The 281,766-nt window shown below is 44.7% G+C and overlaps 19 protein-coding genes and 1 pseudogene across 45 annotated transcripts in view; 5 read left to right on the plus strand and 15 right to left on the minus strand.

Annotated features, from left to right (window-relative positions):
* Positions 1–271: 271 nt before the first annotated feature.
* ccsapa (centriole, cilia and spindle associated protein a) lies at positions 272–4,442 on the minus strand. Of its 9 annotated transcripts, XM_089006120.1 has the most exons (5): positions 2,763–2,958; positions 2,463–2,546; positions 1,969–2,366; positions 552–724; positions 272–485 (listed from the first exon to the last, which is right to left on the minus strand). In XM_089006120.1, exons 3-5 carry the CDS (start codon positions 2,324–2,326, stop codon positions 291–293), a joined length of 726 nt encoding a protein of 241 aa, XP_088862246.1. In that variant the 5' UTR covers positions 2,327–2,366; positions 2,463–2,546; positions 2,763–2,958; the 3' UTR covers positions 272–290. The 9 variants fall into 9 exon arrangements, with proteins under 9 accessions (XP_088862246.1, XP_088862243.1, XP_088862239.1 ...); XM_089006117.1 differs by lacking the exon at positions 2,763–2,958 and adding an exon at positions 4,365–4,442 and having other exon boundaries at positions 272–724; positions 1,969–2,348; XM_089006113.1 differs by lacking the exon at positions 2,763–2,958 and adding an exon at positions 4,365–4,442 and having other exon boundaries at positions 272–724.
* A 96-nt stretch (positions 4,443–4,538) lies between these two features.
* On the plus strand, positions 4,539–9,210 carry ifngr1 (interferon gamma receptor 1). Its single transcript, XM_089006110.1, is given in 5 exon segments — positions 4,539–4,896; positions 6,567–6,800; positions 6,803–6,880; positions 6,949–7,106; positions 7,195–9,210. Coding segments are annotated over 5 exon segments (1,155 nt in total). The 5' UTR covers positions 4,539–4,826; the 3' UTR covers positions 7,810–9,210.
* Positions 9,211–10,254: 1,044 nt separating this feature from the next.
* On the minus strand, positions 10,255–24,458 carry ltv1 (LTV1 ribosome biogenesis factor). The gene is made up of 10 exons (XM_089006109.1): positions 24,275–24,458; positions 23,782–23,913; positions 23,516–23,713; positions 22,698–22,785; positions 13,848–14,170; positions 13,545–13,672; positions 13,336–13,472; positions 12,626–12,678; positions 12,286–12,489; positions 10,255–10,732 (listed from the first exon to the last, which is right to left on the minus strand). Exons 1-10 carry the CDS (start codon positions 24,275–24,277, stop codon positions 10,619–10,621), a joined length of 1,380 nt encoding a protein of 459 aa, XP_088862235.1. The 5' UTR covers positions 24,278–24,458; the 3' UTR covers positions 10,255–10,618.
* Positions 24,459–27,752: 3,294 nt separating this feature from the next.
* Positions 27,753–48,896, minus strand: capn9 (calpain 9). The gene is made up of 20 exons (XM_089007218.1): positions 47,145–48,896; positions 43,609–43,940; positions 42,031–42,100; positions 40,300–40,418; positions 40,080–40,213; positions 37,846–38,014; positions 37,107–37,276; positions 36,948–37,025; positions 36,719–36,879; positions 35,022–35,179; positions 34,744–34,952; positions 33,654–33,690; positions 33,496–33,576; positions 31,813–31,870; positions 31,652–31,716; positions 31,492–31,560; positions 31,261–31,339; positions 28,249–28,365; positions 28,094–28,152; positions 27,753–28,013 (listed from the first exon to the last, which is right to left on the minus strand). The coding sequence occupies exons 2-20, from the start codon at positions 43,930–43,932 to the stop codon at positions 27,987–27,989; spliced, it is 2,184 nt and encodes a 727-aa protein (XP_088863344.1). The 5' UTR covers positions 43,933–43,940; positions 47,145–48,896; the 3' UTR covers positions 27,753–27,986.
* LOC148892154 (uncharacterized) lies at positions 28,423–30,431 on the plus strand (annotated as a pseudogene).
* Positions 48,897–54,315: 5,419 nt separating the features above from the next.
* taf5l (TAF5-like RNA polymerase II, p300/CBP-associated factor (PCAF)-associated factor) lies at positions 54,316–67,145 on the minus strand. 2 transcript variants are annotated; one of them, XM_089007219.1, is made up of 6 exons: positions 66,974–67,145; positions 65,207–65,351; positions 63,193–63,297; positions 59,366–59,697; positions 58,208–58,573; positions 54,316–56,192 (listed from the first exon to the last, which is right to left on the minus strand). In XM_089007219.1, the coding sequence occupies exons 2-6, from the start codon at positions 65,346–65,348 to the stop codon at positions 55,401–55,403; spliced, it is 1,737 nt and encodes a 578-aa protein (XP_088863345.1). In that variant the 5' UTR covers positions 65,349–65,351; positions 66,974–67,145; the 3' UTR covers positions 54,316–55,400. The 2 variants fall into 2 exon arrangements, with proteins under 2 accessions (XP_088863345.1, XP_088863346.1); XM_089007220.1 differs by having other exon boundaries at positions 65,207–65,374.
* Positions 67,146–67,918: 773 nt separating this feature from the next.
* vps54 (VPS54 subunit of GARP complex) lies at positions 67,919–119,666 on the minus strand. Of its 4 annotated transcripts, none has more exons than XM_089005948.1 (23): positions 119,496–119,666; positions 111,513–111,680; positions 110,290–110,531; positions 108,841–108,928; positions 108,725–108,759; positions 104,938–105,066; positions 104,477–104,862; positions 103,626–103,752; positions 94,914–95,021; positions 94,780–94,835; positions 94,615–94,711; positions 91,989–92,248; positions 88,576–88,711; positions 74,635–74,816; positions 74,453–74,565; positions 71,494–71,557; positions 71,301–71,406; positions 71,105–71,192; positions 70,916–71,037; positions 70,765–70,845; positions 69,543–69,650; positions 69,385–69,479; positions 67,919–68,651 (listed from the first exon to the last, which is right to left on the minus strand). In XM_089005948.1, exons 2-23 carry the CDS (start codon positions 111,664–111,666, stop codon positions 68,546–68,548), a joined length of 2,883 nt encoding a protein of 960 aa, XP_088862074.1. In that variant the 5' UTR covers positions 111,667–111,680; positions 119,496–119,666; the 3' UTR covers positions 67,919–68,545. The 4 variants fall into 4 exon arrangements, 3 of the variants coding, with proteins under 3 accessions (XP_088862074.1, XP_088862073.1, XP_088862075.1); XM_089005947.1 differs by lacking the exon at positions 119,496–119,666 and adding an exon at positions 117,187–117,338; XM_089005949.1 differs by lacking the exons at positions 111,513–111,680; positions 119,496–119,666 and adding an exon at positions 117,187–117,320.
* LOC148892157 (UTP--glucose-1-phosphate uridylyltransferase-like) lies at positions 117,467–118,626 on the minus strand. Its single transcript, XM_089005951.1, has 5 exons — positions 118,568–118,626; positions 118,309–118,506; positions 117,992–118,234; positions 117,809–117,913; positions 117,467–117,701 (listed from the first exon to the last, which is right to left on the minus strand). Exons 1-5 carry the CDS (start codon positions 118,601–118,603, stop codon positions 117,594–117,596), a joined length of 690 nt encoding a protein of 229 aa, XP_088862077.1. The 5' UTR covers positions 118,604–118,626; the 3' UTR covers positions 117,467–117,593.
* A 144-nt stretch (positions 119,667–119,810) lies between the features above and the next one.
* On the minus strand, positions 119,811–123,681 carry LOC148892158 (UTP--glucose-1-phosphate uridylyltransferase-like). Its single transcript, XM_089005950.1, has 9 exons — positions 123,579–123,681; positions 122,930–123,037; positions 121,488–121,673; positions 121,271–121,404; positions 120,905–121,190; positions 120,646–120,843; positions 120,329–120,571; positions 120,146–120,250; positions 119,811–120,038 (listed from the first exon to the last, which is right to left on the minus strand). The coding sequence occupies exons 1-9, from the start codon at positions 123,675–123,677 to the stop codon at positions 119,931–119,933; spliced, it is 1,467 nt and encodes a 488-aa protein (XP_088862076.1). The 5' UTR covers positions 123,678–123,681; the 3' UTR covers positions 119,811–119,930.
* A 1-nt stretch (position 123,682) lies between these two features.
* LOC148892159 (UTP--glucose-1-phosphate uridylyltransferase-like) lies at positions 123,683–126,886 on the minus strand (the record flags this gene model as incomplete). The annotated part of the gene is made up of 7 exons (XM_089006414.1): positions 126,729–126,886; positions 126,080–126,187; positions 124,616–124,801; positions 124,399–124,532; positions 124,034–124,319; positions 123,775–123,972; positions 123,683–123,700 (listed from the first exon to the last, which is right to left on the minus strand). Coding segments are annotated over exons 1-7 (1,053 nt in total), but the record flags the coding sequence as incomplete, so codon positions are not given.
* Positions 126,887–128,050: 1,164 nt separating this feature from the next.
* Positions 128,051–132,422, minus strand: LOC148892160 (UTP--glucose-1-phosphate uridylyltransferase-like). Its single transcript, XM_089006415.1, has 4 exons — positions 132,074–132,422; positions 130,074–130,189; positions 129,418–129,525; positions 128,051–128,134 (listed from the first exon to the last, which is right to left on the minus strand). The coding sequence occupies exons 1-4, from the start codon at positions 132,141–132,143 to the stop codon at positions 128,051–128,053; spliced, it is 378 nt and encodes a 125-aa protein (XP_088862541.1). The 5' UTR covers positions 132,144–132,422.
* Positions 132,423–132,624: 202 nt separating this feature from the next.
* Positions 132,625–138,208, minus strand: LOC148892161 (UTP--glucose-1-phosphate uridylyltransferase-like). Of its 3 annotated transcripts, none has more exons than XM_089005952.1 (3): positions 136,038–136,151; positions 133,490–133,635; positions 132,625–132,941 (listed from the first exon to the last, which is right to left on the minus strand). In XM_089005952.1, exons 1-3 carry the CDS (start codon positions 136,057–136,059, stop codon positions 132,825–132,827), a joined length of 285 nt encoding a protein of 94 aa, XP_088862078.1. In that variant the 5' UTR covers positions 136,060–136,151; the 3' UTR covers positions 132,625–132,824. The 3 variants fall into 3 exon arrangements, 2 of the variants coding, with proteins under 2 accessions (XP_088862078.1, XP_088862079.1); XR_016116208.1 differs by lacking the exon at positions 136,038–136,151 and adding an exon at positions 138,090–138,208 and having other exon boundaries at positions 132,637–132,941; positions 133,490–133,605; XM_089005953.1 differs by having other exon boundaries at positions 132,638–132,941; positions 133,490–133,605.
* A 7,589-nt stretch (positions 138,209–145,797) lies between these two features.
* Positions 145,798–150,158, minus strand: LOC148892162 (malate dehydrogenase, cytoplasmic-like). The gene is made up of 7 exons (XM_089006418.1): positions 150,146–150,158; positions 149,471–149,622; positions 149,283–149,405; positions 149,041–149,217; positions 148,856–148,969; positions 146,204–146,293; positions 145,798–146,108 (listed from the first exon to the last, which is right to left on the minus strand). The coding sequence occupies exons 1-7, from the start codon at positions 150,156–150,158 to the stop codon at positions 145,986–145,988; spliced, it is 792 nt and encodes a 263-aa protein (XP_088862544.1). The 3' UTR covers positions 145,798–145,985.
* A 1,099-nt stretch (positions 150,159–151,257) lies between these two features.
* LOC148892163 (malate dehydrogenase, cytoplasmic-like) lies at positions 151,258–158,555 on the minus strand. Of its 2 annotated transcripts, none has more exons than XM_089005954.1 (7): positions 158,442–158,555; positions 154,369–154,467; positions 153,388–153,484; positions 151,966–152,141; positions 151,778–151,900; positions 151,536–151,712; positions 151,258–151,464 (listed from the first exon to the last, which is right to left on the minus strand). In XM_089005954.1, exons 1-7 carry the CDS (start codon positions 158,493–158,495, stop codon positions 151,273–151,275), a joined length of 918 nt encoding a protein of 305 aa, XP_088862080.1. In that variant the 5' UTR covers positions 158,496–158,555; the 3' UTR covers positions 151,258–151,272. The 2 variants fall into 2 exon arrangements, with proteins under 2 accessions (XP_088862080.1, XP_088862081.1); XM_089005955.1 differs by lacking the exon at positions 158,442–158,555 and adding an exon at positions 157,217–157,373.
* A 2,806-nt stretch (positions 158,556–161,361) lies between these two features.
* Positions 161,362–167,603, minus strand: ptp4a1 (protein tyrosine phosphatase 4A1). Of its 3 annotated transcripts, none has more exons than XM_089006617.1 (7): positions 167,449–167,603; positions 164,677–164,859; positions 164,362–164,449; positions 162,941–163,033; positions 162,719–162,849; positions 162,572–162,646; positions 161,362–161,875 (listed from the first exon to the last, which is right to left on the minus strand). In XM_089006617.1, the coding sequence occupies exons 2-7, from the start codon at positions 164,778–164,780 to the stop codon at positions 161,758–161,760; spliced, it is 609 nt and encodes a 202-aa protein (XP_088862743.1). In that variant the 5' UTR covers positions 164,781–164,859; positions 167,449–167,603; the 3' UTR covers positions 161,362–161,757. The 3 variants fall into 3 exon arrangements, with proteins under 3 accessions (XP_088862743.1, XP_088862742.1, XP_088862744.1); XM_089006616.1 differs by having other exon boundaries at positions 164,677–164,862; XM_089006618.1 differs by lacking the exon at positions 167,449–167,603 and having other exon boundaries at positions 164,362–164,839.
* A 3,581-nt stretch (positions 167,604–171,184) lies between these two features.
* On the plus strand, positions 171,185–175,467 carry lgsn (lengsin, lens protein with glutamine synthetase domain). Of its 4 annotated transcripts, none has more exons than XM_089006309.1 (5): positions 171,185–172,137; positions 172,220–172,432; positions 172,768–172,839; positions 173,161–173,307; positions 174,733–175,467. In XM_089006309.1, the coding sequence occupies exons 1-5, from the start codon at positions 171,958–171,960 to the stop codon at positions 175,387–175,389; spliced, it is 1,269 nt and encodes a 422-aa protein (XP_088862435.1). In that variant the 5' UTR covers positions 171,185–171,957; the 3' UTR covers positions 175,390–175,467. The 4 variants fall into 4 exon arrangements, with proteins under 4 accessions (XP_088862435.1, XP_088862434.1, XP_088862432.1 ...); XM_089006308.1 differs by having other exon boundaries at positions 171,185–171,924; positions 172,005–172,137; positions 172,266–172,432; positions 172,768–173,307; XM_089006306.1 differs by having other exon boundaries at positions 172,768–173,307.
* A 7,040-nt stretch (positions 175,468–182,507) lies between these two features.
* On the minus strand, positions 182,508–191,099 carry LOC148892166 (uncharacterized). Its single transcript, XM_089006752.1, has 4 exons — positions 188,658–191,099; positions 188,364–188,528; positions 187,359–187,483; positions 182,508–186,160 (listed from the first exon to the last, which is right to left on the minus strand). Exons 1-4 carry the CDS (start codon positions 189,114–189,116, stop codon positions 184,351–184,353), a joined length of 2,559 nt encoding a protein of 852 aa, XP_088862878.1. The 5' UTR covers positions 189,117–191,099; the 3' UTR covers positions 182,508–184,350.
* Positions 191,100–192,876: 1,777 nt separating this feature from the next.
* On the minus strand, positions 192,877–229,786 carry myom2a (myomesin 2a). Of its 7 annotated transcripts, none has more exons than XM_089005451.1 (38): positions 229,668–229,786; positions 222,800–222,937; positions 222,116–222,208; positions 220,607–220,751; positions 220,381–220,535; positions 220,208–220,300; positions 218,843–218,931; positions 218,730–218,768; positions 218,463–218,627; positions 218,211–218,372; positions 217,965–218,106; positions 217,626–217,837; positions 210,755–210,882; positions 209,716–209,905; positions 209,615–209,632; positions 207,627–207,804; positions 207,325–207,446; positions 207,219–207,236; positions 205,970–206,157; positions 205,722–205,848; positions 205,452–205,630; positions 205,046–205,160; positions 204,816–204,975; positions 204,514–204,620; positions 204,398–204,442; positions 204,013–204,149; positions 203,596–203,740; positions 203,451–203,510; positions 201,060–201,127; positions 200,865–200,978; positions 200,697–200,784; positions 200,584–200,622; positions 200,215–200,320; positions 198,405–198,568; positions 198,268–198,304; positions 198,162–198,184; positions 198,029–198,084; positions 192,877–197,559 (listed from the first exon to the last, which is right to left on the minus strand). In XM_089005451.1, the coding sequence occupies exons 2-38, from the start codon at positions 222,910–222,912 to the stop codon at positions 196,654–196,656; spliced, it is 4,926 nt and encodes a 1,641-aa protein (XP_088861577.1). In that variant the 5' UTR covers positions 222,913–222,937; positions 229,668–229,786; the 3' UTR covers positions 192,877–196,653. The 7 variants fall into 7 exon arrangements, with proteins under 7 accessions (XP_088861577.1, XP_088861576.1, XP_088861579.1 ...); XM_089005450.1 differs by having other exon boundaries at positions 222,800–222,995; positions 229,668–229,752; XM_089005453.1 differs by lacking the exon at positions 222,800–222,937 and having other exon boundaries at positions 229,668–229,777.
* A 7,651-nt stretch (positions 229,787–237,437) lies between these two features.
* On the plus strand, positions 237,438–260,867 carry LOC148892168 (hexokinase-1). Its single transcript, XM_089005561.1, has 17 exons — positions 237,438–237,716; positions 239,287–239,449; positions 245,361–245,509; positions 247,488–247,607; positions 249,659–249,754; positions 249,828–249,927; positions 252,190–252,373; positions 252,449–252,604; positions 255,102–255,335; positions 255,444–255,897; positions 255,971–256,090; positions 256,185–256,280; positions 257,224–257,323; positions 257,407–257,590; positions 257,660–257,815; positions 258,217–258,450; positions 259,269–260,867. Exons 1-17 carry the CDS (start codon positions 237,654–237,656, stop codon positions 259,420–259,422), a joined length of 2,763 nt encoding a protein of 920 aa, XP_088861687.1. The 5' UTR covers positions 237,438–237,653; the 3' UTR covers positions 259,423–260,867.
* A 5,518-nt stretch (positions 260,868–266,385) lies between these two features.
* Positions 266,386–281,766, plus strand: part of zbtb45 (zinc finger and BTB domain containing 45) — a 20,521-nt gene continuing 5,140 nt past the window's right edge. Inside the window, exons 1-5 of the mRNA XM_089006703.1 lie at positions 266,386–266,653; positions 270,252–271,094; positions 273,469–273,849; positions 275,409–275,549; positions 277,185–277,328. Coding sequence (XP_088862829.1) covers positions 270,480–271,094; positions 273,469–273,849; positions 275,409–275,549; positions 277,185–277,328 — 1,281 coding nt within the window. The 5' untranslated portion in view covers positions 266,386–266,653; positions 270,252–270,479. The remainder of the gene's footprint in view (positions 266,654–270,251; positions 271,095–273,468; positions 273,850–275,408; positions 275,550–277,184; positions 277,329–281,766) is intronic.

Genomic DNA, 281,766 nt, shown 5'->3' on the forward strand with positions numbered 1-281,766 from the left:
AGTCTCACTGTATTTTGTACAGCTGGCCCCATTTCAAGATCAGATAACTCCAGACCCATACATCTTAGGAATTAACTCTTTTTTTCTGGTGAAAGAAGAGAATGTAAGTGAGAATGACAAAAACCCTGGCACTGGAGTGGACACATTTTTGTGGGAATGTCTGGCAGTCAATGAGTTAAAAGCAACAAAATGGGGGGGGGGGACTCAGATAGCGGTGGCCATCTTACGTTGCCTCAGAGTACAACTGCGCTTTGGGCTTTTGTTTTGTTTGTTTGTTTGTTTGTTTGTTTTTAGAGGCGTGGCCTGGCGTCCACCCGTGCGGAGAAGCAGCGCATGTACTCCGTCACCCAGCGTTCGTCGGCGGCGATGGCGGAAGGAGTCACCTGATGTCGTCTCGGCTTTTCCGGCTCTGCTGAGTGAGCGCGGCGGCGGCGGTGATGGACGCTCACCGGGCGCCGGTCAAGAGGACGCCGGCAACGTTCGCCCTGTAACGTTGATGAAACCCATTGAATAGAGGGAACGAAATCAACATGCTTGAAGCTAAAACTTACCTGATGGTTGGGGGCTCCGTCGCCTGCTTCTTTGCCCAATGGCGGTCGGCCGTTGTCTTGGCAACCGTTCCGAGGAGACTCCGCCGACAACTCGGCGGGATCCCCGTTGGCGTCCGTCTCGTCGGAGGCCGCGTTTGCGTCCGGCGGGTTCTCGCCGCCATTTTCTGCCGCATCTGTCGCAAAACCAAACACCAGCTATGCGTCTTCAGTTGATCTCATTCAACACGTCTTGAAAATCTATTAGCTGGCTATCTAGCTATCTACTCTATCTATTAGCTATATAGCTAGCTAGCTATTAGCTATCTATTCGCTAGGTTTTAGCTATCTATTCGCTAGCTACCTATCTTGCTATCTATTTCAGTTATTCCGGGTTGAATGAACGCTGGGCGTGTGGCTGCCACTGCTCACCCACAGAAAAACATATGTGACTGCAAAGTGACTTTGAGAGTTTTGAAAGGCGCTTAGAAATGAAATTTATTATTATTAATTCTTCAGTTCACCTCATTCAAGACGTCTTGAAAATCTATTAGCTGGCTATCTTGTTATCTAGCTGGCGATATAGCTATTGTATCTATTAGCTGTATAGGTAGCTAGCTATTAGCTATCTATTTGCCAGCTATTAGCTATCTATTCGCTATCTATTTGCTAGTTATTAGCCATCTAATCGCGAGCTATTAGCCATATATTCGTGAGCTAATGGCTATATATTCGCTAGCTATTAGCTATCTATTTGCTAGCTATCAGCTATCTATTCGCTAGCTATTAGCTATCTATTTGCTAGCCAGCTAGCAAATAGATAGCTGTGACTGTAAAGTGACCTTGAGAGTTTTGAAAGCCGCTTATGAATGACATGTATTATTATTATTGTTGTAGTTATTATAATATCACACTACCGCGGCCCGGTAGCCGAGTGGTTAGCACGCGGGCTTCACAGTGCAGAGGTCGCCGGCTCGCGTCCCGCTCCAGCCTCCCTGTGTGGAGTTCGCATGTTCTCCCTGGGCCTGTGTGGGTTTTATCCAGGTCCTCCGGTTTCCTCCCACATTCCAAAAACATGCATGACAGGCAGATTGAACACTCCAAATTGTCCCTCGATATGAGTGTGACAGTGACTGTTTTTTGTCTATGTGTGCCCTGCGATTGGCTGGCAACCCTGAATTGGTTGCCAGCCAATCGCAGGGCACGCCACCCCCGCCTGATGCCCGAACATGGCTGGTAGAGGCTCCAGCGACCCTAATGAGGAATAAGCAGTACGGAAAATAGATGGATGGATATCACACTACCATGGTTACCATGGCAACATGGAGCAGAAAGAAAGCTTGGGGAGGAGTTGGGAGATGATCACGTGATCACATGGTCACATGACCACATGGGAATGAGTTTGAAAAAGTGTTTTTATGTCTCTCCGTCATCATCTCACCTGCCGGTGCGGCGGGTTCGGCACTCGCCGCCCGCCTTCCGTCCCGCCCCTCTGACGGCGACCCGGCATCAGCACCGGACCTCAGCTGCTGGCGGGTCTCGGTGGCGGCCGATGGGGTGACCCGGCGGCGTTCGGGTCGCGATCCGCCGGTCGTTGGCGTGGACGCGCCGCTGGACGGCGCCGAGCCGGCTTCCGGGCCGCCACTCGGGCCATCCCAGAACCAGGACTTGTGCGAGTGCTCCAAGACCCGGCGGGTCAGGCGGTACTTGAGAGAGTCCTCGTAGCATTTAGAGAAGGTCTCCCACTTGGGCTCCCGGAACTTCTTCATGTACTCCGTCCGGACTTTATTGGTCACCATGGTGACGACAGCGGCGGCGGTACTGCAACCGAGTAAACACCTGATCAGAGTGATTGATACACAAGCCGTCAATTCACAGTCCACGGAAAAAAATAAAAAAAATCAATACATGGCGAGTGGTCGTGTGGAACGTCACCTGCCAGGTCGCCTCCAAGGCCACGCCCCCCGCTGAACTCGGCTTAGTGGATCGACACACGCGCGCCGTCACGTGACCTACAACCTGTCAGCTCCGATGGAAATAACATCCATTATTAATTCATCGGACAAGCGACGGTGCTCTTTTATTTTATTTTTTTTTTTTTGGGGGGGGGAAGCCGCGTTGGGACCAATTTTGAAACGCCCAACGAACGCAAGTACGTTTCCGAAACACAGCGAGGAGTCTTTTTAAAATGGCGACAACAAACAACGGGAGCAAATTCAAAAGAGTGAAACTCACACGGAACTTTCACCGCGGGAGGAGTTCGGACTCGGTGGCGTGAAATCCGCTAAACGAGCCGCAGCGGCGGCATCAGTTCGGTTCAGTTCAGACGCGCGAGAAGCTCAAGCTAACGTGGGTGGACTCAACAAGTTCCGGTTTGGACCTTCGCAATAATACAACAGAGGAATTGTACCGCTTCATACAATATGATGTTCCAAAATAAAAGAGGCGAACTTTCATTCGCCTGACTTTCAAATCCTAACGTGAGCTTCCAGCCCGATTTTGTACGCAATTTGTAGGTGCTTGCTATACTGTCTGCGTTGAGTGAACGCAGGCGCGTGTGGCAGGATATTTTTTCTGCGGGTGAGCACCGCTGCTCACCCGCAGAAAAAATATCCTGTGACTGTAAAGTGTAAAGTGTATTATTATTAGTGAAATTTGAAATGACACTTACTCGATGACCGAGGATAAAAACGTCATAACGCCATTCCCCGGGGAAGATTGGGTAAAAAGCCCCTCAATAATGGTAACCGGAGTCCGGCAGCTAGCTAGCTGTCTATCTATTTGAGTTACTTCCGGCTTGAGTGAACGCTGGCGCGTGCGGCTGCCACTACTCACCCGCAGACAAACTTATTCTGTGACTGTAAAGTGACCTTGAGAGTTTTGAAAGGTGCTTAGAAAGGAAATTGATTATTATTATTATTGCCAGATTATTATTATTATTGCCAGTAGAAACCATCACAAAATATTCAGCATGTTGTTCTTGGTGTTAGAACATAGTCGTTGAATGGTTGTTTTTAAAAATATATCTATATACATTGGGGAGACTCAACAAATTCTCCAAAAAAAGACTATCGACATCGCAGGGATAATACTAGTGGGCCTCAATCGGCAGTACATTTGCACCTAAAAGCTAGCAACCACTAATTTGACGACAATGAGGTTAAAATCTTAGCGAAAGAACGTAGATGGTTTGAAAGGGGGGTAAAAGAAGCGATTCTTATAAAACAACAAAATCCTTCATTAAACCGGTCTGGTGGGGTGAGGTTCAATTTGGTTCGCGAGAGTGGCTGCCTTTCCAGCAGCTCATGTATTTCGTTTTTCTACTTTCATTCCTTTCATCACTTTGCTGCTGTGAAATGTAAATTTCTCCACTGTGAGACTAATAAAGGCATATCCAATCCAATCCATACAATAACCTGCTTAGGCAACACAGGTTAGGCAACATTCGTAATGCTGATAAGGTGATACCGGTGGGAGTGGGGCAAATAGGCCAGTCGTTAGTCAGGAATGTAGGAACAATCAGTAGGGCCACAGGCAGTGGTCCTCTGCTCCCCCCTACCTGAGAGTAGGGACCTATCATAGCTGTGTCCGGCGCCGCCATGTCTGGACATTACGGATATATAAATATGACCGGTCAGACTTTAGTTCGCTGACGAAGCCTCTTGGATAGGAGGCGAAACGTCCGACACCTTCAAAAAGTGACGGCTGAAGAAACCTTCTCATCGATATATATATATATAGTGATCAAAATATGCAGTTTGTTAGTTTGCGCTAGTCATCCTAGCGTTTTAACAGTAACCAAAATGGTAACTTTTCGTAGCGCTTGAAAGTACTCACGAGAGAAAAATGAAGCACAGCTGTGTCAATCATTGGTCTGGGAATTCGACAAACATTTTATTCTGCGCATGCTCTTAAAAGGCTTCACAATCCCGGGTATCACATGATCAGCTCGTTTCGCAGGTGATATCAATCATTTCCCCAATGGTGTCTTTGCCTCACACACACATTGACACAGGCACGCTCAACATAGCGCGTTTTTTTAGAATTGAATTTGACAGTGAGCACTTCGCCATCCAGGTATTTCCGGCAGCGGGCAGGTAAAGCCGATAATTGGCTTCTTCCAAGCGAACAGTGACGAACCGAGCGAGTGAGCGATCCTCCCTGAAGTCGAGGCGAAAAATACAAACAGCGTGGGTTGTTGCTACCGGTTGGACCGTCGGAGGTCCACCTAGGTGTTTTTTTTGTCATGAGGTCGCGAGTGAGCGTTCAGATTTTGGATTGAACAACCGCGCCGTCGCCATGCTCGCTCGAGTTGCGTTCATGGCCCTCCTGGTGCTCCTGGAATCAGCGGCGTCGGCCCCGCCAACCGGTTGGTCCTTCTTTTCTCCTCTCCGCGTTGATCTGTTTTTTTTTTAGAATTCGACATATTCCTTTTTAAACATATCTACCGATCTGATCGATTGTCAATATCGACTTTTTAACCTTTGATGATGGAGGACGCGCATTCGCTGTGGAGACCCTGAAGGGAAAAGCCGAACGGAAAAGAAAAAAGATAGACATTTTAAAAGTGTTTTTTAATGAATCTTTAAAACGTTCATTTCACAATCGAGTTTCGAAATTGGTTCACAAATGGACGCCTCGTAGCGAGTATTTGGAATTGTTGTAGTTTAGTTTTTGGTTCCACCGAGCCAAAAAGAAAGCCAGAAGTCAACTTTTATTGTGCTCAAAGTGCAAAGATGAGCTACTCCGTGCACGCGAGGATCTTCACACCGACAAAAGTAGCACTTTGACGACATGGCGAGAGTAAACCGTAACGTGGCACTAGCAACGTCACGTTGAAGTCAGTTGAGGAGCTTCATTGAGACAAAAGTAGCACTTTGACGGCATCGTCGTAAAAGTGAACCGTAACGTGAAGCGAACAACTACACGTTTAAGTCAATTGAGGAGCTTCACGGGGACAAAAGTAGCGCTTTGACGGCATCTTGGTAAAAGTGAACAGTCACGCGAAGCTGACTACGACATGTTGAAGTCAGTTGAGGAGCTTTATTGAGACAAAAGTAGCACTTCGACAGCATCTGACGAATGTGAACCATAACGTGGCGTGAGCAATGACACGTTGAAGTCAATTGAGGAACTTCACAGGTACAAAAGTAGCGCTTTGACAGCATGTGAATCGTAACGTGGTGTGAGCAATGACATGTTGAAGTCAATTGAGGAGCTTCACAGGTACAAAAGTAGCGCTTTGACAGCATCCTGACGAAAGTGAACCGTAACGTGGCGCTAGCAAAGACATGCTGAAGTCAATTGAGGAGCTTCATTGAGATAAAAGTAGAACCTTGACAGCATCCTGACAAAAGTGAACCGTAACGTGAAGCTAACGACATGTTGAAGTCAATTGAAGAGCTTCACGAGGACAAATGTAGCGCTCTGACGGCATCCTGGCGAAGGTGAACCGTAATGTGAAGCTAACGACATGTTGAAGTCAATTGAGGAGCTTCACGGGATCAAAAGTAGCGCTTTGACAGCATCTTGTTAAAAGTGAACCGTAACGTGAAGCTAACAACATGTTGAAGTGAATTAAGGAGCTTCACAGGAACAAAAGTAGCGCTTTGACAGCATCCTGACGAAAGTAAAGCGTAACGTGGCGCAACATGTTGAAGTCAATTGAGGTGCTTCACGGGGACAAAAGTAGCGCTTGGTACAAGTGAACCACAACGTGGCGCTAATTATGACATGTTGAAGTCAATTGAGGAATTTCATTGAAACAAAAGTAGCGCTTTGACGGCATCCTGACGAAAGTAAAGCGTAACGTGGCGCAACATGTTGAAGTCAATTGAGGAATTTCATTGAAACAAAAGTAGCGCTTTGACGACATTGGAGTAAGCTGACAAGTTTCAAAAGCGAGTCAAGTCGAAGACATACTCACGCGTGCTTTACCGCCATCGCGAGGGCGAAGTACTGGGGTGAATTGAGGCGCTCCCTTGAGACAAAAGCGGCATAACGCGCCGCGGGCGCCCCGTCCTGCGTCTTGTTTTCCAGCGCCGCCTTTAGCACCCCCCGCCAACGTGACGGTGAGATGCGACGACAGCGAGGCGGCGGCGCGCTGGCAGTACGCCGCGGACGCCGCCAACGTGCGATTCCTGGTCTACGTGGGCGACTCGGGGCGCCACTCCCAGCGCCACGAGACGCGGGGGCGGCACTTGGGGAACCTGAGCGCCGGCATGTGGGAGTCGCTGGACAGCGTCATGGACGTGCACTCGGTCAGCGTGGCGGCCGTGGCGGCCCCGACCTCTCGTCCGCCAACGCCTCAGTCACCTTCTCGTACAACCGCGTCAAGATGGCCGACTTCATGTGTGAGTCTAACACCCGCACAAATGCCACCTTCTTCAACTTGATGGCTTTTTTTTTCATGGCGGTTTAGGCGAGTTGGACTTTCCTCACGTGGACGTGAAGGCGGGTGAGGCGGACGAAGGGAGCGCCGCCGTTAGCTTCCGCAACCCGCTGCGCCACCACCCGCATCTGCGCCGCGCCACCCGGCGGGCCGCAGTCATCTTCAACTTCGTCGCTAACTTCAGCGCCGTAAGGACGCCGATTCTGTCAGATGAGGTCACAACCCATTTTTCAGGAGTTAGCCGCGACCAGGCGCTAACGCTAACATCGCTTTCAGGGGGAGGTGCGGGCGTCCTGCCGTCAGGATCAGGACGTGTGCCGGACAGACGTGACCTTCCCGCCCGGTTCGAACTATTGCGTCACGCTGACGGGCCTGGTGAGCGACTCGACGGGGGGCTCGCTGGCTTTCGGGACGTCGCCGCCCGCCTGCGCCCGGCACTCCTCGAGGAGCAGCGGCCCCGCGCCCGTCGTCCTGCTGGCCGTGGCGGCGGCGCCGCTGCTGCTCCTCTGCCTGACGCTAGCCGTGGTGGCGTGGAAAGGGGCGTCGTGGGTGGCCCAGGCCGGCAAAGCCGCCCGCCCAGCCTGTTTGGCGGTGCCCTGGCCCACCTCAACCGCCCGGGTGGATACCTGCTGCGCTGCCGACAGCCGAGGCCACGGGACCCTCGAGCTGGTGGTCCCGCTCATCTTGCCGCGGGACGGCGGCTCTTCGGGCGTTTCTATGGAGATGGAAAGTCCGCCCTTCCCGCCGGAGCAGGAAGCCGAGCAACGGGGGGAGGAGGAGGAGGAAGAGGAGGAGGAGGAGGAAGGGGAGAGGGTTTACGACCGTGTCCATGTGGTAATGGAAGTGCAGCTGGGCATCGGTGAGATGGCTCATGGCTACAAGGAGAGGTAGCAGGAATGAAGCGGCTGGGGGCCAGACCTCACCCCGATTCCACTTCTTCCTTTTGGGGTTTTCGCTTGGGACGACTATTTGACAATTCATTTTTCTAGACTTTGGAATTGGAGCAAGTCGGAGCTCTCTTTCTATCAATCGCTAGTTAGCTCGCTTGCTAGCTAGCTCAATACATGAGCATGGAATTTGGCAAGTTGGATTTGCTTTCACGAGCCGAATATAATAATGTGGCGGGCCAGATTTGGCCCCTGTGGTTTGACTTTGACACCTGTGATGTAAGGGATTAGCCGGCTAGCTGAATAGAAAGAGAGCTAGCTAGCTATCAAGGTAACTCGCGCTCTTTCTTTTCAGCCATCGGGCTAGCTAGGTCTCTTTTGATTTAGCTAGCTGGCTAATCCCTGAGATCACATCCATCGAGCTAACTAGCTAGCTCACTCGCTATCTAGCCTGTTAGCTAGCTAGTTCTATAGATGAATATGGAATTTCACACTTTATTGGATTTTATTTGGCGGGCCAGATTTGGCCCCAGGCTTCTACTTTAACACCTGTGATGTCAAGGATTAGCCAGCTAGCTCAATAGAAAGAGAGCGAGCTAGCTCTCTTTCTATTCAGCCATCGAGCTAGCTAGCTCTCTTTCGATTTAGCTATCTGGATAATCCCTGAGATTGGACACCGATGATAAAATGGATTAGCCAGCTAGCTGAATAGAAAGAGAGCTAGCTAGCCATCAAGCTAGCTCACTCTCTTTCTATTCAGCCATCGGGCTAGCTCGCTCTTTCTATTCAGCCTTCGAGCTAGCTAGCTCTTTTTCGATACAGCCATCGAGCTAGCTATCTTGCACACTAGCGAGCTCAATCGCTTACTAGTCTGTTAGCTAGCTCGTTCAATATATGAGCATGGAATTCCATAAATTAGATTTGCTTTGGCGAGCCGAATAAAATGAGGTGCGCCAGATTTGCCCCCCCGGCCTTGATTTGGACACCTGTGATAAAAGGGATTAGCCAGCTAGCTGAATAGAAAGAGAGCTCGCTAGCTCAATCGCTATCTAGCCTGTTAGCTAGCTAGTTTGCTCGTTCGACTTGCTTCTGCGGGCCGGATAAAATGAGGTGGCGGGCCATATTTGGCCCCCAGGGTTTGACTTTCACACTTGTGATGTAAGGGATTCGCCAACTTGCTGAATAGAAAGAAAACTAGCTAGCCATCGAGCTAGCTCACTCTCTTTCTATCAATAGCTGGTTCGCTAGATAGCTAACTCGATAGATGAGCATGGAATTTCACAAGTTGGAATTGCTTTTACGGGCCGAATAAAATGAGGTGGTGAGACAGATTTGGCCCCCGGGCCTGAACTTGGTTTGATCCCGCGACAAAAATGGACAAAATCCGACTTCAACGGACAGTTAGGACGGCGGGAAAAATCATTGGCAGCGCCCTAGCAACTCTGGAGGACCTGCACACTGAAAGAATGCAAACAATGGCGCGGAAAATTCGACTGGACCCACCGCATCCTCCCCACCACCTTTTCCAGCGACGCCCCAAATCCAGCAGACATTTAAACAGTTTATTTCCCCATCGCCATGAACTCTGAAACAGTAACCCAAATAAAACTGTATAGTGCCTCCATTTTTCTTATGATACCAGTACAGCATGTTCTACCGGAGACAAATTGTGTTCTACCTAATTGGCAATAAAGATGATTCTGATTCTGACTTGGACACCTACGATCTAAGGGCTTAGCCAGCTAGCTGAATAGAAAGAGAGCTAGCTAGCTCAATCGCTAGCCAGTTAGCTAGCTAGTTCGATAGACGAGTGCGGAATTTCACTTTATTCAACTTGCTTCCGCGGGCCGAATAAAATGATGTGGCGGGCCAGATTTGGCCCCTGTGCCTCGCCTTTGACACCTGTTATGTCAGGGATTAGCCAGATAGCTGAATAGAAAGAGAGCTAGCTAGCCACTAAGCAAGCGAGCTCTCTTTCTATTCAGCCATCGGGCTAGCTAGCTCTCTTTCTATTTAGCTAGCTGGCTAATCCCCGAGATCACAGCCACCGAGCTAACTAGCTAGCCAGTTTGATGTGGCGAGTGTGGAATTTCACACTTTATTCGACTTGCTTCCCCAGGCTGAATAAAATGTGGCGGGCCAGATTTGGCCCCCAGGCCTTGACTTGGACACCAGTGATAAAAGGGATTAGCCAGCTAGCTGAATAGAAAGAGACCTACCGAGCTCAATTGCTCTCTACACTGTTAGCTAGCTAGTTCGCTAGTTTGACTTGCTTTGGTGGGCCGAATAAATAAATATTTAAAAAATAATAAATTGAGGTGGCGGGCCAGATTTGGCCCCCGCGCCTCGACTTGGACACCAGTGAATTCCGCCATGTTTCAGTTTTTTTTGCTTCCTGCATTTGAATAACAAATGGAACGAATAAAGTTTAGTTGGGAGTCTTTTCAGCTTTTTTTTCCCCACAACAAAGTTTTTATTTCTTGGCCAGTCCATGAAGCCGTCACAGCATGAAAAACCGCCCCCGCCCCCGCCCCAAGGACTTCGACCTGGGTGGCGACCTTGCGAAACACGCAGCACAAGTTTTCCCGTGCGTGGGCGCACCTTGAACGTGTTGAACCGCCAGCACCTCACCCTTTTTTTTTGGAAGACGCCTTGTTGCTGCTGTGAAGGCCAAACGGGAAAATCCGGTCTGGGGGTGAGTGACATCCGGGGACGTTGATCCTTTCTCACCTTGGTGCGGCGCTGTTGCGCTGGGGCGGCCATGTTTGCGAACTCAGAGCGGCTGGGCGGGTCAGGAAAGAGTCCAGCGCTTTCTATGAGAGTTTGAGTCCTTGAACGTTGCTCCTGAGGTTGAGCATCTGCTTCTCCTGCCGGGCCTTCTCCTCCTTGAACGCCGTCTTGTTTGCCTTCTTTTCCAGGCGGCGCTCCTGCAAATGGGGGAAGGGGCGGGGTCAGCAAAAGGCGCTATTAATCATAATAATAATAATGCATTTCATTTTTAAGTGCCTTTAAAAGCTCTCACGATCACTTTACAGCGTTCGCTCAACCCGGAATAACTGAAAAAGATAGAAAGTTAGCTGGCTAGCTAATAGATAGCTAGCTAGCTAATATGTTTCATGACTCTAATAGCTAGTTAGTTAGCTAGCTATTTTGTTAATATATAACTATCTAGATAGATAGCTAACAGATAGGTAATGTATTTTGCTATTTTGTTAATAGAAAGCTATTTAGATAACTAGCTAATGGATAGCGAGCTAGCTTCTTCTTCTTTTCCTTTCAGCTTTTCCCTTCAAGGGGTCGCCACAGCGAATCAGTGTCCTCCATCTTCAGAGGTTTGATTTGCATGTTTGTTTTGGCCAAGCTTTTAAGTCGGATGCCCTTCCTGACACAACCCTCTGTATTCATCCGGGCTTGGGACCGGCACAAGAAGACTTATGTCCCCTTGTGGCTACAGAACAAGCAACTCGCTCGGGAAAAGGCTCCCAAACACAAAATGGTCAGTGGCACAGCAACAATCTAGCTAGCTAGCTAATATGTTTCATGACTCAAATAGCCAGGTAGCTAGCTATTTTGTTAAGAGATAGCTATCTAGATATATAGATAGCAAATAGATAGCTAGCGAGCTAATATGTTTCATGATTCAAATAGCTAGCTATTTTGTTAATAGCTATCTAGATAGAAATATAGCTAATAGATAGCTAACTAGCTAGATAGCTAATATGTTTCATGACTCAAATAGCTAGCTAGCTATCTTGTGAATTGATAGCTCTCTAGATAGATAGCTAATATGTTTCATGATTCAAATAGCAAGCTGGGTATTTTGTTAATAGATAGCTATCTAGACAAATAGCTACCTAGATAGCTAATGTTTCATAACTCAAATAGCGAGCTGGCTAGCTATTTTGTTCATAGATAGCGATCTAGATAGCTAGCCAGATATCTAGCTGTTTCATGAATAAAATAACTAGCTAGCTATTTTGTGAATAGATAGCTATCTAAATAGATAACTAGCTAGCTAGATAGGTGATGTTTCCTTACTCAAATAGCTAGCTAGCTATTCTGTTCATATATAGCTATCTAAATAGATAGCTATTAGATTGCTAGCTAGATAGCTAATATGTTTCATGGCTGAAATAGCTAGCGGTTTTGTTAATAGATAGCTACCTAGATAGATAGCTAATAGATAGCTAGTTAGCTAGATACCTAATATGTTCCATGACTCAAATAGCTAGCTATCCCAAGCCCGGATAAATACAGAGTTGTGTCAGGAAGGGCATCCGACGTAAAAGCTTGGCCAAAACAAACATGGGGATCAAACCTCTAAAGATGGAGGACACTGATGTGCTGTGTGCGACCCCTTGAAGGGAAAAGCCCAAAGGAAAAGAAGAAGAGATAGCTATCTAGATAGATAGATAGCTAGATAGCTAATATTGCGTAATCACTGTAGGAATATTTTGCCTGTTTTTTTTTTTATACAGACCTTGCGCTCCTCCTTGACTGCGTTTTTGCGGGTTTTCCTCTGGTCTTTGCTTTCAAATTTGTGGCGCGGCAGGTCGGCGGCGCGCGGCAGGTCAGCGCCGTGGATCCTGCCCATTCGCTCCGCCTGCCTGTTGGTGGGACCTTTGGCGGCGGGGAGGACGTCCAGGGGGACGCCCGTCTTGGCGGACACGCGGATTGGCTTCACCTAGGGGGGGGCAAAGCGGTGGTCAAAGGTCCATTTTGCATCCAAACGGTCTTTATTCTACAACACCCAAAAAAAAAGCAAGTGTATGTGGATGTGTCGCCGCTCAGAATTGAAGCGGATTGACGCCGCTCTGTACCTTGGCAGGGTAAGGGATGACTTTGGGTCTGTTGTAGATGTTGGAGTAGGTACCTGCAGAAGACAACACCCGGAGATGAGAGACACAAATAATCATATTAATAATACATTTCATTTCTAAACTCTCAGGGTCACAGGTTCTTTTCTGTGTGTGAGCAGCAGTAGCCATAAGCACCAGTGTTTACGAAACCCGGAAGTAACTCAAATAGACAGAAAGCATGCTACCTAGCGAATAGATAGCTATTCGCTAGCAAATAGATAGCGAATAGATAGCTATTTTCTATCTATTCGCGAGTGAATTGATAGCTATTCGCTAGCAAATAGATAGCTAATAGCTACCGAATAGATAGCTAATAGTTAGCGAATAGATAGCTAATATCTAGCGACTAGATAGCTAATAGCTAGCGAATAGATAGCTAATAGCTAGCGAGTAGATAGCTTATACCTAGCGAATAAATAGCTAATAGCAAGTGAATGGATAGCTAATACCTAGAGAATCGCTAGCTAAAAGATAGGGAATTAATAGCTAATAGCTAGCGAATAGATAGCGAGCGAATAGATATCTAATAGATATCAAATAGATAGCTATTAGCTAGTGAGTAGATAGCTAATAGCCAGTGAATAGCTAGCTAATACCTAGCACATAAATAGCTAATAGCTAGCGACTAGATAGCTAATAGCTAGAGAATTCTTTGGGTGGGGGGGACTCACTGATGATGCTCTCACAGTCCCACTTTTCCTCTGAAGCTCCGACGACCAATGTTTCCATCTCCTCCTCGTCGTCGTCGTCCTCGTCCTCTTGAAGGACAGGAAGCTGCCTGGGGCCCAAGTCATCAGGCCTCAAAGCCCTGAAGGCCCAAAATGGCGGCATGAGGAAGACCGTCGCCACGACGGCGACGCAACAGGCGGCGCTCACGCACTCTTTGGCTTTCTGGGCAAAGTAATCCGTGATGACTTCCTGGAGGCGTGCGCTGTCGGGCGCCAGGTAGCCTTCCAGCTCGGCGTTGTCCAAGGCGCCGATCTCGTCCTCGTCAAACTGCTCGTAAAACTAAAAAAAAAAAAAAAACAGGGGGGGGGGGGGGGGGGGGCTGGCGCTCAATTTCGGCTAGCTAGCTATCTATTAACAAAATAGCTAGCTAGCTATTTGAGTCATGAAACATATTAGCTATCTAGCCATCTATTCGCTATCTATTAGCTTGGCTGGAAAAACGGCACGTGCGCACCTTCTCAAAGCGGTCGTCCAGCAGGGTGAGCTGCTCGTTCCTGCGCATCACCGACGACGTCATGGAGTAGTCGGTGAAGCGAGTCCTGGTCTCCTCGTCGTCGAAGGCCGAGCCCCCGCCGCTGCCCCCCGCTGAGTCCGAAACATGGCCGTCGCTGTCGTCGTCATCCGTGTCCTCCCAAGAGTCCCCGTCCTCGACGTCCTCACTGGCGGCGGCGTTGGCTTTGGCGATGAAGTCGTCCTCCAGCGCGTTGTCAGGGTCGTCAAAGTCAAAGTCCTCGTCCAGGGCGGCCACGATGTCTGGGTCCATGTCCAGGCGCGGCCCTGGCGCAGGCGCAAATTGACAAGTCGTTTGTTGCGTCCTGTCATTTCTTACTTGAAACAGTTTTCGTTTGTTGTTGTTTGGACTTCAAGATGGCGCTGCTGCGAGAGTCGATGGACGTTTGTGTGATGAAAGGAAGAGGAAAGGAAAGAAAGAAGTAGAAAACAAAATAGAGGAGCTGCTGGAAAGGCAGCCACACTCGCGGTACCATCTTGAAGTAAAAAAATTGCATCGTTTTTAATCTAATCAAATCGAATTTGATCTAATTAATCGAGTTTTATCTAATCAAATTGTATATAATGTAATCTAGTTGTATCTAGTCTAATTTAATATAGTTGTATCTATCTAATCTAGTTTTATATACAGTAAAGTCTCGTTATATCGATATCTGTTATATTAATAATACTGCTTATTCCGATACTATTTTCATTTCCCCGTGCACATTTCTAGTCTTTTTATGTATAATTAGTTCCGTTTAGTACGATTCATGGTTATTGCAATAATCTGGTTACTACGGTGCTCTTTTTCATCTCCCGCCGGCCATTTTGCTATGTTTATATCGATACAAAAGATACTTAAGGTGAATCGATATTTGCTTAGGGGTTTCTATACACCACAGGTGTCAAAGTCAAGGCCTGCGGGCCAAATCCGGCCCGCCACATCATTTTTTTCGGCCCGCGAAAGCAAATCAAACTTGTTAAATTCCATGATGATTGCTAAAATCTGAGCCAAAATGTCATATTTTTGGATGTCAACCACAATAAAAGTCATTATTCTTGACTTCAGATTTGAAAACGAGTTATTCATTAATTTGCTGTGTGCTCTATATGTAATATTTGAAGGGATTTAAACATTCTAATGGGTTCCCCAAATTCATAACGGCCCTCGAGAGGAAACCATAACTACAATGTGGCCCGCGGCAAAAAATGACTTTGACACCCCTGCCATTATCGAAATCTGTATCGGTGGCGCCGTTGGTCACGTGGCTTGGTCACGTGGTAGAAAATGGCATCTGCTACACTGCGCAAGGCACGGGAGCTGGTCATGTGACTTGGTGACCAAGTCACATGACATTGGTGACCAAGTCACATGACCAGCTCCCGTGCCTTGCGCAGTGTAGCAGACGCCATTTTCTACCAGCTTCCGTGTTTTGAACTGTCATACGCGAGCACAATAAAAAAGCTGTAGCAGAGCTTATATACAGTACTGTTGTTGAACACCAATTTAAACCATGGGGAAACGTAAGAATTGTGATCTCGGTACGAAGTACAAGGCAATAGTGGCTGTCGAGAAGAATCCAACGAGGAGCAAATCCTCCATCGCGAAAGAGTTCGACGTTCCTCAGAAAACTTCATCAACGTAAGTAATGTAAACGTTGCAGTTTTTGTTTTCCATCCATGTATTTAATTGTGTTGCATTCAGATATCTTTATCGCTTGCAACAATCACTGTTTTTCATGTTTGTACATGCTGGCCTTCGTGGTTTCTCTCGTGTGTACAGAACGTGAGGATTTTGCATTGGTTGCATTTTTCAAAGGAAATAGTCATTAAAAAAGTGTAAAGACGTTTTTATTTCATCCATAAGTTTATTTTTCACTTCACTACTGTACAAAAAACATGTTAGATACGCAATCCATGAAGCCAATGATAAAATTACATGCCATATCAAAGATCCCCCATTTACATATTCGCCCGCACCCCTTTTAATGTAGTTCGGCGTAGGACGGATATATCGATAGTACGGTTATATCGACATTTTTTCAAACTACCGAGAATATCGATATCACAAGACTTTACTGTAATTTGATCTAATCTAGTTTGACATAATTTGATATCATCTAATCTAGTTTTATATAATCTAATCTAATTGAATCCAATCTAATCTACTTTTGTATAATTTAATCTAATTTTATCGAATGTATTCTTCTTTTCCTTTCGGCTTTTCCCTTCAGGGGTCGCCACAGCGAATCAATGTCCTCCACCTAACCCGGTTTTGTGCATCCTCTTCTCTCACACCAGCTACCTTCATGTCCTCTTTGACCACATCCATAAACCTCCTCTTCGGTCTTCCTCTCGGTCTCCTGCCTGGCAGTTCAAGGCTCAGCATCCTTCTCCTGATATAGTCACTCTCTCTCCTCTGGACATGTCCAAACCATCTCAGTCTGGCCTCTCTGACTTTCTCTCCAAAGCCTCGAATATAAGTTGTCCTCTAATGTACTAATTCCTGATCCTATCCAACCTGGTCACTCCCAAAGAAAACCTCAACATCTTCAGCTCTGCTACCTCCAGCTCTGCGTCGTGTCTTTTCTTCAGTGGCGCTGTCTCCAGTCCAAACATCATGGCTGGTCTCACAACTGTTTTATACACTTTTCCTTTCATCCTAGCTGAAACCCTTCTATCGCACATCACACCTGACATTTTTCTCCAGCCACTCCAGCCTGCCTGGACACGCTTCTTCACCTCTTTTCCACACTCTCCATTGCTCTGGACAGTTGACCCCAAGTACTTAAAATCCTCCACCTTGTTTATCTCTTCTCCCTGTAGCATCCCTCTTGCACTTAGATCCGTGTCACTCACACACATATATATACCGTCTTGCTGTGACTGATCTTCATTCGTCTCCTTTCCAGGGCATATCTCCATATCTCTCGTTTCTCCGCCTCCTGTTCCCCGTTCTCGCTACAGATCACAATGTCATCTGCAAACATCATGGTCCAAGGAGATTCTTGTCTAACATCGTCTGTCAACCTGTCCATCACCATAGCAAACAAGAAGGGGTTCAGAGCTGACCCCTGGTGGAGTCCCACCTCCACCTTGAATTCCTCCGTCACACCAACAGCACACCTCACACCTGTCCTACAGTCATGATACATGTCTTGCACCGACTGCTCTGACATACTTTTCTGTCACTCCAGACTTCCTCATGCAATACCACAGCTCTTCTTTGGGCACCCTGTCGTACGCTTTCTCCAGATCTACAAAGACACAATGCAATTCCTTCTGACCTTCTCTGTACTTCTCTATCAGCATTCTTAAAGCAAACACTGCATCTGTCATACTCTTTTTTTGGCATGAAGCCATACTGCTGCTCACAAATGTTCACTTCTGCTCTTAGTCTAGCTTCAACTACTCTTTCCCAGAGTTTCATTGTATGGCTCATCCACTTTATTCCTCTGTACACTGTAAACCCGAACAGTACTACTGACTCAAAGTCATTCTTCTTCTTTTCCTTTCGGCTTTTCCTATCAAGGGGTCACCACAGCAAATCAGTGTCCTCCATCTTTAGAAGTTTGAGCTGCATGTTTGTTTCGGCCAAGCTTTTACATCGATGCCCTTCCTGACACAACCCTCTGTATTTATCCGGGCTTGGGACCGGCACAAGAAGACTTATGTCCCTTTGTGGCTACAGAACACTGACTCAAAGTCATTAAGGTCAGTCAACTCAAAAGCCGATTTTTTTTGTTTCAAAGACTCAAACGTTTTGAGTTTTTTGAATGAGTCCTGGGTTTTTAATTTGCAGTAGATCAATACTTTTGAATTCATGGCAATCGTTTACTCAAATCTTTTAAGTAAACGGCAGGAAGCTGCGTGATGACGGCACTGCGTGCTCTCATTGGACGCCATTTGAATTCTCAACGGCTGAATCTGGCAGAGACCGACGGATTATTTATCTTAAATTAGGGTGGAAAGACAAACAATAGTACAGTAAAGTCTCGTTATATCGATACTCAAGGGAGTCCGAAAAAATATCGATATAACCGGGACTATCAATATATCCGACCCTGTTTGCATGTAATTTTCTCCGTGCGTGCATAGAAATAGTATCGATATAACCGGGACTATCGATATATCCGATATCGATATAACGAGACTTTACTGTATTTAACATACAGTAAAGTCTCGTTATATCGATATTCAAGGGAGTCCGAAAAAATATCGATATAACCGGGACTATTGATATAGCCGACCCTGTTTGCATGTAATTTTCCCCGTGCATGCATAGAAATAGTATCGATATAACCGGGACTATCGATATATCCGATATCGATATAACGAGACTTTACTGTATATATATATTACAAGGACCCAGTGTGTCAATGCTGTAGTCGCTCCACAGGAAAGGAATATTTTGAAAAGTCCGTTTGAGGCTCTTGCCGCCTTTGCAAGCTAGCAAAGATGCTAGTTTGTGGCCGTGCTTGCGACTAAGGACATCATCCACCACTCAAGCCAAGGACTTCTCCTAATGTTACGAGCTCTTCTGTGGTAAGTAGGAATGTTTCATAAACGTCTAGTTTGTTGAAAGACAGAGCAGTGTTAAGAGCATTGTACCGCGCAGGTTTGTTTGGGCGGTGGTGGAGTAATAGCTATCACGGGGTGTTGCAAGTTATGTTTATGTCGGCGAAGGTTCGAGAATAATCGTCAAATGGGTGTTAAATTACGTTTTATGTGAACTTCAAATGTTATAAGGGTCACCCGAAATCCAACACACAGAGGCTGCAGAAGTCATGCTCATTCACCGTGCAACAGTTGTGCTGTCGTTTTAAGAAGGCACTAAGTAAATATAATGCTAGCCAAATAAAATATCACTATGTACAATTGTTGTAGTTTTAAATGGTCATTCATGTGTAAACATAAAACTTTTTAAATGTATTTTGGCACATTTAGGATACTAAGAGAGCTGCTGGAGACCAAGTCATCAAACTGCAAACACCTGACTGGCTTGATGGCATCATTTAATCTGGTAAATGATATTATTTATTCAATTTAAAAAGTCAACATGGATCAGGGTTTTTTATTAAATTAAATGATTTCATTTGTTGTTTGTTTTTTCTATTCCACCTTTTAGCCTAAGGGTGGAAATTGAGAAACACCACCATTATCTAAGGTATGTTTACAGTTTTATTCATGCTACATGATTAATTACCCGATGCATATTAAAAATAATACATGTAGGTATTCTTTTATATTGAACAGAATTTTACCTAAACTTAATTCTGCATAGGTCTCCATAGACCACCGTCTTGGGTTTGAGATGCTGAAGACAAGTACTGCAATGCTTTCCCCAAATTAAAACTTTTATGTCCTCTTGCTTTTGATAAAGGAACAGCAAGATATACATGAGACGTGGTCTGGCCCGTCGTGCTCTCCCTTCATACCTACGAGAGGATGACTCAGAGTTCTTCAAGACATGCAATGTATGTATTGCTTGACTTAACACAAATGTCTATTGATGGCCACAATATATGCTATACGTGTTGTTTATCTTTTTTTTTTTTGTTGAGCAAACCAAATCTGACTTCTTAAATAAAATTCAGCCTGGCCTATTGGTGCTGAGGCATCACTTCTTTTTGCAAGGCCAAGCTTTTAAGAAATCTGTGACAAATCTATGCCTCTTGTTGAATGTAGAAAGTAGTTCAGTTTAAAAAAAGTAAACTATTGAGGAAGAAAGAATATCTCTCTGTCTCATATTATTTGTCAAACAGATGCATTCGCATCTCTAGTATTCCATTCATGAGATAACAATTCAAGCATGAGACCAGCTTTTCAAGCGAACATGCTTGTACTCGATACAGTACCCGAGCACAGGCATGTTTGTGTTAATTCTTATAAAACAAAACAGACATTGGGCTGAGATTTTTGAGTCAAGATAAAGAGAACAAATCATGACTCATAAAAGCCTGTTAATTTAACCAACTAACTTAACTAAGTTGCATGCAAGTGTTTTTTAAAGACAGGGAAATGTAAACTCATCTATATTTCTGCATGTAATTCCAGTGCATAACCCCAAATCCAGTTTCTTGACTCATCTCTATAACCTTTGACTTTATTCTGTATGTGTACGTTTGTGTGTATTTCGCACTTCTCTCCGTGACAACCGACAACCTCACTAGCGCCATCTTGCTTAACCACGACAGCATTTCTGTTGTGATAGAAGAAGGCATGCACACCTCCTCGTTTGGATTATGCATTGCATTTAGATTATCCCAAAAAATTAATCCACACATTTACCTTCATTCAGAAAATACTGCTGTTTTGATGATAACAGACCACTCAAACCATGCCTGCTAAGTTTGAAAAATGCTTTGTACCGCAATATTGAAGGCACCAGTGCGTCCAATATTACGGAACGAAGCAACACTGGATAAGTAATTTCATTGTGTTACTCTGCTTTGTATACTTCAACATGATGTACTGTTTGTGACTGATTTTCTATTAATAATTTGATGTGTAAACTTGGATTCCACCAAAACGTCTTTTTTTCATTTCATGAATACTGTTTGTTTTTAGTAAGTTTTACCTTGGTTTGCACCTTATAATGAGTACATTGAAATGTATTCTCTTGTATTTATTCAAGTATATGCTTATCAGAGAATGTATTTATTTAACAGAACAGCAGAGTATAATTATTATACTCTTATATTAGTGCCCTGCACGCTGGGTCCGAGAGGACATTAATTTCATCTGTGCTGTATGTTATGCATATTAGCATATTTGACAATAAAGCTGACTTTGAATTTGTTTTTTTTTCTGTTTTGTTTTGTTGTTGCGTTTATTTCACATCTTTATCACGCTGTTGTGTTAATTACTAAAAAAGAACTGCTCAGGGGGTTATTTGTTGTTTTAGTACGTGGACATGCTGTGCATTTTGGTACTGTCATCATTAATGTTTTATCAAATGTTGTTTTAAACCAGGGGTGTCAAAGTCATTTTTTGCTGTGGGCCACATTGTAGTTATGGTTTCCTCTCAAGGGCTGTTATGAATTTGTGGAACCCATTAGAATGTTTAAATCCCTTCAAATATTACATATAGAGCACACAGCAAATTAATGAATAACTCGTTTTCAAATGTGAAGTCAAGAATAATGACTTTTATTGTGGTTGATATCCAAAAATATGAAATTTTGGCTCAGATTTTAGCAATCATCATGGAATTTAACAAGTTTGATTTGCTTTCGCGGGCTGAAAAAAATGATGTGGCGGGCCGGATTTGGCCCGCAGGCCTTGACTTTGACACCTGTGTTTTAAACCTTAATAAAAAAATGTGCACTAAAACAGACATGTGAGGTGTGTTTTTGTTTTTAGACATAGAAGGCAAATGTAAGTACAGTATACATGAATGTATGTTTTCATGTAACATTATACATTTGAGTTGGTTAAGCTTAAATATGAAACCTAATACTGTCTGTGTAAGCTCTCAGTCGTACAGGAGTGGTCCATCAATGAAAAGGATGACATCTGAAGAAACCTTTTCATCTATGAAAACCTAATTTTAACTTAAAAATTAAGATAACAAGAAAACAGAGTAAACTGAAAGTACAGTAAAGTCTCGTTATATCGATATCGGATATATCGATAGTCCCGGTTATATCGATAGTCCCGGTTATATCGATACTATTTCTATGCACGCACGGAGAAAATTACATGCAAACAGGGTCGGATATATCGATAGTCCCGGTTATATCGATATTTTTTCGGACTCCCTTGAATATCGATATAACGAGACTTTACTGTACATCCTTTAAGTTCATTCAAACTCATAACATTTAAGTTCAAACTCATAAAATTTACTTCCACTACTCAAAAATTTTGACGTAAACTGTACTCAAAAATTTTGACGTAACTCAGTGTAGCCACAAAACATTTTTGTTCTTAGTACTTCGTCAACTTGTTGGGTTTTCACAGTAAGTAGTTAGTACCCAGTCAGGAACACCCTGCACATCTCCTTTGTTCTTAAAAATGAGCACGAGTACACTTCGTCTCCATTCTTCAGGCATCTGTAAAGTACTCAAAGTACTCTTTCCATTTTGCCATCACACTACTGGCACCTGTTAATACATTGCCATCTCTATCCTTAATCACCCGAACCTGCTGCAGGTCCTTACCATCTTTGTCTCTCTGTCTCGCCAGCCTGTAAAGATCAGTCTCGCCTTCCTTGCTGTTGAATTGACTTTTATCTAATCTAATTTAGTTGTATTTAATTTAATCTAAAATAATTTAGTTTTATCTAATCTAATTTACTTTTATCTAATTTAATTTGGTTTTATCTAATGTAATCTAGTTTTATATAATTTAATTTAATCTAATTTTATCTAATGTAATCAAATTTAGTTTGATATAATTTAATCTCAACTAATCTAGTTTTATCTAATCTAGTTTGATAATTTGATCTAATATAATAGTTTAATCTAATTTTATATAATTTAATCGAATCGAATACTATCTAATTTTATCCAATATAATATGATCTCATCTAATCTAATTTGATCTAATCTAGTTTTATAATTCCATTTAATCAAATCTAGTTTTATATAATTTAATCCAATGTAATTTGAATTTTATCAAGCTAATTGAATCTAATCTAGTTTGATCTAATTTAGTTTTGAGTAAATTTAATCTAATCTCGTCTCATCTAATTGAATATTCTGAGTCTTTGAAATGCAATAAGGGGGCGCTCTTGAATAAACAGCACAAAGAGGGCGGGGCGAGGGGGAAGGGCGGGGCGACAGGGGAGGGGTCGGGGCGGGCTCACCTGAGACAGGAGCGGCTTTGTTGAGTAGGCCCACGTCCTCCTCAAAGTCAGAGGCGAACACCGACGACGGCAGCCGGATGCTCGCCGCCTGCGAGGCGACAAAGAGTCAGCGGACGACCTCGCTTAAATTGGCGTTGGCGGGATGCAAATCAGATGGCGACGCTTCCGTTACACAAAAACAAAATGGTGGAAGCAGAACATTTCTTTGTCTGCCATGGCAGCAAATTGACATATTTTTCCCCTTTCAACAAGGATTTAAATCTCCGCCGGCGGTGGCTTAACAAAGCGCCATTTGTGGCACAGGATCGCTCCATCCGTGGCTTCCGCTTGTCTCAGACTCTCCGATTTACATCGATCGCTGCCTTCTCTTCTTTTTCCTTTCGGCTTTTCCCTTCAAGGGGTCGCCACAGAGAATCAGTGACCTCCATCTTCAGAGGTTTGAGCCGCATGTTTGTTTTGACCAAGCTTTTATACGTCGGATGCCCTTCCCGACACAACCCGCTGCCTTCAATGCGGTTTAAACCCACGGCGGCCATTTTACATTGCCAAACACAAAGCCTGTGTCTCTGACTTCAATGCGGTTTAAACCCACGGCAGCCATTTTATGTTGACAAACACTAAGCCTGTGTGCCTCTGACTTCAATGGGTTTAAACCCACAGCGGCCATCTTACGTTGCCAAGCACAAAGCCTGTATGTGTCTCCAACTTCAATGCGGTTTAAACCCATGGCGGCCATCTAACGTTGCCAATCACAAAGCCTGTGTGTGTGTTTGTGTTCAGGTGTCCCTGAAGATTGATGTGACAGTCAATGAACTTACGGGTAGCGAGCGGTCCCTCCCGTCAGCGTCGCCTTCATTGCCGTCGTCATCATTTGTGCGAAGGCGCAGCGGCGTGGGCCTCGCGGCCAGAAGCTCCGTCTGTCGGGAAACCTCCCTCAGGTGCTGCAGGTAATCGTAGTCGTCGTCAAAGAAGACGCCGAAATTCCTCTGCTCCTCCCGCCGCTTCTCCGCATCCGCCTGCCGCCACACACGAAAACGCGGACGTTGAACGGCACACCGTACGGAAGCTCGGCGAATTGTCGTACCTTGGCGGCGGGCAGCAGGACGTGCTGCGGCGCTTTCTCATCTGCCGCCAAAGGGTCCCTTTGGCTCCTGTGCACCAGGTGGAAGGTCACCGCCTTCTTCTTGTCGATGAACGATTTCTTCTTCCGGGGAGGCTAAGGGAAAATCAAGGCAGTCATTTTTTTTCTCCCGGACAGTGAACCACGCGATCTCCAAAGAAGTGAAATTATGATAGTTGCTTGACATTTTGGTTCAGTATGATACTTGTTTCATGCCAGATGTACATTGTTTGCAAACAAATACAGTAGTCATCAAAGAGTCGAACATGTTCAAATGTATTGGAACAAGTGAACACTGTATTCGTCAACAAATAAAACAAATAGAACACACTTGCGAACAATAAAACTTGGAATTCGCCTAAGCAAGATGTAGAAAGAAAACGTATCAGTACCCGCGAGCATCGAGTATAGCTTGCTAGCTAGTTGGTTAAAACTGGTGCATGTTTTGTTTGCTTACCATTTTTCTTGTTTTCGGGGCGGGCTTACACTGGGGTCGTCAAGGCAGACGCCACTGTATGTTGCTCCCCCAAATTTAATGTAATCAAGCGTTAAAAGGAGAACGTCGGGGCAAGATTTTCGATCACGTTGAGTAAGAAGGCCGCCATCTTGTCGTGGTCAACGGACGGAACCATCGCGCATCCAACAAAGGGGTGGTAACAAATTCAAAGAAAAGTCATTTCGCAAGTGTGCTCGATTCTCGACTTTTATTTAATGTCGGGATTGGTACGGTCTGTTGTTTTTATGTTTTTGTGCATCAACTGTATTGACAACGCCCGAAAAATCAAGCCTTTGGTCAATACAAAAAAGTCGAAACTTTGCTGTTTTTACAGTTTGGTTATGTTAAGAAAGAAAACATTTGGGCACTTATTTTTTTCGGTCGGCATTGCGTCAAATTTGGTGCGTTACTATTGAAGGGAATAGATACATTTATTTCGCCATATTAAACATTGCTCAAGATAAACATTAAAATAGTAAGTTTAATCAGTATAAATATTGCTTTGCTTGTAATTAGATAGATTACAGAACAAAGTGGTGGTGTTTGGTTGGAGACATATATATATATATATATATATATATATATATATATATATATATATATATATATATATATATATATATATATATATATATATATATATATATATATATATATATATTGGTAATATAAGCTTTTTTTTAAACGATGAAGAATGATGTTATAACATAGGACTTAACAAAACACTAAGAAAAAAGTATTTTATAATCTTTCATATTTATATTTACTCAGTGTGAAACCTGGGCCTGTTTGGACGAACAAAGAACTGATATCCTGGCAGGGGTGATGGATGTAAGACACACACGAAGCTCTTCCTCCACAGCTCTCAGTCTTTCTCTGTCTTTTGTTTTTACTGCAGTCAGGCTTGAAAAGCTCACCTCACACAGATATGTTGTGGTAAATGGGAGCAACATCAAAATAGCTTTGTTAGCCAGCATGGAGAACTCCTTGGCAGCTGCCAACCAAAAACTGTCCAAAGGTAGATCAGCAAAGGTTGTCTCAGTTCAGTTAGTTCCTCCTGCTCCTGTAAAGACATGTTTATTCCAACAGCTGGTGCTGAGCTGAATGGGTCCCTAACCCAGCCAAGGTGCTCCGTGGAGCCTGAAGAGAAATAAAATGTCATCTTCTCCTCAAGAGTTTTCAGATGTTTCACTATTAACTCACACAGTGCAGTAGTATTGACATCTTGCCATTTATTGGTGAGTGGGAACATTTCAAGATTTCCACATGTTGCTGCCAGAGGTGCACCTTTGAACGAAAACCATTTATTTTATCTGAACTTGTAAGCAGATTTTCATTTCATGAAATTTTCCTGTCCCCCCATGAGTCGTCACCTTACCATGGTGGAGGAGTTTGTGTGTGCCAATGATCCTAGGAGCTAGGTTGTCTGGGGCTTTACGCCCCTGGTAGGGTCACCCATGGAAAACAGGTCCTGGGTGAGGGACCAGACAAAGTACGACTCAGAAGACCCCGTATGATGAGAAAGACAAATGGACCTGGTTTTCCCTTGCCCGGACGCGGGTCACCGGGGCCCCTCTCTGAAGCCAGGCCTGTAGATGGGGCTCGTTGGCGAGCGCCTGGTGGCCGGGCCAACATCCATGGGGCCCGGTCGGGCTCAGCCCGAAGAGGAAACGTGGGTCCCCCTTCTCAAGGACTCACCACCCATGGGAGGGGCCAGAGGGGTCGGGTGCATTGTGAGCTGGGGAGCAGACAAAGGCGGGGACCCTGGCACATCTCTTACAGGGAAGGAGCCTGAGCTGGTGCACAAGGTCGAAAAGTTCCGGCGAGACATAGTTGGGCTTGCCTCCACACACAGCCTGGGTTCCCGTACCAGCCCTCTCGAAAGGGGTTGGACTCTCTTCCACTCTGGAGTTGCCCACGGTGAGAGGCTTAGAGCAGGTGTCGGCATACTTATTGCCCCCCGACTCGCCGCCTGTACATTGGGATTCACCCCGGTAGACGAAAGGGTTGCTTTCCTCCGCCTTCGGATGGGGGGACGGGTTCTGACTGTTGTCTGTGCATATGCAACAACAGCAGTTCCGTGTACCCATCCTTTTTGGAGACCTTAGGGGGTGTGCTGGAGAGCGCTCCCCCTGGTGACTCCCTTGTTCTGCTGGGAGATTTCAATGCTCATGTGGGCAATGACAGTGGGACCTGGAAGGGCGTGATTGGGAGGAATGGCCCCCCCGATCAGAACAGGAGTGGTGTCTTGTTATTAGACTTCTGTGCTCAACACGGATTGTCTATAACAAACACTTTATTCAAACATAAGGGTATCCATATGTGCACGTGGCACCAGGACACCCTTGGTCGCAGTTCGCTGATTGACTTTATAGTTGTATCATCGGATTTGCGGCCTCATGTTTTGGACACTCGAGTGAAGAGAAGGGCGGAGCTGTCAACTGATCACCACCTGGTGGTGAGTAGGATCCGTTGGTGGGGAAGATGCCAGTCCTACCTGGCAGACCCAAACGTGTTGTAAGGGTTTGTTGGGAACGTCTGGCGTAATCCCCTGTCAGAAGGAGTTTCAACTCCCACCTCCGGAAGAACTTTACACATGTCCCGGGGGAGCTGGGGGACATTGAGTCCGAATGGACCATGTTCCGTACCTCCCTTGCTGAGGCGGCAAATCAGAGTTGTGGCCGTAAGGTGGTTGGTGCCTGTCGTGGCGGCAACCCCCGTACTCGCTGGTGGACACCAGTAGTAAGGGATGCCGTAAAGCTGAAGAAGGAGTCCTACCGGGCCTATATGGCCTATGGGACCCTTGAGACGGCTGACAGGTACTGATTAGACAAGTGGAATGCAGCCTCGGTGGTTGCCGAGGCAAAAACACGGGCATGGGAAGAGTTCGGTGAGGCCATGGAAGCCGACTTCCGGACCACTTCGAGGAAATTCTGGTCCACCATCCGGCATCTCAGGAGGGGAAAGCATTGCACCACTAACACTGTGTACAGTGACGATGGGGCGCAGCTGACCTCGACTCGAGACGTCGTGAACCGGTGGGCAGAGTACTTCGAAGACCTCCTCAACTCCACCAACCAAGGAGAGTCACCTTCCATAAGGACTGTTGGTAACTTAGCCTCTGGTACTGTTCGGTCGTGTGCTTCCGCCGAAGATCACTCCGCCAGCCGTGGTGGGTGTGTATTATGAAAATAGTGCTTATTATAAGGTTTAATTATCATAAGTTTGACGTTTGTAAGACAAAAAGTTTGTAAGTTGAGGTGTTTGTAAGTTGAGGTCTCACTGTACATAAACTGGCTTTTATCGCTGTCAAGTCACGTGATGTCGCGTAGTGGCTGGGTTGCCAGATCAGCTCAGTATTACAGCATTATACAAACTGAGGATACAATCTAACTTTCTTAACAATTGTGTTGTGGTAAAAATACACGTCACAACAATAAACGTTTCACAGCTTTTATTCACAATTCATCGGTTCATTGTGGTGACGGAAAAGGAAATCAAAGAGTAGCAATCAATCCATCACATTTTTAGCCCTCAAACCAACATGTCACACGATGTGCTCCATTTCTGCCTCCGGCGGACAGACGAGAAGGTGATTTACATCACAATAAGAAAGAAGATGCGTTATTCGTGCGTCTTGGCTTTGACGAGAAGGGAACGTTTGTTCTTCTGCTCACACGTTCATGGACAAGACCAGGAACTGACACGGGGAAGCAAAGAGGATGTTGAGGAGGGAAAATAATCGGCAACAAGCTAAGGCTAAGATGCGCGCCAGCTTACTTGCAACATGTTCATGCGAATCCGGCCCTTTTTGTGATCATCCATAGCCTGGAAAACTCCTGAAGAAAGAAACAAAAACAAAAAAAGAAATACAAGAAATGAGGAATTGTCACCCGTCGGAGCGCGAGGACGCCAGTGGGCGCCGCGGGACGTACGGAACATGTTCTCCAGGCGGACGATGCAGGTGAGATAGTCATCAAAGTCGATGCCGTACTTCTCGTCGGCGAAGCGCAGGCCAAGTAGCTGCAGCAGCTGATTGTTCAGCTGCATGCCTGCACAAAATACACACAAAACACAAGAGGTGGTGAAACTTTGGATAAAAAGTGTACATGCGCGGCGCCAAAGTGACAGTCTCTAGCCGAAAGTCACTCGTTTGGGCATCGCGGGGGGAAGACTCCAAATCCTCACTTCGCTCAGAAAAAGTCGCTAAGTTGAGCGACGAAGTTATCAGGAAAATTTGAGCGCAGGAAAAGTCAATGTATTAGTGATGTGCCGTTCACAAACGACGTGGCTCTTTGAAGTGAACAATATGGGGCCGCTTCAAGGAGCCGAATTTTTGACGCCCCTTTTGGTTAAAGTGATTGGTCAAAATCCGTGCTCCAAGACAAAGGGGAGGGTTTTACACACACATATACCCCCCTCCCCCCACACACAGGCATTTAGGAGCCAAATGAGCCAGCTCTTATTAGTGAGCTGAGTCAAAAGAAGTAGCTCAAGAAAAAGAGCGGCCTTTCCATCACTGCTGAAGACGCGACTGAAGACGCTACTGAAGAAGCTACAGAAGAAGGTACAGGAGAAGCTACAGAAGAAGCTATTTTAGAAGCTACTGAATTAGCTACCGGAGAAGCTGGCGATGAAGCTACCATAGAAGCAACTTTATAAGCTACAGAATTAGCTACCGGAGAAGCTGCCAAAGAAGCGACCAAAGAAGCTGCGGAAGAAGCTGCCGCAGAATCTACCGCGGAAGCTACCAAAGAAGCTACCGAAGAAGCTACTGAAGAAGCTACCGAAGAAGCTATTTTAGAAGCTACTGAATTAGCTACTGAAGTAGCTGCTGAAGAAGCTAACGAATAAGCTGCCGAAGAAGCCGCTGCAGAAGCTACCGAAGAAGCTTCTTTAGATGCTACAGAATTAGCTACCGAAGAATCTATTTTAGAAGCTACTGAATCAGCTACCGCTGAAGTTGCCGAAGATGCTCCCGAAGAAGCTGCCAAAGAAGCTGCCGAAGAAACTGCCGACAAAGCTACCGAAGAAGCTACCAAAGAAGCTACCATAAAAGCAACTTTAGAATCTACTGAATTAGCTACCGAAGAAACTGCCAAAGAAGCTGCCGAAGAAGCTGCCGCAGAAGCTACCTAATCAGCTACCGAAGAAGCTATCGAAGAAGCTGCCGAAGAAGCTACCGCAGAAGCTACCGCAGAAGGTACCGAAGAAGCTACCGAAGAAGCTATCAAAGAATCTACTTTAGAAGCTACTGAATTAGCGACCGAAGAAGCTGCCGAAAAAGCTACCGAAAAAGCTACAGAAGAAGCTATCAAAGAAGCTACTTTAGAAGCTACTGAATTAGCGACCGAAGAAGTTACAGAAAAAGCTACCAAAGAAGCTACCGAAGAAGCTACCGAAGAAGCTACTGAAGAAGCACGGCCTGCCACTAGAGGTGCTACCACATTTAGTTTTTTTTTTACTAAGAAGCAGACGTGTTTGGTTGAGATCTTTGAACAGGTTTCTGGCGGCCCGGTAGTTGAGTGGTTAGCACAACGGCTTCACAGTGCAGAGGTCGCCGGTTCGCGTCCCGGTCCGGCCTCCCTGTGTGGAGTTTGCATGTTCTCCCCGGACCCGCGTGGATTTTCTCCGGGTCCTCCGGTTTCCTCCCACACTCCAAAAACATGCAGGCAGATTGACCACTCCAAATTGTCCCTCGGTGTGAGTGTGAGAGTGACTGTTGTTCGTCTTTGTGTGCCCTGCGATTGGCTGGCAACCAATTCAGGGTGTCCCCCGCCTCGTGCCCGAAGACAGCTGAGACACCCTCCGCGACCCTAATGAGGAATAAGCGGTACGGAAAATGGATGGATAGATGGAACAGGTTTCTTTTAAAGGGACTATACGTAAGTTTCTCCTGTCACGTCTCATTGTGACCAAGCGTCTTAGTATTGTTCAATATCAATTTAAAAAAGCAGACATTGATCAGAATGAACCAATCTTGTGTAATAATAATAATACATTTCATTTCTAAGCACCTTTCAAAACTCTCAAGGTCATTTTACAGTAACAGAAAGGGTTTTTCTGCAGGTGAGCAGCGGCAGCCACATGCGCCAGCGTTCACTCAACACGGAAGTAACTCAAATAGATAGAAAGCTAGCTAGCTAACAGATAGCCAATAGATAGACAGCTAGATAGACTTTCTATCTATTTGAGTTACATCCGGGTTGAGTGAACGCTGGCGCGTGTGGCTAGCGCTACTCACCCACAGAAAAATGTATCCGGTGACTGTAAAGTGACCTTGAGAGTTTTGAAAGGCGCTTATAAATGAAATGTATTATTACTATTATTAAACAGCCAGCTACATAGCTATCTAGCTAACCAGATAGCTAATAGATAGCAAATGGATAGCAAATAGATAGCCAGCCAGGTAGCTAGCCAATAGATAGTAAATGAATAGCAAATAGATAGCCAGCTAGGTAGATAGTAAATAGATATCCAGCTAGGTAGATAGCTAATAGATAGCAAATAGCTAGCTGGCTAGATAGCAAGATAGATAGCAAATAGATAGCGAATGGATAGCCAGCTAGGTAGATAGCATTTTTATCACATAGTTATATCCTCTCTGGTCCATTTTTAGCCCATCAAATCCGCCATAAAAATGGACAAAATCTGACTCCAACCGACAGTTAGCACGGCGGAAAAAAATCATTGGCACCGCCCTCGTCACTCTCGAGAACTTGCACAAGGACAAGGATTAGGACAATGGGACGGAAAATCAGATTGGACCTTCGGCACCCTGCCCACCACCTTTTCCAGTGACTCCCCTCTGGCAGGTGCTACCGATCCACGCGCACCAAACCCAGCAGACATTAGCCTTTCTGAGTGTCCTCCATACTTATTTGTCATGTCTTTTGTTAATGATACTAGTGCAGCGTGTTCTACTGTGGTGAAGTTCGGGGTCTCACCTGCGGCTTTCAGGGCACTGCGGAGCTCGTAGGAGGACATCTTGCCCGAGCGGTCCGTGTCAAAGGAGAGGAAGAGCATCTGCGAACCGACACGCCTAGTAGAAAAGAACCAAAGGAAGGCGGCAGGAGAACGGCAAGGGGGGAGAAACCGAAGCAGAGAAGAGAGGGAGAAGCGGGCAAAAGGAAGTCAGAAAAGGTCAAAACCGGGCGACCAAAGGCGGGCTGACGTACGATCCACTTCTTCATCTTCTCCCAGAAGACCTTGAACTCCTGGAACTCCATCTTGCCCGTGTTGTCCACCTGTCGCCACTAGTCAAAGGAGCAACCAACCGGCACTGCCCGCGACCGGTCGCCCTTCTACGGGGCGACCCGTCCACAAAAGGAAGGATACGTCCATCAGGTTCATGATGCTGTGGCACGTGTGGAGGCTTAGTCCGTCGAACTGGATCTCCTTTCCTGAGGACGGACGCAAAGACGGGCGGGCTGAGGTGGGCGGGTCTCAATCTCGGGCGAGATAGAGACTCGCGTTCAAATGCCGGCGGATGGACGTACGGCTGCAGAGGACGCCGTTGAGCAGCTGCTGGAGTTCCCTGACGGAGATGGCCCGGTCCTGCGGGGGAAAAGAGTACAGTGATACCTTGGCTTACGAAATTAATTGGTTCCCAGAAAAGTGTGAAAAGTGTGTATTCCAAATATTAATTTCCCATAGGAAACCATTAAAAGGAGAATAATCCGTTCCCAGGTCCCCTTTTCGTGTCGTTTTTATCATTTTATATTTTGTATGATCGATTTTTATGACTGTATAACTGTACCTATAATGTATACAAAACTCTTTACTGTACAGTTCGTTTATAAATGTTATACTTTTAATATTTTATTTGTATTTTTTGGGGGGCTTCTGGTGCTTGCTTTGTTGACACGATCTTTAGGGGTGCTCATTGTTTGTTCCACCATTTTGTTTCACGTCTCAAGTACTAATAACTGTTGGTAGCTAATACCTATCTATTAGGCAGACACACTAGAAACTTTATTAATAGCTGGTTCCCTTGCTTGTATGTTCTCTTTAATAATTCTCCCTGGGTTTTCTCCGGGTACTCCGGTTTCCTCCCCAATTCTAAAAAGATGCGTGGCAGGTGTCTCTGTGTGCCCGACAAATGACTGGCAACCGGTTCAGGTTGTTACTCTACTGACTCTCCGAAGACAGCTGGGCTAGCTATCTATTACCTCACTAGCTAGCTTTCCATCTATTTGAGTTACTTCCGGGTTGAGTGAACGCGGGCGTGTCTGGCTGCCGCTGCTCACCCACAGAAAAATTGATTGTGTGACTGCAAAGTGACCTTGAGAGTTTGAAAGGCACTTATAAATGAAATATATAATATATATAAATATTTGTTTTTTGTTTCAAGCTCTGTCGTCTCCCTTTCGTGTGTATGTTTCTGTAACCCCTGCCCCTGCTCACTGTTGCGTGTGTCCCCTCCCTCCTCTACCACGGATCTTGACCAATCACGCGGGGCTTTAACCGAAGACTGGGGGCGAGGAATAGAGGGAAAAAAAGTCACTGCCATTTCAGGAACTCCAAGAACCGGCTTGTTCGCGAACGCCACATCCCTCATTGTGACACTCCGTGTGTTTCCCGAAAAGTAGTTTGTATGCCAAGATTATATTCTCGCGAATTTAACGTTCGTAAGGTGAAAAGTTCGTTAGCTAAAGCATTCATAAACCTAAAAATAGTTCGTATGGCAACATTATATTCTCGCAAATTTAACGTTCGTAAAGTGAAAAGTTCGTTAGCTAAAGCGTTCATAAACCTAAAAATAGTTCGTATGCCAATATTATATTCTCGCAAATTTAACATTCGTAAAGTGAAAAGTTCGTTAGCTAAAGAGTTCGTAAACCGAAAAATAGCTTGTATGCCAAGATTATATTCTCGCAAATTTAACGTTGGTAAAGTGAAAAGTTCGTTAGCTAAAGCGTTCGTAAACCGAAAAATAGTTCGGATGCCAAGATTATATTCTCGCAAATTTAACATTCGTAAAGTGAAAAGTTCGTTAGCTAAAGAGTTCGTAAACCGAAAAATAGTTTGTATGCCAAGATTATATTCTCGCAAATTTAACGTTCGTAAAGTGAAAAGTTCGTTAGCTAAAGCATTCGTAAGTCGAGGTATCACTGGACCAAGGTGGACCTTTTGGGCCAAGTCAGGGACGGACGGGCCAGGACGGGCCAGGACGGACTCACCGATCCGGCCAGCTGGTCAAAGAGTCTCCTCAGGCCTTTCTCCTCGTCCGTCTCGTCTTCGGGAGCGCTGGGTGGCGCAGGCTGGGGTGGGGGGGCGGGGCATCGGTCAAATGGCGCCGCTTTTGGGCCATGGACCCGCGGAAGGTGCGCTCGCTCACCTCGGGCAGATCCGCATCCACGTCGCTGCCCATCTCCCTGATTACAAAACAAACGATAAATAAAAATATTAACCCGATCGCGCTTTTTATAGTCAAATCAAGGTTTTCGACCGTAATCCGTTCAACCTGTTCGAAAACTGAAACAGCAGTTCCTATTATAATGAATGTAAAAAATGTTAATCCGTTTTTTTGAAGCACTTTTTAACCATTTCACTTTTTTTTACCTTAATACGTTCCAGAAACCATATTAGCTAGATACTTAACTATCTATTAGCTATCTATTAGCTGTCTAGCTGGCTCGCTAGCTATCTAGCTATCTATCATTTAGCAACTAGGTAGCGACTGTATCCTGTGACTGTAAAGTGACCTTGAGAGTTTTGAAAGGTGCTTATAAATTAAATGTATTATTTTTATTACTGTATCTATTAGGTGGATTGCTAGCTTTCTATCTATTTGAGTTACGTCCGGGTTGAGTGAACGCTGGCGCGTGTGGTTTCTGCTGCTCACCCACAGAAAAGCTTATCCTGTGACTGTAAAGTGACCTTAAGAGTTTTGAAAGGCACTTATAAAAAACGAAACAGTACTTCCCATTATAATGAATGTAAAAAAAATCTGTTCCAAGTCTCGAAAATAACTTTTTTAAAGCACTTTAACTATTTCACAGAATTTTCGACCGTAGTTCGTTCTAGAAACCTGTTTGAAAACTGATTTTGTTGAAAACAAAAACATTTCCCATTCTAATCAATGTCTGCTTTTTTTAATTGATATTGAACAATACTAAGACGCCTGCTCACATTGAGACGTGACACGAGGAAATGACATATAGTCCCTTCCAGAAACTTGTTCAAAAACCGAAATGGCACTTCCCATTATAATCAATGTAAAAAATGTCAATCCGTTCCTTGAGGAATTCCCCCAGAAAAAAATATTTGGCAAAATTCCCTAAACATATTTGGGGTGTTGAAATAAAAGATTTCCTCAAAAACGATGCTGTAGTTTGCATTTTCACGGTTTTTATTTCTACAGTCAAAACAACTTTTTGGAAGCACTTTTTAACTAAAAACTCCCTTTGAAAAGGAACGACACTCACAGGGCAGCCACCTTCTTCTCGGAGAAGATGCGCACCAGGAAGTCGGCCTCGCGGTGCGGCTGGAAGGTGGTGGGCACCAGCAGGTAGCGCCCGGGGGGTAGTGTGAAGCGCTCCGACACCTCGCGCAGGTTGATGTAAGTCTTGCTGCGAGCTTTGGATGCGTGCGTGCGGAAGAAATCTTTGCCCTGCTGCTCGGCGTTGTTGGGAGCCTAGATGACGAAGGCGCTGCGGTCAAGATGGCCGCCCGTCACCCGGACAAAAATCCACCTGGCTCAGACCTCGTAGACGGCGAAGCCAATGGTCTCCAGGTCCATCCCTTCCTTCCTCAACTGCCGTCGGTTCTTCTGCATCAGCGCGATGACCACACTGCACACGTCGTCCTCGTCGTCGGCGTCCGCCAGCTCTAACTTGAACTGCGGGTTGGTCCAGAAGGTGTCTGGACCAACCCGGCCGGGCCCCCAAAATACCACACCAAAATTACAAAGAGGGTCCAGCTTCAAGCAAGTCCACTTCATTCATATCAAAACTATTTTTACGCAAAAAGGATTAAGACGAGCAAATACGTTTTGTTTTTGTTTTTTAATTAACAATTTATTCTCAGAATTCTGATTTTAGTCTGAAAATTCCAAATTTAATCTCAAACTTGCGAATGTAATCTCCAAATTCCGATTTTAGTCTGAAATATCTGATTTCATTCTCAGAATTCTGACTTCAATTTTAAAATTTCAACTTTAATCTCCAAATTCCAATTTTAGTCTCAAAATTCTAATTTTAGTCTGAAAAATCTGATTTAAATGTCAAAATTCTGACTAATCTCAAAATGCTGACTTTAATCTGCAAATACCGAATTTAATCTCCAAATTGTGATTTTAGTCTAAAAAATTTGATTTCAATCTCAAAATTCTGACTTTAATCACAAAATTCCAAATTTAATCTCCAAATTCCGATTTTAATCTCAAAATTCTGATTTTAGTCTGAAAAATCTGATTTCAATTTGAAAATTCTGACTATAATCTCAAAATTCTGACTTTAATCTCAAAATTCCAAATTTAATCTCCAAATTCCGATTTTAGCCTAAAAAAATCTGATTTCAATCTCCAAATTCCGAATTGAATCTCCAAATTCCGAATTTAATCACCAAATTCCAAATTGCATCTCCAAATTCCGATTTTAGTCTAAAAAAAAAATCTGATTTCAATCTCAAAATTCAAAATTTTATCTCCAAATTCTAATTTTAGTTTCAAAATTCTGATTTTAGTCAGAAAAATCAGATTTCAATCTCAAAATTCCAAATTTAATTTCAAGATTCTGAATTTAATCTCAAAATTCTGATTTTAGTCTGAAAATTCTGATTTCAATCTAAAAATTCTGACTTTAATCTAAAAATTCCAAATTTAATCTCCAAATTCTGATTTTAATCTAAAAATTCCAAATTTAGTCTCCAAATTCTGATTTGAGTCCAAAAATACAGATTTTAGTCTAAAAAAAAATCAGATTTCAATCTCAAAATTTTGAATTTAATCTCCAAATTCCGATTTTAGTCTGAAAATTCTGATTTCGATATCAAAATTCTGACTTTAATCTAAAAATTCCAAATATAATTTCAAAATTCTGAATTTAATCTAAAAATTCTGATTTTAGTCTGAAAATTCTGATTTCAATCTCAAAATTCTGACTTTAATCCAAAAATTCCAAATTTAATCTACAAATTCTGATTTTAATATAAAAAATCCAAATTTAATCTCCAAATTCTGATTTTAGTCCAAAAATTCAGATTTTAGTCTAAAAAAATCAGATTTCAATCTAAAAATTCCGAATTTAATCTCCAAATTCCGATTTTAGTCTCAAAATTCTGATTTTAGTCTAAATAAATCTGAATTTCAACTTTAATATCAAAATTCCATCCAAATTCCGATTTTAGTCTCCAAATTCCGATTTTAGGCCCCCTTTTTTGGTCATTTCGGCGGCTGCTCACCGATGAAGTTGCGGCATCCGCCGGCGGTGGAGCCGCGGATCCACTGGCCTTCGAACAGTTGCGCCTCCCAGTGGCGCTTGGTGTTGTCAGTCAGCGCGTCGGGGGTCATATTGCAGATCTCCACCTTGTCGAAGTTGGCGCGAAAATCCTCAAACGTCATCCTGAGTGGGCAAAAAAAAAACGAACGTCCGGTTGGCAATCTCTCTTGGTGGACTTGTTTGGGACTGACCAGAATTCGCCATCTTCGGAGGCGTGCTGCAGAATTCGCCTTTTCTCCGCCTTGTCCACGTAGTCCCACTCGTGAGAACTGCCAAGTGACAAATGGCAAAGCGCACCTTTTCCTTTCAGACCGCCCGTGGAGGCGTCAATCAACGTCGCGGCGCCTTACTGGTCGCTCCAGGGTCCGTTCCACTCCACCTGACCCCAGGGGTTCCTCACGCGCAGCAATTTGACCTTTTGACCTCGGCAAGTGACCTCTTGCAGGCCGGTGATGGAGTAGGCGTGACCTTTGACCAGGCCGCTGCTGGTCTTGGCCTCCGACTCGGCTGAGCTGCTGATCTGCAACCGAAAAGTTTTCGAGTCGTCACGCTTCTTTCGGTCTTTGTTGCACGTGTGGCTGCCGCTGTTCACCCGCAGAAAAAATATACTGACTGTCAAGTGTCCTTGAGAGTTTTGAAAGGCGCTTAGAAATTAAATGCATTATTATTATTATTATTATTATTATTATTACTGTCGATGACGCGAGTGGACAAAATGGCTTTCTTCAAAATCAGGACGCGGAATTACAGGTAAAATTCCACTTTGATTTACGACCAAATGGTCGTAAATCGAAACGGCCGTAAGTCGAAATCCGTTCAAAATGTTGAATAGACTCGGAGGCTAAATGACTCCGCCCCCCCCTGGTGCCATCACACGGTCGATTGCTGTGCGAGAGTGAGATGCTGGCCGGCTGACCAAAATTGTTGTACGCGTTGCAGGCCTGCTAGCACGTTGCGGTGCCAGGCGTAGAATTAAAATGATTAAAAATTGGGTCTGGAGGTCGTGGTCGTAAGTACGGGTGGTCGTAAGTCGCGCTGGTCGTAAGTCGGATGTTACCTGTAAATCGCCATTTTTTTTAAAAGGCTTACGTCGATGGAGCATCCCATCATGGAACCTCGGTCCAGGGCCTTCTTCATGATGTTGAAGAGTTTTTCGTTGGATTTTTTGGTGTCGTGGATCTCGCCCACGCCGCCGGTGAAGTCCTCCATGGCCTCCATGGTGCTGCCCCCCTTCAGGGACTCGTAGCTGCCGTGCAGCCTGCGGACGGACACGCAAAAATTCGTCACTCGCTAGAATTAAGGGGCCGGGGAGACGGGGGCGGTGATGGCTCGGGGGTACCGACCTGTATAAAAAAAAACTGTTCCAACCAAAACGGCACGTCCCATTATAATTAATGTAAAAAAAAAGAATCAGTTCCAAGTCTCGAAAACAACTTTTTTGAAGCACTTTTCAACTACAGTAAAGTCTCGTTATATCGATATTCAAGGGAGTCCGAAAAAATATCGATATAACAGGGACTATCGATATATCCGACCCTGTTTGCATGTAATTTTCTCCGTGCGTGCATAGAAATAGTATCGATATAACCGGGACTATCGATATATCCGATATCGATATAACGAGACTTTACTGTATTTCACAGATTTTTTTTACCTTAATACGTTCCAGAAACCATATTAGCTAGCTACTTAACTATCTATTAGCTATCTATTAGCTGTATAGCTGGCTCGCTAGCTATCTAGCTATCTATCGTCTAGCGACTAGGTAGCGACTGTATCCTGTGACTGTAAAGTGACCTTGAGAGTTTTGAAAGGTGCTTATAAATTAAATGTATTATTTTTATTACTGTATCTATTAGGTAGATTGCTAGCTTTCTATCTATTTGAGTTACTTCCGGGTTGAGTGAACGCTGGCGCGTGTGGCTTCCGCTGCTCACCCACAGAAAAACTTATCCTGTGACTGTAAAGTGTCCTTAAGTGTTTTGAAAGGCACTTATAAAAAACGAAACAGTACTTCCCATTATAATGAATGTAAAAAAAATCAGTTCCAAGTCTCTTATAACTTATAACTTTTAACTTCTATAACTTTTTTAAAGCACTTTAACTATTTCACAGAATTTTCGACCGTAGTTCGTTCCAGAAACCTGTTTGAAAACTGATTTGGTTGAAAACCGAAACATTTCCCATTCTAACCAATGTCTGCTATTTTAAATTGATATTGAACAATAGAGACGCCTGCTCACAATGAGACGTGACACAAGGAACTGACGTATAGTCCCTTCAGGAAACCTGTTCAGAAACCGAAACAGCACTTCCCATTATAATCAAGGTAAAAGAAAATAATCCGTTCCAAGCCTCAAAAAACTTTTTTTGAAGCACTTTTTAACTATTTCACAGAATGTTCAACCGTAAGCCCTTCCAGAAACCTGAAACTGAAACTGATTTGGTTGAGAACCAAAACATTTCCCATTCTAACCAATGTCTGCTTTTTTAAAAATTGATATTGAACAATAGAGACGCCTGCTCACAATGAGACGTGACACAAGGAACTGACGTATAGTCCCTTCAGGAAACCTGTTCAGAAACCGAAACAGCACTTCCCATTATAATCAATGTAAAAGAAAATAATCCGTTCCAAGCCTCCAAAAACTTTTTTTGAAGCACTTTTTAACTATTTCACAGAATGTTCAACCGTACGTCATTCCAGAAACCTGAAACTGAAACTGATTTGGTTGAGAACCAAAACATTTCCCATTCTAATCAATGTCTGCTTTTTTTTTAATTGATATTGAACAATAGAGACGCCTGCTCACAATGAGACGTGACACAAGGAACTGGCGTATAGTCCCTTCAGGAAACCTGTTCAAAAACCGAAACAGCACTTCCCATTATAATCAATGTAAAAGAAAATAATCCGTTCCAAGCCTCAAAAAACTTTTTTTGAAGCACTTTTTAACTATTTCACAGAATGTTCAACCGTAAGCCATTCCAGAAACCTGAAACTGATTTGGTTGAGAACCAAAACATTTCCCATTCTAATCAATGTCTGCTTTTTTTTAATTGATATTGAACAATAGAGACGCCTGCTCAATATGAGACGTAACACGAGGAACGGACGTTTAGTCCCTTCCAGAAACCTGTTCAAAAATCGAAACAGCACTTCCCAATATAATCAATGTAAAAAATGTTAATCCGTTCCAAGTCTCGAAAATAGCTTTTTTAAAAGTACTTTTTGACAATTTCACAGAATTTGCGCAGATCTCAGCCTCGGCAAAAAACAAAACGAATTTAACAACATTAATGTGTCTGTCACAATGAGTTACTTGGCATAGGCTTTTTCCAGCAGGGCGCTCCAGAACTCGTTGTTGGAGGCCGAGTGAAGCAGGATGAGCTGGCCGCGCACCGACGGAAGACGGTCGTCCACCACCACGTCCAGCCACTTGTTGTGCTGCCAAAACTAACACGGGCGTGGGGAGGGAGGCGCCCTCACCTGTTCAGTACGGGAAAAAAATGGCTGCAACGCTGATTGATGGCGTCAACAACCTGGAAGTGGAAGATGCCAGCGTAGTGCTGATCAAAGTCCTGGTCCGGGGGGACTACGCGGGCCAGGGCGTCCTTCTTCAGAGTCAAGGACGCGATAGCGGCCAGCAGCCAGCAGTCGCCTGCCAAACAAGTGAGCACAGGTGCATTGTGGGTCCCCCAAACAAAAAAAAAAAGAAATCACAATTCCAAGGTTGTTTGAATGAGTTTGCGTTTTCGTCCGTTTTGGGGGTGCTTCAAGTTTTCAATCACATTTATTGATACTCGATATGGAATGGAAAGCTTTCTTCAGCCGTCATCTGTACTTCTTTGAAGGACGTTTCGGGTCTCATCCGAAAAGCTTCGTCAGCGAACTAGTTATGCTGGTGGCTCTGGCCCTATACAGGTAACATCCAAGTTACGAACGGCGCGAGTTACGACCACCTGTAGTTACAACCACAACCACCACATCCTTTTTATTTACTGAGACGTTTTGAAAAGTTGTACGCCCCGGGCCTCCGGGTAGACGTTATTTCAAACACTGATCATATAAACAACCGATTGACATCGTCTACTATCATGTCATGTAAACGTCACGTTGGCCATTTTGAATGGATTTTGACTTACGGCTGTTCGACTTACGACCGTTCGACTTACGACCGTTTTGTCAGAACGGAACCCGGTCGTAACTCGGATGTTACCTGTATATAAAGCCTAATGGACAGAGGTGGCGGCGCTACCAGCGTAACTTTACTTTGCTGACGAAGCTTTTCGGCTTAGGAGCCAAACGTCCGACGCTTTCAAAGATGACGGCTGAAGGAACCTTTTCATCGATGGTACCACTGAGAGGTTACGCACTCGATATGGAATATTAAAAAAATAATGATCAAATGGTTTTTGAGTTTCCAGTTTAAACGACAACCGACACCTCTGGACAAGTTGCCATAATTTGTAAAATCACTTGAAATGACTTCTACTGAGCGTATTTTACAAAGATTCCACCGCATATAGCTATAGTTTACGTTTTAAGACTCGCGCTGAATATTCATGAAGTCTTCGAGTTGATGACGATGCCCGAAGTGACGTTACATTCGGAACGCCTCTGACCGAGAAAGCGACACACAATACATTTGGGTATTTTTTGTCATCTGAAAATGTTGTGTTGATCGCAAAATTAGAAAGAAAACTACAGAAATAACACGATAGTGAATCGTGTGTCACAGCCAGTTGCGGTAACACGCATAAAGAAGGTGTAAGTTTACACAAATTCCCAGCGGACAAATTCCAACAGAGCTTGTGCACCATCTTGTGGCCGCTGCATTGGAGTCCAGATGGCTCGAATTGATACGGAAGGACTTCTTTAAACGATTGCAAACATTAATGCTTTTCTCTTCTGAACTATTTGAATCATATTCAGAACTGGATGAGTAACAAGAAAGCATCTTCTCCAAATCTGAACTCTCTGAAGCTATTGTATTGATTCTGAAGCAATGCAGTTTGTGAAGGAGTATCCTGGCGTGACGTCACGAAAAACGGAACAAGAAATTTCTGAATCTGACCAGTTCTGAGCTCATTTTGTGGCAGTTTTGGGACACTAAGACATTTTTATTGGTGTTTTACATTTGACTGAAAATATCAGCCTGTGTGTTTTGGCTATTTTAGATGCTATAAAACGTTTTTCTGATGTCAGTGAGGAAACAAAAAAAAATAATGTCGGTTGTCGTTTAAGGGTTACATTTTGTGGGGGGCACGTACCCAGCTGCCCCTGGCAGATGTCTGTCCGAGTGGCGTGGCCCACGATGAACTTGGGGTTGGTGCACAGCTCCTGAGGAAGCAAAATGGTGGACGGGGGTGTGGGGGGGTGGGGAGCGGCCGGGGGTGTTGACACGTTGGTGACAAGCCAAGAAGAGGAATGAGACAAAAGAACGAACGGAATGAGAAGGAAAACAGGTTGAGTGACGTGCTAGCCGGCAGGTCCGCTCACATTCCGAGCTTATCAATCCAAACAAACACGGACGGAAAGACGGACGGAAGGACGGAGAGCACATTTATGGGCGCGGTGCGTAGTAAAGCGGCGGAATGTGTGAATGAGCCCATTGCGCCACTCGGAAGAAAGGCCACGCCCCCTTAGCAAAGCAAACGGCGCGCAAGATGATTGACACACAATCATCACGGACACTAACCCCCCCCCCATCTTATCAATCAAAACGTCATCGCCGGCCGGGGTGTGTCTTTGATGGACCACTTCACACCCTGACGCGTTTTTGATGTATCACGTCACAAAAAGTTCTCTTGGAGGTTTCGTGCAGCCAAAAATCTTTGGAAAATTTCCCTAAACATATTTGGGGTGTTGTATAATAATAATAATAATAATAATAATAATAATAATAATAATAATAATAATAATAATAATAATAATTATAGTAATAAGAGTTCCTCGAAAACGGCGGTTTCACTTATAACAGTCAATGCTGGGTTTTTGACCATAATCCGTTCCAGAAACCTGTACAAAAAAAAAGTTCAAAAACCGAAACCATACCTTCCCATTATAATCAATGTAAAAAATGTTAATCCGTTCCAAGTCTTGAAAACAACTTTTTTTGAAGCACTTTTTTAACTATTTCACAGAATTTTCGACCGTAATCCGTTCCAGAAACCTGTATGAAAACTGATTTGGTTGAAAACCAAAACATTTCCCAATCTAATCAATGTCTGCTTTATTTAAATTGCTATTGAACAATACTAAGACTCACAATGAGACATGACACGAGGAACTGACTTATAGTCCCTTTCAGGAACCTGTTCAAAAACAAAAACAGCACTTCCCAATATAATCAATGTAAAAAAACTCTGTTCCAAGTCTGGAAAAAACTTTTTTTTAAGTAATTTTTGACAATTTCACAGGATTTGCCGAAGTCTTGGATGCGACGTTTAGCGCACGTTAGCTCGGGTGAGATTGTCTCGGATGTGCGATCTGCAAAGTGTCCTAACGTACAACACATACAGGCGCTTATAAATAACACTTATTATTATTATTATGGCTTGATGCGGCTTGGAATTGAAGCGGATTTTGTGAGACAGCAGTAGTAGTTAAGATTGAGTGATTGTGTCATTGTGTTTGATTATTTTTTTATTTACTTTTTTGGACTTCAAGATGGCGCGGTGAGATGGGCCACCTATACAGCAGCTCCTGTATTTTATTTTTCCATTCTTCCTTTCCTTTCCACACTTTGCTGCTATGAAATGTGAATTTCTCCACCGCGTGACGAATAAAGGCTAATTTGATGGTCCGCGCGGCGCGCTAACGGGCAACAATGAGTCGGACGGACATACCGGGGGTCGTTTCCACTCCAGCCGGACGGGGACGGACTGGCTGAAGAAGAGCGACGAGTCCTGGGCGGGGAAGTCGGGGTCCTCGAACAGGACGCCCCTCTGCAGGCATTGTCGGCGCAGCTCCTCGAAGGAGCGGCCGTCCATTTGCGTGTTAAGAGAGGCGCGGCCCCCCGCCGCGGCGGCGTTGGACCTGACGGGCATGGTGCTGGCGAGCCGGACAAGACGACGTTTGGCGTGCGCGGCGCGCGACGCAGGGTTGGCCTGGTCCACGCCTCCCAGCAAACGGGTTTGGTCTCTCTGCCCCGCCCGCTGGCACCGCCGCATTCTGCGCTCTGGAATGGAGGCCAAAGTGCATAAAGGGGGGGGAAGCGTCAACAAAACGAAGCGCTTCGGGGCCAACGCCGCCTGTTTCCTGTCATTCACGCAAAAAATGCCATCAGTCCAACCGGAGTGAGCGAAAGCGCCAAATTTCATGTCCACGGTTGCCATGACGCCTAGGAATCGGGGCGTCATGACTCCGGCGTCTGCGAAGTGGCTCGGGCATGCCTGAAAATCAGCAGCAAAACAGTTTAAGCCTTGTTTCTCTTTCCGTCAATGGATGCTACAGCTAGCTTGGTTTTGCTTGTAGCCGACGTGCACATTCTGCCACGATGCGTCGGAAGCGGGGCGCCATGGCTCTGGCGTCGGTGAAGTGGCTCAGGCATGCCTGAAAATCAGCAGCAAAACAGTTTAAGCCTTGTTTCTCTTTTGGTCAATGGATGCTACAGCTAGCTTGGTGTTTGCTTGTAGCCGACGTGCACATTCTGCCACGATGCGTCGGAAGCGGGGCGCCATGGCTCTGGCGTCGGCAAAGTGGCTCAGGCATGCCTGAAAATCAGCAGCAAAACAGTTTTATATCCTATCCTCAGGAATCATCCGTGTCCCGCTCAAAACGGCGGCTGTCACACCAATTCTTAAAAAGCCTGGATCTGATCCCAGTGACTTCAAGAACCTACGCCCCATTTCTCACCTTCCTTTTACTTCCAAAATCCTAGAAAAAGTTGTGTACTCCCAGCTACACTCTCACCTTTCCCAGAATGATCTCTACGAACCATTCCAATCTGGTTTCCGCCCCCAACACAGTACAGAATCAGCTCTCTTGAAGGACAACCGACATCTCTGGACAAGTTGCGTCCATAAGTTGTAAAATCGCTTCAAATAACTTCTACTGAGCATATTTTACAAAGATTCCACCGCATATAGCTATATTTTACGTTTTAAGAGTCGCGCTGAATTTTCCGGAAGTCTTGTTTATGAGTTGGTACAGAGTCCTCACCCTACGTCACTGAAGGAACGCCCCTCACCGAGAAAGGACATAAGTTGCATCACCTCACTGCATTTTGCGGTACTTTGTTTGGTCTGAAAACTTCGTGTTGATCCGTGTTGATGGCGAAATTAGAAGGAAAACACATTCATAACGCAATGGTGAATAGTTGTGTGTTGCTTCTACAGTGTACAGTGAGACCTCAGCTTACGAACACCTTATCTTACGAACTTTTCGTCTTACGAACGTGAGAAGGAACAAAGAGTAGAAGACGTGACTGTTGTGGACCAAGACGTAGCAAGCATTAGCAAGGATGAAGTGAGGAGGCCGCTGAAGAGAATGAAGGGGGGAAAGGCACTCGGGCCTGATGATTTACCAATCGAGGTAATAATAATAATAATAATAATAATAATAATACATTTTATTTCAAGCGCCTTTCAAAACACCCAAGGACACTTTACAATAAAAACAATAAAACAAAGCACATAACAATAAAACCATAAGTAAAATGATATATAATAAAATAGCAGATAGAAATATACATTGAAAGCAATTTTAAACAAGTGGGTTTTGAGGTGAGCCTTGAAAATAGGGAGGGAGTCAATATTGCGGATGTTGGGTGGAAGAGAATTCCAGAGTTTGGGAGCAGAGCGGCTGAAAGCTCTGCAACCCATCGTGGTGAGACGGGCAGAGGGCACATAGAGGTGAAGGGAGGATGAAGATCTGAGGGACCGAGAGGGAACGGCGATTTGAAGCAGGTCAGAAAGATAGGGAGGGGCAAGGTTATGGATGGCTTTGAATGTAAACAGAAGTATTTTGAATTCGATACGATGTTTAACAGGTAGCCAGTGGAGTTGCTGGAGGACAGGGGTGATGTGGTGAAAGGAGGGGGTTCTAGTGATGATCCGGGCTGAAGGATTTTGGACGAGTTGGAGTTTATGGAGAAATTTCTGGTTGATACAGAAGAGAAGTGCGTTGCAATAATCGATGCGAGAGGTGACGAGACTGTGGATAAGGATAGCAGTGGTGTGAGGGGTGAGCGAGGGACGGAGACGGTTAATATTACGGAGGTGGAAATAAGCAGACCGAGTTATGTTATTTATATGGGACTGAAAAGATAGTGAGCTATCGAGGATGACACCCAGGCTCTTGATCTGAGGGGAGGGGGACACGGTTGAACTGTCAATGGTGAGAGAGAAACTGTTAGTTTTGTGGAGGGTGGATTTGGTACCGACAAGGAGAAGTTCGGTTTTGTCACTGTTAAGCTTGAGAAAGTTATGGGAAAGCCAGGATTTAATTTCTGAGAGGCAAAGTGAGAGGGATGAAGGTGGAAGAGAGGCGTCGGGTTTGCTGGAGAGGTAGAGTTGGGTGTCATCCGCGAAGCAGTGAAAGTGAATGCCAAACTTACGGAAAATATTGCCAAGAGGAAGTAGGTAGATAATAAAGAGAAGTGCCCCCAGGACAGACCCTTGAGGCACACCAGAGGACACAGGAGAGGACCGTGAGGTGAACGAGTTGATTTGGATGAATTGTGAGCGATCGGAGAGATAAGAGTGAAACCAGCGGAGTGGGGTGTGGGTGATGCCTAGGGTGGAAAGTCTGTCGAGCAGGATAGGGTGGGAAATGGTGTCAAAGGCTGCGGTCAGGTCGAGAAGGATGAGGATGGAGAGTGAACCGGCATCGGCTGCCATAAAAAGATCATTCGTGATTTTTATGAGAGCCGAAGGAAGGAAGGAAGTGTCTTGGAGAGGTGGCGGTGGTGTTCCTGACTGGGTTATTCAACAAGATCTTAGATGGTGAACAGATGCCTGAAGAATGGAGACGAAGTGTACTCGTGCCCATTTTTAAGAACAAAGGAGATGTGCAGAGTTGTACTAATTACAGAGGAATAAAGTGGATGAGCCATACAATGAAACTCTGGGAAAGAGTAGTTGAAGCTAGACTAAGAGCAGACGTGAACATTTGTGAGCAGCAGTATGGCTTCATTCCAAAAAAAGAGTACGAAAGATGCAGTGTTTGCTTTAAGAATGCTGATAGAGAAGTACAGAGAAGGTCAGAAGGAATTGCATTGTGTCTTTGTAGATCTGGAGAAAGCGTACGACAGGGTGCCCAGAAAAGAGTTGTGGTATTGCTTGAGGAAGTCTGGAGTGGAGGATAGCCTTCTACAATTCTTTAGCACAAGTTGACATGGTCAGCAAACATGGCAATCTGCGTAAATGGTCATCATACTCGCCTTTTGTCGTTGTCAGTTGGAGGGCACCAGTTGACAGTCAGTTTCGCTTCCGCATAGGACATCCATCCGCGCAACCCATCCTCATCTCCGCTCACCCTGGCATGGATTCCCCAGGAGTCCCCCCCTTCTGAAGAATCTCCTTCTCCCAATTCTGAAAGAAGCTGGTTAGCGTGGAAGCCCTATACAATATAATATCTGATTCCGCCTGAATCTCTGACACCCACTCAATTTATATGCCAATTTCACTCTTACCAACCTGCGCGGCGAGAAATTCCCCTAAGGTGCACTGCAGTCAATTACTTTAATGTGCACTGCATTCAATTCATAATAATAATGATAATTCGTAATCAAATTAATCTCAACAGGTTACCCTGCCTTTTTAGTCATAACTATAAACTACTTTTGAACTGACAAATGTCATCATTGTACGCAAAGGCAGCCAGAAGATAATTTAGCATTTGCGGCTGTCTTAATAAACGTTGGATTTCCGCCATCGCATCACCAACGTTGAATATTTTTTATTCGATCAAGCCTAATTGTCACAATTGGTCGCTGGCTAGATGGTTGGATGAGAATTTTTTTTGACAGCATTCTGAATTCTAGCATCAAAAAATGTGTCTGAAAAATTCAGCGGAAAAAATATGTGCAAAATAAAATTTGTCATGCAATGCATAATGCCAAAAACTATACTTTTGGAAATCAAAACTATGATCAATAAGGGCTTTGTCATCGATTCCAAATCATCAGTTGGCTGTGCCAAACTCTAGATGTGCAGGTGCATTACACCAGCCGTTGCGACCTCTCGTCTCGGATCTCCTATGACAATTGAAACAGGGATTAAATGTTGTTTCCAAAGACATCAAGAATCAAAATGCAGTTCGGATGCTACAACTGTGATTCAGCAGCGTCTGCGGTGAGAAAAATCACAGGCTGGGTGGATGCAAATGGCTTGTGCATCTCACAGTTCATCAATTCGTCCTGCAAATTGAACAATATCTCAACCACCATCCCAGCTCTGTTTGCGAATTGTTGCAGTTCACATCATTTGCATAAAAAGCATAATGAAAAAAAGTTTAGTCATCATATTTTGCAAATCAATTTTGTCATCTTCAAATTAATTTCTCGGCTTAGAAACTAATATAGGTGAATCCGATCAAATTTAATTTGTTATCGTCTATATCAGGGGTCGGGAACCTTTTTGACTAAGAGAGCCATAAAAGTAAAATATTTAGAAATGTTCTTCAGCGAGAGCCACGCACACACGGGCACGCGCGCGCACACACACGCAAACACGCCCGGCCACTTTTCAACAAAATATCACAATGTATTATTTAAAATAACTTTGTGATAGTACTCACCGTTAACATGAATGGCTTTCCGTTCCTCGTGATTAGTAAAAATCCAGGCAAACGATCAGAATGAAATTCAACTTGCTGGTTTCGAGGCGAAGTTACTGCTAGATAGCCTGCACACGCTCATAAGCTTTCACCCTTGCTATCTGCAATATACTTCTCACAGAAGTATGTTGATGCTAACGTTAACATGGGGCTTGTTAAAATGTCACTTACAATTCGACTGTTTCATCGATGATGTTGTTTCATTGGAAATTAGAATCAGAACATTTTCTCTCCTCAAAGGCTAATGCTCCTGTGCATTCAAGCTGAAGTGCACCCGTGGGGCTCATGTAAAGGGGCGTTTACCTGTTTCGACTGACGGCCAGTGTCATCCAATCAAAATTGCGCTTTCCGCCAACTGCTGCCCCAACGGGAAATCAACGAAAAAAAACGAGAATATGTGTTTAGTTTTATCGGTGAGCCATATGCAATCATCAAAAGAGCCATATATGGCTCGCGAGCCATAGGTTCCCGACCCCTGGTCTATATGAATCAAATCATCTGTTCTTTGACTTCAGGGGGATGACAATTGTCAGGTCGAAACAAGTGTAATGATCACGTCACAATCATTATCTTAATAAATCTATAAACTTTTCTTTTATGAAAAGTCCAACGATATCAACTGGTGAATCTCTTTTCAGTAATTAATCACCAGCGAATCTAGTTACATTTACCTCGTCAATTTCCCCATTGTGGGACTACTAAAAGCTTTCTGATTCTGAATTGCCAATTCCATCCAATTCAAGATAAATGTTCCTGTCATTTAGCTTAATGTCCCTGACTATTTCATTACTCTTTCCAATTGAACTGTCATTTACGAGAGGTCAACACAGTGGAATGTGGTGGGGGCCCCAGAATTACCTCTGGGTGTTAAATCTCTCTGTGAAGTTTTGTGCTGTTAAAACCTCTAATAAGAGGCATCGTAAATAACTGGCTTCTTTCAAATGGCTTGATCAAGCTATATACAAAACAAAGTTTAGCTCAATCTAACAAAACTAATCCTATAATTTTATAAATTCACTTCGACCGAATCAGGATTTCAAAATTATTTGTCCCGATCGCAGACAAAAACATTGGAATCCTGACTTCAAGGTGTTCAATTCTCTTAGTGAAAACACTTTATCCAATCTAACAAAAATACTTTACTTTTGCCTTCAAATTCACTCAAGTTCGGCCTCTGTTTATTCATTTGTTTGTTGGCTTATTTATTTATTCACTCAGTCTAATTTGCCTGCCTATTTAATTTAGTTTTTGTTTCAAGTGGACGGTATTCCTCAAAGAGCTATGGGGAAAACAGTGTTATGTCATTCATGAAGACGTCAAGCTGGCGTGGTTGGGCAGGTTTCCCGATGAGACAGGATAGTCGTCTGCATGGCACCCCCTATTGCAATGACAAGGAAGTCTCTCGTCCTGTGAAAGAAGAGAGAACTGGGCGGCAGAATTACACGCAGGCAGGAACAATGTTTTTCGCAAAATACGTTCGTGAATGTTCGCACAACCGCCTTATTCATTTTATTTCCGTTTATTTACCTATTCGCCGAACGAATCAATTTGCCGATCCTAGATGCGGAGAATGCGGCTGTGAATCTTGAAAACATTTTTTTTCCAGGTGACCCCAAAAAATGTTCTCAACTCCATTATGTTGATCGTTTCCAGGCGTCCCAGAAAATGATCAGATTGATACAATGGACAGAAGGTCCTGATTTGCTTTTGTGAATCTTGAACCAACGCTGTCAATATCACTTGGTTAATCGATTTGCTGACTCAAGTTGAAATAACTGTTTCGTTGTACTAAGTTCATCCTGTCTACTTGATATCTAATATTGAGCAGATTCTTTACTTACAGACAGTGTAGGTGTTCAATTAGCTGACATGTTTCGGCGACTACTTCCGTCTTCGAAGGCGGAAGTAGTCGCCGAAACATGTCAGCTAATTGAACACCTACACTGTCTGTAAGTAAAGAATCTGCTTAATATTTGAAATAACTGTGTCTCCCCAGAGTGCTCCATGTTGCTCGATTGTACAAAGCACAGCTGGAGTCACCACAGTGGGTGACTGGTCCCCCACTCCTCTAGGGCAGAGGAGGAGGTGGAGGGCTGGGCTGCCCGCTCTCTCTGGGCAGCCCACCTTCCACCCCCCTGTCCCTTCGTTTCAGCGAAGCTCACCGCTATACCACCAACGCCTTCGCACAAGCAACGCGCACACATACACACAATGCACGCACATACACAGAAGCACACAAAAGGGAACAGACGAAAAGGACACAGATGGCTCCCCCCTGCTCACGAACTTTCCCCTGGACAATGAAACTCCCACGGAAGCCCCGTAGCAACGGCTAGCAATGCTGATAACGCGCGAGTGTTGATTAACCCTTTACTGCCTGAATTATGTTCTAATTAGAAAAAAAACATGTTCAGTTTTTATGGTCACTGATGGATATAATAGCTAGTAGCTTTCTTTTTTATTATTTTTCAATAATGTAGAAAATTTGAGCCTAAGAAAATTTGTGCCTAATTTGGCACAATCGTCATGAAAGGCCTATGTTGAGAGGGTGCCTTTTTTGGAACATATGTCAAGTGCAACTTCAAAGACTAGACTTTTACCCATATAACATATTTTTATTAAAATAATAAAATACATAAAATATTTACATAAAATACATACATAATTTACATAAAACATTGACATAAAATGTTTACATAAAAATACATAGTTCCTTTAAAGATAAAGAAAACTAGCTAATAACCATGGAATAATGCAAAGCAGTTCTTGTGATGATTCAAACAAAGATTTACATTGCATTTTTTTGCTGTAAATATGAGTTTTCACCGAGCATGTGCCATGCTTGCACCTGTTGCAGTTCTTTGCAACATATGGAACATGAGCTATGTCACTGTATCATCGGCGGGAAAAGAACCTCAATGTCTGTTAGCTGTGGTTCAGCTGATGAGCCTCACTGTGCCACAACACCAGATTTTTCTTGTTGCCAAATGTTGGAGTAAGGGGATAGATTTAAACCAATTATAAGAATGCAATCGATGATTGTTTCCTGGTTGGATGTTTTGAGCCAAATGGAGCACAACATTTGAGGTCACTTTCAGATCGGGAACCTTGGAGACACTGACTGGATCTATCGTTCCTGTATATGGAATGTATACATGTAGCCATCATAACCTGCCAGCACAAACAACTTGAACCCCCAGTTCATTGGTTTATTTGGTAGATACTGCTTGAGTGTAAATCTACCTTCATAGAGTACAATTTGTTCATCAATTGACAAACGCTGTGACTTGGGTAATTCTTGAAACTTTTATCATTGGCCTTACTTTGTGCAAGGGATCATAATTTGGGCTTCCCCGAGTTCCTTGTTTTGTGTTGTCTGCTATATGCAAGTTCCTTTTTATAATTTCGAAGCGATCCCTTGACATACAGTACATTCTGCAGCATAATCAGTTAGTGGAGATAGCTTTCAAGCCCAAAGCATCCGAGTGTTTGGTCATTTTGAGATTGAGAAACAATATATCAATCCCAGCCACTTCTCAAGCTCTTCTTTGGCGAGACACAGGGTTATTGATGTTATTTTGCATTGCATAGAATTTCAACAATAATATCCATCATTTTTTCATCATCGAAAATCCTTTGAAAATTTCCCCATTGCGGGATTATTCTGAATAGTGATAGAAGTTCATCAATGCAACAGTCACGACTGTGTCCGATGCCAAAATGTCTTCATCAACATGGTCATCTATTTCATTCTCATCAGGATCTGGAAAGATATACAGTACACAGGTATTTTAGAAAAAACATATGGGCACAGCAACATTCAAAAAAGCAAAAATTATACCAAACTAACCATTTGATCTCAATGCTCTGATCTTACCGTGAAATGGGCATCTCTTTCCTTACATTACATCACAAACAGAATTTCAGTCCTTTCAGATGCTTTATCTTCAAGTCAAAGTACTGTATTTGAGAATGTGAAATGCACATACGGTAGTGGGGACTATTTTGTCCACTAGGTGGAAACAAAACCTTACATAACACCAGTGGAAATGCAACCTATTACGTTCTTCAAAACAATCATTTCTACATTTTCTGATTACAAATTCTTTCTCTCAGATGATTTTACTTGACATGACAATCTAATGTCCTCAAGGCCTTCAGAAGTAATTTTGCCGTCTTTGATTTGCCCCAAATAAAATATAGACTTTTAGCTTTTCCTGTATTTTTTTTCACAGAAACTTGGAAGTGTTGTGGAAATAGGAAGTGTTAAATTTGTACCAGACATTATGATGAAAAAAAGTTTTCTAATTTCTGTTTAGGATATAACAAAAAAACATATGGACCTCCGTTTCAATAATTATATTGAGAATGCAAAGCTATGAGGTACAGCTATTAGTGTAAAACGCACCATTCACTTACAATTATTCGCATCGGGTACCCAGTCAGGATCAACAACATCATCATGAAACTAGCGTTAGCACGCCGAATGTTCTACATTCGGAACACTACTTATTTTTAATATTTCTTGGTAAATAAACCAGTTAGCGTTAGTTTATGCATTTCAGTATCAAGGTAAACCTCTTCTGAATAGCTCATAAAATCGTCACAACATATACTTACGTGATATTTGATCCGTGACGAAAAGTAGAAGGAGCTTTGAAGATGCAGGAGCGCACGTTGTGTTGCGCAAGAAGATGATGTCACTGACGCTCTTAAAGGCATAGCTGCACATAACCTGTGTTAAAGGGACATGTAACTTGTGCTGCATCAGTTCCAATCAAAACTTAAACTGCTACCTTTAATTTTTTCGATCCATAAGCACTTATCCTTAGTGTACCAAATATGACCCAATCGTCTGTAAAGGGTTAATGCATTAATGTTACGGAAAATCCACGATCTATCGCAGCTGCATTTAAACAAAAAAAAAAACACATAATCATCCGGTTCCAAATTAATAAATCAATTTTTCACCATCCCTCGCGCGCAAAAATCCAGGAGTTCATCCCTTCTGAAGAATCTCCTCCTGGAAAATCCCTGGTATTACATTCCGGCAGCGGGGCGTACGGCAGCAGACTTGTCTTGACCCGAAATGGCATCAATCAGTCACGCGCGAAAACTCCACGCATAGGCTAGAATAAGGATGGTCTGCCTTGACGCGATCGTAATTCGTATTACTAGCCTCAGATACGCAGATTAACCGTAAATAGAATTACTTTTGGCCGAAAGAATTCAACATAGCTGCATGCTAGCCGCGCCACTCACCCGTGAAGCAATCCTAAGCGACGGACACCAAGAAGGGAGGGGCGGCCCACTCGAACACTCTCGAAGGAAAAAGAAGGTTTCGTCTACTGGAAGACCCGCGGGGCCCGCTCTCTCCCCCATGTCGATGTCACCAGCTAGGACTCAAAGTCTTTCGGCACCAATAAAAATGGGTTTATCTTGATCGTTCGTCCCTGGTTCATTGCTTCTACGGGCGTTGATAGCAGAGGATGGTTAAATCAGCAGGAAGCCAGGTGTTGGACAGAAAGTTAGTTTAATCTTGAAGACAGCGTCGTGGTGTCGGCTGAAGAGGAAGCATAAAGAGCGAGAGAGTCTGGGAGGGCATTTATATGGCGCAGTGTGCGGCGCAATAGGATGTGACGTAATGGTGTGCGACATCATGTAAAGGAAAGCAGGATATGACGTATCAGGAAGTCCAAAACGTAAACAAAGATTAGAAAGCGATGTTTAAAGATGTTTGTAGAGCGAATTACCCCAACAGTTTTTTTTCCACGTTTGTTTCAAGCTCTGTCGTCTCCCTTTCGTGTGTGCGTTTTCTCACTCTCTCTCGTTTGCCTGTCTCTTTAATGTTTAACCCCACCCTCCTCACTGCTGCATTCTTGACCAATCATATGTCTTTAACCAAAGACGCCATTTTGTTTTTTGGAGAACAGCCTCACTCTCTCTCTCTGTCTGTAACCCCCACTCTGTCACTGCGGCATTCTTGACCAATCACGTGGGTTTAACTGAAGACTGGGGCCGGGGTATAGAGGACAAAACAGTCGGCCACCATTTTCTTGTTAGAACGGACTCGTTTGCGAACGACACATCACTCATTGTGGCAGCTCCGTGTGTATCCCGACAAATAGTTTGTATGCCAAGGTAAAATTTTCATAAATGTAACATTCGTAAACCGAAAAGTTTATAAGCCAAGGGGTTCGTAAACCGAGGTATCACTCTATGTAGAATCACATTTTCTGTGTAGCTCTTTCTCTTGTTTCTATTTACAACTGTATTTTATTTATTGTATTCTATTTGTGATTGTATTTTATTTATTATAGTACCAATGCTTGTCTGTGACTGTAAAGTGTCCTTGAGAGCTTTGAAAGGCGCTTAAAATTAAATGTAAATTATTATTATTTTTGAAAATCAGCCTTGTTTCTCTTTCCGTCAATGGATGCTACAGCTAGCTTGGTGTTTGCTTGTAGCCGACGTGCACATTCTGCCACGACGACTCGGAAGCGGGGCGCCATGGCTGTGGCGTCGGCGAAGTGGCTTGGGCATGCCTGAAAATCAGCAGCAAAACAGTTTTAGCCTTGTTTTTTGGTCAATGGATGCTACAGCTAGCTTGGTATTTGCTTGTAGCCGATGTGCACATTCCGCCACGACGTCCCTGATCCACTGGTGAAAAGGACGCTTTGATCCTCTCCTCTTTCATCTGGAAATGAAAAATCAAATCCGATTCGATTCCCACATGATTGACTTTAATTTGGAGCCACAAAACAAAAGTGGAGTGGCAACATCAGGCCCAAAGAGTTTTTTGCATGGCCTCCGGCGAGCCCCCCCATTGGCCCGAGCGTCCGCCGTTGTGCCGTCGCCGCTAGGGTTCGCTTTTATCGGGCTCACCGGCCGTCACCAGCAGCAGGTTGCAGGCCATGAACTGCACGTTGAGGATGTGGCTGGCATGGCAGGCGTAGCAGCCCACCAGCTCGGCGGAGGCGTCGGCGGGGGGCGTCGGCGGTGGCGAGCGGTGCACGTCCCACACCCGCACCGTGCCGTCAGCGGACGAGGACGCCACCAGGCCGCCGTCGGGGCTGAAGGACAGGCCGGAGACGGCGTCTGAGTGGCCCCGCAGGTCCTTGAGGGCGGCCCCCGAGGCCAAGTCCCACAGCTTGACGCGCTGGTCCTCGCCCCCCGAGGCCAGGTAGCGGCCGTCGGGCGAGAAGGCCAGCGCCAGCACGGGGCCCCGGTGGCCGGTCAGCAAGCGCACTGAGGCCCCCTGCTGGACGCTCCACAGCCGCACCGTCTTGTCGCCCGAGCCGGTGGCCAGGTAGTTGGAGTTGGGGTGGAAGCGCACGCAGTCCACGTCGCCCAGGTGGCCGGCATACGCCCGCAGCGGGTAGGCCCGTGGGAAGGTCCACAGGCGGGCTGTGCGGTCCCGGGACCCGCTGGCAAAATACAGGCCACAGGGGCTGACCGCTACGTCCCACACCGGGTAGGCGTGGCCCCGGTAGAGCGCCGCGTTGGTCAGGGTGGACAGGTCCCAGTAGCGCACGCTGGTGTCCTCCGAGCACGACAGCAGGCCCGAGCCGTCCGTGGAGAAGGCCGTGCCGAACACCGGACCACTGTGGCCCCGCAGGGTCGATGACTCTGCCTCCTCGGCCTCGTCCGCCTGGCGGGGGGGAGACGCAACAACAATTAGCGGCAGTTGAGGAAATGTTCTCCATCTCACTTTCCGCTGTATTAAGGTGCACCCGAGTATAAAGCACACCCCCCCCCAAGGAAATGGCGTCTTTTCAAACGTTTTCCAAACGTTTCCAAACTTTTTGCCCAACCTTTCCCAAAACTTATTTTTCCAACTTTTCCAAATATTTTCTAACTTTCCCCATCTATAATAATAATAATAATAAAAAATTTCATTTCTAAGCGCCTTTCAAAACTCAAGGTCACTTTACAGCCGATAAGCTTCTCTGTGGGTGAGCAGCGGCAGTCACACAGGCCAGTGTTCACTCAACCCGGAAGTAACATGGATATCAAGCTAGCTAGCTATTAGCTAGCTAGCTAGGCCCTCACTCAACCCGGCCGTAACTCAGATAAAAAAACAGCTAGCTAATAGAGAGCTAAGTAACTCGGATAGAAAGCTAGCTAGCTAGCTAATAGATAGCTATCTAGGCCTTCACTCAATCCCGAAGTAACTCAGATAGAAAGCTAGCCAGGTAATAGATAGCTAAGTAACTTGGAGAGAAAGCTAGCGAGCTAATAGTTAGCTAACAGATACCTAGCTAGGCCTTCACTCAACCCGGAAGTAACTCAGATAGAAAGCTAGCTAGCTAATAGACAGCTAAGTAACTCAGATAGAAAGCTAGCTAACAAATAGATAACTAAGTAACTCGGATAGAAAGCTGGCTAGCTAATAGTTAGCTAACAGATAGCTAGCTAGGCCTTCACTCAACCCGGAAGTAACTCAGATAGAAAGCTAGCTAGCTAATAGACAGCTAAGTAACTCAGATAGAAAGCTAACTAGCTAATAGATAGCTAACAGATAGCTAGCTAGGCATTCAGTCAACCTGGAAGTACAATAAAACGACTTTATTATACAGTACAGTTTATTTCTTTCATTACAATCCAATGGCACATTTATTATACATTAAATAAGGTCTATTTTGTGTAGTTTCAAGGCTTATTTAGTAGAAAATTATGGTTTATGGGGACCTGGGAACAGATTATTCTCATTTTAATGGTTTCTTAAAGGCCAACCAACGGCACTTTTTTGTTTCTTAACTGACATCAGAAAAACGTTTTATAGCATCTAAAATACCCAAAACACGCAGTATGATATTTTTATTCAAATGCAAAACACCAATAAAAATGACTTAAAGTGTCCAAAATCTGCAAAAAAAAGAACCCGGAAGTGGCCAGTTTCAGAAGGTCCCGCCCCGTTCTTCGTGGTGTCGCCCCAAGACATCTTGCCTTGCTGGAGAATCAAAACAATGGCTTCAGATTCGGAGAATTATGCTTTCTTGTCACTCATATGTTTCCAATAGTTCTGAAGAGGAAAGCATACTTGTTTGCAATTGATCAAATAATTTATTCCGTGCCCTTTTGAGGCAATGGGGGTGGGGGGGAAAAATGGCGACAAAGCTCCCTGTAAGGAATTAATCAGCCGGCTGATTAATTCCTTACAGGGAGCTTTGTCGACCTCTTCTGCCTATTTTTGGTGCAACACGAAGTTTTCAGACCAAACAAGTACAGTAAAATGCATTGACGTGATGGAAGGACTGCTACAATGTGGCCTTTTTTCGGTCAGGGCCGTTCCTTCAGTGACGTAGGGTGAGGACTCGTCACCAACTCAAAAACAAGACTTCCGAAATATTCAGCGTGAGTCTTAAAATGTAAAATATAGCTATATGCGGTGGAATCTTTGTAAAATACAGTAGAAGTCATTTAAAGCCATTTTACAAATTATGGACACAACTTGTCTGGAGACGTCGGTTGTCCTTTAAGGCTTATTTAGTCGAAAATGATGTTTTATGGGGACCTGGGAACGGATTATTCTCATTTGAATGGTTTCTTATGGGAAATAAATGTTTGGAAGGCAAAAAGCCTTCCACACACTTTCTGGGAACCAATTAAGTTCGTAAACTGAGGAGAAATACCCTAATTTGGTTAAAAAAAGGGGGTACTCACGCCCTCCTCCAGGACGTCGCAAGCCAGCCGCACCCGCGACACGTCGGCGACGTGCGGCTTGGCCTTGAGCTTGCGGGCGCGGAGGCTCCACAGCTTGACGGCGGAGTTGTCAAAGCCGGCGGCCAGCAGGCGTCCGTCGGGCGACACCTCGGCGGCATTGAGTAGCTGCTCCGTGTGGCCGAAGGCGTAGAAGCCCACGGTGGTGAGCGAGGGGGGGCCCTCGCGCACCTTCTTGATGCACTCGCGCAAGGCCTCCGCCGCCGCCGGGTTCTGCGGCTCCCCCGCCGCCGAATCGCCGGGGGCGGGGCCTCCGCTGGACGGCGCTGGCCCGTAAAGTTGGTAGTCGCTTGGTTTGGAGGCGCTCACCTGCGGAAAGCCGTTTGGGGTTAGGCGACGGCCGCATCCGACGACCCGACTCCCGGCACGGCATTTATTTTATGTTGAATAAATGTGCTATGGTATTGTAATTCAAGAAATAAACTGGACTGTATAATAGTCGGTTTTTGTACTTCCGGGTTGAGTGAAGGCCTAGCTCGCTATCTGTTAGCTATCTATTATCTAGCTTTCTATCCGAGTTACTTAGCTATCTAGCTTTCTATCTGAGTTACTTCTGTGTCGAGTGAAGGCCTAGCTAGCTATCTGCTATCTATTAGCTAGCTAGTTTTCTGTCAGAGTTACTTAGCTATCTATCGGCTGTCGATTAGCTAGCTAGCTTTCTATCTGAGTTACTTCCGGGTTGAGTGAAGGTCTAGCTAGCTGTCAGTTAGCTATCTAGCTTTCTATCCGAGTTACTTAGCTATCTATCAGCTGTCTATTAGGTAGCTAGCTTTCTATCTGAGTTAGTTACTTCTGGGTTGAGTGATAGCCTAGCTAGTTATCTGTTAGCGATCTATTAGCTACCTAGCTTTCTATCCGAGTTACTTTCGGGTCGAGTGAAGGCCTAGCTAGCTATCTGCTATCTATTAGCTAGCTAGCTTTTTAATCCGAGTTACTTAGCTATCTATCGGCGGTCTATTAGCTAGCAAGCTTTCTATCTGAGTTATTTCCGGGTTGAGTGAAGGCCTCGCTAGCTATCTGTTAGCTATCTTTCTGTCAGAGTTACTTAGCTATCTAATAGCTAGCTAGCTTTCTATCTGAGCACGGCAGTGCGGCACTCACCTCCAGCTGCAGGTGTGCGGCCAGGACCCCGCAAATGGCGGCGTTGTCGTCACTCTGCAGGTAGCGCAGCAGGTAGCCGTGGGCGCCGTCGCTGAGGCGCACCACATACTTGTGCTCCAGGAAGGCGGCCAGGCGCGGGCCGGCTGCCGTCTCGCCGCGCAGCTGCTCCACAGCGGCGCGCTGATCGGCGTCCTGCAGGAAGGCGCCGTGGAATCGGCCGTAAAAGGCATCCGCCGCCGACTTGAGGCCGCAGCGCGCCATGTCCAGGTGGAGATAGACGAAGAGCGGGAAGAGGAGGGCTCTCACCTCCTTGGCCCACGACACGTCGCTTCCTGAAGACGCATGCACGTTACTAATCATCCACCGACCGCCGCCGCGCGTTTCTTTCGGGCGCCATTTTCGAAGATAACAAAGCACCTCCACCAATTACCTTATTTCCCCGTGTGTAATGCACTCCCAAAAGCCTTGGTTTTTCATTCAAAGATGATCATCCCTTCCAATGACTTCAAGAGGTGAAATTGTTTTGCTCAATTTCGTGCAAATTTCCCATTTTGGGCCTCATGGTTCAAAATGGAAAATGTGGCCTTTTTTGCCTGTTTTTTTTGTGTTTCGTGTCTCAAGAAAAAAAAATAGTGATACCTCATCTTACGAACTTAATTGGTTCCCAGAAAGTGTGTTTAAGACGAAAATTTCATCTACCGAACATTTATTTCCTGTAAGAAATCATTCAAATGAGAATAATCCATTCCCAGGTCCCCATAAAACATAATTTTGTACTAAATAAGCCTTAAAACTACACAAAATACAGTCATACCCCAGCTTACGAACTTAATTGGTTCCCGGAAAGTGTGTTTAAGGCAAAAATTTCATCTTCCAAACATTTATTTCCCATCAGAAACCATTCAAATGACAATAATCCGTTTCCAGGTCTGAATAGAACATAATTTTCTACCAAATAAATTATTTTTATGTTATTTGTATTTTATTTATATTTTAATTTATATTTATATTTTATTATTATGTTATTATTATGTTATCATTATTTTGTGATAATTATTTTATTTGTATTTTTATTTAGATGTATTTATTTTTTAACTACACAAAATATATCTTATTTTATCAGTGTTTGAAATAATGTCTGCCCGGATGCCCGGGGCGTACAACTTTTACGTCGGGCGTATAACTTTCAAGACATCTCGGCCCGGGTGGCCGACGACTTCTTCGAGAAATAAATAAATAAATAAACAACTTTTCAAATCAAACGTTTGTTTTATTCACTAAAGCAAAAGCCTTAGGCAAACCGCTACAAGCCACGTGGACTCCTCTTTATAAGCTTTCAAATCGTTCAAATACACTTTTCAGTCACGATATAGTCCGTTCGTTTGGCAATTTGCATACTTGGCACGGCAGCCAATCAGAAGCCTGTTTCGTGCTTCGGACTATATCGTGACTGAAAAGTGTACTTGAGAGTTTTGAAAGCCGCTTAGGAAGAGGAGGCCACATGGTTTTGAGCAGACAACGCAACGCAAACATTGCATTGTGCAACATGACGACAAACGACAACTGGAGCAAAATCTTCAGCAAGGGATATTTACCATAAATTAAAGGACAACCGATGTCTCCGGACAAGTTGTGTCCATAATTTGTAAAATCGCTTCAAATGACTTCTACTGAGCGTATTTTACAAAGATTCCACCGCATATAGCCATATTTTACGTTTTAAGACTCGCGCTGAATATTCCGGAAGTCTTGTTTTTGAGTTGGTGACGAGTCCTCACCCTACGTCACTGAAGGAACGCCCCTGACTGAGAAAGGACATACCTTGCATCACCTCGATGCATTTTGCGGTACTTTGTTTGGTCTGAAAACTTCGTGTTGATGGCGAAATTAGAAGGTAAACAGATAAATAACGCAATGGTGAATCGTATGTTACAACGAGACAACTCTTTGATATTCGTTGACAAAAAGTCCAAGCTGAATAATAAACCTATTTCCAACGGATCTCTGCCGCCATCTTCTGCATTTTCTGTGACACTACACATCAGTCTTGAACCATCAAAACGACCCAGAAAACCTTCTTTAATCGATTGCAAACATTTATACTTTCCTTTTCAGAACTATTTGAATCATATTCATAACTGGATGTGGAACAAGAAAGCATATTCTCGGAATCTGAAGCCATTGTTTTGATTCTCGAGCAAGGCAAGACGTCTTGGCGTGACATCACGAACTGGGGGCGGTACTTTTTGAAAATGCCCAATTTGCAGCTTATTTTTTTTCCATATTTGGAAGTCATTTTTATTGGTGTTTTGATTAAAAATATCAGCCTGCGTGTTTTGGGTATTTTAGATGCTATAAAACGTTTTTCTGATGTCAGTTAACAAACAAAAAAGTGATGTCGTTTGTCCTTTAAGCAAGGGAGTATTTATGGTAGGTACTTCCTTAATTTAAAAAAAATCCCTTATACTTTGCAACAATGTTTTTTTTTGCGATGAGTCGTCTTATTGTTTTTCAAGTTGTGAAAAATGGTGATGGCAACTTTACGGATGGGCAGGCAACTTTTCAGAGTTGTCTGCCCGGATGTCCGCTAACTTTTTGTCATGCGTTTCAGACACTGTTTTATGTATAATAAATGTGCTATTGTAATGTAATGAAAAAAAAAAACAGTACTATATAATAAAGTGGTTTTATTGACCTTTTGATGGTCGCTGATGTTGTTGCCTCTTGATGATATCCGAGTGAAGTTACCGGGCTTTCTGGGCAATAATACCCTCATTGACACTGTCCCCTGCTAGCTGCTTTCCGTTAATCTAAATCAAGAGACGTTTTTCAACCTCTTCTATTACCTGAAGCCGTTGCTTAGACAACACAGAAACACCCTTAGCCACACGTACCAACTTAATATAGTGGTGCTGGGACGCTAAATTACACAAACGCACACCTGCTCTGTGTTTTTCGATAATCTCTTTCTTCTGCTCGACTGTCATTTTCTTTTGTGTCCTCTTCGGCTTAACACTAATAATAATAATAATAATAATACATTTCATTTACTCCACTCAACTATGTCTGCACTCAAAGAAAGGGTGTGACAAAAACTAGTCCGCCAGCCACTGTGGCGCCGTGTGGTTTGGTCAGTCCGCCAAAAAGTAGTTCATCTGCCAAGATTATATTCTGGCGAATTTGATGTTCGTAAGGCGAAAAATTTGAGTTAAAGCATTTGTAAACTGAGGTATCACTGGATTTTCTTTCTGAAAATGTGAAGGTCAAAACGCCGTTTCTTTTCAATCATCTGTTCAAATGACTTGGCAAGATGGATTTTTTAAATCTTTTTTCACCTAATTTCCCATTCTTGGCATCATGATTAGAAATGGAAAATCTTGCGGTTTTTTTTTTTTTTTTTTTGGGGGGGGGGGGGGTTGTTTTTGTATTTTGTGTGTCAAGAAAAACTAAATTCCTTTATTTCTGAAAATATGACTGTATTCCATGAAAACCTCAAAGGAACATCATTTTCAAGAAGGAAGATTGGTCATCTTTGAAAATTACCGTATTTTCCGTTGTATAAGGTGCACCCCAAAAAAGCCTTAATTAAAAATAACAATACAAATAAAAAATACAAATAAAATACAAAGAACTTACAAATATAAATACAAATAAAATAAAAATAACATAAAAATAAAAAAACCTTGATTTTCTTGAAAAGTTGACACAGCGCCTAACACACCGGAAAATACGGTACAACGCCGACCTTTATATTCAAGTGTTACATGTCCTTTTGGGAGCGCGGCCATCGGCAAGGCTAGCGTACGAAATGCGGCGCGGTGTCCTACCTGACAGGAAGCAGCGCAACCTGGCGTACTGCGACTCGTATTGCTGCGGGTCGGACTGGCACGGCGCCGCCGACACCACGTTGGCGCACCCCGACTCGCTCTGGACTGCGCACACGCACAAACACACACAAACAGGAAGTGTTAAGGTTCACGGAAAGGACTTTGAAAGACTTGTGTTTTGTAAAACCGCATCTTGGGTTTAAGAAAGCGGACGCCAGACTTATACATCATTTGACTTTCAAAATTGTTAAAAATGTTTTAAATCGTAATTGGACTGTAAAAGTAACATCAGAGGTAACAGGTAACATCCGAGTTACGACCGCCGCGAGTTAAGACCACCCATACTTCAGACCACGACCGTCAGACCCTTTTTTTTCTACGCCTGGCACCGCAACACACAGGCAGTCGGCAACGCATGTCACACATTCGCACAGCAATCTACTGCGTGACTACACTCAATACAGTAGTTATACAGTGCAGATACCGTCTCGGCAACATCTCCTGTAGTACTGTACACTGCTTTTTTTCCGAGCGTGTGTGTCCGGCGACCTCTTCTGGCCGTTAGCAGGGAGAGCGATTTTTCAACAGCGTGCAGGCGTGGGAAGCTGTGCGTATTTCTTTATACATTAAAGGTAGTTATCCGGTAATAAAAATTGATAATATAAAATATAAAATGATAAAAACGACACTAAAAGGTAAGTATAGTGAGACCTCGGTTTACGAACCCCTTGGCTTACGAACTTTTCGGTTTACGAACGTTACATTTATGAAAATTTTACCTTGGCAGACGAACTATTTTTCGGGAAACACACGAAGCTGCCACAATGAGTTGTGTCGTTCTCCCATTCCCATTGCCCATTCTCCTAACAAGAAAATGATGGCCACCGTGTTTGTCCTCTATTCCCCGCCCCCAGTCTTCGGTTAAAGCCACGTGATTGAAGAACGCAGCAGTGGGGGATTGGGTTACAGACAGAGAGACAGTGAGGCCGTTCTCCAAAAAACAAAATGGCGTCTTCGGTTAAAGCCGTGGGGGGGGGGGGGGGGGGGGTTAAACATTAAAGAGACAGGCAGACAGGGAGACAGTGATAAAACACACACACACATGAAAGGGAGATGACAGAGCTTGAAACAAAAAAACAAAAATGTGAGAATAGTGAGAAAATGGATAGAAAGTTAAAATACAGTAAAGTCTCGTTATATCGATATTCAAGGGAGTCCGAAAAAATATCGATATAACCGGGACTATCGATATATCCGACCCTGTTTGCATGTAATTTTCTCCGTGCGTGCATAGAAATAGTATCGATATAACCAGGACTATCGATATATCCGATATCGATATAACGAGACTTTACTGTATATGGGATATTTTAACTGTTTTCTATCCATTTTCTTTAATCATAATACTATAGCACATTTATTATACATAATATAAGGTATATTTTGTGTAGTTTTAAGGCTTAGAAAATTAGAAAGTAGAAAATTATGTTTTATGGGGACCTGGGAACGCATTATTCTCATTTTAATGGTTTCCTGTGGGAAATTAATTTTCGGGATACACACTTTTCGCCTTACACACTCTGTCTGGGAACCAATTAAGTTCGTAAGCCAAGGTCCCACTGTATAACATTTATAAATAAACTGTACAGTAAACAGTTTTGTAAACATTACAGGTACAGTTATACAGTCATAAAAATCGATGATACGAAATATAAAATGATAAAAATGACACTCAAAATTATAAAATTTATAAATGAACTGTAGACAGTTTGGTATATAATAGTATTCAATAGAAAACGTTGCTTAAAAACAAAAGATTGACATCATATACTATCCTCTCGTGTAAACGTTACGTCGGCCATATTGAGTGGATTTTGACTTACGACCGTTTTGTCGGAACGGAACCCGCTTGCAAATCGGATGTTACCTGTATTTTAAATCAATATGTATTGTATTCCCAAAATCCCATTTTGAGACTAGATCATACTTTTAATGTTTTTTCTTCGAATCTTACCGGTGAGGCTGGCAGCCATCTCCTCAGCCGTCTGGAAGAGTTTGGTTGCTTTCAGGGAGCCGTCGGCTGACTCAACATACTGCCTGCGCTTGAGGTACTGCGCCACGGCGTACTGGATCTGCTCCGCGCGGACGCGCTTCATGACCTAGCGGTAAAAACACACCGACGCTCCGGATCACGGATGCGTCGGCACGGCAACTTCACTTGGATATCATCAAGAGGAAACCTGGAAGTTCGTCATCCATTGACAACTACCATAACAAAGGTAAATAAAACGACTTTGTTATACAATACAATAAAATAGCACATGCATTATACATAAAATAAGGTATATTTCGCGTAGTTTTAAAGGACAACCGACGTCTCCAGACAAGTTGTGTCCATAATTTGTAAAATGGCTTCAAATGACTTCTACTGAGCGTATTTTACAAAGATTCCACCGCATTTAGCTATATTTTACGTTCCAAGACTCGCGTTGAATATTCAGGAAGTCTTGTTTTTGAGTTGGTGACGAGTCCGTACGTGACGTCACTAAAGGACCGCCTCCTCACCGTAAAAAAGACGCATTGTAGCGGTCCTTCCATCACGTCAATGTATTTTGCTGTACTTGTTTGGTCTGGGGACCTCGTGTTGCACCCAAAAGCCGCCAGAAGGCCAGAAGAGGGCGTCCAAGCGCCATATAAGGAATTTATCAGCATGTGGAAACGGAGGTGGCCACAGGAGGTCGCCATTTTGTGCCTGGTTTTTTTGGGTGAGAGATTTCCCCCCAATGTTGCCTCAAAATGGCACAAATAAATTCTTTAATCGATTGCAAACTTGTATGCTTTCCTCTTCAGAACTATTTGACTCATATTCATAACTGGATGTGGTACAAGAAAGCATATTCTCCGAATCTGAAGCCATTGTTTTGATTCACGAGCAATGCAAGATGTCTTGCCGTGACGTCACGAACGGGGGGCGGGACTTTCTGAAAATGCCCAATTCGCAGCTCAATTTTTTGCAGATTTTGGACACTTTGTCATTTTTATTGGTGTTTCGCATTTGACTAAAAATATCATACTGCGTGTTTTGGATATTTTAGATGCTATAAAACGTTTTTCTGATATCAGTTAAAAAACAAAAAAGTGACGTCGGTTGTCCTTTCAGGCTTATTTAGTCGAAAATTGTGTTATATGGGGACCTGTGAACGGATTATTCTCATTTTAATGGTTTCTTATGGGAAATAAATGTTTGGAAGACACACTTTTCGCCTTACACACACTTTCTGGGAACCAATTAAGTTCGTAAACTGACGTATCACTGTACTGTTTTCAAAAAGTATCGATTGATCATTGGGGTCAGACCCGAGATCTGAAAAGCTGTTCTCCCAAGTTAGCATCATTGAGCTCACCCACCACTAGTCGCCGCTACCCGCGTCATCGTTTTTAAATCAGTCTGACACCAGTTCCAGAATTTAGTTGCCAGTCCAGCCCTCGAGCGGCAACACGGGCCAATTTCAAAATTCCCAAACGCATTGTTTTGTCTCCTGGAGCTTTTTTTGTGTTTGCGTCCGGGTTGTGACGTGAAACGGGTGGAACCCGCCCGCCCGAACGTTGAATTATTTTACGCCACATCACGATATATATTATAGTGGAACAATCGCGGGAGGTAGCGATTTCCGACTTTTTGTTTTAGCGCGTTTGTGGGACATCGAGGAGCTAACGGCTAACTCAGTTTCTCCGTCAATGGCCGGCGGCTCCGACGTATAGCGGGCTTCTTTAAACTCACCGGTCACCGGCTTCAACTCACAGCATCCCCACTCCCCCCCACCCCAGTTTCCTCAACAATCCGCGGCGGGTTTCACTCCGGACAGGCTCAATCGAACCAGCATAACGAGTTTCTCTTGCGCTCCATTCAGTCTCGCCTCAAAAGCCTCCATCACACCGACGTTCCTCCTCATTTGTTTGTTCTGCAGGTGCCCATGACGCTTTCGGACTCCCTACTGCCCCCTCTGGACTGGCGTGTGAAGCACAACTTTCGTATTAATAATACACAACTGTTGGCTGTGCGTGTGTAAATGTGTGTGTGAGGCAAACACAGTAAAGTCTCGTTATATCGATATCGGATATAGCGATAGTCCCGGTTATATCGATACTATTTCTATGCACGCAAGGAGAAAATTTCACACGCGCAGGGTCGGATATATCGATAGTCCCGGTTATATCGATATTTTTCGGACTCCCGAGAATGTCGATATAACGAGACTTTACTGTACATGATTGGGGAAATTTCACTGATAGATATCACCTGCGAAACGAGCTGATCACGTGATACCCGGAAATTGTAAAGCCTTTGTAAGAGCATGCGCAGAATAAAATGTTTGTCGAGTTCCCAGACACGGCTGTGCAGCATTTATCTCTCGTATTTTCAATCGCTACGAAAAGTTACCATTTTGGTTACTGTTAACACCTGTCAATGGAGGACACTAATTCAGTGGGGCGACTCCTGAAGGGGAAATAAGAGTTTATAAGCGCCTTTCAAAACTCTCAAAGACACTTTACAGTCACAGGATAAATTTTTCTGCGAGTGACGCCAGCATTCACTCAACCCGTAAGTAACACACAGCGCTAACTCAAACAATAACATTCGCTTAATTTGAGTTTTTTTTTTGAGGAGCGGGTTGACCCCCCCTGAAATATGTTTCGTCACACAAGATGAACTTGGAAACGATAACTCCTTCGACATTGTTTATTTGCATCTGCTGAGAAGCCTTCAAGACACACGCAAACCAGACTCTCATTTGCGCGCGCTCACACACACACACACACACACACACACACACACACACACACACACACACACACACACACACACACACACACACACACACACACACACACAAGCTTTGTCGGTTAGACGCACAGTTGTGTCCAGGCACATTGATGACATGCTGATTCAACAAGTATATTCAGGTTTGAAGGACAAAAAAAAACCAAAAGATTCAATCTGCAAATGGTGTGAAAAGAATGTACCAATTTTCCTGAGATGCCGCGGAGCACTTAAAGGAAAAGTCATTTTGGTCCTCAGTTCTTTGATGATGCTCTTTTTCCTACTAGTGAGGTCAAAGGCCGTACTAGTACCTGGAACCCAAACTGGGAGATTCATGTTTTAGGATTGGTTCTTCATACAACTGGCACAAGTAGGCCAAAAGTGACCCCTAGTGGAACACAAATGCAGCGCTGGATTGTCTGATACCCGTCCCAGACGTTGGCGCTTTCGCACATCCGCCGAGTGCTTCCGTTAAGGACGTCGCCGCTCGGCCGCCATCTTGTTTCCGTTGACGGCGGCATCGGCGGAGGGTCACCTCTTGTGCTCCCAGATCTCCGCCATGTTGAGGTCTAAAGTCTGGAGGTTCTTGAGGGCCTGCACGTTCTCCGTGTAGAAGGCCACGTCCACCACCACCAGCCTGCATATTTAAAGAATTCAACTTCTTCCGACTTTACAATAATAATAATAATAATAATACATTTAATTTCTAAGCGCATTTCAAAACTCTCAAGGTCACATTACAGTCACAGGATAAGTATTATTCTGCGGGTGAGCAGTGGCAGCCACGCGCGCCAGCGTTCACTCACGCCGGAAGTAACTCAAATAGATAGCAAGCTAGCTAATAGCTAGCGAATAGATAGCTAATAGGTAGAAAATAGATACCTATTAGCTAGCGAATAGGTAGCTAATAGCTAGCAAATAGATAGCTAATACCTACCGAATAGGTAGCTAATACCGATAGCGATTTTGGTGTTGTTGAAAGTAGCGGCAAAATTAATCGTATCACATTTCATAAACTAATCAGTAAACTCAGTCAACATTTGACATTTATTTCTAACAAACCATAGCAGTTAGCAATTTAGCAGCGGCGGTAATAGCTTGTTTGTTTTTATCCTTCAATGCTATTTGTTCCACCTGTTAGGTGAATTTTTATTTCCGCTTTGGGTCTTTTTCACGTGGATGACTAACTGTATTTTTTTTTAAATCATTCACTGCCAGACGATGTGCAAAAATGTGTCCACTCCAGTGCCTTTCTACACGTCTTGCTGCGCCATTTGTGTTCAAGTATCTGTTGGTCGTCAGCAGGTCGCAGGCCTTATGAGCCGTATTAAAATGTCGTTGCTGTAAGGAAAACGATTCTAGCGAGTTACCCGTGCTGCGGCCCGCCGTCGTTGACGACGCCGAGTCGGACCAGCTGCCTCTTCAGGTTCATCTTCAAGCTGAGGTTTATCCGGACAAACAGCATCTACAAATACGCACGCATCAGCCGATTGGTTGCAGGAGGACCGTCGGGGCGGTTTGGTTGAACCTGCGTCTGCTCGGCCGGCAGGAGGTCGTTGATAGCCTCATGCATCTTGACCATCTGCTTGCACACATTGCGGAAACACGACGACGGCATCGGGGCCTTCACCTCGTACTGCGCCGGAACGCCAGTGGCAAAGAGAAAAAAAACAAAGCAAAAAAATATGGGAGGCCTGTAATGCAGCGCTTCATTTTGATTTGACTATATTATACTATAGTATTTGATTTGACTATATATAATATACTATATTATAATATTTTTTTTCAACTTTAATCCCAAAAATAAAGAGATAATAAAAATTTAAAAATAACAAATAGTTACATTAAAATAACACTTTAAATAAAATACAAATAAAATATAAAATAACATTAAAATAAAAATAAAAGTAATATAAAAATAACATATACAGAAATAAATACAAAATTAAATTAAAATTAATGTTAAAATGGAAATAAATAAAATGATAATCAAATAAAATAAAAATAAAATAAAATGATTGTAAAATTCAAATAAAATAAAAAATAAAAATAAAATTAACATTAAAATAAAATAGAAATAAAATACAAGTAATTTAAAAATACAATTTATATAGAAATAAATTTAAAATGGAATGAAAATAAAACAAAGCGATAATAAAATACAAATAAAATAAAAATAAACATAAAAAAAACACATTTATTTAAAAATGAAATAAATAAAGTAGAAAAACAATAAAATACAAATGACAGAAATAAAATTACCATCAAAATAAAATACAAATAAAATAAAAGTAATATAAAATACAATATATAAATAAATAGAAAATTAAATACAAATACAAAGATCAAATAAACAGATAAAAAATACATTTAAAAATAAAAATAAAATAAATATATAATACAATTTAAATAAAATTACCATTAAAATAAAAAAAGTAAGATAAAAAATTAATATAGAAATAAATATAAAATGAAAAAAAAGATAGTAAAACAGGAATAAAATAAAATTAAAACAACATAAATAAATAAAGAATACAATTATATTTACAAATAAAATACAAAAAACAAGTATATAAGAAAATACAAATAAAATAAAAATGAAAATACAAAAAAAAATGAAATAAAAATAAAATACAAATGATAATAATAATAATACTGATAAATATTTGACCGTCCAAGTTTGGTTGTCTGTGTTTTCTTCATGGTGGATATGAATGGTTCCATGTGGAACAAGACTAGCATGTCTGTACCTTGCTCAGAAACTTCTCGAAGATGTTGTCCATGATGGCCACCAGCTTGGCCCAGATCTCGGCGACGTGGTCGTTATAGTCCTGCAAGCACAGCGCGGGCGCACGTTCCAATGAACGGACCCGTAGGGAAACGGATGGCGTTCGTGGTTACCTTGGTGATGTGGTCAAAGTGCCGCAGGACATTCATGTGTTTGGGCTGAAGTTTGCTCTCAAAATGTCGCCTGATTACAGGAATGTATAAGATCACCAGCTGCAGGCAGCGCGACGCTAAAGCTAACACAAAGGCGCAGCCGTCACATTTTGCCACGGGGCGACGGGCGAGTGCGAGGCGTGCGCTCACCCAGGTTTTTGGTGGTGATGGTCTTGAGGCCGACCACCTGCAGCGCTCCTGCGCCGAGAACCAGCTGACAGCTGCGCGAGTTGAAGTGCTGGGCACATTTACACACATTACACATTTTCATGGCCGCGTTCAAAAAGGAAAAGTGACAAAATTTGCTATCATGCGCTCGGAATGAATTGTCGGTGACTCCTCCCACCTTGAGGAGGTCAGCCAAACGCGTCAACATGTCGGTGGCGATCGCCGGGATGTCGTTGACACACTGGCAGTATTCCAGAAAGATCCGGATGAGAAGCAGCACCGTCCTAAAGAGACAAACGCAAAGCCGCTAAGTAACGCTCACTCTTTGCTGGTGAGCAGGTCATGTGACTTCCGCCGCCAGCGCCACTCACCCTACCACGGCGTATTTGTGGCCCTTCACCAGCAAGAAGTCACCCGGCTTCCTTTCATCTGGACCTGCGAGGCCACCAAACAACCCATCAAGGCATTTGCGGAGGTGGCACGCAAGGAGAACTCGACCGACGAGGATTTTAGGAGGCCGATTACGATATTTGGCGGAATAAATGTCAGCTAACTAACAAAGTTAGTAAAGCTAATAAACTTCTAAAAAATGGATGGATTAATGGATGGAGATAAGAGATCGCTAAATAGCTAAATAGACAGACAGAAAAATAGCCTGCTAAAGAGAGCTAGCTAGCTAGATAGAAAGCTAGATAAATATCTCTATAGATATATAGATAAGGAGCTAGCTAGCTAGATTGCTAAATAGAGAGCTAGATAGCTAAACCGATAGCTATATAGATAGCTGGCTAACTGGCTCACTAAATAGATAGCTAACTACATAGCTAGCTAAATAGCTATATAGGTATAAAGATTGCTAAATAGAGAGCTAGATAGCTAGCTAGATAGAAAGCTAAATAGATAGCAAGATAGATCGCTGTCTAGCTAGCTCACTAAATAGATAGCTATATAGATAGCTAGATAGTGAGCTCGCTAGCTAAATAGCTATATAGATACAGTCATACCTCGGTTTACGAACCCCTTGGTTTACGAACCTTTCGGTTTACGAACGTTAAATTTACCTTGGCATACGAACTTTTTGCATACACGGAGCTGCCTCAATGAGTGACGTGTCGTTCGCGAGCCCATTCTTCTAACAATAAAATGGCATCCGACTGTTTTTGTCCTCTATTGCCCGCCCCCAGTCTTCGGTTAAAGCCATGTGATTGGTCAAGAATGCAGCAGTGAGGGGAAGTGGTTTAAACATTAAGAGACAGGCAGACGACAGTGGGAGAGTTTCAACTTTGATAGTGCAAAGGCAGAGTGGAGACTGCAAGGTTAAAATATCCCATCAATCAGGCCCCACCAACAAACTCGCACAAGCCATCTGTACACTTGATGCAAAAAGCTATCAACCCAGCTAAAGAGAACACAATTGAATATAATATTTTGTGGACTTTTAAGTCTTAGAAAATTAGAAAGTAGAAAATTATGTTTCATGGGGACCTGGGAACTGATTATTCTCATTTTAATGGTTTCCTATTTGCCTTACACACTCTGTCTGGGAACCAATTAAGTTCGTAAGCCAAGGTATCACTGTACAGTAAAGTCTCGTTATATCGATATCGGTTATATCGATAGTACCGCTTATTACGATATTATTTTCGTTTCCCTTGCACATTTCTAGTCTTTTTATGTATAATTAGTACCGTTTAGTACGATACCCGGTTGTTACGATAATCCGGTTATTACGGTGCTCCTTTTCATCCCCCGCCGGCCATTTTTGTTGTTTACATCGATATATCCGTCGCGCCATTGGTCAACTTGGTCACGTGTCTTGTTACGTGAGCCGCCATCGGTCGCGCCATTGGTCGACTTGGTCACATGAGCCGCCATCGGTCGCGCTATTGGTCGACTTGGCCGTGTGACTTTGTCACGTGACACGCCATCGGTCGGGCCATTGGTCAACTTGGTCACGTGTCTTGGTTACGTGTCACGCCATCAGTCGCGCCATTGGTCGACTTGGTCAGGTGACTTGGTTACGTGCCCAGCACTCGTGTAGCAGAGCCATTTTCATTTTCAGACGCTAGCTCGTGTGTAGCAGACGAGATTGAAGTGTTTGTGTTAAAAGGTAAAAATGGGAAGCAGAAGAAGATTGATGACTTTTTTAAATTGTATACATAATACAGTAAGATGTAAGCGTTGCAGTTTCCCTGTTGTGTTATGTACATGCCCACTGTACTGTATATGAATGCAATCGTTTTTTGCAACAATGTTTCTTGTTTTGTCTGCTGAAGCGCGATGATTTTGAAAATTATTAACATTCCATACTGTGTATTAAAGGACAGCCGATGTCACTTTTTATTCAAATGCAAATAAAAATGACTTCACGCCAAGACGTCTTGCATTGCTTGTGAATCCAAACAATGGCTTCAGATTCGGATAATATGCTTTCTTGTTACACATCCAGTTATGAATATGTTTCAAATACACTGTAGTTCTGAAGATTAAAGCATACATGTTTACAATCATTAAAGAATTATATGTGCCATTTTGAGGCAACATTGGGGGAACATCTCTGACCCAAAAAAAGGGAGCTAATGGCCAGCTCCGTTTCTTATATGGCGCTTGGCTGCCCTCTTTTGGCAGCTTTTGTTTAATGCAGTTCGGCGCAGGATCGGATATATCGATAGTCCCGGTTATATCGATATTTTTTCGGACTCCCTTGAGTATCGCTATAACGAGACTTTACTGTATATAGATAGCGAGCTAGCGAGGTAGATTGCTAAATAGAGAGCTAGCTAGATAGCTGGCTAGGGAGTTCACTAAATAGCCTGCTGGCTAGCTAAAAACCTGTATAGATAGACTGGCTGCCTTTCCAACAGCTCCTGTATTTTGTTTTTCTACTTTCATTCCTTTCATCACTTTGCTGCTGTGAAATGTAAATTTCTCCACTGCGAGACTAATAAAGGCAAATCCAATCCAGTAGCGAACTGGCTAGCTAGATTGCTAAATAGAGAGCTAGATAACTAGCTAGATAGATAGCTACACAGATAGCGAGGTAGATAGCTGACTAGCTAGCTCACTAAATAGCTACATAGCTATCGAAATAGCTACACAGCTAGCTAAATAGCTATACATATATATAGCTACATAGATATATAAATAGTGAGCTAGCTAGCTAGATTGATAAAAAAATAATACATTTCATTTACAAGCGCCTTTCAAAACTCTCAAGGACACTTCACAGTCACAGGATATTTTTTCTGCGGGTGAGCAGCGTCAGCAACATGCGCCAACGTAATAGATAGATGGCACAAATACGAAGGGCAATATTGTGCTGGTGGCTACCTGGCGCTTTGCGCACCGCGAGCGCAATGGTGCCGCCCGCCATGGAGTCCGCCAGCTCCTGAAACTCGACGGGAACCTCGGCCTGCTTCCAGCGCTCGTTATCTAGCAGGAGACTGCGGGCAGATCGATCCGTCGTCGTCAAGGAACGAATGTGGCACTCGCCGCCGGTCGCCGGCGCTCACCTGAGTTTGGTCTTGCGCTCTTCGTGGAAGCGGTGGACGAAGCGGTCGGCCTGACTCTGCAGCGCCCCTCGCAGGGAGACGCTGCGCCTGCCACATAGTTCCTCCGTCTCCTTGGCGAAGGACTCTACCGCCATGGAGAGATTCACAAACTCCGCCGAAGTGATGCGCTCCAGGGAGGCGTCCTGCAGGAATGTGTCATACATACATAAAAAGATATATACAGTGGGGCCTTGGTAAACGAACACCTTGCCTTACTAATTTTTTGGTTTACGAACGTTAAATTTATGAAAATTAAACCTTAGCATACACACTACTTTTCGGGAAATACATGGAGCAGCGCCCCACCATGGCAGGCGGAGTAATCTTCGGCGGAAGAACACCAAACCACACGACCGAACAGCGCCCCAGCCGGCCTACCTTTCCACACCCCCTTTCTCTGAGTGCACACGTCGATCGTCTTCAAGGATTTTTTATATACTTTTGCTGTTATGGGACCGAAAAAGACCCCACCACATGCTTGTGCTCAGCCGAAGAAGACACAAAACAAAATTACAGTCGAGGAGTAGAAGGAAATTATTGAGAAACACGAACGAAGTGTGCGTTTGTCTGACTTAACGGCCCAATAGCAATATGCTAAGTCCACCATTGCTACCATCCTTCGCAACAAAGAAGACATTAAAGGTGCGTGTGTTGCTAAAGGTGTTTCCGTGTTGTCAAAGCAACGGTCTTGGGTAATCGAAGAGGTTGAAAAATTTCTGTTAATTTGGATTAACGAAAAGCAGCTAGCCGGCGACAGCGTGAATAAAACAATTATATCCAAGAAAGCACGGCAAATTCATTGATATCGTCATGCGGCAACCTGGAAGTTCGCCGTTTATTGATGATTTTAAAGCTCGCAACGGAATGTTCGAGAACTTGAAGCGCCGAACATGGATTCATTGCTCGTCATGGTGAGACAGCCAGTTCTGACAGTAAAGCTGCCGAAGCCTACAAGCGATCATTCCTCGAAATGGTGAAAGAAGAAGGCTACGTTCCTCAGCAAGTATTTAATGCAGATGAGACCGGCCTTTTTTGGAAGAAGATGCCTAACCGGACTTTCATAACACAGGAAGAGAAGTCTGAACCCCATTGCATCAAGCCATCAACGACCATCACAAAGGTAAATAAAACAACTTTATTATACAGTGCAGTGTACTTCTTTCATTACAATACAATAGCACATTTATTATACATAGAACAAGGTATACTGTTTGTAGAGTTAAGGCTTATTTAGTTGAAAATTATATTTTATGGAGGCCTGGGAACGGATTATTTTCATTTTAATGGTTTCCCATGGGAAATTAATTTTTGGGATACATACTTTTCGCCGTACACACTGTCTGGGAACCAATTAAGTACGTAAGCCAAGGTCCCACTGGGTGTGTGTGTGTAATATATATATATATATATATATATATACACAAGGTCTGCGTCAGGTGCTGGGGAACCAGAGCACCCTGATGAAAAATGGGCTACTGGAACAAAGCGGAGATGGACGAGATGCGATAACATGGCTCTGTTGGAATGCTACTACTCAAGCAACCCTAGTCAGAGGGGTTACATGCGGAGAATGGGGGCTGAATGGTTACTTCGAAACCCACAGTCACGGTTGACCACGAAACAACTAGTAGCTCAGTGTTCCAATATCCACAAACGGCAATTGCTATCACAACTTGAGATTGATGAGGTACAACACAAATTCCGAGGTGAAGGGCCCCAGGCTGCCACATCACAGGAAGAGGTTCAACCAGAGATTGGGAGGCAAGCCCCAATGAATAATGAGATTGGGAAGCCAGCCCCAATAAATGAAATGCTGAGCGAGGCAGCAAATGACCTGAGAGATAAGATCATGGCAAGAATGAAAACTGGGCAACGAAGGCACCGATTACAACGGCTATGTGAAGTACCACCTGAAAGTCTCATGGAAACTGTGAATGCAGCACTGAGAACGATCCCGACCGGAACGATCACGGAAACCAATGAGCTGATATACACCTCAGCATCAGTGATCCTAGACATGCTTGGCTACAAGAGCAACCATGAGAGCCACGAGATTCATTACCCACCATGGAAAAGACGGTTGGAGGCCAAGATCAAGGCGGCTCGGAAAGATGTGAGTCAATTGACGGAGACCCAGAGAGGTGTGAATAAAAGGCCAATACCCAAGAGGTACATGCAGATAACCATACCTGAAGCACTCGAAACTGCCAAACAAAGGCTCCAGGCCTTGGCCAGTCGCCTAAAGAGGTACACGAAAGAGAATGAGGCCAGAAGAATAAACAGGCTGTTCGCAACACAACCTGCGAAAGTGTACGCTCAGTGGCAGGGTTCTAACAGCAGAGCAGACCCTCCAAGGCTGGAAACTGAAAGATACTGGAAAGGCATATGGGAGAAGGATAACATAACAGCAGTGCACAATGGCTGGTGACTCTGAAAGAGGAGCACAGCAACCTCCCTGAACAGAACCCAGTTACCATCACAGCGGCAGATATACAAGGAAGAGTCTCAGGTATGAAAAACTGGACGGCACCAGGCCCGGATATGGTCCACACCTACTGGCTAAAGAAACTCACAGCTCTCCACGAGCGCCTAGCAGCACAAATGAACCAGCTGCTGATGGATGGGACTCACCCAGGATGGCTAACCGAAGGGCGAACAATCCTGATAATGAAGGATTCCTCAAAGGGTGCAGTTCCTTCCAACTATCGGCCAATAACCTGTCTCTCCACAACATGGAAGCTCATGTCAGGCATCATTGCGGCTAAGATAAGTGGACACATGGATCAATACATGAGCAAAGCACAGAAAGGCATTAGTAGAGATACTAGAGATGCCAAACATCAGCTGCTGGTTGACAGAACAGTCGCTCAAGACTGCAGGTCCCGACATACCAACCTGTGCACAGCCTGGATTGATTACAAGAAAGCATATGACTCGATGCCACACACATGGATCAATGAATGCTTGGAGTTGTATAAGGTCAACAGGACCCTGAGAGCCTTCGTTGCAAACTCGATGAGGATGTGGAAAACCACACTTGAAGCCAATGGCAAGCCACTAACGCAAGTGTCCATCAAATGTGGCATATACCAAGGTGATGCACTCTCCCCACTGCTGTTCTGCATAGGACTGAACCCCCTCAGCCAGATAATCGCCAAGACAGGCTATGGATACCGCCTCAGAAATGGAGCTACGATCAGTCACCTCCTCTACATGGATGACATCAAGCTGTATGCTAAGAGCGAAAGGGACATAGACTCCCTGATCCACACAACCAGGATCTACAGCAGTGATATCGGAATGTCATTCGGGCTGGAGAAATGTAGTCGGATGGTGACTAAGAGGGGCAAGGTAGTTCACACTGAAGGGGTCTCACTCCCTGAAGGAACAATAGCAGACATTGAAAACAGCTACAAGTACCTCGGTATACCACAGGCCAATGGCAACCTCGAATTAGCAACAAGGAAAGCGGCTACGACCAAATACCTCCAGCGGGTGAGGCAAGTCCTCAGAAGCCAGCTCAATGGCAAGAACAAGACCCGGGCAATAAACAGCTATGCCCTGCCAGTGATCAGATACCGTGCAGGAATAATAAGGTGGCCAAAGGAAGAGATTCAGACCACGGATGTTAAGACCCGAAAACTCCTCACCATGCACGGAGGGTTCCATCCCAAGTCCAGCACCCTGAGACTGTACACAAGCCGTAAGGAAGGAGGCCGGGGACTAGTGAGTGTGAGAGCCACTGTCCAGGATGAAACATCCAAGCTCCATGAATACATCAAAGAGAAGGCTCCAACGGATGATGTACTCAGAGAATGTCTCAGTCAATGGGGAACAGAGGATGAGGTGCTGGAAGAGGGACAATCATGGGAGGAAAAGCCCCTACACGGGATGTACCACCGAACCATAGCAGAAGTGGCTGATCTCAAGAAGTCCTATCAGTGGCTAGAGAGGGCTGGCCTAAAGGACAGCACAGAGGCACTCATCCTGGCTGCCCAAGAGCAGGCCCTGAACACCAGAGCCATAGAGGCAGGCATATACCACACCAGACAAGACCCAAGGTGTAGGTTGTGCAAAGAGGCACCTGAGACAATCCAACACGTAACTGCAGGGTGTAAGATGCTGGCAGGGAAAGCCTACATGGAGCGCCATAACCAGGTGGCTGGCATAGTCTACCGAAACATCTGTGCGGAGTATGGACTGGAAACCCCAAGGTCAAAATGGGAAACACCTCCCAAGGTGGTGGAGAATGACCGAGCAAAAATCCTGTGGGACTTCCAGATACAGACTGACAAGATGGTAATGGCCAACCAACCAGATATCGTGGTCATAGATAAAGGGGAAAGGAAAGCCGTTGTCGTGGATGTAGCGGTCCCGAGTGATGGAAACATCAGAAAGAAGGAACATGAGAAAATCGAGAAATACCAAGGGCTCAGAGAGGAGCTGGAGAGAGCCTGGAAGGTAAAGGTGACAGTCGTGCCTGTGGTGGTTGGAGCACTCGGGGCAGTGACCCCCAAACTCGACGAGTGGTTGCAACAGATCCCGGGAACAACATCGGATATCTCGGTCCAGAAAAGCGCAGTGCTGGGAACAGCACGGATACTGCGCAGAACCCTCAAGCTTCCTGGCGCAGAACCCTCAAGCTTCCTGGCCTCTGGTAGAGGACCCGAGCTGAAATGGGGACAGACACCACCCATGGTGGGTGAGACGAGGATTTTTTTTTATATATATATATATATATATATATATATACACAGTAAAGTCTCGTTATATCGATATCGGATATATCGATAGTCCCGGTTATATCGATACTATTTCTATGCACGCACGGAGAAAATTACATGCAAACAGGGTCGGATATATCGATAGTCCCGGTTATATCGATATTTTTTCGGACTCCCTTGAATATCGATATAACGAGACTTTACTATATATATATATATATATATATATAAATAAAAAATCCTCGTCTCACCCCTCATGGGTGGTGTCTGTCCCCCATTTTAGCTCGGGTCCTCTACCAGAGGCCAGGAAGCTTGAGGGTTCTGCGCAGTATCCGTGCTATCTGTTGCAACCACTCGTCAAGTTTGGGGGTCACTGCCCCGACTGCTCTGACCACCACAGGCACGACTGTCACCTTTACCTTCCAGGCTCTCTCCAGCTCCTCTCTGAGGCCTTGGTATTTCTCGACTTTCTCATGTTTTTTCTTTTTTCTGATGTTACCATCACTCGGGACCGCTACATCGACGACAACGGCTTTCCTTTGCCCTTTATCTATGACCACGATATCTGGTTGGTTGGCCATTACCATCTTGTCAGTCTGTATCTGGAAGTCCCACAGGATCTTTGCTCAGTCATTCTCTACTACCTTGGGAGGTGTTTCCCATTTTGCCCTTGGGGTTTCCAGTCCATACTCCGCACAGATGTTTCGGTAGACTATGCCAAGGGAAAGAGCTGCTGTGGAGGCAGCCACACAGGGGGGCGCCATCTTACGAAATTGCTTAGAATATCTTGTTTTCTATCCTTTCACTCCCACCCCAACCCCATCCCTCTTCAATTGCTGCTGTGGACTGCAAATTTCCCCATTGCGGGACGAATAAAGGTATTCTGATTCTGATTCTGATTCTGATGCCAGCCACCTGGTTATGGCGCTCCATGTAGGCTTTCCCTGCCAGCATCTTACACCCTGCAGTTATGTGTTGGATTGTCTCAGGTGCCTCTTTGCACAACCTACACCTTGGGTCTTGCCTGGTGTGGTATATCCCTGCTTCTATGGCTCTGGTGTTCAGGGCCTGCTCTTGAGCAGCCAGGATGAGTGCCTCTGTGCTGTCCTTTAGGCCAGCCCTCTCTAGCCACTGATAGGACTTCTTGAGATCAGCCACTTCAGTTATGGTTCGGTGGTACATTCCGTGTAGGGGCTTTTCCTCCCATGATTGTCCCTCTTCCAGCACCTCATCCTCTGTTCCCCATTGTCTGAGACATTCTCTGAGTACATCATCCGTTGGAGCCTTCTCTTTGATGTATTTATGGAGCTTGGATGTTTCATCCTGGACAGTGGCTCTCACACTCACGAGTCCCCGGCCTCCTTCCTTACGGCTTGTGTACAGTCTCAGGGTGCTGGACTTGGGATGGAACCCTCCATGCATGGTGAGGAGTTTTCAGGTCTTAACATTCGTGGTCTGAATCTCTTCCTTTGGCCCCCTTATTATTCCTGCAGGGTATCTGATCACTGGCAGGGCATGCATATATATATATATATATATATATATATATATATATATATATATATATATATATATATATATGCTTTATTGTGTATATATATATATACATATATATATATATATATATACATATATATATACAGTAAAGTCTCGTTATATCGATATCGTTTATATTGATAATACTGCTTATTACGACACTATATTCATTTCCCGTGCACATTTCTAGTCTTTTTATGTATAATTAGTTCCGTTTAGTACGATTCGTGGTTTTTACGATAATCCGGTTACTATGGTGCTCTTTTTCATCTCCCGCCGGCCATTTTGCTATGTTTATATCGATACACGCCATCGACCATCACAAAGGTAAATAAAACAACTTTATTATACAGTGCAGTGTACTTCTTTCATTACAATACAATAGCACATTTATTATACATAGAACAAGGTATACTGTTTGTAGAGTTAAGGCTTATTTAGTTGAAAATTATATTTTATGGAGGCCTGGGAACGGATTATTTTCATTTTAATGGTTTCCCATGGGAAATTAATTTTTGGGATACATACTTTTCGCCGTACACACTGTCTGGGAACCAATTAAGTACGTAAGCCAAGGTCCCACTGGGTGTGTGTGTGTAATATATATATATATATATATATATATACACAAGGTCTGCGTCAGGTGCTGGGGAACCAGAGCACCCTGATGAAAAATGGGCTACTGGAACAAAGCGGAGATGGACGAGATGCGATAACATGGCTCTGTTGGAATGCTACTACTCAAGCAACCCTAGTCAGAGGGGTTACATGCGGAGAATGGGGGCTGAATGGTTACTTCGAAACCCACAGTCACGGTTGACCACGAAACAACTAGTAGCTCAGTGTTCCAATATCCACAAACGGCAATTGCTATCACAACTTGAGATTGATGAGGTACAACACAAATTCCGAGGTGAAGGGCCCCAGGCTGCCACATCACAGGAAGAGGTTCAACCAGAGATTGGGAGGCAAGCCCCAATGAATAATGAGATTGGGAAGCCAGCCCCAATAAATGAAATGCTGAGCGAGGCAGCAAATGACCTGAGAGATAAGATCATGGCAAGAATGAAAACTGGGCAACGAAGGCACCGATTACAACGGCTATGTGAAGTACCACCTGAAAGTCTCATGGAAACTGTGAATGCAGCACTGAGAACGATCCCGACCGGAACGATCACGGAAACCAATGAGCTGATATACACCTCAGCATCAGTGATCCTAGACATGCTTGGCTACAAGAGCAACCATGAGAGCCACGAGATTCATTACCCACCATGGAAAAGACGGTTGGAGGCCAAGATCAAGGCGGCTCGGAAAGATGTGAGTCAATTGACGGAGACCCAGAGAGGTGTGAATAAAAGGCCAATACCCAAGAGGTACATGCAGATAACCATACCTGAAGCACTCGAAACTGCCAAACAAAGGCTCCAGGCCTTGGCCAGTCGCCTAAAGAGGTACACGAAAGAGAATGAGGCCAGAAGAATAAACAGGCTGTTCGCAACACAACCTGCGAAAGTGTACGCTCAGTGGCAGGGTTCTAACAGCAGAGCAGACCCTCCAAGGCTGGAAACTGAAAGATACTGGAAAGGCATATGGGAGAAGGATAACATAACAGCAGTGCACAATGGCTGGTGACTCTGAAAGAGGAGCACAGCAACCTCCCTGAACAGAACCCAGTTACCATCACAGCGGCAGATATACAAGGAAGAGTCTCAGGTATGAAAAACTGGACGGCACCAGGCCCGGATATGGTCCACACCTACTGGCTAAAGAAACTCACAGCTCTCCACGAGCGCCTAGCAGCACAAATGAACCAGCTGCTGATGGATGGGACTCACCCAGGATGGCTAACCGAAGGGCGAACAATCCTGATAATGAAGGATTCCTCAAAGGGTGCAGTTCCTTCCAACTATCGGCCAATAACCTGTCTCTCCACAACATGGAAGCTCATGTCAGGCATCATTGCGGCTAAGATAAGTGGACACATGGATCAATACATGAGCAAAGCACAGAAAGGCATTAGTAGAGATACTAGAGATGCCAAACATCAGCTGCTGGTTGACAGAACAGTCGCTCAAGACTGCAGGTCCCGACATACCAACCTGTGCACAGCCTGGATTGATTACAAGAAAGCATATGACTCGATGCCACACACATGGATCAATGAATGCTTGGAGTTGTATAAGGTCAACAGGACCCTGAGAGCCTTCGTTGCAAACTCGATGAGGATGTGGAAAACCACACTTGAAGCCAATGGCAAGCCACTAACGCAAGTGTCCATCAAATGTGGCATATACCAAGGTGATGCACTCTCCCCACTGCTGTTCTGCATAGGACTGAACCCCCTCAGCCAGATAATCGCCAAGACAGGCTATGGATACCGCCTCAGAAATGGAGCTACGATCAGTCACCTCCTCTACATGGATGACATCAAGCTGTATGCTAAGAGCGAAAGGGACATAGACTCCCTGATCCACACAACCAGGATCTACAGCAGTGATATCGGAATGTCATTCGGGCTGGAGAAATGTAGTCGGATGGTGACTAAGAGGGGCAAGGTAGTTCACACTGAAGGGGTCTCACTCCCTGAAGGAACAATAGCAGACATTGAAAACAGCTACAAGTACCTCGGTATACCACAGGCCAATGGCAACCTCGAATTAGCAACAAGGAAAGCGGCTACGACCAAATACCTCCAGCGGGTGAGGCAAGTCCTCAGAAGCCAGCTCAATGGCAAGAACAAGACCCGGGCAATAAACAGCTATGCCCTGCCAGTGATCAGATACCGTGCAGGAATAATAAGGTGGCCAAAGGAAGAGATTCAGACCACGGATGTTAAGACCCGAAAACTCCTCACCATGCACGGAGGGTTCCATCCCAAGTCCAGCACCCTGAGACTGTACACAAGCCGTAAGGAAGGAGGCCGGGGACTAGTGAGTGTGAGAGCCACTGTCCAGGATGAAACATCCAAGCTCCATGAATACATCAAAGAGAAGGCTCCAACGGATGATGTACTCAGAGAATGTCTCAGTCAATGGGGAACAGAGGATGAGGTGCTGGAAGAGGGACAATCATGGGAGGAAAAGCCCCTACACGGGATGTACCACCGAACCATAGCAGAAGTGGCTGATCTCAAGAAGTCCTATCAGTGGCTAGAGAGGGCTGGCCTAAAGGACAGCACAGAGGCACTCATCCTGGCTGCCCAAGAGCAGGCCCTGAACACCAGAGCCATAGAGGCAGGCATATACCACACCAGACAAGACCCAAGGTGTAGGTTGTGCAAAGAGGCACCTGAGACAATCCAACACGTAACTGCAGGGTGTAAGATGCTGGCAGGGAAAGCCTACATGGAGCGCCATAACCAGGTGGCTGGCATAGTCTACCGAAACATCTGTGCGGAGTATGGACTGGAAACCCCAAGGTCAAAATGGGAAACACCTCCCAAGGTGGTGGAGAATGACCGAGCAAAAATCCTGTGGGACTTCCAGATACAGACTGACAAGATGGTAATGGCCAACCAACCAGATATCGTGGTCATAGATAAAGGGGAAAGGAAAGCCGTTGTCGTGGATGTAGCGGTCCCGAGTGATGGAAACATCAGAAAGAAGGAACATGAGAAAATCGAGAAATACCAAGGGCTCAGAGAGGAGCTGGAGAGAGCCTGGAAGGTAAAGGTGACAGTCGTGCCTGTGGTGGTTGGAGCACTCGGGGCAGTGACCCCCAAACTCGACGAGTGGTTGCAACAGATCCCGGGAACAACATCGGATATCTCGGTCCAGAAAAGCGCAGTGCTGGGAACAGCACGGATACTGCGCAGAACCCTCAAGCTTCCTGGCGCAGAACCCTCAAGCTTCCTGGCCTCTGGTAGAGGACCCGAGCTGAAATGGGGACAGACACCACCCATGGTGGGTGAGACGAGGATTTTTTTTATATATATATATATATATATATATATATACACAGTAAAGTCTCATTATATCGATATCGGATATATCGATAGTCCCGGTTATATCGATACTATTTCTATGCACGCATGGAGAAAATTACATGCAAACAGGGTCGGATATATCGATAGTCCCGGTTATATCGATATTTTTTCGGACTCCCTTGAATATCGATATAACGAGACTTTACTGTATATATATATATATATATATATATATATATATATATATATATATATATATATATATAAATAAATAAAAAATCCTCGTCTCACCCCTCATGGGTGGTGTCTGTCCCCCATTTTAGCTCGGGTCCTCTACCAGAGGCCAGGAAGCTTGAGGGTTCTGCGCAGTATCCGTGCTGTTCCCAGCACTGCGCTTTTCTGGACCGAGATATCCGATGTTGTTCCCGGGATCTGTTGCAACCACTCGTCAAGTTTGGGGGTCACTGCCCCGACTGCTCTGACCACCACAGGCACGACTGTCACCTTTACCTTCCAGGCTCTCTCCAGCTCCTCTCTGAGGCCTTGGTATTTCTCGACTTTCTCATGTTTTTTCTTTTTTCTGATGTTACCATCACTCGGGACCGCTACATCGACGACAACGGCTTTCCTTTGCCCTTTATCTATGACCACGATATCTGGTTGGTTGGCCATTACCATCTTGTCAGTCTGTATCTGGAAGTCCCACAGGATCTTTGCTCAGTCATTCTCTACTACCTTGGGAGGTGTTTCCCATTTTGCCCTTGGGGTTTCCAGTCCATACTCCGCACAGATGTTTCGGTAGACTATGCCAAGGGAAAGAGCTGCTGTGGAGGCAGCCACACAGGGGGGCGCCATCTTACGAAATTGCTTAGAATATCTTGTTTTCTATCCTTTCACTCCCACCCCAACCCCATCCCTCTTCAATTGCTGCTGTGGACTGCAAATTTCCCCATTGCGGGACGAATAAAGGTATTCTGATTCTGATTCTGATTCTGATGCCAGCCACCTGGTTATGGCGCTCCATGTAGGCTTTCCCTGCCAGCATCTTACACCCTGCAGTTATGTGTTGGATTGTCTCAGGTGCCTCTTTGCACAACCTACACCTTGGGTCTTGCCTGGTGTGGTATATCCCTGCCTCTATGGCTCTGGTGTTCAGGGCCTGCTCTTGAGCAGCCAGGATGAGTGCCTCTGTGCTGTCCTTTAGGCCAGCCCTCTCTAGCCACTGATAGGACTTCTTGAGATCAGCCACTTCAGTTATGGTTCGGTGGTACATCCCGTGTAGGGGCTTTTCCTCCCATGATTGTCCCTCTTCCAGCACCTCATCCTCTGTTCCCCATTGTCTGAGACATTCTCTGAGTACATCATCCGTTGGAGCCTTCTCTTTGATGTATTTATGGAGCTTGGATGTTTCATCCTGGACAGTGGCTCTCACACTCACGAGTCCCCGGCCTCCTTCCTTACGACTTGTGTACAGTCTCAGGGTGCTGGACTTGGGATGGAACCCTCCATGCATGGTGAGGAGTTTTCAGGTCTTAACATCCGTGGTCCGAATCTCTTCCTTTGGCCCCCTTATTATTCCTGCATTCCTGCAGGGTATCTGATCACTGGCAGGGCATGCATATATATATATATATATATATATATATATATATATATATATATATATATATATATATATATATATGCTTTATTGTGTATATATATATATACATATATATATATATATATATACATATATATATACAGTAAAGTCTCGTTATATCGATATCGTTTATATTGATAATACTGCTTATTACGACACTATATTCATTTCCCGTGCACATTTCTAGTCTTTTTATGTATAATTAGTTCCGTTTAGTACGATTCGTGGTTTTTACGATAATCCGGTTACTATGGTGCTCTTTTTCATCTCCCGCCGGCCATTTTGCTATGTTTATATCGATACACGCCATCGGTCGCACCATCGACCTCGCCATTGGTCGACTTGGTCACGTGAGTTTGTTACGTGACCAGCTCCCGTGTAGCAGAGCCATTTCCATTTTCAGACAGAGATTGAAGTGTTTGTGTTAAAAGGTAAAAATGGGAAGCAGAAGAAGATTGATGACTTTTTTAAATTGTATCCATAATACAGTAAGATGTAAGGGTTGCAGTTTCCCTGTTGTGTTATGTACATGCCCACTGTACTGTATATGAATGCAATCGTTTTTTGCAACAATGTTTCTTGTTTTGTCTGCTGAAGCGTGATTTTGAAAATTACCATGCATTCCATACTGTGTATTAAAGGATAACCGATGTCACTTTTTATTCAAATGCAAAACACCAATAAAAATGACTTCACGCCAAGACTTGCTTGTGAATCCAAACAATGGCTTCAGATTCGGAAGTGAAAAAACTTATGCATAAAATAAAACGCCTTTACACTTTTTTAATGACTATTTCCTTTCAAAAATGCAACCAATGCAAAATCCTCACGTTCTGTACACACGAGAGAAACCACGAAGGCCAGCATGTACAAACATGAAAAACTGATTGTTGCAAGCGACAAAGAATAGTGTATCTGAATACAACACAATTAACTACATGGATGGAAAACAAAAACTGCAACGTTTACATTCCGTTAATGAAGTATTCTGCGGCACGTCGAACTCTTTCGCGATGGAGGATTTGATTCTCCTCGACAGCCATTATTGCCTTGTACTTCGTTCCGAGGTCACAATTCTCACGTTTCCCCATGGTTTAAATTGGTGTTGTACAACAGTACTGTATATAAGCTCTGCTACGCCTTTTTTATTGTGCTCGCGTATGACAGTTCAAAACACGGAAGTTGGTAGAAAATGGCATCTGCTACACTGCGCAAGACACGGGAGCTGGTCACAACCGATACAGATTTCGATAATGGTGGTACTGCATAGAAATCCCTAAGCAAATATCGATTCACCTTAAAGGACAACCGACGTCTCCGGACAAGTTGTGTCCATAATTTGTAAAATGGCTTCAAATGACTTCTACTGAGCATATTTTAATAAGATTCCACCACATATAGCTATATTTTACGTTTTAAGACTCGCGTTGAATATTCAGGGAGTCTTGTTTTTGAGTTGGTGACGAGTCCGTACGTGACGTCACTAAAGGAACGCCCCTGACCGAAAAAAGACGCATTGTAGCAGTCCTTCCATCACGTCAATGTATTTTGCTGTACATGTTTGGTCTGGGGACCTCGTGTTGCACCCAAAAGCCGCCAGAAGAGGGTATCCAAGCTCCATATAAGTAATTTATCAGCCTGTGGAAACGGAGGTGGCCACAGGCGGTCGCCATTTGCTGCCTCTTTTTTGGTTATACATTCCCCCCCCTCCTATTGCCTCAAAATGGCACGGAATAAATTCTTTAATCGATTGCAAACATGTATGCTTTCCTCTTCAGAACTATTTGAATCATATTCATGACTGGATGTGTGACAAGAAAGCATATTCTCCGAATGTGAAGCCATTATTTTGATTCTCCAGCAATGCAAGACATCTTGGCGTGACGTCACGAACCGGGGGCGGGACTTTCTGAAAATGCCCAATTCGCAGCTCAATTTTTTGCAGATTTTGGACACTTTCAGTCATTTTTATTGGTGTTTTGCATTTCAATAAAAATATCATACTGCATGTTTTGGGTATTTGGGTTTTGGGCCGGGGGGTCGGTAAAATCAAGTCCTAAATGTTGTCGTACCTTGGCTCTCGCGGTGAGGATCTTGACACAGCGGTCGTGGCTCATGTCGGAGGCGGCGTGCAGAAGCTCCTGGATGTTGTTTAGCAAACGGTTCAACTCCAAGTCAGACGGCATCATGTCGCCGGCGGTGTTGTACCTGCGTCGCAACAAAATTCCCTTTGATTCAACGTCCCGTCGGGTCATTCCGCTTCAATTCGTCACTGCGCTCGTTCTGCTGTCTCAATGGTTTTGATAGACTTTCTCCATTTTCCAACTACAGGTAACATCAGAGTTCCGACAGGGTTCCGTTCCGACAGAACAAAATGGCCAATGCGACGTTTACACGACAGGATAGTATATGATGTCAATCAGTTGTTTTTAAGCAACGTTTTCTATTGAATACTATTATTCACCAAACTGTTTACAGTTCATTTATACATTTGATAACTTTTAGTGTCGTTTAGATCATTTTGTATTTCATATTATTGATTTTATGACTTTATAACCGTACCTGTAATGTATACAAAACTGTGCTAGCTATTAGCTACCTATTCTCTAGCCATTGACTATCTTTTCACTCGCTAGCTAGCTTACTCTCTATTTGATTTAGTGCCGGGTTGAGTGAACGCTGGCGCGTGTGGCTGCCGCTGCTCACCCACAGAAAAAAACTTATCCTGTGACTGTAATGTGAGTTTTGAAAGGCACTTATAACTTAAATGTATTATTATTTATTGTACAGTTCATTTATAAATGTTACTTACCTTTCAGTGTCGTTTTTATCATTTTATATTTCATATTATTGATTTTTATGACTGTATATCTGTACCTGTAATGCAGCGGTCGGGAACCCTTTTGACTAAGAGAGCCATAAAAGTAAAATACAGTGGTACCTCGGTTCTCGACCATAATCCGTTCCAGAACCCTGTTCGAACACCGAAACCATTTTTCCCGTTACAAATAATATAAATCATTTTAATCCGTTCCAACACCCTGAATGTTTACCTTTTTAGTACAGTATTTAATACATTACTTTATGCATAAAATTGCACATAAAAATATATATACACATAAAAAACAATGTATATCTCAGAAAATATTAAGAAAATGGCAAAGACACAAATAACAAACATAAATGTAACCCAGGCTAATTGTACGTTCGTAAAGAAAAGAATTATGAATAGGATTTTTAACCTTTGTGGTGGTCAGCAGAAGGCGCAGGTGGACGGAGCAAATTTATTGTTTGGAAGGAGAGTCCCCTTCCAGAAAAACTTCGGGGAGCTCTTCTGTCTGAGGGGTGCTCACACGTTCAAATCTCTTTGCTCCTGTCACGTGCGAGTTGACAGCGGGGGGGTGGGGCTGCCTCTCCCGGCCGCCCTCCACCTGCTGTCAATTCTCTAATCACGGACACGGGGCATTTATACGGTTCGCGATCACCTCGCCAATGCTGGATGATTGACTCACCTCGCCACCGTACCTGGACTCTTCCTTCGATGCACGAGTGTATCCGGTCCGAGATATTTCCCCTGCGTCCCGTAAATTTATGTCATCTTCCGGGATTGCGTAATTTTGCACCCTCGTGTGCCATTTGCTTTCTGGCGTAGTAAGCGGGTCGGATCACCCCCTGCCTTCTTACTCGCTGTGTTTTCTTTTATTTGTGAATAAACATCCTGCTTGGTTAGTACGTCTCTGCCGCCTGCTTTGGGATCCCAAACAATCCACTACGTTCCGACGAGTCAGCTGCCGTCACTCTCGCTCGGAACGTGACAGCTACGGATGACTCGGCTACAGGTTGTTCTTTTCTCTTAAAATATCTATCCAATGACACTTGCTCTCACTCCCACAGCCACATCACTAGATTTCACAGCCTCCTTATTCTTTAATATCGTACTGATCATAGATTTCGCCATGCTGTATTCCCTAGCCAGATCAGAATTAATTCTTTCTTAAATGCAATAGTTGTACAGCACGTACTTTCTTTGGAGGCATAATTAGGGGCTAAAACTCTTCGTACACCTATATTAAACGCTATAGCAAAACGCAGCACGTCCGCAAGCGACAACAGTTGGTCACGGAGCGAGCGATACACCCGTACGCCGCTCAGCACCCCACCCTCGCGTACGCACTCACGCGTCGTACCGGTGTTCGAACACTGCGAACTGCGAAGCAAGAATTTCTCGAATATTTTGTTCGGACTCTTGAGTTGTTCGAACTGTGAGTCGTTCGAAAACCGAGGTTCCACTGTATTTAGAAATGTTTTTCAGTGAGAGCCACACGCACACGCGCGGGCATTTAAACGCGTGTGTGCGTGCGGGCGCACACGCGCAAACAAGCACGCACGCGGCCACCTTTCAACAAAATGTCAGAATGTAAGATAAAATAACTGTGATAGTACTCACCGTTAATATGAATGGTTTTCCGTTACTCGTGATTAGTAAAAATCCAGGCAAACGATCAGAATTAAATTCAACTTGCCGGTCCAGAGGCGAAGTCACTGCTAGCTAGCCTGCACACGGCTCATAAGCTTCCACACTTGCTATCTGCAATATACTTCTCACAGAAGTATATTGATGCTAACGTTAACATGGGGCTTGTTAAAATGTCACTGACATTCAACTGTTTCATCGATGGAATTGTTTCATTCCCAATTAGAATCAGAACATTTTCTCTCCTCAAAGGCGAATGATCCGGTGCATTCAAGCTGAAGTGCAGTCGTTAAAGGGGCGTTTACCTGTTTCAACATGACGGCCAGTATCATCCAATCAAAATGGCGCTTTCAGCCAACTTAGGTCAGTGTCATCCAATCAAAATTGCGCTTTCTGCCAACTGCAGCCCCAACAGGAAATGAACGGCGAAAAAAAAACGAGAATATGTATTTAGTTTTATCGGCGAGCCATCTGCAACCATCAAAAGAGCCATATATGGCTCGCGAGCCATAGGTTCCCGACCCCTGCTGTTATGTATACAAAACTGTTTACTGCTCTCCCTGCTAACGGCCAGAAGAGGTCGCCTGACACACACACTCGGAATAAAGCAGTGTACAGTACGACAGGACATGTTGCCGCGATGGTATCTGCACTGTATAACTACTGTATTGAATGTAGTCACGCAGTAGATTGCTGTGCGAGTGTGTGACATGCTGGCTGGCCAAAATTGTAGTACGCGTTGCCGGCAGCTTGCGCATTGCAGTGCCAGGTATAAAATAAAAAAGGGTCTGGCGGTCGTAAGTACAGGTGGTCATAACTCGCACCGGTCGTAACTCAGACATTACCTTGATTGTTTTTTTTGTTTGTTTGTTTTTCATGACCCCCATACACACACCTCCATAGCTAGCAAAGTCATCTTTGAATGGAGTTCAAGCTAAGATGACAGGGGTTAGCCAGGGGCTACTTGTGTTCAAAAACAGGAACAAGAAATGACAATTTCTGTGGACTTACATAAAGTTCTGCTGTCCACAAGCCGATTCGGCGCCGGGTGACCCGGGAGGCGAGGCGGCTATGGCTTGGTGGGTGTCGTGGAGGGCGTCGCTGATAAAGGGGCCATCGTGCGTCAGGTAGGCCAACTCGCCGACGTCGCCGCAGGTGGCAGGCGCCTGGTGAGGCTGACGTCGCTCCGGGTGGGACCGCCCCGCCGAGGAAGTCTTCCGGGTGGACTCCAGAACTTCCAAGACCACCGACCGGATCACGCCGAGGGTAGCCTAGGAGAAGAACACAATCTTGGCTCTCCATCAGAAAATAGCATGACGCGGAGCTCCATTTCCGATTGTTTACGGGTTTTGGTTTTTCTTGTGGGGGGTGCTGATAAAGCGCTGGTCAGACCTCTGGTAATATTTTCCCCTTCCACGAATGGGCAGCATTTGCCTCTAGTCCATGATAGCGCTTTGTTCCAGTTTAGCAATATGTATGTACAGGTAACATCTGACTTACGACCAGCTCGACTTACGACCACGAGGAAGAGGAAAGGAAAGAAAGTAGAAAGAATACAGGGCACCATTTTGAAGGAAAAACAGGGAAAAAAACAAAATACAGGTAGCATTCAACTTACGACCAACTGTACTTACGACCACGACCTCCAGACCTTATTTTTACTTTTTTAATTCTACGCCTAGCATCGCAACGCGCTAGCAGGCCGGAAAAACGTACAATTTTAGCCAGCCAGCCACCATCTCACTCTCGCACAGCAATCGACCGTGTGATGGAACCAGAGTTTGCGAGTCATTTATCCACATCATCACCACCATCATTTTGAATGGATTTCGACAAACGACCGTTTGGTCGGATTGGAACTCGGGCGTAAGTCAGCTGTTACCTGTGTTGTATTTTGTACAGCCGCCCCCATTTCAAGCTCAGTAAACTGCAGACCCATATAACTAAGGAAGTAACTTTTTTCTCATGAAACAAGCGAGTCTCCGGTTTCTTACGCTGAATTGAATGTTTATGCAGTCTTAAAGTCAATATTCTGAAAGTGCTATATCAATGTTTTAGACTGTATTTTGGACAGCCGCCCCCATTTCAAGCTCAGATAACGCCAGACCCATATCACTTAGGAATTAACTTTTTTTTTCTAATGAAAGAATAGAGTCGAAGGGTTTTTACGCTGAATTGAATGTTTATGTAGACCTAAAAGTCAATACAGTGATACATTGGCTTACGAACTTCATTGGTTCCCAGACAGAGTGCGTAAGGTGAAAAGTGTGTACCCTAAAAATTAATTTCCCATAGGAAACCATTAAAAAGGAGATTAACCCGTTCCCAGGTCCCAATAAAACATAATTTTCTACTTTCTAATTTTCTAATCCTTAAAACTACAGAAAATATACTTTATTTCACGTATAATAAATGTGCTAATTTATTACCATAGCACATTGTGCTATGGTATTATAATTAAAGAAATAAACTGGACAGTATAATAAAGTGGTTTTATTTACCTTTGCGATGGTCGTTCGTGGCTTGATGGAGTGGAGTGGCCGGTTTCATCAGCATTAATCACTTGATGAGGAACGTAGCCTTCTTGCACCATCTTGAGGAATGATCCCTTGTAGATGCTTTTTCTCTGATAATTTTACCTAGTTCCTCATCAATTGTCTTCTGTTTAGCTGGGTTGATAGATTTTTGCATCAAGTGTACAGATGGCTTGTGCGGGTTATTTGTGGAGCCTGATTGATGGGATATTTTAACCTTGCAGTCTACACTCTGCCTTTGAACTATCAAAGTTGAAATGAGTCCAAATTTCACTGTTTTCTATCAATTTTCTTTCTCTCTCTGTCGTCTACCTGTCTCTTTAATGTTTAAACCACCTCCCCTCACTGCTGCGTTCTTGACTAATCACGTGGCTTTAACCGAAGACTGGGGGCGGGGAATAGAGGACAAAAAAAGTCCCCTCCCATTTCTTTGTTAGGAGAACGGGCTCGTTCGCGAACGACACATCACTCATTGTGGCGCTCCGTGTGTATCCCGAAAAATAGTTCATATGCCAAGGTTAAATTGCCATGAATTTAACGTTCGTAAACCGAAAAGCTGTAAGCCAAGGGGTTCGTAAATCGAGGTATCACTATTCTGAAAGTGCTATATCAATGTTTTATACATTATTTTGTATAACCACCCCATTTCAAGCTCAGATAACCCCAGACCCATATCATTGAGGAATTAACTCTTTTTTTTTTCCTAATGAAACATGAGAGTCAAAGTTTTTTTTACGCATAATTCAATGTTTATGTAGTCCTAAAAGTCAATATTGTGAAAGCGCTATATCAATGTTTTATAATATATTTTGGACAGCCGCCCCCATTTCAAGCTCACATAATTCCAGACCCATATAACTTAGAAATTAACGTTTTTTTTCTAATGAAAGAAAGGAGTGTAACGTTTTGTACGCTGAATTGAATGTTTATATTGTCCTAAAACTAAATATTCTGTGGGTCCTATAATTGGAGTGAAAATGACAAAAACCCTGGCACTGGACTGGACACATTGTGGCACCTGGTCTGCCAGGGGATGAGTTTAATACGGTGCGCCATATGTCAGTGATGATGAGGTGCTTGTAAATAGATACAAAGAGACTGACCTTCATCCTGCAGAGGAAAAGCAGGAAGCACTCAAAGACGTCCTTGAGGAGGTCAAACCACTGAGGGAAGGTCATGAGACGCATCTGCTCGGCCAACCTAGAGGCGGGACATCGTCAGGATTTCAGCGTCGGCGACCTCGTCGGGGGGCTTCCGCCGCAACTTACTTGGTGACGACTTCCGTGTCGATGTCGTCAATGGACAAGAGTCGCTCGGCGACGCACTGTTGGTAACAAGGGACGGTTCACTTCCCGTTGCCGTGACAAGGAGGAAAAAAAAAGACAATAGCGCAGGGTCATACCTGCGACACGATGGCCTTGGCCGCCGCCATCATCTCATCGCCATAAATGTCCAAAAAGTCCAACTTCTTCTGGCGCAGCAGGCCAAACACCAGCGACTGAAGGCGCTCCTACACGTGGACACGGACGAGAAAGCGATTCCAACAATCACAGACAGAAGCAATCAATGACAGAACAATTTTCGCTTGATCAGGGGTGGAAAAACACTCAGCCTTGACATTATTCGAAATGACGAGATATTACTTGCATTTACAGTGATACCTCAGCTTACGAACCGTTCAGCTCACGAACTTTTCGTCTTACGAACATTAAATTTGCGAGAATAAAATCTTGGCTGACAAACTAGTTTTCGGCAGATGAACACCAAACCACACGGTCGTTAGCGCCACGGCGGCCGGCGGACTAGTTTTCCACACCCCTTTCAGTGCAGACATGGTTTGTTATCGAGTGGAGTACTTTTGGTATTATGGGAGCGAAAAATACCCCATCGCAAGCTAGTGTTAAGTCAAAGAGGACATAAAACAAAATGACGGTCGAGCAGAAGAAGGAGATCATCGAAAAACACCAACGAGGTGTGGCTAACGGTGTTTCCGTGTTGTCTCAGCAACGGTCTCAAGCAATAGAAGAGGTTGAAAAACTTCTGTTGATTTGGATGAACGAAAAGCAGTTAGCAGGGGACAGTGTGAGTTAGGGTATTATCGCCGAGAAAGCACGGCAACTTCACTCGGATATCATCAAGAGGCAACTACATCAACCACCATCACAAAGGTAAATAAAAATAAAGCGACTATTATACAGTACATTGTTTGTAGCATTGACTCCTCTACATACAATGTAGCCAAATATCTAAAAACGATCTTAGCTCCGTTGGTTGGGAACACAGAATATCACGTAGAGAACACTAGAGGGTCTGTAGAGAGGATCAAAGACCTCATATTGGAACCTGAGGAAACTTTGGCATCTTACGATGTGACTTCTCTCTTTACATCTGTCCCCACCCCAGCAGCAGTCTCAGTGGTGAGGACGAGACTGCTGGCGGACGTTTCTTTGCATGAAAGAACCAAACTTAAACCGGACCACATCTGCCAATTATTGGAAATCTGCCTTAATACTACTTATTTTCAATTTAAGGAAACATCTCATCTCATCTCCCGTACCGCTTATTCCTCATTAGGGTCGCGGGGGTTGCTGGAGCCTATCTCAGCTGTCTTCGGGCACGAGGCGGGGGACACCCTGAATTGGTTGCCAGCCAATCGCAGGGCACACAAAGACATATAACAGTCACTCTCACACTCACACCTAGGGACAATTTGGAGTGGTCAATCTGCCTGCCATGCATGTTTTTGGAGTGTGGGAGGAAACCGGAGGACCCGGAGAAAACGCATGCGGGTCCGGGGAGAACATGCAAACTCCACACAGGAAGGCCGGACCGGGACGCGAACTGTCGACCTCTTTAGGGAAACATTTTACAAACAAATTCATGGTAGTGCTAAGGGCTCACCAGTTTCACCCATAGTGGCTAATCTGTACATGGAAGAGATGGAGAAACAGGCCCTCACATCCGTCCCGGGGACAAAACCTAGACACTGGTTTAGATATGTGGACGATACTTTCGTCATAATTAAAAAACAAGAAATTCAATCCTTCACAAATCACCTTAACTCGGTAGACATCAACATTAGATTAACTGGCAATGACATTAAAGAGAACCAACTAGCCTTTTTGGATTGTAAAGTAATTATAAAAGAGGACAGAGCGCTAAAAACAGAAGTCTTTAGGAAGGTTACACACACTGACCAATACTTACTTTTCGATTCGAACCATCCTCTACAACACAAACTAGGAGTTATCAGAACCCTCCAGCATAGGGCTAAACTAATACCAACAAGTGTCGAAGGCAGAGAAAAGGAGTCAAAACATATCAGGAGAGCACTCACGAACTGTGGCTACCCTCAGTGGTCGTTTAACAAATGTCAGAAAGAAAGAATAGGGAATGAAACCAAAAATTCTGAAGATACAAAAAGGAGAGGAGTAGCAGTACCTTACCTTGCAGGAGTTTCTAAAAAACTACAAAGAGTACTTTGGCAACACAAAATTCCTACTTATTTCAAACCGATAAACACTTTAAGGCAAAAATTAGTGCATCCAAAAGATAGGCTGCCAAATGAAAAATAAAGTAATGTAGTTTATTCAATACATTGTAAGAATGAAAATTGTAAAGAGCAGTACATTGGGGAGACTCAACAAATTCTCAAAAAAAGACTATCAACATCGCAGGGATAATACTAGTGGGCCTCAATCGGCAGTACATATGCACCTAAAAGTTAGCAACCACTCATTTGATGACAATGAGGTTACAATCTTAGCAAAAGAACATAGATGGTTTGAAAGGGGAGTAAAAGAAGCAATTTTCATAAAAAAGCTAAATCCTTCATTACACCGATATGGTGGGGTGAGGTTCAATTTGGATCGTTCGTATAATAGCCTGCTTAGGCAACATCAACATAGGTTAGGCAACATTAGTAATGCTGATGAGGTGATACCGGAGGGAGTGGGGCAATCAGGCCGGTCGTTAGTCAGGAATGTAGGAACAATCGGTGGGGCTGCAGGGAGTGGTCCTCTGCTCCCCCCAACCTTAGAGTAGGGACCTATCATAGCAGTGTCCGGCGCCGCCATGTCTGGACATTAGGGATATATATATATATATATATATATATATATATATATATATATATATATATATATATATATATATATATATATAAGGCCGATACTACCAGTAAGACTTTAGTTCGCTGAAGAAGCATCTTGGATAAGAAGCGAAACGTCCGACACATTCAAAAAAGTACAGATGACGACGGCTGAAGAAACCTTTTCATCGATTATACAGTACAGTTTATTTCTTTAATGACAATACAATAGCACATTTATTATACATAAAATAAGGTATATTTTGTGTAGTTTTAAGGCTTATTTAGTAGAAAATGATGTTTTATGGGGACCTGGGAATGCATTATCCTCATTTTAGCCTGGCCCTATTAAGGCTTATTCAGTAGAAAATTGTCGTAGAAAATTACTTTTATGGGTACCTGGAACCAGATTATTGTACTTTTAATTCTTTCTTATGGGAAATAAATGTTTGGCAGACGAACTTTTCACCTTACACACACTTTCTGAGAACCAATTGAGTTCGTAAGCTGATGTGATGTATTAGTATTAGTTTTAAAGGACAACTGACGTCACTTTTTTGTTTTTTAACTGACATCAGGAAAAACGTTTTATAGCATCTAAAATACCCAAAACACGAAGTGTGATATTTTTAGCCAAATGCAAAACACCAATAAAAATTACTTAAAGTGTCCAAAATCTGCAATAAATTGAGCTGCGAATTGGGCATTTTCAAGAAGTCCTGCCCCCAGTTCGTGACATCACACCAAGACGGCTTGCATTCTAGTAATTCAAAACAATGGCTTCAGATTCGGAGAATATGCTTTCTTGTTATACATCCAGTTATGGATATGATTCAAATAGTTCTGAAGAGGAAAGCATACATGTTTGCAATCGATTAAAGAATTTATTTGTGCCATTTTGAGGCAACATTGGGGGGAAATCTCTCACACAAAAAAGAGGCACAAAATGGCGACCTCCTGTGGCCACCTCCATTTCCACAGGCTGATAAATTCCTTATATGGCCCTTGGACGCCTTCTGGCGGCTTTTGGGTGCAAAACGAGGTCCCCAGACCAAACAAGTACAGCAAAACATTGACGTGATGGAAGGACCGCTACAATGCGTCCTTTTTACGGTCATGAGGTGGTCCTTTAGTGACGTCACGTACGGACTCGTCATCAACTCAAAAACAAGACTTCCTGAATATTCAGCGCGAGTCTTAAAACGGAAAACATAGCTATATGCGGTGGAATCTTTCGAAAATACACTCAGTAGAAGTCATTTGAAGCCATTTTACAAAATAACTTGCATTTACAGTGATACCTCAGCTTACGAACCGTTCAGCTCACGAACTTTTCGTCTTACGAACATTAAATTTGCGAGAATAAAATCTTGGCTGACAAACTAGTTTTCGGCAGATGAACACCAAACCACACGGTCGTTAGCGCCACGGCGGCCGGCGGACTAGTTTTCCACACCCCTTTCAGTGCAGACATGGTTTGTTATCGAGTGGAGTACTTTTGGTATTATGGGAGCGAAAAATACCCCATCGCAAGCTAGTGTTAAGTCAAAGAGGACATAAAACAAAATGACGGTCGAGCAGAAGAAGGAGATCATCGAAAAACACCAACGAGGTGTGGCTAACGGTGTTTCCGTGTTGTCTCAGCAACGGTCTCAAGCAATAGAAGAGGTTGAAAAACTTCTGTTGATTTGGATGAACGAAAAGCAGTTAGCAGGGGACAGTGTGAGTTAGGGTATTATCGCCGAGAAAGCACGGCAACTTCACTCGGATATCATCAAGAGGCAACTACATCAACCACCATCACAAAGGTAAATAAAAATAAAGCGACTATTATACAGTACATTGTTTGTAGCATTGACTCCTCTACATACAATGTAGCCAAATATCTAAAAACGATCTTAGCTCCGTTGGTTGGGAACACAGAATATCACGTAGAGAACACTAGAGGGTCTGTAGAGAGGATCAAAGACCTCATATTGGAACCTGAGGAAACTTTAGCATCTTACGATGTGACTTCTCTCTTTACATCTGTCCCCACCCCAGCAGCAGTCTCAGTGGTGAGGACGAGACTGCTGGCGGACGTTTCTTTGCATGAAAGAACCAAACTTAAACCGGACCACATCTGCCAATTATTGGAAATCTGCCTTAATACTACTTACTTTCAATTTAAGGAAACATCTCATCTCATCTCCCGTACCGCTTATTCCTCATTAGGGTCGCGGGGGTTGCTGGAGCCTATCTCAGCTGTCTTCGGGCACGAGGCGGGGGACACCCTGAATTGGTTGCCAGCCAATCGCAGGGCACACAAAGACATATAACAGTCACTCTCACACTCACACCTAGGGACAATTTGGAGTGGTCAATCTGCCTGCCATGCATGTTTTTGGAGTGTGGGAGGAAACCGGAGGACCCGGAGAAAACGCACGCGGGTCCGGGGAGAACATGCAAACTCCACACAGGAAGGCCGGACCGGGACGCGAACTGTCGACCTCTTTAGGGAAACATTTTACAAACAAATTCATGGTAGTGCTAAGGGCTCACCAGTTTCACCCATAGTGGCTAATCTGTACATGGAAGAGATGGAGAAACAGGCCCTCACATCCGTCCCGGGGACAAAACCTAGACACTGGTTTAGATATGTGGACGATACTTTCGTCATAATTAAAAAACAAGAAATTCAATCCTTCACAGATCACCTTAACTCGGTAGACATCAACATTAGATTAACTGGCAATGACATTAAAGAGAACCAACTAGCCTTTTTGGATTGTAAAGTAATTATAAAAGAGGACAGAGCGCTAAAAACAGAAGTCTTTAGGAAGGTTACGCACACTGACCAATACTTACTTTTCGATTCGAACCATCCTCTACAACACAAACTAGGAGTTATCAGAACCCTCCAGCATAGGGCTAAACTAATACCAACAAGTGTCGAAGGCAGAGAAAAGGAGTCAAAACATATCAGGAGAGCACTCACGAACTGTGGCTACCCTCAGTGGTCGTTTAACAAATGTCAGAAAGAAAGAATAGGGAATGAAACCAAAAATTCTGAAGATACAAAAAGGAGAGGAGTAGCAGTACCTTACATTGCAGGAGTTTCTAAAAAACTACAAAGAGTACTTTGGCAACACAAAATTCCTACTTATTTCAAACCGATAAACACTTTAAGGCGAAAATTAGTGCATCCAAAAGATAGGCTGCCAAATGAAAAATAAAGTAATGTAGTTTATTCAATACATTGTAAGAATGAAAATTGTAAAGAGCAGTACATTGGGGAGACTCAACAAATTCTCAAAAAAAGACTATCAACATCGCAGGGATAATACTAGTGGGCCTCAATCGGCAGTACATATGCACCTAAAAGTTAGCAACCACTCATTTGATGACAATGAGGTTACAATCTTAGCAAAAGAACATAGATGGTTTGAAAGGGGAGTAAAAGAAGCAATTTTCATAAAAAAGCTAAATCCTTCATTACACCGATATGGTGGGGTGAGGTTCAATTTGGATCGTTCGTATAATAGCCTGCTTAGGCAACATAGGTTAGGCAACATTAGTAATGCTGATGAGGTGATACCGGAGGGAGTGGGGCAATCAGGCCGGTCGTTAGTCAGGAATATAGGAACAATCGGTGGGGCTGCAGGGAGTGGTCCTCTGCTCCCCCCAACCTTAGAGTAGGGACCTATCATAGCAGTGTCCGGTGCCGCCATGTCTGGACATTAGGGATATATATATATATATATATATATATATATATATATATATATATATATATATATATATATATATATAAGGCCGATACTACCAGTAAGACTTTAGTTCGCTGAAGAAGCATCTTGGATAAGAAGCGAAACGTCCGACACATTCAAAAAAGTACAGATGACGACGGCTGAAGAAACCTTTTCATCGATTATACAGTACAGTTTATTTCTTTAATGACAATACAATAGCACATTTATTATACATAAAATAAGGTATATTTTGTGTAGTTTTAAGGCTTATTTAGTAGAAAATGATGTTTTATGGGGACCTGGGAATGCATTATCCTCATTTTAGCCTGGCCCTATTAAGGCTTATTCAGTAGAAAATTGTCGTAGAAAATTACTTTTATGGGTACCTGGGACCGGATTATTCTACTTTTAATTCTTTCTTATGGGAAATAAATGTTTGGCAGACGAACTTTTCACCTTACACACACTTTCTGAGAACCAATTGAGTTCGTAAGCTGATGTGATGTATTAGTATTAGTTTTAAAGGACAACTGACGTCACTTTTTTGTTTTTTAACTGACATCAGGAAAAACGTTTTATAGCATCTAAAATACCCAAAACACGAAGTGTGATATTTTTAGCCAAATGCAAAACACCAATAAAAATTACTTAAAGTGTCCAAAATCTGCAATAAATTGAGCTGCGAATTGGGCATTTTCAAGAAGTCCTGCCCCCAGTTCGTGACATCACACCAAGACGGCTTGCATTCTAGTAATTCAAAACAATGGCTTCAGATTCGGAGAATATGCTTTCTTGTTATACATCCAGTTATGGATATGATTCAAATAGTTCTGAAGAGGAAAGCATACATGTTTGCAATCGATTAAAGAATTTATTTGTGCCATTTTGAGGCAACATTGGGGGGAAATCTCTCACACAAAAAAGAGGCACAAAATGGCAACCTCCTGTGGCCACCTCCATTTCCACAGGCTGATAAATTCCTTATATGGCCCTTGGACGCCTTCTGGCGGCTTTTGGGTGCAACACGAGGTCCCCAGACCAAACAAGTACAGCAAAACATCGATGTGATGGAAGGACCGCTACAATGCGTCTTTTTTACGGTCATGAGGTGGTCCTTTAGTGACGTCACGTACGGACTCGTCATCAACTCAAAAACAAGACATCCTGAATATTCAGCGCGAGTCTTAAAACGGAAAACATAGCTATATGCGGTGGAATCTTTCTAAAATACGCTCAGTAGAAGTCATTTGAAGCCATTTTACAAAATATGGACACAACTTGTCCGGAGACGTCGGTGGTCCTTTAAGGCTTATTCCGTAGAAAATTGTTTTATGGGGACCTGGGAAAGGATTATTCTTATTTTAACTATTTCTTATGGAAAATAAATGTCTGGAAGACAAAACTTTCGCCTTCCACACACTTTCCAGGAACCAATTACGTTTGTAAACTGAGGTACTAGGGAACCCCCCTCTCTCTTCCTTAAAATCTCCAATTGATTTTGTGACACAAGCTGATCAGGATTGCTAATTGAGGCATCGATTTCCATGCAGTCACAAGTTAACGCGACAGCCCGCATGAGCCAGTGGGAGTCCCCACCTTTCGAGGGCCGGGGTTTGCCGTGTCTATCTGCGATGAACACACACACACACACACACACACACACACACACACACACACACACACACACACACACACACACACACACACACACACACACACACACACACACACACACACACACACACACACACACACACACACACACACACACACACACACACACACACACACACACACACACACACACACACACACACACACACACACACACACACACACACACACACACACACACACACACACACACACACACACACACACACACACACACACACACACACACACACACACACACACACACACACACACACACACACACACACACACACACACACACACACACACACACACACACACACACACACACACACACACACACACACACACACACACACACACACACACACACACACACACACACACACACACACACACACACACACACACACACACACACACACACACACACACACACACACACACACACACACACACACACACACACACACACACACACACACACACACAGGACAGGACAGGACAGCTTGGTTTCACACTTGGGAGTCAAATGTGAAGCCCGAATAGAGTCTCAGAGGGCTTCAAGTGACCAAAGTTGAGAATTACTGACTGAACAGGAGCCGTTTTTAGTTTTAGCGGACATTTTATAACAGACCTTCGCCAGGAGCTGCGTGTCGTCCCTCAGGTTGCGGCTGAGCTCGCTGCGCACGTACATGCTGAAGTCCTCCACCATCATCTTGTCAATAAGCTTCTCCAGCTCGCACAGTTGAGAGCCCAGATGCCTGCCCGGAGACAAAAAAATAAAATAAATAAAAAATAAACACATGTTTGTGAGTCATTTCACGTTTGAAAGAAACATCTCCTTGTGCAAAACTGCCAATGAAAAAACAGTTTCTTTTCCGTGTCCTGCGCGGAAGGCTAAAACGTGGCCCATGACTGGCCCTGGCCGGTCGTCGGCCACGTTTTAAAAGATGTGGCCTAAAACTGACCCCACACAGTTGTGGCCCACGACCGACCCCATTTCCCTATCCAGCGCAGAAGGCGTCCCACAACTGGCCACGGTTGTGGCGGACATTTTAAAAGATGTGGCTCAAAAATGACCCAATTTCTGTATCCAGCGCAGAAGGCCAACATTTGGCCAAAAACTGAGCCCACACAGTTATGGCCCACAACCGGCCCCATTTCCGTATCCAGCGCGGACGGCTAAAATGTGGCTTACAACTGATCCCACACGGTTGTGGCCCACAACCGGCCCCTTTTTCGTATGCAGCACGGAAGGCTAAAATGCGGCCTACATCTGGCCCCGGCCGGTTGTGGACCACGTTTTAAAAGATGTGGCCCAAAACAGACCCCACACAGGTGTAGCCCACAACCGGCCCCATTTCCGTATCCAGCACGGAAGGCTAAAACATGGCCCACAACTGACCCTGGACGGTTGTGGGACACATCTTTTAAAACGTGGCCCACAACCGGCCTCGCACGTTTGATAAGACGAGGACGAGTCACCTGAAGCTGTGAATGCCTTGCAGCTCCTGCTGCAGGACCTCCTTGGTGGTGGCGATGAGTTCCAGCGCGCCCACAAACTCGGAGGTGGAGAGCAGCAGCTGCACGGTGGGCTGCGTCTGGTGCACGGCGGCCATTAGCTTCAGCTTGCCATGCAGCTTGACACAGTTGTTGCGGGCGAGGGCAGTGCGCAGGGCCGCTAGGGGGCCCCGGCACATGACGCGGTCGATGGCAGCGGTGCGGCGCCGCAGCACCGCCACCGCCTCCTGCGTCTCCCTCAGGCGGTCGCGCAGCTCGTGTTGCGACGACATGGCGTGGAAGAAGGCTTCCGAGCGCAGCGAGATCTGCCGCGCGATGCTCACCTCCACCACGTCCAGGTAGTGACTTAGCTGCAAGGACCCGCCAAAAGCCCTTCACCCGTTCTTACTGGTGCGACGGCACAAATGTGTTGCCCCGCCCCGAACCTTCTCCTGAAGCAGTTTGGAGGAAGCCAGGTCGCGGCTGCTGCGTCCGCCGCCGCCGAAGTGGGACCACGGAAGGACGGCGTTGAAGGTCGACGGCTCCTCCAGGGCAAAGTCGGGCTTCAGGAACATCTGAAAAGCGGGTTATTGATCGAGGCCAAATGAAGATCCATCCGGCGTTTTTTGTAATTGATAGGGATCTTTTACTTCCTGGGAGGACGTATTTGTTTATTTAATTAGCTATATAGCTATCCAGCTAGCTTTTTATTTGAGTTACTTCCGCGTTGAGTGAACGCTGACGCGTGTGGCTGCCGCCGCTCACCCTCAGTAAAACATATCCTGTGACTGTAAAGTGACCTTGAGTTTTGAAAGGCGCTTAGACATGAAATGTATTATTTTTATTACATTATTTATCTATTTGTTTATCTTCTTCTCCTTTCGGCCACAGCGAATCAATGTCCTCCATCTATCCCGGTTTTGTGCATCCTCTTCTCTCACACCAGCTACCTTCATGTCCTCTTTGACCACATCCATAAGCCTCTTCTTTGGTCTTTCTCTCGGTCTCCTGCCTGGCAGTTCAAGGCTCAGCATCCTTCTCCCGATATAGTCACTCTCTCTCCTCTGGACATGTCCAAACCATCTCAGTCTGGCCTCTGACTTTCTCTCCAAAGCCTCGAATATAAGTTGTCCCTCTAATGTACTCATTCCTGATCCTATCCAACCTGGTCACTCCCAAAGAAAACCTCAACATCTTCAGCTCTGCTACCTCCAGCTCTGCTTCCTGTCTTTTCTTCAGTGGCACCGTCTCCAGTCCAAACATCATGGCTGGTCTGACCACGGATTTATACACTTTTCCTTTCATCCTATCTGAAACCCTTCTATCACACATCACACCTGACATTTTTCTCCAGCCTGCCTGGACACGCTTCTTCACCTCTTTTCCACACTCTCCATTGCTCTGGACAGTTGACCCCAAGTACTTAAAATCCTCCACTTTCTTTATCTCTTCTCCCTGTAGCATCACTCTTGCACTTGGATCTCTCTCATTCACACACATATATTCCGTCGAGCTGCGACTGATCTTCATTCCTCTCCTTTCCAGGGCATATCTCCACATCTCTAGTTTCTCCGCCACCTGTTCCCTGTTCTCGCTACAGATCACAATGTCATCTGCAAACATCATGGTCCAAGGAGATTCTTGTCTAATATCGTCTGTCAGCCTGTCCATCACCATAGCAAACAAGAAGGAGCTCAGAGCTGACCCCTGGTGGAGTCCCACCTCCATCTTGAATTCCTCAGTCATACCGACAGCGCACCTCACAACTGTCTTACAGTCATGATACAAGTCTTGCACCGCTCTGACATACTTTTCCGTCACTCCAGACTTCCTCATGCAATGCCACAGCTCTTCTCTGGGCACCCTGTCATACGCTTTCTCCAGATCTACAAAGACACAATGCAGTTCCTTCTGACCTTCTCTGTACTTCTCTATCAGCATTCTTAAAGCAAACACTGCATCTGTCATACTCTTTTTTTTGGCATGAAGCCATACTGCTGCTCACAAATGTTCACTTCTGCTCTTAGTCTAGCTTCAACTACTCTTTCCCAGAGTTTCATTGTATGGCTCATCACCTTTATTCCACTGTCGTTAGTACAACTCTGCAGATCTCCTTTGTTCGTTCACCATCTAAGATCTTGTTGAATAACCCAGTCAGGAACACCACCGCCACCTCTCCAAGACACTTCCATACCTCGATTGGTAAATCATCAGGCCCGAGTGCCTTTCCCCCCTTCATCCTCGTCAGCGCCCTCCTCACTTCATCCTTGCTAATGCTTGCTACGTCTTGGTCCACAACAGTCACGTCTTCTACTCTTTGTTCCTTCTCATTTTCCTCATTCATCAATTCTTCAAAGTACTCTTCCGATCTTGCCATCACACTACTGGCACCTGTTAATACATTGCCATCTCTATCCTTAATCACCCGAACCTGCTGCAGGTCGTTACCATCTTTGTCTCTCTGGCTCGCCAGCCTGTAAAGATCAGTCTCACCTTCCTTGCTGTCCAGCCGAGCATACAAGTCATCATAGGCCTCTTGTTTGGCCTTTGCCACCTTTACTTTAACCGTGCGCTGTATCTACTTGTCTGCTGTCTACTCTCGTCCGTCCTCTCAGTGTCCCACTTCTTCTTTGCTAACCTCTTTCGCTGCATACACTCCTTTACCTCCCCATTCCACCACCAAGTGTCCTTATCTACCTTTCTTCCACTCGATACACCAAGTAATTTGTTTGTTTGTATTTATCTAATTATTTATTTATTAATTTATCGGTGTATTAAATAAAATTTACTATTCATCTGCCCAATTATTTATTTATTTACTTATATATTTATTTATCATGTAATAATAATAATACATTTTATTACTAGGCGCCTTTCAAAGCTCTCAAGGACACTTTACGTGTATCAGTTTATTATTTTTTTATGACTATCTGCCCATTTGTCTATTTATCTATCTACACACGCATCAATGTATCTATTGATGAATTAATTTATGTATTCATCAGTGTATTAATTTTTTATTACTTTGTTTATTTATCCGGCCATTTATTTATCAGTGTATTAATTTTTTATTACTTTCGATGAAAAGGTTCCTTCAGCCGTCATCTCTACTTCTTTGACGGTGTCGGACGTGTCGCTTCTTATCCAAGAAACTTTGTCAGCAAACTAAATTCTTACTGGTAGTTTAGGCCCTATACATTTATCCCTACTGTCCAGATATGGCGGTGCCGGACTCTGCTATGATAGCTCTCAGATTTGGGGGAGCAGAGGACTACTCCCTCCGGCTCCAGATTGTTCCTATTGTAATCTGCTCCCCCCAACCTGAGAGCAGGGACCTATCATAGCAGAGTCCGGCACCTCCATATCTGGTCAGTAGGGATATGTATATAGGGCCTAAACTACCAGTAAGAATTTAGTTTGCTGACGAAGTTTTTTTGGATAAGAAGCGAAACATTCGACACTTTCAAAGAAGTACAGATGACGGCTAAAGAAACCTTTGCTTCGATGGACCACTCCTGTACGACTGAGAGCTTACACAGACGTTTATTACTTTGTTTAGTCATCTGCCCATTTATTCATTTATTAATCTATCAACGCGCCCGTCCATTTATTTATTTATTCAAATACATTTATGTATTTACATATTTATTTATTTATCCGTGCATTAATGTTTTAGTACTTTGTTTATTTATCTGCCCTTTTATTTATAATATCCTGTGACTGTAAAGTGTCCTTGAGAGTTTTGAAAGGCGCTTAGAAATGAAATGGATTATTATTATTATTCCTACAGTCCAGACGTGGCAGTGCCAGACTCTGGCACCACCATGTTTGGACAGTAGGGATATATATAGGGCCAAAACTACCCCCCAAAAAAACGTTTAGTTCGCTGACAATGCCTCTTGGATAAGAAGCGAAACGTCAGACACCTTCAAAGAAGTACAGATGACGGCTGAAGAAACTTTCTCATCGATATTATTATTACTATTATTATTATTATTATATGTATCTACACAACTGACCATTTATCTACGTTTGGCTGCCACTGCTCACCCGCAGAAAAACAAAATTGTTCTTATCCTGTGACTGTAAAGAGTACTTGAGAGTTTTGAAAGGCGCTTAGAAATGAAATGTATTATTATTATTATTATTATTATTATTATTATTATTAAAAATCTCTCTCGAGACAAGCAAACATGCTAACAAAAAGCTAAAAAAGACAAACACCTTCGTTACCTTGGGAACTTGCTCCAACTCGGCTCTTGATTTTTCTACATGACCCAAAATGAGGGAAAAACAAAAATCCATTTAGTCACTTGACCAAAGCCGGAAGCGAAGGCTTCCGATCGAACCTTGGTTGGTGCTGATGCTACAGACACCGTCCACAAAGTCCTCTTTGACCGGACAAACAGCCTTGCATCGCTCGTGGATTTTTTCCCTCTGAAAGCAACAACAACAAAAAAAAAGACTTAAAGGACAACCGACACCTCTGGACAAGTTGCGTCCATAATTTGTAAAATGACTTCAAATGACTTCTACTGAGCGCATCTGACAAAGATTCCACCGCATAAAGCTATATTTTACGTTTCAAGATGACGATGCCCAGAGTGATGTCACATTCGGTACGCCCCTGACCGAGAAAACGACACACAATGCATTTTGCTTGCAGACGGCTCGAATTGATACGGAAGGACTTCTTTAATCGATTGCAAACATTTATGCTTACCTGTTCAGAACTATTTGAATCATATTCATAACTGGATGAGTAACAAGAAAGCATCTTCTCCGAATCTGAACTCTCTGAAGCCATTGTTTTGATTCTGGATCAAGGCAGTTTGTGACCCAACGTGACGTCACGAACAAGGGGGCGGGACTTCCTGAATCCGCTTTGGGACACTTTAACTCATTTTTATTGTTGTTTGGCATTTGACTAAAAATATCAGCCTGCATGTTTTGGGTATTTTAGATGCTAGATAACGTTTTTCTGATGTCAGTTAGGAAACAAAAAAAATAGTGTCGGTTGTCCTTTAAAACATACAAATTCAAATATTGATTCAAGTGTACTTAAGAGGAAAATGTGTAAACCAGTCAACAAGAACACCCTATAAGGCTGTTAGGAATGGAAGTGGCGTCGCTTCATTTTTTTCTTCTGCACCAAAAAAGATGTCACTGGCAGTGAGGTGCACGATCCCTCAAATTCATCACAGGTCATATAAAAAGTTACTTCGCAGAGATGTGACATGGAATTTAAAAAAAAAGGAAATTGGCACATACAGTAAAGTCTCGTTATATCGATATCGGATATATCGATAGTCCCGGTTATATCGATACTATTTCTATGTACGCACGGAGAAAATTACATGCAAACAGGGTCGGATATATCGATAGTCCCGGTTATATCGATATTTTTTCGGACTCCCTTGAATATCGATATAACGAGACTTTACTGTAATTGCATTAAATGAAGTGCTACTAGGGAGTTACTCCAAGCTAGCCTGCAGCCAGACCGGATTGGCCTCTCCACAAGCATGCAAATGGCCCCCGCTTAAGCAGAAGAACCGTAGAAAGGAAAGGAACCAGTTTCAAGCTCATTTGTTGCAGTTTTGGGACACTTTAAGTCATTTTTATTGGTGTTTTGCATTCGACTAAAAATATCAGCCTGCATGTTTTGGGTATTTTAGATGCTATAAAACGTTTTTCTGATGTCAGTTATGAAAAACGAAAAAAATGGTGTCGGTTGACCTTTAAATCAAGTCTGGCTAGCCGGGAGCCGCAACTAAAGGCCCCCCTCTGAGGCTCACCTGCGCGGTCTCCTGCAGGTACGCGGTAAAGTGCTCCGACGTGACATCGCCGAGGCAAAAGGACGGCATCACCTCCGTGTCGGCGAAATCCAGACCCCAAGTCTTGGTGAAGAAGTCCGACTCGCGTTTGGTGAGCCTGGGGTCGTTGAGCGCCGCCGGCAGGTTGACCTTGGAACTGTAAACCGTCCAGCGCTCGTGCTCCGAGACCACCGACGGACCCTCTCGCAGGCCCCGCCCATCTCCTGTGCGCGGGTGGGGTTGAAATGATATTGTCATCTCGATGATGTTCAAGTGTGACCATCATGGAAGCCCCACCTTCCTTTGTTTACACTCGTGACGCATGTAATGGACGCGTATGTGGATGTGTCGCGGCTCGGAATTGAAGCGGATTGACAAGGGACAGGCGATGTGGGACGATCTCTTTTAGTCAATGGATGCTACAGCTAGCTTGGTGTTTGCTTTCAATATTTAGCTTGTGGAGACGTGCACATTTCACCATGACGTGCCTTTTCCACTGGTGCAAATGACGCTTTGGTCCTCCTCTTTCATCTAGAACTGCTTCAAGCGACAAAGAAGTGAAGTGCTGAAGATTGAAGGACTTTGTGGTGTGTCATATTAGAGCTAACAACCGACTTACGACCAAGTTCCGTTCCGACCAAACAGTCGTAAGTCAAAATGGTCGTAAGTCGAAATCCATTCAAAATGTTGATTAGAGACTCGTAGGCTAAATGACTGGAAAACTCCCCCCCCCACTCTTGTGCCATGACACGGTCGATTGCTGTGCGAGAGCGAGATACTGGCTGGCCAAAAATTGTCATACGCATTGCTAGCGCGTCGCCGTGCCAGGCGTAGAATTAAAACTTTAAAAAATAGGGTCTGGTCGTATGTATGGGTGGTCATAAGTCAAGCTGGTCGTATGTCGGATGTTACCTGTATTTTTTTTTTTTTTTATACTGTTTTGCCTTCAAAATGGCGCTAAAAGAGTGGCTGCCTTGACAGCAGCTCCCTGGTTTTATTTTCTACTTTTCTTTTTTTTCCTCTTACTTTCGTCATTTTGCTGCTGGGAAATGTCCATTTCTCCACTCCGACTAATAAAGGCTCATCCAATTGCGAATTCCAATCCTCATCCAATTGCGACTGCGTCATATAGCAGATGATGCGTTCAAGTGTCATCACATTCGGCACGGTTTCCACTGGTGATGCATTCAGGGGTTTGTCCTCACCGGTTGGCTCTTTTGGGCACACGTCGGGTAGCGATCGGGCGGGACGGCGCCGGGAAGGGGAGGGGCAGAGCGGGGGGGCCTCCCGCTCCTTGCTAAAGAGCCCGTCGCCAACGGCGGGCCGAGGCATCGGCGAGGAGGCGGGGCGGGCCGCCATGACCAGCTAGCTAGCTGCAAGGAGAGAGCAGGCGTTACAAAGGTGGCGGTTGATTTATGAGTGCCATCGGACGCTCAAAATAGCAGAAAAAAATACCACTCGCGCGTGAAAATAGCGGACTGGAGGATTGGTGCCGATCCGCCTTTACGAAGGGTGGCCTCGCGAGTCCCAACCGACACCGGAAACAGTTGCGATGGTCGGTGGCCAGGTGGTTTGTTCAGTGTTAGCCTCTTTTTTTGTAGCTGTACTATTTTTTTAACTTCACCTGAGTGATGGCCTAACTCAGGCATGGGCAAACTACGGCCCGCGGGCCACATACGGCCCGTTAGGCTTTTTAATCCGGCCCGCCGAACCTGCCCAAATTATAGTAAAAACAGTGTCTGAAACTCATGACAAAAAGTTAGCAGAAAACAGGGCAGATAACTGAAAAGTTGCCTGCCCCATTTTTCACAACTTGAAGCACAATGAAACAACTAATCACATTAAAAAACATTGTCACAAAGTTTATAGTTTTTTTTAATCATGAATGTACCTACTACAAATGCTACCTTGCTTAATTTACGGTAAATGTGCAAGGCTAGATTTTGCTGCAGTAGTCGATTGTCATTGTGGTGCACAATGCAACGTTTGCATTGCTTCCTACGAGCCACGAAGCCCCTTTCATTAGTCTCACGTACACTTTACAGTCACGGTTTAATGTAAATTTACGTTTTGTAGCGTCACATATGTTGTTAGCTTCTTTTGAATCTTTCTTCTGGGCTGAGGTTCTGTGCATCTATTTTGGAAAATGATATGCAATTGGATTGGATTGGATTGGATATGCCTTTATTAGTCTCACAGTGGAGAAATTTACATTTCACAGCAGCAAAGTGATGAAAGGAATTCAATTGCACGACTTTATAACGCTTGCGAAAGTCCGGAAGAAAGAAGCAGGCTTCTGATTGGCTGCCGTGCAGAGTATGCAAATTTCACTCCTGGTAGCCTATGTCTGTGTGCTCGGCGACGGTACACGTGTATTGTTTGCGCGTGAAGGCGAGGGCGTCTGAGAGGAGTTTGTTGAGCGCGCGGTCAGGACAAACCATCTATGATTTGGCGGAAATTAACACAAGTAGGTATTATTGAGCTTGAATATTTCGTTGTGTAATAATATGTTTTGAATGTTGAAAGTGATTCCATTTTTCGATAAATGTTGATTTCTTTAACTTTGCCCCTTCAATGAAAACTTATTAAAAACAGACGCAATCTTGATGAATCACAGTGCATATGTTATTTTAATCTATTTCCATTTCCTCCTCCAAGTATCTGCGAAATAGTATGTAAACGCCATATTCCTTGAGACAAAACTACATTTAAAGGACAACCGGCACCATTTTTTTGTGTTCCCCACTGACATCAGAAAAACGTTTTATAGCATCTAAAATACCCAAAACAGGCAGGCTGATATTTTTAGTTAAATGAAAAACACCAATAAAAATGACTTCAAAATGAATCCGGAAATGGCCAGTTTCAGAAGGTCCCACCCCCTTGTTCGTGACGTCACGCCAAGACGTCTTGCCTTGCTCGAGAATCAAAACAATGGCTTCAGATTCGGAGAAGATGTTTTCTTGTTAATAATAATAATACATTTCATTTGTAAGCGCCTTTCAAAACGCTCAAGGTCACTCATCCAGTTATGAATATGATTCAAATAGTTCTGAAGAGGAAAGCATAAATGTTTGCAATTGATTAAAGGAGTCCTCCCATATCAATTCGAGCCGTCAATGACAGCAATGTAGCACCCAGAAAATGCAGAAGATTGCGCCTAAGCTCCGTTGGAAATGGGCTGATTTGTCAGCTGGGAATTTGTGTCAGCGAATATCAAATAGTTGTCTTGTGCAACACACAACGATTCACCATGGCGTTATTTATGTGTTTTCCTTCTAATTTCGCCATCAACACGGATCAACACGAAGTTATCAGACCAAATAAAGTACCCAAAATGCATTGTGTGTCGCTTTCTCGGTCAGGGGCGGTCCAAACGTGACGTCACATGGGGATCGTCATCAACTCGAAAACAAGACTTCATGAATATTCAGCGCAAGTCTTAAAACGTAAACTATAGCTATATGCTGTGGAATCTTTGTAAAATACGCTCAGTCAAAGTCATTTGAAGTGATTTTATAAATTATGGACATAACTTGACCGGAGGCGTCGGTTGTCCTTTAATGCTTTAGGTTTAGTATCGGAGAATATGCTTTCTTGTTACACATCCAGTTATGAATATGATTCATATAGTCCTGATGAGCAAAGCATACATGTTTGCAATCGATTAACGAATTTATTTGGGCCATTTTGAGGCAAACGGGGGGGGAATGTCTCACCCAAGAAGAGGCAGAAAAATGGCGACCAGCTCCGGTGAGGAATGAATCAGCTCGTTTCCACAGGCTGATACATTCTTTCCATGGAGTTTGCCTCCCTCTGTTGGCGGCTTTTGGGTGTAAGACATGGTTTAAAAAAAACAGTCCAGCAAAATACACTGACGTGATGGAAAGACGCTACAATGCGTCTTTTTTACGGTGAGGAGGCGGTCCTTTTCTTACGTCACGTACGGATTCGTCACCAATTCAAAAACAAGACTTCCTGAATGTTCAACGCGAGTCTTAAAACGTAAAATATAGCTATATGCGGAGGAATATTATTAAAATACGCCCAGTAGAAGTCATTTGAAGCCATTTTACAAATTATGGACACAACTTGTCCGGAGACGTCGGTTGTCCTTTAAGTTCGCTAACGAAGCTTTTCGAATTTGGAATGAAATGTCCGACACCTTCGAAGAAGTACAGATGACTGTGAAAGAAACCTTTTCCTCGATAAAACTGCTGCCATCCGTTCCCAGGACCCCATAAAACATCATTTTCGACTAAATAAGCCTCAAAATTACACAAAATTATCTTATTTTATGTATAATAAATGTGTCATTGGATCGGAATTCAAGAAATAAACTGTACAGTATAATGAAGTCATTTTATATACCTTTGTGATGGTAGTTGTCAATGGATGGTAGCAATGGTTGACACAAATACAGTGAAACCTCAGTTTACGAACTTAATTGGTTTCCAGAAAGTGTGTGTAAGGCGAAAAGTTCATCTTCCAAACATTTACTTCCCATAAGAAATCATTCAAATGAGAATAATCCGTTCCCAGGTTCCCATAAAACAACATTTTTTTCTAAGCCTTAAAACTCCACAAAATATACCTTCTTTTATGTATAATAAATGTGCTATTGGATTGTAATTAAAGAAACAAACTGTTCTTTATAATAAAGTTAAGGTTTAATTACCTTTGTGATGGTAGTTGTCAATGGATGGTAGCAATGGTCGACTAAGTGTAATGGTACTGGGACGCTAAGCCACACAAACGGACACCTTGTTGGTGTTTTTCGATGATCTCCTTCTTCGTTTTGACCGTCATTTTGTTTTGTGTCCTCTTCGGCTTAAGACTAGCCTGTGGTGGGGTCTTTTTTTGTCCCATAATAGCAAAAGTACTCCACTCGATAACAAACCCCGTCCACACTCAAAGAAAGGGGGTGATGAAAACTAGCCAGTCACCGTGGCGCTGTTCGACCGTGTGGTTTGGTGTTCATCCGCCGAAAACTGGTCCACCAGCCACCGTGGCGCCGTGTGGTTTGTTTCATGTGCCGAAAACAAGTTTGATAGCCAAGACTATATGCCCACGAATTTAATGTTCGTGACGTGAAAAGTTTGGGAGCTAAAGATTTTCGTAAACTGAGTTATCACTGTACTCTGAGACAGCAGACAAAACTAAGCGACAGCTCGCTACTGTGGCACCTGTAGGTCAACCACCCAGCGCACTTGGGACATGACGAAAAGTCAAATCAAATTTAAGTCTTGTTCAACGCTGATGAGGGTCAAGTGACTTTTGTGACCCTTCGCAGCTTCCTGCTGTTGTCACACCGGAGATCGCCGACGAAGCACAAATGTTCGGATGTCGAACAGACTCTTTCAGATAGTCTGAAAACAAAGCAATAAGACAACAGTCGACATGCAATCGCTTCAATTGCATCTCGCAAAGCAAGAAAATGTCTCCGATTAAATTGAATAAACGTTACGATGAGAATAGTGACACCTTAGTTTAGCTCATGAACATTTCGCCTCACGAACATTACATTTGCAAGCATAATCTTGCGAACTAGTTTTTGGCGGACGAACAGAACCACACAGCGCCACGGTGGCTGGCGGACTAGTTTTCCTCACCGACTGGAGTACTTTTGCTGTTATGGGACCAAAAAAGACCCCACTATAGGCTAGTGTTAAGCCGAAGAGGACAAAAAAAAGAACATGACGGTCGAGCAGAAGAAGGGGATCATCGAAAAACACCAACCAGGTGTGCGTTTGTGTGACTTAGCGTCCCGGTACAGGTACGCTAAGTCGACAATTGCTACGTGTGGCTAAGGGTGTTTCTGTGTTGTCTAAGCAACGGTCTCCGGCAATAAAAGAGGTTGAAAAACTTCTGTTGATTTGGATTAACGAAAAGCAGCGAGCAGGGGAGTGTGAGTGACGGTATTATCGCCGAGAAAGCACGGCAACTTCACTCTGATATCATCAAGAGGCAACCTGGAAGTTCGTCATCCATTGACAACTGCCATCACAAAGGTAAATGAAACGAATTTATTATACGGTAATTTCTTTGATTACAACACAATAGTACATTTATTGTACATAAAATAAGGTATATTGTGTGTCGTCTAAAGGCTTATTTCATAGAAAATTGTGTTTCATGGGGACCTGGGAATGGATTATTCTAATTTCAATGGTTTCTCAGGGGAAATAAATGTTTGGAAGACAAACTTTTCGCCTTACACACTTTCTGGGAACCACATAAGTTCATAAACTGAAATATCACTGCACCTTGATTTGTGTCACTTTGGAGAAATGAATATTTCAGAGCAGTAAAGTGATGAAAGGAAGAGGAAAGGAAAACGACTAAGTAGAAAAGCAAACTCTCGGAGCGGCTGTCAAGGCAGTCACTCTCGCGGCGCCATGTTGAAGCCAAAACAACAATATAAACAAAAAATATGACAACACAAAAAGACACAGCAATTTAATCGGAAGCACTTTATCATCTTTGGGGAACTCAAATTCGCGTTGGTTTTGTTCTTGTTTCTATGACTTGTACGTGTCATTTGGAGTTGGCGTTGAATGGTGTCTCGTCAATCAGGACCAGCGGCTGTGACTGACAGACGTTCGTAGAATTAGCACGAGCCTTTAGCGGCGCGGCGCTCGTCGATCCGAAACGTCCCGAGGCGGCCGCACAATCTCAAGACTTCGCGTCGACACACAAACGAGCGGCTTCCGCGTTTGACACCGCGTTGATATCAGCCGCCGAAGCTAATGCTAATCGCTGCGTTATTTCCGGGTCTGCCGACGCTAGCGGTTGAGCCGCTAAAGTGAACGAAGCTAAGTCAAAGCCGAGTGAGGCCGAGATCTCCACAAACCGCGGCTCGGTGCTCCCCTCGCCTACCTATCGTCGGAAGCTGGACGGCAGCCGTGGTCGATTCCTTTGCCGCTCACCATCACACCGACAAGCTAGAACCTACCGCGGGGCGGAAGCGGCTACGAAGCTGACGCGCTTCTTCTTCGACCGCCGCGCACCGCTCGCACCGCGGGCGCTTTACCGTCGCTTGCTGGACGGTTGTAAAACTACACCAGTCGCCGTCTTTGAAACGGGAGAACCGCAAGCCGATTCGCGAATCCCGACCCGAGGGTGGAGCTCACAAATTGGGGAGTTTCTAACATTCGTCTTCATTTCTGTTATTTCCTCACTCATTTATTGACCTCCAAGACACACGGTATGTGAGCAGTAACTTCCTCTTTGGTCACTTGGAAAATGGCACTTTCGGTTTCTTGCCATTGTTTTTTTTTCTTCAGTTAGTGGTCCAGGATGCGGAGGTTTCCGGACACAATCTTGTTCTCCAGCATGGCTCCGGTGGGGATGTCGATACGGTCGCCGTGGTTGGCAATGATGATCACCGTTCCCTGCCCGCAGAAAATCATCCCTTAATGTCTCTTTATTTGGGTGTGTGTTTGGGTTCTTTGAAGGGTTAAAGGGAATGCAGAATCGATGCTAATTCATTTTAACGTACCTTGAGCGAGACGTTTTTCCCAAAGGTGACGTCTCCCGACACAGTCAGGTGGTCCAGCTCCAGCAGGTCTGGGATTCTGTCGAAGCGGGTCAGGAAATCTTGGACCTGGCGGCGATGGCGGAGGAAAGCGTGAATGAAAGCCAGCGCGGATGGAAAGGCGCAGTCGCTACCGTCGGCGGCCACCTTGGTGAAGCAGTCCCCCAGCTTGACGTGCGGCGTGGTGGGGAACTCCCGCTTTTGGCTCATGGTCAGCGAACCGGCGTCCAAGCTGTAGAGGTTGGACATGACCAGCAGGAGGTCGGAGGACGTCTTGACGGGCAGGAAGCGCGAGCGCGGCACATTGACCCCCATGGCGTTGCGGAAACTCTTGATGGCGGCGCCGACTGCCGTCTCCAGCTGGATCACATTCAGACCGCCCTCCAGCGTCTGGGGGACGGACAGACCGGGTGGCGTCAAGCCATGCCAGAGCGTCAGGCGAGCAGATGGCGTGCACGATTGACCTTGGGATTGACGATGACCTCCATGTCCATAGCGTCACTGTCCACGAGCCTCTTGATGGCGCTCAGCGAGATCCACAAGTTGTTGGTGTTAAAAATCTTGAACTTGGTGACCGACTTGAACTCGTCCACGTGAGCTTTGGGAACCTGAGCGATCTCCAGGAGCCTCAGGTGGTCTTCGTACTGAATCAGTGTCCCGCCCTGGAAGTCAAGCCCGCGGGAATTCAGACGGGGCAGGGCTGACGTCGGGCGCCGGGCCTACCTTGACGTCGGCGCGGGTCTTGTCGGTGACCTCCATGACGAACTCGAAGCGCTTGTCAGCCGGCTAATTTCTTTGATTACAACACAATAGTACATTTATTGTACATAAAATAAGGTATATTGTGTGTCGTCTAAAGGCTTATTTCATAGAAAATTGTGTTTCATGGGGACCTGGGAATGGATTATTCTAATTTCAATGGTTTCTCAGGGGAAATAAATGTTTGGAAGACAAACTTTTCGCCTTACACACTTTCTGGGAACCACATAAGTTCATAAACTGAAATATCACTGCACCTTGATTTGTGTTACTTTGGAGAAATGAATATTTCAGAGCAGTAAAGTGACGAAAGGAAGAGGAAAGGAAAACGACTAAGTAGAAAAGCAAACTCTAGGCGCAGCTGTCAAGGCAGCCACTCTCGCGGCGCCATGTTGAAGCCAAAACAACAATATAAAAAAAAATATGACAACACAAAAAGACACAGCAATTTAATCGGAAGCACTTTATCATCTTTGGGGAACTCAAATTCGCGTTGGTTTTGTTCTTGTTTCTATGACTTGTACGTGTCATTTGGAGTTGGCGTTGAATGGTGTCTCGTCAATCAGGACCAGCGGCTGTGACTGACAGACGTTCGTAGAATTAGCACGAGCCTTTAGCGGCGCGGCACTCGCTCCCCCCCGTAGCCGGCGCTCGTCGATCCGAAACGTCGCGAGGCGGCAGCACAATCTCAAGACTTCGCGTCGACACACAAACGAGCGGCTTCCGCGTTTGACACCGCGTTGATATCAGCCGCCGAAGCTAATGCTAATCGCTGCGTTATTTCCGGGTCTGCCGACGCTAGCGGTTGAGCCGCTAAAGTGAACGAAGCTAAGTCAAAGCCGAGTGAGGCCGAGATCTCCACAAACCGCGGCTCGGTGCTCCCCTCGCCTACCTGTCGTCGGAAGCTGGACGGCAGCCGTGGTCGATTCCTTTGCCGCTCACCATCACACCGACAAGCTAGAACCGACCGCGGGGCGGAAGCGGCTACGAAGCTGACGCGCTTCTTCTTCGACCGCCGCGCACCGCTCGCGCCGCGGGCGCTTTACCGTCGCTTGCTGGACGGTTGTAAAACTACACCAGTCGCCGTCTTTGAAACGGGAGAACCGCAAGCCGATTCGCGAATCCCGACCCGAGGGTGGAGCTCACAAATTGGGGAGTTTCTAACATTCGTCTTCATTTCTGTTATTTCCTCACTCAAAAAAGTGCCTCAGGCAATGACTTTGATTTATTGACCTCCAAGACACACGGTATGTGAGCAGTAACTTCCTCTTTGGTCACTTGGAAAATGGCACTTTCGGTTTCTCGCCATTGTTTTTTTTTTCTCCAGTTAGTGGTCCAGGATGCGGAGGTTTCCGGACACAATCTTGTTCTCCAGCATGGCTCCGGTGGGGATGTCGATACGGTCGCCGTGGTTGGCGATGATGATCACCGTTCCCTGCCCGCAGAAAATCATCCCTTAATGTCTCTTTATTTGGGTGTGTGTTTGGGTTCTTTGAAGGGTTAAAGGGAATGCAGAATCGATGCTAATTCATTTTAACGTACCTTGAGCGAGACGTTTTTCCCAAAGGTGACGTCTCCCGACACAGTCAGGTGGTCCAGCTCCAGCAGGTCTGGGATTCTGTCGAAGCGGGTCAGGAAATCTTGGACCTGGCGGCGACGGCGGAGGAAAGCGTGAATGAAAGCCAGCGCGGATGGAAAGGCGCAGTCGCTACCGTCGGCGGCCACCTTGGTGAAGCAGTCCCCCAGCTTGACGTGCGGCGTGGTGGGGAACTCCCGCTTTTGGCTCATGGTCAGCGAACCGGCGTCCAAGCTGTAGAGGTTGGACATGACCAGCAGGAGGTCGGAGGACGTCTTGACGGGCAGGAAGCGCGAGCGCGGCACATTGACCCCCATGGCGTTGCGGAAACTCTTGATGGCGGCGCCGACTGCCGTCTCCAGCTGGATCACATTCAGACCACCCTCCAGTGTCTGGGGGACGGACAGACCGGGTGGCGTCAAGCCATGCCAGAGCGTCAGGCGAGCCGATGGCGTGCACGATTGACCTTGGGATTGACGATGACCTCCATGTCCATAGCGTCACTGTCCACGAGCCTCTTGATGGCGCTCAGCGAGATCCACAAGTTGTTGGTGTTAAAAATCTTGAACTTGGTGACCGACTTGAACTCGTCCACATGAGCTTTGGGAACCTGAGCGATCTCCAGGAGCCTCAGGTGGTCTTCGTACTGAATCAGTGTCCCGCCCTGGAAGTCAAGCCCGCGGGAATTCAGACGGGGCAGGGCTGACGTCGGGCGCCGGGCCTACCTTGACGTCGGCGCGGGTCTTGTCGGTGACCTCCATGACGAACTCGAAGCGCTTGTCGGCCGGCTGCCCGATGAGCCGTCGCAGGATGTGGAGGTCGACGGTGGCGCCCAGATTGTCGATGTTGGACACAAAAATGTACTCCTTGCCGTCGTCCAGGAGTGTCTGTAGCAGGCCCGAGTTGGCCAAGCTGGCGTAGATGTCGCCGTGACCTGGCGGGTACCAGGCCTCCGCGCTGTCCAGACTCTTGGCGATGGGCAGTAGCGACTCCTTGTTGATGCGTGGGTACCTGAGCGCCCCGGCCAAACATCCCGGGCGGGGTTCTTCACTTGGACTGCCCGCGCGGGCGGTCCAAGTGTGCGTCCGTACCTGCTCTGGTTGAAGGTGTGGATCCTGAGTCGGTGATGTTTGTACTTTTGAAGAATCTTATTGGTTTCTTGGTCCGTGTTGAAGGAGTTCATCAGCACCAAGGGAACGTCGGCGTCATAGGTCTTGTTCAAATGCTGAAAAAACCGACACCCGCACAAAAGTGACAAAAGGGCTGTGGCGGGCCTTGGAGCGGCCCGGGCGGGCGCTTGTCGCCAACCTCGATCTGCTTGACGGTGAGGTCGAGGAACGTGTTTTCGTTGCGCACGCTAATCAGGCTCTTGGGGCCTTTGCAGCCCATGCTGGTGCCAAGGCCGCCGTTGAGCTTGACCACCGCCAGCTTGTTGAGGCACGCCGCCACGTCCGCCGGCGCCTCGGCCGACACCATTGACTCGTACGCCACCACCTCAGGCGACAACACAGCAGGCTTTGTTTCAAGTGACCAAAAAAAAAATATCGGCATAATCTCCCTTGAGGTGCTCGTGAGAAAGGAGAGGTTTTATATGACAGCACTGTTTTTGATCGGGAGGAACGTCGCTGCCATTTTGACTGTCACGGCTTGTCGTGTGAATCAAGTACAGGTAACATCCGAGTTACGAACACGGCGTACAATTTATTTTTAATTCCACGCCTGGCACCGCAACGCGCAAGCAGCCGGCAACACGTACTACAATTTTGGCCAGCATGTCACACACTCTCACAGCAATCTACTGCGTGACTACACTCACTCCTACAGTAGTTATACAGTGCAGATACCTTCTCCTGTCGTAGTACTGTACACTGCTTTTTTTCCGAGCGTGTGTGTCGGGCGACCTCTTCTGGCCGTTAGCAGGGAGAGCAGGGTAAGTATAACATTTATAAATGAACTGTATAGTAAGCACTTTTGTATACATTACACATTACAGGTACAGTTATAGAGCCATAAATATTGATAATATGAAATATAAAATGATAAAAAGGACACTAAAAGGTAAATAGTTTTGTATACATTAGAGGTACAGTTATACACTCATAAAAATCAATAATACAAAATGTAAAATGCTAAAAATGACTAAGTTATAAAATGTATAAATGAACTGTAAACAGTTTGGTATATAATAGAATTCAATAGAAAACGTTGCTTAAAAACAACAGATTGACATCGTCTAGTATCCTGTCATGTAAAGGTCACGACGGGCATTTTGAATGGATTTCAATTCACAACCGTTGGACTTATGACCGTTTTGTCGGAACGGAACCCCGGTCGTAATTCGGATGTTACCTGTACATGAAACATAAACGCATACGTCCAAAAATAAAGATGGTGAAATGGAGCCATTGTTTGGAATTTCATAGGACAAACACGTTGCGACATGGCGCTGGGTGCCCCCCGCCCCCGCCACCGGATCAAAGGTCAGGCGGTGGCCGTATGGCCGCCAGGTTGCGTCGTGACCCTGACGCGGCGAGACCAGCAGGTGTCCAAAGGTCTCACTGACCACCCGAACGCCATCGACTATTCCCGGCGCTGACCTTCTGCGGCTCCGCCGCTATTCCAGGAACGTGGATGAACGCATGCACGCCGTGTTCATTTGAGGGCCAGCGCCCCTTTCTTTCTTTAACCCCCTAAAGAGTCAAATAGGACACGGGCAGTCAGCGAGACTTTTCACTGGGGGTTTAACTCACGGCTTCCTCAGGCGGTCGGCTGATTTTGGCCCAGTCCACCGCGGGACCCTTGACTTGGAGGAACCTGTGGAAGAGCCTCTTGAAGCCTTCAAAGTCTTTTTTACAACTCTGAAAAGCACCACAAGACAAAGCGTCGCCTTCAGTCACCAAGTTTGACCTTCTCAATGCTTCAAAGGTTCAATCCAGGCTGAAGAAAATCTAATCAAATCAATTGTTAGCGCAATTCACTATACGAACACATTTTAAACATCTTTTCTATTTCTGATTACACATTGTTTTATTTTCTCTGACTTCCTGTCATCATGTCACATTCTGACAGTCTTTCCATCGTTTTATTTTCTCGGACTTCCTGTCATCATGTCACATTCTGTCCCTCTCCACATCGTTTTATTTTCTTGGACTTCCTGTCATCATGTAACATTCTGTCTGTCTTTATATTGTTTTATTTTCTCGGACTTCCTGTCATCATGTCATATTCTGTCCGCCTCTATATCGTCTTATTTTTTTGGACTTCCTGTCATCATGTCACAATCTGTCCGTCTCTACATCGTTTTATTTTCTCGAACTTCCTGTCATGAAGTCACATTCTGTCCGTCTTTATAAAAGCTCTCCCACCCCCCACCCCCTCCAAAATCAATTTCTTTCTGACCTGCGCGTAGGTATCGCCGGCAATGGCGGCGAGCTCTTCCAGCTCGCGGCACATGGAGTCCTCGTGCTGCTGCCGAAGCTTCTCCTGGAACTCCGTCATGATTCGACGCCGCCCTCCAGCGTCTGGGGGACGGACAGACCGGGTGGCGTCAAGCCATGCCAGAGCGTCAGGCGAGCAGATGGCGTGCACGATTGACCTTGGGATTGACGATGACCTCCATGTCCATAGCGTCACTGTCCACGAGCCTCTTGATGGCGCTCAGCGAGATCCACAAGTTGTTGGTGTTAAAAATCTTGAACTTGGTGACCGACTTGAACTCGTCCACGTGAGCTTTGGGAACCTGAGCGATCTCCAGGAGCCTCAGGTGGTCTTCGTACTGAATCAGTGTCCCGCCCTGGAAGTCAAGCCCGCGGGAATTCAGACGGGGCAGGGCTGACGTCGGGCGCCGGGCCTACCTTGACGTCGGCGCGGGTCTTGTCGGTGACCTCCATGACGAACTCGAAGCGCTTGTCAGCCGGCTGCCCGATGAGCCGTCGCAGGATGTGGAGGTCGACGGTGGCGCCCAGATTGTCGATGTTGGACACAAAAATGTACTCCTTGCCGTCGTCCAGGAGTGTCTGGAGCAGGCCCGAGTTGGCCAAGCTGGCGTAGATGTCGCCGTGACCTGGCGGGTACCAGGCCTCCGCGCTGTCCAGACTCTTGGCGATGGGCAGTAGCGACTCCTTGTTGATGCGTGGGTACCTGAGAGCCCCGGCCAAACATCCCGGGCGGGGTTCTTCACTTGGACTGCCCGCGCGGGCGGTCCAAGTGTTGTCCGTACCTGCTCTGGTTGAAGGTGTGGATCCTGAGTCGGTGATGTTTGTACTTTTGAAGAATCTTATTGGTTTCTTGGTCCGTGTTGAAGGAGTTCATCAGCACCAAGGGAACGTCGGCGTCGTAGGTCTTGTTCAAATGCTGCAAAAACCGACACCCGCACAAAAGTGACAAAAGGGCTGTGGCGGGCCTTGGAGCGGCCCGGGCGGGCGCTTGTCTCCAACCTCGATCTGCTTGACGGTGAGGTCGAGGAACGTGTTTTCGTTGCGCACGCTAATCAGGCTCTTGGGGCCTTTGCAGCCCATGCTGGTGCCAAGGCCGCCGTTGAGCTTGACCACTGCCAGCTTGTTGAGGCACGCCGCCACGTCCGCCGGCGCCTCGGCCGACACCATTGACTCGTACGCCACCACCTCAGGCGACAACACAGCAGGCTTTGTTTCAAGTGACCAAAAAAAATTATCGGCATAATCTGCCTTGAGGTGCTCGTGAGAAAGGAGGTTTTATATGACAGCACTGTTTTTGATCGGGAGGAACGTCACTGCCATTTTGACTGTCACGGCTTGTCGTGTGAATCAAGTACAGGTAACATCCGAGTTACGAACACGGCGTACAATTTATTTTTAATTCCACGCCTGGCACCGCAACGCGCAAGCAGCCGGCAACACGTACTACAATTTTGGCCAGCATGTCACACACTCTCACAGCAATCTACTGCGTGACTACACTCACTCCTACAGTAGTTATACAGTGCAGATACCTTCTCCTGTCGTAGTACTGTACACTGCTTTTTTTCCGAGCGTGTGTGTCGGGCGACCTCTTCTGGCCGTTAGCAGGGAGAGCAGGGTAAGTATAACATTTATAAATGAACTGTATAGTAAGCACTTTTGTATACATTACAGGTACAGTTATAGAGCCATAAATATTGATAATATGAAATATAAAATGATAAAAAGGACACTAAAAGGTAAGTATAACATTTATCAATGAACTGTACAGTAAATAGTTTTGTATACATTAGAGGTACAGTTATACACTCATAAAAATCAATAATACAAAATGTAAAATGCTAAAAATGACACTAAGTTATAAAATGTATAAATGAACTGTAAACAGTTTGGTATATAATAGAATTCAATAGAAAACGTTGCTTAAAAACAACAGATTGACATCGTCTAGTATCCTGTCATGTAAAGGTCACGACGGGCATTTTGAATGGATTTCAATTCACAACCGTTGGACTTATGACCGTTTTGTCGGAACGGAACCCCGGTCGTAATTCGGATGTTACCTGTACATGAAACATAAACGCATACGTCCAAAAATAAAGATGGTGAAATGGAGCCATTGTTTGGAATTTCATAGGACAAACACGTTGCGACATGGCGCTGGGTGCCCCCCCCCCCGCCACCGGATCAAAGGTCAGGCGGTGGCCGTATGGCCGCCAGGTTGCGTCGTGACCCTGACGCGGCGAGACCAGCAGGTGTCCAAAGGTCTCACTGACCACCCGAACGCCATCGACTATTCCCGGCGCTGACCTTCTGCGGCTCCGCCGCTATTCCAGGAACGTGGATGAACGCATGCACGCCGTGTTCATTTGAGGGCCAGCGCCCCTTTCTTTCTTTAACCCCCTAAAGAGTCAAATAGGACACGGGCAGTCAGCGAGACTTTTCACTGGGGGTTTAACTCACGGCTTCCTCAGGCGGTCGGCTGATTTTGGCCCAGTCCACCGCGGGACCCTTGACTTGGAGGAACCTGTGGAAGAGCCTCTTGAAGCCTTCAAAGTCTTTTTTACAACTCTGAAAAGCACCACAAGACAAAGCGTCGCCTTCAGTCACCAAGTTTGACCTTCTCAATGCTTCAAAGGTTCAATCCAGGCTGAAGAAAATCTAATCAAATCAATTGTTAGCGCAATTCACTATACGAACACATTTTAAACATCTTTTCTATTTCTGATTACACATTGTTTTATTTTCTCTGACTTCCTGTCATCATGTCACATTCTGACAGTCTTTCCATCGTTTTATTTTCTCGGACTTCCTGTCATCATGTCACATTCTGTCCCTCTCCACATCGTTTTATTTTCTTGGACTTCCTGTCATCATGTAACATTCTGTCTGTCTTTATATTGTTTTATTTTCTCGGACTTCCTGTCATCATGTCATATTCTGTCCGCCTCTATATCGTCTTATTTTTTTGGACTTCCTGTCATCATGTCACAATCTGTCCGTCTCTACATCGTTTTATTTTCTCGAACTTCCTGTCATGAAGTCACATTCTGTCCGTCTTTATAAAAGCTCTCCCACCCCCCACCCCCTCCAAAATCAATTTCTTTCTGACCTGCGCGTAGGTATCGCCGGCAATGGCGGCGAGCTCTTCCAGCTCGCGGCACATGGAGTCCTCGTGCTGCTGCCGAAGCTTCTCCTGGAACTCCGTCATGATTCGACGCTGAGGTCTGCGCATGGGAAGTGCAGAAAGACTGAACCTACACCCAAAAAAATCAGATGATTCCAATTTGGGCGCTCCCTCCCACCCCCGATCAATTCACAACCTCTGTGACAATCAATGAATCAAAATGGCTTCCCTCCTGGTTGAAAAAGTTTCCCTGCCGAGATAAAAAAAACAAAAACAAACAAACAACAAAAACAGTTTTCAGCCCGCGGTTTGAGCTGTGATTACCAACAAAGTCATCACATGCTAATCGCCAAATTCGACCGTGTCGTGGTTTTCTGCCAATCGAGCCAAAAAATTGATTTACAGTGATACCTCAGCTTACGAACTTAATTGGTCCCCAGAAAGTGTGTGTAAGGCGAAAAGTTCATCTTTGAAACATTTATTTCCCATAAGAAACCATTAAAATGAAAATAATCCGTTCCCAGGTCCCCATAAAACTTAATTTTCTACTAAATAAGCCTTAAAGGACAACCGACGTCACTTTTTTGTTTCTTAACTGACATCAGAAAAACGTTTTATAGCATCTAAAATACCCAAAACACGCAGTATGATATTTTTATTCAAATGGAAAACACCAATAAAAATGACTTAAAGTGTCCAAAATCAGCAAAAAATTGAGCTGCGAATTGGGCAATTTCAGAAAGTCCTGCCCCCAGTTCGTGACATCACGCCAAGATGTCTTGCCTTGCTCGAGAATATGCTTTCTTGTTACACATCCAGTTATGAATATGATTCAAATAGTTCTGAAGAGGAAAGCATACGTTTGCAATCGATGAAATAATTTATTCCGTGCCATTATGAGGCAACATTGAGGGGAAATGTCTCACCGAAAAAGAATCACAAAATGGCGACGTCCTGTGGCCACCTCTGTTTCCATAGGCTGATAAATTCCTTATATGGAGCTTGGACGCCCTCTTCTGGCGGTTTACGGGTGCAACACGAGGTCCCCAGACCAAACAACAGCAATACATTGATGTGTTGGAAGGACCGCTACAATGAGTCTTTTTTCGGTCAGGGGCGTTCCTTCACGTACGGACTCGTCACCAACTCAAAAACAAGACTTCCAGAATATTCAGCGCATGTATTAAAACGTAAAATATAGCTATATGCGGTGTAATCGTATTAAAATACGCTCAGTAGAAGTCATTTTAAGCCATTTTACAAATTATGGACACAACTTGTCCGGAGATGTCGGTTGTCCTTTAAAACTACACAAATTGATTGGGGAATTGGTGCCGATCCGCCTTGAACGAGCGTGGCCTGGCGAGTCCCATTGACTCGTACGCCACCACCTCAGGCGACAACACAGCAGGCTTTGTTTCAAGTGACCAAAAAAAATTATCGGCATAATCTGCCTTGAGGTGCTCGTGAGAAAGGAGGTTTTATATGACAGCACTGTTTTTGATCGGGAGGAACGTCACTGCCATTTTGACTGTCACGGCTTGTCGTGTGAATCAAGTACAGGTAACATCCGAGTTACGAACACGGCGTACAATTTATTTTTAATTCCACGCCTGGCACCGCAACGCGCAAGCAGCCGGCAACACGTACTACAATTTTGGCCAGCATGTCACACACTCTCACAGCAATCTACTGCGTGACTACACTCACTCCTACAGTAGTTATACAGTGCAGATACCTTCTCCTGTCGTAGTACTGTACACTGCTTTTTTTCCGAGCGTGTGTGTCGGGCGACCTCTTCTGGCCGTTAGCAGGGAGAGCAGGGTAAGTATAACATTTATAAATGAACTGTATAGTAAGCACTTTTGTATACATTACAGGTACAGTTATAGAGCCATAAATATTGATAATATGAAATATAAAATGATAAAAAGGACACTAAAAGGTAAGTATAACATTTATCAATGAACTGTACAGTAAATAGTTTTGTATACATTAGAGGTACAGTTATACACTCATAAAAATCAATAATACAAAATGTAAAATGCTAAAAATGACACTAAGTTATAAAATGTATAAATGAACTGTAAACAGTTTGGTATATAATAGAATTCAATAGAAAACGTTGCTTAAAAACAACAGATTGACATCGTCTAGTATCCTGTCATGTAAAGGTCACGACGGGCATTTTGAATGGATTTCAATTCACAACCGTTGGACTTATGACCGTTTTGTCGGAACGGAACCCCGGTCGTAATTCGGATGTTACCTGTACATGAAACATAAACGCATACGTCCAAAAATAAAGATGGTGAAATGGAGCCATTGTTTGGAATTTCATAGGACAAACACGTTGCGACATGGCGCTGGGTGCCCCCTCACCCCGCCCGCCACCGGATCAAAGGTCAGGCGGTGGCCGTATGGCCGCCAGGTTGCGTCGTGACCCTGACGCGGCGAGACCAGCAGGTGTCCAAAGGTCTCACTGACCACCCGAACGCCATCGACTATTCCTGGCGCTGACCTTCTGCGGCTCCGCCGCTATTCTAGGAACGTGGATGAACGCATGCACGCCGTGTTCATTTGAGGGCCAGCGCCCCTTTCTTTCTTTAACCCCCTAAAGAGTCAAATAGGACACGGGCAGTCAGCGAGACTTTTCACTGGGGGTTTAACTCACGGCTTCCTCAGGCGGTCGGCTGATTTTGGCCCAGTCCACCGCGGGACCCTTGACTTGGAGGAACCTGTGGAAGAGCCTCTTGAAGCCTTCAAAGTCTTTTTTACAACTCTGAAAAGCACCACAAGACAAAGCGTCGCCTTCAGTCACCAAGTTTGACCTTCTCAATGCTTCAAAGGTTCAATCCAGGCTGAAGAAAATCTAATCAAATCAATTGTTAGCGCAATTCACTATACGAACACATTTTAAACATCTTTTCTATTTCTGATTATACATTGTTTTATTTTCTCTGACTTCCTGTCATCATGTCACATTCTGACAGTCTTTCCATTGTTTTATTTTCTCGGACTTCCTGTCATCATGTCACATTCTGTTCCTCTCCACATCGTTTTATTTTCTTGGACTTCCTGTCATCATGTAACATTCTGTCTGTCTTTATATTGTTTTATTTTCTCGGACTTCCTGTCATCATGTCATATTCTGTCCGCCTCTATATCGTCTTATTTTTTTGGACTTCCTGTCATCATGTCACAATCTGTCCGTCTCTACATCGTTTTATTTTCTCGAACTTCCTGTCATGAAGTCACATTCTGTCCATCTTTATAAAAGCTCTCCTAACCCCCCCCCCCCCCCCCCTCCAAAATCAATTTCTTTCTGACCTGCGCGTAGGTATCGCCGGCAATGGCGGCGAGCTCTTCCAGCTCGCGGCACATGGAGTCCTCGTGCTGCTGCCGAAGCTTCTCCTGGAACTCCGTCATGATTCCGGCGCTGAGGTCTGCGCATGGGAAGTGCAGAAAGACTGAACCTACACCCAAAAAAATCAGATGATTCCAATTTGGGCGCTCCCTCCCACCCCCGATCAATTCACAACCTCTGTGACAATCAATGAATCAAAATGGCTTCCCTCCTGGTTGAAAAAGTTTCCCTGCCGAGATAAAAAAAACAAAAACAAACAAACAACAAAAACAGTTTTCAGCCCGCGGTTTGAGCTGTGATTACCAACAAAGTCATCACATGCTAATCGCCAAATGCTGTCGTGGTTTTCTGCCAATCGAGCCAAAAAATTGATTTACAGTGATACCTCAGCTTACGAACTTAATTGGTCCCCAGAAAGTGTGTGTAAGGCGAAAAGTTCATCTTTGAAACATTTATTTCCCATAAGAAACCATTAAAATGAAAATAATCCGTTCCCAGGTCCCCATAAAACTTAATTTTCTACTAAATAAGCCTTAAAGGACAACCGACGTCACTTTTTTGTTTCTTAACTGACATCAGAAAAACGTTTTATAGCATCTAAAATACCCAAAACACGCAGTATGATATTTTTATTCAAATGGAAAACACCAATAAAAATGACTTAAAGTGTCCAAAATCAGCAAAAAATTGAGCTGCGAATTGGGCAATTTCAGAAAGTCCTGCCCCCAGTTCGTGACATCACGCCAAGATGTCTTGCCTTGCTCGAGAATATGCTTTCTTGTTACACATCCAGTTATGAATATGATTCAAATAGTTCTGAAGAGGAAAGCATACGTTTGCAATCGATGAAATAATTTATTCCGTGCCATTATGAGGCAACATTGAGGGGAAATGTCTCACCGAAAAAGAATCACAAAATGGCGACGTCCTGTGGCCACCTCTGTTTCCATAGGCTGATAAATTCCTTATATGGAGCTTGGACGCCCTCTTCTGGCGGTTTACGGGTGCAACACGAGGTCCCCAGACCAAACAACAGCAATACATTGATGTGTTGGAAGGACCGCTACAATGAGTCTTTTTTCGGTCAGGGGCGTTCCTTCACGTACGGACTCGTCACCAACTCAAAAACAAGACTTCCAGAATATTCAGCGCATGTATTAAAACGTAAAATATAGCTATATGCGGTGTAATCGTATTAAAATACGCTCAGTAGAAGTCATTTTAAGCCATTTTACAAATTATGGACACAACTTGTCCGGAGATGTCGGTTGTCCTTTAAAACTACACAAATTGATTGGGGAATTGGTGCCGATCCGCCTTGAACGAGCGTGGCCTGGCGAGTCCCATCCGACACCGGAAACAGTCACGTTGGTCGGTGGCCAGGTGGCTCGTTCTGTGTTAGCCGCTTTTTTGGAGATGTACTATTTTTTTAACTTTACCTGAGTGATGGCCAAACTCAAAATTACTTGTACAGTGATATCTTAGCTTACGAACTTAATTGGTTCCCAGAAAGTGTGTGAATGGTGTCTTCCAAACATTTATTTCCTAAAAGAAACCATTAAAATCAGAATAATCCGTTCCCATGTCCCCATAAAACATCATTTTCTCCAAAATATGTCTTAAAACTACACAAAATATACCTTATTTTATGTATAATAAATGTGCTATAGTATTGTAATTAAAGAAATAAACTGTACCGTATAATAGTCGTTTTATTAACCTTTGTGATTGTCGTTGATGTAGTTGCCTCTGGATGATATCCGAGTGAAGTTGCCCTGCTTTGTCGGTGATAATACCCTCACTCACACTGTCACACTAGCTGCTTTTCGTTAATCCAAATCAACAAATTTTTAAACCTCTTCTGTTGCCTGAGAACATTGCTTAGACAAGACGGAAACACGCTTGGCCACACGTAGCAACTTAGCATACCGGTAGTGGGATGCTAAGTCACACAAAGGCACACCTTGTTGGTGTTTCTCGATGATCTCCTTCTTCTGCTCGACCGTCATTTTCTTTTGTGTCTTCTTCGGCATAACATTAGCCTGTGGTGGGGTCTTTTTTTTGGTCCCATAATGGCAAAAGTATTCCACTCGATAACAAACCACGTCTGCCACTCACTGCGTGACGCGAAAAGTTCGTGAGCTAAAGATGTTCGGAAGCTGAGTTATCACAAAACCAAGCGACGGCGCGCTACTTGAAAAACTTGGATCTGACGCAGCTGATAACAAACCACGTCTGCACTCAAAGAAAGGGGGTGACGAAAATTAGTCTGCCATCCACCGTGGCGCTGTTCGCCCGTGTGGTTTGATGTTCCACCGCCGAAAACTAGTCCGCCAGCCACCATGGCGTTGTGTGAAAGATGGTGAAATGGAGCCATTGTTTGGAATTTCATAGGACAAACACGTTGCGACATGGCGCTGGGTGCCCCCTCACCCCCCGCCACCGGATCAAAGGTCAGGCGGTGGCCGTATGGCCGCCAGGTTGCGTCGTGACCCTGACGCGGCGAGACCAGCAGGTGTCCAAAGGTCTCACTGACCACCCGAACGCCATCGACTATTCCTGGCGCTGACCTTCTGCGGCTCCGCCGCTATTCTAGGAACGTGGATGAACGCATGCACGCCGTGTTCATTTGAGGGCCAGCGCCCCTTTCTTTCTTTAACCCCCTAAAGAGTCAAATAGGACACGGGCAGTCAGCGAGACTTTTCACTGGGGGTTTAACTCACGGCTTCCTCAGGCGGTCGGCTGATTTTGGCCCAGTCCACCGCGGGACCCTTGACTTGGAGGAACCTGTGGAAGAGCCTCTTGAAGCCTTCAAAGTCTTTTTTACAACTCTGAAAAGCACCACAAGACAAAGCGTCGCCTTCAGTCACCAAGTTTGACCTTCTCAATGCTTCAAAGGTTCAATCCAGGCTGAAGAAAATCTAATCAAATCAATTGTTAGCGCAATTCACTATACGAACACATTTTAAACATCTTTTCTATTTCTGATTATACATTGTTTTATTTTCTCTGACTTCCTGTCATCATGTCACATTCTGACAGTCTTTCCATTGTTTTATTTTCTCGGACTTCCTGTCATCATGTCACATTCTGTTCCTCTCCACATCGTTTTATTTTCTTGGACTTCCTGTCATCATGTAACATTCTGTCTGTCTTTATATTGTTTTATTTTCTCGGACTTCCTGTCATCATGTCATATTCTGTCCGCCTCTATATCGTCTTATTTTTTTGGACTTCCTGTCATCATGTCACAATCTGTCCGTCTCTACATCGTTTTATTTTCTCGAACTTCCTGTCATGAAGTCACATTCTGTCCATCTTTATAAAAGCTCTCCTAACCCCCCCCCCCCCCCCCCTCCAAAATCAATTTCTTTCTGACCTGCGCGTAGGTATCGCCGGCAATGGCGGCGAGCTCTTCCAGCTCGCGGCACATGGAGTCCTCGTGCTGCTGCCGAAGCTTCTCCTGGAACTCCGTCATGATTCCGGCGCTGAGGTCTGCGCATGGGAAGTGCAGAAAGACTGAACCTACACCCAAAAAAATCAGATGATTCCAATTTGGGCGCTCCCTCCCACCCCCGATCAATTCACAACCTCTGTGACAATCAATGAATCAAAATGGCTTCCCTCCTGGTTGAAAAAGTTTCCCTGCCGAGATAAAAAAAACAAAAACAAACAAACAACAAAAACAGTTTTCAGCCCGCGGTTTGAGCTGTGATTACCAACAAAGTCATCACATGCTAATCGCCAAATTCGACCGTGTCGTGGTTTTCTGCCAATCGAGCCAAAAAATTGATTTACAGTGATACCTCAGCTTACGAACTTAATTGGTCCCCAGAAAGTGTGTGTAAGGCGAAAAGTTCATCTTTGAAACATTTATTTCCCATAAGAAACCATTAAAATGAAAATAATCCGTTCCCAGGTCCCCATAAAACTTAATTTTCTACTAAATAAGCCTTAAAGGACAACCGACGTCACTTTTTTGTTTCTTAACTGACATCAGAAAAACGTTTTATAGCATCTAAAATACCCAAAACACGCAGTATGATATTTTTATTCAAATGGAAAACACCAATAAAAATGACTTCAAGTGTCCAAAATCAGCAAAAAATTGAGCTGCGAATTGGGCAATTTCAGAAAGTCCTGCCCCCAGTTCGTGACATCACGCCAAGATGTCTTGCCTTGCTCGAGAATATGCTTTCTTGTTACACATCCAGTTATGAATATGATTCAAATAGTTCTGAAGAGGAAAGCATACGTTTGCAATCGATGAAATAATTTATTCCGTGCCATTATGAGGCAACATTGAGGGGAAATGTCTCACCGAAAAAGAATCACAAAATGGCGACGTCCTGTGGCCACCTCTGTTTCCATAGGCTGATAAATTCCTTATATGGAGCTTGGACGCCCTCTTCTGGCGGTTTACGGGTGCAACACGAGGTCCCCAGACCAAACAAGTACAGCAATACATTGATGTGATGGAAGGACCGCTACAATGCGTCTTTTTTCGGTCAGGGGCGTTCCTTCACGTACGGACTCGTCACCAACTCAAAAACAAGACTTCCAGAATATTCAGCGCATGTATTAAAACGTAAAATATAGCTATATGCGGTGTAATCGCATTAAAATACGCTCAGTAGAAGTCATTTTAAGCCATTTTACAAATTATGGACACAACTTGTCCGGAGATGTCGGTTGTCCTTTAAAACTACACAAATTGATTGGGGAATTGGTGCCGATCCGCCTTGAACGAGCGTGGCCTGGCGAGTCCCATCCGACACCGGAAACAGTCACGTTGGTCGGTGGCCAGGTGGCTCGTTCTGTGTTAGCCGCTTTTTTGGAGATGTACTATTTTTTTAACTTTACCTGAGTGATGGCCAAACTCAAAATTACTTGTACAGTGATATCTTAGCTTACGAACTTAATTGGTTCCCAGAAAGTGTGTGAATGGTGTCTTCCAAACATTTATTTCCTAAAAGAAACCATTAAAATCAGAATAATCCGTTCCCATGTCCCCATAAAACATCATTTTCTCCAAAATATGTCTTAAAACTACACAAAATATACCTTATTTTATGTATAATAAATGTGCTATAGTATTGTAATTAAAGAAATAAACTGTACCGTATAATAAAGTCGTTTTATTAACCTTTGTGATTGTCGTTGATGTAGTTGCCTCTTGATGATATCCGAGTGAAGTTGCCCTGCTTTGTCGGTGATAATACCCTCACTCACACTGTCACACTAGCTGCTTTTCGTTAATCCAAATCAACAAATTTTTAAACCTCTTCTGTTGCCTGAGAACATTGCTTAGACAACACGGAAACACGCTTGGCCACACGTAGCAACTTAGCATACCGGTAGTGGGATGCTAAGTCACACAAAGGCACACCTTGTTGGTGTTTCTCGATGATCTCCTTCTTCTGCTCGACCGTCATTTTCTTTTGTGTCTTCTTCGGCATAACATTAGCCTGTGGTGGGGTCTTTTTTTTGGTCCCATAATGGCAAAAGTATTCCACTCGATAACAAACCACGTCTGCCACTCACTGCGTGACGCGAAAAGTTCGTGAGCTAAAGATGTTCGGAAGCTGAGTTATCACAAAACCAAGCGACGGCTTGCTACTTGAAAAACTTGGATCTGAGGCAGCTGATAACAAACCACATCTGCACTCAAAGAAAGGGGGTGACGGAAATTAGTCTGCCATCCACCGTGGCGCTGTTCGCCCGTGTGGTTTGATGTTCCACCGCCGAAAACTAGTCCGCCAGCCACCATGGCGTTGTGTGGTTTGGTTCGTCCGACAAAAACGACCACCAGCATTCACCAGCTGAGACTATATGCTAGCGAATTTAATGTTCGTAAGGCGAAAGGTTTGTGAGCTTAAGCTGACTGTATTTTTGTGATGGGAGAAAAAAAATATATAGCAACTCACCCGCCACCGTCAGAGTAAACATAACGTCACACCGCTCGCACGGTCGGCCAAAAGGCGACTGAGCGAGAGGGGTCACTCAACTGACACTCAAAAGCGGCCAAGGCCTCCCTCCGCCCCCTTCCGTCGTCATCCCGCCCCCTCCCGTCGTCATCCCGCCCCCTCCCATTGTCGTCGTCGCAGGATTGGATCACTGATTGACAGCCTTGCCCACAAGCGGTTCATTGTCTTTGTGCGACTGTCTGGCAACCGGTTGTGGGTCAATATCGTCAAAAGATACGTCATCGTGCCATTGAGTCGATTTCACGTGCGTTGATGATTTCAGACTCTTTCCAAATTTGGTTTTTTTTATGTTACTTATAAAATAAAGGGTTTGGAGTCCATCTTAATAATAATAATAATAATAATAATACATTTCATTTCTAAGCGCCTTTCAAAACTCTTAAGGTCACTTTACAGTCACAGGATGAGTTTTTCTTTGGGTGAGCAGCGGCAGCTACAAGCGCCACCGTTCACTCAACCCGGAAGTAACTAAAATAGATAGAAAGCAACTTCCATTTCAGAACAACTTCAGAATTCTCCCAATTTAGTTCAAAAGTTGCTACGTTACAGAAATCGCAACTGCCTGTATTTTTTTATTTGATCCATTTTGGATTGGATTGGATATGCCTTTATTAGTCTCACAGTGGAGAAATTTACATTTCACAGCAGCAAAGTGATGAAAGGAATGAAAGTAGAAAAACAAAATACATGAGCTGCTGGAAAGGCAGCCACTCTCGCGGCGCCGTCTTGAAGTCAAAAGAACAAAAAAAAAAGTAAATAACAAATAATATGACAGCATAGAGACAATATGACAAAACAAAGACACAGAGAGACATTCATTCTTGAGGACTTGCTGTACCCTCTTTGTGATGACATGAAGCAGTTCTAGATGAAAGAGGAGAGGATCAAAGCGTCTTTCCACCAGTGGATCAGGGACATCATGGTGGAATGTGCACGTCGACTACAAGCTAAATGTTTTTTGTATTGACATTTTTAGATGTCACAAGTACAGTGATGCCTCAACTTACGAACGCTTCAGTTCAAGAACATTAAATTCGCCAGGATATAATCTTGGCATCCGAACTAGTGTTCAGCAGACGAACCAAACCACATGGCTCCATCGTGGCTGGCGGACTAGTTTTGGTCACCCACTTTGTTTGAGTGCAGATGTGGTTTGTTATCGAATGTCATACTTTTGCTACTCGGAAGTGAAAAAGACCACACCACAGGCTAGTGTTAAGCCGAAGAGGACACAAAAGAAAATGACGGTCGAGCAGAAGGAGATCATCAAAAAACCCGAACGAGGTGTGCGTTTGTGTGACTTAGCGTCCAAGTAGCAGTACGCTAAGTCGACCATTGCTACGCGTGTGGCTAAGGGTGTTTCTGTGTTGTCTAAGCAACAGTCTCAGGCAATAGAAGAGGTTGAAAAAGTTCTGTTGATTTGGATGAACCAAAAGCAGCTAGCAGGGGACAGTGTGAGTGAGGGTATTATCACCGAGAAAGCACGGCAACTTCACTCGGATAACCACTACATCAAGGTCCATCACAAAGGTCAATAAAACCACTTGATTATACAGTGCAGTTTATTTATTTCATTACAATACAATAGCACATTTATTATACATAAAATAATAATAGTTTTAAGACTTATTTAGTCAAACATTTTGTTTTATGGGGGACCATTATTCTCATTTTAATGGTTTCTTATGGGAACTAAATCTTCTTTTATTTTCAAGGGCTCGCCACAGAAAATCAGTGTCCTCCATCTTTAGAGGTTTGATTCGCATGTTTGTTTTGGCCAAACTAAATAATAATACAGTAAAGTCTCGTTATATCGATATTCAAGGGAGTCCGAAAAAATATCGATATAACCGGGACTATCGATATATCCGACCCTGTTTGCATGTAATTTTCTCCGTGCGTGCATAGAAATAGTATCGATATAACCGGGACTATCGATATATCCGATATCGATATAACGAGACTTTACTGTAATAATATATTTATAAACACCTTTCAAAACTCTCAAGGTCACTTTAGAGTCACAGGATAAGCTTTTCTGTGGATGAGCAGCGGCAGTCACACGCGCCAGCGTTCATTCAGCCTGGAAGGAACAAAGTAAATAAATGAAAAAAAAACAACTAAATAATAAATGATATGACTACACAAAAACACAGAGAGTCATTCATTCCTCAGCACTTTCTGTACCCTCTTTGTGACATGTGACATCTAGAACTTCTAGATGAAAGAGGAGAGAATCAAAGTGTCCTTTTCAGCGGTGGATCAGGGATGTCATGGTGTAATGTGCACGTCTACTACAAGCTAAATGTTGAAAGCAAACACGCAATAAGGTATATTTTGTGTAGTTTTAAGGCTTATTTCAGAGAAAATTATGTTTTATGGGGACCTGGGAACGGATTATTCTCATTTTAACGGTTTCTTATGGGACATAAATGTTTGGCAGACAAAGTTTTCACCTTACACACACTTTCTGGGAAGTATTTCTAATTCAACAATCCAACATTTCAAGGGTTATACCGGTGTCTGAAATAAGGTCTGTCCGGACGCCTGGGGCGTGCAACTTTTACGTCGGGCGTACAACTTACGTCTTTGCCTGGGTGGCCGGCAACTTTTTCAAGAAAAAAAAAAAGATTTTTTTTCAAATCAAACGTTCGCTTTATTCGGATTCCAAAATCTTCGTTCGTTTGGAAATTTCGATTCGTTTGGCAATTTGCATACTCGGCAGCCTCAGAAGCCTGCATCGAATAACTTTGTGCTTCCGGGTGCATTTGCATATCATTTTCCAAAGTAGACGCACAGAGAACACAAGAAAAATGGATAAGTGGTTAGGAATCAAGCCAAAACCTCAGCCCCAGAAGAAAGCATCGTGGAAAGAGTTCACATGGCTTGTAGCAGACGACGCAACGCAAACATTGCATTGTGCAACATGCCGAACCGAGTAGGTACATAAATTACTTAATTTTAAAGTGTTGTTCTGATATATTTTCTGATCATCAATCCTAAATACTTTGCAACAATGGTTTTTTTGCGATTAGTCGTCTTATTGTGTTTCAAGTTGTGAAAAATGGGGCAGGCAACTTTATTATGGCTGGGCAGGCAACTTTTCAGAGTTGTCTGCCCTGGCGTCCGGTAACTTTCTGTCATGAGTTTCAGACACTGGTTATACACCATGTGTGTCAAAGTAATTTTTTTTGCCACAGGCCACGTTGTCGTTACGGATTCCTTTCGGGGGGCGTTATGAATTTGGGAAATCCATTACAACGTTTCATCCCTTCACATATTACATCTGGAGCGCGCAACAAATTGATGGATAACTACTTTTCAAATCTGAAGTCAAGAATAATGACTGTCATTGTGGTTTACGTGGGACCATTTGAAAATTTGTTTGGGACTTTAGCAAGCATCATGACACTTGATTTGATTTGCCTTCGCGAGCCGAATACAATGAGGTGGCAGGACAGATTTGGGCATCGGGCCTTGATTTGGACACCTGTGGTTTACACGTTTGAATAATTTCAAATGATTGATTTAAGTCAATTAAAGGCTGTTTTTTTACACTCACCCATAGTATGTATTTGAAGACTGTAGGGCAGGGGTGCTCATTACGTCGATCGCGAAGTTTGTGATGAAAAATTTACACGGGAGGGTCCAAACCTTTTCCCATGGGATATTTGGGACATATGTTCTCCAGTGATGAACAATGTAGGGAACCGTCACAAAAGAAACAAATGTCTAATTGCACGGTTCCGATTTCAAGCAATTGATGAGAAACAGAGTTTCCCCAGGGCGGTTTCTGTCACTGGAATTGGCGGTGGTCTGTCAGGAGTAGCGTAGTGACCCTTGAACAGGCTTATGATACCACTTGGGATGGCATCCATAACGATGGCAAAGTCCTTAGGGGTCACAGGGATTTGATGCGTATTGAGAAACTCAGCATAGTTCATTCAATCATTGTTTGTTTTAAAAAGTTGCTTTACATAAATGATACCCAAGTCAATCCATCTCGACAAAAACAGTGATTTGTTTTTGTACAAAATATGACAGTTATTCCAGATCATACATGAATGTGGAGAGAAAGAATGCTTATACATTAGGCACCAGGCTAATAAAACTTGTTTATGGAATTTTGATAGGTTAACAGGCAATTTTTCAACCCTATAATTACATTTCAGCAAGAAAGACAGACCACCAAGTCGGGAAAACATGGATTTTGGAACGAAATTCCAGATTGCATCAGGGCTACACAGATAATTATGCAGCCAGTTAATCTTAAACGTATAGTTTAGAGAAGTCCAAAAAAATTAGGCCTCCCTCCTTTAGCGTCCTGGATATGACAGAGCTTCTTATATGAGTTTTATTTTTCCATACAAAGTTATACATTATTTTGTCCATTGTCTTACATGTACTTGGATCTAAAGCCATTGTAGGATATACAAACCGATAGATTCCCTCACTTTTTGCTCGCAGTATTCTTCCGTTTAGTGATAGATCCCTTTGTAACCAGTGATTAAAGCGCTTTTTGGTTTTATCAATTATTGGATCGAGGTTCAGATGACAACGCTCTTCGTCTTCTTTGGCAATGACAACACCTAGGTACGTCACTTGATTTTTTACAGGTATGTTGTATAGCATAGAGTAGACTCATTACATGACTTCACAGCTAACAACTCACATTTATTTATATTTAGCGAGAGACCTGACACTTTGGAAAACTATTTAACCAGAGCTACGGCCTTTGGAATTTGCTCAGAATTTTTCAGGAAGAGTGTGGTGTCATCTGCCACCTGGCTAATCACAACCTGCCTGCCCCGTACTTCAATAGCTTGGACCTCGCTTTCAGTGACCAACAGTGATAAGATTTGTGCTGAAGTCTCAGGCAATAGAAGAGGTTGAAAAAGTTCTGTTGATTTGGATGAACCAAAAGCAGCTAGCAGGGGACAGTGTGAGTGAGGGTATTATCACCGAGAAAGCACGGCAACTTCACTCGGATAACCACTACATCAAGGTCCATCACAAAGGTCAATAAAACCACTTGATTATACAGTGCAGTTTATTTATTTCATTACAATACAATAGCACATTTATTATACATAAAATAATAATAGTTTTAAGACTTATTTAGTCAAACATTTTGTTTTATGGGGGACCATTATTCTCATTTTAATGGTTTCTTATGGGAACTAAATCTTCTTTTATTTTCAAGGGCTCGCCACAGAAAATCAGTGTCCTCCATCTTTAGAGGTTTGATTCGCATGTTTGTTTTGGCCAAACTAAATAATAATACAGTAAAGTCTCGTTATATCGATATTCAAGGGAGTCCGAAAAAATATCGATATAACCGGGACTATCGATATATCCGACCCTGTTTGCATGTAATTTTCTCCGTGCGTGCATAGAAATAGTATCGATATAACCGGGACTATCGATATATCCGATATCGATATAACGAGACTTTACTGTAATAATATATTTATAAACACCTTTCAAAACTCTCAAGGTCACTTTAGAGTCACAGGATAAGCTTTTCTGTGGATGAGCAGCGGCAGTCACACGCGCCAGCGTTCATTCAGCCTGGAAGGAACAAAGTAAATAAATGAAAAAAAAAACAACTAAATAATAAATGATATGACTACACAAAAACACAGAGAGTCATTCATTCCTCAGCACTTTCTGTACCCTCTTTGTGACATGTGACATCTAGAACTTCTAGATGAAAGAGGAGAGAATCAAAGTGTCCTTTTCAGCGGTGGATCAGGGATGTCATGGTGTAATGTGCACGTCTACTACAAGCTAAATGTTGAAAGCAAACACGCAATAAGGTATATTTTGTGTAGTTTTAAGGCTTATTTCAGAGAAAATTATGTTTTATGGGGACCTGGGAACGGATTATTCTCATTTTAACGGTTTCTTATGGGACATAAATGTTTGGCAGACAAAGTTTTCACCTTACACACACTTTCTGGGAAGTATTTCTAATTCAACAATCCAACATTTCAAGGGTTATACCGGTGTCTGAAATAAGGTCTGTCCGGACGCCTGGGGCGTGCAACTTTTATGTCGGGCGTACAACTTACGTCTCCGCCTGGGTGGCCGGCAACTTTTTCAAGAAAAAAAAAGTTTTTTTTTCCAAATCAAACGTTCGCTTTATTCCGATTCCAAAATCTTCGTTCGTTTGGAAATTTCGATTCGTTTGGCAATTTGCATACTCGGCAGCCTCAGAAGCCTGCATCGAATAACTTTGTGCTTCCGGGTGCATTTGCATATCATTTTCCAAAGTAGACGCACAGAGAACACAAGAAAAATGGATAAGTGGTTAGGAATCAAGCCAAAACCTCAGCCCCAGAAGAAAGCATCGTGGAAAGAGTTCACATGGCTTGTAGCAGACGACGCAACGCAAACATTGCATTGTGCAACATGCCGAACCGAGTAGGTACATAAATTACTTAATTTTAAAGTGTTGTTCTGATATATTTTCTGATCATCAATCCTAAATACTTTGCAACAATGGTTTTTTTGCGATTAGTCGTCTTATTGTGTTTCAAGTTGTGAAAAATGGGGCAGGCAACTTTATTATGGCTGGGCAGGCAACTTTTCAGAGTTGTCTGCCCTGGCGTCCGGTAACTTTCTGTCATGAGTTTCAGACACTGGTTATACACCATGTGTGTCAAAGTAATTTTTTTTGCCACAGGCCACGTTGTCGTTACGGATTCCTTTCGGGGGGCGTTATGAATTTGGGAAATCCATTACAACGTTTCATCCCTTCACATATTACATCTGGAGCGCGCAACAAATTGATGGATAACTACTTTTCAAATCTGAAGTCAAGAATAATGACTGTCATTGTGGTTTACGTGGGACCATTTGAAAATTTGTTTGGGACTTTAGCAAGCATCATGACACTTGATTGATTTGCCTTCGCGAGCCGAATACAATGAGGTGGCAGGACAGATTTGGGCATCGGGCCTTGATTTGGACACCTGTGGTTTACACGTTTGAATAATTTCAAATGATTGATTTAAGTCAATTAAAGGCTGTTTTTTTACACTCACCCATAGTATGTATTTGAAGACTGTAGGGCAGGGGTGCTCATTACGTCGATCGCGAAGTTTGTGATGAAAAATTTACACGGGAGGGTCCAAACCTTTTCCCATGGGATATTTGGGACATATGTTCTCCAGTGATGAACAATGTAGGGAACCGTCACAAAAGAAACAAATGTCTAATTGCACGGTTCCGATTTCAAGCAATTGATGAGAAACAGAGTTTCCCCAGGGCGGTTTCTGTCACTGGAATTGGCGGTGGTCTGTCAGGAGTAGCGTAGTGACCCTTGAACAGGCTTATGATACCACTTGGGATGGCATCCATAACGATGGCAAAGTCCTTAGGGGTCACAGGGATTTGATGCGTATTGAGAAACTCAGCATAGTTCATTCAATCATTGTTTGTTTTAAAAAGTTGCTTTACATAAATGATACCCAAGTCAATCCATCTCGACAAAAACAGTGATTTGTTTTTGTACAAAATATGACAGTTATTCCAGATCATACATGAATGTGGAGAGAAAGAATGCTTATACATTAGGCACCAGGCTAATAAAACTTGTTTATGGAATTTTGATAGGTTAACAGGCAATTTTTCAACCCTATAATTACATTTCAGCAAGAAAGACAGACCACCAAGTCGGGAAAACATGGATTTTGGAACGAAATTCCAGATTGCATCAGGGCTACACAGATAATTATGCAGCCAGTTAATCTTAAACGTATAGTTTAGAGAAGTCCAAAAAAATTAGGCCTCCCTCCTTTAGCGTCCTGGATATGACAGAGCTTCTTATATGAGTTTTATTTTTCCATACAAAGTTATACATTATTTTGTCCATTGTCTTACATGTACTTGGATCTAAAGCCATTGTAGGATATACAAACCGATAGATTCCCTCACTTTTTGCTCGCAGTATTCTTCCGTTTAGTGATAGATCCCTTTGTAACCAGTGATTAAAGCGCTTTTTGGTTTTATCAATTATTGGATCGAGGTTCAGATGACAACGCTCTTCGTCTTCTTTGGCAATGACAACACCTAGGTACGTCACTTGATTTTTTACAGGTATGTTGTATAGCATAGAGTAGACTCATTACATGACTTCACAGCTAACAACTCACATTTATTTATATTTAGCGAGAGACCTGACACTTTGGAAAACTATTTAACCAGAGCTACGGCCTTTGGAATTTGCTCAGAATTTTTCAGGAAGAGTGTGGTGTCATCTGCCACCTGGCTAATCACAACCTGCCTGCCCCGTACTTCAATAGCTTGGACCTCGCTTTCAGTGACCAACAGTGATAAGATTTGTGCTGAAAGTAAGAATAAGGAGAAATGGAACAAACTTGACGGATGCCACGGGAGACGTTGAAGTGAAGGGAGATTATTTACAGACAGTGGCTTTTTCAGTGAAAAGGGCGCGTCACAACATCCGTGACACTCTGACGAGGGCGGAAGTATACGCCGAAACATGTAAGATAATTGAACACCTAAAAAACACTGAGTAAAGAATCTATTGCTGTTGTCTGTGTCTTTGTGCTGTCATATTTATTTAGTTTTTTTGTTGTTCTTTTGACTTCAAGATTGCGCCGCGAGAGTGGCCTTTCCAGCAGCTCATGTACGTATATTGTTTTTCTACTTTCATTCATTTCATCACTTTGCTGCTGTGAAATGTAAATTTATCCACTGCGAGACTAATAAAGGAAATCCAATCCAATATTAGATATCTATTAGAGTCTACTAGATATCTAATTTTGGATACTAAGTAGACTGTATGAACTTAACACAACGTAATGCTCAATGTTGACAGTGGGAGCTTTATGTTGACATTTAAACCGGGCTTCAAAGTCTTATAATTCGCAAACACTGAACAGAAGCGACACAACGTCATTTGCTACATTTATACTCATTAAAAAACGCCAGTCTTTTTCTAATAAATATCCACTGTTTTTTTTTCGCCTTCGGCAGTTTACTTAAGTTTGAAAGAGTCACAAATTTGCATGTCGCCGATGTCGTCTTATTGTGATGAAAAGTGTGCATCTGTGAAAATAATGCGTGCCACGTACGCGCAACAGTTGGCGGATTTACTCACCTCCAGATTAGAAGACGCGATCTCAGCATTAGGAGAGCCGCCGCACGATCTGAGTTAATTTAGGTGGCGGCAACGCGCTTGTTGAGCTTTTCCCAAGCTGGCCCCACCCCCATCTGGCGTCACGGAAGTGACGCCTGGCCGTTGATGATTGGTCGGATTCTCTTGTCAATCATCCCTGCCGGATGTTCCATTTATTTCACGTCCAATGAAATTAAAAACATGGGAAAAGTGGACAGTTTGTTTTGTCTTTAGTTTAGCTTCGTGATCATGTGAACACGTTGACGGTCTCGTGCCAAAAGCTCAGCCTTTGCTGTCAATCTTTTGACTCTTTGTTCAATTTGTTAATGTTAGTAGAAAATAAAATACGTACTTTATTTGAATACACAGGGAATTGGATTCGCTCGTAAAGTATGTTCTTTTTTCTGTTAGTTTTAGTCACTTGAGTGCCTGGCTTCCCTGTCAATGATTCTCAGCAGTTACTACTTTGATGTCCATTTTTTCCTCACTCCAATTTTTTTTATTTTTTGGGGGAGGTCGTGTTGCACTGTAAAACATGACGAGTAAAAAAGATTTTGTGGTTAAGCTGGATGGTTTTATTCTGCTTTTGTTACTGACCAAGTGCTTCTACCTACACCAGATTAAGATGATTGACAGCGTTGTAAGGTCTGTGGTCACAAAGAACGCAGGAGAGGGCGGGACACACGGGCTTGCCCGGTCTTGTCTTCACAGCTGGGAGTGGCGCGGGCGAGCTGGCCCAGTCACTGGGACAGGAAATCCAGGGCGGTGTCTCGCTCCTCCACCAGCTCGGCGGCCGTGGCATCCATCTTGGCCCGGGAGAAGTCATTGGTGCTGAGGCCGTCCACCACCTTCCAGCTCTGGTTCTGGAATTGTTTTTTCCCAAACAAAGATATATTGAAATGAAAAAATGTTTTTTCAAAAGGGGATCCAATCTCATGGAATCACTTTCCGTACTGACTTTGATCTGGACAGGGAAGGAGTAGATGAGGTCTTCTGGGATGCCGTAAGAGTTTCCTTTGGCATACACCCCCATGGACACAAATTCACCCTGAACACAAACAAAAAAAAGCATCATCCAGACATAGGAAGAGAAGAAGTAGAGGACTAAGTCGATACAAGAAGTAGAAGAAGTAGTAGAAGTCATAGTAGTAAAAGAAGTATGAGTAGCAGTTGCACAAGCAGTAGAAGAAGTCGATGAATCAGTAGGAAAAGTGGTAGAAGAAATAGTAGTAGAAATCATAGCAGTAGAAGAAATAGTTGTGTAAGAAGTTATAGCAGTAGAAGAATATGTAGTAGAAGTAGAGGAAGAAGAAGTAGTGGGAAAAGGCATAGTAGTAAGTAGAAGAAGAAGTGGTAGAAGAAGAAGTCGTAGTAGAAGAAATCATAGCAGTAGAAGTAGTAGAATAAATAGTCGTATAAGGAGTAGAAAAGTAGATGTAGCAGTAGAAGAAGTAGAAGAAGAAATAGCCGTGTAATAAGTCATAGTCGTAGAAGTAGTAGTAGAATAAGTAGTTGAAGAAGAATAAGTCATAGTAGAAGAAATCATAGCAGTCGAAGTAGTGGAAGTAGTAGAAGAAATAGTCGTATAAGAAGTCATAGTAGTATCAGTAGTAGAAGAAGAAGTCGTAGTAGAAGAAATCATAGCAGTAGAAGTAGTGGAAGTAGTAGAAATTGTCGTGTAAGAAGTCATAGTAGCAGAAGTAGTAGAAGAGGAAGTTGAAGAAGATGTAGTAGAAGTAGTAGTAGAAATCGTTGTATAAGAAGTCATAGTAGTAGAAGTAGATGTATATGAAGATGTAGTAGAAGAAGTAGTAGTAGAAGAAGTGGTAGAAGTAGTAAAAGAAATAGTCGTATTACAAAGTCGTAGTAGTAGAAGTAGAGGTAGTAATAGTAGATGTAGTGGGAAAAAAGTAGTAGAAGAAGTTGCAGTAGAAGTAGCAGAAGTAGTGGAAGTAGATACGTCTGTGTAAGCTCTCAGTCCTACAGGAGTGGTCCATAGATGAAAAGGTTTCTTCAGCAGTCATCTGTACTTTTTTTGAATGAGTCGGACGTTTCGCTTCTTATCCAAGATGCTTCGTCAGCGAACTAAAGTCTTACTGGTAGTATCGGCCCGGTATATATATATCCCTAATGTCCAGACATAGCGGCGCCGGGCACTGCTAGGATAGGTCCCTACTCTCAGGTTACATCTGTCCCAACCCCAGCAGAATTTCTTGTTTTTTAATTATGATGAAAGTATCGTCCACAAAACTAAACTGTCTAGGTTTTGTCCCCGGGAAGGATGTGAGGGCCTGTTTCTCCATCTCTTCCATGTACAGATTAGCCACTATGGGTGAAACTGGCGAGCCCATAGCACAACCATGAATTTGTTTGTAAAATTTCTCCCTAAATTGAAAATGCGTAGTATTACTTTTCGGCAGCATGAATATGCCAGTACTGACTTTGAATGGGAGGAATGTCGGTGCCATTCGACTGCCATCGCTGGACACCAAAGGGGCCATTGTGCTATTTTTGCGCCTGTAACGGGCAGCATCTTCACAGCCCCGCTTTGTTTAGCGGAAAGGTCAGTGCTGTTGGACAGTCTGCGGCTGGATGGATGCATGGCTTGAGGAACCCGCGATAAAAAGAAAGGAGCGTCAGCGCAGAGCGCCGATGCGTATGTGGAACTGTTGCGGCTTGGAATTGAAGCAGATTTATGTGGAACAGGGGATGTGAGAAAATCTCTTTTCGTCAATGGATGCTACAGCTGTGTGTTTGCTTTCAACATTTAGCTTGTAGTCGACGTGCACATTCCACCATGATGTCCCTGATCCACTGGTGGAAAGACGCTTTGATCCTCTCCTCTTTCATCTAGAACTGCTTCATGTCATCACAAAGAGGGTACAGCAAGTCCTGAAGAATGAATGTCTCTCTGTGTCTTTGTTTTGTTATATTGTCTCTATGCTGTCATATTATTTGTTATTTAGTTTTTTTTTTGGTTCTTTTGACTTCAAGACGGCGCCGCGAGAGTGGCTGCCTTTCCAGCAGCTCATGTATTTTGTTTTTCTACTTTCATTCCTTTCATCACTTTGCTGCTGTGAAAAGTAAATTTCTCCACTGTGAGACTAATAAAGGCATATCCAATCCAATTAAGGCAGATTTCCAATAATTGGCAGATGTGGTCCGGTTTAAGTTTGGTTCTTTCATGCAGACAAACATCCGCCAGCAGTCTCGTCCTCACCACTTGAGACTGCTGCTGGGGTTGGGACAGATGTAACCTGAGAGTAGGGACCTATCATAGCAGTGTCCGGCGCCGCTATGTCTGGACATTCGGGATATATATAGGGCCGATACTACCAGTAAGACTTGAGTTCACTGAAGAAGCATCTTGGATAAGAAGCGAAACGTCCGACACCTTCAAAAAAAGTACAGATGACGGCTGAAGAAACCTTTTCATCGATAGTTGTAGTAGAAGAAATAGTTGTATAAGAAGTCATAGTAGTAGAAGAAGATATAGTAGAAGAAGTAGTGGGGAAAAAAGTAGTAGAAGAAGTCATAGTAGTAATAGAAGTATGAGTAGGAGTAGCAGTGGCACAAGACGGAGAGGAAGTAGAAGTAGAGGCGCTCCGACCTCCTTGGTTCCGAACCAGAGGTCCCTCATGTGGTCGCAGATGGCCTTGGCGGCTGACATGGCGCTGGACAGCTTCCTGGCCTTGATGACGGCGGCACCACGTTGCTGCACCGTCTGCACAACAACAAGGTGAGAAAGCTACTGGTGGTCCAGCACTCTCAAGGACTTCTTTTCCTTCTGCTCACCGAGATGAAGGCTCCCCTGAGCCAGGCGTCGTCCTTGACGCAGTCGTACGCGGGCGTCTTGGCGCCGCGCACCTCCACCGTGGCGTGGTGAACGTCCGGGTACTGGGTGGACGAGTGGTTCCCCCAGATGATCACGTTCTTCACCTTGTCCGAGGACACGCCACAGCGTAGCGCCACCTGTGGTGGGAGGAGCCGCCACGCCGTCAGCAGATGGGTCACTTAGCGGTTAGCGGTTAGCGCACCTGCGAGGAGGCGCGGTTGTGGTCCAGTCGGGTCAAGCACGAGAAGTTTTCCTTGGGGATGGACGGAGCCGACTTGGAGGCGATCAGGCAGTTGGTGTTGGCCGGGTTGCCCACCACCAGAACCTCAAGAAAGAAGCGAGGCGGTGAGGGCCCGAGAAGCGTCCGGTCGCTCTCGCGGCTTCGCACACCTTGACCGTCTTCTTGGCCAACTTGTCCAAGGCGGCGCCCTGCGTCTTGAAGATGGCCACGTTGGCCTTCAGCAGGTCTTTCCTCTCCATGCCCTCCTTCCTGGGCATGGAGCCCACCAGGATGGCCGCGTCCACGTCCTTGAAGCCCACCTCTAGTAGATGTAGTGGGAAAAAAGTAGTAGAAGAAGTTGCAGTAGAAGTAGCAGAAGTAGTGGAAGTAGATACGTCTGTGTAAGCTCTCAGTCCTACAGGAGTGGTCCATAGATGAAAAGGTTTCTTCAGCAGTCATCTGTACTTTTTTTGAATGAGTCGGACGTTTCGCTTCTTATCCAAGATGCTTCGTCAGCGAACTAAAGTCTTACTGGTAGTATCGGCCCGGTATATATATATCCCTAATGTCCAGACATAGCGGCGCCGGGCACTGCTAGGATAGGTCCCTACTCTCAGGTTACATCTGTCCCAACCCCAGCAGAATTTCTTGTTTTTTAATTATGATGAAAGTATCGTCCACAAAACTAAACTGTCTAGGTTTTGTCCCCGGGAAGGATGTGAGGGCCTGTTTCTCCATCTCTTCCATGTACAGATTAGCCACTATGGGTGAAACTGGCGAGCCCATAGCACAACCATGAATTTGTTTGTAAAATTTCTCCCTAAATTGAAAATGCGTAGTATTACTTTTCGGCAGCATGAATATGCCAGTACTGACTTTGAATGGGAGGAATGTCGGTGCCATTCGACTGCCATCGCTGGACACCAAAGGGGCCATTGTGCTATTTTTGCGCCTGTAACGGGCAGCATCTTCACAGCCCCGCTTTGTTTAGCGGAAAGGTCAGTGCTGTTGGACAGTCTGCGGCTGGATGGATGCATGGCTTGAGGAACCCGCGATAAAAAGAAAGGAGCGTCAGCGCAGAGCGCCGATGCGTATGTGGAACTGTTGCGGCTTGGAATTGAAGCAGATTTATGTGGAACAGGGGATGTGAGAAAATCTCTTTTCGTCAATGGATGCTACAGCTGTGTGTTTGCTTTCAACATTTAGCTTGTAGTCGATGTGCACATTCCACCATGATGTCCCTGATCCACTGGTGGAAAGACGCTTTGATCCTCTCCTCTTTCATCTAGAACTGCTTCATGTCATCACAAAGAGGGTACAGCAAGTCCTGAAGAATGAATGTCTCTCTGTGTCTTTGTTTTGTTATATTGTCTCTATGCTGTCATATTATTTGTTATTTAGTTTTTTTTTTTGTTCTTTTGACTTCAAGACGGCGCCGCGAGAGTGGCTGCCTTTCCAGCAGCTCATGTATTTTGTTTTTCTACTTTCATTCCTTTCATCACTTTGCTGCTGTGAAAAGTAAATTTCTCCACTGTGAGACTAATAAAGGCATATCCAATCCAATCCAATTAAGGCAGATTTCCAATAATTGGCAGATGTGGTCCGGTTTAAGTTTGGTTCTTTCATGCAGACAAACATCCGCCAGCAGTCTCGTCCTCACCACTTGAGACTGCTGCTGGGGTTGGGACAGATGTAACCTGAGAGTAGGGACCTATCATAGCAGTGTCCGGCGCCGCTATGTCTGGACATTCGGGATATATATAGGGCCGATACTACCAGTAAGACTTGAGTTCACTGAAGAAGCATCTTGGATAAGAAGCGAAACGTCCGACACCTTCAAAAAAAGTACAGATGACGGCTGAAGAAACCTTTTCATCGATAGTTGTAGTAGAAGAAATAGTTGTATAAGAAGTCATAGTAGTAGAAGAAGATATAGTAGAAGAAGTAGTGGGGAAAAAAGTAGTAGAAGAAGTCATAGTAGTAATAGAAGTATGAGTAGGAGTAGCAGTGGCACAAGACGGAGAGGAAGTAGAAGTAGAGGCGCTCCGACCTCCTTGGTTCCGAACCAGAGGTCCCTCATGTGGTCGCAGATGGCCTTGGCGGCTGACATGGCGCTGGACAGCTTCCTGGCCTTGATGACGGCGGCACCACGTTGCTGCACCGTCTGCACAACAACAAGGTGAGAAAGCTACTGGTGGTCCAGCACTCTCAAGGACTTCTTTTCCTTCTGCTCACCGAGATGAAGGCTCCCCTGAGCCAGGCGTCGTCCTTGACGCAGTCGTACGCGGGCGTCTTGGCGCCGCGCACCTCCACCGTGGCGTGGTGAACGTCCGGGTACTGGGTGGACGAGTGGTTCCCCCAGATGATCACGTTCTTCACCTTGTCCGAGGACACGCCACAGCGTAGCGCCACCTGTGGTGGGAGGAGCCGCCACGCCGTCAGCAGATGGGTCACTTAGCGGTTAGCGGTTAGCGCACCTGCGAGGAGGCGCGGTTGTGGTCCAGTCGGGTCAAGCACGAGAAGTTTTCCTTGGGGATGGACGGAGCCGACTTGGAGGCGATCAGGCAGTTGGTGTTGGCCGGGTTGCCCACCACCAGAACCTCAAGAAAGAAGCGAGGCGGTGAGGGCCCGAGAAGCGTCCGGTCGCTCTCGCGGCTTCGCACACCTTGACCGTCTTCTTGGCCAACTTGTCCAAGGCGGCGCCCTGCGTCTTGAAGATGGCCACGTTGGCCTTCAGCAGGTCTTTCCTCTCCATGCCCTCCTTCCTGGGCATGGAGCCCACCAGGATGGCCGCGTCCACGTCCTTGAAGCCCACCTCCACGTTGTCGGTGGGGATCACCTCTGGGGGGGAAATGGGGGTGGGGGTTCCACAGGGTGTGTGCAAAATTGCAAAGAGCCACAAAGCAGTTCAGATTTGGGTTTTGAGAGTTCAAGGCTCGAGGGAAGACATTTCAACAGCTTGTTGAAATGTCTGCGGGATTTGGTGCAGGTAGCGCCTGCCTGAGGGGAGACATTTTATGCCACAGGTGTCAAAGTCAAGGCCCGCGGGCCAAATCCGGCCCGCCACATCATTTTTTTCGGCCCGCGAAAACAAATCAAACTTGTTAAATTCCATGATCATTACTAAAATCTGAGCCAAAATTTCATATTTTTGGATGTCAACCACAATAAAAGTCATTATTCTTGACTTAAGATTTGAAAACGAGTTATTCATTAATTTGCTGTGTGCTCTATATGTAATACAGTAAAGTCTCGTTATATCGATATTCAAGGGAGTCCGAAAAAATATCGATATAACCGGGACTATCGATATATCCGACCCTGTTTGCATGTAATTTTCTCCGTGCGTGCATAGAAATAGTATCGATATAACCGGGACTATCGATATATCCGATATCGATATAACGAGACTTTACTGTATTTGAAGGGATTTAAACATTCTAATGGGTTCACCAAATTCATAACGGCCCTCGAGAGGAAACCATAACTACAATGTGGCCCGCGGCAAAAAATGACTGACACCCCTGCTTTATGCAAAAAGCTATCCATTCTATCAAGCCATCAATGACCATCACAAAGGTAAATAAAACGACTTTATTATACAGTACAGTTTATTTCTTTAATTACAATACCATAGCACATTTATTATACATAAAATAAGGTATATTTTGTGTAGTTTTAAGTTTTAGAAAATTAGAAAGTAGAAAATGATGTTTTATGGGGACCTGGCAATGGATTATTCTCATTTTAATGGTTTCCTATGGGAAATTAACGTTTGGGATACACACTTTTCGCCGTACACACTGTCTGGGAACCAATTAAGTTCATAAACCAAGGTATCACTATACTTTAGCAAAGGAGATTAGGTAAAGCGTCCACATAGGGCGGCAACATCCGAAGTTCGAAGGTCAAAGGTTTGACGCCAGACGATAACAAGCGTGCCGGCGTCATTATCAAAGCGGACTTCAGTCGCAGTTGACGGCCCCCTGGCGATCCCGGCTGCGATTGGCCGGCGTTTTAGCCCCCCTACCCGCCCAGTATTATCCTTAAACCCGGCAATGGGGGGGCGGTAACAAGGACGGCTTACCCCTCAACAGCGGGAGGGCGCAGTCCTGAAGCTCCATCACCACGCCCTGCAGGACGGGCACCATGGGGGGGATGTCCAGCAGCACCAGGACCAAAGGCTGATGCAGACAAACACAAAAAGGACAAGTTCAAAGGGCTTTGTGGGGCCGCCGTTGACAAATATTAACGACATTGCGGAGCCTTAACCCCTGAAAAAATAAATACAGTCAAAATTGGGGTTTTCACCATCATCCGTTCCGGAAACCAGTTATAAAACCGATTTGTTGAAAAACCGAAATGGCACTACCCATTATAATCAATGTTAAAAAAAATAATTGGTTCCAAATGTGGAAAACAACTTTTATTAATGCAATTTTTAACTATTTGACAACATTTGCGGAGATCTCAGCCAAACACATCTGCTTCTTCGTAAAAAAAAAAAAAACTACTGTGGTGGTCACAAGGAGATGCAGGTACGGAGAAAAACCCAGTTTTTCACCATAATCCGTTCCGGAAACAGGTTTGTTCAAAAACCAAAACAGCACTTCCCATTATAATCGATGTAAAATAATAATAATAATAATAATAATAATAATCGGTTCTAAATTTGGAAAACAACTTTTTAATGCCCTTTTTAACTATTTGACAGCATTTGCAGAGATCTCAGCCAAACATGTCTGCTTCTTTGTAAAAAAAAAACTAAAACTAATGTGCCGGTCACAATGAGACACGGGTATGGTGAAAAACTTTTTTTCTCCACCATAATCCGTTCCGGAAACCAATTTGTTCAAGAACCAAAACAGCACTTCCTATTATAATCAATGTAAAAAAAAATGGTTCCAAATCTGCAAAACAACTTTTTTAATGCAGTTTTTAAATCATTTGACAGCATTTACATAGCTCTCAGTGAAACTTGGGTGGAAAAACGGGGACGCTGGTGGAGGGTCGTGACCAATCTGCAATGGATGATAAACCAATCAAGTTTTTTGCTTTGCAAACTCACCTGCTCCTTCCCAAAGACGTCGCCCTTGGCGATGCTGTAAAGCAGCGAGTAGGCGATCTGCCCGGCGGCGCCGGTCACCACAACTCGGATGGGATCAGCCTGTGGTACAAACAAACATGGCAGCTCCTCATCTCATCCTCCGTTCGTATTTTGACGAGTGCCACACATTAAAAAAAAAAAAAAAACAACAACAACAACAATCGGGAGGAGACTTGTTCTGACAGTTTTGATGTCTTGCATTGCTGGAGAATCAAAACGATGGCTTCAGATTCAGAGAATATGCTTTCTTGTTACACATCCAGTTATGAATATGATTCAAATAGTTCTGAAGGGGAAAGCATACATGTTTGCAATCGATTAAAGAAATCCTTCCGTGTCATTTTGAGGCATCTGGACTGCAATGTGAAAAGAGGCACAAAATGGCCACTGAGCTGTCGTGAGGAATGAATCAGCCCGTTTCCACAGGCTGATAAATTCCTTCCATGCAGCTTGGACGCCCTCTTCTGGCGGCTTTCGAGTGCAACACAAGGTTTTCAGACCAAACAAGTACAGTGGGACCTCGGTTTTCGAACGACTCACAGTTCGAACAAATCGGAGTCCGAACAAAATATTTGAGAAATTCTTGCTTCGTACTTCGAACAACAATCGCATTTCAAACGCCAGTACGACACGTGAGTCTGTACGCGAGGGTGGGATGCTGAGCGGCGTACGGGTGTATCACTCTCTTTGTGACCAACTGTTGTCGCTTGCGGACGTGCTGCGTTTTGCTCTTGCGTTTAATATAGGTGTACGAAGAGTTTTAGCCCCTAATCATGCCTCCAAAGAAAGTAAGTGTTGCTACAAGTGAAAAAAGAAAAGTAGTGCGTACGACTATTGCATTTAAGAAAGAAATGATAGCAAAATATGAAAGAGGTGTGCGAGTGTCTGATCTGGCGAGGGCAGGGGTGCTCACACTTTTTTCAGCAAGGGAGTTACTTTTGAAATGACCAAGTCAAAATGATCTACTCATTATATTTATTGAGAAATATAGTGAAGATTATTGCAATTTATGTTGATGTATATCTGCATATGTTGCACAACACAACATCATTATGTCAATTGTTTGCCATTACCTGAGTTCACTCTGATAACTGGCAGACGAGACAACCGAACTTGAAAATGTCATCGTGAAAAAAAGTCATCCACTCATTCCATATGAAAGTGACACGTTTTTTTCTTCTTACTTGGTCCAGCTCTTCCACTTTTTTATACTCTATCTTACGTTTAAGGGGAAAAACCGAGCGAAAAATTAGGATGTAACTAACGACATCCTTGTTCACTTTGCAACGAAGGGGCGTTGTTTGAGCTCGCAGTGAGTCTCTCAATGAGATGTCATTTGATTGGTTCTCCGGTGTATCAATCAAATAAAGGGATGGCTGATTGGCTGACGTCTAGTTTTTTTTTTCAAAAGAACTCCACTTGATTTGTTATGCGTCAGTTCTGACAATGTCACATCACCTTGACTTGCGATCTACCTATAGTACCATGGAGATCGATTGGTCGATCACGATCGACGTATTGAGCACCCCTGGTAGGGAATACAGCATGGCGAAATCTACGATCAGTACGATATTAAAGAATAAGGAGGCTGTGAAATCTAGTGATGTGGCTATGGGAGTGAGAGCAAGTGTCACTGGATAGATATTTTGAGAGAAAAGAACATCCTGTAGCCGAGTCATCCGTAGCAAAGAGATTTGAATGTGTGAGCACCACTCAGACAGAAGAGCTCCCCGAAGTTTTTCTGGAAGGGGACTCTCCTTCCAAACAATAAATTTGCTCCGTCCACCTATGCCTTCTGCTGACCACCACAAAGGTAAAAAATCCTATTCATAATTCTTTTCTTTACGAACGTACAATTAGCCTGGGTTACACTTATGTTTATGTTATTTGTGTCTTTGCCATTTTGCTTAACATTTTCTGAGATATACATTGCTTTTTATGTATTGGTCAGCATTTCAATGTGCAATTTCATGCATAAAATAATGTATAAAATACTGTACTAAAAAGGTAAACATTCAGCGTGTTGGAACGGATTAAAACGATTTACATTATTTGTAATGGGAAACATGGTTTCGGTGTTTGAACAAATCGTTTTTCAAACAGGGTTCTGGAACGGATTATGGTCGAGAACCGAGGTATCACTGTACATCAAAACACATTGACGTGATGGAAGGACTGCTACAACGTGTTTTTTTCGGTCAGGGGCGTTCCTTTAGTGACGTCACGTACGGACTTATCACCAACTCAAAAACAAGACTTCCTGAATATTCAGCGGGAGTCTTAAAACGTAAAATATAGCTATATGCGGTGGAATCTTATTAAAATACGCTCAGTAGAAGTCATTTGAAACCATTTTACGAATTATGGACACAACTTGTCCAGAGAAGTCCGTTGTCCTTTAAAGTCCAACGATTCAACGTGCCTCTCGCATTGTGATCACAAGTGACTTTTAGTTCGATCGTTTTTTTTCTCCGATTTTACCTTGAAAGGCCCCTGCCGCACGATCGCGTGGCAGCGGTCTGGTGACGTCACATTTACTAAATATTTTCACCTTTCAGCAATCGATCAAGAGCCACACTTTCGCCGTGCGATATATTTTTTTGTTGCATCTTCCGTTCTTGCGATCGCGTCACTGAAACGGGTCGCGTTGGACGATCGATGAATGAATTAAATGTCATTCAATCGTGTTCTTGAGGGTGAGGAGGTGGATTTTGTTTCGCGCATTTTAAAGCTTGCCAGGAAAATGGAAGCGAAAGGACATCTGTCGTGATATTGTAGTTCGTTGGAAGGAAGGAAGTGTTGTTCTTACCATGTCAGACGACGAAGAGAGGAGGACGACGAGCGACAAGAAGACGGTGAACTGAGCCGCTTGGAGGCTTGGGGTCACCTCTGGCGAGGACAACGCCTTTCTACTCGCGCGCGACACGTGGGACTTGAAGTCTTTTAAAGGGACAAACGCCTGCTACCCACCACGTCATGGACACACTGTCCCATGAAGCACCGCGGTTCCCATCCGCGCCCATTGCTCCAAACCGGCCTCGTGATCCGGAAACGTAACGCCATGTGTAATTCAATTACATCACCGAGGAGCTGTACTACTCATAATAGCGAGAATAATAATCATCATCGTAACAGTAATAATTTATCAACATTTAAAACGTCGTATAAGGTGTCTTCATATTGTAACGTCCGGTGCTTGTGATTTGCATGTTTGGGACCCGACAACTAGTAGTCCGCGAGAGAGCCTGAGGAGAATGTCTGAGCGTGAGTTCTGTCACCAACAACTGCTCCGTTTGCTCAATAAAAGCCTGACCAGCTGTGCCAGCGACTGTGCGTATCCTTTATCACGCCGAGGGCCATTATAATATGTTTGTCTACTTTTTCCGAATCAGAATCATCTTTCTTGGCCGAGTAAGTCGAACGTTCACGACTCAGTTACTGATAATTTTGTTTATTTGACTCCTAATGAAGAAAAAATCCCTCGCTATAGGTCATTTGCTGGATCATTTTTATTTGACTCTTATTGTGCCGATGACCATTTTATAGTGAGTTACTTTCGGGTTGAGTGAACGCTGGCGCGTCTGGTAAAGTGTCCTTGAGAATTTTGAAAGGCGCTTATAAATTATTATTATTATTATTATTATTATTATTATTATTATTATTATTATTATTGTTGTTGTTGTAGCAGTTGAGGAAGGAGAACACACGACTGGCTGGAGCACGTCTTTATACCAACTGCTAACAAGTGGATCTGACCTGAATATCGAAAAATGCAGTAAGATACTCTCAACCTAAACACGCCCCCGCTGTGCACCTGCTGGGTGAGATTCCTGGTCCTCGTGCCCGCCTATTATTATTATTGAGTTCCGTCACTTGGTGACTTCCGGAAGCAACAACGACGGAGGTGAAAATAAACAAAATGGCAGTGATGCATTCAAGGACCCTGCATCCAAACCGTAAACGGCAATCGCGATTTTGCGATGATGTCCAAGGTCGGAGCCGGCGCTGACGGATTGTTGCGCGCATAGACTCACCTGCGACGAAAAGGCCCGCGCCATGAGATACATGGAGGTCAGCAAGGTCAACATGATTCTTCAATCACGCCCACTCAGCACAGGTGACGACGGATATGAAGATGACGGCCAACGTCCTCCTTCCCGCCACTTCAAACAGATTTTGACAGAGACGAGCTGCGCATGCGAAACGCCTGCATGAAGGTGAGGCGCCACACACGCACACACCCAACCCGTCTGGTCTGTAATGAGATTTAAAGAATAAAAATAGATGCTACTAAACCGTTTTGGTGTCAATGATTGTTTCCAATTATTAGCCAGATTACAATGTTTGACTTTGCGAACAATTCTATTGAATTGCAGCTTCTTCCCCCAAGCCATTAACTCTTTGAACTCTTTCAACAGTAGCCAAAATGGAACTGTATAGTGCCACTTAGCAGTTTTTTTGACAACGATACTAGTGCAGCGTGTTCTACCGGAAACAAATTCCTTGTGTGTTCTACATACTTGGCAATAAAGATGATTCTGATTCTGATTCTGATTCTCATTTTGAACAGGTCAGTTGTGACCAAAAACAAAAGAATCATATTGGAGGGGGCAACTAAAGTAACTTTTTTTCTAATCATGCCAATATGTATATTTGCTAGCTAGCTATCTATTAGTTATCTTTTTGCTATCTAGCTTTTTATCAATTTGAGTTATTCCGGGTTGAGTGAACGTATGAGTGAACCGCTGCTCACCCACAGACTTATCCTGTGACTGTAAAGTGACTTTTGAAAGGCGCTTAGAAATGAAATGTGTTAGAATTATTATAAAATGTTTATTTTTAATTTTAGGTTTTATTCTGGCTGCATTTAGCTTGTAGTAGACATGCACATTTCACCATGACTCCCTGATCCACTGCTGAAAAGGACACTTTGATCCTCTCCTTTCATCTAGAACTGCTTCATGTCACAAAGAGGTTACAGCAAGTGCTGAAGAATAAATGACTGTCTTTGTGTTGTCATGTTATTTGCTATTTTTGTTGTTTTTTTGACTACAAGATGGCGCCGCGAAGAGTGGCTGCCTTTCCAGCATCTCCTGTATTTTGTTTTCTACTTCTTTCCTTTACTCTTCCTTTCATACCTTTGCTGCTGTGAAATTTAAATTTCTCCACTGCAAGACAAATAAAGGTACAGTGATACGTCGCTTTACGAACCCCTTGGCTTACGAACTTTTCAGTTTACAAACATTACATTTATGAAAATTTTACCTTGACATACAAACTATTTTTCGGGATACACACGAGCGCCACAATGAGTGATGTGCCGTTCGCGAACGAGCCTGTTCTCCTAAAAGAAAATGGCACCCGGCTTGTTTTGGTCCTCTATTCCCCGCCCCCAGTTGTCAGTCTAAAAGCCGCACGTGTTTGGTCAAGAACGCAGCAGTGTTGGGGGGGGGGGGGGGGGGGGTGTTACAAACAGAGAGAGAGAGTGAATCCATTCTCCAAAAAAGAAAATGGCTGCCGACATTTTTTTGTCCTCTATTCCCCGCCCCGTCTTTGGTTAAAGCCACGTGATTGCATACCTGTCAACATTGGCTAAAAGCTGCCCTTATAAATGATTACAAATCCCGTATAAAAGTTGTAGTACGCCGTACATTATTTGAAATGATAAACGCTAACACAAGCGGAAATGCAATTTACCCCGCATGCGCACATTATGCTTTCATAATCGACCATAGGCAGTGATAAAAATTATATACATATGATCCGAGTATTATTTTTGCTCCTCTTATTGATTGCAATTCCCCATATTAATTAAGCGATAATAAACCTTACAAACACAACACAACATAATTATTTACTTATAGCAAGAATAAAAACAGAGATAGATTGGCAACATTTTCCACGTGTCCGGCAGTTTTAAAGTGGCTCTTTAGATTGTAAAATCCACTTGCAACTTTTACGTCCTTTTTACACGGAACACAGAACGAAAATTGAGGACCTTTTGTCGACGATCTTATCCATCCATCTTGGAGATTCTCCCATTGTTTTTGGTGGCGACCCGATCCTAGAGTTTTTCTCTTCTTACTCGGCGGTTCTCCCATGCTTACTTCTACATTATAACTAGTTGATTCCTCGAAAACAATTTGTGAAAACAATGTAACACGCATATCATGCTTCATCGACAAAGACTCGATAACCGTAGACATTTTTTTATCGTATAAAAGTTGTTATACGGCGTACACAATTCAAAATGATGAAAAAAAATATATAAAATACGCAGAAAACATAAGTTGACAGGTATGATTGCTCAAGAATGCGGCAGTGAGGGGAGGTTGTTTAAACATAAAAGAGACAGGCAGATGAGAGTGACAAAATGGATAGAAAACAGTGAAATTTGGACTCGTTTCAACTTTTGATAGTTCAAAGGCAGACTGTAGACTGCAAGGTTAAAATTCCCATCAATCAGGCTCCACAAATAACTGGCACCAGCCATTAGTTCAATTTGAAATGAAAAGACAAGCAAGGGAACCATTGCAATATTACAACTTCCAAGATGTACAACCCAGAACTCCTTGAGCCATCGACCATCACAAAGGTAAATAAAATGACTTTATGATACAGTAGTTTATTTCTTTATTTAAAATACCATAGCACATTCATTATATGTGTTTTAAGGCTTACACAATTAGGAAGTAGAAAATTATGTTTTATGGGGGCCTGGGAACAGATTATTCTCATTTTAATGGTTTCCTATGGGAAATTAATTTTTGGGATAAACTTTTCCACATACACCCTGTCTGGGAATCAATTAAGTTCGTAAGCCAAGGTATCACTGTACATCCAATCCAGTTCATGACTTATGTCAGCCATTTTAGTCCATAATGCAAGTTAATATTTCGTGGCATTATGGGCAGACATCTTCATTCAAATGTGTGTGTATAAATGGACAGGCAGTGAAGTTTGTCACTTTAATAGAATACCCACGTGTCAGTCAACAGATACAACTTTTGCTGCTCACGTACTAAACCACTCACATCCATCGTGAAGATATATAAATAGCCAACCGAGAAGAATCATGAAAGACATCAAATAATCAAGTATTAAGTTAGGGGACATCAAAATGAAAAAGCATACAAAATATCGCAGAAGTTGGGAGGGGGGGGGGGAACGAACAAAATCACATTGTTAATCAGTAAACAAAAGCAAAGAATCAGCTCTGAGACGGTCAAACGGGGACAAGACGGGACGGCGGCCATGACGCCAAGCTGCCAAGGAGGAAAAGCATCCTTTCACAGCGTTTGTGGCAGTACACAGAGCCCAAGATGGCCGCTGGAGGAAAATGGCGCCGCCCTACTGGATGCAGCAGTTGTTGCGGTGGCTGTTGGAATCTTTGAAGCGCAGCCGCATCTTGGGACGATATTTCTCCAGGTAGAGAAGCTGCTTGCTGTTGAAGGCGCCGCGACGCTTCCTGGGCCAAACACAAAAAAAGGGGGAAAATATCAAACATGGTTTCTATTTTAGTGATGTGTCGTTCGCAAACGAACCGGCTCCTTCAAATGAACGACTGGAGTCAGCTCCCATTAGGAGTCACTCTTTTTTCTGACCCATTCAGTTAAAGCCGGCACGTGATTGGTCAAAATCCGTGACAGTAGACAGGTTTTACACACATACACACGTGCAAAAGCGCACGCACACACACAATTTAGTTTTTCATGTTGTGTGTTCAGTACAATATAAAGCCATATAAATAAGAAGAAATGATATACAGGTAACATCCGAGTTACGACCGGGGTAACGTTCCGACAAAACGGTCGCAAGTCAAAATCCATTCAACATGGCCGACATGACATAGGATAGTATACGATGTCAATCTGTTGGTTTTAAGCAACATTTTCAATTGAATATTATCTGTTTACAGTTCATTTAAAAATTTGATCACTTTTAGTATCATTTTTATCATTTTATGTTTCGTATTATTGATTTTTATTACTGTATCTGTAATGTATACAAAACTGTTTACTGTACAGTTTATTTATAAATGTTATACTGACCTTTTAGTGTAGTTTTTATCATTTTATATTTCATATTATTGATTTTTATTATTATTATTGATTCACTTTCTGGAATATTTGTTTGAGAAGGAAACACTGCTAACGGGACTCACTGCCGAATGAACTGCACAGCGTCTTCGTACTTCATGCCGCACTCGATGAGGGCGAGGGCAACCAGGACGGGAGCTCTGCGGGGAGAGAAGATTGAGCAGGAGGCGTCGAGGTGGTTTCGAGGAAACTACAGAACCACCGACACTCACCTGCCAAGGCCCGCCACGCAGTGGACGGCCACGCAGCAGCCGGGCTCCTCGCGGAACTTGAGCTTGAGAAGGTTGAGCCAGTCGTCCACAATCTGATTGGAGGGAGGGGCTCCGTCGTCAAACGGCCAATCCTGCGGCAAGAGACGGACGGAGACGCTCACCCATAGCATCAAAAGCGACTCGCCCCCTTTTCAGATGATGAGAGAAAAGAAATCAACTCACCAGGACTTGAATTCCCTCTTTCACCACCAGGGCGGCGTCATATGTGGCCTCGCACACCCTCACCGCTGTGGTCACGCCATATTTCTTCAGCTCCTGCGGGTGACGTCGCACGTCAAACGTGAAAAGCGGTTGGACAAACGTAACACGTTAGATGCTCGAGTTCCCCGAATGCCTCGGCAAATATGCCAAGACACCCGAATTAACATTTTCTATGGTGAGTTTTATTTTTTGAGGGGTGAAATTTAACCTAAAATGCCTTCAAAAACGAATTATCGGAGAGATATGACGAGAAGCTATTTGCTTCGATTGTTTTTCACTGTATTTTCTGGTGTATAAGGCCCACCAACAATGAAGGTGAATGAATGGGGAAACGGCCAGGCCTTTGAAATGAATGAGGGAGCGCCCTCTGGGAGCCAAAGACGGTACTGCAGTCATTGGTCGCGCCTCCATAGAAATGAATGGGAAAGTGCTCTTGCCATTGAAATGAATGAGGCAGAGCGCCCCTGGCGGTAAAAGGCGCTACTGCGCCTTTAGCCAACTGAATAGGGAAATGGCCTACGCATTGAAATGCACAGGGGCGCGCCCTCTGGCGGCCAAACGGCGGCACTGCAGTCACTGGTTGTGCCTCAGAAATAAATGGGAGCGTTCTGGCCATTCAAATGAAAGAGGCAGAGCGCCCCTGGCGGTCAAGGCGGTACTGCGCCTCTAGTCAACGGAATATGGAAATGGCCTACGCATCGAAATGAAGGGGGGAGCGCCGTCTGGCAGCCAAATGCGGTACTGCAGCCACTGGTTGCGCCTCCACAGAAATGCATGGGAAAGTGGTCTGGCTATTGAAATGAATGCGGCAGCACCCCATCGTGGCCAAAGACGGTACTGTGCATCAATAGAAATGAAAGGGAACGTGGTCTGGCCATTGAAATGAATGAAGAGAGCGCCACTCGTGGCCAAAGGCGGTACTGCGCCTCAATTGGATTGGATTGGATTGGATTTGCCTTAATTAGTCTCACAGTGGAGAAATTTACATTCAACCGCTAGTTCCTTTTGTAGACAAAAGGCGGTACTGCGCCTCCATTCAAACAAGAGTTCCTTTTGGAGACAACCACCGATGCGTATATTCTTATACCTAAAGTGTTTGATACTTTTGCAGTATGTACGGTACTTTTTGTCTGGAACATTATTTTCTACTTATACGGTACTCCAGGGCAGCCCAGTAGAAGACCGGGTATCACGCGTGTTCACAGAAGCAGAGGTGGCGAGTTTGAGTCCCGCTCCGGCCTCCCTGTGTGGAGTTTGAAAGTTTTCCCCGGGCCCGTGTGCTTTTTTTTCTTCCAGATATTAAAAACAGCTCTTCAGCCTTTTGATGACATTCTTGCGATATGCTGAGAAAAAAATGGATTTGTCAACATAAACAGACTCACCTCGATAAACTTGTTGAGGGTGGCGTTGGTGGGGTTGTGAGTGATGAGGAACCTCATGTTCTTGTAGGTAATCTCCACCGGCGCGGGTCTGTTCATGCGCGCCATGGCAACAGGAAGGAGAGGAGGAAAAAAGAAGAAAAGAAGGGAAGCGCAAGAGACGCAGTTTGGCGTGGAGGCACGGGAATCCTCCGGGGGGGAGGCAGGGGTGTCGTCGGGGATCACTCAGGGCGCTGCAACTAAACGAGGCGGCTTCCGCCAAGCGCTTGGCCGGCAGGCGGGAGCCGACGGGGAGGGGCGGTGCGTCAGTCAAGTTACCCCATCCAGGCCGAGTGGTCGCTGGTTGCGGGAGGCGTCCCGCTCCTCCTGAAGCTCGGGCGCGTCTGGGCGGTGGCGGGGTCGGCCCCTTCACTCGTCTGCATAAGCGGCGTGCTGAGCCTGGCAGTAGTCTCCGCTGCCCTTCAGAAACTCCATAAATGTGCGACCCAGAACACCACAGAACTGCTGTGGGCGTGGGGGGAGAACAACACCAAACATCATTTCAACGCGTGAGTGACGTCAAGACCCCATTTTATCAGCGCCTGTACAAGTGGAGGCTTGACTCACGAGTAGCCCAACAGGGGATTTGGTTTTTATAATAATAATAATAATCCATTTCATTTCTAAGCGCCTTTCAAAACTCTCAAGGTCACTTTACAGTCACAGGATAAGTCTTTCTGTGGGCGAGCAGCGGCAGCTCAACCCGGAATTAACTCAAACAGAATAGTAAGACAAATCGATAGAACGCTAGCGAGCAAGCCAATAGATAGCTAATAGCTAGCCAGCCAGCCACATAGCTATTGTACGGTATAACAGAAAAGACAAAGAGAATTGATTTAGCACAATATTTCTTACTAAAGTTAGGTACGCCACAGTGACCTACATTCCACCGCGATTGTTTCTGTCCAGTGAATCGAGCGCACTCTGTACTCGCAGTCGTATATCATTGCATTTTTGTGAATTAAGTGATGGTTTTTCGTGGGATTTTCCAAGCTATGCAGCTAATGATGATGTATTACACGTTTCACTCCATGCTGGTTCTTGAAATTTCGGAATATGACAATGACAAACGGGGGAAAATTAGATTGAAGTTTACGCTCTTTTTGCAAACACTAGTTTATAAAGGTGAGTAAGTTGTATTTTTATAACTCGTAGAAGTGGTAGAATATTTATTTTCCTCCATAACTGCCAAGTTTCAAGCAAAAACAAGCAAGATTATGTATATTTCTCTAGCTTGCAATTTTCTTTCCCACTATTTGACGAAAATCTGCCTGCATTTGATCGTTGATATTTGCCAATTGACATTTTGAATTTTTTCTTGAGTTTTCTGTTCTTGTTTAGAATTTCAAAAGCTTTCCAGTGCTACCTTACTTGTTAAGATCTGCCAAAAATTAAGAACGTTATGATCTCGGTCAGAGATTTTCATTATTTTAACTGTGTAATTACAGGTGGAAAATCCCCACATATTTCGAAAATTAAATATTCCATTATTTCCTTATTGTTCGTCATAGAACAATAATCTATACATCATTTGAAAGCTATTAAATGCACTTTAATACGGTATTAGAAAATGTGTGATGAATTATTATTGATTTTTTTTTGGTCACGTCCCTGATTACATTCTCTCAGTGTTAAAAGATGTCTTCAACCGTCATCTGTACTTCTAAGGATGTCGGACATTTTGATCCACATCCGAAGACGGACTCAAGTTGCGCTGGTCAACCTGACCCTATATCCCTCAATGCTGCGCCGGACCTCTGCTCTGATAGCAGAGGACCACTTCCTGAACCTCTATTGTTCTCTCCCTGGCTCTGGTTTCACCTCATTAGCCAATCTGATTACTTCTCCAATCAATCTGATTACCTCTATTGTTCTATGTCTGGCTCTGGCACAGCGAGAGTGCTATCAGAGCACAGGTAGGTCTGGCCATTAGGGATTTAGGGCCAGGGTTACCAGCATAACTTTAGTTCACTGACGAAGCTCTTCGGATGAGGAGCGAAACATCCGACACCTTCAAAGAAGTACAGATGACGGCTGAAGAAACCTTTACCTCGAATTGTTGTACACATTTTGCTCCACTTACATCTTTTTTTTCTTGTTTGTTTTGGGGGGGGCTAAGCGTGAAAGATGCTGATGGTATAAATATCCTTGATTTGTTTTTGTTTTAAGGGGGAGGGAATGTCCAATTCCTTCCAGCTTAGGAACACTTCAAAATACAACGTTTCTGGAAGTTGTTCGAAAGGTGGAGAGTGTTTCTACCTGCCCCCAACCGCGTCAATGGCAACTGAGCAACTTTTTTTTTCTTCAAGGGTCTCGCCGAGCATCGGGAAGTAGTGCGCATGCTCAGTTTGGCGCACTCGTTCAATGGCGGAAGCTTGACGTCATCGCCAACAAAAAGCTCCGCCATGATGTCACCGCGCGCCGGCAAGTGTGTCATGAAGCTCTCGACGCAGGGCGCTTGTTCTTGACACAAAGTTGACTAACAGGGCGATCTTGTGTACTTCATTTTAAAACACATGCATCGTTTGGTCTCAAGGCAAAAACGCGTCATGAGAGCGGCCGGCGAAATCAGCTATTGTCCGGTTCAAACCGCATCTGGGCATCATGGCGGCTCCAGTGACAAAAGGGGGAAGCGAGAGGCCATATGTCGACACGCGCGCGAGTCTCGAATTCGTCGTAGCGGCTTTTCGCGATGTGTTACTAGAAGAGCTGTGGCTTAAATGTCAAAAGAAAACATAGCGGAGACATTGTCCTTCGTTCCGCCACCACGTTGAGTTGCCCGTCACGGGCTCCGCAAATGTAATGTCGCCGTACAAGGCGCCTTCACAAAACCACGGTTGGGTAAAAAAAACACCCAAATCACGACCAATAAACGAAATAAACTACCCGTTTTGATATAAGACAAAGCAGGCGAATCTCTCATTTGAAACACCTCGAGCTAAGCTTCTGCCATTCGCTTCCCATGAACTAAAAATCGCCTTTTTTTTAATCAGTCTGACAGTCGTTCTGGTATAAACTTGACATATACACAAAAACAAAAATGTTACTTACTGGGATATGCTTACTCATTGAAGATTGTAACTTAATCATACAGCCGGTCCTCAGGGGGAAACGTCAAGCGATAAAATGTTTCTTCACCATTCGAAGGCGTCGTTTACGTGTCCGAGAGGAGCCCAGTCTCTTCTCGAGAGAAAGAAAGACAAGTACTTCCTTTCGTGATCTTCTAAAGAAAATTTCTATTCAGGTGTAAACGGCATTACAGTCTAAATGAATCAACTAAGATTATGTCCATGTTTTATAAGCTAACATTTATAATATGCTATTTATTATTTCCCCTCAACGCATATAATTTTCTTCGAGGGGGCCCAGTCGAGTTTATTTTGAAGAACATGATCAGGGCGTTGTCGTCACTTCCTCTGATGCAACATGGATGCAGCTCTTCAAACCGCACCCTGAGATAAAAGTCCATCCATCCATCCATTTTCCGTACCGCTTATTCCTCATTAGGGTCGCTGGGGGGTGCTGGAACATATCTCAGCTGTCTTCGTGCACGAGGCGGGGGACACCCTGAATTGGTTGCCAGCCAATCGCAGGGCACACCCAGGGACAATTTGGAGTGGTCAATCTGTCTGCCATGCATGTTTTTGGAGTGTGGGAGGAAACCGGAGAAAACCCACGCGGGCCCGGGGAGAACGTGCAAACTCCACACAGGGAGGCCGGACCGGGACGCGACCAGCGACCTCTGCACTGTGAAGCCGGTGTGCTAAGCACTCGACTACAGGGCCACCCTGATAATAAATAAAGAAATAAACGAATGAATGAATAAATAAATAAATAAACAAATAAATAAATAAATGAATGAATGAACGAACTAACGAATGAATAAACATAGATAAATAAATAAATGCAGACATACATACATACAACGAGCTACTACTAGCTGTCCATCATAGGTGATGACGCTTGCTCCAAAGGACGGGACGTTGGGGCGGGGGTTTCGGGGGTTAGCGACGGTGTCGCTGGTGCCACTTCTCATGGGCATAAAGCCCAATCCTTGAGCCGCAGACACGTCCGCAGATGGAACATGGGAGGCTGGAAGCCAGGGAGGTACCAGCCACCCGCTGGAGCCGTTGAATGCAAGTGGTCTGCCAGGTTTGTCGGTTGGATGCCAATGTTTCGAGCGGCGTGGTGTTCAGGTTGGCTCGTTTGAGGAGGTCCCTGGTGTAGTCCTTGAGGCGTCGCGTTTGCCCCCCTGCAGAGCGCTTCGCGTCCTTCAGCTGTCTTGGCGGGGCAGGCGGTGATCAGGCATGCCGATGGTGTGTCCAATCCACCGAAGATGTTTCTTTGCAACTGCCGCTTCCACGCAGATGGAATTTGTGCGCTGAAGGATGTCTCAGTGGGGAACTCGATATTTCCAGGACAGGCCAAGGATCTTCTGCAGGCTGCGTGTGTGAAAGGCCTCAAGGGTAATAATGTGCCGGCGGTATGTGGTCCATGTTTCTGCCCCATAGAGGAGAGTGGACAGACATACTGTGTTGCATACGGCAATCTTGGTTCCAATTCTCAGGTTTCGGTTCGTAAAGACTCTGCTGCGTAAATGACCAAACGATGACGAGACTTTATTCATATGTTGTGTACTTCAAAGTCAAGGGAGCAATTGGAAGACAAAGTGGGGCCAAGGTAGGTAAAATGATCCACTATATTTAGTGAAATGCCATTGATGTGAAGGCTGGGTGGTGGGAGTTGGAGACACAGGTTGGAACATGAACTCTGTTTTTGATGTGGATCTGGAGACCAAAAGACTGGTACAAACTAGAAATGGTGTTGAGAGCATGCTGCATAGATTCTGAGCTGTGAGCACTGCTGGAAAGGCAACCAGATCTATCTGCCAGATGTGGCAGATATTTGTCTTTGTGTGGGCCTGGAGCGTCTGATGTTGAAGAGGTTCCCATCGAGGCGTACTCCACCCGGATGCCATCCTCATGTCCGATGCCTTTGTGAAATAGGCACGTGACGGCAGAGAGGAGGATGTTAAAGAGCACTGGAGCCAAGACACAGCCCTGCTTCACCTCAGCGTTCACCCCGAAGAGCTCTGACTGCAGCTCTCCGAAGAGTACTCTGGCTTGCATACCGTCATGCAGCTGCTGGAGGATGCAGAAAAACTTGGGTGGTACCCCAAGTTTGGAGAGGTGTTTCTATCGCAACTCACGATTCACGGTGTCAAATGCTTTGTTGAGATCTATGAAGGCTATGTAGAGGTCCAGGCGATGTTCTCTGCTCTTGTCCATAATCTGCCTTAATAGAAAAATCATATCTGTGGTGGATCTTGTCTTCCGGAAACCACACTGCGTTTCTGGATGTACAGACTCTGAGAGATGCTTGACCAGCCTACTGAGCATGATTTTGGCCAAAAATTTCCCTGCGGTGGAGAGGATTCCTTGGCTATTCCCACAGGCTATTTTGTCCCCTTTCTTTTTGTAGACTACAATGATGTTGACGTCCTTCCAGTCCTGTGGGAGCTTCCCATGTTCCCAGATGTTATGTATATGTGCAGACGGAGCGTGAGGAGGTAACCTCCGTGTTTGTAAACTTCCGCAGGGATGCCATCAGGTCCAGCACTTTTGTTGTTCTTAAGGTTCATGATGGCATGGTGGGGTGTCGAGGTTCGTGATTAGCGGAAGGTCTGGAAGATTGAACAGAATTTGTCAATTGATGGGGTTGGGGATGGCCCAGTGAGCAAGGATCTCATGGCGGTCCTTAAAGAGCACAGAGCCATCAGCAGATTGCACTGGAGCAAGTGTTCGCTTTCTAGGGTCATACAGTTCTTGGATGGCATTGTAGACCCTGGATGTTGTTACAGTCTGCCAGATATTGGATCTCATGTGTCTTCTGCTACCACCAGGTGTCCTCCATGACACGGAGTGGCCGCTGGGTTGCTGCCCTTGCTTCGGTAAAGATTGCTTTCCGGGTGTGAGATGTGGTACAGGACAGGGAAGCTTTGTGGGCCTCATGTTTTGCTTTTAGAATGGACTGTATTTCATCCGAGTTTGAATCGAACCAATGCTGGTGTCTTCTCCTTGACTGTCCAAGCACTTCTGAGGCTGTGCTGTAAATAGCCTGACGCAGAGCTTGCCAGTCGACCGGGTCCTCTGGGATCTCGATAAGGTGGTGATCCCAGTCGAGTCATACATACATACACACACAGACGTCCTTCACACACGCATGCACGCGCACACACACACACAGACACGCACGCACACACACACACACACACACACACACACGCACGCACGCACGCACGCACGCACGCACGCACACACATGCACACACACACACACACACATCGATCGAGCTAGTGTGCGATCTATCTATCTATCTATCTATCTATCTATCTATCTATCTATCTATCTATCTATCTATCTATCTATCGTTTTACATTTTAAAAATGTCTAATTAAACTGTAAAAAATAGCTAATGTATCCTTGCTAATTGAGTCAGGAAACATGTTATCTATCTAGCTAGCCATTGGCTATTGGCTATTTATTAGCTAGCTAGGTTTCTATCTTTTTGAATTATTCCGGGTTGAGCGAACGGTGGCGCGCGGCTGGCGCTGGCTGCTCACCCACAGAAAAACTTAATCCTGTGACTGTAAAGTGACCTTGAGAGTTTTGAAAGGTGCTTATAAATGAAATGGATTATTATTATTATTATTATTATTATTATTATTATTATTATTATTATTATTTGAATTTCTGTGATCTAATCTGGCAAGCAGATGATCCATTGACAGAAATAATTGAACAATAAAATGCAACATGGTGTCTAATTGTGTCCGAGAGAGACACGTGAATGCAAAGTGCATCAATCAAAGTCGCTTGATGCGCTCCTGGCGCTTTCCTGTTGTCTCGGCGGACAAGCCTCACTTTGGCTGCCGTCTTTCTAGAGCAGCTGAGCTCAGCATTTTGTCACTACCAGGACACAAAAGGTCAACAGATGGACATCAGGGTCAACCAATGGTTTGGAAGTGCTTTCGCTTATGTGTTTGGCAGCCACTGGCTGGCGGGTGGGTGGCAGCCATGCAGGCCCGAGTTGCGACTGCGCGGGGAGGTCAAAGGGAAAAAAGGTGGGAAGCTTCCAGTGCGTGAGCATTGTTCCAAATGTGTATAAAATTTAATGTGGCGTTGGGGGGGTCTCACTTGGCAATCCAAATCCAAAAACCGGAGCTGATGAAAGAGCCCAAATGAATGATTCTGAAGATTCCCACGTGAGCACTCAACAGTCCATCGACATTGAAAGACCTTTGAGAAACCCCCAGACTCTCCTTTCTCCGGTGGAGGTTCACCTGAGCCATTTGACCAGCCCGGGACGGAAGGAACAAACATCGGCTAGGGCTTGATCCAGGTCCCACAAAGTGGCGCCCCACACAGGCAGACTGTGGAGGACTGAAGGAGGGCCCGGTTCTCCACCCCAGAAGAAGTCCTTACAGCGACAGAGACACCGGCAGGCGGCCGAGCGACGTCAGCCAACGTACAGCATTCAGTACCTTCAAACCATAGCCCTATGATTCTAGAAAGCGTCTGGAATCTAGAGAGAACTCTTCTATTCAGGCACCTATCACTATGGAGTCAGCGAGCTCATCCAGTCCTGACGCCAACACAAATAGACGGACAGAATTTGTCATGCGCACAGGCAACTGCGGGGGCACCCGGAGCCGGAGAGAGACTAAAGCTCCTCACGCAGGTGGGTATTTACCACTGGAATTGTGATTGGAAGCTTTCAGGCGCACCGATTTACACTATCCGGTTCTTTGCCCCTGTGCGAGGTCCTCCCCATGGGACATGAAAATCGTTTGGAACTCTTGTCTGCAGATAACGGCAACGAGAACCTGGACACGTCAGGGAATCAAAGGTTCATCTCCAGCATGGAGACCATCAAGCAGCAGATGGCCAGGGAGAACATCAACTTTGTACGCTTCGAGGCCACCGACTTACACGGGGTCTCCAGATCCAAGACCGTGCCCATCCGCTTCTTCCATGTAATCACTTCCGGACATCCTTCACAATCCAAAAATCCATCCAACTTTTTGAGCAGCCATTTATCAATGAAGCCATCAAAGTTTCGAGACCTCCAAATGGCCAGCACTTGCGAATCCTTCCATTTGTCCACTCTTCGATCCATACTTTAATCTCTTGAGCAATCCGTAGACTCCTCAGGTTATCTGGGCTACGGTTTAGTGATTTCTGCAAAGGGTATTAAAGATCTACCAAGGCATGATTTGTCCCATGGCACGATTGAGGATCTCGTCCCCCAGAAGAGCATTGTAATAGCTTTCAAACACCCCTCCTTTTTGGTTTGTTTCTTTGATTGCAGGAAAAGGCGGTGTATGGCATCCCAATGCCGAGGAGCTACCTGGAACTGACGCTGAGTCCGAAGAGCAATGAGGTAGATCACGCCAACCACGCCAACTTCAGCAGTGACATCCTCCTGATCCCGGACCTGTCCACCTTCCGGATCCTGCCGTGGGCCGAGCAGACGGCGCGGGTCATCTGCGACCCGTGCGCAGTAACTGGCAGTCCCCTACGGACATCCCCTCGTCTCCTAGCCAAGCAGCTTCTGAGCCAGCTGCAGAGCCTGGGCTTTTCCTTGCGCTCCTCCTTCACCTACGAGTGCTGCGTGCTGGGGGCACCCGACCGCATCGGGCCCAAGACCTTGCTCTTTCCTGCCACCACGCTGCTGGGTAATCATGACCTGCCCTTCTTTCAGCAGCTGATGGAAGGCATGTACTGCATGGGCGCCGACGTAGACAGCATGGCCTCAGCCAGCGGGCCAGGCCAGATGGAGTTCAACCTGAGGCCTGAATTCGGCATTGCGGCAGCCGACAGTGCCTTCACCTTCCGCACCGGCATCAAGGTTCTGAGTTCTTTCAACCAAAGAGGGGTGTAGTTGTCTAAATATATCACATGAGGGCACAAAAACACTTTGGTCTTGGGGCTGCCAAAATGAAGCGCTTCCCTTTGATTCAGTGCTTGACACATGAAGACACCACATGGCGGGAAAGCAGTATTTTTGGTTGTAATTGTAAAACAAACAACCCCCTGAATGTCAGGAGTAGGAGTAGGAGGAGTAGTCCATCGAAGAGAAGGTTTCTTCAGCCGTCATCTGTAGTTTTTTGAAGGTGTTGGACTAAACTAAAATTTGCTGGTAGTATTGCTCCTATATATATATATATATATATAGTAAAGTCTCGTTATATCGATATTCAAGGGAGTCCGAAAAAATATCGATATAACCGGGACTATCAATATATCCGACCCTGTTTGCATGTAATTTTCTCCGTGTGTGCATAGAAATAGTATCGATATAACCGGGACTATCGATATATCCGATATCGATATAACGAGACTTTACTGTATATATATATAGGGCGGCCCGGTAGTTGAGTGGTTAGTACAACGGCTTCACAGTGCAAAGGTCGCCGGTTCGCGTCCCGGTCCGGCCTCCCTGTGTGGAGTTTGCATGTTCTCCCTGGCCCCGCGTGGGTTTTCTCCGGGTTCTCCGGTTTCCTCCCACACTCCAAAAACATGCATGGCAGGCAAATTAACAACTCCAAATTGTCCCTAGGTGTGAGTGTGAGAGTGACTGTTGTTCGTCTTTGTGTGCCCTGCGATTGGCTGGCAACCAATTCAGGGTGTCCCCCGCCTCGTGCCCGAAGATGCTCCAGCACCCCCCGCGACCCTAATGAGGAATAAGCGGAAAATGGATGGATGGATGGATATATATATATATATATAGTAAAGTCTCGTTATATCGATATTCTCGAGAGTTCGAAAAATATCGATATAACCGGGACTATCGATATATCCCACCCTGTGCGCATGTAATTTTCTCCTTGCGTTCATAGAAATAGGTTGGCTGGCCTGGATTGTCTCAGGTGCCTCTTTGCACAACCTACACCTATATATATATATATACATATATATATATATAGTAAAGTCTCGTTATATCGATATCGGATATATCGATAGTCCCGGTTATATCGATATTTTTCGGACTCCCTTGAATATCGACTTTACTGTATATATATATATATATATATATAAAGGGCATAAATTACCTGCAAATTTTAGTTCTCTGACCTCTTGGATAAGAAGCGAAACATCCGACACCTTCAAAGAAGTACAGATGACGGCTGAAGAAACCTTATCATCGAAACTGCCTGAATAGTACTGTAGGTTCAGCTCCTTTTCAGATGGCCTTTCAATCCGCAATATGAAATTTGAAATCCTTTTTTTGTTGTTGTTTTGTTCGTCCCACATGCTTGGAACGCAAATGAAGGAGATGGCCCGGAAACACAGCTACATTGCAAGCTTCTTCACGGATGACGGCCTCTACAATGCCGGCGTGCTGTCCCACAGCCTGTGGGACGCTAACGGGCAGCGTAGTTTGTTCCAAAATGGGGAAAAGACGTTAGGCGAGCTGTCCGACATCGGCCGCAAGTGGCTGGCCGGGCTCCTGACGCACTCAGCCGCTCTCAGCTGCCTCATGTCGCCGGGTCTCGGGTGCCGGAGCCACATGGCTAAGGCGGTCAAGGACCCCAAGCGGACGCTGTATGCCACCTACGGCTGCAACGACAACGGCACTTCCTTCAACGTCAAGTCCCACGGAGGACGCGAGACCCATATAGACAACAAACTGGGCTCGGCTGTGGCAAACCCCTACGTGGTTCTGGCCGCCACCGCCGCCGCCGGCTTGGACGGCATCCGGCGCAACCTGAGCAATGAGGGCGGCGTGCACAAGCCGTCCGGTCAACAGAAGGAATTCGCCATTCCCATCAAACTGGACGATGCCCTGGAGGCTCTGGCCGAGGACCACGTCATCCGCAGTGCCCTGGGCGAGCCCTTCATCCAGTACTTCATCGCCATGAAGAAGTTTGAAATAGAGACCCAGGAACTGGATGACGAGAGGAACAAGTGCCTGGAATACTTTATCTAGAACACCGCCACTGTTTTTCCACCATTTTCCGATGACTATGCCATTGCTACCGTGCGACGGGTCACAAATAAAGGTGACGTGAGACTCGATTGTGGAAAACAGGCTCTTGTTTTAAAGCTTTCAAAGTGAAAAGGTGACTTTGAGAGTAGGTCTCACCAGTGGTTTCAAGCCTCGGTGATGTGAGCCAAACGTAAGCCTCGAACCTCAACCTCGATCTAAACAAACAAAGCGAGGAACCCAACCGGTTTATGCGTTCTATCTATGGCAGAAAATAAGAAGCAAAAATGACGTCTACGAAACGTCACGCCGGTTTGGATCGGGAGATTGAAAAGGATCGGATCGCTGATCTTAGATGCGCCAGTAAGTCTGTGGTCGTACAGGTGCAATCGGGTTGTTACATTCAGTTTCAGAAACCAGAATGTTGGCCTTCAGCCCACAGAAATACGGTCAATGCTAAGTAGATCGTATTTTTGGAGATCCTATCGTAAAGCAGCCTCAACTGTAATATGACAAAAGGGCCTTGCTCCATTTGATTTTTTGTTCTCTTCACAAATGGGCCGTGTCAAAATGCTGGGCTTAGTAGTTTAATTTCACAGTTAACGGGTGAGACTCAAGACACACCAATATTTCCTTACATAAGGTGAAAATGTTCCAATTATACGGTACAGTGATACCTAAGCTTACGAACGCTTCAGCTCCCGAACTTTTTGCCTTACGAACATTAAATTCACGAGAATATATTCTTGGCATACGAACTAGTTTTCGGCGGACGAACCAAACCACACGGAGCGCCACGGTGACTAGCGGACTAGTTTTCGGCGGATGAACACCAAACCACACGGTCGAACAGCGCCACGGTGGCTGGCGGACTAGTTTTCAGCAGATGAACACCAAACCCTTAAGTTACCCATTGTTATTGAATGGAGTACTTTTGCTATTATGGGAGCGAAAAAAAGCCGAAGAGGAGACAAAAGAATGACGGTCGTGCAAAAGAAGGGGATCATCGAAAAACACCAACCAGGTGTGCGTTTGTGTGACTTAGTGTCCCAGTAGAAGTACGCTAAGTCGACTGTTGCTACGTGTGGCTATGGATGTTTCTGTGTTGTCTAAGCAAAGGTCTCAGGCAATTGAAGAGGTTGAAAAACTTCTGTTGATTTGGATGAATGAAAAGCAGCGAGCAGGGGACAGTGTGAATGAGGGTATTATCACCGAGAAAGCACGGCAACTTCACTCGGATACCAAGAGGTAACTACATCAACGACGATCACAAAAGTCAATAAAACCATTACATTACAACAGCACATTTATTACACCTAAAATAAGGTCTATTTTTTTGATGGATCAAGACTGATGTGTAGTGTCACAGAAAATGCGGAAGATAGCGGCAGAGCTCAGTTGGAAATAGCTTTATTTTTCAGCTTGGAATTTTTGTCAACGAATATCAAAGAGTTGTCTAGGTGTAACATACAACGATTCACCATTGCGTTATTTATGTGTTTACCTTCTAATTTCGCCATCAACACGGATGAACACGAAGTTTTCAGACCAAACGAAGTACCGCAAAATGCATTGAGGTGATGCAAGGTATGTCCTTTCTCAGTCAGGGGCGTTCCTTCAGTGACGTCGGGTGAGGACTCATCACCAACTCAAAAACAAGACTCCCGGAATATTCAGCGCGAGTCTTAAAACGTAAAATATAGCTGTATGCGGTGGAATCTTTGTAAAATACGCTCAGTAGAAGTCATTTGAAGCGATTTTACAAATTATGGACACAACTTGTCCAGAGACGTTGGTTGTCCTTTAAGGCTTATTTAGTAGAAAATTATGTTTTATGGGGACCTGGGAACGGATTATTCTCATTTTCATGGTTTCTTATGGGAAATACAGTGATACCTAGATTTACGAACCCTTTGACTTCCGAACCTTTCGGTTTACGAACGTTAAATTTATGAAAATTTCACCTTGGCATACAAACTTTTTTCGGGATACACACAGAGCTCCCTCAATGAGTGATGTGTCGTTCGCGAACGAGCCCGTTCATCTAACAACAAAATGGCAGCCGACAGCTTTTGTCCTCTATTCCCTGCCCAGAGTCTTCGGTTAAAGCCACGTGATTGGTCAAGAACGCAGCAGTGAGGGGAGGTATAAAATAAGGTATATTTTGTGTAGTTTTAAGGCTTAGAAAATTAGAAAGTAGTAGTTTAAGGCTTAGAAAATCAGAAAATATAAAATTATGTTTTATGGGGACCTGGGAACGGATTATTCTCATTATAATGGTTTCCAATGGGAAATTAATTTTTGAGATACACACTTTTCGCCTTACGCACATTTTCTGGGAACCAAGTAAGTTCGTAAACTGAGGTATCACTGTATATCGTGTAGTTTTAAAGGACAACCGACGTCTCCGGACAAGTTGTGTCCATAATTTATAAAATGGCTTCAAATGACTTCTACTGAGCGTATTTTAAAAAGATTACACCGCATATAGCTATATTTTATGTTTTAAGACTCGCGCTGAATATTCAGGAAGTCTTGTTTTTGAGTTGGTGATGAGTCCGTGCGTGACGTCACTAAAGGAACGCCCCACACCGAAAAAAGACACATTGTAGCAGTCCTTCCATCACGTCAATGTATTTTGTTGTATTGTTTGGTCTGAAAACCTTGTGTTGCACCCAAAAGCCTCCAGAAGAGAGTGTCCAAGCTCCATATAAGGAATTTATCAGCCTGTGGAAACGGAGGTGGCCACAGGAGGTCGCCATTTTGTGCCTCTTTTCTGGTTATCCGTTTCTCCCCAATGTAGCCTCAAAATGGTATGGAATAAATTCTTTAATCGATTGCAAACATGTATGCTTTCCTCTTCAGAACTATTTGAATAATATTCATAACTGGATGTGTGACAAGAAAGCATATTCTCCGAATTTGAAGCCATTGTTTTGATTCTCCAGAAATGCAAGATGTCTTAGCGTGATGTCACGAACTGGGGACTTTCTGAAAATGCCCAATTCGCAGCTCAATTTTTTTGCAGATTTTGGACATTTTAACCCTTTACGGACGATTGTGCCAAATTCGGTACACTAAAGATAAATGCTTATAGATCGAAAAAATAAAAGGTAGCAGTTCAAGTGACGATTGGAACTGATGCAGCACAAGTTAATGTCCCTTTAAAACAGGTTATGTGCAGCTTTGCCTTTAAGAGCGTCAGTGACATCATCTCCTTCTTGCGCAACACAACGTGCGCTCCTCCATCTTCAAAGCTCCTACTATTTTTGTCATGTATCAAATATCACGTAAGTATATGTTGTGACGATTTTATGAGCTATTCAGAAGAGGTTTACCTTGATACTGAAATGCATAAACTAACACTAACTTGTTTATTTACCAAGAAATATTAAAAATAAGTAGTGTCCCGAATTTGGAACATTTGGTGTGCTAACGCTATTTTCATGATGATATTGTTGAGCCTGACTTGGTGCCCGATGCGAATAATTGTAAGTGAATGGTGCGTTTTACACTAATAGCTGTACCTCATAGCTTTGCATTCTCAATATAATTATTGAAACGGAGGTCCATATGTTTTTTTGTATCTCCTAAACAGAAATTAGAAAACGTAAACATTTTCATCATAATGTCTGGTACAAATTTAACACTTCCTATTTCCAAAAGACCGTGAAACATGGTAGGAGCAGGTACAACACTTACGAGTTTATGTTAAAAAAATGACAGGAAAAGCTAAAAGTCTATATTTTATTTGGGGCAAATCAAAGACAGCAGAATTACTTCTGAAGGCCTTGAGGACATTAGATTGGCATGTCAACTAAAATCATCTAAGAGAAATAATTTGTAATCAGAAAATGTAGAAATGATTGTTTTGAAGAACGTAATAGGTTGCATTTCCACTTGTGCCATGTAAGGTTTTATTGCCACCTAGTGGACAAAATAGTCCCCACTACCATATTTGCATTTCACATTCTCAAATACAGTATTGTGACAGGAAGATAAAGCATCTGAAAGGACTGAAGTTCTGTTTGTGATGTAATGTAAGGAAAGAGATGCCCATTTCACGGTAAGATCAGAGCATTGACATCAAATGGTCGGTATCGTTTTTGCTTTTTTGAATGTTGCTGTGCCCATATGTTTTTTCTAAAATACCCATGTACTGTATATCTTTCCAGATCCTGATGAGAATGGAATAGATGACCGTGTTGATGAAGACATTTTGGCATCGGACACAGTCGTGACTGTTGCATTGATGAACTTGTATCACCATTCAAATATTTTCAAAGGATTTTCAATGAAAAAATGATGGTTATTGAATCATCACAAGAACTGCTTTGCATTATTCCATGGTTATTAGCTAGTTTTCTTTATCTGTAAAGGAACTATGTATGTTTATGTCTGTGTAAGCTGTCAGTCGTACATGAGTGGTCCATTGATGAGAAGGTTTCTTCAGCCGTCATCTGTACAAATTAGAAGGTTTCGGACGTTTCGCCTCCTATCCAAGAGGCTTCGTCAGCGAACTAAAGACTGACTGGTCGTATCGGCCCTATTTATATATCCCTAATGTCCAGACATGGCAGCGCCGGACACAGCTATGATAGGTCCCTACTCTCAGGTTGGGGGGAGCAGAGGACCACTCCCTGCGGCCCCATTGATTGTTCCTACATTCCTGACTAACGACTGGCCTATTTGCCCCACTCCCACCGGTATCACCTCATCAGCATTACGAATGTTGCCTAACCTGTTTTGCCTGAGCAGGCTATTGTATGAACGATACAAATTGAACCTCACCCCACCAGACCTGTTTAATGAAGGATTTTGTTGTTTTATAAGAATCGCTTCTTTTACCCCCCTTTCAAACCATCTATGTTCTTTCACTAAGATTTTAACCTCATTGTCGTCAAATGAGTGGTTGCTAGCTTTTAGGTGCAAATGTACTCCATATTGAGGCCCACTTGTATTATCCCTGCGATGTTGATTAAGTCTTTTTTTGAGAATTTGTTGAGTCTCCCCAATGTACTGCTCTTTACAATTTTCATTCTTACAATGTATTGAATAAACTACATTACTTTGTTTTTCATTTGGCAGCCTATCTTTTGGATGCACTAATATTTGCCTTAACGTGTTTATAGGTTTGAAATAAGTAGGATTTTTTTGTTGCCAAAAGACTCTTTGTAATTTTTCAGAAACTCCTGCAATGTAAGGTACTGCTACTCCTCTCCTTCTTGTATCTTAAGAATTTTTTTGTTTCATTCCCTATTCTAGGGCGGCCCGGTAGTCGAGTGGTTAGCACACCGGCTTCACAGTGCAGAGGTCGCCGGTTCACGTCCCGGTCCGGCCTCCCTGTGTGGAGTTTGCATGTTCTCCCCGGACCCGCGTGGGTTTTCTCCGGGTCCTACGGTTTCCTCCCACACTCCAAAAACATGCATGGCAGGCAGATTGACCACTCCAAATTGTCCCTAGGTGTGAGTGTGAGAGTGACTGTTGTATGTCTTTGTGTGCCCTGCGATTGGCTGGCAACCAATTCAGGGTGTCCCCCGCCTCGTGCCCGAAGACAGCTGAGATAGGCTCCAGCATCCCCCGCGACCCTAATGAGGAATAAGCGGTACGGAAAATGAGATGAGATGAGATTCCCTATTCTTTCTTTCTGACATTTGTTGAATGACCACTGAGGGTACCGACAGTTAGTGAGTGCTCTCCTGATATGTTTGACTCCTTTTCTCTACCTTCAATGCTAGTTGGTATTAGTTTAGCCCTATGCTGGAGGGTTCTGATAACTCCTAGTTTGTGTTGTAAAGGGTGGTTAGAGTCAAAAAGTAAGTATTGGTCAGTGTGCGTAGCCTTCCTAAAGACTTCTGTTTTTAGCGCTCTGTCCTCTTTTATAATAACTTTACAATCCAAGAAGGCTAGTTGGTTCTCTTTAATGTCCTCACGAGTAAATTTAATGTTGATGTCTACAGAGTTGAGGTGATCTGTGAAGGATTGAATTTCTTGTTTTTTAATTATGACAAAAGTATCGTCCACATATCTAAACCAGTGTCTAGGTTTTGTCCCCGGGAAGGATGTGAGGGCCTGTTTCTCCATCTCTTCCATGTACAGATTAGCCACTATGGGTGAAACTGGTGAGCCCATTGCACAACCATGAATTTGTTTATAAAATGTCTCCCGAAATTGAAAATACGTAGTATTAAGGCAGATTTCCAATAATTGGCAGATGTGATCCGCTTTAAGTTTGGTTCTTTCATGCAGAGAAACGTCCGCCAGCAGTCTCGTCCTCACCACTGAGACTGCTGCCGGGGTTGGGACAGATGTAAAGAGAGAGGTCACATCGTATGATGCCAAAGTTTCCTCAGGTTCCAATATGAGGTCTTTGATCCTCTCTACAAACCCTGTGGTGTTCTCTACGTGATATTCTGTGTTACCAACCAACGGAGCTAAGATAGTTTTTAAATATTTGGCTACATTGTATGTAGAGGAGTCAATGCTACAAACAATGGGTCTGAGGGGGAACCCTTCTTTATGTATTTTTGGCAGGCCATAGATACATGGCGTGGCCTCTCCCGGGTATAATCTAAAATACATCTGTTTGTCTATATGTTTTCCTTTCCTTTCCTTTCTCTAATTTATGAAAATTATAAGCACTATATATATAATATAAAATAAGCACTATTTTCATAATACATACCCACCACGCCTGGTCCATCAAGCACACGGAAGCACATGACCGAACAGCGCTCCAGCCGGCGCTACTTTCCACACCCCCTCTCATTGAATGCACACGTTGATCGCCTACTTGGAGCTTTTTGCTGATAATTTTACTATGATGGGGCCGAAAAAAAACCACCACAGGCTCGTGTTCAGCCCAAGAAGACACAAAATAAATTCACCGTCGCTGAGAAGAAGGAGTGATTGAATTGAAAAACACGAACGAGTTGTGCGTTTGTGTGATTTAGTGGCCGAGCACGGCTATGCTAAGTCAACCATTGCTACCATTCTACGGAACAGAAAATCCATCAAAGGTGCGTCTGTTGCAAAAGGTGTTTCCATGCTCTCAAAGCGACGGTCTCGGCAATCGAAGAAGTTGAAAAACGAAAAGCAGCTATCCGGCAACAGCATGAGTAAAGCTGTTTTATTCGAGAAAGCACGGCTAATTCACGCCAATATCGCCATGCGCCAATCTGGACGTTCGGCGCTTATTGAGGATTTTAAAGCCAGTAACGGATGGTTCGAGAACATCTGAGGGCGATGAGGAGGAGATGGCTGCAGCATCAAGTGAGCTCATAAATGCAATGTTGACAAAGTATAATGATGTGCAGGCTTTTACCGAACAGTTCCATCCAGAAAATACTGTGGCTATGACAATCATCAACATGATGAACGATAATGTGATGCCTCAGCTTCGTAAGACCTTACAAGTCAGAAAGCAACAGGTGTCAATTAAGAGGTTTTTAATCAGCAAAAATGATGAGGAGTCTCCAAAGAAAAAAGAAGAGAAGCCACACCAGAGGTTAAGTTACCAACAGTCCTTGTGGAAGGTGACTTTCCTTCCGTAAGCCATCAACGACCATCAAAAAGGTAAATAAAACTTTATTTTACAGCACAGTTTATTTCTTTAATTACTGTAATTAAAGAAATGTGCCTCTCTTTCCAAACAACAATTCCCTTTGACCTTCGACCTCCAACGCCATTCTATCAAGCCATCAATATCCATCACAAATGTAAATAAAGTGACTTTATGATACAATGCAGTGTATTTCTTTCATTACAATACAATAGCACATTTATTATACATAGAATAAGGTATGTTGTGTGTAGTTTTAAAGGACAACCGACGTCACTTTTTCGTTTTTTAACTGACACCAGAAAAGCGTTTTATAGCATCCAAAATACCCAAAACACGCAGTATGATAGTTTTAGTCAAATGCAAAACACCAATAAAAATGACTTAAAGTGTCCAACATCTGCAAAAAATTGAGCTGCGAATTCGGCATTTTCAGAAAGTCCCGCCCCCAGTTCGTGATGTCACGTCAAGACGTCTTGTATTGCTTGTGAATCAAAACAATGGCTTCAGATTCGGAGAATATGCTTTCTTGTTACACATCCCGTTATGAATATGATTCAAATAGTTCTGAAGAGGAAAGCATACATGTTTGCAATCGATTAAAAAATTTATTTGTGCCATTTCGAGGTAACATTGGGGAAAAAATCTCTCACCTAAAAAAAGAGGCACAAAATGGCGACCTCCAGTGGCCACCTCCATTTTCACAGGCTGATTAATTCCTTTTATGGCGCTTGAACGCCCTCTTCTGGCCTTCTGGCGGCTTTTGGGTGCAACACGAGGTCCCCAGACCAAACAAATACAGCAAAATACATTGACGTGATGGAAGGACCGCTACAATGTGTCTTATTTACGGTCAAGCGCTCCTTCAGTGACGTCACGTACGGGCTCGTCAAGAAATCAAAAACAAGACTTCCTGAATATTCAGCGAGAGTCTTAAAACGTAAAATATAGCTATAGCTTAGCAGTTTTTTTTTTTTTGACGACAATACTAGTGCAGCGTGTTCTACCGGAAACAAATTCCTTGTGTGTTCTACATACTTGGCAATAAAGATGATTCTGATTCTGATTCTGATTCTGATGTGGTGGAATCTTTGTGAAATACGCTTAATAGAAGTCATTTGAAGCCATTTTACAAATTATGGACACAACTTGTCCGGAGACGTCGGTTGTCCTTTAAGGCTTATTTAGTTGAAAAGTATATTCTATGGAAACCCGGGAATGGATTATTCCCATTTTAATGGTTTCCTATGGGATTTTTTTTTTGAGATACACACTTTTCGCCTTACACACTCGGTCTGGGAACCAATTAAGTTCGTAAGTTGAGGTCTCACTGTATCACTATCCGTCCCTTTTCAATGAGGCCATCGTCCGCACCCTGACAAGGTTGGTCTCCTTCCGGTCTTCTATTTGTTCTTCCCAATGAGGTTCCCAACCCTCTGCATGAATCGCCCCAATCTGTTGTCGGGGCCACTTGGTGTCGGGCTATCTCCGCCTCCTCGCTTGGCCTTGTGCGCAGGGACCCGAGAATGTAGCAGATACTCGTAGCGACTGTAGGCCTTTTCTCGCCGGCTTTCGTAGACCCCCTTTCCTTGCTCTTTGAGATTCTCCCTGGAGTCTTGCTGAGGACCCGTCATAGGAAGGTTGGGCTTTCGCTTGCTGGAGCGATATGAGGAGAGTCGGTGGAAGGTGAAGGAAGACTTTGGCTTGTCATTTTCCACAGCAGAGCTCTGGCTGGTCCTGTGCTCGGCTGCAGACGGTTTTCCCAAAAGAGACGCCCGCGAGTTCGAGGTGAAGGAGTTCTGCGATCGCAGCGAGGCCTTCCTTTGGAGAGATTTCTCCTCCTTCCTGGAAGCCTTCTTTTCTTCTGAGATTTTGAGCCGGGTGGATTTCTTCCGGTGAAGCGAGAACTCCTCCCGATCATGACCCTTGAGCTCGCAGTCCGTTAAGATCTTTGAAAGAGTTTGCTTCTCGTGAGAAGGTGCCTTGTTTGTTTCGCAAGACCCTGACTTTGTCTCCTGAGATCCGGAGTTTTTGTCAGTCAAGTGCATTTTGGAAGGCTTGTCTTCATGTCTGTTGTTCCGATCTTTGAGAATAGCGGCACTCAGGAGAGGATTGCTGCAAACCTCTTTCTCCTCAGGGATTTCGATTAGGGACTCCATGGTTCTGGGGCGCTGCAGACCAATGGGGTACTTGAGGGAGGAGTCTTTGTGCTTGTCCTCCAGTTGGGCGACCGAGGCGGTCCTGGGAACGGGCTCGTGCCATTCGTATGCAGGGCCTTGCTCGGGACTTGTTTGGATGTCAAAGTATGAAGGGGAGCAGTAGCCGTTGTTGGCCCGGTTTGAGTCCAGGTCTTGGCGGCTGGAATCTTCCAAGCCTCCGGCCTCCTGCGCAACATTCTTCCGCAGTTCAAGGCCTCTCAACGAAGACTTGAATTTGGGTCGATCCAGACTTTGATACGTGGATCGCAGAGACTCTTGGCTGTGCATGAGATTGTTGTACTCCTGATAACTAAGTCTTTTTTGACGGATTTCGTCCAAGCGGGACTTGATGTCCCTGGATCTGTTGTTAATCCCCTGCTGCTGGTGGTCGTTCAGGACCGCACGGCTGCCGTATGGCGACGTCAGCGGGGACAAGGCGTCGCACGACCCGACAAGGTTCACTTGACTGTTCAGGTACGTGTCCATCTTCCACCTGTGGAGGGAGGTCTCAGAGTTGAATGGGATCAGATTCTGGTCCGGACCATAGCGGCCTTGGTGTTGAACATGTTGGTGAGACATCCTGGTGGCTCTGTCCGGAACAACGGGCACTCCGATGTCTCTGGACCCCATCCTCAGCCGAGTCATGGAGTTTAACTTCTGCAGGTCTCCACCAAAACTGTGTCCCCTCGTCATGTGGTCAGTAAAGTGAGACAGATGTAGGCGGTCCTGCACACTGACACCCCTGGTCAAGAGCTCGTCCTGAGCCAAACCTCTCGGGCCGCGCGTCCCTCTGGATCTCACATAAAGTTGATGCAGTGAAAGTTGACTGGAGTTTGGACTGCGTAGCAGCGCTGCGTCTCTCAGATACTCCATGTGCGACCGCTCGTTGTGCAGCGCTTCAGGGACAGTCGAGTGAGCGTAGAGCCGGCGGAACTCTTCATCGTAGGAGCTCACCAGCTGACCGGTGACCACAAGTACCATGCTCACGTTGATCTTCTCAAAGGACCACGTGTAGCTGGAAGAAACCAGACACAAAAGCTATCAGAAATGTCATTTGCTGAAAGCTGTACCGTTGAGAAGATTTTGAATCGACAGTGATACCTCAGCTTACGAACGCTTTAACTTCCAAACTTTTTGCCTTACAAACATTAAATTTGCGAGCATATAGTCTCGGTTGACGAACTAGTTTTCGGCAAACCAACCAAACCACACGGAAAGCCGGCAGCTGGCGGTCTAGTTTTCATCACCCCCTTTCTTTGAGTGCAGACGTGGTTTGTTAGCGAGTGGAATACTTATGCTATGATGGGAGCATGAAAGACTCCACCAAAGGCTAGTGTTAAGCGGAAGGCGACACAAAAAAAATACAGTTGAGCAGAAAAAGATAATCGAAAAACACCAACGAGGTGTGCGTTTGTGTGACTTAGGGTCCCAGTACCAGTATGCTAAGTGGCTAAGGGTGTTTCTGTGTTGTCTAAGCAACAGTCTCAGGCAATAGAAGAGGTTGAAAAACTTCTGCTGATTTGGATAAACAAAAAGCAGCTAGCAGGGGACAGTGTCCGTGAGGGTATTATCGCTGGGAAAGAACGGCAACTTCACTCAGATATCATCAAGAGGCAACTACATCAATGACCATCAAGCATTTTTTTTAGCTAGATGTCTATAAGATAGCTTTTAGCTATTAGCTTTCTATCTATTTGAGTGACATCCGGATTGAGTGCACGCTGGCGCGTGTGGCTGCCGCTATTCACCCACAGAAAAAAATCGTATCCCGTGACTGTAAAGTGACCTTGAGAGTTTTGAAAGGTGCTTATGAATTAATTGTATTACTATTATTCTCACAAAGATCAATAAAACGACTTTGTTATACAGTACAGTCCACTCATTTCATGACAATACAATAGCACATTTATTATACATAAAATAAGGTATATTTTGTGAAGTTTTAATGCTTATTTCATAGAAAATTGTGTTTTATGGGGACCTGGGAACTGATTATTCTCATTCTGATGGTTTCTTATGGGAAATATATGTTTGGAAGACGAACTTTTCACCTTACACTTTCTGGGAACCAATTAAGTTTGTGAGCTGAGGTATCACTGTACTTTGTAATGGAAAGCTTGAAGGGAGAGCTGCTTTTGTGTGTACTCTGAGTTGAACCTGCAGGACTTTTGCATGCTAACCGTTAGCACGTGAAAAACATCCTCAATTCTCACCTGTAGGTTCCATACAAAACGCTGCGACAGTCCACCAGGATGAAGCGTTGTTCCAATCCGCCGTGAAACTTGATCCCGGACTGGCAGCGATACTCCTGACCTCTCACCGTCCGCACGCGAAGGTTCTGATGGCGACAGGTAGAACGCCTCAATGAGTCCTGTTGCAATTTTGTGACCCGCCAGGAGCGATAAGTTCTATCCCCACCCCCAGTCTCCGGTTAAAGCCGCACGTGATTGGTCTAGAACCCAGCTGTGAGGGACGGGGATGGGGACGGGGTGGGGGGAATTTTGTTAATAATAAATGTATTATTATTAGCTATCGATGAAAAGGTTTCTTCAGCCGTTCGTTTGCTGACGAAGCCTCTTGTATAGTAGGCGGAACGTCCGACACCTTCAGATGACGGCTGAAGAAACCTTTTCATCGATGGACCACTCCTGTACGACTGAGAGCTTACACAGACGTATTATTAGCTATCTATTACTTACCGGGTTACTTCCAGGTTGAGAGAATGCTGGCGCGTGCTGCTGCCGCTGCTCACCCGCGGAAAAAAATATCCTGTGACTTTAAAGTGTCCTTGAAAGTTATGAAATACGCTTGTAAATGTAATGTATTATTATATTATTATTATTATGATAAGCCACGGCCAATCGCATTTCTTGATGCTAGGGTACCGTTGACAGCCCTACGCTCGCTTCTGCTCAACCGGCTGCGGATTTTAGGGCCTTGGCGGAGGTCATTCCCTCGAGACCAAACGTGACGTGCCGCCTGACGTTTGATCCAAGCCGAGGGCTAAGCTCAGAGGCGTTTGTTCTACCGCTGTCAACCTTGTCCGACAGGAAAATCCGGACGTGGCACAAATGAAGGCAAGAGCTTTCATCTTGGCCTTTTTTTCACCATTCGACTCGTAAGGAGACGGCGCAGAATTCGTTTTTTTGGGGCCATATATATTTCGCCTGCCAATCAGGTTGGTTTTGATGACCAGGTCGAGAGCGGCGCATTGTCACCTTGAGGTCCTGGATGTTCACGCCCGCCCTGCGCGACATGGCGTGGAAGCTGCCAAAGTGGTCCTCGTCCAGCAGAATGTAGACCACCACCCCCCGTAGCGTGGCGCCCAGCACCTCCTTGAAAATGTCCACGTCTGTGAAGACGTCCATGGCGATGGCGACCACCTACAAATGCAGAGCGAGTCTGTGAATTACTGACTTCTTCTTATAAGCGCTCTGAAAAGGACACATGGACCAGCTGGTTGGACACCATGAAAAGGGGAACTGAACCCCAGAGGGAGCCGGTGTGTTTACCTGTTTGGCATCCTGGATCTGCTTGCGGACCACTTCCTTGATGGTGGGTGTGTTGGCCCTTGGCGGCTGAAAGAGCAAACTGATGCTGGTGTCCTGGTCCTCCGGGGCCGCCTCAGGCCAGCCCAGGTCCAGGTCGGGCACCTCCTCGTCCGACTCCTGCGGGAAGTAGGTGGAGGGGCCCGGCCTGCCTCCAGGGAGCCTCTCCTCCGGCCCGTCGTCGTTATCGTCCTCGGTCAGGGGGGCCTCGGCGCTCTCCAGGATAAAGCGGATCTCTTTCTCGGACAGAAAGTGGTTGATCTGCTCGGCCTGAAGGAAGTCGTCGTAGGCATCCTTGCCACCGCAGAGCAATGCGTAGATGGCTAAACGGTAAGACTCTTTGTAATGAGGATGGATGTAAGGAGGAGGATCGCTGTCCTTTACAGCAGAAAAGCCCGACCACACAGACTCCCTGGAAGCCATGTGCGTTCCGGCAGGTCTCCAACCTTCTCAGTCTACTACTCGAGGTCCGCGCAGTCCACCGAATCGGAAAGTCCACCCGATTCCAGCTACGCCAAATCCACAAGTACACTTGAAAAGGACTACATTTTCAATGTCAGCAGGTGTCAATGTTACAACTAGACAAGTTCTCTCGACTAAGGTCCACCATCTTCAAGTGCAGTTTACCGACTCCATCGAGAAATTTAGAACCCTCTACCGAGTCTACAATCTTTCAACAAGTACAATCTTTCAACTTCAAATTTGTACAGATGACGACTGAAGAAACCTTCTCATCAATCTTTCAACAAGTTAACACTGCCAAGTCTGCTTGGGGACAATCGCAGGTCTATCGAGTCTGCGGTCTATCAAGTCTGCAGGTCTATCGAGTCTGCAGGTCTACCGAGTCTGCAGGCCTATAGAATATGCAAGTCTATTTCATCGGGTATACATGTCTACTTATCATCAAGTCTACTTCCCAGTGTTGGTAATTTGACTCTTCCAACTTCTAACTGTCCAGGTCAACAAGGCTTCCAAGTCCACAGGTCCCCTCGGAAAGGACCACCTGGCCAAGCAGACTTTCTCTAGTTAAGACTTTAACTTGTCACCTTTGTGAGGTGAACTTGCAGATAAGATAGGCATTCGGACACAGGAGTCTTGCGGATATGATTGACGACAACTGTCCGCTTGGAAAATAGTTGTAAAGTATGTCCAGGTCTACTCCGTCAGGGCCGCATCTGTTGTCCGGGTATGTAGACTCAGGCCAGGACACGCGTCCTGTATACCACTGTCTACTCCAAGGAAAAACCATTGATCTTTCAAGAATAGAAAGACTTCGGGTCAAAGTCCAGTTTTTCTAGATAAGTCTACATGTCAAATCGTCCACTCCACCAAACCAAGAAATCTTCAAGTTCACTTTTCAAATCCTCTAGGTACAGGCTCTAAAGTAAAATCTGGCGAAACCACAAGTCCATAGGTTGGCCCCTGCGAGGCCAGACGTCCACACTTCGGGTTAGTTTCCGAGACCCTCGTTTGGTGTCGAAGTTCGTTCATCAGGCTGACATCCACAAGAGTGACTTCCTTGGTGTCAGGATTCCAGATAGCTTCTACTTCGTTTTTTTCTTTTCTTTTTTTAGTCAACGTTTAGCTAAACCGGTTGCTAATATGTTGAGCAAAGACGCCGGAACCGGTCGGTCCAGCCTGAGTAAACAACGGAGGGCGAGTCTTCCCCTGGATCACACACACCAACACACACATGCATGCGCGCACACACGCGCAACTACTACTATTACTAATATTAGCTAGCTCGCTAGCTTTCTATCTATTTCAGCTACTTCCAGGTTGAGTGAACGGTGGTGCGTGTGGCTGCCATTGCTCACCTGCAGAATAACTTATCCTGTGACTGTAAAGTGACCATGAGAGTTTTGAAAGGTGCTTATAAATGAAACGTATTATTATTATAATAATACAACCCGGAATAACTCAAAATGTAGCCACAAGGGGGCACAAGCCAGTGTCTTATTGTGCCGGTCCCAAGCCCGGATAAATACAGAGGGTTGTGTCAGGAAGGGCATCCGACGTAAAAAAAAATTCAGGTTTCGAATCAAACCTATGAATCCCATACCGGATCGGTCGAGGCCCGGGTTAACAACAACATTGGTACTGTTGACCTTCAGGGTGCCAGTGGAAAATGGACTACTGTTGGTCGAAGAAGGAGAGGATGGAGGTAGTATGTCAGAGCGGTGCAAGACATGTATCATGACTGTAAGACAGTTGTGAGGTGCGCTGTCGGTATGACTGAGGAATTCAAGGTGGAGGTGGGACTCCACCAGGGGTCAGCTCTGAGCCCCTTCTTGTTTGCTATGGTGATGGAAAGGCTGACAGACGATGTTAGACAAGAATCTCCTTGGACTATGATGTTTGCAGATGACATTGTGATCTGTAGCGAGAACGGGGAACAGGTGGCGGAGAAACTAGAGATGTGGAGATATGCCCTGGAAAGGAGAGGAATGAAGATCAGTCGCAGCAAGACAGAATATATGTGTGTGAATGAGAGGGATCCAAGTGCAAGAGGGGGAAGAGATAAAGAAGGTGGAGGATTTTAAGTACTTGGGCTCAACTGTCCAGAGCAATGGAGAGTATGGAAAAGAGGTGAAGAAGCGTGTCCAGGCAGGCTGGAGCGGCTGGAGAAAAATGTCAGGTGTGATGTGTGATAGAAGGGTTTCAGCTAGGATGAAAGGAAAAGTGTATAAAACCGTGGTCAGACCAGCCATGATATTTGGACTGGAGACGGTGCCACTGAAGAAAAGACAGGAAGCAGAGATGGAGGTAGCAGAGCTGAAGATGTTGAGGTTTCCTTTGGGAGTGACCAGGTTGGATAGGATCAGGAATGAGTACATTAGAGGGACAACTCATATTAGAGGCTTTGGAGAGAAAGTCAGAGAGGCCAGACTGAGATGGTTTGGACATGTCCAGAGGAGAGAGTGACTATATCGGGACAAGGATGCTGAGTCTTGAAATGCCAGGCAGGAGACGGAGAGGAAGGTTTATGGATGTGGTCAAAGAGGACATGAAGGTAGCTGGTGTGCGAGAAGAGAATGCACAAAACCGGGATAGATGGAGGACATTGATTCGCTGTGGCGACCCCTGAGGGGAAAAAGCCGAAAAGAAAAGAAGAAGAAGAACCCGGAATAACTCAAATAGATAGAAAGCTAGCTAGCTAGCTAGCTTGACAGCTAATAGATAGCAAGCTAGCTAGACAGCTAATATGTTTCCTGACTCAAATAGCTAGGTAGCTAGCCATATAGCTAATAGATAGCAAGCTTGATAGATAGCTAATAGATACCTAGCTAGCTAGATAGCTAATAGATACCTAGCTAGCTAGATAGCTAATATGTTTCCTGACTCAAATAGCTAGGTAGCTAGCCATATAGCCAATAGATAGCAAGCTAGACGGATCGATAGCTAATAGATAGTTAAATAGTTAATGTTGCCTGACTCAAATATCTAGTTAGCTAGCCTTATAGATAATAGATAGCAAGCTAGATAGTGAGATAGCTAATAGATAGCTAGCTAGGTGGATAGCTAATATTTTCATGACTCAAATAGCTAGGTAGCTAGCCATATAGCTAATAGATAGCAAGCTAGATAGATAGCAAGATAGATAGCAAGATAGATAGCAAGATAGATAGCAAGATAGATAGCAAGATAGATAGATAGATAGATAGATAGATAGATAGATAGATAGATAGATAGATAGATAGATAGATAGATAGATAGATAGATAGATAGATAGATAGATAGATAGATAGATAGATAGATAGATAGATAATATGTTTCCTGACTGGACTTGAAGATTGCAATCGGTAAGTTAACTTTATCAATTGACTTTTTTAATTTCGTTTACCAAAATATTGTTTATTCTGCGCTGTAATTTTACTCAAATGTACATATAATACGTATAATAGTTTTGTTGTTTTTTTTTTTTCACTACTATTACTACTACCGCTAGAACCTATTGAGCATTTGGGTCCTCCAGGGTTCTTTTGAGAAGTAGGGGGAAATTGGCAGAGCGCTGACGTCAAGACCCGCATGGCTTCCTGCGACTGAAGTTGTGGATCACAACCTGTTGTACCTGCTAGCCAAAAACACACAGTAACAAGACTAGCCCGCGGCGCGACCGGGAGCAGGTTTGTTCGGCTGGCGAACGACGCCACAAAAAAAAAAAAAATGCAAAGACTAGGTCTGTCCATCAGATCTAAGGTTTATTCAAGAAGGAAAGCAGGGAAGCAATCTTTCTATCTCGTTACACACCCCTGGATATAGAAAAATGCGGGAAACTACAAAATGGCAGACATTTTTTAATGGTAGCCAATTCAAAATTGTCCTATAAAAATCCAAACCTGTCAACACAATATATTAGATTGATGTCATGTGTGCTCTACACGATGTCCACAAAATTAGAAATTAGTAAAACCTGCAGAACAAATGTTTAAATACAGCCCCTCCCTTATACAGGATGGGAAGGAAATATTGCAATACAGTGATACCTCAGTTTACAAACTTAATTGGTTCCCAGACAGTGTGTGTGAAGTCGGCCTGCCAAACATTCATTTCCCATAAGAAACCATTAAAATGAGAATAATGCGTTCCCAGGTCGTCATCAAACATAATTTTCGACTAAATAAGCCTTAAAACTACACAAAATATATCTTATTTTATGTATAATAAATGTGCTGTTGTATTGTAATGAAAGAAATAAACTGTACTGTATAATCAAGTCATTTTATTGACCTTTGTGATGGTCGTTGATGTAGTTCAGGGGTCGGCAACCCGCGGCTCCGGAGCCGCATGTGGCTCTTTCACCCCACCCAATTTTTTTGTCGCTCATAATATACGTTACAACCATAGAAAGTGGACATTTCCAGAACAAACACACAGCCTTTGCTCAAAAATATCCGGATGGAGATGAGAGAAAAAGAGCTGTTTCGGAAGTGATGCGGAAGGCTGATATGAGCAAAAATCATTTTATGAAGTGGATGAAATCTACAAATTCAGCTACAGATGCTAGTTTTGTGGCCGCTCAGGAAATAGTCAGGCACGGGAAGCCGTTCACAGACTGAGAATATATAAAAGAATCATTCATTAAGATGTCGGAACATCTATTCACAGACTTTAAAAACAAGAGTGAAACATGCCCCTATCTGCGAAGACTGTCAAAGACAGAACCATAAAAATGGCAGAAGACATCACCAGACAGCAAATTAAAGACATCAATTCAGCTGTGGCTTACTCAATCGCCTGTGATGAGTCCAAAGACAAAAGTGACATTGAACAAATAGCGCAGTTCTGCCGATATGTAAACTCTGATGGGCCACAGGAAGAAATGATTGAGTTGATACCACTGAAAGGCCAAACACGGGGTGAGGATATCTGTGAGGCTGTCTTGTATTGTTTAAGAGCCAAAGAAATAAACACCACCCACCTGGTGTCAGTGGCTACTGATGGGGCACCGAGCATGACAGGAGCGCAGAAGGGCTTTGTGGCTTTACTGCAGAAGTCTCTGGACAGAAAGCTGCTGACTTTTCATTGCATCCTGCACCAAGAGGCACTGTGTGCTCAAACATTTCCCCCGGAATTCACAGAAGTAATCAATGTTGTTATTCAGATTGTCAATAAAATAATGGCAAAAGGTTTAAATCACAGTCAATTCCGTTTGTTACTGGAAGAGGTGGAAAGCACTGGAAGAAATGAAAACTTTCCTGGGCAGCAAAGGGCTCACTTATCCAGAGCTGGAACGGCCAGAATGGCTGGAAAAGCTACACCTCATGGTGGACATAACAGCGCACCCGAACACGCTGAACACAGCTCAGCAGGGGAAAGGGCGCACAGCCCTGCATATGCTAGAGGAGGTGTTGGCGTTCGAGCGCAAGTTGACAGTATTTGCCGGAGATTTGCATAGATGTACACTGTCTCACTTCCCCTCTTTGAGAGAGTACAGACAAGCTGACAATGTGATAAATTCAGAGTATTTGCAGTCTGCAATCGTCTCAATGCAAACATCGTTTGGGAAACGGTTCAGTGACTTCAGAAAGGAAAAAAAACACATTATCCTTCTCTGTCACTCCCCTAAGCATCGATCCAGCCATGTTGAATACGACTGCATTGGCCGATGTGAGTCAACCTGATCTTGAGATGGAACTGGCCGACATAGCCGACAAAGACATGGGTGTCCAAGTTTCAATGCTTAACAGCTGACCTTGAAGATGTTGCCCGTCAGAAGGCCGTTCTTGCTCAGAGTCACAAATGGAGTGACATTGAAAACCTCCCCAGTGCGGACAAACTTGTGTTCAAAACATGGGATGCTATCCCCGACATTTATGTGAACATGAAAAAGTATGCTTTTGGAGTCCTGTCGATCTTCGGATCCACATACATATCTGAGCAGGTCTTTTCCAACATGATCTACATTAAAAACAGACATCGCTCACGCCTGACAGGTGCAGGAGCAGAACTCACATTAACCAGGTGATAAATATTGTATTTATATATAAATACAATATAATGATAAATATTTGCCATTTTGCAAATATTCTTTTTTTTTTTCAAATAGACATTGAGTATTATATTTGAAAGTAATCTTCAACCCAACGTCTTTTTTTCAGAGTTTAAAATGTTTTTGTTGCATGCAGAAATGTAATTTCGCTTCTCTATAACAATTCATTGATTCATAAATGCAACACACTATAGTTTGTTTATGCATATATAAAGGTAAAAAACGATGATGAAAAGATGCAGTGTTGTCTTCATTTTAAATGTCAAAAGGATTTTGTGGCTCCCAGTGTTTTCTTTTCTGTGGCAAATGGGTCCAAATGGCTCTTTGAGTCGTGAAGGTTGCCGACCCCTGATGTAGTTGCTTCTTGATGATATCCGAGTGAAGTTGCCATGCTTTCTCACCGATCATACCCTCACTCACAATGGCCCCAGCTAGCTGCTTTTTGTTAATCCAAATCAAGTTTTATAACCTCTTCCATTGCCTGAGACCGTTGTTTAGACAACATAGAAACACGTTTAGCCACATGTAGCAATTAAGCGTACTGGTACTGGGACGCTAAGTCACACAAACGCACACTTGCTTGGTGTTTTTCGATGATCTCCTTCTTCTGCTCAACCGTCATTTTTTTGTGTCTCCTTCGGCTTGACACTTTCCTGCGGTGGGGTCTTTTTCGCTCCCGGAAAAGCAAAAGTACTCCACTCGAGAACAAAGCACATCTGCACTCAAAGAAAAGGGGTGAGGAAAACTAGTCCGCCAGCCACCGTGGCGCCGTGTGGTTTGGTTCATCCGCCAAAAACTAGTTCGTCAGCCAAGACTATATGCTGGCGAATTTAATGTTCGTGAGATGAAAAGTTCATGAGCTAAAGCGTTCGTAAGCTGAGGTATCACAGTATTGTGCACGCAACGGGCTACATGGTGTCCACAAAACAAAAACAAAAGAAAACATTTACTAGCGCTTTCTTTAGCGCTGAAAATTTGAGATGATTCCATCCCCCACCCAAAAACCTATGAAGCGCTAGTAGCCACATTGAGACCACTCCCCCATAGCATTCCGCTAGCAACCTAGCGGAAGGTCCAGCTTTTCAACGTATCAAGTCACATTGCAAATCTCTTCAAGACCTTTTCTATTTCGATTTCATGGTGAGCAATTTCATGCGTACGCTAAACACCAGCGCCACCTTCCTCGGCGAGATTGGAGACTTCCTGAATCTGAGCTGTGGCGGCAACTTCACAGTGGATGTTGAGGGACATTTCCAAGGTCTTTAGGGTATTCAAGCCTTGCGATTTGGGGAATCGTGGGGGCCGGTGGCGGGGGGGTTGGGGTTGAGTGGGAGATTTGACAGCATGGGGTGGAGGACAAGATTTGGGGAAGGTGATCGTCGGGACAAGAAAGTTGATTTTGGGGCTGTCCTGGGTTAAAACCTCCCTCTAGGGGGAGCAGATTTTAAGGTCAGAGTGGGCGATAAACTACTTACTAAGTGGGGTTGGAGACTTTGTAAATCTGGACGGGGAGGGAGAATTGACACCAGGGGTCGGGGACTTAGGTCTCGGGGTGGGGGTGGGGGAGATGGGGGTAGGAGTCGGGGACTTTCCCAATGGGGTTGGTGACTTAAAGCCTGGAGCTTTGGGGGCTGGAGTGGGAGACTTGGGAGTAGGAGGTCGAGACATGGGGGCTGGGGTTGGGGATTTGGGGGCTGGGGTTTGAGATTTAGAGGCCGGGGTTGGGGATTTGGGGGCTGGTGTTTGAGATTTAGGGGCCGGGGTTGGGGATTTGGGGCCTGGGGTTGGAGATTTGGGGGCAGGAGTTGGTGATTTGGGGGCTGTGGTTGGAGATTTGGGGGCTGGGGTAGGGGACTTGGGCGCTGGTGTTGGGGATTTGGGGGCCGGAGTTGGAGATTTGGGGGCTGGGGTTTGGGATTTAGGGGTTGGGGTTGAGGACTTGGGGGCTGGGGTTTGAGATTTGGGGGTTGGAGTTGGTGACTTGGGGGTTGGGGACTTTGGGGTGGCGTTGGTGGGTGTGGGGTTCTTCATGGACATGTCCTGGTTGGATGATGATGGGATGGGTGTCTTGGAGGGCGGTATGACAGCAGGCGTGGCCATCGTGGCGCGGCCCATCTTAGACTCTGGAATCTGCTCTCCATGGCGGTACACGCTGACGGTGATTTCCACAAACTCACCACCGTACTTATTGCGCACATTGATGCTATATTTGCCAGAGTCTTCTGGTGTGACCTGGTTGATGACCAGACTGGAGAACTTTCCGCCATCAAATGTGATCCTGGTGTGCTCGGTGGAGGCCACCTCTTGCTCATTCTTGAACCAAGTGACCTCAGGGGCGGGCTCGCCCCACACGGTGCAAGTCAGGCTCAGGGACTGGAGGAGGCCAAAGGGGGGGGGGGCAATGAGTGTGTGTCAAAATACCCAGAACAGTGTAACATGTTTACAAGTTCGGAGAGGAGGAGGGAGTCCACTAAAGTATACTACTGGACACATTGTGTCCAGGAGGTATCCATGGTATCCATGGTCTATGGGACGGTGAACTCCAACTTCAGATTGGTTGCCAATCAATTGCAAGGAGACGGGAGTGCGTCGAGTGACAAATGAGAGTTTGCGACGCGAACCGTGACGCTATCGGCCCCGGTTGGCTTCTCGCGGTTCACTGCGGTACATCATAAATGCAAGCATGCCCCCCACTAAAATTGAGGAGGACCCTGCAGCTGATGAGCCCCGATGTGGCTCATTTTGGAAACCCAGGTTCCACCAAAGACCGTGTGCTACCCATCAAATCGATTGTGACCTTTTTGTAAGTGTGTGAACGCTATGTGACTCTTTTGGGGTGTACCTTATCCTCCATGATGGTGACTACATCAGGCAGACCGCCCAGTACTCGTCCGCGGTCTGATAAGACAAAAAAAAATGTCGGCCGCGCTGACTTTGAGGGAGTGGATGCCAAATTAGCTGCCCCAAATACTCACTTTTCTCCGCAAAGGCAGCAGCCCTGAAAGAAGGGAACGCGTCAAGTTTGATGAAGAACATACGGTAAGAAGACAGTGTCAATATTTTCACTGAGAAAGGACTCACTTTAGTTTCAGGTACTCCTCGTAGGCGTCGGTGTAAGCTGCCAAATGATAAAACACATTTCAACGTCTCATTCAAACCAGCCGTTGGGTCAAAGGGACACCCAAGACACCTTCAAACATGGTCACCAAAGACTTTACCTTGTCCGGAGAGGTCGAAGGTCCTGGCATGGGTCTTGACGCCATCCGAGATCTCGATGGTGTACAGACCCTTCTCCCTGTCAGACGGGTCGCAGATCTGCATCCAAGCCATCTCAGCTGTGCCGCCGATCTTCATCTTCTCAGAGGAGGCCAGCTTGCTTTCCCTGCAGGGGGGTACGAGAGGAGGGGGGGGGGGGTGACATAGCATGGGTGGATCCTTGGTAGTTTTTCTAATTGCCAAGCGAATTAGCAAAAACTCAAACTCAAGCCTCTGGTGTGCCAAAACTGAGTAAACCACCAATTGATGTAACACAAATACAGTGATACCTCAGCTTACGAACTTAATTGTTTCCTAGAAAGTGTGTGTAAGGCGAAATGTTTGTCTTCCAAACATTTATTTCCCATAAGAAATCATTAAAATGAGGATAATCCGTTTCCAGGTTCCCATAAAACATAATCTTCTACTAAATAAGCCTTAAAGGACAACCAACGTCACTTTCTTGTTTCCCAACTGACACCAGAAAAACGTTTTATAGCATCTAAAATCTCAAATCTCAAAACACGCAGGCTGATATTTTTAGTCAAATGCAAAACACCAATAAAAATGACTTAAAGTGTCCAAAATCTGCAAAGAATTGAGCTGCGAATTGGGCATTTTCAGAAAGTCCCGCCCCCAGTTCGTGACGTCACGCCAAGATGTCTTGCATTGCTGGAGAATCAAAACAATGGCTTCAGATTTGGAGAATATGCTTTCTTGTTACACATCCAGTTAAGAATATGATTCAAATAGTTCTGAAGAGGAAAGCATGCATGTTTGCAATCGATTAAAGAATGTATTCCGTGCCATTTTGATGCAATATTGGGGGTAAATGGATCACCAAAAAAGAGGCAGAAAATGGCGACCGAGCTCCTGTGAGGAATTAATCAGCCCGTTACCACAGGCTGATAAATTCCTTATATGGAGCTTGGTCACCCTCTTCTGGCTCTTTTTGGTGCAACATGACGTAGTCAGACCAAACAAGCACAGCAAAATGCATTGACGTGATGGAAGGACTGCTACAATGTGTCCTTTTTTCGGTCAGGGGCGTTCCTTCAGTGACGTCACGTACAGACTCGTCACCAACTCAAAACCAAGACTTCCGGAATATTCAGCGCGAGTCTTAAAACGTAAAATACAGCTACATGCGGTGGAATCTTTGTAAAATACGCTCAGTAGAAGTCATTTGAAGCCATTTTACAAATTATGGACACTTGTCCGGAGACGTTGGTTGTGCTTTAAAACTACACAAAATATACCTTATTTTATGTATCATAAATGTGCTATTGTATTGTAATAAAAGAAATAAACTGTACCGTATAATTAGCTTCCTTGTTAGCATAATGGTAATGGAACAGCTATAGTCACACAAACGCACACCTCGTTGGTGTTTTTCGATGATCTCCTTCGACTGCTTGACCGTAATTTTCTTTAGTGTCCTCTTCGGCTTAACACTCGCCTGTGGTGGGGTCTTTTTCGGTCCCATAATAGCAAAAGTAGTACACTTGATAACAAACCACCTCTGCACTCAAAGGGGGTGTGGAAAACTAGTCCGCCAGCTACCATGGCGCTGTTCTACCGTGTGGTTTCATCTGCCGAAAAGTAGTCCGCCAGCCACCATGGCGCTGTGTGGTTTGGTTCTTCCGCCGAAAACGAATTCGCCAGCCAACATTATATGCTCACGAATTTAATGTTCGTGAGGCGAAACGTTCGTGAACTAAAGCATTCGTAAGGTAAGGTATCACTGTAATAAAAATAAACAAAAAACAGTACTTGTGTTTCCACACAGTATTCATCTCCTCTGTGTAGTAGTTCATGTAGCACTGGAGACGGATCCCCTCCGGGGTACACTGGAGGACCATCTCCGAGGCTGATTCGCCTGGAATGCAAAATCCTGCTTACAGTGTACTGTATATACAACACACTGTATAATATCCTATCGCCTAAAAACTACCTCTGCACCAGTTCGGGTGAGGCTAGCGCAACAGAGTGGGGATGGATTTAAGACCGGACCAAATGACCAAGCTAAGCTACAGCGAGGGATCCCGGAGGTTTCTGCCGCAAAGAAACTCGGCACGGCAAATACGACCTAATACATGTTCACCGTGATCATATGCGCTGCGGTATCGAGTGAAGACCCACCAGCGATCCTGGCGAGGGCGTTGATGATGTCATCAAAAACTACAAAGGAAGAAGACAGGTTTGCGTCAAACGGCAAAACCAGGGTCCCCAAGCGGAACACAAACAGGAAGTACCTTGTCCGGAGATGTCGTAGGTAGACGTGTCCTTCCCGCGCTCGTCTCCGATCACGGCCTTAAAAACGCCCTGATCTTTCCTGGAGAACTGCAAGCGATGGACTTTATCAACCCGTCGGTCAGTTACTACACCGTCGGATACGACAAACGAAGCTGTCAGTCGCTCACCAGCGGGATGGTAATGGCGCATGCTCCCGACAGTACGTCAGGCGGAGTTTCAGGAACCATCTCCTTGTCATCTTTGTACCAGTGGAAGGTGGTCTCCTTTTTCACGTTGGCCACCTGGGAAGAGACACCCCGGCCCACGGATTGATCACCACAGCGCTAGAAAAAGCCGGCAGTAGGAACAAAGGCCAGGCAGACCTTGCAGGTCAGCATCACGCCGCAGTCCTCAGTCACGGCAAAAGACAGCCACTCGGAGAAATGGGCACCTGGAAACAAAGCGACAAACCCTCTAAAGAACCTTCTGTGTAAGCTCTCAGTCGTACAGGAGTAGTCCATCGATGAGAAGGTTTCTTCAGCCGTCATCTGTACTTCTTTAAAGGTGTCGGACGTTTCACTTGTTTTCCAAGAGGCTTCGTCAGCGAACAAAAATTTGTTGGTAATATATATATATATATATATATATATATATATATATATATATATACAGTAAAGTCTCGTTATATCGATATCGGATATATCGATAGTCCCGGTTATATCGATACTATTTCTATGCACGCACGGAGGAAATTACATGCAAACAGGGTCGGATATATCGATAGTCCCGGTTATATCGATATTTTTTCGGACTCCCTTGACTATCGATATAACGAGACTTTACTGTATATATATATATACACAGAGAGACCTCAGCTTACGAACACCTTATCTTATAAACTTTTCGTCTTACGAATGTCAAATTCATGAAAATTAAATCTTGAAATACGCACTATTCACGATACACAACCACCAGCGGAGTGATCTTCGGATCTAATGTACTCATTCCTGATCCTATCCAACCTGGTCAGTCGCAAAGAAAACCTGAACATCTTCAGCTCTGCTATCTCCAGCTCTGCTTCCTGTCTTTTCTTCAGTGGTGCTGTCTCCAGTCCAAACATCATGGCTGGTCTCACCACTGTTTTATACACTTTTCCTTTCATCCTAGCTTAAACCCTTCTATCACACATCACACCTGACATTTTTCTCCAGCCGCTCCAGCCATCCTGGACACGCTTCTTCACCTCTTTTCTACACTCTCCATTGCTCTGGACAGTTGACCCCAAATACTTAAAATCCTGCACCTTCTTTATCTCTTCCCCCTGTAGCATCACTCTTGCACTTGGATCCCTCTCATTCACACACATATATCCCGTCTTGCTGCGACTGATCTTCATTCCTCTGCTGTCAATTTCCTCATCACTGACTGTTGGACATTTAAACCCGACGCTGGCACTCACCCAGCGTCGGAAGATACTTCGCCTCGCGCCCTGCCAGTACTTTGATCGTGTAATCAGGACGTGATTTGCTTCGACCGAGGAATGATTCTAGCCACGAACGCGTTTGTTTTATTGCACCGCGTCGTAGGTTGTTCTGCACCCCCATGTGCCTCTTTGTTTTCTTAGTGTGGTTGGGTGGATTGCCGCCGCTCACCCACTAGCATTGTCATTTCGTCATTCTTTGTTTTGTTCTACAAACTTTTTACCGGGTCCGCGTCTTCTCGGACCCGCGCTTTCTGTTAATAAATCTACTGCCTGCACCAACGCCGCTGTCCTGCTTAGCGATCCACCACCAATCCCTAACGTTCCCGCTCGTCAGCTGCCACTGTCGCCGCCGGATCGTGACACCTCTCACTTCTCGGGATGTTTTGTATGACTTCATCAAAGTCCAAGCAAAATTTCTCCTTCTCCCCCAACTCACATCCTACTTGTGGGGCATACCCACAAACAACATTGAACATCACGCCTTCAATTTCTAGCTTCAGACTTCTGATACTCTTTTTACTTCTAAGACATTCCTAACAAACTACTCTTTTACTACTCTTTTAAGATAACTCCAACTCCATTTCTCTTTATGTCTTCACCATGATAGAACAACTTAAACCCTGACCTTAAGGTTCTACCCTTGCTCCCTTTCCACCTGGTCTCCTGGACAGACAGTATGTCTACCTTCCTTCTCTGCATCATGTCAACCAGCTCTCTACCTTTACCTGTCATTGTTCCTACATTCTTAGTTCGATACTCTTGGCGTTTCATTTCTCCCTTTTCCTCCGGGCACACCTCCCTCCTTTTCTTCTTCAACCAACAGTAGTCCATTTTCCACCGGCACCCTGAAGGTCAACAGTATCAATGGCGGCCGTTGTTAACCCGGGCCTCGACCGATCCGGTAAGGGATTCAGAGGTCTGATTCGCATATTTGTTTTGGCAAATATTTTTACGTCGGATGCCCTTCCTGACACAACCCTCTGCATTTATCCGGGCCTGGGACCGGCACAATAAGACACTGGCTTGTGCCCCCTTGTGGCTACATTTGTACTTTTAAGGCTTATTTAGTTGAAAATTATATTTTATGGAGACCTGGGAACGGATTATTCTCATTTTAATGGTTTCCTATGGGATATTAATTTTGGGGATACACACTTTTCACCGTACACACTCTGTCTGGGACCCAAATAATTTCGTAAGCCAAGGCCCCACTGTACTTTGTTTTTCATTTGGCAGCCTCTCAAGAACCCCAATGATAAAGCAAAGTGTCCAAGATCGGGAGCTCGCTCACCTTGCTTCCTGACAAAGTCTCTCCTCTGCATCTCGGCTTCCTTCAGAGCGGCCAGGAACACTGAACGCACAAAGCCAAAGAACAAGGCGCCCATCAGCTTCCGTGCCGACACGACCGTGGAGAGCAGTTGCGGCTCTGCGTTTACCGTCTCCGACCATGACCAGTGAACTCTGCGTTTTGGCCTTGCCATCGTGGATTTGCACCGTGTAGGTACCCTCGCTCTCCCGGGTGAAATTCTCCACAATCATCTGGATGACGCCGGTGGACACGTCGTGGCTTATTTTGCGGCCCTGCGACAAATGCGGAAAGATGGGCCTGTTGCCGTTTGGCAGGGGATTTGGCCTTATGGCCCTCCTTGGACATGGGCTCTGTCCTTTCTCTAGAAAGTGGACTCAAGACCCAACGCCGTGTGGTCTTGAAATCTGAAGGACTTGCAACCGGAAGTCAACATTTTGGTATGAACCACTTTGGGAGAATTCCATGAGGATTCAATGACTGAGTCCTCCTATAGATTTGGTCCAAAGTTCATTTTTCTGATCATCATTCTTCACACACTACTTACCTCGCCGCTGGTCACCTCCTCGTCATTGACGACGAACCTGTACGTTACGGCGGGCGTCAGCTTGATAGCCTGCACCCAGAAGCGCACGTGGCCTTTCTCCAGGACCTCATAGTTCAGGCCGTGCTTGAGCGGAACGACTGGATGGAGGAAACAAAGTTTCCTCATGGTCCGGGTCTTAACCTTGGCGTTTCAAGTGACTCCCAAAAATCCAGCCGGTCAATCCGAGTCACCATTCAATTGAAAACAAGAGGATTCAAGCCGCCAGTTGGCTTCAGCGGCACAGCTGAGTCACGAGGCCTTGTTCAATCACGATGGACTGTCACTAACTATACTTGCAAGTCAAATTCAAATTTTGGTCCTCTGACGGTGCGCGCGCGATACTCACCAGGATTCCTGATGGCAGAGCTGAGCTCCAGCATGGATTTGAGCTCTGCGGGGGCAAAGACAACCAACGTGAACTGTTGGATCGGTCGGCGGAAAGATGGCCCTGTCATGGCATACCGTCTTCGGTGAGTGTGTGGCTTGCAGAAACACCCTCGGTGTCGGTGACCAGCACGGAATAGCGGCCTAGATCATCTTTGTCAGGGTTCAGGAAACTCAATCGGGAACTGAAAGAGGTCAACGAGACACCGAGTTCACCTTTGAAGCACTCACTGCTCCTCAAGACCACTGCTTCTCAAGACCCTTATCACTCAGCGGGATAGGCATGTGTATGCTGTCCCGCATAACTAAGACACGCGGATTCACACACAACATGTTTCAGGTTAGTTTTGGTGGAAAGGAAATGCAGTGCAGCAGCTCACGTGCGTCCTTTGGTGGTGACAGCGACGCGAGGGCATTCGCCGATGGGCTTGTAGTTCTTGGACCACACAAAGTCCGAGATCTGGCTTATGTCGCTGGCCTCCAAAGACAGAAAGATGTCACCCGTTTCCTCATCTACGTCGGACACCATCTCCTTCGTGCCTGGACACGCACGCAAGTGGCGTCAATGCGGACCTGCTAGGCGCAACCCACAGACTACCAGAGGCATTACCTGGAGGAGGTCTGGCACAAACTGCCTCAGTCAAGAGGGAGGGTCTACCAATGCCGTGAGTGTTTATGGCGCGAACCCGGAAGACGTACAACTCCCCCTCCTCCAGACCGTTTACCTGAAAGAATAAGGCCAGGCGGTTGCTCGGTTTTCTCTAAGGTCTTCTCCTGATTAGAGGTGCCCAGACTAGCTTGTCAGGGAGGCATCTGCAAAAGAGACCTGAACCACCTCAACTCCTTCATGACGTTCTGCCTTGAGTCATTCCCTAATGCGCAAAGTCCTCAAACTATTACCGGACATCCGACAGGTGTCGCCGATCTCATTTGGTGAATCCCAGAGACCCCCATTAAAACAACCATCGGATCTTTAGGTGACCAGATCGGATTGACACCTCCGGCTGGTATCTCACCTGCATGTAGCGCTGACTGATTGGGTTCTCGTTCAAGGCGACAAAATCACAAGAACCCTTCTTGGCCATATCCACAAAGTACCCGGAGACAGCGCTTGACCCTGTGTAGACAGGGGCTTTCCAAACCAGGACCAGGGAATGACTACGGACCTCGCTGAAGGTCAGGTCATAAGCTGGACCTTGAACAGAGGAAATTAAACAGAGAGTAACGATGAATGAACTATGAATTGGCGCTTGCAAGACAGCGAAGCTTCCCCAAAATGGACTCACCTGGCTGCTCTGTGGTCCACGCTTCACACTTCATCGGCAGACTGGGGGTCGAGGGCACGCCCACGCCCGCTATGTTGGCTGCTTGAACTTTGAACTCATAGAAGGTCCCTTCAGTCAGATTATCCACCTGAGGACAGGAAATGGAAGTTCCTTCATATACCGGGGTTGATTGGAGAGAAGACCGAGATATGACTCAGACTCCTGTTTGGTCGCAAGCCAATGTTACAAGGGGGGTCCCGGGCACTCACCTTGCACACTGTGTCCACGATGGCACCCATATTGACCTCTTTCCAGAGCAAGCTGTCGACATCTCGTCTGTCCACGTAGTAGGCAGTGATCTTGGAGCCACCGCAGCTCTTGGGGGTGCTCCAAGACACCGTCATGGAGGAGCCATCGCAGTTCAGCAGGCTGATACCGTAGGGCGCGCTGGGGGCGGCTGCCAGAAAAGTGACTGTCAGTGGTTTGAAGCAGGCGGGGCCTGCGGTGGGGATGCACTTGACTGAATCCATCTGTTAATAGCACCGTTGTCACATTGGAATTACAGCGAGGGGGAAAAAAAAACACCCGTACTATAGTGTTTAAGTATACCGTGATACCTCAGCTTACGAACACTTTAGCTCACAAACTTTTCGCCTCATGCACATTAAATGCGCGAGCATATAGTCTTGGCTAACGAACTAGTTTTCAGCAGATTAACACAAAACCACACGGTCGAACAGCGCCACGGTGGCCAGCGGACTGTTTTCGGCAGATGAACACCAAACCACACAAACCACCACCACCTAGTTTTCCACACCCCTTTTGAGTGCATATCGAGTGGAGTACTTGCTATTATGGGACCGAAAAAGACCTCACCACAGGCTAGTGTTAAGCCGAAGACGACACAAAAGAAAATGACGGTCGAGCAGAAGAAGGAGCCATCAAAAAACACCAAGGAGATGTGCGTTTGTGTGACTTAGCGTCCCAGTACCAGTATGCTAAGTTTACCATTGCTAAGTGTGGCTAAGTGTGTTTCTGTGTTGTCTAAGCAACGGTCTCCGGCAATAGAAGAGGTTGAAAAACTTCTGTTGATTTGGATTAACGAAAAGCAGCTAGCAGGGGACAGTGTGTGAGGGTATGATTGCCGAGAAAGCACGGCAAATTCACCCGGATATCATCAAGAGGAAACTACATCAATGACCATCACAAAGGTCACTTGATTATCACACTTTCTGGGACCAATTAAGTTCGTGAGCTGAGGTATCACTGTATATAATTTAACGTACAGTGGCCTGTCTTCGGATACGAGTTCCATTTGTTCTTTGAACACGGTCTAAAAACATGGGTGAGTGGTGAGGGCAACAGGGTTACGCAAGGCTGCAAATGTGGCATGTCAGCATTGGATCCAAACTTTACAAAGCTTCAAATGTGACTTGTGATGACAATAAATCACGTGGGTAAGGGGCACAAGACGGTAGGTGCGTGATGGTGAGGTCCGCACACATATTTGAAACATACCGTATTCAAACCCCCCACCTGGCAGGACAGTAGAATAGAACATCACACCAAAGTATGAAAAGAAAACTAAGCGGTATGTGGTCAAAGTTTTCGCGGCTATGCTCACCCAAGGCCGGCTCCACGGCGATGGGTCCCGATTCCTGGGACTCTTCGCTCAGGCCGAAAAGGTTGACGGCTTGCACCCGGAACACGTAGTTCTCCCCCGGCGTCAGACCATGCACTGCAAACCTGGGAAGAGACAACTTCATGTGTAGAAAAGCCACTAAGAGCCACACAAAAACTGGACTGAAAGGGCTATCTTCAACCAGCTGTTATTGATTGAAAAGTGTCTGTCAGTATCACACTGTTGCTAGTTAGCCATAGCATCAGCGAGAAGGGCTCAGAAATGAGTCAGGATCATCAAAGGACCTGTTCAGTTTGAATGGTTTGTTGTTGCAGGCGAACCAGTCCTTGCTGCCCACCACACGGCCATCGATGTAGTAGCCCATCAGGTCTTGCTGCCCGTGCGTGGGTGGCTCCCACTGGACGAATACGGACGACTTGGTGTTCTGGGTTGCGAGCGGTTGCCCGGGAGCAGACGCCACCCCTGTTTGTCAGGAGAAACGGGCAGAAGCCGTGAACAACACATAGGTTCGTCAGTGTAAGCTCTCAGTCGTACAGGAGTGGTCCATCGATGAGAAGGTTTCTTCAGCCATCATCTGTACTTCTTTGAAGGTATCGGACGTTTTGCTTCTTATCCAAGAGGCTTCGTCAGCGAACTAATTTTTTTTGCTGGTAGTTTTGACCCGATATATATCCCTACTGTCCAGACGTGGCGGTGCCACATTCTGCTTTGATAGGTCCCTGCTCTCAGGTTGGGGGGAGCAGAGGACTATTCCCTGAGGCTACGATGATTACTTCTATTGTCCTGACTGATTACTTCTATTGTCCTGCCTGATTATGGGGTCTACGACTGGCCTGATTGCCCCATTAGCTCTGGTATCACATCATCAGCATAACTAAGCCTATGTGGTCTAAGAAGTCTGTTGTACGGTTTAATTTGAATCGTTCGACCTATTATATATATATATATATATATATATATATATATATATATATATATAGACCTCAACTTACAAACACCTTAACTTACAAACTTTTCGTCTTACAAACGTCAAATTTATGAAAATTAAACCTTATAATAAGAACTATTTTCATAATACACACCCACCACGGCTGGCGGAGTGATCTTCGGCGGAAGCACACGACCGAACAGCACCAACAGTCCATATGGAAGGTGACTCTCCTTCCATAAGCCATCAACGACCATCAAAAAGGTAAATAAAATGTTATTTTACAGCACAGTTGATTTCTTTAATTACAGTCCTCATGTAATGCCCCTCTCTTTCCAAACAGCAATTGCCCTTGATCTTTGACCTCCAACGCCATTCCATCAAGCCATAAATGACCATCACAAATGTAATTAAAGTGACTTTATGATACAATGCAGTGTATTTCTTTCATTGCAATACAATAGAACATTTATTATACATAGAATAAGGTATGTTGTGTGTAGTTTTAAGGCTTATTTAGTTGAAAAGTATATTTTATGGAAACCCGGGAATAGATTATTCCCATTTTAATGGTTTCCTATGGGATTTTTTTTTTTTTTTTGAGATACACACTTTTCGCCTTACACACTCTGTCTGGGAACCAATCAAGTTTGTAAGTTGAGGTCTCACTGTATATATATATATATATATATATATATGGTCAAATCTACAAGCAAATTTTAGTTTGCTGACGAAGCCTCTTGGATAAGAAGCGAAACGTCCGACACCTTCAAAGAAGTACAGATGACGGCTGAAGAAACCTTCTCATTGAAATACGTAGGTTCAATATCGGATCCGGTGCCTCGGTCACAGTGTGTGAGTTGACTTCAAATTGAGTGACTTCAACATGGCCCGGGTCAAATTGATCCGGGTCCTTTTGCGCATGGCAAATTATTACTTGGATCTCATCATGAAACCCAGCAGTGAGGCATTTCATTGTTGAATGTGAACCCCTTTGGCTCAATTTGACCCTCAGATGAGGATGCACAAATGTGTAAGGTGCTCAGGAGGAGGACACATGTGGCGTCACAGGTGCGCTTGACTCCGTCCGACGCTGTCCGGGTCTCTGCGAGTCCGTGTGCGTGTGTGTCCGAGTCCGAGTTCGCGTTCGTGTGTTTCCGCAGAGCGCTACTTATATACCCCTTGCATGCGTGGGAATGCATCAAGACATCAAAGGGCTTGAAAGACACCTACGGGTTGAAAGGCGCACTTCAAAGGCGTACACACGTCAGCGCCGCGGTGCACACCTGTGACGCCACACACACGTGAGTCAAAGTCAAAAACTGAAAGTGTCCCGGTACGTACCAAAAGACAGCGTGCAACCTGCAACACAAGATCTAACAGACTCAGTTCCTGTACGTGATGAGATTTGGTACTGCATACGGGCCCCCGTCGCACGCCCTTACCATCCTGGACGGCCTTCCCCACCGGCTCCGAGGGCTCCGAGGCCGGCCCGACACCGTACGCGTTGTACGCAAATACCCGGAAGAAGTGAGCGCCCCCATCAGGCAAATGAAAGAGGGCCAAACGGGGCGAGCGAAGCTCCACGCCGAGGTCGACGCGATGCCATGCCTCGCCAGTGACGGTAGCTGAACACTGAGGCACACCACAAGCATGAGAAAATGACTTTTTTTGTCCTTTTTCCCAGTGGACTTTGGCTCAAAAGACTTTGATTCTGACTCCTGACTGAGGTTAGCAGAACATTTGGATTTTCTCTTTTGGACCAGACGACATTTTGGATGAAAAACCGTAGCATCCGCAGCACCTCTCAAGCGCAACCAACCGTCCCAACAAATAATAATAATAATAATAATATTCTTTTCCTTTCGGCTTTTCCCTACAAGGGGTCGCCACAGCAAATCAGTGTCCTCCATCTTGAATGTTGCTGTGCCGATGACCATTTTGTGTTTGGGAGCCTTTTACTGAGCGAGTTGCTTGTTTGGTAGCCACAAAGGGACATAAGTCTTCTTCTACATTTCATTTATAAGCGCCTTTCAAAACTCTCAAGGTCACTTTAGATTGTATTGGATTTGCCTTTATTAGTCACGCAGTGAAGAAATTTACATTTCACAGCAGCAAACTTAACAGTCACAGGATACATTTTTCTGTGGGTGAGCAGCGGTAGCCACACGCGCCAGCGTTCACTCAACCTGGAAGTAACTCAAATAAATAGAAAGCTAGATAGCTAATAGGTAGCTAATAGTTAGCTAGATAGCCAGCCAGGCAGACAGACAGCTAATAGATAGCTAGCTAGATAGCTAGCCAGCCAGCCAGACTGCTAGTAGACAGCTAATAGATAGCTAAGAGCTAGCTAATAGATAACTAACAGATACAAAATAGATAGCTATGTAGGTAGCTTGATAGCTAGCTCCACTATCATACGCTGGTCAGACCGCTGGCAATGTTCCCCCCCCTAGCAGAGACGCCCACAGTTGACTTACACACCTTTTCTACGGCGTAGCAGAGCGGCGCCGGTCCGTGCTGGCTGGGCGGCGTCCAGCTGAGCACGACGTGCGTTTCGTGAATCTCGGACGTGTGAACGTCAACGGGTGGCCCGGGAACAATCACCTGGCCTAAGAATGAAGGGTGCATGCCAGTGGAGTCGGTTGGACTCCAAGTGTGTTTTTCAGGGTGGGTGAATTTTAAGTGAGTCGGGTTTAAAAGTGAATGAAAGGTTGGTGTGGGGTAGATTGATAGTGGGTTTAAATTTGCTCTTAGTGGGATTAAAATCTGGCCGGGGTTGTTTGAGGGTCAGAATACGAGAGATGCAGTGTTTGCTTTAAGAATGCTAATAGAGAAGTACAGAGAGGTTCAGAAGGAAGTGGTGTCTTTGTAGATCTGGAGAAAGCGTACGACAGGGTGCCCAGAGAAGAGCTGTGGTATTGCATGAGGAAGTCTGTAGTGTCAGAAAAGTATGTCAGAGCGGTGCAAGACATGTATCATAACTGTAAGACAGTTGTGAGCTGTGCTGTCTGTGTGACGGAGGAATTTAAGGTGGAGGTGGGACTCCACCAGGGGTCAGCTCTGAGCCCCTTCTTATTCGCTGTCACGGTTTGCGAGGTGGTGATGGCGGGTGCGGATCCCAAAAAGCAGGCAGGAGGGAGCAGGAGGTTGTTTGACTAATTGTACTAAAATAAAGGTCAGCAGGAACAAAAGGTAAAACGTCAAAATCATCTGAATGGAAAAAATATAAAGTAGCAAAAGAAGACCAAAAGTAAAAGCCCGCCAAGGTTAAACAAACACGTACACGTTGCATGCAGCAACCAAGCAGCAAACAAACAATGAACCGGCCCCGGATGGTCGTTCCGGGTGTCCTTTTAAGTGTCAATGATTAAACGACCAGCACCTGCGAGGCTGCAGGAAGGGCTGACGCGGACGTTGCACGGCTCGTCTTGGATGAGACTCAATTCGTCATGCACGACGACAGCGTGGCTGGACGTGGGCGTGCAATGCCAGTCACCCAGTGTCACCCTGGACGGCCACCTGGAAGGAGGTCTCGGCCGGACGTTTACGTGGACGTTGCGGCTCTTCGAGTGACGCAATTCAAACTCGACGTGGCTTGCGCTAACGTGGACGTAGCATTGCCAGGCACAGGGTAGAAATGAGACGGGTCCGATGTACCTGCGGGATCCGATGGTTGGCCGGTTCATTCTGTCAAGGTTTACGAGGTGGTGATGGCGGATGCGGATCCCAAAAAGCAGGCAGGAGGGAGCAGGAGGTTGTTTGACTAATTGTATTAAAATAAAGGTCAGCAGGAACAAAAAAAAACGTCAAAATCATCTGAATGGTAAAAATACAAAGTAGCAAAAGAAGACCAAAAGTAAAAGCCCGCCAAGGTTAAACAAACATCTACACAATGCATGCAGCAACCAAGCAGCAAACAAACAATGAACCGGCCCCGGATGGTCGTTCCGGGTGTCCTTTTAAGTGTCAATGATTAAACGACCAGCACCTGCGAGGCTGCAGGAAGGGCTGACGTCGCTACCCGCTGGTCGCCAACCAGATCATGAAATTCGCCATGGTGAACAGGCTGACAGATGATGTTAGACAAGATTCTCCTTGGACCATGATGTTTGCAGATAACATTGTGATCAATAGCGAGAACAGGGAACAGGTGGCGTAGAAACTAGAGATGTGGAGCTATGCCCTGGAAAGGAGAGGAATGAAGATCAATTACAGCAAGACGGAATATATGTGTGTGTGAATGAGAGGGATCCAAGTGCAAGAGTGATGCTGCAGGGAGAAGAGATAAAGAAGGTGGAGGATTTTAAGTACTTGGGGGCAACTGTCCAGAGCAATGAAGAGTGTGGAAAAGAGGTGAAGGAGCATTCCCAGGCAGGCTGGAGCGGCTGGAGAAAAATGTCAGGTGTGATGTGTGATAGAAGGGTTTCAGCTAGGATGAAAGGAAAAGTGTATAAAACGGTGGTGACCCCAGCCATGATGTTTGGACTGGAGACAGTGCCACTGAAGAAAAGACAGGAAGCAGAGCTGGAGGTAGCAGAGCTGAAGAGATTGAGGTTTTCTTTGGAAGTGACCAGGTTGGATAGGATCGGGAAGGAGTACATTAGAGGGACAACTCATCGATGAAAAGGTTTCTTCAGTCGTCATCTGTACTTCTTTGAAGGTGTTGGACGTTTCGCTTCTTATCCAAAAAACCTCGTCAACAAACTAAAGTCGTGGCAGAGGACTACTCCCTGCCACGAGTAGACATGCTGTGTCATTGTGGACAAACTGAACCTTACCCTGCAGGGTAAGTCAAAAATTCTGCCTGACTTGGTGCAAAGTGTGTTTGCGTTTGTCATCAAACTGAAGCTGTTCAGGGCGCATATTCAAAAGGGAGATTTAACACATTTTTCCACTCTGCTAAAAGCCAGCGGGCAAGTCACCACCGAAACCCTGGATAAGAAAAGAGCCAGATATGCAACACTGGTTGAAAACTTGCATGAAAACTTTGTGACCCGATTCCGTGGTCTACGTTCCTTGTCGACCCGTTTAATGCGGAGACGGACTGTTTGAAAGCCCCGCTGTCACAGATGAAGCTGCGGCTGAGTTAGAGATGATCGATCTTTGTGAGGAAGATCAATTGAAACCTGCTTTAAGGGAAGGGACCATTGAGTTCTGGAAAGACGTGCCAATGGAAAAATACCCCAATGTCAAACCGGCTGCGCTTAAAATAGTGTCAATGTTTGGGTCAGCATACGTCTCCAAGTCTGTGTTTTCTACCCTGAAACATGTGAAATCAAAGCATCGATCGGTTCTGACTGACACTCATGTAAAAGAATTGCTTCGAGTGGCAACAACAGAATGCAAGCCAGATTTAATGAGGATTGTTCATGACAAAGAATGCCAAAAGTCCCACGAAGCAACATGCAAACTATTGTCAATTATTACATTTTTGTTTGTGGACTTGGTTTTACTGAGTTTGTGTGTGGAAAGACAGTGTTCTTTGTTGCCTGTGGTTTTAGTACTCTCGGAGTCAATTTCTAATATATTTGCTGATTTTGTATTTAAAAGGTGATACTTATAATAAATCTGTCTGAGCAGAGGTCTGTGTATGTGAGGGATGGGGCGATGGAGTGTTCATGTGTGCCCATGTTTATCAAAGTCAGCGTTATTGTCGAATATGCTCATATGCATGGCATATAGCACAGATGAAATTACTGTGCAATCGGACCCAGCGTGCAAGGCACTTATAATGACTTTAACAAACATAATAAACACAAAACCACCAATTTGACGGGAGAGAGAGGGGAGCTGCTGCGTGTTCACGCACCACCATCTTGATGTGGCTCTTTGCAGTAACATAGTAAAAAATGTGGCTCTTAGTCTCTGACTGGTTGGCCACCCCTGCTGTATTCCCTCGCCAGATCAGACACTCGCACACCTCCTTCATATTTTGCGATTATTTCTTTCTTAAATGCAATACTTGTACGCACTACTTTTGTCACTTTAAGCAGCACTTACTTTCTTTGGAGGCAAGATTAGGGGCTAAAACTCTTCGTACACCTATACTAAACGCTAGAGCAAAACGCAGCACATCTGCTAGCGACAGCAGTTGGTCACGAAAAGAGTGATACACCCGTGCGCCGCATATATATATATATATATATATATATATATATATATATATATATGGCCTAAACTACCAGTAAGACTTTAGTTTGCTGACGAAGTTTCTTGGACAAGAAGCGAAACGTCCGACACCTTCAAAGAAGTACAGATGGCGGCTGAAGAAACCTTTTCATCGATGGACCACTCCTGTACGACTGAGAACTTACACAGAGGGACAACTCATATTAGAGGCTTTTGAGACAAAGTGAGAGAGAGGCAAGACTAAGATGGTTTTGACATGTCCGGAGGAGAGAGACTGACTATTTTGGAAGAAGGATGCTATGTCACATCTTCGTCGCCGTCTGGAGCGCGCCCATCCCCTCCTGTCTCCTCCTCCGCTGCTCCTTTGAGCGGGCCCCTCCCTTCGGCCCGACAGAACCGGGCCGATCCCACCAAAACCAAAGCGGTGGTAGAGTGGCCAACCCCGAAGACGCGCAAGCAGCTCCAACAGTTTCTGGGATTTGCCAATTTCTACCGCCGCTTTGTTCGCGGTTATAGTCAGAAGGCACTCCCACTCACTAACCTCACTTCCACCAAAGTCCCCTTCAAGTGGTCACCCGACGCCGAGGGGGCGTTCAACCGCCTCCGGCAAGCCTTTTCCAACCCCCCAGTCCTAAGTCATCCTGACCCGGACCTCGCATTCGCGGTCGAGGTTGACGCATCCGAGTCCGGAGTGGGGGCGGTCGTCCCAGCGCTCCCCTGCCGACCAGAAACTTCACCCATGCGCCTTCTTCTCCCGCCGGCTCAGCCCCACAGAAGCCAACGACGATGTAGGCAACCGGGAACTGTTGGAGGTCATCCTGGCGCTACAGGAGTGGAGACACTGGCTTGAGGGGGCCAAACACCCCTTCACTGTATATACCGACCACAAGAACCTGGCCGCCATCCAGTCCGCCAAGAGACTCAACTCGCGGCAGGCCCGATGGGCACTCTTCCTCATGCGGTTTAACTTTACTCTCACCTACTGCCCAGGGTCGCAGAACACCAAGCCTGACGCCCTATCTCGCATCCACGAGCCGGCAGAGAAGGAGGAGACCAGCACCAACATCCTGCCGGCTCAACACATCCTGGGCGCCCTGCGGTGGGAGGTTGAGAGGAAAGTCCAGGAAGCCCTGGGGGGTAACCCCATCGCCAGGGGTTGCCCGGTGGATCGCCTGTTCGTCTCCCTCACGCTACGCACCAAGGTGCTACTCTGGGGACACACCTCCGGGGTCGCCTGTCACCCTCGGTTCAACAGGACGATCCAGCTCGTCGCCCAGCGGTTCTGGTGGCCGAAGTACAGGAAGGACGTCATGGAATTCGTGAAGGCGTGCCCGGCCTGCGCTCGTGGGAAGGCCTCCCACCAACCCCCGGCAGGACTTCTCCAGCCACTACCTGTTCCCCTCCCGACCCTGGTCCCACATCTCCGTCGACTTTATCACTGGTCTCCCCCCATCCCGTGGCAAGACGGTCGTCCTCACCGTTGCGACTTCTCGAAGTCGGCCCACTTCGTTCCATTAACCAGGTTGCCGTCAGCTATCGAGACGGCTCAACTCCTGGTTAACCACGTCGTCCGTCTCCACGGGATTCCGACATACATCGTGTTGGACCGGGGACCGCAATTCGTGTCCAAGGTATGGAAACGTTTCTGTCGGTCCCTAGGGGCGTCGGCGAGCCTGTCGTCTGGCTACCATCCTCAGACCAACGGCCAGACGGAGAGGAAGAACCAGGACCTGGAGGTGGCCCTCCGGTGTGTGTGCCTTAACATTCCTGCGTTGTGGGCGACCTCCACTTACCTTGGGTGGAGGACGGCCACAACACCCTGGTCTCCACAGCCACAGGTCGGTCCTCGTTCATGTCCGCCTGTGGCTATCAGCCGCTTCTGTTCCCCACCCAGGAGGGCCAGGTGGAGGTCCCGTCCATCGAACACCACCTGAGATGGGCCCACAGAGTGTGGAAAGAGACCAGGGCCGCCTTGGTGCGCACGGCGTCCCAGAATCAACTGGTCGCGGATCGCGGCTACCGGGTCAGGCAGGAGGTATGGCTGTCCACAAGGGACCTCCAGCTGGCCGGGATTTCGGCAAAACTGGGCCCACGCTTCACAGGTCCCTTCCCCATCGAGGGCCTCCTCAGTCCGGTCTTGGTGAGGCTCCGGCTGCCTCCACGATGCGGATCCAGTGGAGACCAGTACCTTAGCTCCCACGCCTGCCCCCCCACCTCCCCCCCCCCCCCGGATGTTGGACGACGGCCCGGTCTACACCGTGCGGGAGATACTGGACTCCAGGCGCATGGGCAGGGGAGTGCAGTACCTGGTCGACTGGGAGGGCTATGGGCCAGAGGAACGTCAGTGGGTCCCCCGTTCCTGGATCCTCGACCCATCGCTCACCTGGGCATTCCATTCGGCTCACCCCTCCAAACAAGGTGCGCCGCCAAGATGCGTCCGTTGAGGGCGGGCACTGTCACATCCTCGTCGCAGTCTGGAGCGCGCCCCTCCCCTCCTGTCTCCTCCTCAGCTGCTCCTTGGAGCGGGCCCCTCCCTTCCTGGCTCACCCGGCTCACGCACCTGTTTCCCATTCCCTTCATTGTGCCTTCTGGCTATAAAAGCCACACCTACCGTATGGTCGTTGTCGGAGTATTCCAGGAAGTTCCCCGTCACTCCTTCGCATGCAGGTCTGTTTTGTCATTGCCCTCACCCTCACCTTGTTTTCTGTCATTTCATTTGTGTCTCAGTAAAAGACTCTTTGTTGTCTGTCCTCGTGTATTTCGGATCCAACCTTCACCTCCTTCCGTCGTCCGTCGAGTCCTGTCACCACGCCTCGAGTGGACGTGACATGCTGAGCCTTGAAATGCCAGGCAGGAGAACGAAAGGAAGACCTAAGAGGAGGTTTATGGATGTTGTCAAAGAGTGTCCTCTTTTCTCTTGAAGGAGAAGAGGATGCACAAAACCGGGTTTGATGAGGACATTGATTCGCCGTGGTGACCCCTGAAGGGAAAAGCCGAAAGGAAAACAAGAAGGTTGTTTGAGGGTCAGGAAGAAGGTGGGCTAAGGTTGGAAGCAGGCTGAATGGTTGGAGCATTCAAGGGATTGTTTTCAGCGAGCAGAATCTTGTTGCACCTTGCAACTCATAATTCCTGGCGACAACGCAGTACTCCCCCTGGCTCTCAATCACTATGAGGCAGGACAAAAATAGAGTCGGACCTTGGATTTCCCATTCCTGCAACATACCTTCAGCGCCACCTTCGATCTTGGCGCTCTCGGCGGCATCCAGGGCCGCAACCGTGTCGGAAGGTCGGGAAGCCCCGCTGATGCCGGCACTGTTCACGGCTCGCACGCGGAAGCGGTACGAGTGGCCCGCCTTCAGGTCAGCGACCGGGTACTTGCACACCTTCACCGGGGCGTCATTGCACTGGATCCATGAGTCACTCCCCACTTCACACCTGAAAAAAACAAATCAAAGAACTACATCGACCTCCGTTTGCAGGAGAAACACTGCTGTGGCTGTTGACAGACCTCAAAATGTCCGCGTGCTACATGCTACAAGCTAACTAACGAGAGCAAAGCCACCTGTCCACAAAGTAGCCAGTGATGGTCGCTTCGTTAACCGTATTGGGTGGTTTCCAGGACACCAGGATGTAGTCCGAGTTGACGTCGTACGCCTTGACGCTCACGGGGGATCCGGGCGCCCCGGTCACCGGTGGCGTGGCGTCTGGAGAGGGTCGAGGAACAAAGCACAAGAAGGTCGCAAAATGCCCCGAAGGCCACACGACGCTCGATCAATTCTGGACGCGCTAATACGCCAGATCCAGCCACCTGACACAAAGAGGTAGGCGCAGTGCTCGGAGGTGCCATCTTTGGTGTAGACGCGGATGGTGTAGAGGCCCTCGTCATCCTTGGCTAGGCAAGGTATAGCCAGGCGGGCCACCCCGCCGGCCAGCGACATGCCCACCAGGGGGCCGGGCTGCAAAAGTTTATCTGGAAGAGAGGCGAAAAATTGCGATTATGGTCAGAGACCGCCGGCAAATTGCCACGGTTGCGGAATTACTACGGAGGAAGGCACCTCACCGTCTCTGTACCACTCGATGAAGGGGGGCAGGTTGGGCAGGTCGGGTACGACCACCAGGGTGCACAGCAGGCTGGCCGACTCGCCCTCCACGCCGAAGGTGACCGGGAAGCAATGCACCAGGCTGACCTCCAGCTTGCTCAGATGGGCCCCACCTGGACGGGGGACTGCGAATCGGCGAGAAACACATCTACTCAGTGGGGGCATCTCAGCGCAGAGCACTGGAGGAAACGCAATCTTTCCAAAATGCCAACCATATAAGATCTTACCAAGAGCGATCTGGCTGGAACATCCGCCTCCGCTTGCACCTGTGTGGATAGCAAAATCGTCATGGCCTCGGAATATGCCTTTTGGGGACATCAAATTCTGAGGGTCGACTTACTCCTGATAGCGACTGGGGCCGCGCTGGTGGCTGTGCCGTAGGGGTTGGTGGCCACGGCGCTGTAATCCGCAGTGTCACTCACGGCGCACCTGGAAGAGAAATCGACCCGCGTTCAAATGCGCAAATTGCGGGATCAGTGGGGAATCGGTCAAGATGATGGAAATTGTTGTAAAAGGTGGTGTTGCGAGCGGGCGACAATGGTGGATGACCACTTACCCTAACCCTAACCCTAACCCTTATCTCAACCTAATTAACCCTAAATAATCAAAACCCTAACCAACTCTTTTACTAACCCTAACCAAAAACCTAAAACTAACTTACCCGAAACCGAACCTGAACCCTAGCCCAAACCCTAACACTAACTAACCCTAACTAACACTAACCCAAACCCTAGCCCAAGCCCAAATCTAATCCTAACCCTAACTAACCTCAATCCAAACTCTAACCCTAACCCTAACTAACCCTAACAATTAACTAAACCTAACTAACCCTAACTAACAACAGTTACCTGAAAAATGACCATACCCCAAACCCAAACCTAACTAACCTGTTCCCTAACTAACCCTAACGCTAACTATCCGAACTTGAACCCTAGCCCGAACCTGAATCTTAACCGTAAATAACCCTAACCATAACTCTAACACTAACCCTAACTAACCCTAATCCTAACACTTACTTAAACCTAAATAACCATAACCCTAACGAATCCTAACCCGAACTAAAGCTAACCCTACCCTGAACCCTAATTCAAAACCTAACTCACCCCAACCCTAACTAACCCTAACCAACCCTAACATGAACCCTAACTAACACTCACTTACCTAAACCTAACTAACCATAACCCTAAATAACCCTAACCCTAACTAACCCTAGCCCTACCTTGAAACCTAACCCAAAACCTAACTAACCCTAACTAACCCTAATCTGAACCCTAACTAACCCTAACACGTACCTAAACCTAACTAACCATAAGCTTAACTAACCCAATCCTTAACTAAACCTAACCCTACCCTGAACCCTAACCCTAACTAACCATAACCTGAACCCCAACTAACCGTAACACTTACCTAAACCAAACTAACCATAAACCTAAATAACCCTAACCCTACCCTGAAACCTAACACTAAACCTAACTAACCCTAAGCCTAACTAACCCTAACCTTACCCCGAACCCTAACCCTAAACCGAACTAACCCTAACCTGAACTAACCCTAACCCTACCCCATTCCAAATCCCTAACGACGGACAGGTTTCTGGCTTTTGGTTGAAAATGACTTTCTTTCACTCCAATCCAGGTTGTCAAGGTTGGCAGGCAGTACAACTTGCCACATTCTATGACCAAGGATGGTTTTTGTGCCGTCGTACCTGCTAATGACCAAACTGTGGACTCCGTACTTGCTGTCAATCTTGTACTTCCCTGGAACCCTCAAAGGGTCCACCGGGACGCCTCCTTTGTACCTGCAGACAAGCAATAAGCCTTGTTCTACCTCAAGTGATCATAGCGGCACTCGGCGGGATCATCGCAGTGCCAGTATAACCATCGGACGACGGGCATGGGGGTCCCCAGTACGGTGCAGAAGAGCTTGACAGACATCTTCTCCCACACGGTATGAGGCCGCAGAGCCACGATGAAATCGGGCATGCGCGGGATTTCCCGCGGCAAATCCACTTTCCTGTACATCTTCTCCTTCACCTGACGCAGCAGACGGCAGCTTTGAGACACCAGATCGTGACCTTGGCGGACGGGAACCGACTGCCCCTTGCCTCTTTGTCGATGGCCAGACGGTCGACTTGAGCCTTGGTGGTGATCCTCATCCTTTGGAGTTCTTCCTGGATTGCCGCCAAGCCCTTTTCCACTTTCCTGCTCACTCGTTGGTACTCCTCCATGTCTCCCATTTCCTCGCTAGTCCTGCCAGATGGCCAAAATAAAAATATCAACCATGATGCTAATGAACGGCGCCTCGCAACCGGAATCCTGTGCCACGGACAATGGTGCCACGTTGTCGACGGACTGAAAGATTGATTGGACCGAAAATGGAGTGAATAGAAGGACACCACGAGCGCCGCGATGGCCGTCGTTTGGTATCGTGATGGTCAGAGTCAGCCCCATGACATCCTAAATATGGAAAGAATTGTAGCACAGCCAAACGGAATTGGAGGCCAGCGGATCCGATTGCGTCAAGAATAACTTTTGGATCAACTGACACCGAACTATCGGACCACCGGACTTCTTTGACTCGCTTGGTATTCCGTCTGCCCCGGTCTCGATTTTATTGATGATTGAACTCATTCACTGCCATTCCTGAATTGATTCGGGAATTGAAGAGTATGACATGGAGCGCCGTTCCGGAATTTGTTCTGGTCTTGGGTTTTCTTGCAATGTTTTCCCTTCCACAAGGGGGCAGAATTTGCCTTTTGTCTATGTATTTTGTACACCCGCCCCCATTTCAAACTTAGATAACTACAGACCCATTTAACTTATGAATTATAATAATAATACATTTGATTGCCAAGCGCCTTTCCAAACTTTCAACAGCTTTCAATAGCTAATAGATAGCCAGTTAGATAGCCAGATAGCTAATAGATATCTATAGAGAGGTAGCGAGTTAATTGATAGGTATCTAGCTAGTAGCTAGGCAGCTAGCAAATAAATAGCTAATAGATAGCCAGTTAGATAGCCAGATATCAAATAGGTAGCTATAGATACATAGCTAATTGATAGCTACATAGCCGATAGATAGCCAGCAAGATAGCTCATAGCTAGCCAGTTCGATAGCCAGAGAGGTAATAGATAGCCAGTTAGACAGCCATATAGCTCATAGATAGGTAGCAAATTTATTGATAGGTATCTAGCTAATAGCTAGCCATCTAGCTAATGGATAGCAAATAAATAGCTAATAAATAGCTAATAAATAGCCAATAGATAGCCAGATAGCCAAATTAACTCTTTTGTTCTGATGAAAGAGTCTTAGGTTTCTTACGCCTAATTCAGTGGTTCTTAACCTGGGTTCAATCGAACCCTAGGGGTTCGGTAAGTCGGTCTCAGGGGTTCCACTGAGATCCACTCCTCAGTCTAGTCTGCAGTTAGTAGGCACAGTCATTGGAAGAAGGGTTTGGTGAATTATCATATGAAACTGGTGGGGTACGGTGCCTTCAACAAGATTAAGAACCACTGGCCTAATTGAATGTTGATGTGCTCCTAAAACTCAATATTATGTAGGTCTTGCAATTTGAGTGACAATGACAAAAACCTTGGAATAGGAATGGCCTCACCTCTGCCGGAAGACCGGGATGGTGTAGGCTTCTTCCGCCATGGCCTCCGAGGCTGCGGCCTGCATCTGCTTCAGCGACTGGGAACGCAACTTTCTGCCGATCGGGAAGAATAAAAATGTCAGCCACTGTGGTTTTGGGCCTCGCCGATGGTTGTCAAGGCAACTTCAGCTGCGACGTGCTATCACAAGCAAGCGAAGCGTTACGGGCGAGGCCGAGTGGAGTGGAGCGATGACAAGATTGAGATCTCGGGTCCACGCGCCCCTGCGAGAGAAGGCGAGCCCCTTCCCACTGCCACACTCAGCAAACTATTTTTTTATTTTTTTTCTGCAAGACCTCACTTCAACTTTTTTTTGTTTTTGCATTACTACACCACGTCACTTTACATATGGCACTACCTCACTTTACATACGGCACTACCTCACTTTACATACGACACAACCTCACTTTACATTCACAAATTACATGTAGAAGATGGAAGTCTGGGCTTCACCACCCAAGATCTTGCCCCTGCGGTGGACAACAATTCGATCCATCGCACATGCGCCAGGACGCCAAGCGAAAGCGACAAAGCGGCGTGGGGAAGATAGTTTAGCGTCAAGCTCCAGATTTGACTGAATCCGTGGCGCCACTAGGGGGGCACCACCAGGGGGCAGCCAAGCAGCAAGAGGCAGTGGTCCAGCGTACCTTGACGTGGTCTGCAGCGAGACCAGGCGCTTGCTGCTGTACTGATAAGCCAGATCGCTTTTCACTTGGTTGCGGCTCTTCCGCTTATACCAGGGAAGGACTTTGGAAGCCATGACTGAGGATGCTGGAAAGTGCCGACTACGAGGACAAGACAAGGAGGACACGAGGAGGAGGAGGTGGAGGAGGAGGAGGACGCCTTGCGGGTGACCAAGGCCAGCAAGGGAGAAAAGGGACACCAAACATGTGTTAGCCTTCGTGTCACCACAGTGGATACACAGTGGAACCTCGGTTTTCGAACGACTCACAGTTTGAACTAATCGGAGTCCGAACAAAATATTCGAGAAATTCTTGCTTCGTAGTTCGAACGCTGGTACGATGCGTGAGTGCGTACGCGAGGGTGGGGTGCTGAGCAGCGTACGGGTGTATCGCTCTCTCCGTGACCAACTGTTGTCGCTTGCGGACGTGCTGCGTTTTGCTCTAGCGTTAAATATAGGTGTACAAAGAGTTTTAGCCCCTAATCATGGCTCCAAAGAAAGTAAGTTGTGCTACAAGTGAAAAAAGAAAAGTAGTGCGTACAACTATTGCATTTAAGAAAGAAATAATCGCAAAATATGAAGGAGGCGTGCGAGTGTCTGATCTGGCTCGGGAATACAGCATGGCGAAATCTACGATCAGTACGATATTAAAGAATAAGGAGGCTGTGAAATCTAGTGATGTGGCTGTGGGAGTGAGAGCAAGTGTCATTGGATAGATATTTGAAGAGAAAAGAACATCCTGTAGCCGAGTCATCCGTAGCTGTCACGTTCCGAGCGAGAGTGACGGCAGCTGACTCGTCGGAACGTAGTGCAATGTTTGGGATCCCAAAGCAGGCGGCAGAGACGTACTAACCAAGCAGGATGTTTATTCACAAATAAAAAGAAAACACAGCGAGTAAGAAGGCAGGGGGTGATCCGATCCGCTTACTACGCCAAAAACCAAATGGCACACGAGGGTGCAAAATTACGCAAGATGACATGAATTTACGGGACGCAGGGAAAATACCTCGAACCGGATACACTCGTGCATCGAAGGAAGAGTCCAGGTATGGTGGCGAGGTGATCGCGAACCGTATAAATGCCCCGTGTCCGTGATTAGAGAATTGATAGCAGGTGGAGGGCAGCCGCGAGAGGCAGCCCCGCCCCCCGCTGTCAACTTGCACGTGACAGAAGCAGAGAGATTTGAACGTGTGGTAAAAAATCCTATTCATAATTGTTTTATTTCCGAATGTACAATTAGCCTGGGTTACATTTATGTATTTGTTATTTGTGTCTTTGCCATTTTGCTTAACATTTTCTGACATATACATTGCTTTTTATGTGTTGGTCAGCATTTTAATGTGCAATTTCATGCATAAAATAATGTTTAAAATACTGTACTAAAAAGGTAAACATTCAGGGTGTTGGTACGGATTAAAACGATTTACATTATTTGTAATGGGAAAAATGGTTTCGATGTTCGAACAAATGGGTTTTCGAACAGGGTTCTGGAACGGATTATGGTCGAGAACCGAGGTACCACTGTATATATATATATATATATATATATATATATATATATATATATATATATATATATATATATATATATATATATATATATGCTTATTACGATACTATTTCTATGAACGCAAGGAGAAAATTTACATGCCGCAGGATCGGATATATCGATAGTCCGGTTATATTGATATTTTTTCAGACTCCCGAGAATATCGATCGAGACTTTACTGTATATATATATATATATATATATATATATATATATATATATATATATATATATATATAGTGACGTGCAGTCAGGGGAGGCAGGTGAGGCTATGCCACACTTGTCATCATGGAAATATCAAATGACAAAAAATATACAGTTATATTTATTTAGTGATTTGTACTTTAACATTTTTTTTTCATTTAGCTTCACCATTTTTGGATTACAGTAAAGTCTCGTTATATTGATATTCAAGGGAATCCGAAAAAATATCGATATAACCGGGACTATCGATATATCCGACCCTGTTTGCATGTAATTTTCTCCGTGCGTGCATAGAAATAGTATCGATATAACCGGGACTATCGATATATCCGATATCGATATAACGAGACTTTACTGTATTTTCAAAATCGCTGAATTTTCACATTTACCGTTCACATACTAAGTGGAGACGAGTGGTGAGGCAGCAGCCAGCTGAGCCTCACCATGGATTGCGCAATCACTATGCTAACTGTGCTGGCTTGCTCTGTCGGTATAACCGTACTGTCAATATAACCGTACTGTCAATATATCCGTCCTGCGCCGAACTGCATTAACAAAAGCCGCCAAAAGAGGGCATCCAAGCGCCATATAAGAAACGGAGCTGGCCATGAGCTCACCATTTTGTGCCTCTTTTTTTTGGTGGGGGTGAGAGATGTTCCCCGAATGTTGCCTCAAAATGGCACATATAATTTTTTAATCGATTGCAAACATGTATGCTTCCCTCTACAGCAGGGGTCGGGAACCTTTTTGACTAAGAGAGCCATAAAAGTAAAATATTTAGAAATGTTTTTCAGCGAGAGGCACACGCACGCGCACGCACACACAAACGCTCGCGTGTGCGCGTGCACATACAAACGCTCGCGTGTGCGCTGTGATGTCACGAGAGGCTGTGTCCTGGAGGGCAAATACATCCCCCTAAGATGGCTCCACCCAGAGAGAGTCTTGGCCCCATCTGGTGGAAGGCAGCAATTAAAACCACACACCTGCAGCTGATCAGGGCTTGATTGGCAAGCAAGGCTCTTAAGGCAGAGAGCCTCTGAGTGTGGAGCTTGGGGAAAGACAAGCTCGATTGCTGTGCTCTGTGAAGAAGTTGATTGCTGCGTGGAACTCATTGCCAGTTGGGACCACACGACTGGACACTGGATTTGAACCTAGCTAAGGTGGCTAGGCTACATGAGGAGGACGTCAAGAGGGGTGAGGACTAGAGACTCTTGGAAAAGAACTCCGTCTTCAGTTTTACCTCAGAAGAGACTTTATTTGGATTTAAGTATCAGAAGAGACTTTATTTTGATAGGTATTGGAAGAGACATTATTCAAACCTTTGTTGCTTGTGAATTCCCCCTGGAACCCTTGATTAAAACCTTTTGTTTGTATCCAAACCTGTCGTCCATTGCACTTCTTGTCCTGTCCCGATGAGAGCTAGCCTCTCATGATATCACAGCGCGCGCACATACAAACGCTCGTGTGCGTGCGCGCACACACACACGCGCGGCCACTTTTCAACAAAATATCAGAATGTATTATTTAAAATAACTTTTTGATAATACTCACTGTTAACATGGATGGTTTTCCGTTCCTCATGTTTGGTAAAAATCCAGAAAAACGATCGGAATGAAATTCAATTTGCCGGTCCAGAGGCGAAGTTACTGCTAGCTAGCCTGCACATGGCTCATAAGCTTCCGCACTTGCTATCTGCAATCTACTTCTCGCAGAAGTATGTCGATGCTAATGTTGACATGGGGCTTGTTAAAATGTCACTGACATTCGACTGTTTCATCGATGGTATTGTTTCATTGCAAATTAGAATCAGAACATTTTCTCTCCTCTAATGCTCCGGTGCGTTCAGGCTGAAGTGCACAAGTTGGGCTCATTTAAAGGGGCGTTTACCTGTTTCAACATGACGGCCACCATCATCCAATCAACATGGCGCTTTCGGCCATTCTAGGTCAGTGTCATCCAATCAAAATTGCGCTTTCCGCCAACTGCAGCCCCAACGGGAAATGAACGACGAAAAAAAACGACAATATGTATTATAATATGTAATATTTATCGCCGAGCCATATGCAATCATTAAAAGAGCCATATATGGCTCGCGAGCCATAGGTTCCGACCCCTGCTCTACAGTGTATTTGAATCATATTCATTACTGGATGTGTAACAATAAAGCATATTATCCGAATCTGAAGCCATTGTTTGGATTCACAAGCAATGCAAGACGTCTTTTTATTGGTGTTTTGCATTTGAATAAAAAGTGACATTGGTTGTCCTTTAATACACAGTATGGAATGTATGGTAATTTTCAAAATCACGCTTCAGCAGACAAAACAAGAAACATTGTTGCAAAAAACGATTGCATTCATATACAGTACAGTGGGCATGTACATAACACAACCGGGAAACTGCAACGCTTACATCTTACTGTATTATGATGAATTTAAAAAGTCATCAATCTTCTTCTGCTTCCCATTTTTACCTTTTAACACAAACACTTCAATCTCGTCTGCTACACACGAGCTAGCGTCTGAAAATGGAAATGGCTCCGCTACACGGCAGCTGGTCACGTAACAAACTCACGTGACCAAGTCGATCAATGGCGAGGCCGATGGCGCGACCGATGGCGTGTATCGATATAAACATAGCAAAATGGCTGGCGGGAGATGAAAAAGAGCACCGTAGTAACCGGATTATCGTAAAAACCACGAATCGTACTAAACGGAACTAATTATACATAAAAAGACTAGAAATGTGCATGGCAAATGAAAATAGTGTTGTAATAAGCAGTATTATCAATATAAACGATATCGATATAACGAGACTTTACTGTATATATATATATATATATATATATATATATATATATATATATATATATATATATATATATATATACACACACACACAGTGATCCGTTCCAGAACCCTGTTCGAAAAGCTATTTGTTCGAACACCGAAACCATTTTTCCTATTTGCAAATAATGTAAATCGTTTTAATCCGTTCCAACACCCTGAATGTTTACCTTTTTAGTACAGTATTTTATACATGAAATTGCACATTAAAATGCTGACCAACACATAAAAAGCAATGTATATCTCAGAAAATGTTAAGCAAAATGGCAAAGACACAAATAACATAAACATAAATGTAACCCAGGCTAATTGTACGTTCGAAAAGAAAATAATTATGAATAGGATTTTTTACCTTTGTGGTGGTCAGCAGAAGGCGCAGGTGGACGGACGAAGGAAATTTATTGTTTGGAAGTCCCCTTCCATAAAAACCTCGGGGAGCTCTTCTATCTGAGGGGTGCTCACACGTTCAAATCTCTTTGCTACGGATGACTCGGCTACAGGATGTTCTTTTCTTTTAAAATATCTATCCAATGACACTTGCTCTCACTCCCATAGCCACATTACTAGATTTCACAGCCTCCTTATTCTTTAATATCGTACTAATCGTAGATTTCGCCATGCTGTATTCCCTACCAGGGGTGCTCAATACGTCGATCGTGATCGACCAAACGATCTCCATGGTACTATTGGTAGATCGCAAGACAAGGTGATGTGACATTGTCAGGAACTGACGCTTAACAAATCAAGTGGAGTTGTTTTGAAAAAAAACTCGACGTCAGCCAATCAGCCATCCCTTTATTTGACTGATACACCAGAGAACCAATCAAATGACATCTCATTGAGAGACTCACTGCGAGCTCAGACAACGACCCTTAGTTGCAAAGTGAACAAGGATGTCGTTAGTTGCATCCTAATTTTTCGCTCGGTTTTTCTCCTTAAACGTAAGATAGAATATAAAAAAGTGGAAGAGCTGGACCAAGTAAGAAGAAAAAACGTTATCACTTTCATACGGAATGAGAGGATGACTTTTTTTCACGATGACATTTTCAAGTTCGGTAGACTTGTCTGCCAGTTATCAGAGTGAACTCAGGTAATGGCAAACCATTGACATAATTATGTTGTGTTGTGCAACATATGCGGATATAAATCAACATAAATTGCAATAAATTCTTGTATCCCAAAAATAAGGAAGGACGAGGAAACGTATTTTTTCGAGGAAACTTATTATTTCAGCCAAACTACAAAATAAATGAACTCAAAGTCATCGAAAAAACTCCTGGAAACTAATGAGTCGCACAGAAAGGAAAAAAGATGGAAGTACACTGACTGACTCACATGACGGAGGCCAGCGGATTCAAACACGGCGACGACACGACGAACACCTGTGCTCTTTCGCCATGCCCCCCCCCCCCCCCCCCCCCCCCCCGAGGAAGGGCTTAGGGGGCTGGGTCACCTCAATTTGACACGTGACACAACAGAAGAATGAGCCCCCCAAAAAAATCGTCACCTCGTTTGTTGACGTCGACGTCAACGACTTTGACTTTCGCCCATTCGATCATCAAATAACATCCAATTGATGGGAGTTTTTTTTTTCAATGTCTTACACACACACACACACACACACGCGCGCACACATGCACACACACACACGCGCGCGCACACATGCACACATGCACACACACACACACACACACACACACACACACACGGGCACACGCACAAACACACGCACACGCACACACACACACACACACACACACACACACACACACACGCGCGCGCGCGCGCACATGCACATACACACACGCACACACACACACGCAAACGCACACGTACACACGCAAAAACACGCGCGCACACACACACAAACACACGAGCGCACACACAAACACACACACGCACACACACACACATACACACAGCAGTTTTGTTACGGGTCAAATTGACCCAAAGCCGCTTTAACCTTATAAAACAACATATCCACTTGCTAAGAAAAATAAATCCAGATTGTGATTGAATTTTCTAATTAGAATGGAAAGCTTTCCCGGGGTCAAATTGACCCGAGAAAGATAGCCACAATACATTCCGGCGCCATTTTGGGCGGTCAGCGGCTGACTTTCTCCTCCTTTTGCCAGCTGTTGAAATGGCCGTGTCACCAAGAGGTTGAGTGACCATTCCAAGGGCCCACAAAAGCGGGCGAGCGAGCGGGCGAGCGGTAGGGAGAACGCACTTACCCCAGAGAGATTGAAAGCGACGTCGGCCGTGCAGGAGCAGCGGACGGCTGAGAATCGCGAAGCGCTTTGCTGATGGCAAGGGAAAAAAAACATTAGCCACATTTGCCCGCAGTGGGGTGAGGGTGGGGGGCATAAGGGGTGTGGAGGGGGGCATTCCAATCCCCTTGCACCCCATGTATGGGCGTGCCTGCAACTATATATAGCATCCAGCGACTCATTCCGCTTTCTTTCCAATTCGGACCAGCTTCTGATCATCGACATCATCTTCTAACCATTCATTCATTCATTCATTCATTCATTCATCAGAATCTGAATCAGATTAAGAGTCAGAATCAGAATCATCTTTATTGGCCAAGTATGTTCATCCACCAATTCATCCATCCACCCATCCATCCATCAATTCATTCATTCATTCATTCATTCATCAGAATCTGAATCCAAATCAGATTAAGAGTCAGAATCAGAATCATCTTTATTGGCCAAGTATGTTCATCCACCCATTCATCCATCCATCCACCCATCCATCAATTCATTCATTCATTCATTCATTCATTCATTCATTCATTCATTCATTCATCAGAATCTGAATCCAAATTAGATTAAGAGTCAGAATCAGAATCATCTTTATTGGCCAAGTATGTTCATCCACCCATTCATCCATCCACCCATCCATCAATTCATTCATGCATTCATTCATTCATTCATTCATTCATTCATTCATCAGAATCTGAATCCAAATTAGATTAAGAGTCAGAATCAGAATCATCTTTATTGGCCAAGTATGTTCATCCACCCATTCATCCATCCACCCATCCATCAATTCATTCATGCATTCATTCATTCATTCATTCATCAGAATCTGAATCCAAATCAGATTAAGAGTCAGAATCAGAATCATCTTTATTGGCCAAGTATGTTCATCCACTCATCCATCCACCAATTCATCCATCCCTTTCTTATTCTTGCACTATGTACAGTTTTTTATGGAACGGTTTTTGCACATTTACATTTGCACAGCATACAGTTGTCATTCTTATTTTGTTATGCTTATAATATCTTGTTTTCTATCCTTTCACCCCCGCCCCAACCCCATCCCTTTTCAATTGCTGCTGTGGACTGCAAATTTCCCCATTGTGGGACGAATAAAGGTTTTTCTGATTCTGATTCTGATCCACCATCCATCCATCCATCCATCCATGCATCAATCCATCAATTCATTCATTCTATCATTCATTCATTTTTTTCATTCATTTGTCCGTGCGTGCGTGTGTGCATTAATTTGTTTATTCGTTTATTCATTCATTGATTTTTTTCATTCAGTTATTCATTCATTCGTTTACGCATTTGTTCATTTTTCATGTGTGGATGCATGCGTGCATTCATTCATTCATTCATTCAGTTATTCATTCATTTATTCATTCGTTTATACATCCATTCATTTTTTTCATTCGTGGGTGCATGCGTGCATTCGTTCGCTCATTAATTCATTCATTTATTCATTCATTCGTTTATTCATTCCTTCATTTTTTCATTCATGGTACATGTGTGCGTTCATTCGGTCATTCATTCATTCATCTATTCATTCATCCATTCATTTTTTAATTCGATGGTGCGTGCGTGCGTTCGTTTGCCCATTCATTATTTCATTCGTTCATTCGTTCGTTAATTCGTTCCTTTGTTCGTTCATTCAATTATTCATTCGTTCATTTGTTCATTCGTGGGTGCGTGCTTGCGTTTGTTCGTTCGCTCATTCATGCATTTATGGATTCATTCAGTCATGATGTGCCTTTTTACCCCCATGATGACCTTGTCTGTTTTCTTTTTTTGGGGGTGTGGGGGGTGGGGTGACTTTCCAGCAGGTGGGTGTCAGTTTGTTATCATGAATTGGAACACGAGGTTGTCAACGAGACCTGGCACAAGTTGACATTTCTGTCAGTTGACTTGCAAATGTCGACATCTTTTATTTGCAAGAAGGTGGCGAAAGCCTGCCGAACCGTCTGAGTTTCTGAGGAGGAAGGGGGGGTGCGGGGGGGCTGTTCTGCCAGGAGGGTGTTTCGGCGATGCACTTGTGGATTGCGCTGCGTTATTTTTAAATGTGTCTGTGACGCCGACACGCCTCAAGTGTGACTGCACATGCGCGAGTGCAAAGGTCAAGTGTCAACTTCAAACAGCAAAATGGGCCACCGAGTAACACGAAGCTTGCTCGGCATAAAGAGTCACAAAAAAAGGCCCAACTATTTATAACACGGTCGGAAAGGTCATACAGGTGGAAAGGGGGCGGTTGTGGAGTTGCGGGAGAGAACGGAGACATATTATTTGCTATGCAAGAGGAATGACCTCCCTACGTTCATTCTCAAGAAGGCGACTCCAAGAAGACTTTTAATAATAATAATAATAAATTTAAATTCAAGCGCCTTTCAAAACACCCAAGGACACTTTACAATAAAAACAATAAAACAAAGCACACAACAATAAAACCACAAGTAAAGTATTAAGTAATAAAATAGCAGATTGAACTAGACAGTGAAAGCAATTTAAACAGATGAGCTTTGAGGTGGGACTTGAAAATAGGGAGGGAGTCAATATTATGGTGGAAGTGAATTCCAGAGTTTGGGAGCAGAGCGGCTGAAAGCTCTGCATCCCATCGTGGTGAGGCGGGCAGAGGGCACATAGAGGTGAAGGGAGAATGAGGATCTGAGGGACCGAGAGGGAACGGAGATTTGAAGCAGGTCAGACAGATAGGGAGGGGCAAGGTTGTTGAATGTAAACAGAAGTATTTTGAATTCGATTAGATGTTTATCAGGGAGCCAGTGGAGCTGCTGGAGGACAGGGGTGATGTGGTGAAAGGAGGGGGTTCTAGTGATGATCCGGGCTGACGAATTTTGGACTAGTTGGAGTTTATGGAGAAATTTCTGATTGATACCGAAGTGAAGTGAGTTACAATAATCGATGCGGGAGGTGACGAGACTGTGAATAAGGATAGCAGCGGACTAAGGGGTGAGCGAGGGACGGAGACGATTGATATTACGGAGGTGGAAATATGGGGAGGCGGACACGGTTGAACGGTCAATGGTGAGAGAGAAACTGTTTGTGTTGTGTCGGGTGGATTTGGTACCAACAAGGAGAAGTTCAGTTTTTTCACCGTTAAACTTGAGAAAGTTATGGGAAAGCCAGGATTTCATTTCTGAGAGGCAAAGTTAGGCAGGACTTGATAAGGATAGTAGGAAGGGGGTCAAGCTGACAGGAGGAATTCTTGGATTTGGTGATTTTGTCTGAGATTGTAGAGGGATGGGGGAGTTCAAAAGCGGATAGTAGTTGGGAAGGAGTAGAAAGGCTGGGAGAGGGGGGACAGAGGACCCGAGGTGCTGATGGATTTTGTTTATCTTTTCGCTAAAAAACATAAGCGGAGCGTTGCAGGTATCAGAGGAATAAAAGTGTGATGGGAGAGAGATAAGAGGTTGTATGATTTTGTGATAGAGTGAAAAGAGGACCCGTGTGTTTCCAGGATTTGAGACAATGAGTCCAGAGTAATATTGCGATTTTGCGCGTGAGATTGAGTCCTTGTAATGGGTGAGGTGAGCTGTCTACATGTCCTTATGAGTAGTGAGACCGGTCTTCTGGTAAAGTCTTTCCAGTTGCCCAGTTTTTGTCTTGATGGAGCGGAGATGGGCGATGAACCGGTGAATTGGACAGACCGGGATTTTACAAGGGCAAGGGCGTTGAGGGTGTTCGTGAGATCCGCGTAGTACCGGGAAACAAGTTCATCAGGGGATGAGTTGTAGTCCGGAGTCAGGGTGGCAATCATCTCGGTGAGGGTGGCAGCATTGGTCTCCTTAATGTTGCGATATGTGATGATGCGGGGTGGTTTGGGGAGAGAGAGGGTGATGGAAACGTTAAATGAAACCAGAAAATGGTCTGTTATAGGAAGTTGATTTAATGTGCAATTCGGTGGGGGAAGGCCAGACATGCAAATAAGGTCCAGGGTGTGCCCTTTTATGTGGATGGGGAAGTCCGAGAATTGATGCAGACCAAAGCTGTCAAGTGAGGAGGTCTTTGGTGAGGGGAAGAGTGGAATTGTCCATATGAATGTTAAAGTCCCCGAGAATAATTACATTTGGTGACAGGGTGGAGAGGTGTGTGAGGACATCAGAGAATTCTTTTAGAAAATCACAATGTGGTTTTGGTGCACGGTATACAGTGGCTACGATAGTGGGAGAGGGTCCGGATATTTTACATGCAAGGCATTCGAATGATAGGGTTTCCGGAAGTGAAACTTGGAAGACTTTCCAGTTCTTGCTGTAAATTATCGCAAGACCACCTCCGCGGCTTGAGAGGCGGGGCTTAGAAATGGAAACAAAGCCTGGCGGAGTCGCGTCGTTGATCTGGGAGAAGTCTCCCGCCGTTTGCCAGGTCTCATTAATACAGAAAAAGTCAAGCTCACGGTCACTTAGGATGTCCGCTTGCTTACGGGAAAGGCGTGTCTTCCTTTCCCGTAAGCAAGCAGACGTTGAGGAGGCCGAAGTTGACGCTGGTGGCGTCCCCACTTCGAGGCGTATTAGCCGACCTAGCCAGGCCAGCTAACATACGGTGATCGACGGAGCGGCTGCTCCTTCTGTGCGGCTGGCGGACGGATGACCACAGGGAGGTGATATCCTTGGAGCCATCGAGGTGAAAGCCTCGACGTGATCCGCGGTGGATATACCTCCGGAAAGGGCGACGAACGATTTCCGGCAAGTGGAGAATCGCCGGTGGCACGATCGTCCATTTGGGGCGGAACTTCACCAGCTCCGCCGCAGAGTACTGTAGCCGTCCAACAGGTCGATGGAGAAGCGACACGTTATAGCGTTGGGCATCTAAAATACCCAACGCTGATATTTTTAGTCAAATGCAAAACACCAATAAAAATGACTTAAAGTGTTCCAAAACTACTTCAAAATGACCTCAGAAAGTTTCAGTTTCAGAAGGTCCCGCTCCCTTGTTCGTGACGTCATGCCAAGACGTCTTGCTCGAGAATCAAAACAATGGCTTCAGATTCGGAGGAGATGCTTTCGTGTTATTCATCCAGTTATGAATATGATTCAAATAGTTTTAAAGAGGAAAGCATAAATGTTTGCAATCGATTAAAGAAATCCTTCCGGGTCATTTTGAGGCGTCTGGACTGCAATGTAACGTCCCAGAAAATGCACAAGTTGGCGCACAAGCTCCGTTGGAAATGGGCTGATTTGCCTGCTGGGAATTTGTGTCAGCTAGTATCAAATAGTAGTCTTGGTACAACACACAATGCTTCACCATTGTGTTATTTATGTGTTTTCCTTCTACTTTCGCCATCAACACGGATCAACACAAAGTTTTCAGACCAAACAAAGTACCCAAAATGCATTGTGTGTTGCTTTCTCGGTCAGTGACGATACCTACCGTGATGTCACCGTAGGTATCGTCACAAACTCAAAAACAAGACTTCCTGAATATTCAGCGCGAGTCTTAAAACGTAAAGTATAGCTATATGCGGTGGAATCTTTGTAAAATACGCTCAGTAGAAGTCATTTGAAGTGATTTGACAAATTATGGACACAACTTGTCCGGAGGCGTCGGTTGTCCTTTTTTTGTTCTACCGGAAACAAATTCCTTGTGTGTTCTACATACTTGGCAATAAAGATGATTCTGAAAATGTAATGTATTATTATTATTATTATTATTATTATTATTATTATTATTATTATTATTATTATTATTATTATTATTATTTCATTCATTCATTCATTCAGTCGTGGCTGAATGCGCACATTCGTTTGCCCATTAATTAAAAATGAATGAATGAATGAATGAATGAATGAATGAATGAATGAATGAATAATTCCTTCGTTCGTCCCTGCGCTGTGTTGCAACACTTCCCTCTGGTGGCTTGTTCCAGATTGCAGCAATCAGGAATCCATCACGATGTCACTTCAACTCATTTTCTGGTTAATTATTTCGCTTTCCGTTGATTATTTTTTGTCGGACTTTCGGCCTAAGCTCCGCCCACCCTTGACCCCCCGGGTTACAACAGGTTGCCATGACGACAATTATTTCCTCCGATTCGTCTTTTACGATGGAACAGAGTGTGCTTGCACTTTTATTTCTTTATTTGAAGGAGTGGAGTGTTTGCTCACCATATCAAGTCACCAGCAGTAAGCACGGATGATGACATCACATGACAAATGACGAGTTTTCCCCGACCACTCGCTGACGACACTCCGTAGCGACGTGAGGGACGTGCCAACCGTGAAGGAGCGGATGGAAGGGGGGCAAGGTGGGGCGTCAGGGTTATCAGTTTATAATTCAGATGCTGCTTCCTGCTTGTGTTGAAGAAGGACCTCGCGTAAAAGGGTCCTCAAACTCTCATTGGTTACAGAATTTCCTGGTTTCTTCGATTCCTCGCCCATATCTTACGGAAGTTCCTGGATTCTTCGATTTCCCACACATTTCTCCTGCTCAGCCAATCGGGACACATCAAGATGGACGCCACTCATCCATGGCCAAGCTACGAGATTTTCAAAAGTTGCGTTTATTTTTTAATAATAATAATAATAATAATAATAATAATAATAATAATAATAATAATAATAATAATAATTCTAAGCGCCTTTCAAAACTCTCAAGGTCACTTTGCAGTCACAGGATACGTTTTTCTGTGGGTGAGCAGCGGCAGCCGCACGTGCTAGCGTTCACGCAACCCGGAAGTAACTCAAATAGATAGAAAGCTATCTAGCTAGCCAATCGATAGCTAATAGCTAGCCGGCTAGATAGCTAGCCAGCTAGCTGAAAAAGACATTTTAGAATGTATTAAAAACGATATATATTCTAAAACTGTTTTTTTCCCTAATCTTCTTGAAGGAAAACAAGAACATATAGAAATGTGAGTATTTGTAGATGTATTTTTATTAATTTAAAAACTTATTTTGGCCTTTGGAAAAAAACGTTCAGAAAAATAAAATAGTCAATCCATCCACCTGTTTAGAAAATCGAAGAAAATTCTTTGTACTTGAAAAAAAAATCATACATCTGTAAAAATTGAAGAGGAAACAAAATTGTGGCTATTTTCCCAACAATTATTTTAAAAAAATCGAAGGAAAGAAAAGATTACTCTAATATTTCACCACACATTTATATTTAAAAATATCAAAAGGGAAAATTTTGCAGATTTTTTTTCAGAAAAATCTACTTTTCTCGAAAAGTACGGCCCTATTCTCGAATACAAAAGTACATTTTAAAAAAGGTGTGTTTCTTTTTTCTGAAAAAAGACATTTGAGAATATTTAAAAAATACATATTCTAAAACTGTTTTTTCCTATTCTAGAAAATTTCACCATACATTTATATTTAAAAATATCACAGGTGAATATTTTGCAGATTTTTTTTACCAGAAAAATAAACTTTTCTAGAAAAGTCCAGCCCTATTCTAGAATACAAAAATATATATTTTTAAAAAGTCAATTTCTGCAATTTATTCACCATGTTGCTCCAAGAACAAAAAAATGAAAATAAACGAGCCACACATACAAAAAAAACAGAAAACATTTTTTTTCCTCGAGCCAAACGAAAAACGTGTATTTTTCCAACCCCCAGTTTGGCTTTGCACTTTCTCGCTGTGCCAATCGGGGCGGACAAATGGGGGCAGGGCACGGCGGCGCGAGAACCATTCAACTGTCGAGCGGTTGCTCGTCGGGGGTGGGGTGGAGATGGTGTTGGGGGGGGGGGGCACTAAAACCCCTCCCACACCCCCACACTCCCCTCCCACCCTGCCTCGGTCGCAGACTCGCCGGCACGACCGCCGCCTCCGCTCTCGCTTCCCCTTTTCCCTGCCGGCCTCGCCCACCAGTTGGAAGCAAAAGACGGCAAGACACAAGAACCGCAAGGAAGCAAGCTAGCAAACTAGCGGGCGGGCGGCCACGCAGTTACTTCTTGACGACCCTCCCAACCCCCCCAAGCAAGAAGGAAGGCAGGCAGGATGATCGCGGCTCAGCTCCTGGCCTACTACTTCACCGAGTTGAAGGATGATCAACTCAAAAAGGTACAAACGACTCGAAGTTGAGGGAGGCGTGGGTGTAAAACGCGACTCGTACGGCGGCTATGTTACTTAGGATACGGGGTGTAGGTGATGTGTGTGTGTGGGGGGGGAGCGGAGGATGGACGCGCTAGCGGCTGCGACATAGGAGATGGAGGGAGGTTAGCGGCATGTCCTTGACGCGGAGGCCCCCCCTCATTCACCCTCCGCGATGGTTCGCTCCGGCTAACACCGGAGCGAGACTTCCGGATTCCGAAGCCTCCCAGAGATGTGACCTTGTACAAATTAGCCGCCGGCCGCTAGCCGCTGCTGTGCTAGTGACAGACCGGCGACGTGGATGGGGGGTCGAGGGGAGGGCCTTGTACAAGTTAAAATAATGTGGTGCAGAGGGGGGTGTCACAGTGCAGCGGATGCACGTGCGCGGAAAGCGAGTCGTCAAAAGAGAAGGCCATGTTTGGATCAAAATACAAGACAACCCCCCCCCCCCAATAACAAAATCAATAAATCATATAACCCCCTTTTTCTATAATAATAATAATAATAATAATAATAATACATTTCATTTATAAGCGCCTTTCAAAACTCTCAAGGACACTTTACAGTCACATATTTTTTCTGCGAGTGAGCAGCGGCAGCCACATGCGCCAGCATGTATACTATTTTACATACAGTGGCTTACGTACAGTTCAGCTCACGAACTTAATTGGTTACCAGAAAGTGTGTGTAAGGTGAAAAGTTTGTCTTCCAAACATTTATTTCCCATAAGAAACCAGAATAATCCATTCTCAGGTCCCCATCAAACATACTTTTCGACTAAATAAACCCACAAAATATGCCTTATTTTATGTATAATAAATGTGCTATTGGAAATAACTTGTATAATAATTATAATAATAATAATAATACATTTCATTTATAAGCGCCTTTCAAAACTCTCAAGGTCACTTTATAGTCACAGGATAAGTTTTTCCGTAGGTGAGCAGCGGCAGCGTTGACTTAACCCGGAATAACTCAAATAGAAAGAGAGCCAGCTAGATAGATAGCCATATAACTAACAGCTAGTCAGCTAGATAGCTATCCAGCGAGCCAGACACCTAATAGATAGCTAGCTAGATTGCCAGACAGACAGACAACAGATAGCTCATAAATAATAAGTAGCAAATAGATAGCAAATAGCTTTCAGCGTTCACTCAACCCGGAATAACTCCAATAGATGTTTTTTTTTTGTATAGATCTATCCTTGTTGGAATATATTTGGCTTTTCATTCAATTGCAAAGGCCCTCTATTCATGCCTCAGAGGGGGCCTTATTTTAACCCCCCCCCCACCCCCCACGGCACAAATCATTGCCGAGTAAGAATTTTCAATCTGACCTTTTTCTTTCAAGATGGCAACTCTACCACCGTAGAAAAAAAAGGAAATTGAACGTTGTTTTGAAGTTTGCCCAGGTTTTTGTGCGCTTTTTGTGTCCATGTTCCACCCATATTGTCACAGGTGGCAAGTGGCCATTTTGTTTTTAACCCCTAGATCGACAAGTACCTGTACTCCATTTTGTTTTTGTACCCGCCCCCTTCCAGATCGACAAGTACCTGTATTCCATGCGGCTCTCGGATGAGACTCTCAAGGACATCCTGAATCGCTTCCGCCGTGAAATGGAGGCCGGCCTCGGCCACGGCACCAATCCCACCGCCACGGTTAAGATGCTGCCCACCTTTGTCAGGTCCATCCCTGACGGTTCAGGTAGCATGAAAAAAATTAATTGCCGGTCCATTTTGAATCAGACCCAAGGTCCCCCCCGCATGGCCCCCATAAATCATTAGCATATTGATATTAATTGGGAAAAAATCCCAAGTATACACCATGGAATCTGTAGCTTCAAATCCAAAATGGTTGACTTCCTGTTCGATTTTGTGTCTTGATCTTGGAGATGTTTTTTTCGTCCATCCTTTTTTTTCAAACAATAATAATAATACATTTAATTTCTAACCGCCTTTAAAAACTCTCAAGGTAAATTTACAGTCACAGTATCAGTTTTTCTGTGGGTGAGCAGCGGCAGTCACATGTGCCAACGTACAGTGAATCGCGTATACTATTTTATATACAGTGGCTTACGTACAGTTCAGCTCACGAACTTAATTGGTTACCAGAAAGTGTGTGTAAGGCGAAAAGTTTCACTCAACCCCGAATAACTCAAATAGATAGAAAGTTAGCTAGCTGGCTAAGTGATCACTAATAGATAGCTAGCTAGCTTATAGATAGTGTATAGATAGCAAATATATAGCTAGCTAAATAGCCAGCTAGCTAATAGATAACAAATAGCTAGATAGGTAGACAGCTAGATCTCTAGCTGTCTACCTAGCAACATAATGTCAAACGACCAGGAAGGACCCATTGTACACTTTCTGATCGACCAATTTTTTGACCAAACGATATATTGCTCTATTTGGGCGATGTCATTTCAAACAGAGGATACGTTGATTGTAATGATAACACCCAAACATTATTTTACGGACACTTCCTTGTTCCGTTTTCCTTTAAAATACAATCCAATACAATCCATATTGATTTATATAGTGCTTTAACAACAGCTGAAGCTGGAACAAAGCGCTTAACATGGCCAGTGATCATCTACAGGAAATAAAGCAGTCACAAAGATAGTAGAAAGTTAATGGCCACCTTCCATTTTGGGGAGATATGGATACGACAGATTTGGGATCCAAATTGATTATAGCGGTCTGGCTGGCTGGCTAGCTGTCTAGCTAGCTATCTATTGTGTTAGCTATCTATTAGCTAGCTAGCTTTCTATGTATTTGGATTGGATTGGATTGGATTGGATTGGATTTGCCTTTATTAGTCTCGCAGTGGAGAAATTTACATTTCACAGCAGCAAAGTTATGAAAGAAATGAATGATTTGAGTTACTTCTGGGTTGAGTGAACGCTGGCGCATCTGGCTGCCGCTGCTCACCCAGATAAAAACTTATCCTGTGACTGAAAAGTGACCATGAGAGTTTTGAATGGTGCTTATAAATGAAATGTATTATTATTATTATTATTATTATTATTATAAAAGGGTAACAGAAATGTTGGGTGCTGGTTTTATGCCTACAAGTAGAGGTAACATCCCACTTACGACCGAGTTCCGTTCCGACCAAGCGGTCGTAAGTCAAAATGGTCGTAAATCGAAATCCATTCAAAGTGTTGAATAGAGACTCGGAGGCTAAATGACTCGCAAACTCCCCCCCTGGTGCCATCACACGGTCGATTGCTGTGCGAAAGTGTGATGCTGGCTGGCAGTGACGTGCGGTGAGGTTCATGGCTGGTGAGGCACTGACGTCATCACAGTCAGATTTACAAACATGAACTCCACAGAGTAGCTTATTCACCTTTTGATTGGCAACAGTTAATGTGTTTTTTTGTTTAAAAAGTCGTGTCAGTATTCTTTATATACTGTATACAAACTGTAGCATAGAAAAAAAGAATGAAAGAAAACGATGAATGAAAGAATGAAAGAAAACGTTATAATCATGTTACCTTTACTTATAAATGAAGTCCAAGTCTCTCTGTCTCAATGAGATCACTGCCAGTAAAGAAAGTCGTCCTTGATCAGTCCTGTTCCGACTGTATGTTTTCAGTCTTTTGTGGTGAGAATGACCGCTCCACTGATGCTGTAGGTGCTGGGAAAGTGAGCACGAGCTGGAGCAACTTTGTCGCTTCAGGAATAGTTTCAATGAGATCCTTCTTGGCCAAAAATCTGTCCAGGAGATTTACATTCATCCCTCACCGTTTGTGAGCTATACAGTCCGGTGTTGGTCTTCCTTTAATTATCATCTCCTGCTTCGATTGAACGTCCAGTTTAGAAAATTCTTTCAATTTTGATATGTAATCCACCATTCTGAAAATAAGGCCAAGCAACACGAAAAAATGACTGGATGGTGGCACTTAACTTGCTAACTGTTTACTGTAGCTTGCTGTCACTAATTCTATTATTCTGCAGCTGAGGAGTCGCAAGAAGAATCTCTAATCACCAGCGCCCCCTGTCATGAGGCAGGAGAACTGTGTGCCTCACCTATGCACACAGTTTTGATAAAAATAAAATAAATACTGTGGTAAAGTGTTTATAATGTACAGTGACTGTACATTATATACACCAGCTAAACTGTAGAAATGTAGTTCATATAGTAAACGTGTTTGAACACTTTAATAGCGATATGCAGAAGGACAGCAATGCGGTCTCACTGCAGAGCAAGCCAGCACAGTTAGCATAGTGATTGCGCAATCCATGGTGAGGCTCAGCCGGCTGCTGCCTCACCACTCGTCTCCACTTAGTATTTGAACGGTAAATGTGAAAATTCAGCGATTTTGAAAAAAAATCCAAAAATGGTGAAGTTAAATGGAAAAGAGCGTTAAAGTACAAATCACTAAATAAATATAACTGTTTAATTTATTTTGTCATTTGATATTTCCATGATGACTGAGGCACAGCCTCACCTGCCTCCCCTGACTGCACGTCACTGCCGGCTGGCTGGCCGGCTAAAATTGTCGTACACATTGCTGGCCTGCTCGCGCATTGCGGTGCCAGGCGTAGAATTCACATTTTAAAAATAAGGGTCTGTAGGACATTGTCATAAGTCCAGGTGGTCGTAAGTCCGGGTGGTCGTAAATCAAGCTGGTCGTAAGTCGGATATTACCTGTATTTGGAAAAGACACAAAATGGCGACAGGTGACTGTCATTCTGGAGTAGCAAAAGCGGGACGTTGGAGAGACTCCTTAGCACCATTTTCACTAGCGGTCTGTGCTGATATCGTCAGCCGACGCCATATTTTCTCACGCGCGTACCGCGCACCCGTCAACTCAACAACCATGAGCGCTCCCAAATTTCATTTCTCGTGGCGTGGGCAGAATACGACAGACCAGAGGACTTGAAGGCGGGTGGTGGAGAGGTCAGAAGTTGAGGCGACCGGCACGCTTTTCCAACCGGGCAAAGAACAATAGATGTCGGCTTATCAGCACATTCCCGCCAGCGGATGGGACGCCGGCTATCGCAAACGTGATTCTGCACCTTCGCTGCGTTCGAACACAAAGCGGCCCAGAGGTCACAACCTCAGTTTGATTTCAATATATATTTATTTCATCACAACGTTCCTTATTTTTCGGTGTAGAAGGCGCACCGGACTATAAGGTGCGCCTTCAATGAATCACATGTTCAATGAATCACATTTACAAAAGGTTTTCCATGCATAAGGCGCACCCCATTATAAGGCGCTACAGCAGAGACCGCCCTTACCGGGGTCACCAACCTTTTTGAAACCAAGAGCTACTTCTTGGGAATTATTAATGCGAAGGGCTACCAGTTTGATACATACTTAAATAAATTGCCAGAAATAGCCAATTTGTTCAATTTACCTTCAAATCTATGTTATTATTAATAATTAGTGATATTTCTCTATGTGAAGAAACTGATCATGTTAAATGATTTCTCACAATAAATATATAAAGAGATTAAAATCAATATGCAACACTTTATTTTATATTTTCTTTAAGCAAAACTTTTTCAAATGATCACTTTTGTAGGAAAAGAAAAAGTTTTCATTTTAACTAACCACTTACATTTTTTGACAAATCATGCACTTTGGGAAGGACGCCCCTGGCATGCAAAGTCCATAGCACTTTGGATGAAAACATCATATCCAGTGTTTCTATGAATCAATTAAATACAAAAATACACGAAGTAAAAAATTAACAGTCAGATTTTTAAATAATTTATATCACACTTTGAACTGGACACCAAATCTGTTATCTGTTTCTTTGTCAGTTAGTGGGAAGCCTGGCATTGCATGCTTTTCACCAGTGTGTTGTACTCTGGTGTGGAACTTGACACTGCAACTCTGAGTGAGTCTTGTAGATGTGCATCAGTGAGCCGTGTTCTGTGTTTGTTCTTGATGAAATTCATGTCAGGAAAGGCTGATTCACAAAGATAAGTTGAACCAAACAGGCTTGCAACCTTCATAGCTGCTGTGCATACACCACTGTACTTTTCTGTGTCAATAAAGCACCAAAAAGTTGGTGCAGTCTGATGGGCTTTGAGGGGGAGGTCATTTTGCAGTGTTACAATTTCCATCTCTAGCTGTTCAGCATCCAGGCTGAACATTGCACTGAACTGTTCAGCAATACATGATATGTCCACGTTCATGAAAGGATTAGAAATGAACGACACACATGGCTCAAGCTGATCGAGGTCACAAAACCTGTTCTCAAACTCTTGCCCAACTCTGTTTATGACCTGAGAGTACTTTTCTGCAACTTTGTCAAAGGCCTCAGATGCAGAAGCATTGTCTTTCAGCATCATCTGCACAGAGGGAAAGTGCAGCGCCTTTTTTCTCTGTAAGTGCACAGAGAAAATGTTTATCTTAGCTTTAAATGCATTTAAAGCACTAATCATATCAGTAATGGTTTTACCTTTGCCTTGCAGCTCACAGTTCAAACTATTCAGTTTCCCAGTAATGTCTGTCAAAAATGCAAGATCAAGTGTCCACTCAGTGTCCTCCAGCAGCGAGGTGTCCTCACCTCTGGACTGCATGAACTCTTTGATTTCACCCAAAAGTGACAAAAAACAAGGCAAAATCCGTCCCCTGCTGAGCCATCGTATTTCTATGTGTAGTAGCAGGTCACCATATTCAGCTGACAGCTCCTCCAAAAGTTCCTTGAATGTTCTGTGCTGTTTAGCTTTGGAGCGGATGCTGTTAATGATCTTTACGACGGGAGTCATTACGTGCTCAAAGCCGATCACTTTTGCACACAAGGCCTGCTGGTGAATAATGCAGTGGTAATGCAGAAAGTTTGGGAAGTTTGAGTCACCTTTACAGAGAGCGATGAATCCTGTGTGTCGACCGACCATTGCAGGAGCCCCATCTGTAGTCATTGATACTAACTAGCTTTTCCAGCGGCACCTTTTTCTCCACCAAAAACTCCTTGACCGCGTTATAGATGTCAACTCCCCTCGTAGTTGTCTTCAGGGGTAGTATTGTCAGAAGTTCTTTTTTGGTGGAGAAATCATCAAAACACCATCCGGATGAAGACCATCAGCTGCGCCGTACTGCTACTGTCCACCGACTCGTCACACTGGATGCTAAACCACCTGCATCTCGCCAGATCCCGGTCGAGCTGGTCTGCCTAGTTCCAGTTCCCAGACATCGCCGAAACTCTTCTTACCATTGTAGTTGCGCCGAGTTGAACATCGGAGAGAGTGGAGAGTACATCGGTTCCATACTTCTCGTCTTTAAGTATAGTTTTAGCAATTAACATCATTGCTTCCTTGACAACCTCCCGATCGAAGTAGCTAGAAAGCGAGCTCACTAGCGATCGAGCTAGCTAACAAGCGAACTCGCGATCGAGCTGCTAGCTAGCTAGTGATCGAGCTAGCAAGTGAGCTAGTGATCGAGCTAGCGAGCTAGCTAGCGTTAATAATAATGATCATTAATATTTGTTCCAGCTTCAGCTGTTGTTAAAGCGCTTTATAAATCAAGATGTATTGTGTTGTATTATGTGAAATCAAGTTTCAACCAGTTACAAATACGGTCCGATATTTTGATGACGATGCGCCACCAAAGGGCGAAATTAAGAAGTTTGGAATGTGTTTTTCCGTTTGGACAGAAAAGGGCGATTTCATTGCCCTGGATCTTGGGGGATCCAATTTTCGCATCCTGCGAGTCAAGGTGACCCAAGATAAAAAGCAACCGGTGCAAATGGAGAGCCAGGTCTACGATACCCCCGATGACATCATTCACGGGAGCGGGACTCAGGTACGCACCTAATTTAATTTGCAGAATGCCCCCCCTCCCCCTGCCCTCTCTCAGAGGCACTTTGGGGAAGCAACAGCCGCGCCCGAGACGAACAGTGATGCCTCAGCTCACGAACTTAATTGCTTCTGAGAAAGTGTGTGTAAGGTCAAAAGTTCATCTTCCACACACATTTATTTCTCATAAGAAACCATTAAAACGAGAATAATCTGTTCCCAGGTCCCCTTAAAACAGAATTTTTGAATAAATAAGCCTTAAAGGACAACCGACGTCACTTTTTTGTTTTTTAACCGACATCAGAAAAACGTTTGATTGCATCTAAAATACCCAAAACGATATGATATTTTTAGTCAAATGCAAAACACTAATAACAATGACTTAGTGTCCAAAATCTGCAAAAAATTGAGCTGCGAATTGGGCATTTTCAGAAAGTCCCGCCAAGACATCTTGCTTTGCTGGAGAATCCAAACAATGGCTTCAGATTCGGAGAATATGCTTTCTTGTTACACATCCAGTTATGAATATGATTCAAATAGTTCTGAATAGGAAAGCATACATGTTTGCAATCGATTAAATAATTATATGTGCCATTTTGAGGCGAACATTGGGGGAAAATCTCTCACCCAAAAAAAAAGAGGCACAAAATGGCGACTCAATCTTCTGGTGGCTTTTGGGTGCAACACGGTTCTCAGACCAAACATGTACAGCAAAATACAATGACGTGATGGAAGGACGCTACAATGCGTCTTTTTTACGGTGAGGGGCGGTCCTTTCATGACGTCACGTACAGACTCGTCACCAAGTCAAAAACAAGACTTCCTGAATATTCAGAGCGAGTCTTAAAACGTAAAATATAGCTATATGCGGTGGAATCTTATTAAAATACGCTCAGTAGAAGTCATTTGAAGCCATTTTACAAATTATGGTCACAACTAGTCCGGAGACGTCGGTTGTCTTTTAAACTACACAAAATATACCTTATTTTATGTATAATATGTATACTGTACTGTACTATAATGTACATGTACTGTATAATCAAGTCGTTTTATTTACCATTGTGATGGTAGTTGATGACTTGAAGTTGAACTTAGACCAGTGTTTTTCAACCTTTTTTGAACCAGGGCACGTTTTTTTACATTGGATTTTTTTTGCGGCACACCACGAACCATGTCGCAGGAAAGAGGTGACGTGTTGCCACACGGACAAATATTAAATTACCCTCCCAGTCTTTTCAGCACAGGACAATGACATAATATTGGCAGAAAATGATTAATAAATCCTTGTAAAATTGTAAATTTGAAAAAGGGGCATTGGATAGTTTCTCACAGCACACCTGACGATCTCTCACGGCACACATGTGTGCCGCGGAACAGTGGTTGAAAATCACTGCCTTAGACAACACAGAAACACCCTTAGCCACATGTAGCAATGGTCGACTTAGCATACTGGGATGCACCAACGCACACCTCGTTGGTGGTTTTTGATGATCTCCTTCTTCTCCTCGACCGTCATTTTCTTTTATGTCCTCTTCGGCTTAACACTAGCCTGTGGTGGGGTCCCATTCAAGCAAAAGTACTCCACTCGATAACAAACCACGTCTGCACTCAAAGGGGGTGTGGAAAACTAGTCCGCCAGCCACCGTGGCGCCGTGTGGTTTCATTCGTCCGCCGAAAACTATTTAGTCAGCCAAGAATATATGCTTGCGAATTTAATGTTCTTGAGGTGAAAAGTTCATGAGCTAAAGCGTTCGGAAGCTGAGGTATCAACTTAACATGATAGACGAGGAATAGCGTTTATTTCACACGCAGCAGAGCGCTCGGGTCGCGGATTGTAACCGTAAACATTCGCCACCTGCCTGTCTTTCTGTCTGTCTGTCTGTCTGCCCTCTGAAGTTGTGTTGACAAGACCGACGGACTGTTTCCAAAGCAAAGCGAGCGTGACTTGCGTTTCAGTGTCCCTCCCCTCTTTGTTGCGTCCGCAGCTTTTTGACCACGTGGCCGAATGTCTGGGTGACTTCATGGAGAAACAAAAGATTAAGGACAAAAAGCTTCCCGTCGGATTCACCTTCTCTTTTCCCTGCGCCCAAAGCAAACTGGATGAGGTAAGCGTGCCTCAATACGCTTCTAAAACGGTGTGGGAGGGAAAAAACACAAGGAAAAACTCAAAGAAGGTTAGATTTGACCCAAATGACCGTATTTTCCGGTGTATAAATTGCACCAGAGTATAAGGTGCACCCCCAATGAAGGTGAATGAATGGAGAAATGGCCTGGCCAAAGGCGGTACTGCAGTCCCTGGTCGCGCCTCCAAAAAAACGAATAGGAAAGTGACCTAGCTGTTGGAATGACTGGGGGATGGCGCAACCCGGCGGCCATAGGCGGTACTGCAAAGTCATAGAAATGAATGGGAGAATAACCTGCGCATTGAAATTAACGAGGGAGCGCGCCACCGTCCGCCAAGGGCGGTACTAATGAATGGGAAAGTTGTCTGGCCATTGAAATGAATGGAGGAGGGCCCTCTGGCAGCCAAAGGCGGTACTGCAGTCCCCGGTCGCGCCTCCATAGAAATGAACCGGAAAGTGGTCTGCCCATTGAAATGAATGAGGCAGCGCGCCCGTGGCGGTCAAAGGCGGTACTGCGCTCTAGTCAACTGAATAGGGAAATGGCCTACGCTTTGAAATTCTGTAAATGGCGGAGCGCCCACCGGCGGGCAAATGGGGTACTGCACCTACTGGTTGCGCCTCCATAGAAATGAATGGGAAAGTGCTCTGGCCATTGAAATGAATGGGCGGGACCCTCTGGCCGACAAAGGCGGTACATTTACTGGTTGTGATTCCATTGAAATGAATGAAGGAAAGCGCCCCTCATGGCCAAAAGCGGTACTGCGGCTACCTTCAGATGCTTGTTCCTTTTGTTGAATAAACAAGGTTGCGTATATTCTCATACCTAAAGTCTATATTTTATTTTTTTGCAGTATATATGGTTCTTTTTGCCTGAAACATTGGTTTCCACTTGTACAGCTCAGTCTTAAGACTTTTTTTAAGTTTTTGTACCTGCTTTATATATACTTTGACGCTATGTACAGTGTTTATTTTCGCCTAGCACACTTTGGTTGCCCCTTATACACCGGAAAATACGGTATTTGCCAAAGAAAAGCAATTTCATCGCAAGCCTCATTAGGTCACTTGAAACGTGTGGCCTCATTTCGCATAATAATAAAAAATGTCATTTATAAGCGCCTTTCAAAACTCTCAAGGTCACTTTATTGGATTGGATTGGATTGGATTGGATTGGATATGCCTTTATTAGTCTCACAGTGGAGAAATTTACATTGAATTATTGAATTAGATACTATTAGCTGGCTGGCTATCTAGCTAGCTATCTATTAGCTAGCTAGCTATTAGCTAGCTGGCTCGCTTTCTGTCTATTTGAGTTATTCCGGGTTGAGTGAACGCTGAACGACTAGCTAGCTATTTGCTATCTATTTGCTATTTATTATCTATTAGCTATCTGTCTGTCTGGATAGCTAGCTAGCTATCTATTATCCTTCTGGCTCCGATGATAGCTATCTAGCTGACTGGCTATTAGCTATCTAAATATTTAGCTATTAGTTAGCTGGCTCGCTTTCTATCTATTCGAGTTATTCCGGGTTGAGTTAACGCTGAACGCCTAGCTAGCTAGCTATTTGCTATTTATTATCTATTAGCTATCTGTCTGTCTGGATGGCTATCTAGCTAGCTATCTATTAGCTAGCTATCTATTGGAATGGCTCCCTGGATAGCTATTTAGCTGACTAGCTATTAGCTATATGGCTATCTAACTAGCTAGCTCTTAGCTGGCTCGCATTCTATATATTTGAGTTATTCCAGGTTGAGTGAACGCTGGCGTGTGTGGCTGCCCCTGCTCACCCACAGAAAAACTTATCCTGTGACTGTGAAGTGACCTTGAGAGTTTTGAAAGGCGCTTAGAAATGAAATGTATTATTATTATTATTATTATTATTATTATTATTATAAATCAATAGAATTACGGAATTTCTTATTCTGAGCTCAATGTGCTCAAAACCAAGAATAAAATGGCGGCAAGAAGACAAGGAAGCCAAACCATTGACCAGCGTCAAAGCCGCCAAACTGATTCAACCGGTGGGTTTTTGCAGGCCGTCTTAGTGACGTGGACCAAGAAGTTCAAGGCCAGTGGTGTGGAAGGAATGGACGTGGTCAAACTCCTCAACAAGGCCATCAAGAAACGGGGGGTAGGTTCCACTCGGCCTAAAAACGACAAAAAACGGAAAGAAATTTTGTCTTGAAGCTAAACTGCTTGACCAGGACTACGAGGCCGACATCATGGCGGTGGTCAACGATACAGTGGGAACCATGATGACGTGCGGCTTTGACGATCAGCGCTGCGAAGTGGGCATCATCATCGGTACGTCGGGCTTGCCAGAACAACAACAACACGGGTGTTGCATGATCGTCAGTGACATGGGGGGAACGGGCAGAAGGCTTGCCAGCAAACTAATTCAGTCAGTCAGTTCGCTCTCCCCCCAAAAAACTTCCACTCCCGAAATTCGCTCAATGTCATTTCGCTAGCTTTCTGTTAGGCGGCTTAGCTAGTTTGTTGTTGCCAGCAAACTAATTGAGTCACTTCGCTAGCTTGCTGTTAGCCGTCTTAGCTCATTCATTGTTATTCACTAAGTGTCGGTTAGCTACCTTGCCATTAGCATTTAGCTAGTTCGTTGTAAGCTGTTGCTAATTCTCATACATGTTTTAAATCAATTTGACACCCCCTCTCACCCCAAAAAACTTCCACTCACAAATTCAGTAACGTAACCGTGGTAATAAACGGCAAAGTCAGTTAGCTATTAGCGGACAGAAGGCGACCCAAATTTGCTAAATGTCATTTAGCTAGCTTTCTGTTAGCTGGCTTAGCTAGTTTGTTGTTCCCAGCAAACTAATTCAGTCAGTCAGTTCGCTAGCTTGCTGTTAATTGTCCGGCTTACTTAGGTCCCTGTTTGCCGTTGCCAATTCTCATTAAATTTTTATCAATTTGACACCCCCCCCCCCCCCCCCCCAAAAAAAAAAAAAAAAAAACTTCCATTCACAAATTCAGTAACGTAACCGTGGTAATAAACGGCAAAGTCAGTTAGCTATTAGCGGACAGAAGGCGACCCAAATTTGCTAAATGTCATTTAGCTAGCTTTCTGTTAGCTGGCTTAGCTAGTTTGTTGTTGGCAGCAAACTAATTCAGTCAGTCAGTTCGCTAGCTTGCTGTTAATTGTCCGGCTTACTTAGGTCCTTGTTAGCTGTTGCTAATTCTTATTAAATTTTTATCAATTTGACATCGTCCCACCTCTAAAGAAAATGTCACGGTTTGCAAGGTGGTGATGGCCGTTGTCGATCCCAAAAAGCAGACAGGAGGGAGCACTAGGTTGTATTTGAGAAATTGTATTAAAATAAAGTCAACAGGAACAAAATCTAAAACGTTAAAATCATTTGAACGGAAAAATACAAAGTATCAAAAGAAAAACCAAGAGTAAAAGTCTGCCAAGATGAAACAAACACATGCACAGCATTCAATGCATACACAATGCATACAATGTAAACAATTGCATACAATGACCCGACGCCGAATGGTCGTGCCGGGAGTCCTTTTGACTGCCACTGATCGGGACGACCAGCACCTGTGCAGGTGCAGGCGGCGCCAACAGCGCCACCCGTTGGTCGCCAACCAGATCATGACCGAAAACTTCCATTTACAAATTCTGTAACGTAACCGTGGTAAGAAGCTGCAGAGTCAGTTAGCTATTAGCGGACAGAAGGGGAACTACAGTAAAGTCTTGTTATATCGATATTCTTGGGAGTAGGAAAAAATATCGATATAACCGGACTATCGATATATCCGATGCGGCATGTAAATTTTCTCCTTGCGTTCATAGAAATAGTATCGTAATAAGCAGTACCATCGATATAACCGATATCGATATAACGAGACTTTACTGTAATTCACCAAATGTCAGTTAGCTACCTTGCCGTTAGCATTTAGCTAGTTCATTGTTAGCTGTTGTGAATGCTCATACATTTTTCATCAATTTGACACCCCCTCTTGTCCCAAAAAATTGCACTCACAAATTCAGTAACGTAACCGTGGTAAGAAACTGTAAAGTCAGTTAGCTGTTAGTAGACATAAGGCGGACTAATTTGCTGTACGTCAGTTAGCTACATTGCCGTTAAAGTTTAGCTAGTTTGTTGTCAGCTGTTGCTAATTAGCATACATTTTTTAAAATCAATTTGACACCCCTCCCCAAAAAACTTCCACTCACAAATTCAATAACATAATCACGGTAATAAACTCAAAGTCAGTTAGCTATTAGCACTCAGAAGGCGAACTAATTCGCTAAATGTCAGTTGGCTAGGTTGCTGTTAGACGGCTTAGCTAGTTTGTTGTTAGTCGTTGCTAATTCTCATTAAATTTTTATCAATTTGACATTCTCCTCCCCCAAAAACTTCCACTCATAAATTCAGTAACGTAACCATGGTCATAAACTGCAGTCAGTTAGCTATTAGCACTCAGAAGGCGAACTAATTCGCTAAATGTCAGTTAGTCGGCTTGCTGTTAGGCGGCTTAGCTAGTTTGTTGATAGTTCCGTAGCCCGACTGAGCCCCCCCTCCCAACTCTGCCCGGCAACAGGAACAGGAACCAACGCCTGCTACATGGAAGAAATGCGCCACATCGACCAGGTGGAGGGCGACGAGGGTCGAATGTGCATCAACACCGAGTGGGGAGCCTTCGGGGACGATGGCTCATTGGAGGACCTGCGCACCGAGTTTGACCGCGAGATCGACAGGGGGTCCATCAACCCTGGAAAGCAACTGTGAGCGTCTCTTGGACTCTTTGGCGGACGTTTCCATGCTTCCTTATTGGTTGACGTTGTTTTCTTTCCTCTCAGTTTTGAGAAGATGGCCAGCGGCATGTACATGGGGGAGCTGGTGCGACTCATTCTGGTCAAGATGGCCAAAGAAGGTCTGTTGTTTGAAGGACGCATCACACCGGAGCTCCTGACAAGAGGGAAGATTGAGACCAAGCACGTTTCAGCGATTGAAAAGTGAGTGGCTTGTCGTTCCGTGGGATAAAACATACCGCGCGATGGATTTCGACTTACAACCGTTTGACTTACGACCGTTTTGTCGGAACGGAACCTGGTCGTAACTGATGTTACCTGTATTTATTTTGAATTGTATGCACTGGAGTGGACACACACATTTTTACTATCAGAAAAATGACTCTACCGCTGTTGGCAAGCTTCCATGTCCTCACCGAACTCCTCATGCCCGTGTTTTTGCCTCGGCGACCACAGAGGCTGCATTCCGCTTGGCTAATCAATACCTGTCAGCTGTATCAGGGGTCCCACAGGCCATATAGGCCCGATAGGACTCCTTCAGCTTTACGGCATCCCTTACTACTGGTGTCCACCAGCGAGTACGGGGGTTTCCGCCATGACAGGCACCAACCACCTTACCGCCACAACTCTGATTGCCCGCCTCAGCACAGGAACATGTGTAAAGTTCTGCCGGAGGTGGGAGTTGAAACTCCTTCTGACACGGGATTACGCCAGACGTTCCCAACAAACCCTCACAACACGTTTGGGTCTGCCAGGTAGGACTGGCATCTTCCCCACCAACGGAGCCTACTCACCACCAGGTGGTGATCAGTTGACAGCTCCGCCCTTCTCTTCACTCGAGTGTCCAAAACATGAAGCCGCAAATCCGATGATACAACTATAAAGTCAATCATCGAACTGCGACCAAGGGTGTCCTGGTGCCACGTGCACATATGGATACCCTTATGTTTGAATAAAGTGTTTGTTATAGACAATCCGTGTCGAGCACAGAAGTCCAATAACAAAATACCACTCCTGTTCTGATCGGAGGGCCGTTCCTGCCAATCACGCCCCTCCAGGTCTCACTGTCATTGCCCACATGATCGTTGAAATCGCCCTGCAGAACAAGGGGTCCCCAGGGGGAGTGCTCTCCAGCACACCCCCTAAAGCAGGGGTCTCAAACTCAATTGACTCGAGGGCCGCTGGAGGCAGAGTCTGGGTGAGGGCAAAATCATTATTTTGAACACACAAAAAACGAATTAAATGGAAAAATGAATAAAAAATAAATGAACCAGTCATAAATAAATAAAATAATTATAATGATCATAAGGCAGATACAGACGACTGAAAAAAAAACCACAGGAAAACTAATTATTTTAATAAAGTTTCAAATGTCTGTATTTGAGTTCTTTAACCTTTAACTTTCTTCACATAAAGAAAATATTGAACATGAACTGTCTTAAACATGGCTTCTCTTGCCTACTTGGTCAGCTCCACACACAAATTTCATTCATATCAATCTTGCGGGCCGCACTAACATTAATCTTTCATATCAAGGCGGGCCGCAAAATATTCTTTCGGGGGCCGCAGTTGGCCCGCGGGCCGCGAGTTTGAGACCACTGCCCTAAGGTCTCCAAAAAGGATGGATACACTGAACTGCCGTTTGGTGCATATGCACAGACAACAGTCAGAACCCGTCCCCGCACCCGAAGGCGGAGGGAAGAAACCCTTTCGTCTACCGGGGTGAATCCCAACGTACAGGCGGCGAGCCGCGGGGCAATAAGTATGCCGACACCTGCTCTACGCCTCTCACCGTGGGCAACTCCAGAGTGGAAGCGAGTTCCAGTACCAGCCCTCTCGAGAGGGCTGGTACTGGAACCCTGGCTTTGTGTGGAGGCAAGCTCAACTATATCTAGTCGGAACTTTTCGACCTCGTGCACCAGCTCGGGCTCCTTCCCTGTAAGAGAGGGGACGTTCCACGTCCCAAGAGCTAGCTTCTGCAGTCGAGGGTCGGACCGCGCGGGTCCCCGCCTTTGGCTGCCGCCTAGCTCACGATGCACCCGACCCCTCTGGCCCGTCCCATGGGTGGTGAGCCCTTGAGAAGGGGGACCCATGTTTCCTCTTCGGGCTGAGCCCGACCGGGCCCCATGAGTGTAGGCCCGGCCACCAGGTGCTCGCCAACGAGCCCCATCTCCAGGCCTGGCTCCAGGGAGGGGCCCCGGTGACCCGCGCCCGGCCAAGGGAGGGGCTGTCCATCGTAGCTTTTAGTTTAGCAAGCGTCCGTCTGTTGCCCACCTCCTCCAGAGAGTCCAGCGACAATTCCATAGTGGATGGCTGAAGCGACCACAGAGTCATAGAAAGTCTTGAGGAGTGACCCCTGAACCTCAAACGACCTCTTCCTGAGTAGGAAGAGGCGATTTGCTATCTATTAGCTATCTGGCTATCTAGCTGGCTATCTATTGGATGGCTGGCTAGCTATCTAGCTGACTAGCTATCTAGCTGGCTATTAGCCATCAGCTAGCTAGCTAACTATCTATCTATTTGAGTTATTCCGGGTTAAGTGAACGCTGGCGCGTGTGGCTGCCGCTGCTCACCCACAGAAAAATCCTGTGACTGTAAAGTGACCTTGAGAGCTTTAAAAGGCGCTTAGAAATGAAATGTATTATTATTATTATTATATGCTAAATTATGCTAATATAACTCCCAACCCCACCTCCGCCAGGACGAAAGAAGGTCTGAAGAAGTGCATGGAAATCCTAACAAGGCTGGGGGTGGAGCCTTCCGACGAAGACTGCCTGGCCGTGCAGCACGTGTGCGCCATCGTGTCCTTCCGCTCGGCCAACCTGATTGCCGCCACCCTGGGGGGGATCCTCTCTCGTCTGAAAGAGAACAGGGGTGTGGCTCGCCTTCGCACCACCGTGGGCATCGACGGCTCCCTCTACAAGATGCACCCTCAGTAAGCGCGGGGGCGGACTCCAAACCCTCCGCCACGGTCTCGTTTGAGGCCTTCCAGAGAGGCCAGACCAAAAACAAAGACTGTGTTGGGTTTGGTTTTTGTGACCAGGTACGCCCGCCGCCTGCACAAGATGGTGCGCCGCCTGGTGCCGGACTCGGACGTGCGGTTTTTGCTGTCGGAGAGCGGTAGCAGCAAGGGGGCTGCCATGGTGACGGCGGTGGCATACCGCCTGACGGAGCAGGCTCGGCAGATCCAGCAGACCCTTGCCGAGTTCCGGTTGGGCAAAGCTCAGCTGCTAGAAGTGAAGAAACGCATGCGGGTGGAGATTGAAAGAGGCCTCAAGAAGGATACGCATCAAGAGGCAACGGTCAAAATGCTGCCCACGTTCGTCCGAAGTACGCCGGACGGAACAGAAAACGGAGACTTCCTCGCTCTGGACCTCGGCGGGACAAACTTCCGAGTGCTTCTGGTCAAGATTCGCAGCGGGAAGAGGCGGTCTGTGGAGATGCACAACAAAATCTACGCCATTCCCATCGAGGTCATGCAGGGGACGGGAGAGGAGGTAATGCATCCATCCTGAATTGTTCCGGAAGAGTTCTGCAAGAGTTCTCACTTTGTAGCCCCCAATTCTACAGCTCTTTGACCACATCGTGCACTGCATATCGGACTTCCTGGACTACATGGGGATGAAGAGCGCTCGTTTGCCGCTGGGCTTCACCTTCTCTTTCCCTTGCCATCAGACCAGCTTGGATGCGGTGAGTTGGTCTCCAGACTCTGAGCTCAAGTGAGCCCAAACCATTCCGAGTAATGGTCTTTTGCCAAGAGCTAAACATGTTTTGCGTTTGGCAGGGAATTCTGGTGACTTGGACCAAAGGCTTCAAGGCCAGCGACTGCGAGGGCGAAAATGTCGTGGAGCTTCTGAGGGAGGCCATCAAGAGGAAAGAGGTCATTCAATGGGGGAACAAAATATACAGAGCTCAAGGCCAGTGTCAGTGGCCTGAAAGAGGCTCTGCAGCCTGGTCGCCGGGCCTGTCCTTGAAACACATTTGCGCTTTTTCACTGCCAGAATTCATGTGGTCTCGACTTAGACACTCTGTTAACTGATGTCATCGTTGGTCATCGTTGAATAGGAAGGACTTTGACCATTTCAGACGGATGAACCAGGAAGTATTCATTGGCTAGGGCAGCGTTGATTGCGGCTACTGTTATGCTAGCATGCGCCAACACTGACATACCACCTGATGTACGAGTCTGCGGCGCAGGGGTCTTTCTTCCCACATGGACTGCGATGAGACAGGACCCCCAAAGGGGCATTTGGTGCATTGTGCCCGGTGTGGGGTGCCAACTTGAACTGTGTTCTTTTCGGCTTCAATGAGGGTTAGGGTTACGGTAAGTGTTAGGGTTAGTTAGGGTAAGGGTTTAGGGTTAGGATTAGTTAGGTTTAGGGGTTAGGGTTGGGGTTAGTATTAGTGTTAGGGTTAATGTTAGTTAGGGGTTAGGGTTAGTGTTAGGGTAACGGTGTGGGTTAGTTAAGGTTAGTGTTAGGGTTAGTGTTGGGCTTTGTGTTAGTGTTAGCGTTAGGGTTAGTGTTGGGGTTAGTTAGAGCTAAGGTTAGGGTAAGGGTTGGGGTTAATTCGGGTTGGGGTTAGTGTTAGGGTTAATGTTGGGGTTAGTGTTAGCGTTAGTTAGGGTTAGTTAGTGTTAGGGTTAATGTTAGTTAGAGCTAAGGTTAGTTAGGGTTAGGGTTTGTTTGGGTTAGTGTTGGGATTAGTTAGGGTAGATCCATTGAATAATCCTCAAAGACTGTATTGATCGGCGGTGTTGTGTTGTCCAGCCGCAAATACGCGTGGAATCGCTGTCATTGACCTGCATCTTTCTCCTGTCTCAGGAATTTGAACTGGATGTAGTGGCGATCGTCAACGACACCGTGGGTACTATGATGACCTGCGCCTATGAGGAACCCACCTGCGAGGTGGGCCTGATTGCAGGTACGTCTTCCATCTACCTTTTCGAGGACAGTAGAAAGCATTTGACCATGACCAGGTCTTGTTTTTTGGTTTCCTGCCACCAGGGACAGGGAGCAATGCTTGTTATATGGAAGAGATGAGAAACGTCGAAATTGTAGATGGGAACGGAGGTCGGATGTGCGTCAACATGGAGTGGGGAGCGTTTGGAGACAACGGTTGCCTGGACGACATCCGAACCCAGTACGACCAGGCGGTGGATGAGAACTCGCTCAACGAAGGCAAACAAAGGTTCGGACCACTTTTGGGTAGTTCCAAGCACTTTCAAGTCAACGATTCTTCACAGATTTTCCTCTTCAGATACGAGAAGATGTGCAGCGGCATGTACCTGGGAGAGATTGTCAGGCAGATTTTGATTGATCTCACCAAACGTGGATTCCTTTTCCGGGGGCAAATCTCGGAAACGTTAAAGACGAGAGGCATCTTTGAGACAAAGTTCCTATCTCAGATCGAGAGGTGAGTCACTTGTCAAAGTTTGCAAGACTTTCGAATTCCAGAAATCGCCGACTTGGGATTGATTGTCGGGACGAGAGCATGCACAGCAGTTCTTGGTCTTGACTCTGTACAAGGTCCGCAAAGTCCGGGGTCTTGAGGGTCTCGGCTTCTCGTGGTTTTATTCTCACCTCATTGGTCTTGACTTGGTCTGGACTGCTCAAAGTCTTAGTCTTGATTTGGTCTCACCTCTTTCTTTGGCTCTACAATGTTTTTATTTTGGCTTGACGTGGTCTAAGTCCTTAAAATTTCATACATCACTGTAGCCACAGATGGTTTGATCTGGGCGGACGTACCTGACTGTAGGTCTGACTCTACCGCTGTTGGCAAGCTATTGACACATGGCCCCTGAACCCCTTCCACAGCGACCGTCTGGCCCTGCTTCAGGTCAGGGCAATCCTGCAGCAACTGGGGCTGGACAGCACCTGCGACGACAGTATTATCGTCAAGGAGGTTTGCGGGACGGTGTCCCACCGCGCCGCCCAGATCTGTGGGGCCGGCATGGCGGCAGTGGTGGACAAGATCCGCGAGAACCGCGGACTGGAGCACCTAAATGTGACCGTGGGCGTGGACGGAACTCTCTACAAGCTGCACCCACAGTAAGGCAAATTTTGTTGCTGTACCACAGTTGACATTTTTTTTCACACCCGCACAAATTCCGCTGTTTGGCTCACATGCAGGCGGGCTTTGTGTTTAGATGCTTCTTCCTGCTTGGTCAGCCATCTTCAGTCTTGTGTTAATAATGACTACCAAGCCAGGAATTTCCCGTCTTCGCCACATAGTACGGGAGGTCTCATCTATCCGCCATCTTGGACTTTCTGTTTCGTACATAAGGGCAAAATTCCAGGTCAAAGATTGGCGAACATTCTCGATTTACAAACCCTCCCGGTTTTGCTGATCAGCGCCCAAATTCCGTATGAGTACCTTTCAGGCAGAATCGGGATAAAACCTTAGCTTTGGAAGACAACATTTTCTAAAAACAAAACGCAAACAAAGTCAAAGTCAGCTTTATTGTCAAATATGCTAATATGCATGACATACAGCACAGATGAAATCACTGTCCTCTCAGACCCAGCGTGCAAGCCACTTATGTGGCTAAAAAATTTAGACAAATGACAACAGACCATACATGTAATTTCTGAATGTAAAGTGAGGTAGTGTCGTATGTAAAGTGACGTAGTGTAGTAATGCAAAAACAAAAAAGGTTGAAGTGAGGTCTTGTAGAAAAAGAATGAAAAAAAAATAGAGTTCAAGATGATACAGCGTTTAACGTGTACTCAGAGTTCGCTGAGTGTGGCAGTGGGAAGGGGCAGGGGGGGCAGGGCTGGGAGGGAGTTCAGTCTCCTAACTGCCCCGCCATCCCCCCCCCCCCCCCCCCAACAACAGTTACCCTCATCCCCTTTCCTTTCCTTGGCAGTTTTTCGCGGATCTTCCAGCAAACGGTGAAAGAGCTCTCGCCCAAATGCCACGTCACTTTCCTTCTGTCCGAAGATGGCAGCGGGAAGGGGGCCGCGCTCATCACGGCGGTCGGCTGCCGTCAGAGGGAGCAGGAAGCTCAGCAACATCATTGAAGCCCTACCGGAGATGTACGAAAGGAACTCGTCGTCCCGTCACCCTAAACGCCTCAGCCCGTCACAGGCCCACCCATCACATGATCACCGCCCCGGAACCACAGGCTCTGCATATTTATTGCTCGGCACCAGTGGCTTTCTTGTGTTTGTCCGCTGTCCTCGGTAGCTCGTTGTCGTCCAAATTTGTGTCTGATATTTGTCAATGTTATTTTTATACGGAGGCAAAAAGAGAACTATTTATAGACCTCAGGCCACTTCCATCGCCAACGTTACAGTCAAACTTGGGTTTTTGACCATCTCGGTTCTTGACCAAAAATGTTTTTTTCATGCCTCGGTTTACAACCGAAAATGGGTTCTCGACCAAACTGAGTGCACCTGAATGCACCACTCGACTCCCCTCCACTTCCTTATACGTCACTTCCTTGCGTCGCGTGTCATTGTGACCGACGCATTAATATTGTTGAATTCCATTTTTTTTTTTACAAAGACACACACACATGTTTGGCTGAGATTGCTGCAAAACTATTTTGAAAGTGCTTTTCTGGATTTGGAACAGATTTTTTTTTTTAACATTAATTATAATCGGAAGTGCTTTTTTTTTTAGGTTTTGAACAAATCGGTTTTTGAATAGGTTTCTGGAACGGATTATAGATGAAAACTGAGGTTTGACTTTATATGAAATATATATTGTCTGTGTATGTCAATAAAACGCGAGGAGAAGCTTTGAAAACAAGCATGCACAAAATGAAACAGGAAATTGTCTGCGGTTGGTATACATCTAATTACTTTTTTTTTTTTTACGAAGAAGCAGACGTGTTTGGCTGAGCTCTCCGCAAATGCTGCAAAATAGTTAAAAACTGCTTACATTTTTTTTTAAAGGCTTGGAACGGATTAAAAAATTGTTTATCATGGGAAGTGCTACTTTGGTTTTCGAACAAATCTGTTTTCAAACAGATTTCTGGAACGGATTATGGTGGAAAACCCAGCTTTGACTGTACTGTACTTGTAAATTGACTTGCGACTGGTTAGCTCGAGACTTGCTAATGCTAATGTCTGCCCTTTTGACTGCTGGTGTGCATCTTGTCCGCGTCGGTCACGTGTCCGTGTGGCGGGCAGCAAATGTTAGCCGTAGCTTAGAATTTGTTTGTGAACTACTATGCTTCATTGTTGTGATGAATCCTGCATCAAAGTCTGACCGGGAGAGGTGGAGTACTACAACTATGAGTACTATTACTACTTCTACTACTGCTGCTGCTGCTTTGTCGTGTATATCGGGTGTGTATCCGACCTGTATGCTTCCCAGTGTCGAAAAGTTGTGTGGAGACCGCATGCAGACCAAAATGGGAAAGCAACGAGAATGCGATGCCTTTTTGTTTCACGCTGAAGAAGATGACAACACTTGATGATTAAATTCTATTTTGTGGTGGAACAAAAAGTCTGACGTCTCTTTCCAAAAGCCGCTCGAAACCGTCGGGGTAAACAAACCTTCCCCCCCACCGTTGACAACAATGGTTTGAATCTCAACATTTAATAATAATAATAATAATACATTTCATTTATAAGCACCTTTCAAAACTCTCAAGGTCACTTTACAGTCACAGGATGACGTTTTTTTGTGGGTGAGCAGCGGTAGCTACACGCGCCAGCGTTCACTTAACCAGGAAGTCAATAGACAGAAAGCTAGCTAGCCAGCTAGTAGATAGCTAATAGATAGCCAACAACCCGGAATAATAATAATACGTTTCATTTATAAGTGCCTTTCAAAACGCTCAAGGACACTTTACAGTCACAGAATATTTTTTCTGTGGGTGAGCAGCGGCAGCCACACATGCCAGCGTTCATCAACCTGGAAGTCAATAGACAGAAACCTAGCTAGCAAGCTAGTAGATAGCTAATAGATAGCCAACAACCCATAATAATAATAATACATTTCATTTATAAGCGCCTTTCAAAACTTTCAAGGACACTTTACAGTCACATGATATTTTTTTCTGTGGTTGAGCAGCGGCAGCGACACGCGCCAGCGTTCACTTGACCCGGAAGTAACAAAGAAAAAGAAAATAATACTAATAATAATATGACAATACAAAGACACATAGTCATTCATTCTTCAGCACTTTCTGTACCCTCTGTGACATGAAGCAGTTCTAGATGAAAGAGGAGAGGATCAAAGCATGCTTTTCAGCAGTGGATCAGGGACGTCATGGTAGAATGTGCACGTCTACTACAAGCTAAATGTTGAAAGCAAACGGAGCTGTCGCATCCATTGACGAAAAGGAATTGTCTCACATCCCCTGTGCCACATAAATCCGCTTCAATTCCAAGCCGCAACAATATAGAGAGAAAAGCTAGCTAGCTAATAGCCAGTTAATAGATAGATAGCAAGCCACCTAGATAGCTATATAGCTAATAGATAGCTAGTTAGCTGATACACTGAATGTCACTAATTAAATAAACACGCAGAATTGAGTAGCATATTTCCATCTTGATCCAAACTTCTCTTGATAACATAAAATAAGGACATCATTTCGGACGGGCCGTGCATGTCACTCCTAGACCTTCAGTAGTGCTACATCTGAATCACTCCAGAGCTGAGAGTGTGCTGTGATTTACTAAATGTCCACTAGAGGGTGCCGTTGGCCAAGAAATAACTTGTATAATAATAATAATAATAATAATAATAATAATAATAATAATACATTTCATTTATAAGCGCCTTTAAAGGACAACCGACATCACTTGTTTGTTTGCTAAATGACATCAGAAAAACATTTTATAGCATCTAAAATACCCAAAACACGCAGGCTGATATTTTTAGTCAAATGCAAAACACCAATAAAAATGACTTAAAGTGTCCAAAATCTGCAAAAAATTGAGCTGCGAATTGGGCATTTTCAGAAAGTCCCGCCCCCAGTTCGTGACATCACGCCAAGACGTCTTGCCTTGCTCGAGAATCAAAACAATGGCTTCAGATTTGGAGAATATGCGTTCTTGTTCCACATCCAGTTATGAATATGATTCAAATAGTTCTGAAGAGGAAAGTATAAATGTTTGCAATCGATTAAAGAAGGTCTTCAGGGTCATTTTGACGGATCAAGACTGATGTGTAGTGTCACAGAAAATGCAGAAGATGGGGGCAGAGCTCCGTTGGAAATTGTTTCATTATCCAGCTTGGAATTTTTGTCAACGAATATCAAAGAGTTGTCTCGGTGTAACATACAACGATTCACCATTGCATTATTTATGTGTTTTCCTTCTCATTTCACCATCAACACGGATCAACACGAAGTTTTCAGACCAAATAAAGTACTGAAAAATGCATTGAGGTGATGCAAGGTATGTCCTTTTTCAGTCAAGGGCGTTCCTTCAGTGACGTAGGGTGAGGACTCGTCACCAACTGAAAAACAAGACTTCCGGAATATTCAGCCTGGGTCTTAAAACGTAAAATATAGTATGTAGTGGTGGAATCTTTGTAAAATACGCTCAGTAGAAGTCATTTGAAGCAATTTTACAAATTATGGACACAACTTGTCCGGAGACGTCGGTTGTCCTTTAAAAACTATCGAGGTTACTTTACAGTCACAGGATAAGTTCTTCTGTGGGTGAGCAGCGGCAGCCACACGCGCCAACGTTCACTCAACCCCCAATAACTCAAATAGATAGAAAGCGAAGCAGCTAGCTAATAGCTAGCTAGCTAGATAGTCATATTGCTAATAGCTAGTCAGCTAGATCGCTATCCAGCGAGCCAGACACCTAATAGATAGATAGCCAGATAGCCAGACAGACAACAGATAGCTGGCGGACGGACGGACGGACGGACAGACAGACAGACAGACAGACAGACAGACAGACAGACAGACAGACAGACAGACAGATAGATAGATAGATAGATAGATAGATAGATAGATAGATAGATAGATAGATAGATAGATAGATAGATAGATAGATAGACATATTGCTAATAGCTCGTCAGCTAGATCGCTATCCAGTGAGCCAGACACCTAATAGATAGATAGGTAGATAGCCATCCAGAAAGACAGAGAACAGATAGCTAATAGATAATAAATAGCAGATAGATAGCAAATAGCTAGCTAGCCGTTCAGCGTTCACTTAACCCGGAATAACTTAACTAGATAGAAAGTGAGCCAGCTAGCTAATAGCTAGCTGGCTATTAGCTAACTAATATCTAGATAGCCATCCAGCGAGCTAGACAGCTAATAGATAGCTAGCTAGATAGTCATCCAGACAGACAGACAACAGATAGCTAATAGATAATAAATAGCAAATAGATGGAAAATAGCTAGCTAGGCGTTCAGCGTCCACTCAACCCGGAATAACTCAAATAGATAGAAAGCGAGCCAATAGCTAGAACAGTTTATTGATCGTATTTATTACATTTCTTCAAGTCAAATGACATGTATTGCATGTTATGATTATAATACAAGTTATTTCCTGGTCAACTGCACCTTCTAATGGACGTGTAGTAAATCACAGCCCACTCGCAGCTCTGGAGTGATTCAGACGTAGCACTACTGAAGGCCTAGGAGTGACATGCACAGCCCGCCACTGCTTTTTATGCAACATTCTTGTACAGTTGGATAATTCATCCATTTTCCATATCGCTTATTCCTCATTAGGGTCGCGGGGGGTGCTGGAGCCTATCTCAGCTGTCTTCGGGCACGAGGTGGGGGACACCCTGGGTCCGAGAGGACATTAATTTCATCTGTGCTGTATGTCATGCATGTTAGCATATTTGACAATAAAGCTGACTTTGACCCTGAATTGGTTGCCAGTCAATCGCAGGGCACACTAAGACGTACAACAGTCACTCTTACACCTAGGGACAATTTTGAGTGGTCAATCTGCCTACCATGCATGTTTTTGGAGTGTGGGAGAAAACCAGAGGTCCCGGAGAAAACCCACGCAGGCCCGGGGACTCTACACACGAAGGTCGGACCGGGACGCGAACCGGCGACCTCTGCACTGTGAAGCTGGTGTGCTAACCACTCGACTACCGAACCGCCCTTGGACAATTCAGTCTTCTGTCATTTTCTTGGGACATGTAATACTTGTCCACTACATGTTTTTTTTTTTTCTTTTTGCTGTTGTAGATGACAAATTTCCCCACTGTGGGACTATTAAAGGCTTTCTTTTTCTGATTCTGTGACACAATGTAAATGCAACGTACGAGTTGATATTTATGTCATGATGCAAATACGGTATGAGCAGTAAATATGATCCAAATAGGCGACATTAGAGCTGTATAGATGATTAAATATGATGTAGACACATCACTCAAGCAATATAGCTAGCTGGCTGTTCGCTATCTATTAGCTAGCTGGCTATTAGCTATATATTGGCTAGCTGACTATTAGCTATCTGTTTGCTAGATAGCTAGCTTTCTATCTATTTGAGTGAATTCTGGCATGTGTGGCTGCCGCTGCTCACCCACAGAAAAACTAATCATGTGACTGTAAAGTGACCTTGAGTGTTTTGAAAGGCGCTTATAAATGAAATGTATTATTATTATTATTATTATTGCTGATGTGTGTGCTTTTTTTGTCCTTCCTGGCTGATGCGTTCAGGAACTCCCGAACCACCTGAAAAAGGCCAAAGCAAAACAAAACGGTGACATATTTTCCGCGTTTTGTTGTCATTCACAGTTCGAATTGAGTAATAATAAGAATAAGAATAAGAATACATTTCATTTCTAAGCGCCTTTCAAAATTCTCAAGGTCACTTTACAGTCACAGGATCAGTTTTTCTGCAGGTGCGCAGCGCCAGCCAAACGCGCCTGCGTTAACTCAACCCAGAATAACTCAAAAAGATAGAAAGCTAGCTAGCTAGCTAGCTAGCTAATATGTTTCCTGACTCAAATAGCAAAGTAGCTAACTATATAGCTAATAGATAGAAAGCTATGTAGATAGCTAACTAATAGCTAGCAAGATAGCTAATATTTTTCCTGACACAAATAGCTAGGTAGCTAGCCATATAATAATAATAATAAATTTCATTTCTAAGCGCCTTTCAAAACTCTCAAGGTCACTTTACAGCCACGGGAAAAGTTTTTCTGTGGGTGAGCAGCGGGAACCACACGCGCCAGCGTTCACTCAACCCGGAAGTAACTCAAATGGAAAGCGAGCCAGCTAGCTATATAGCTAATAGCCGGTCAGCTAGATAGCTATCCAGCGAGCCAGACAGCTAATGCAGCCAATAGATAGCTAGCTAGATAGATAGATCGCTAATAGATAGCTACCAAGCTAGATAGTTAATATGTTTCCTGACTCAAATAGCTAGGTAGCTACTATATAGCTAATAGATAGCAAGCTAGACAGATAGATGGCTAATAGACAGATAGCTAGATAGCTAATGTGTTTCCTGACTCAAATAGCTAGCTAGCTAGTAATATAGCCAATAGATCGACTCGTTTCGACGCGAATGTATCGCAACAATCAAGGAGATGTGAGACAATCTCTTTTCGTCAATGGATGCTACAGCTGCGTGTTTGCTTTCAACATTTAGCTTGTAGTCGACGTGCACATTCCACCATGATGTCCCTGATCCACTGGTGGAAAGACGCTTTGATCCTCTCCTCTTTCATCTAGAACTGCTTCATGTCATCACAAAGAGGGTACAGCAAGTCCTGAAGAATGAATGTCTCTCTGTGGCTTTGTTTTGTCATATTGTCTCTATGCTGTCATATTATTTGTTATTTAGTTTTTTTTTGTTCTTTTGACTTCAAGACGGCGCCGCGAGAGTGGCTGCCTTTCCAGCAGCTCATGTATTTTGTTTTTCTACTTTCATTCCTTTCATCACTTTGCTGCTGTAAAATGTAAATTTCTCCACTGTGAGACTAATAAAGGCATATCATATCCAATCCAATCCAATCCAATCGTCTCCGACAGTGAGAAAGTTAGGGCGTTTACAGGTGTTCCCTGAACGCCACGAGAAGGGGAAACGAGTCAGACTTCCAGACGTCTTGTGCGCATGCGCGTCTTTCTTTAAATGCTCTGGTTGCTTTTCTTCTTTTTTTTTCTTGCTGCGGTTTAAACATCACGTCTGTGCTGTGCTGTATGTGTGGAGGGGCGTGACTGCGTGAGTGTTTTTCCCAGCCCTCACCATCAAGCAGGCAGCTCTTAACTGCAGGCGTTCTTTGCTGTATCCACCCCACTGAAAGAGACAAAAAGAAAATAGAGACACAAGAGTTCCAAAGTGTCAGCGCACGTCTCAGGTATGCAATCAACATTTATCATCGCACGTGCGTGCTTCGCGCGTGTCTGCTTGTTGTTGACGTTGATAAGCCTTGCAGAAAAATAGACAGTTAGCTCGACGTGCTAACGTGACTAGCATAGTGTAGCTTGGGTCAGGAACGTGGGAGGTGGTTTGAGGTGTCAAATGAGCGCCGATAGTCGTCTCACTTGAATTTTATCAGACACCCGCGTACATTTATAGTGATTTCTTTTGTCGAGTCGAGTGGAAAGGTACATTTTAGCGTGGCTAGCATCAACGGCTAACGCCGAGTTAGCCGAGGAGACGTCACTCGGGGTTTTGACGTCGAACCACCTGCTCCATGACGTCACTCTGCCGGTCGAAATGCCGCCACCTTTTTCCAAGAGGAACGTGTTGTACAGTCTGAGTTTCCATTTTTTTTTTTTTTTTGGGGGGGGGGGGGGGGTACAAGGTGCCGTTTGTTGATGGTCTGCCTCGTCTCGTCGTGCCCACGCGAGGTTGCCTCGTTGACGTGAAAGTAGCGAAGCTGTCACAGCTGCCCGCTCAGGTGACTTTTCAGTAGCTGAACACTTGGCTCCCTCTCATTTCGGAGGACCATTTTAGTCCCAACTTGGGTCAGTCTGAAGTCCACGTTCCGCTGTATAGGTGATTGGAAATATTTGTCAGGTGGCAGTTATTGAATGTACAGTGATACCTAAGTTCATGAACTTAATTGGTTACCAGAAAGTGTGTGTAAGGCGAAAAGTTCGTCTTCCGAACATTTATTTTCCATAAGAAACCATTAAAATGAGAATAATCTGTTCCCAGGTCCCCATAAAATATATATTTCGACCAAATAAGCGTTAAAAATACACAACATATACCTTATTGTATGTATAATAAATGTGCTATTGTATTGTAATTAAATAAATAAATTGTACTTTTTAATAAAGTGGTTTTATTGACCTTTGTGGTGGTTGCCGTTGCCTCTTGACGATAACCGAGTGAAGTTACCGTTCTTTCTCTGCTATAATACCATCACCCACACTGTCCCCTTTTTGCTGCTTTTCGTTCATCCAAATCAACAAAAGTTTTTCAACGTCTTCTATTACCTACGACCGTTGCTTAGACAACATATAAACACCCTTAATAGCTTCGTTGTTAAGGATGGTAGCAATAGTCTGCCAGCCACTCTGGTGCTGGCGGACTAAGACTCACGCTGTCTTGTTTTCGAGTTGATGACGATGCCCTAAGTGATGTCACGGAGGGAACGCCAGTGACCAAGAAAGCGACACACAATGCATTTTGGGTACTTTTTTTCGGCTGGTCGTGAAATTAGAAGGAAAACTACATAAATAACGTGATGATGAATCATTGTGTGTCGCAGCCAATTGCGGTAACACACATAAAGAATGTGTAAATTGACACACATTCCCAGCGGACAAATCAGCCCATTTCCAACAGAGCTTGTGCACCATTTTCTCAGCGCTACATTGGAGTCCAGACGGCTCGAGTTAATATGGAAGGACTTCTATAATCGATGCTACAACTTTGTGTTTGCTTTTATAATTGAGCTTGTAGCAGACGTGCACATTCCACTACGACATCCCTGATCCACTGGTGAAAAGGGTGCTTTGATCCTATCCTCTTTCATCTCGAACTGCTTCCTACGATAAAGACGGTACAGAAAGTGCTGAAGATGGAATGACTGTCTGTGTCTTTTGTTGTTTTTTACTTCAAGATGGCGGCGCGAGAATGGTTGCCTTTACAGCAGCCCCTGTATTTTGTTTTTCTTCTTCTTCCTTTCCTTTCCTATTCCTTTGCTCACTTTGCTGCTGTGAAATGTAAATTTCTCTACGGCAAGGCTAATCCAATCCAGATACAGTGGTACATAATCTTACAAACGCTTTAGCTAACGAACCTTTCGCCTTACGAACATTAAATTCGCAATAATATAATCTTGGTATACTAACTAGTTTTCGGCAAACAAACCCAACCACACGGAGCGCCGCTGTGGTTGTTGGACTAGTTTTCGGCGGAAGAACACCAAACAAGGCTTCTGATTGGCTGCCGTGCCGAGTATGCAAATTGCCAAACGAATCGAAATTCAGAAATTTCCAAACCCAATGAATCAGAATCAGAATCAGAATCATCTTTATTGCCAAGTATGTAGGACACACAAGGAATTTGTTTCCGGTAGAACACGCTGCACTTGTATCGTTGTCAAAAAAACTGCTAAGTGGCACTATACAGTTCCATGAAGATTTCAAAATCGGAATAATTCTGATTTCGAAATCTTCGTTAAAACGTTTGCTTTATTAAATAAGTTGAAGAAGTTGTCAGCCACCTGAGCGGAGACGTTTTGTAAGTTTTATGCCAGACGGAAAAGTTGCACGCCCCGGGCGTCCAGGCAGACGCTATTTCAGACACTGCCAATGGCCCCGAGCTGTCCAGCCATGACAGTCAAACGGCACCGACGTTCCTCCCAAATCAAAAACGGTGCTGGCGTATTTGTGCTGCCTGCCTTTTTTTTACTTTGACTGACGACAAAATGAAAAGGTCTGTGTAAGCTCTCTGTTGCGTGAAATGTTGTTCTTCCTGGTTCAGCTCTCCATTTGTATAGTGTAAATATCAGCAGGAAGCAAGGTGATATACAAAAAAAGGAATACAGGAATCGCAAGGGAGTCCGAGGTGATATATCAAAAAGAAATTGTATCGATATAACCGGGACTATCGATATATCCGATATTTATTATCAGGCAGCTAGAGGATGTTCTCTAGGGGAGAAGCTAAGCCAAGGGACAGAGAGACAAGAGCCCGCTCAAGAGCGTCCCGGACAGATATCTAGACAACAGGAGTGATGTCACTTTGAAAGCACCTATCATCTGCTAGATACAATCATGAATATTTATTATTAGACTGAAACAAGATAGCAAGATTTCTATACTAATTAAGTACAAGCTGAGTACGTGTATACTAATTAACCTATACAAATAACTAAACTACATACATATATGGACTTTCTAATTGATAAGAATAAGTAGAAATGAAATAATTTAGGATGTTTTTCGCATGTGTATATAACTAATTCTAACACTCTCAGTCGTACAGGAGTGGTCCATCAATGAGAAGGTTTCTTCAGCAAACAGCAACATTCTTCACTAAATCGCCATGATGGGGTGAGGTTTAATTTGGATCGTTCTTACAATAGGATTCTTAGGCAACATAGGTTTAGTAATGCTGATGTGTCGATACCAGAACAAAGGGGGCAATCAGGCCAGTCGTAGACCACATAATCAGGCAGGACAATAGTAGTAATCAGTCAGGACAATAGAAGTAATCAGTGTAGCCTCAGGGAATAGTCTTCTGCCCCCCCCCCCCCACCAACCTGAGAGCAGGGACCAATCATAGCAGAGTCTGGCACCGCCACGTCTGGACAGTAGGGATATATATATATATAGGGCAAAACTACCAGCAACAGTTTTGTTCGCTGACAAAGCCTCTTGGATAAGAAGCGAAATCGTCCGAAAAAAAGAAGTACAGATGACGGCTGCAGAAACCTTCTCATCGACAAAATTAAAAGATGTTTTTTTTTTGTCTGATTCCCTACAAAATTAAAGGAGGTGATTCTTTCCCATCGGCGCCGCCGCAACAGCTGGCCTGACCCCGCGTCCTCTGCCCCCATGAGCCCTTGAGTCACACCCGGCCCCACCGCGGCCCATGCACTGTAGCCGTTTCCCTCGCCGTCCTCCTCGTTCCTCAAGCTGACGCAGAACCCCAGGCACCTCCCTCCCCTCCCCCCTCCCCACCCCCACCCGGTCCCCGGCGACTCGCCGCCGCCACCCGTCATGGCGCCCGGCACCGAGACGGTCCACTACATCCACTTGCACAACTCCAGCCAGTCGGTGCTGGAGGCCCTGCGCACCCAACGGCGTGAGGGCCTCTTCTGTGATGTGACGGTGCGCATCCACGACGCCTCGCTGCGGGCGCACGCCTGCGTCCTAGCGGCCGGCAGCCCCTTTTTCCAGGACAAGCTGCTCCTGGGCCACTCGGAGATCTCTGTGCCGCCGCTGGTGCCCGCCGAAACGGTCAAGCAGCTGGTGGACTTTATGTACAGCGGCTCGCTGGTGGTGCTCCAGTCGCAGGCACTCTGCATCCTCACCGCCGCCAGCATCCTGCAGATCAAGACGGTCATCGACGAGTGCACGCAGATCATCTCGCAGAGGAAGGCGGCGGCGGCGGCCGCAGCGGCGGCGGCTGCCGGCGGGGCCTTGCTGGGCGGCGTACTCCCCAAGCAAGAGGAACGCGGCGGCAGGAAAGGAAGGGAGAGCGGCGGCGGCAGCTGCTCGGGCGGCGGCGGTGGTGGATACCCCAACTTCCCCAACTTCATGGTGGAGTGCGGAACCAGTAACATGGGGGGCGAGGGTGGGCCCGGCCCCCGGGTTCCGGCACAAGTATGGAAAGTATGCCAACCGTTGACAATTTCCTGTTTCATTCTGTGTATGCTCGTTTTTAAAGCTTCTCCCAGCATTTTATTGACATACACGGATAATATATATTTAATCTATAATCCGTTCCAGAAACCTATTCAAAAACCATTTTGTTCCAAAACCAAAACAGCACTTCCCATTATAATCAATGTAAAAAAGAATAATCTGTTCCAAGTCCAGAAATCAACTTTTTTTATAGCACTTAAAATATTTTTGCAGCGATCTCAGCCAAACACGTCTGCATCTTAGTATAAAAAACAAAAAAAACTTTATTCAACAATGCTAATGCGTCGATTTTCTTCTATAATCCATTCCAGAAACCTATAATCAAAGTAAAAAAATCTGTTTCAAGTCCAGAAAACAACTCTTTTATTGCACTTTTAAAATATTTTTGCGGCGATCTCAGCCAAACACGTCTGCGTCTTAGTAAAATAAAAAATAAAATAAAAAAACACATTATTCAACAATACTAATGCGTCGGTCACAATGAGACGTGACACGAGAAAGTGACGTATAAGGAAGTGGAGGGGAGTCAAATGGTGCATTCAGATGCGCTCAGTTTGGTCCAAAACCCATTTTCGATTTAAACCCAGGCATAAAAAAAACTGAAATGTTTTGGTTGAAAACCGAATTAGTTGAGAACCGAGACGTTTGAAAACCAAGGTAGGCAAACCGCAGACAATTTGCTGTTTAATTTTGTGTATGCTCGTTTTCAAAGCTTCTCCCTGCGTTTTATTGACATGCACGGACAATATATATTTAAAGGACAACCGACGTCACTTTTTTGTTTCTTAACTGACATCAGAAAAACGTTTTATAGCATCTAAAATACCCAAAACACCCAGTATGATATTTTTGTTCAAATGCAAAACACCAATAAAAATGACTTAAAGTGTCCAAAATCTGCAAAAAAATTAGCTGCGAATTGGGCATTTTCAGAAAGTCCCACCCCCTTGTTCGTGACGTCACGTCAAGACGTCTTGCCTTGCTCGAGAATCAAAACAATGGCTTCAGATTCGGAGAATATGCTTTCTTGTTACACATCCAGTTATGAATATGATTCAAATAGTTCTGAAGAGGAAAGCATACATGTTTGCTATTGATAAAAGAAATCCTTCCGTGTCATTTTGAGGCATCTGGACTGCAATGTAGCGTACCAGAAAAGAGGCAGGAAATGGCGACCAAGCTCCCTGTGAGGAATTAATCAGCCCGTTTCCACAGGCTGATAAATTCCTTAGATGGAGCTTGGTCGCCCTCTTGTGGCTCTTTTTGGTGCAACATGACGTTTTCAGACCAAACAAGCACAGCAAATGCATTGACGTGATGGAAGGACTGCTACAATGTGTCCTTTTTTCGGTCAGGGGCGTTCCTTCAGTGACGTCACGTACTGACTCGTCACCAATTCAAAAACAAGACTTCCTGAATATTCAGCGCGGGTCTTAAAACGTAAAATATAGCTATATGCGGTGGAATATTTGTAAAATACACTCGGTAGAAGTCATTTGAAGCCATTTTACAAATTATGGACACAATTTGTCTGGAGACGTCGGTTGTCCTTTAATCTATAATCCGTTCCAGAAATCTATTCAAAAACCATTTTGTTCAAAAACCAAAACAGCACTACCCATTATAATTAATGTAAAAAAATACGTTCTAAGTCCAGAAAACAACTTTTTTATAGTACTTTTAAAATATTTTTGCGATTTCAGCCAAACACGTCTGCGTCTGAGTAAAAAAAAAATAATAATATGCTAATGCATCGGTCATAATGATACGTGACACGAGAAAGTGACGTATAAGGAAGTGGAGGGGAGTTAATGGTGCGCTTAGTTTGGTCCAAAACCCATTTTAGATTTAAATCTCGGTTTTGATTTTAAACCTCGGTTTTCATCTATAATCCGTTCCAGAAACCTATTCAAAAACCATTTTGTTCAAAAACCAAATCAGCACTTCCCATGCTAATCATCGCCAAAAAAAAAAAATCGTTCCATGTCCAGAAAACAACTCTTTTATAGCACTTTTAAAATATTTTTGCAGCGATCTCAGCCAAACATGTTTGCGTCTTCGTAAAATTAAACAATACTTCGGTCACAAGGAGACGTGACACGAGAAAATGACGTATAAGAAAGTGGAGGGGAGTCGAATGGTGGATTCAGGTGCGCTCAGTGTGGTCCAAAACCCATTTTCGGTTTAAACCCAGGCATAAAAAAAACAGAAATTTTTGGTTGAAAACCGAATTAGTTGAAAACCGAGACGTTTGAAAACCAAGGTTTGACTATACCTGAAGAAAAGATACAGGAAAAAGCACATTGTGTGTATTTTTGCCCCCTCCCCTCCTGCGTGTAAGGAACCCTGCGGCCCCCTGGAGCAGGCCAACAATCTGATGGCGCTGGGGGACATGGGCCCAGCGTCCCTGTGCGCAAGCGGCGAGGTTCTTGGCGGTGGCCTGCTGAAGCAGCAGAGCGCAGGCTGCGCGCAGGACGTTCGCTACAAGCTGCGCGACCTGCTGGCGCAGTCGGCCGACATTGGGGGCCCCGCCCAGGCCAGCGTGGACGGCGCCGGCAGGGACGGCCTCCGCGGCAATTCCGCCGACCTCGCCGACGACCTGGTAGCCATGGAGCACTTCAGCGAGGAGGAGGACTTGGAAGGCAGGGAGCGCGGCAGAGACCCGGACCGAGACAGGGGGGCCGGACACAGCCGCAAGCAGAGGCAGCCGCTCAGACTGCAGGCAAGTGTGGGTCGAGCCCACTCCCCGAAAAAAAAGACTTGACTTGAAACATACAGTCAAACCTGGGGTTTCCACATTTATCCGTTCCAAAAACCGGTTTGAAAACCAATTTGTTCAAAAACCAAAACAGCACTTTCCATTCTAATCAATGTAAAACAAAATGATCTGTTCCAATCTAGAAAACAACTTTGTTAAAACACTTTTTAACTATTTTACAGAATTTGTGGAGATCTTAGCCAAACACGTCTGCTTTTAATACAACAACAAGAATGTGTATGTCACAGTGAGACGAGGAAGTGACGCAATATTATTATTCCAAAACCCAGGTTGGACTGTACTTTTGAAAACGATCCAAGCACGTTTGCATACCCACAACGTCAGTGAGTTACAATACACATTGATTTATATATTAATCTATAAACAAAATTGACAATCTCACCTCCTCCACGACGTCGATACAACATATCAACCCATCCAGTGGCACATACAAAAAAACTTGAATACTCAAAATAGCCAACAGCTAGTCAGCTAATGGACAGCTAATAGATAGCCAGACAGCTAATAGCTATCCACCTCGATAGCCAATAGCTAGACAGCCAAAAATATATTTTTATTTAGCACATCCTCATAAGTACTTTTTGAATCGTGTGATCCATTAGCTAGCTAGCTTGCTTTCGATCTATTTGAGTTATTCCGGGTTGAGTGAACGCTGGTGCGTGTGGCTGTCGCTGCTCACCCACAGAAAAACTTATCCTGTGACTAAAGTGAGCTTGAGTTTTGCAAGGCACTTACAAATGAAATATATTATTATTATTATTATTATTATTATTATTATTATTATTATTGTCACATGTCACATCTCCACATGGCCACCAGGGGGAAGCATTGCACACCCTGCCCATGGAGGCAGGGTGTGCAATGCCCTTATTTTCTCTTCTTTTTTCTTTCTTTTTTTTTACACTGCACACATCTATCTTTACATAAGTACACTGCGTGATCGCCAGTGGTGTTGCTACCTCCGAGGGAAGAGGCGGGGAAGGGTTGCCATGGTTACATGGCCTTCTCTTTGCTCTCGCAATGCATTGGCGCACACGACTGACGTGTTAGCGCATTTCTCACTGAAAGCTACCGATGTCCGCATGCTAACCATAGGTCGAGAATCCACGCGGCTCTTTCTGCCCCTATCATCATATTTGCTATCCATTTGCTATATATTTGCTGTCTAGCTAGCTACCTAACTAACTATCTATTTGCTCTGCATTTGCTATCTATTAGCTATCTGGCCAGCTAGCTATGTCGCGGGCTATTTATTAGCTATATGTCTATCTAGCTAGTTAGCTAGCTGTCTAGCTGGGTATCTATTAGCTATCTGTTAGCTAGCTAGCTTTCTATCTACTTGAGTTACTTCAGGGGTTGAGTGAACGCTGGCGCATGTGGCTGCCGCTGCTCACCCGCAGAAAAACTTATCCTGTGACTGTAAAGTGACCTTGAGAGTTTTGAAAGGCGCTTAGAAATTAAATGTATTATTATTATTATTATTATTATTATATTCATTCCAGGTGCTGGGAGGCGGAGGAGAGGGCGTGGTGGTGAAAGACGAGGGCGTGCAGGACAGCGACGGGGCGGCCTTCGCCCTGGAGGACGCCCGGCGGGATGCCGAGCAAGGGGGACCCCAGGAAGCCATGGGGGGTTTCGGCCAGGTGAGAATCACCGGGAAAGCCCCGAATGGGTGCCGGCCGGCCGGGTTCATTTGGAGTCTGAGGTCCGTTGACGCCACGGCGCGGCCAAGAAGCTGGTGAAATTTCATGCTCATCTATCGAGCTAGCTAGCGATCGAGCTAGGCCCCGGGATCAAATCTGGTCCGCCACATCGTTTTATTCGGACCACCAAAGCTAATCACACTTGTGAAATTCCATGCTCATCTATCGAGCTAGCTAGCGATCGAGCTGTCCAGCGATCGTTCGTGATCGAGCTAGCTAGCTCATTTTCTATTCAGCTATCTGGCTAATAATACCTTAGACCATCAAAGTCAAGGCCCGGGGGCCAAATTTGGCCCGTCACCTCATTTTATTCGGCCCACCAAAGCTAATCAAACCTGTGAAATTCCATTCTTATCTATCGAGCTGGCTATGATCGTTAGTGATCGAGCTAGCCAGGTCTCTCGCTATTCAGCTATCTGGCTAATCCCTTAGTTCGCAGGTGTCAAAGTCAACACCCGGGGGCCAAATCTGGCCCACATCATTTTATTCGGCCCACCGTCAAAGCTAATCAAACTTCCATGCTCATCTATTGAGCTAGCTAGCGATCGAGCTAGCTAGAGATCGAGCTGGCCAGCGATCGTTAGTGATCGAGCTAGCCAGCTCTCTCGCTATTCAGCCATCTGGCTAATCCCTTCGTTCGCAGGTGTTAAAGTCAAGGCCCGGGGGCTAAATCTGGCCTGTCACTTCATTTTATTCAGCCCACCAAAGCTAATCAAACTTGTGAAATTCCATGCTCATCTATCGAGCTAGCTAGAGATGAGCTGGTCAGCGATCGTTAGTGATCGAGCTAGCTAGCTCTCTTAATATTCAGCAAGCCTCTGTATTGAACCGGGCTCGGGGCCGGCACAAGAAGCCAAAAGGGTACAACAAAATGGCGTCTTGTGGCGTGAAAAGCTCCCGACGGCGCCGGGAGGCAAAGGGCGGGCACGCGTCAATTTGCGAGCAGGAGGGCCGTCGCCTTCCAGTCGAACACTCCCTCGTCTCCTCGTACGCGTCAAGGCGCAAGTATGGCGCCATAGGATGCCGTTGGTCACCTTGCGGCCCGAATGACGGCGGATCGGCGGCAGGCGCGGCCAGATGAAAGGTTTTAGAGTCTGGCTTCCATGACAACTCCCCGGACGCGCCTCTCTGGTCGTCCCAGACGTCTCCCCTTTATTTCCGATGAGCGCATGGCGCGATGGAGGGGGGGGGGGCTTTTTTTTTTGTTTTTGTTTTGAAGGCACCGCCCGCGGTTGTTTCAAGTCACCGATTGACAAGTTAATTGCCGCCGTCGGCAGCAAAAGCGGCCTGTGATCCTTCAAAAGCGCACGGAAAGACGCGCGGCGATGCGACCCGACCAGTCGGACGACAGCGTTTTCCTTCCCACGTTTTGGGTGGCCTCCATAATAGGCCCTTGACAACAAAAACGACAACATTTTCCGGCGAACGCGCGCCCAAAAAACTAAAGCGGGACTGAAGGGTGTCGGATGACGGCCGCGGTCATGGAGGTAAGCCATGAACGGATGGCGAGAAAAGGTCCCGAAAGCACTTCGCCCGTGTTTCATCGCCGCCGCGATTGTGTGTGTTTGCTTCCAGGACTTTTATGATGAGCAGGGCGTCTTCAGCGAGAGTTTCTGGCCGCCGAGCGAGCCTCCTCAGGCCATGGCGTTTAATCCCCGGGGACGCGTCAGCAAGCCACTGAGTCCGCCGCCGCCGACCTCGCAGTCCATCAACAACCAGGTATGCGCCTCCGTGGACGGCGAACGCAAACCTCGGCGGACCGACCGCCTTGTTCATTACAATCGGAATCCTCTTCAATCGGAATCTGTTTCGGAAACCGGTTCGAAAAATAAAATTGTTCGAAAACCAAAACAGCACTTCCCATTATAATTAATGTCAAAAAAATTCATCCGTTCCAAGGCCAGAAAGTAACTCTTTTTATAGCACTTTGAAAATATTTTTGCAGCAATGTCAGCCAAACACGTCTGCGTATTAGTAAAAAAAAAATATTCAACAATACTAATGCGTCGGTCACAATGAGACGTGACACGAGAAAGTGACGTATAAGGAAGTGGAGGGGAGTTGAATGGTATATAATATATTTCAGATACAGTCAAACCTCAGTTTTCGTCTATAATCGGTTCCAGGAACCTATTCAGAAACCGATTTGTTCAAAAACCGAAACAGCACTTCCCATTGTTGAAAAGGTTTCTTCAGCCGTCATCTGTACTTCTTTGAAGGTGTTGGACGTTTCGCTTCTTATCCAAGGAGCTTCGTCAGAAAACTAAAGTCTTACTGGTAGTTTCGGCCCTATATATATATATATATATATATATATATATATATATATATATGTATGTATATATATATATATATATATATATGTATATATATATATATATATATATATATATATATATATATATATATATATATATATATATATATATCTGGACAGTAGGGATATATATATATATATACCGCCACGTCTGGACAGTAGGGATATATATATATATATATATATATATATATATATATATATATATATATATATATATATATATACTATGTTATGATTGGTCCCTGCTCTCAGGTTGGGGGGAGCAGAGGACCAATCCCTCCGGCTCCACTGATTGCTTCAATTGTCCTGACTGACGACTGGCCTGATTGCCCAATTTGCCCTGGTATCACCTCATCAGCATAACTAAACCTATGTTGCCTCAGAAGTCTATTGTACGAACGATCCAAATTGAACAACAATACATTGGAAAAAGGAAAATTGTAAAGAGCAATACATTGGGGAGACTAAACAGATTCTCAAAAAAAGACTTGATCAACATCTCAGGGATAATACTAGTGGGCCTCAATCGGCAGTACATATGCACCTAAAAACTAGCAACCACTCATTTGACGACAATGAGGTTAAAATCTTATCGAAAGAAAATGGATGGTTTAAAAAGGGGCGTAAACGAAGCTATTTTCATAAAACAGAAAAATCCTTCCCTTAACTGTAATGATGGGGTGAGGTTCAATTTGGATTGTTCGGGATTTGGCCCCCAGGCCTACACTTGGACACCCGTGGTACTATCAACCATTGGGTACAATTTTCGGGTGGATTCTGAAAGGATTCCAGCAACAAACACCTCTTGGCAGAAACACCTTTGTGTTTTGGATTTCACAGCAAGGCTCCGTCGGTACAAAAAGTTTTGTACAAAAAGTATTTTGGCCGAGCAGGTTCTTGTGTCTTCTTTGTGGCCTCCTTTGTGAGCTCCTTTAAGCGCAATCAGATCATCACTATATAGTATATAGTTAGTTCAAGAAAACACCTGTACGTAAAGAATACGGTATTAAGAAAACATATACTGTAGGTACAAATACAAAATTAAGCAAGAAAAAAGTGCACAAATGCAACATACGTAGTAGGTACATACTGTATGTACAAAAATAATGCCTGATAACGGCCAGAAGAGGTCGCCCAACACACGCTCCGACTCAGGCGGACGCTGAAGGGAAAAAGCAGTGTACAGTACTACAGGAGATGTTGCCGAGACGGTATCTGCACTGTATAACTACTATATTTGACCAAAATGCTAAACATTCACAAAAAGTACACTTTTTGGTCTCTTCATCTGTGGATGTTTAAGTATGACACTGTCTAAATACTGACACAATTCTTGAAATAGCCTTGTCCAAAAGTCTTTGAAGATTCTTCTGTACCTCAAACGCAACAAAAACAAAAGCTTTTACTGTCACGTGCTAATGTCGCTAATTGCTAGACGCGCTACACTTGAATCAATTTGTGCTAGATTATGAATCGGCTGTGACTTAAGGCGTGGAACATTAGACTGAAACATGATATGAGTGTATACACTACAAATACATGAATTTATAAGGCAAACTACACACATTAACTATTTAAGAATTTAGAAAATCGTCATTTTAGAAAATGTTTACACATTTTTAAAATCGCCATTTGACAAAAGATTTTTCAAAATTTGAAAATTGCCTTTTTTGAAAATATTTAAGAATTTTGCAAATCGTCATTTTTGAAAATTTTTACAAATTTTGAAAATCACCATTTGACAAAATGTTACAAAATTTAGAAAATTGCCATTTTAGAAAATATTTAAGAATTTTGAAAATCGCCATTTTGACAAAATTGTTACAATTTTTGAAAATTGCCGTTTTTGAAAACATTTAAGAATTTAGAAAATCATCTTTGAAAGGCGCTTGAAATGTAATGTATTATTATTATAATTTTGAAAATCGCCATTTGACAAAATTACAAAATAAAAATACAAAATTGAAAACATTTAAGAATTTAGAAAATCGTCATTTTAGAAAATGTTTACTAATTTTTAAAGGACAACCAACAACATTTTTCTGTTTCCTAACTGACATCAGATAAACGTTTTATAGTATCTAAAATACCCAAAACATGCAGGCTGATATTTTAGTCAAATACAAAACACCAATAAAATGACTTGTAGTGTCCCAAAACTACTTTAGAATTACCTTAGAAAGTTTCAGTTTCAGAAGGTCCCGCCCCCTTGTTCGTGACATCACGTCAAGACGTCTTGCCTTGCTCGTGGATCATCAAAACAATGGCTTCAGATTCGGAAGAGATGCTTTCTTGTTACTCATCCAGTTATGAATATGATTCAAATAGTTCTGAAGAGGAAAACATAAATGTTTGCAATCGATTAAAGAAGTCCTTCCGTCTCATTTTGAGGCATCTGGACTCCAATGTAGCGCCCAGAAAATGCACAAGATGGCGCCCAAGCTCCGTTAGAAATGGGCCGATTTGTCTGCTGGCAATTTGTGTCAACCACTATCAAATAGCAGTCTTGGTGCAACACACGATTCACCATCGCATTAATGTTTTTTCCTTCTAATTTCGCCATCAACACAAAGTTTTCAGACCAAAATAGGTACCCAAAATGCATTGTGTGTCGCTTTCTCGGTCAGGGGCGTTCCAGACGTGACGTCACGTCAGGCATCGTCATCAACTCGAAAACAAGACTTCCTGAATATTCAGCGCGAGTCTCAAAGCGTAAAATATAGCTATATGCGGTGGAATCTTTGTAAACTACGCTCAGTAGAAGTCATTTGAAGTGATTTTACAAATTATGGATACAACAAGGCGTCGGTTGTCCCTTAAAATTGCCATTTGACAACATTTTTAAAAAAATTAGAAAATTGGCATTTTTGAAAACATTTAAGAATTTAGAAAATCGTCATTTTAGAAAATGTCTACTAATTTTGAAAATCGCCATTTGACAACATTTTTTAAAAAATTTGAAAATTGCCATTTTTGAAAATATTTAAGAATTTAGAAAATAATCATTTTAGAAAATGTTTACTAATTGTGAAAATCACCATTTGACAGCATTAAAAAAAAATTGACAATTGCCATTTTTGAAAATATTTAAGAATTTAGAAAATCGACATTTTAGAAAATTTTTACAAATTTTGAAAATCGCCATTTGACAAAATTTTTAAAACATTTAGAAAATTAACATTTTTGAAAACATTTAAGAATTTAGAAAATCGTCATTTTAGAAAATATTTACTAATTTTTAAAATCGCCGTTTGACAGCATTTTAAAAAATTAGAAAATGGCCATTTTTGAAAATATTTAAGAATTTCGAAAATCGTCATTTTAGAAAAATTTTACTAATTTTGAAAATCGCCACTAGACAAAATTTTAAACAAATTGAAAATTGCCATTTTTCAAAATATTTAAGAATTTTGAAAATCGTCATTGTCATGCGGCGAGACAGCAAGCAGGTGGATAGTTGATAAAAGTTCACTCAGCCAGATGCAGGAAGGGTATTGGGAGTTTTCTTTATTTAAAGTTGATATCAGTTTTCGGCAGACCCCAGGTAACACTGCTCTCCAGGTTGTCCTTTGTCCCTCTTCTTCCTCCCTCGAAGTGACTGGCTCAGGCTGGCTTTAAAGGTGCTTCACCTGAGCTTCTGGCCAATCAGGTCCCAGCGGCAATTGGCCATTCCCAGGTGGTTGCAATCACCTTCTCAGAGTCAATTAGTGGTCGCCCAACTCAACTGTTTTGGATGGGGAGAAATGCGCAGTCATTTTAGAAAAATGTTACTGTTACTTGTTACTTGTTACTAATTTTCAAAATCGCCACTTGACAAAATTTTAAACAAATTGGAAA

Source organism: Hippocampus bargibanti, linkage group LG10 (assembly GCF_051943395.1).
Source record: "Hippocampus bargibanti isolate YZ-2025 linkage group LG10, ASM5194339v1, whole genome shotgun sequence".
In the NCBI taxonomy this organism is placed as follows: domain Eukaryota; kingdom Metazoa; phylum Chordata; class Actinopteri; order Syngnathiformes; family Syngnathidae; genus Hippocampus; species Hippocampus bargibanti.

What these genes read in the sequence shown, in the direction of transcription:
- ccsapa (XM_089006117.1), bottom strand. Translation starts at nt 2,326, where the DNA reads ATGGTGACCAATAAAGTCCGGACGGAGTACATGAAGAAGTTCCGGGAG. An exon ending in CGAACCCGCCGCACCGGCAG is followed by an intron (nt 725 to 1,968) that starts GTGAGATGATGA and finishes GTTTTGCGACAG; the next exon opens with ATGCGGCAGAAAATGGCGGC.
- ltv1 (XM_089006109.1), bottom strand. An exon ending in TCCTGCTGCCCGCCGCCAAG is followed by an intron (nt 23,714 to 23,781) that starts GTACGACAATTC and finishes GTGTGGCGGCAG; the next exon opens with GCGGATGCGGAGAAGCGGCG. An exon ending in TTTGCCCAGAAAGCCAAAGA is followed by an intron (nt 13,473 to 13,544) that starts GTGCGTGAGCGC and finishes TTGGGCCTTCAG; the next exon opens with GGCTTTGAGGCCTGATGACT.
- capn9 (XM_089007218.1), bottom strand. Translation starts at nt 43,932, where the DNA reads ATGCGGCGGTGCCAGCGGGCGGGGCAGAGAGACCAAACCCGTTTGCTG. An exon ending in AGAAGATGAAGAAGTGGATC is followed by an intron (nt 31,340 to 31,491) that starts GTACGTCAGCCC and finishes GTCGGTTCGCAG; the next exon opens with ATGCTCTTCCTCTCCTTTGA. An exon ending in CAGTGCCCTGAAAGCCGCAG is followed by an intron (nt 28,366 to 31,260) that starts GTGAGACCCCGA and finishes TATTTTGTGCAG; the next exon opens with GCATGCAGCTGAACAATCAG.
- taf5l (XM_089007219.1), bottom strand. Translation starts at nt 65,348, where the DNA reads ATGAAGCGCGTCCGCGCGGAGCAGATCCAGTACGCCGTGGCGCAGTAC. An exon ending in GTTGCGCTGCTTCCTGTCAG is followed by an intron (nt 59,698 to 63,192) that starts GTAGGACACCGC and finishes ATGCGTCTTCAG; the next exon opens with GAAGCGACGTGTCGTGGGCC. An exon ending in GCGACGTCCTGGAGGAGGGC is followed by an intron (nt 56,193 to 58,207) that starts GTGAGTACCCCC and finishes CCCCCCCGCCAG; the next exon opens with GCGGACGAGGCCGAGGAGGC.
- vps54 (XM_089005948.1), bottom strand. Translation starts at nt 111,666, where the DNA reads ATGGCGGCCCGCCCCGCCTCCTCGCCGATGCCTCGGCCCGCCGTTGGC. An exon ending in GACACGGAAGTCGTCACCAA is followed by an intron (nt 94,712 to 94,779) that starts GTAAGTTGCGGC and finishes TCCCGCCTCTAG; the next exon opens with GTTGGCCGAGCAGATGCGTC. An exon ending in TGTGGACAGCAGAACTTTAT is followed by an intron (nt 88,712 to 91,988) that starts GTAAGTCCACAG and finishes GTTGCGACGCAG; the next exon opens with GTACAACACCGCCGGCGACA.
- LOC148892157 (XM_089005951.1), bottom strand. Translation starts at nt 118,603, where the DNA reads ATGGAGGTCACCGACAAGACCCGCGCCGACGTCAAG. An exon ending in TGGGGGACTGCTTCACCAAG is followed by an intron (nt 117,914 to 117,991) that starts GTGGCCGCCGAC and finishes CATCGCCGCCAG; the next exon opens with GTCCAAGATTTCCTGACCCG. An exon ending in GGAAAAACGTCTCGCTCAAG is followed by an intron (nt 117,702 to 117,808) that starts GTACGTTAAAAT and finishes TTCTGCGGGCAG; the next exon opens with GGAACGGTGATCATCATTGC.
- LOC148892158 (XM_089005950.1), bottom strand. Translation starts at nt 123,677, where the DNA reads ATGACGGAGTTCCAGGAGAAGCTTCGGCAGCAGCACGAGGACTCCATG. An exon ending in GCCGACCGCCTGAGGAAGCC is followed by an intron (nt 121,674 to 122,929) that starts GTGAGTTAAACC and finishes TTGTCGCCTGAG; the next exon opens with GTGGTGGCGTACGAGTCAAT. An exon ending in TCACCGTCAAGCAGATCGAG is followed by an intron (nt 121,405 to 121,487) that starts GTTGGCGACAAG and finishes CGGTTTTTTCAG; the next exon opens with CATTTGAACAAGACCTATGA.
- LOC148892160 (XM_089006415.1), bottom strand. Translation starts at nt 132,143, where the DNA reads ATGCCGAAGAAGACACAAAAGAAAATGACGGTCGAGCAGAAGAAGGAG. An exon ending in CATCGAGAAACACCAACAAG is followed by an intron (nt 130,190 to 132,073) that starts GTGTGCCTTTGT and finishes TCCCATGCGCAG; the next exon opens with ACCTCAGCGCCGGAATCATG. An exon ending in CCGGCGATACCTACGCGCAG is followed by an intron (nt 129,526 to 130,073) that starts GTCAGAAAGAAA and finishes GGTGCTTTTCAG; the next exon opens with AGTTGTAAAAAAGACTTTGA.
- LOC148892161 (XM_089005952.1), bottom strand. Translation starts at nt 136,059, where the DNA reads ATGTTTACTCTGACGGTGGCGG. An exon ending in GTTTACTCTGACGGTGGCGG is followed by an intron (nt 133,636 to 136,037) that starts GTGAGTTGCTAT and finishes TTTTGGGTGTAG; the next exon opens with GTTCAGTCTTTCTGCACTTC. An exon ending in CCGGCGATACCTACGCGCAG is followed by an intron (nt 132,942 to 133,489) that starts GTCAGAAAGAAA and finishes GGTGCTTTTCAG; the next exon opens with AGTTGTAAAAAAGACTTTGA.
- LOC148892162 (XM_089006418.1), bottom strand. An exon ending in TGGCCAAGAAGACGGTCAAG is followed by an intron (nt 149,406 to 149,470) that starts GTGTGCGAAGCC and finishes TTCTTTCTTGAG; the next exon opens with GTTCTGGTGGTGGGCAACCC. An exon ending in TCAGGGGAGCCTTCATCTCG is followed by an intron (nt 148,970 to 149,040) that starts GTGAGCAGAAGG and finishes GTTGTTGTGCAG; the next exon opens with ACGGTGCAGCAACGTGGTGC.
- LOC148892163 (XM_089005954.1), bottom strand. Translation starts at nt 158,495, where the DNA reads ATGTTGACCTTGCTGACCTCCATGTATCTCATGGCGCGGGCCTTTTCG. An exon ending in ACGTCTTTGGGAAGGAGCAG is followed by an intron (nt 153,485 to 154,368) that starts GTGAGTTTGCAA and finishes TGTCTGCATCAG; the next exon opens with CCTTTGGTCCTGGTGCTGCT. An exon ending in ACAACCGCGCCTCCTCGCAG is followed by an intron (nt 151,713 to 151,777) that starts GTGCGCTAACCG and finishes CTCCCACCACAG; the next exon opens with GTGGCGCTACGCTGTGGCGT.
- ptp4a1 (XM_089006617.1), bottom strand. Translation starts at nt 164,780, where the DNA reads ATGCAGACGAGTGAAGGGGCCGACCCCGCCACCGCCCAGACGCGCCCG. An exon ending in GACCACTCGGCCTGGATGGG is followed by an intron (nt 164,450 to 164,676) that starts GTAACTTGACTG and finishes GCGCATGAACAG; the next exon opens with ACCCGCGCCGGTGGAGATTA. An exon ending in AAGAGGGAATTCAAGTCCTG is followed by an intron (nt 162,850 to 162,940) that starts GTGAGTTGATTT and finishes CTCTTGCCGCAG; the next exon opens with GATTGGCCGTTTGACGACGG.
- lgsn (XM_089006306.1), top strand. Translation starts at nt 171,958, where the DNA reads ATGATTCTAGAAAGCGTCTGGAATCTAGAGAGAACTCTTCTATTCAGG. An exon ending in GACTAAAGCTCCTCACGCAG is followed by an intron (nt 172,138 to 172,219) that starts GTGGGTATTTAC and finishes CCCCTGTGCGAG; the next exon opens with GTCCTCCCCATGGGACATGA. An exon ending in CCTTCCGCACCGGCATCAAG is followed by an intron (nt 173,308 to 174,732) that starts GTTCTGAGTTCT and finishes ACGCAAATGAAG; the next exon opens with GAGATGGCCCGGAAACACAG.
- LOC148892166 (XM_089006752.1), bottom strand. Translation starts at nt 189,116, where the DNA reads ATGGCTTCCAGGGAGTCTGTGTGGTCGGGCTTTTCTGCTGTAAAGGAC. An exon ending in AGATCCAGGATGCCAAACAG is followed by an intron (nt 188,529 to 188,657) that starts GTAAACACACCG and finishes CTGCATTTGTAG; the next exon opens with GTGGTCGCCATCGCCATGGA. An exon ending in TGAACATCCAGGACCTCAAG is followed by an intron (nt 187,484 to 188,363) that starts GTGACAATGCGC and finishes TGTCGCCATCAG; the next exon opens with AACCTTCGCGTGCGGACGGT.
- myom2a (XM_089005451.1), bottom strand. Translation starts at nt 222,912, where the DNA reads ATGGCTTCCAAAGTCCTTCCCTGGTATAAGCGGAAGAGCCGCAACCAA. An exon ending in CGCCTACCTCTTTGTGTCAG is followed by an intron (nt 218,107 to 218,210) that starts GTGGCTGGATCT and finishes GACCCTCTCCAG; the next exon opens with ACGCCACGCCACCGGTGACC. An exon ending in AATACTGTGTGGAAACACAA is followed by an intron (nt 198,569 to 200,214) that starts GTACTGTTTTTT and finishes ACCCCCCTGCAG; the next exon opens with GGAAAGCAAGCTGGCCTCCT.
- LOC148892168 (XM_089005561.1), top strand. Translation starts at nt 237,654, where the DNA reads ATGATCGCGGCTCAGCTCCTGGCCTACTACTTCACCGAGTTGAAGGAT. An exon ending in ATCAACCCTGGAAAGCAACT is followed by an intron (nt 252,374 to 252,448) that starts GTGAGCGTCTCT and finishes CTTTCCTCTCAG; the next exon opens with TTTTGAGAAGATGGCCAGCG. An exon ending in AGGCCATCAAGAGGAAAGAG is followed by an intron (nt 256,281 to 257,223) that starts GTCATTCAATGG and finishes CTCCTGTCTCAG; the next exon opens with GAATTTGAACTGGATGTAGT.